Here is a 278,331-nt window from a genome sequence, read left to right as displayed (position 1 = left end):
CCCTGTTCGTATTTTATAGTTCATGTAAAATATACCATATTTTATACAATCTTCAAACATATAGGAACAGATTTAAAGTAAAACTAGAAATGCATTGTTATTGTCATTAAAGCAAAGTGTGTAGTGGTTAAAGTTCTCTACACTAATGTATGTGAAGGGTATTACAGATGCAATAGAATTTACACAGCAAATATGAAAATACACAGCATGAATAGTTATTGCATTAATTATATGACTGGGATGCAGTCAATTAAATAACATTCAGGTTATGTGCATGTAAATGTGCGTGCATATACCTTAAAACATTCTGTAGTAGTAGACTCCAGACTTACCACAGTGACCAAGTACATTATCCAGTGGAGTTTACAATGAAATCAGCCCAACACCCGTTAAGGCAGGAGGAATAGGTCGGACACGTTAAACTTGTCAACCTTTAAAAACGTTTTAGGTTTAATGTTTTTATTTGTAAATGCGCCCCCTGGTTACGAAGACAGCATTAAGCTGCATGCCTTTTCAATCCCATTATTTCATCGTTTGATATATGTAAACTTAGAAAAATGAAAGCAAATGTTAAGGTCGTTTGTTACATCCCGATGCAGGGAAATCTCGTTGTCACTTTAGCTTGTTCATTATCAGATCAAAGGTAATCAGATAGTGAGTTTTGAAGAAGGCGTGCAGGAAATTACAACAAAATTGCCGAAGCTTCAGAAATGGTGATGTATTTTATTCATACAACGGACATGTATGTAATGCCATTATCCAAATGTGGTGTATACTATCTGCCAACAGTATATACCAGTAATTAGCAGAGTTTCACAGTATAGTTAGATACATTACATACGTCTTTAGTCCCCTCCTCGCCCCACATGGCAACGCTGTAGGTTTTTGTTTTCAATAAGGCATCTTTATGTATGGCTTTGGTACCAAACAGTCTGAAAATATCTGGAACGTCCTGGAGGCCTAAATTAAGAAATACATCTGTAAATAATAATTACAATTCTGCTGGACTATATGGGGAGAACTTTTTTAATTGTTCTCAGTGATTTCCACTTAGAAACTGATTAATCTTTTATAATGAATTAAGTTATAATTGCAAACATTTCAGACCAGGGTATTTTAATGTTCTCATTCATCATCCCAAATAATTGAGGACGTGCTTAAATAAAACCTTAAGCTTGAATGCTTAAACGCATTGCACTCCTTCAAGTCAATAACTTGTGCTGTTTTGAAAAGCTCAGCACATCAGGCGGAGCCTCAAAAAGCTGAAAAGGCAAGGAACAAGCAGAAGTTGGGAGAAGAGTTATGAGAGATAATCATTTTTAATCCAAAAGGTAGGTTTTGAGGTACTCTTTGATACGTGGGTGAGATGTAAGGACATACTGTAATAAAATAATTCCAGATATTTGTACTCTGATGGGTCTGACACTGAACGTGGCAAGTGGGGAAGGATTCATTGTGGAGCTAAGTTGAAAGAGAAGAGAATTTGTCAAAACGGTGGTTTACCAGTTAACATGTGTTTCCAATCAAAAGATGCATTAATAGCGTAAAGGTCAGTCACTGGGCCTGAGAACACTTCAGGAGGTCAGAGAGCCTGCTGAGTTCAATTGCAATTCATCACTCAAGGATAACTATGCATTAATACACAAAACAGCACACCAGTACTCACTTTTATTAAATAATAATATTTATTATCACGAGTAGGCTTACATTAACAATTCAATGAAATTACTGTGAAAAGCCCCTAGACACCACATTCCGGCGCCTGTTTGGGTACACTGAGGGAGAATTCAGAATGTCCAAATTCCCTAACAGCACGTCTTTTCAGGACTTGTGGGAGGAAACCGGAGCACCCTGAGGAAACCCGCAGGCACATGGAGAATGTGCAGACTCCACACAGACAGTGACCCAAGCCGGAATCAAACCTGGGACCCTGGAGCTGTGAAGCAACAATGCTAACCACTGTGCTACCATGCTGCCCACTTACATACCTTTTTTTGTACGTTATTTCCATTTTTAAAAGTTTCTTAAATTAATTGCTCACATTAATGCCTAAGAAGTTCTGAAGAAACACCTGAAGTACATGAGTTGACAAAATGGCTTGTATTATTTACACTCTTGTGCACATATGGCTCCTGTTGTATCTGCCAATTGAGAGGAGTCATCAGCCTGGTCATCAATGGGTAGTCCTTGTCTTCATGGAGGCAGTCACTGAGGAGTCTGTGCAGGAGTGAAATTCAGCTCCCCGGCTATCATCTGCGACTTACATGGTCACCTTCCAGGGTCACAACCCATCTGAACATTGAGGGAGTGAAATTTCTTCAACTCATGGAGGTTGATCTGAGGGAATCTTGCCTAGCACAATGTACAGCCAAATACTCTCTGTACCTGTGGGAATCCATCCACTACAGAGAAACCTGACTTCCTTCTGTGCTTGATTGCCCTTTACAAACAAGGCATCAGTGACATAGGAGGGGCATTTATAGGGAGCAATATTTTGTGAACAGATCCATGGTGAATCCAAGGGTGAAACAATTCAGGGCTGTGGTAATCTTCCCTGCAGACACATGCTGCTCCAAAAGATGAGTTCAGACATCCAGCATGAAGGAAGCAAAACCCCTCAGTACAAGGTTTACAGAAAAGGATCAGCTCTCTCAGGTGGTGGCATATTGGCATTGTCACCAGGCTAGTAGCCTAGGTAAATGCTCTGGGAACCCAGGTTCAAATCCTGCCACTGCAGATGGTGAAATTTGAATTCAATAAAAATCTGGAATTATAAGTCTAATGATGACCATGAAACTATTGTCGATTGTCGTAGAAACCCCATCTGGTACACTAATATCCTTTAGGGAAGGAAATCTGCCGCCCTTACCTGGTCGGCCTACATGTGACTCCAGATCCACAGCAACATGGTTGACTCTTAACTGCCCCCTCAAGGGCAATTAGGGATGGGCAATAAATGCTGGCACAGCCTGCGATGCTGACATCCCATGAACAAATAAAATATATATATATGTGAGCCTTAGGAGGCTCAGGCTTTCATGACAAGTCTGTGCTGACATTTGCAGCTGCATGGAGCAAGACCTCCTTCCAAATGGACCAGGTGGCCATCAAGAAGGCTATAATGAAATGGACCCCTCCCACCTCTCCCCTCCCTCTAGGTTCTCTGGCTCTCCTCAGAGTTATGCACTCTTCTCCTGGAAGGGGTGCAAGCCGAGAGTACTGACTGCAAAAAATGGATTATGTGAAAAGGAGGGAAGGGCAATATTTGTGAAGGGTGATTATGAGCCATGGGTGTGAGAAAGACAAAGATGAGGGTGAAGATCAGTGTTTAGACAGGTTGTGAGGAAGTACCTGGAGAGAGCAATGGGTTAAGCTGCGAGGTATATTGGTCCAGGAGCATCTTGGGAAGTCAGAGAGTGTGATTTGACACCTGAAAGTGTTGTGCCACATCTGGGGCGGGATTCTCCCCTACCCGGCGTGACGGAGGGTCCCGGCGTAGGGTCCCGGCGTAGGGGAGTGGCGCCAACCACTCAGGGGTCGGGCCTCCCCAAAGGTGGGGATAATGGCGCCAACCACTCAGGGGTCGGGCCTCCCCAAAGGTGGGGAATTATCCCCAACTTTGGGGAGGCCCGACCCCTGAGTGGTTGGCGCCACTCCCCTACGCCAGGAATTCTCCCCACCTTTAGGGGCCAGCCCCGCGCCGGAGCGGTTGGCACCAGAAGACTGGCGCAAAAAACCGGCGCCCCTGGCAGCGGGGCTGGCCGAAAGGCTTTCGCCGGTTGGCGCATGCGCCGGCAGTGACGTCAGCGGCAGCTGGCCGCTGACGTCACTGCCGGCGCATGCGCGATGTGGAGTTCTCTTCCGCTTCCACCATGGCGGAGGCCGTGGCAGCCGCGGAGGAGAAATAGTGCACCCAGGGCACTGGCCAGGAGTCTGAGCGGGGGGCCCTGATCGCGGGCCAGGCCACCATGGGGGCACCCCCCGGGGTTCGATCGGCCCCCGCCCCCCCCCCCCCCCCCCCAAGGATCCCGGGGCCCGCTCGCGTCGCTGATCCCGCCGTTCCAGAGGTGGTTCAAACCTCGGCGGCAGGAGAGGCCTCCCAGCGGCGGGACATCGGCCCATCCGGGCCGGAGAATCACCGTAGGGGCCTCTCCGATCGGAGTGGCGAGATTCCCGCCACCGCCACTTCCCGGGTGGCGGAGAATCTCTGCCACGGCGGGGGCGGGATTTTCGGCGGCCCCAGGCGATTCTCCGACCCTGCTGGGGGTCGGAGAATTTCACCCCTGGAGTGCAAATGTTGGCATTTACCTAAAGAACAACATAGGAATTAAGAGCAGAAGTAGGCAATTCAGCCCTTCGAATCTGCTCCGCCATTCCATCAGATCATAGCTGATCTCTTCCTGGTCTCAAATCCACCTCCCTGCCTGTTCTTCATATCCTGTTAACTTATTTTTTTTATCAGAAATATATTTATCTCCTTCTTGAAACCATTAAATGATTCAGAGTCCACCGCACTATCGGGCAGCGAGTTCCACAAATTCGCCATCCTCTATGAGAAGTAGTTACTCCTCATCTCAGTTTCAAATGTACCGCCTCTCAACTTATATCTGTGACCTCTTGTTCTAGATTGCCCCACAAGGGGGAACATTTGGTCTACGGCTACTTTATCAATCCCTCTTAGTATTTCATATATCTCAATCCGATCCCCTCTCATTCATCTAAACTCCAGCAACTATAAGCCCAAACTGTTCAATCTCTCCTCATACGTCAACCCTTTAATCCCCAGAATCAATCTGGTGAACCTCCTCTGAACTGGCTACAATGCCACCACATCCTTCCTTGAATAGGAGACCAAACTGGACATAATACTCCAGATGTGGTCTTACCAACACCTTATATAATCGCAACAATACTTCTCTAGTTTTATTCTCCAGACCTTTTGCAATAAATGCTAACATTCAATTTTTCTTTTTAATTACATACTGTACCTGCATACCAACTTTCTGAGATTCATGAAAAAAGGCACCCAGATCCCTCATCCCAGATGCATTTTGAAAATGCTTTCCATTTAGATTATAATTTGCCTTTCTAATTTTTCAGCCAAAATGGATAACCTCACAATTATCCACATTAAACTCCATCTGCCAAATTTTGGTGGATTCTCCTAGCCTAACTATATCCGTCTGTAAACTGTCTGATTTCCCACCTATTTTAGTATCATCCACACATTTTGCTATGATACTCTCTGCCTCGACTTGCAGATCATTTGTACATATTGTAAACAGTTGAGGTCCAAGGACTGATCCCTGCGGCACCCCGCTATTTACTGTTCGCCAGCCAGAGAAGGACCCATTTACCCCAACCCTCTGCTTTCTGTCAGTCAGCCAATCCTCAGTCCAATCTCATACTCTAACCCAATCCCCTGTGGTCCCACCTTCTGGTTCAGTCCTTTATGTAGCACCTTGTCAAATGCATTCTGGAAGTCTAGATATACCACATCCACAGGTTCCCCATTGTTCACCTTGCTGGTTACATCCTCAAAGAACTCTAGCAAGTTTGTCAAGCATGACTCACACTTCATAGAACCATGCTGACAATGGTGGATTGAGCCTTGCCTTTCCAAATGTTCAGACATTTCCTCCTTAATAATTTATTCCAGCAACTTCCCCACCACGGAGGTCAAGCTAACAAGTTTATAGTTTCCTACATTTTGCCTCTCTACCTTTTTCAATAGGGCTGTCACATTAGCATATTTCCAATCCCCAGGGCATTTTCAGAATGCAGGGAGTTCTGAAATATCAAAACCAATGCATCCACTATCTCTGCTGCCACAGTAGGGTGCAGGCCACCAGGTCCCAGAGACTTTACTGCCTTTAATCCCACAGGTTTAATCAATACCTTCTCCCTAATGATAGTTATTGCACCAAGTTCCTCTGCATTAACTGCAGTTTTTGATATTTTTTAATTATCCTCTACCCTGAAGACAGAGGCAAAATATTGGTTCAATGCCTCCGCCATCTCTCTTTCCCCATTATTGCCTCAGCAGTAACGTCCTCCAAAGGGCAAACATTTACTTTAGACCATAAGACATATGAGCAGAATTAGGCCACTCAGCCCATCAAGCCTGCTCCACCATTCAATCATGGCTGATATTTTTCTCATCCCCATTCTCCTGGCCTCTCCCCATAACCCCTGATCCCCTTATTACTCAAGAACCTATCTATCTTTGTCTTAAAGACACTCAATGATTTGGCCTTGACAGCCTACTGTGGCAAAGCATTCCACAGATTCACCACCCTCTGTCTGAATAAATTCCTCCTCCTCTCAGTTTTAAAGGATTGTCCCATCAGTCTGAGGCTGTACCCTCAGGTTCTAGTTTTTCTTACAAGTGGAAACATCCTCTCCACATCCACTCTATCCAGGCCTCTGTGGTGAAGCTGGTGAGAAGCTTGGTGGGGAGTGGACGTACTGGGAGGGGGCGGGGGGATGGAGTGCAGGTAGGAGGTAAAGGGGAGGGGGTGGATGGTCATGGGTGGGAGGGAATGATCGATGGAACACATGTCCCTCTAGGAATGGCCTCCTGTACCTGCCCGCACCCCATGCCCTGTCCATTTTGGCCCTGCTCCACATCCGACGAGGCCTGTCATTCAAACTCCTCCTCCTCCGGCATGTGGCCCCTCTGCTGCGCGATGTTTTGGAGGACGCAGCAGGCCACCACAATGTGGGAGATCCTCCCAGAGCGGTCTGGGCAACTGAACCACACCTTCACGATACCAAAGCACCTTTTAATGACACCCATGGTTGCTGTATGGGAGTCATTGTAACGGTTCTCCACATCAGTCTGGGGAAAGACAGGCATCATTAGCCACGACCAGAGCGAATGACCCCTGTCACCGAATAGCCGCTGCCTATCCCGAAGGAGTGCCTTGAAGGTGTCGGGCACAGACGCGTGCGGCAGGACGATATGGCGTGCGCACTACCTGGATCCCAGGCACAGATTGCACGATGTACAGTCAGTGGTCACACACCAACTGTACATTCATGGGGTGGAAGTCCTTCCGGTTTATGAAGGGCACCCACTCATGCTCCGGTGCTCCTCGGGGGACATGTGTTCCATTGATCACCCCCTGGAACTGGGCATGCCAGCGATGGCGGCAGGTTCCGCTGCCTGGGTGACCCAGTGAGCTCAGTCCACATTGAAGTTGATATAGTGTGGGCATATAGGACATCCATGACAGTGGGGATGCACCTGTGTATGGATGTCTGCAATATCCCCACTTGGCACCTGGTCCCCACTCGGCACCCAAGGTGGAAACATTCAGGGTGACCATTACCTTAATGGCTACCAAGAATGGGGATCCTCCCCCAAACCCCCGTAGTTCCAGGTACGCCAACGCCCAACAGAGATGTTGCCCGGCTTCCCTGCACAGCTGTAACCATTGGCGACACGCTCGGTTCGGCAGGTCCTCGAAGGACAGGCACTGCTGATGTTCCCAGCGTAACTCACACAGACCTCAATAATCTATTCTCAGTGATCACAGATCAGCCGCACGTTGAGAGTGGGAGCCTTTTCTATCAATGAATCGTAGTGGCTGCTGCCAGGGAGCTCTTAAAGCCAGATGTGTGCAGTTGATGGCACCCTTGTGGATAGCCTGAGATCACTGTTAATCCCAGAGCTGTGGCAAACGGGATGGCTTCATCAAGGAAGAACTAGATGTGTGATTCTTGTTGAGTTTCTCAAACGGTTCCAGCTGTGGAACCTCTGATGACCTCCCAAGAGGATCAGGGAATCCCAAACATTCTCATAAGGCTGACATTCCTGTCATCCTCAGTGTGAGGAGTGATGCTGTCTCTTTTTTGTACTCAATCATTTGATGTCAGGGCAGCTGAATTCTCATTTAAGATGTGTAATTCATAATGCTCCTTTTTTTTTAGTTTTGTAGCTGTGTATCAGGGGAAAGAAAGTTCACACAAATATTTTTAGGTGAAAGGAGCTCACAAACTGCTCTCTTTTCCACATGAGGAAACTCGTGCATTAAGCTGCTCCAAAAATTCATCAACGGGAGTGCAGTGAAACATTGCTTTAGTGTGGAGTCAGAAGTCATGTCAATCAGACTCTCATAATTGTGCACTGATAAGTCACCTAGCCTGGCTATCAGTGCTAACCCACATATTGTGCTCAACTGACAGAGGGAATTATTCCAACAAAGAAGAGTGCAAGCCACGCAGGTTTTGTGTAATATCACTGAAATTATTCTCATCAGGAGTGGAATTAACTTCAGTGAGGAAGACATTCAAGGTGGGAAAAGTCTAATTTCCTGGGCAAAAATTCCAGAAGCACAATGTCCTCAATAATGATGAAATCTTATCTCTTGCAGTGAAGACGGTGATATCCTTTCCTTGTAGTGACATGTTCACTTCATTAAGCCTTATAAAAATATTTGCAATCTGACAAGCCATGAAGTACTGATCAGCAACTCTGAAAATGGACATTCCTGATCCAAACAAAACGCCAAGACATCATGACAAAGCTCAAAATGCCTCATAAGCACTTGGCCTCAAAACAGCCATCTCACCTCTGTATGTAGGAGCAGCGCTGTATGCTCACTGCCCATTTCGTCGCACAGAATTTTAAACATTCTCGATTTCAAAGGACCATCTTTACTGCTGTTGATAATTTGAACAGCTCCGCCCAGCACATTTCTTCGGGGAGCCGGCATCTTCTTAACAACCAATGCAGGTCTGTGGAGGACACAGTGACTGCCCATGCAGTGTGATGCTGCAGCTTTGACCTGTGCTACAACAGCTGCCGTCTTCCCAACAATTGCCCGTGCACCATAAGTGCACAGGTCAACACACTTCTCCCAACTACTTCCATGTTTTTCCATGATTTTGTTGATGTGGTTGATGCAGTAGCACAGTGGTTAGCACTGTTGGGTCACAGCTCCAGACTCCCAGGTTTGATTCCTGGCTTGGGACAGTGTCCGGAATCTACACCTTCCCTCTGTGTCTGCATGGGTCTCCTGTGAGTGCTCAGGTTTCCTCCCGCAAGTCCCGAAAGATGTGCTTGTTAGGTGAATTGGACATTCTGAATTCTCCCTCATTGTACCCGAACAGGTGCTGGAGTGTGGCGACTAGGGATTTTCACAGTACAGTGTTAACGTTGCAGTGTTAATGTAAGCCTACTTGTGACAATAATAAAGATTATTATTATTTGTACTCCAATGGTGCTGTTCTACTGAGGGTCACATAGCAGCAAGTCCTGCTCAGTAACATCACAGAAGACAAGTAAATTCAAGCAATATTGTAAGCCCCAACACGTCAGTGGTCTGCTCAAGCCGTATTAAATATGCCTCTCAACATTTAAGATGAGAGACTAGCTGACTCAATGTTATCAGCAAGACCATGAATTTGGAGGGCAATAGTATTGTTAGAGAGCTGTGGCGCCTCAATCTTTCTACCTGCAGCCTTATCTAGCATGCACGTTTTGATGTTTTCGGCGCAAGTCTTTATCTGATTTTCGCCAGTCATATGGGGTACTCTCACAATTGCAATCTGTTGGCTTACCCTGTAGGACCCGTCAGTTGTGTTCTTATTACCAGTCTTGGCAGATCCTACCATTATGGACTTATTGCACGTCGGTGAACTTAGTTTTCTCTGATTAAACCAGTGCCCTTCTATTCAGGATGATTTGTTTCAAAATGACCTTGGAGTTTAGCTGGTCCATTGAACTGTTGGACTATATTTTGTAGTACACAATGCTCTGTGCTTCAGGGGTATCTTAATCTCCAGCGTGCATGAATCCCAGGGACAAATAGCTCTCATCGAACCTGGGCTTCTTATTTTCTGCCACCGCTTCAGTTAATGTGGGCAGTGAGTGCCACACCTTTATCACTTGGTTTCCGCTTTTTCAGCTGCCCTCATTTAGCCACTACGTATTGCTGAGAAGTACACCTAGATTAGCACGAGCGAGTGATAAGATACTGGGAGGGATTTTCCAGTCCCGCCCACACAGGGAACAGAAATTCCCACTCAACGCCAACGGACCAGCCCCTCCCATGGCCTGCTCACACTAGCCACCCTGGCCCAAGACCTGAACAGTAACCTCCAACTCAGAAATAGTACTCACCTATGCTGCTCCGATGTGGCCAGCACCACCGCTGGTCCTCATCTCACTGCCACTTTGCCACAGATGCCTCCTCACTGCTGCTGCCTGTGGGCCTCGCCGGTGCCTCTTATCACTCCTTCGTCTCACCAACCCCTCTCCCACCAGCTCCCAACTAGGCTTTGATCTTTTGTGTTGGCAGTAGACGTTTTTGCCTACAACAGCGAAATGGAAGAAATCAAATGGGACATTCATGGAGAAGCTCAACAGATCATTAACTACATGAAAAGAAAATACATAATAGGGCAACACAAGGTACACAATGTAACTACATAACACCAGCATTGGGTGAAGCATACAGGGGTTTAGTGTTAATCAGATCAGTCTACAAGAAGGTTGTTTAGGAGTCTGGTAACAGCAGGGAAGAAGCTGTTTTTAAGTCTGTTCGTGCATGTTCTCAGACTTTTGTATCTCCTGTCTGATGGAAAAAGTTGGAAGAGTGAGTAAAACGGGTGGGAGGGGTCTTTGATTTTGCTGTCTGCTTTCCCCAAGCAGCGGGAGGTGTAGATGGAGTCAATTGATGGGAGGCAGATTCATGTAATGGACTGGAAAGGGTCCAGAGAGTCAAAAATGATCCCTGGAATGAAGAGTTTGTCATGTCAGGAGCAGTTGAGGACTCTGGGTCTGTACTCACTGGAGTTTAGAAAGATGAGGGGTGATCTTATTGAAACTTACAAAATACTGAGAGACCTAGATAGAATGGACGTAGGGAAGATGCATCCAGCAGTAGGAAAAACTAGAACCCAAGGCCACAACCACAGACTGAGGGGGCAATCCTTTAAAACTGAGATGAGGAGGAATTTCTTCAGCCAGAGGGTGGTGAATCTGTAGAACTCATTGTAAAAAAAATAGCCATGGACAAAAGAGGTTAGGGACAGTATAAAAATGAAAAAAAGGCTTACAAAAATACAAATCATAATAATAATAATCTTTTTATTGTCACAAGTTAGATTACAGTAGCACTGCAATGAAGTTACTGTGAAAAGTCCCTAGTCACCGCAATCCAGCGCCTGTTCGGGTACACAGAGGGAGAATTCAGAATTCTCAGCTGGTAGCTCAGATCCAGACAAATAGGACAGATAGAAAGACCAGCAAAAGGTCACAAAGCAGCTTATAAGACCTACTAAAAGGGATTATGAAAGGAAAATTGTAAGGGACATCAAAATCAATAAGAAGAAATGTTGTAGTTATATAAAGGGAAAATGGGTGGCCAAGACCAATGTAGGCCCACCAAAAGATGTAAATAGAGATTTTGGGCATGATTTACCCGAATGGAAACAGAATCCTATAACGAGAGCGTTTAGCCAGGTATTTCCCAGTGCTAGGAGTGCGCCGGAACTCCTCAGTGAAGGAGGAGAAATGGCATCCCGATCTTTCAACCCCCCCCCCCCGTTAGATCTCGCAAAGCGTGGCGAGCCGGGTAGATCCTGGAAGATGGGATCTTCCGGCATCTACCAGCCTCACTGTGCCGTGCTGCCTTGTAAAGCAGCTGGTAGATCACGCCTTTCATCAGTGATAATGGGAAAATAGCAGTCATGTTGAACAATTACTTTGCTTCAATATTTATAGTGAAAAGGAAGATAACTTTCAGGAAGTTGCAAAAAAATTAATAATCAATAGAGGACAGAGACTTAATACAATTAATGTAAGTATAGCATCAGTAACTAGGAAATTAATGGAACAAAAGAATGAGAAATCCTCAGGACCTGACGGTTTCTATCCGAGAGTGTTAAAGGAAGTAAGGGAGTACATTGTAGATGCCCGATCTATAATCTTCCAGAATTCCCTAGATTCAGTAGTCCTCTGTATTGGAAAATTGCACCTGTCACTCCATGTTTTAAGAAGGGGAAAACCAGGAAACTACAGTCTGGCTAGCCTAACATCAGTGGTGAGGAAATTGCTGAGAGTCTATAATCAGGGATGGGGCAACTGAACACCTCAAAATTTTGATCGATCAGGGAGAGCCAGCATGGATTCGTGAAGGTAAGGTTATTCCTGACTGATCTCATTGAATTTTTTGAAGAGGTGACTAAGGTAGGAGACAGTGGAATGTCTGTGGATGTTATTTATATGGACTTCCAGAAGGCATTTGATAAGTTCCACATAAGAGATTGTTAACTAAGGTAAAAGCCCATTAAATTGAGGGCACATTATTGACATGGTTAGGAAATTGGTTGAGTGGCAGGTGACAGAGAGTGGGGATAATGGGTAACTACTCTAATTGCAGGGGGTGACTAGTGGTGTACCAAAGGGATCTGTGTTGGGGCCTCAATTATTCACGTTATTCATTAATGACTTGGATGATGACATGAAAAGTCATATATCCAAATTTGTTGATGATACAAAGTTAGGCGGCATTGTAGACAGTCTAGATGACATTCTAGATGTAGATGACAGCATAAAATTGCAAGGAGATATTGACAGACTAGGTGAATGGGCAAGATTGTGACAGATGGAATTTAATGTGAGCAAGTATGAGGTTATTCATTTTAGACCAAAAAAGAATAGAGCGGAGTGCGTTCTAAACGTTAGGTACAATGGATGCCCAAAGAGACTTGGGGGTTCAGGTGTTTAGGTCCTTAAAATGCCACAAACAATTGCAGAAAATAATCAAAAAGGCTAACGGAATGCTACCTAGAGAATTGGAGAACAAAGACACAGCAGTTATGCTGCAGCTATACAAACCCTGGCTAGACCCCACTTGGAGTACTGTAAGCAGTTCTGGGCACCACACCCAAGGAAGAATATATTGGCCTTGGAGGGAGTGCAACATAAGTTTACAAAAATTATACCTGGAATGACAGGGGCTTAGTTCCCAGGAACTCTCTCCCATAGAGAGCAGTTGAAGCTAGATCAGGGGCTGGCTTCTCCAAAAATGGACCTATACCCCCACGCTGGCGTAAAAACTCTTGACGTTCCATAAAAAAGTCAAGAGCGATTTTCCTGCCTGCACGGGGCTGGTAGGGCCCCAGAGTATTTGTCGCAGCTCTGGCTGCGGATACAGGCCCCCGCATTTCTAGTCGGGAGTCTGCACATGCGAAGAGCGTGCGCCATGGCGAACTCGGACCTCGGACCGACATGGACAATGTAGCCCCCCCCCCCCCCCCCGAGATGGCACGCGCCCGGGGATCCGTGCCACCTGATCACTGCCCCGGCCGCCCATGAGGCCTCCCCCACCCCGGTGCTCGATCCCCCCGCCCCCCCACTAGGGCGGCCGCAGACTGAGTCCTTAGCCGCCACCCGAAGCTCCCGACCGGCAATACGTGGTTACAACCACGCCATCGGGAATTCAGACAGTTTTGTCCGGAGAATCGCCTGGGGGGGGGGCTCTGTCAATTACCCCCTAGCCTCATCGTGTAATTCACGCGCGAGCAATTTTTTCGGTGGCGGAGAATCTAGGGAGCAGCGCCGGGCACGATTCCCAGGTAATCATTGATTCTCCGCCCCCGCGATTTCGGCGTGGGGCTGCGGGGAGATTTCCAGCCCCGGTTGTTAATTTTAAATCTTTGATAGATAGATTTTGATTAAACAAAGGTATTGAGGGATATGTGCCAAAGGCAAGTATATGGAGTAGGATTCTCGTTCAGCTGACGCTGGAATCGGGGAAACACGATTGAGCAGGGAATTGGTTTTGACGCCAAAATCTGAGCGGGCGCCAGTTTCACGCCAAATCACAATTCTCCGGTGCCTCGACAGCAGTGTCAATGTGTTCCACTCCACATGTACAGTAAACATTGTTGGTATATTATTAGAGGGCCTGAGCCAGTATTCTCCAGGGCCTCTGCGATTCTCCACATCCACTGGGGCAAATTCCCCACGGCGGGGTTTAACCGGCGTAGTGACCTGTTAAGGGAGAGAGAGGGGGTACGGAAAGTATCCAACAGCACCATAGTTTGCTGACAGTTGTGGCACTGGCCAGGGGGCCTCTGCAAGGGCCGAGGGGAGCAGCAGGGGGTGGTCAGGAGATGGACTATGGGGTTGGCGTGGACAGGCATGGAACACCATTGCCGTGGCTTGCAAGGCTGCCATGCAGCTGCGCACGCCGCTGACTGCCCACTATGAGCTTCCACAGGTCATATGGGTGCCTCCCAGGCCACCCCCCAGGTGCTCTCTGGCCCAAGCTGACCCATCAGCGGGATGGGCACGCTCCAGTGCAACTAATGCCATCTTGTTAGCTGAGATGAGGGTGTGTGGAGAGTGAAGTGTATATATGAGGCTGCAGCTTGTCAGCGTCCTGAGTGTCAATCACGGACCAGGCAAATCCCGCACCGTATCTCATTGGAATTTATTGTTTTCCACTTGGCTAGCCCCTCAACAATTGCTGAATCGGTCCAGGTGTGGCACCTGGAAGTCCGCGAATCCAGTTTTGCTGTTGTGGAAGTCCACAAATCCAGCCCCGGCATCTCCGTAACAGAGAATTCCGCCGATGGAGTTAGGCCACAGATCAGCCATGATTGCATTAAATGGCAGGACAGGCTTGAGAGGCTAATGATCTTCTGTTCCTATGTTCCCTGCAGTGTCAGATCTTCCTGAAGGTGTAGCAGATATGAACCACCACATCCCTTGACAAACGATGGCGCCTACTGCAATGTCACTTTCTTTTGCTCTTCAGAAGTATGAGAGGCGCCTTCTATAAACCTTGGATCATACCTGGAATTTGTACCTGCTTCAACCTATGGATCTTCCTGCAGATATATTGGTCCATGTTCCTTAGGGCCAAGCTCTTCTTCTCCTCCTCAGTTCCATGAGGGACATGGAAACACCTGTGGTGCCTGCTGGTTGTATTCTGCACTCTTCTTTATCTGTCTGTAAAAATAGTTAAGAAATATGATTGCAGCTTACCCTACAATGATGACCTTGCATCACCAAGCTGGAGTGTTATTTTGAAACCCTTGGGCTGCCCTTATTCCTGATATTCCACCCCGGGTCCTTCATTGCAGCTGTAGGACATCCTGAAAAATCACAGGCAGTGGAGAAACTAGCTGTCCAGCCAACTGAGCAAAACCTGCTGGAATGTACCTGTCGCCTCTTAATAGTTTGATTTTTCTGACATTTTTACGTTCCTCTGAGAGGGACAAGTGGTCAATCATAACCAATCAAATGTTGCCCCAGCACCTAATACCCTGACGTGGTGCCCCTTCAATTAGCCCAAACTGCAATCATTAACTCCTCCCACAAGTCCTTAGATTCCTGTCCTGGTGATATCTTTCCAAGTTTACCTTTCAACTGTGAGTTACATCAGCTGTCGAAATGGCGCTGCTCCATTTCTACATGAGACCAGCTTCCAACACCCCACTCAATACTCCCCACCCCAACCCGTCACCATCCACGCCATCTTATCCTGGAAGAGCCCCATGTGAAAGTTACCCTCCCTCTGATCACTCTCCTGCCTTCCCCTTTAACCTTGGAGCTCCATGTTATTTTTGTAAATATCCCTGTTCTCCCCTGAACCATTTTCTGTGGATGTCCTGATGCCCCACACTAACCTGAGCTGTCCCCAACTTGAGGCCATATGCACAGTGACCTACTGAGAACACCATGAGACCATTGTATGATTGACGCAGGTTGGACAGGTGTTCCCTCTCCCTGGACTGCGGCCAGGACATCCGTGCCAGGTAAAGTACTGTAGCATGGTCTGTACAATTCCAGAACAGCCTTTGCTTTCTAGCCCTGACTACATATTGCGCACAGCCATTGGACCGCCTCTGACTTATGCCTCCTCTTCCCCCCTCCTTCTCATCATGTGTCTCTGTCTACCTCTTCCTTCCTGTTTTGTAGTCTTACCCACCATTCAAGAGTCCACCTTCCAGCCCCTTGTCCTTCATCTGTCTAGTCTCACTCTACGTACCTCAGGTCCAGCTTGTGCCCACCAGACCCTTTCCCTGCCTCTGTCTAGTACAATGAAGGCCAACCTAGGCTGGTGAGTGGGCCACATGAGTGGCTCTCCTTCGTCTCAGTGGGCCACAAGATTGAAATGGGACATGTTTACTAACCGTAATCCAATGAATAAGATTGAATACATTTAATACAAGCCGAATATTTCATCATGGGTTATAGAAAATTCTTAATCATTCATATTTAATTAGGACTATCAACTTCAAATGATATGAACAAAATAAATATTTACTCTTCGATTGGACGCAGAGGGAACGAACGGCTCTCAATGTTGTGTGTTGTGTGCAATCAGCACGCACCTCACTTCATGTGCCCTTGCTTTATGTTATATGGTAGGAAAAATGTATGCAGACGCAAACCAACAAAATGTCGAAACTTCAACATGGGCAACAGTCAAATAACTCTCTGGTCAACTGCACTCAGAACCTTGATGGGCCATCGGTTGCCCACCACTGGCATAGTCTCACGCACAAAAGCCTCAAGTGTGTGCTTCACAGTCCCCACCCCCTCGCCTTCCCACTGGTCTTGCCTTGGCAGCCTTGGCACAAAGTTAGAAGCTGTAAACACAACACAGTGAAAGATAGGCGAACACTGTGCACAAACCTTGAGGTCGCGGGTGAAATACAGTTTTACAGGTGCAAATGTGTTATATCTGGTCATGATCTATGATTGTCTAATTAGCTGATGCTGTGGCCATGTGATATGGAGTGGGGCATGATTACGGTGAACTGGATCTTTAATGAGCACCCATGAGATCCAAATGTATGCAAATACAGTTCCTGACATGGTGACCCGACTCGCCATGAAAGTCAGGAGTGGAACATTGAAATCTGTTTTCATGCCAGTGCGAAACTGATTTTTGGCCATGCTCCAAATGTTCTGGTTCCACCCGCCATGATGCCTCCTGATGGCAACCCAGAAAATTCCTCCCGATATTTCCATTACGGATTCCCCTGTACCTGTGCTTTGAAGAGGAAAAACTGAGGGTGAGGAGGAGCAATTTATGGAGGGCAGATGTGAGAGGAGCTGCAAGATATCAATGAGGCCGGCCCTGCCTCCCCCACATCCTTCCTACCTTCACCATAAATATCGGGGCTTGTGTGCATTTTCTCCCCCACCTACTATTTTCTCGCATTCTCACAAAATCAGTGACTTCTGCTGAGGTACAGGTAAATGAGCCTTGGCATCTGAACCAAGCAAGGCGAGATACTGCATGAAAACATTGGAATGGGTCAGAGGAGAAGATGTTGCTGAACCAAATTCTTTTTGTTTATTAAGGGGGAATTTAGTATGACCAATCCACCTAACTTGCACATTATTGGGTTGGGGGTGTGATGCGGCCATCAATACACTCGGAGACTCAAGTTGAAGTAAACCGTGGTTTTAATCAGCTTACAACTTTGCCTGCCTGCGACTGGTACAATACTGAAGGCGGTCCCGCAGGTCTGCTGCTCTTATGCTTCCTATAAGGGGCGGAGCCATGGGCGGAGCCCGTACATGCTCCACATCTACCCCTGTGGGTGATGCCCACAGTGGCCCATAGATGGAGCCCACAGGGTTAATAGCATGGTATAATGCAACACAGTATACTGGTGAATTAACAGGACGTATACATTCACCACATTCACCCCCTGTAAAAAAACTAAGTCCGGCGAGTGTGACGGGTTCACAAATTCAGTCGGTCCGGCGCCCGGATCGTACGTTGCGACCGACGAAGCACTGGTGTCGCAGCCGTTTCGGGTGGCTGTGGAAGTGGGAGGAAATGGAAGAGGCGGCTGTCTGCCTCGAACGCCGTGTAGTGGCGGTCCTCCGGGCGGATTGGGAGCTGGTGGTATGCAGACTTCAGATCCACCGTGGAGAAGATGTGGTACTGGGCGATCTGGTTGACCATGTCTGCAATTCTGGGGAGGGGGTACGCATCGAGGTGCATGAACCAGTTAATGGTCTGGCTGTAATCAACCACCATCCGGAACTTTTCCCCGGTCTTGATGACCACCACCTGAGCTCTCTAGGGGCTATTGTTGGCTTCTATGACTCCTTCCCGCAAGGGACGCCGGACCTCGGACCTAATAAATGCCCTGTCCTGGATACTATACCTCCTGCTTCGAGTGGCTACTGGCTTGCAGTCCGCGGTGAGGTTAGCAAAGAGGGGAGGGGGGTCGATTTTTAGGGTTGCAAGGCTGCATATCGTGAGCGGGGGCAGGGGTCCGCCAAAACTAAGAGTTAGGCTCCTGAGATTGCACTAAAAATCGAGTCCTAAGAGGAGAGGGGCGCAGAGGTCTGGGAGCATGTACAATTGAAAATTAGTATACTCGGCGCCCTGTATCATTAAGGTTGCAGTAGTGCGCCCTTGGATTTGTGCTGAGTGCGATCCAGAGGCGAGGGAGATTGTTTGTTGCATCAGGAATATCGGGAGCAAACAGCGTCTTACCAGATGTGGGTGGACAAAGCTATCAGTGCTCCCGGAGTCGAACAGGCAAGGTGTCTCGTATCCGTTAACCCGGACGGCCATCATGGAGCTCTTGAGGTGCTTGGGTCTTGACTGGTCCAAGGTGACTGCACTGAGTTGAGGGTAGTCGGTGGCGTGGTCGGCGGTGCTGGGGCGACCCCACGATGACTGTCCGTGCAGGTCGTATGCGTCGAGCGGCGAAGCGGGTGATGGCCAAGATGGCAGCCCCCGTTGATCGTACATGGCGGGCGGCGAGGGAGATGGCGCCCAGGATGGCGGCCCCCATGGATCGCACGTGGCGGCGGCGAGGAAGGATGGCGCCCAGGATGGCGGTCCCCATGGATCGCACGTGGCGGACGGCGAGGAAGATGGTGCCCAGGATGGTGGTCCCCATGGATTGCACGTGGCTGGCCGTGTGGGGGAGGATGGCCAAGATGCCAGCCCCCGTGAGTCGCACGTGTTGTGCAGAGTCGGGGTCGGCAGACACGCTGCAACATTACAGGATCTGCGGGCCTGAGAGTCGGTGGATCGAGTTTGTGCATTCGAGTTCGAGTGTTTAGGCTTGGCCAGGCAGACCTTTGCGAAGTGTCCTTTTCGCCCGCAGCTGCTGCAGTTCGCGTTGCGGGCAGGGCATTGTTGCCCGGGGTGTTGAGGCTGGTCGCACAAATGGCAAGTTATCCCCCCGTGGTGGCCGGGCGGCCACGCGGCGCAGGCCTGGGGTAGTCTCTGGTTGGGGGCCCACGAGGGAATCGCATGATCGGCTGGGAACGCAGTGAGACTCTGAAAAGCGACCTCTAGCGAGGTCGGCAGTTTTACCGTGTCCTCCAGGATGGGATGGGAACCTAAATTGTAGTCCCAGTGTACAGGATGTTGAGAGTAGTGAGGTCAGGGATAGGGTTAAAAGTTCGAAAGAGGGCACCGGCAAGCAGGACGCTGGTTTGAAATGTGTCTACTTCAACGCCAGGAGCATCCGGAATAAGGTGGTGAGCTTGCAGCATGGGTTGGTACCTGGGATCTCGATGTTGTGGCGATTTCGGAGACATGGGTAGAGCAGGGACAGGAATGGTTGTTGCAGGTTCCAGGATTTAGATGTTTCTGTAAGAACAGAGAAGATGGTAAAAGAGGGGAGGAGAAGAAGAGCTTGGCCCTAAGGAACATGGACCAATATATCTGCAGGAAGATCCATAGGTTAATCAAGGAAAGTATTACGGCGGTAGAAAGGACGCTTGAGGACTCGTCTACTGAGGCAGTATGGGCCGAGGTTAGGAACAGTAGAGGAGAGGTCACCCTGTTGGGAGTTGTCTATAGACCTCCGAATAGTTCCAGAGATGTAGAGGAAAGGATTGCAAAGATGATTCTTGACAGGAGCGAGAGTAACAGGGTAGTTGTTATGGGGGACTTTAACTTTCCAAATATGACTGGAAATACTATAGTTCGAGTACTATAGATGGGTCAGTTTTTGTGCAGTGTGTGCAGGAGGGTTTTCTGACACAGTATGTAGACAGGCCAACAAGGGGCGAGGCCACATTGGATTTGGTACTGGGTAAGAACCCGGCCAGGTGTTAGATTTAGATGTAGGTGAGCACTTTGGTGATAGTGATCACAACTCGGTTATGTTTACTTTAGCAATGGGCAGGGATAGGTATATACCGCAAGGCAAGAATTATAGCTGGGGGAAAGGCAATTATGATGCTATTCGGCAAGATTTAGGATGTATAGGATGGGGAAGGAAACTGCAGGGATGGGTACAATCGAAATGTGGAGCTTTTTCAAGGAACAGCTACTGCGTGTCCTTGATAAGTATGTACCTGTCAGGCAGGGAGGAAGTTGTCGAGCAAGGGAACCGTGGTTTACTAAGGAAGTTGAAGCACTTGTCAAGAGGAAGAAGAAGGCTTATGTTAGGATGAGACATGAAGGCTCAGTCAGGGCACTTGAGAGTTACAAGTTAGCCAGGAAGGACCTAAAGGGAGAGTTAAGAAGAGCGAGGAGAGGACACGAAAAGTCGTTGGCGGATAGGATCAAGGAAAACCCTAAGGCTTTCTATAGGTATATCAGGAACAAAAGAATAAGTAGAGTAAGATTAGGGCCAATCAAGGATAGTAGTGGAAAGTTGTGTGTGGAATCAGAGGAGATAGGGGAAGCATTAAATGGATATTTTTCGTCAGTGTTTACCCTGGAGAAAGACAATGTTGTCGAGGAGAACACTTAGGTTCAGTCGACCAGGCTAGATGGAATTGAGGTTCAAAAGGAGGAGGTGTTAGCAATTTTAGAAAATGTCAAAATAGATAAGTCCCCTGGGCCAGATGGAATTTATCCTAGGATTCTCTGGGAAGCCAGGGAGGAGATTGCAGAGCCTTTGTCCTTGATCTTTATGTCGTCTTTGTCGACAGGAATAGTGCCGGAAGACTGGAGGATAGCAAATGTTGTCCCCTTGTTCAATAAGGGGAGTAGAGACAACCCTGGTAATTATAGACCTGTGAGCCTTACTTCGGTCGTGGGTAAAATGTTGGAAAAGGTTATAAGAGATAGGGTTTATAATCATCTTGAAAAGAACAAGTTGATTAGCAATACTCAACACGGTTTTGTGAAGGGTAGGTCATGTCTCACAAACCTTATTGAGTTTTTTGAGAAGGTGACCAAACAGGTGGATCAGGGTAAAGCTGTTGATGTGGTGTATATGGATTTCAGTAAGGCGTTTGATAAGGTTCCCCACGGTAGGCTATTGCAGAAAATAAGGAAGTATGGAATTGAAGGTGATTTAGCGGTTTGGATCAGTAATTGGCTAGCTGAAAGAAGACAGAGGGTGGTGGTTGATGGCAAATGTTCATCCTGGAGTTCAGTTACTAGTGGTGTACCGCAAGAATCTGTTTTGGGGCCACTGCTGTTTGTCATTTTTATAAATGACCTGGAAGAGGGTGTAGAAGGATGGGTTAGTAAATTTGCAGATGACACGAAGGTCGGTGGAGTTGTGGATAGTGCTGAAGGATGTTATAGGATACAGAGGGACATAGATAAGCTGCAGAGCTGGGCTGAGAGGTGGCAGATGGAGTTTAATGCGGAAAAGTGTGAGGTGGTTCACTTTGGAAGGAGTAACAGGAATGCAGAGTACTGGGCTAATGGCAAGATTCTTGGTAGTGTAGATGAACAGAGAGATCTCAGCATCCAGGTACATAAATCCCTGAAAGTTGCCACCCAGGTTAATAGGGCTGTTAAGAAGGCATATGGTGTGCTAGCCTTTATAAGCAGGGGGATGAGTTTCGGAACCACAAGGTCATGCTGCAGCTGTACATAACTCTGGTGCGGCCACACCTGGAGTACTGCGTGCAGTTCTGGTCACCACATTATAGGAAGGATGTGGAAGCTTTGGAAAGGGTTCAGAGGAGATTTACTAGGATGTTGCCTGGTAACAGGAATGCAGAGTACTGGGCTAATGGCAAGATTCTTGGTAGTGTAGATGAACAGAGAGATCTCGGCATCCAGGTACATAAATCCCTGAAAGTTGCCACCCAGGTTAATAGGGCTGTTAAGAAGGCATATGGTGTGCTAGCCTTTATAAGCAGGGGGGATTGAGTTTCGGAACCACAAGGTCATGCTGCAGCTGTACATAACTCTGGTGCGGCCACACCTGGAGTACTGCGTGCAGTTCTGGTCACCACATTATAGGAAGGATGTGGAAGCTTTGGAAAGGGTTCAGAGGAGATTTACTAGGATGTTGCCTGGTATGGAGGGAAGGTCTTACGAGGAAAGGCTCAGGGAATTAAGGTTGTTTTCGTTAGAGAGGAGAAGGCTGAGAGGTGACTTAATAGAGACATATAAGATAGTCAGAGGGTTAGATAGGGTGGACAGTGAGAGTCTTTTTCCTCGGATGGTGATGACCAACACGAGGGGACATAGCTTTAAATTGAGGGGTGATAGATATAGGACAGATGTCAGAGGCAGTTTTTTTTACTCAGAGAGTAGTAGGGGTGTGGAACGCCCTGCCTGCAATAGTAGTAGACTCGCCAACTTTAAGGGCATTTAAGTGGTCACTGGATAGACATATGGATGAAAATGGAATAGTGTAGGTCAGATAGGCTTCAGATGGTTTCACAGGTCGGCGCAACATCGAGGGCCGAAGGGCCCGTACTGCGCTGTAGTGTTCTATCTATTCTATAGGTCCTGGGCCCCTTTTTTGAGCAGGCGCTGCCTCACATAGTTCGATCGGACCCCTGCAACGTAAACCTCTTGGACGGCGAGTTCCATGTGCTGAGCGGCTGTAACGGCCTGATAGTTACAGTCACGTGCGAGGTCTTTGAGGTCGCACAGATAGTCATCTAGCGACTCCCCGGGGTGCTGGGGGCGAGTAATGAAGACATGTCGCGCGTAGACTTCATTCACAGGCCGCACGTAGATGCGTACGAGTATCGCGAGGGCCTCAGTATAGGAAGTGGCTTCGTCGAGTTGGGCAGAAATACGATGGCTCACCGTGCGTGGAGAAGACGCGGCCAGGTAGGCCTTGAAACACCGAAGCAAATGTGAAAAAATTTCTTTTGCCTCCGCGGCCTGAGGATCAAGTTCTAGTCTGTCAGGTTTGAGGGCTGACTCCACAGTAGTTCTCTAAGCTGATTAAATTGATGCGACCATCAATTCACTCGGAGACACGAGTCGAAGTAAACAGTGGTTTTAATCAGCTTACAACTTTGCCTGCCTGCGACCGGTACAATACTGAAGACGGTCCCGCAGGTCTGCTGCTCTTATACTTCCTATAAGGGGCGGAGCCATGGGCGGAGCCTGTACATGCTCCACATCTCCCCCTGTGGGTGAAGCCGCACAGTGACCCATAGATGGATCCCACAAAGTTAATAGCATGGTATAATGTAACACATCATGCTGGTGAATTAACAGTACTTATACATTCACCACAGGGTGTGAAACCCAGAATGTGCAAACTCCACACAGTCAGTGACCTGGGGCTGGGATCGAACCGGGTCCTCAGCGCTGTAGACAGCAGTGCTAACCATCGTGCGCCCATGCTGAACCTAATTCTATGTTGACTATGGTATTTGGAGCCTAAAAAAAAGTTGCCCTCTGTGATCAGGTGGGTCGGACGGCACAGCTGTAGAGGAACTTTCCAGATTTTCTTTCCGTTAACAAATAGCTGAATATTCCCAACATACCAGAGAATCCTTACAGTTCAGAACGTCAAGCCTGCACCGGCCCTCCGAAAGAACACTGTACCTAGGCCCACTACCCCACCCTATCCCCTTAACCCTGCACATTTGTCATGGCCAATCCACCTAACCTGCACATCTTCAGACTGTGGGAGTAAATTGGAACACTGGCAATGCACTTACGATGTAGCCACGGGGAGAACGTGTAAACTCCACAGTCACCCAAGGCCAGAATTGAACCCGGGTCCCTGGTGCTACGAGGCAGCAGTGCTAACAACTATGCCACCATGCCGCCATGACATCTGCCACCCAATCCCCGCCACTGATTTTATTTTGGTTTTTTTTTAAGTGTCCAGTTCATTCTGAGAAACATCACGCAGCTGTGCACTAGTAACATAAACCATTTGTAATAACATTGGTATTGCATGCAAAGAAATTGAAATCCCAGAACAAACTGAATTGTTAAAGTTATTTAAAGTCAATAATTTAAAATTGTTACATGATGTGATCAATGGGCCCAGAAATATGAGAAGAACCAGGATCCATGATTTCTCTTCTGGGCCCTACTGTTGGGTGGCTATAAAGATACCCATGGCACTATTTCAGAGTGTCCTGATTAATATATATCCTGAACCAATAGCAAAAACAGATTATCTGGTCATTATCACATTGTTATTTGAGGGGCCTTGAATTGTGAGAACTGATTGCAGCATATCCAACCTTGCAACTTTTGAAGTACATTGCCTAATAGACAATCCTTTTGATTTAATTTTTTCCATCCTGCCTTTTTTGGAGGGGCAGAGATGTCCTCTTTTCCCAAGCCATGCAGCACATGTGGCCGAGGGTGCAGATGGATGACCTCCCTAAACTTCATGCAATGACACCAGCTGTCCAAAGATGATCTTCCTCTTCTTTGATGTTTCCTACTTGCTGCTGGGTAACAGCCAAACTGAGACATAGAATAGCTACTTGACATGCAAAGAATGAAAGCTGTATTTGGCTGCGCTCCTGTGTATTATGTTTTACACTGCCATGTTTAAGATCAACCAGAACTTTGCAAATCCAAATTGAAGAGTTCAAGCAATGCTTCAAAGTTGCACTTCAAGAATTTTTTTATCATTATGATCATTTGAGGATTAAATATTTGAAATACCAACATGACATACCATTTAATATCATTTATGGTATTAGAACATACAGCAGATTACAATTTTTTAAATTTATAAACTGTTGAATTTAACAATTTGATTAACTGGGGTTTTTTTTCTTTTGTCACTTAACAGGCATTAGAGTAAGAATAGTGAAGCATTGGATGGGGACAGAGCAAGGGGACACGTACTAATGCATAATCTGTGTTTACTGTGTATGTATGTGAATGCACAGTATTACAAGGTCCGGAAAGGAGTCCACACTGAGCCGAACAGGTTGAAGCGAAAGGAAAAAGGTTTAATGCAACAGAACAAGAGTACAGAGCAGTTACTCAACTACGGAAGCCAGCTCACAGTTCATGGCCCTCTGGGTTTATACAGGATGCAGAAGGTGCCGCCCCTCAGTGGGCGTGTGCATATTCCCCATAGTTTTGGGGAATATCAATCCCCCAGTCTCATTAGTGTCCCATGACCTGCTTGATCCCAGGTAATGACAGCACAGTATAATGAATAAGGTTGGTGAGCTGAAGGCACGGGTAGCTGCTTGAGAATATGAAGGTGATAACAGAGACCTGGCTCAAAAAAGGGCAGGATTTGGTACTAAATATTCCTGGAAACAAGGTATTCAGAAAAGACAGGGAAGGAAAGAAAGCAGGAAGGGTGGCAGAACTGATCGAATGCTGGAGAGAGAGGAAGCACCAGAATGATCAAGGCAGAATATATTTGTTTTTAGTCTAAGAAATAATACGGTACCTATACATTACTAGTTGTATTTTATTGACCAGGGACTAGTGGAAAAGGTATAGAGGAACTGATTTGCAAGGATATTCTAGAGAGGTCCAACAACTATATAGTGGTATAGTGAGGGAATGTATTTATCTTAATGTAGACTGGATCAATTATAGTGTAAAAGGCAGATGGGAGAACAGTTTCCAAAGTGTGTTCCAGAGAACTTTGTACATCGGTAGTTCCAGTCCAATGAAAAATGAGACATTGCTGGATCTGGTTCTGGGGACTGAAATGATCAGGTGGATCAACTGTCAAAGGGGAACATTTAGGGGACAGTTATCATAGCATCATAAGATTAGCTATGGAAAAGAACCATGAGCAATCGAGAATAAAAATATCCAATTCATAGAATCCCTACAGTGCAGAAGGAGGCCATTCAGCACGTCAAGTCTGCACCGACTCTCTGAAAGAGCACCGTATCTAGGCCCACTCCCCCACCGTATCCCAGTACCCCAACCTAACCTGCACATCTTTGACACTAAAGGGCAATTTAGCATGACCAATCCACCTAACCTGCACACCTTTGGATACTAAGGGGCAATTTAGCATGACCAATCTACCTAACCTGCATATCCTTGGACACTAAAGGGAAATTTAGCATGACTAATTCACCTCACCTGCACATCTTTGGACTGTGGGAGGAAACCGGAGCACCTAGGGAATCTCACAGACCACGGAAAGACAGAGACAGATCCAGGCCAGAATAGAACCTGTTATGCTGACACTTGACTCAGCAGTGCTAACCACTGTGCCACCCTGCCATCCCAATTGTGGGAGGTTCCAACTTCTATGGCATGAAGCAGATATGGCTCAAGTCATGCTTCCCAAAGCTTTTTCCATTTTAATACTTTAGACTTTGTTTGGCCAGGTGGTGAAGATTTGGGGGTTTTGAGTGGAAGGGGATGTCAATTTCTTATCAATTACATTGGTGCAGTTTGATAATGTCAATTGAAGCAAGTGATGGATATTTGAACACAAGGATAACTGGGGCATTTGGTATATGTGAGGAGTGGTGACACTAAACAAAGTCAATACACTCTCAGCAAGGCTCTGTGTCTTAGTTTTGACTTCATCAACAGGTGGGGATCCAGTGAACAGGGAGAGACTTCCATTGTTGAGAGAGGGGGAAAATGTGTTGAGCATGGATAAAGTTGCTGGAAACACAGGGTTACTCCAAAAACAATGCACACATACCTATTCATAATGTTTTTGCAGCAACAATCGGTTCTAAAAGAGTAGTCCATTAAGGCACGTCCACCAACAAAAAGGTAAGGACTTAAAGGAACCTCACAGCTGTCAAAAAATCATTCCAGGCTTCATGAATGCCATTGCAACCTTGGAGATCATGGTCCCAAAAATTTCATCTCATGACCCCATTGGGGAATTAGAATTAGAACAAACAAAACCTTGGATGATGAAAGGGATGGAGAGTAAGATGAATCAGCATGGTGCATACGACAGACCTTAAGTTGTTAATATGAATGAGAACCAGGTTGAATGTAGAAAGCTCTGAGGGAAAGTGAAAAGGGAAATAAAAGCAGCAAAAAGAGAGTATGGGAAGTGACTGGCAGCCAACATAAAATTGAATCCAAAGGTTTTTTTAAGCACACAATTCAGAAAAGAATAGTGAGGCGTGGAATACAGCCAATTTTCTGGGCACTGTTAATAGGGGAAAAGTATACAAAAGCCAGAAAGTTTTGTTAAACTTGTACAGAACAAAGGTTCAACCTCAACTGGAATATTGCATCTAGTTCTGGGTGCTACTCTTCAGGAAATATGGGAAGGCAAAAAAGCTTCACAAGAATGGTCATAGATGAAGAAGAAATAGTTACGTAACAGATTGGAGAAGTTGGAACTGTTTTCCTTGAAGAGAAGGTTGAGAAGAGATTCCACAGAGGTGTTCAAATCATGAGGGATTATCTGGATAATGTAGATAGGGAAAAACTGTTTCCATTGATGGAAGGATCAATTGAGGCATTCAAGAGGGAATTAGATTGTAATCTGAAAAGGTAGAATGTGCTGGGCTATCGGCAGAAGGTAGGGGATACCAAGGTGAATTGCTCCTATAGAGAGCCAGCACAGACTGATGGGCCAAATGATCTCTTTCTGATGCCGAACCAGTCTGTAATTTCGTAATTAGAGACAAATAGGGATTTACAAGGAAGCAATGGGTTTGGCTGAAGTACTAAATGGACTAATTTTGTCTGTCTTTACCAAGGAAGAAGATGCTGCCAATGTCGCAGTGAAAGAGGAGGTAATTGAGAGACTGGATGGGCTAAACATTTATAAAGACAATGTATTAAACTTCTGGCTGTACTTAGTTACCAGGACTGGAGTAGATACATCTGAGCATACTGAGGAAATAAGGGTGGAAGTTGCACAAACCTAGCCATAATATTCAAATCATCCTTAGGTACAGGAGTTGTGGCACAGGACTCTGTAGAATTCCAAGTTACAATCTGCTCAAAAAAGTGTGTATAAGGATAAACCCCCCAACTATGGAGGGGTCAGTTCAACCTCAATGTTGAGAAAGCTTTTAGAAATAATGAACAAAACGAACTTGGACAAGTGTGCATTAATTAAGGAAAGCCAGCACATTTGGGGCCTCACGGTAGCATGGTGGTTAGCATCAATGCTTCACAGCTCCAGGGTCCCAGGTTCGATTCCCGGCTGGGTCACTGTCTGTGTGGAGTCTGCACGTCCTCCCCGTGTGTGCGTGGGTTTCCTCTGGGTGCTCCGGTTTCCTCCCACAGTCCAAAGATGTGCGGGTTAGGTGGATTGGCCATGCTAAATTGCCCGTAGTATAAGGTTAATGGGGGGATTGTTGGGTTATGGGTATACGGGTTACGTGGGTTTAAGTAGGGTGATCATTGTTCGGCACAACATCGAGGGCTGAAGGGCCTGTTCTGTGCTGTACTGTTCTATGTTCTATTTGTTATGTCATGTTTAATTAATTTGAATGAGTTTTTTGATAAAGTAACAGAGAGAATTGATGAGGGTAATGCAGTTAATATGATGCACATGGACTTGCAAAAGGCTTTTGATAAATTGCCACATAACAGACTTATCAGCAAATTTGGTGCCATGGAGTAAAAGGGGCAGTGGCAGCATAGTTACATTGTTGGCTGAGGGACAGGAAATGGAGAGTAACGGTGAATGTTTGTTTTGCAGACAGGAGGAAGGTAAATAGCGGGGTTCCCCTGTGTTCAGTATTAGGACCACTGTTTTTCCTGATCTGTATTAATAAGCTAGATATGGGTGCACAGGGCACAATTTCACAATTTGCAAATGTCACAAAACTTGGATGTATTGTGAAATGTGAGCATAGTGATATACTTCAAGAGGACATGGACAGGTTGGTGGAATGGGCAGGCATGTGGCAGATGAAAATAACTTCAGAGAAGTGTCAAGTGATACATTTTGATCGGAAGAATAAGGAAAAAACAAAGTAAAATAGAGGATATTGTAGCAGCGTTTTCAGAGACTGAGTATCGCGCTGGCTTTCAGGTGAGGGATTTCCTTTCTTAATTTCGGCTCAGCTCATACAAAGACTCACAGAGACAGCAACTCTGGTTCAATACGGTCTTTATTTACCAACGTACATGGGAGACTGGTCTGGGTCAGTTCCAGATCAGCTCTGCTTTACATCGCTTTTGGGTTAGCAAATATACAATTTTCAAACGTCAGTAGCCCACCCCAGCTGGTGTGGGACAATCATTTCTGCTATAGATTATATACATTGACCAATGTAATTTATTCTCAGGTAACATGGGACTGTGTGACCAGCTCATGGACAGTTGGCAATTTGTGCATGGTCTTATGTTTCCTAGATTCCCTTATTTACTGTCCTTGTTTATTTGTATATACAATCACCTATCTTAAAATTGTTCCTGACTGGAACCATTGTCTGTATTCATAACGACTGTCTGGGGACTGCTGATAAGGAATGTTTCTGCTGAACAGGTTGTTTCTATGTGTTTCTGTGTGAACCTGCCTTCCTGAAGAATGTGGCCAGGTTAGCGGGCTACATCCCATTATGCCTCGCAAATATTTCTAACAAAGATTTGTATGTGATATTACTGTTATGCTTTTAAAATACTGTTAATACTTGCTGCAGATGCCTCTATTCAGGCAGTACATTCCCTGGTATTTTATAGCTCTATCTGTTAATTCTACTTCTGTGTACTAAGTAAGTTCATACTGTCAGCTTTGCCCTTCTTATCATGTCTCACTCTTTATCCTATCTTCTTCGATCTACTGGTCCTTTGCTCCAAGCTGCTTCCGAACCCCTGTATAATAATAATAATCTTTATTGTCACAAGTAGGCTTACATTAACACAGCAATGAAGTTACTGCGGGAAAGCCCCTAGTCGCCACATTCCATCGCCTGTTTGGGTACACAGAGAGAGAATTCAGAATGTCCAAATTACCGAATAGCACGTCTTTCGGGACTTGTGGGAGGAAACCGGAGCACCCGGAGGAAACCCACGCAGACACGGGGACAACGTGCAGACTCCGCACAGACAGTGACCCAAGGCGGGAATTGAATATGGGACCTTGGAGCTATGAAGCCATAGTGCTAACCACTATGCTACTGTGTTGCCCACACAGAGGCTATAATATATACTAAGGGCTGCCCATTTTGGAGGATATAATTCTAAAAGAGGTCCAGTAGAAGAGGGTCCCCATGTACATGCACACAGATCATTGAAGGTGGCAAGACAAGTTGAGAAAGCAGTTAATAAGGCACATGGAATCTTGGGATTATTGATGCACAGGATACAAAAGCAAGGAAGTTATGGTAAACCTTTAGAAAATACTGTTTCAGTCTCACTGGAGTATTCTATCCAATTCTGGGCACCATACTTTATTACTGTATTAACGGATTTGCTAGTCGTACCACAGGAGGATCGCTCTGTTAATTGTCAACCTCTTCCCCTACCTCATTCTTACTAACTCCGTCCCCTTCCACTACTTCCCTATGATGACACTTTTTCAACATTATTGTGTAGCATAATCGGTCCTTCTTCCTACAGTCTGGCAAGTCACCTTATTCACGCTCCAAATTACGTGCTAGGGGCCACTGAATTTTCACTTTCAGAGGTTCGCCCTGCAAAGGCAATAATACCAGTACATCATCTCCAGTTTGGAGTATTCTGGGCTAGCATGTTTGTCTGCCCACATTTACTCTTGCTCCTGAAACCTATAAATGACCTTAGGCTAACTGACAAGCTCCTGTGAAATGTGGGACACATAATCCAATATTGTGGATTCATCTGTTTGTTTTAGGAACATCGCTTTCAATCAACTTTAATAGGGGGGAGGGTTCAGTTCTGTGAAATATTATAAATCAAATTAAAGGAGAAGGTATGAGTACAGGTTCATGATGAGCACTTCAAACTAGTTAGGGGGGAGGGGGGAGGGGGGGGGGGCTAAGGAGAGGTTAGTTAAAAGTAACCAGAAAGAAGTAATAGAACAGAAAGTATGGAAAGCAGCAAGAATCTAACTTCAGGCACATGGATAAGGGGACAACTATGAGAAGGGGGCGGTCAGGCCCCAGGCACTGTGGGCATCGTCAAGGAGGGAGAAAGTGCTGGAGGCCAACTCAGGGATTTACACCAAGGGACTAGGGCAGTTTCCAGTTATTCGCGACCTTCTTCGCGACCACCATCGTGGACCCCCGACCAGAGACTTGCCCAGGCCTGCGCCGTAACGGCTACCCACCCACTATGGAGCGCCAGCGTGCCATTTTTGCGGTCAGGCCCCAACCACACATGGCAGCACTGTCCGGCCCGCAACGCGACCTGCAGCAGCTGCGGTCGAAAAGGACATTTTGCTAAGGTATGCCTGGTCTAAATCTAAACCTGTAACTCTCCCGCTTGTCCAGAGTAATCGCTCCCCCCAACTCGCAGGGCCCGCAGAACCCGCACGTTGCAGCGTGTCTGCCGACTCACCCTCCGCCCGACATGTGCGACTCATGGGGGCCGCCATCTTGGCCATCTTTCCCCCACGCGGCTGGCCATGTGCGAGTCATGGGAGCCGCTATCTTGGGCGCGCACCTTCTTCATCACACGCCACGTGCGATCAACGGGGCCGCCATCTTGTCCATCACCCGATGTTCATCTCGACGACTACGAACTCCGCAGACAGTCATCACGGGGCCACTCCAGCACTGCTGATCAAGCCACCGATCTACCCACAACTCAAACCAGTCACTTTGGACCAGTCGCGGCCAAAGCACCTCAGGAGCACGATGATGTCCGTTCAGGTCAACGGATACAGACACCGTGCCTCTTCGACTCCGGGAGCACCGAGAGCTTCGTATCCAGACCTGGTTAAGACGCTGTTCGCGCCCTATCTTCCCTGCGCGGCAAAACTATCTCCCTCGCTCGGGTTCGCACTCGGTTCAAATACAAAGGGCGCACCGTTGCGACTCTAATATAGGGCGCCAGCTACTCTAATTTCCAGCTGTACGTACTCCCAGACCTCTGCGCCCCCCTCCTACTCGGGGCTCGATTTCAATGCAATCTTAGAAGCCTCACACTCAGCTTCGTGGACCCCTACCTCCTCTCACCATATGCAGCTTAGCGACTCTAAAAATCCACCCCCCTCCACTCTTCGCTAATCTCACTGCTAAACTGCAAACCCGTAGCCACTCGCAGCAGGCGGTATAGCCTGCAGGGCAGAGTATTTATCAGCAGCCAAAGTCCAGCGGCTCCTACGTGAGGGAGAGATAGAGGCCAGTAATAGCCCCCTGGAGAGCTCAGGTGGTGGTCGTCAAGACCGGGGAAAAGTTACGGATGGTGGTTGATTACAGCCAGACCATTAACCGGTTCACATACCTCGATGCGTACCCCCTCCCCCGATTGCAGACATGATCAATCAGATCGCCCAGTACCACGTATTCTCCACGGTGGATCTGAAGTCTGCATACCATCAGCTCCCAATCCGCCCGGAGGACCGCCACTACTGGCATCGAGGCAGATGGCCACCTCTTCATTTCCCTCCGGGTTCCCTTTGGCGTCACGACTGGGTCTCGGTGTTCCAACGAGCAATGGACCGAATGGTGGACCAGTACGGGCTGCGGGCCACGTTTCCGTATCTGGATAACATCACCATCTGCGGCCATGATCAGCAGGACCACGACGCCAACCTCCACCGATTTCTCCAAACGCCCAGAAACTTAATCTCACATACATAAGGAGAAATGCGTTTTCCCGCACAACCAGACTAGCCATCCTCGGCTATGCGGCATCCAGACAATGCCAGCAAACCCTGCAGCTCAGGCATCTTGGTGGGCCTGGTCCAGCTCAAAGGTGATATTACAAAGCATCCATCACCTCCCGGATGCACACCAGTGGGCAGATGTCTGCAAGATACCACACAGGTTCACGCTTGTGCCCTGGAATGACCTGGTGGCATTGAGCTTGAGGGCTGCAGTGACCTTCATGGCCAAGGGGAGCGGGTGTCCTCCTCCATGGGGTGCGCGCTGTCCTCTCTGCTGAGATGGAGTTTTCTGCAGCACATGCTGGTCCGTCAGCTTATGGAATGACCAAAGGACACCTGTATATCTTGGGCCGTCGCTGGCCGCCTCTTCTGGGTCCCTCCTCAGCCTGATGGGTGACCGGATCTTCAGGGTGTGAAGCAGCCCCCTGCACATGAGATGCCACCTCCAGCCTCTATTAGTGATGCTGGTTTCTAGGGCGTCTGCCTGCCTCAGCTGCCCCAAGCACAGCGTGGGCAGCCTCCATGGGATCAACACCAGCAAACATTGTTTTACCTGGAAGGAATTGGAGAAGGCGAGAGACCGACAATCAGTTTAGGCTTCCACCCCAAGACCCTCAAATCCTCCAAGCCTCCCGCACCCTGACTGTCCTGGCTTCTGTTTGATTGCCATGCAGCGGGCCAGTTGTGCTGACAAACCTTGTTTTGCACACTCATACCCGGCCACATCAGGACCTACTGTTTACACATCTAGGCCACATCCTAGACCCCCAGCCCTCTGCTGTGAACATGAGGCAGGCTGTGCTCAGCTGCTCTCCGTTTATCCACACACTTACCCTTTAGCTGCAAGACAAACCTGGAGTACTGTGCCATTCTGGTCGCCACGTTATTGGAAGTATGTGCTTGCACTGGAGGGGGTGCAGAGGCGATTCACCAGGATGTTTCCAGGAGAAAACGCATTTCTCCTTATTGTACGTGAGATTGAGTTTCTGGGCGGTTTGGAGAAATCGGTGGAGGTTGGCATCGTGGTCCTGCTGGTCATGGCCGCAGATGGTGATGTTATCCAGATACGGAAACGTGGCCCGCAGCCCGTACTGGTCCACCATTCGGTCTTGTTGGCAGCTGCCTCTAAGGTGCTGATGCTCCTACAGTACAGGCATACGGTTCAGGCATCAAAGGTTGCAGGATATGCAATGCACTAATCAGCCTCTGAGACATGGTCCCTGTACCTTCACAGAGGCACTTGAGAGTTGAGGAGCATGAAGTGCTCTCATAACTAACAAGCCTATTTCCTCATAATTCCTCCTTATTCAGCTATGAATCTGGAGGCTGCTCACACTGAAAGGGAGTGAAATTGACTTTCAGGATAGAAGCCGCAGGAAGTCGAGTTTGGTAAGACAGTCAGGCGGCAGCTGTGATTGACTCTGTTATGGGTCTCCAAAATATTTAAAGATGGCTTGAAGACCTCACAGACACAAAGCCCCTCACCCCCCAGCCCTCGGGCAGCCCCCCGACCTGGAAGGCTTCAGACCCCCGATCAAGCCCAACCAACCTGAGGTCATCCCCAAGCACTGGGGCTGCAACTCCGATGCCCTTGAACTGCACGCCAGCAAATGGAAATGGTTACTCACCTCCTCAGTTCCCCTCAGAAAGCCATTGCGCCAGCTTCATGTTTTTGAAAAAGGAGTACTAAACGATACTTGTGGGATGGTCCGCTGTGGAGTTGGGTAATTCCCAGGAGGTGGCTGCATTCGTCTTCAGTGTCATTAGTGAGATTGAAATGAATGCAAGTGAGGCTTGATGATATTCTCGCCATTTTTTTGTGACCCATCGGAAGCAGTCTGAATGAAGCGCAAAATGATTCATGCCTGGTGCAAATCTCGATTTTGCCCTCTCCCACTATCCATCTGGCACGCCCGGAAACGCACCGGGCGCAACACGGCCACCCTTGGTGTCTGCAGCAACCATACATCATACATGGAGATTCACCAAATCCCTACAGAGATGAGTGAAAGAGAGTGCAGCAAAGGCCTTCACTTGTCTCATAGAACAGTACAGCACAGAACAGGCCCTTCGGCCCTCAATGTTGTGCCGAGCCATGATCACCCTACTCAAACCCACATATCCACCCTATACCCGTAACCCAACAAGCCCCCCCTAACCTTACTTTTATTAGGACACTACGGGCAATTTAGCATGGCCAATCCACCTAACCCGCACATCTTTGGACTGTGGGAGGAAACCGGAGCCCCGGAGGAAACCCACGCACACAGGGGGAGGACGTGCAGACTCCTTAAATTTAGAGTACCCAATTATTTTTTCCAATTAAGGGGCAATTTTAGAATGGCCAATCTACCTATCCTGCACATCTTTAGGTTGTGGGGTGAAACCCACGCAGACACGGGGAGAATGTGCAAACTCCACACGGACAGTGACCCAGGGCCGGGATTCGAACCCGGGTCCTCAGCGTCATAGGCAGCAATGCTAACCACTGTGCCACCGTGCTGCTGTCTCGAAATGTGGTAGCTCATATTTGCCACATCCTCCATGAGGAACCCATGCTACACACACACTTGGAGGGAATCCAATGCCGATTGCTTTGAAGAGTACTACCACACTGAACTTTATTGCTTGCAGATCCTTCCAGGGCTCCATGTGAGACCTTGTAGAATCTCACAATCAGCGGCACATAAAACTTAAAGGAGGTCACCTCTGCCCTTTTCAGCAAAGCTGACCATTATGTAGAGTTCCACATGGATGAAGCAAGCCAGGCTGCCAGAGCTGTTTGATTTGCTGCGACTTCAAGCTTACCACAAATGCACAATCACCCTTCAGTCTACTCTGTTCAAGCGAAAACAACCCAAGCCTATCCATCCTTTCTTCATGTCCAAAATGTTCCATCCCTGGAAACATCCTGGTGAATCGCCTCTGCACCCCCTCCAGTGCAAGCACATCCTTCCAATAACGTGGCGACCAGAATGGCACAGTACTCCAGCTGTTCTATGCAACTCAGATAGCAATGCCCTAATGCATCAAACATTGTAACCTTCATTTTCAGCAAAACTATCTTCCCTTATGACATCACCGAGCAGCTGTGTCCGGTTATTCATACCCTAATTATGCTGCTATTCCTAAACTGTTTCTGCAATTATGTAATCACATCCATTTATCTTGTGCATTGACCCCTTCAGTACTCTTGTGAGCAGGAATTTGTTAAAGCATTTCTGCAATGCTGACATGCTACACAAGGTCATAATTTATTTCCCAGCCCTAACACCTCTTGAGAAGGTAATGGCAATCTGCCTTCTTGAACCACTGCAGCCAATATGGTCACAGCTATCTCATATTGCTGATAGGGAGGTAGTTTGAGGATTTTAATCTAGTGATGATGAAGAAATGGTGATATATTTCCATGTTTGGCTTGGAGCGATGGTGATGGTGTTTCCAAGCACATTACACCCGATACTTTCTCGATGACGGATGCTGCAGATTTGACACCTGCGTTGAAGTTGCCTTACTGGGTGCGTCTTATAAATGGTACTACTGCCATTGTGTGTCTATGGTGGTGGAGGTGAATGCGGATGGGGTGCAAGTCAGGTGGGCAGCTTTGACTTGGAGATGGTGTCAATATTCTTGAGTGTTTTGAGAGTTGCACTCATCCAGGCAAGTGGAGAATTCTCAAGCATGTCAAGACTTGTGCCTTGCAGATGGTACAAAAGCATTCGGGAGTCAGGTGGTAAATCACTTGCCACAGAATAGTAAGCCTGTGAGCTATTCATGAAATCATTATTTGGCGCTGCCACTTAATTTTCTGGTCAGTCATGATCATCGAATGTTGATTGTTGGAAATTTGACAATGGTAATTGTGTTGAATGTGATGGGGAGATGTTTAGTGCCATGACCCACTGGGCCATGACCCACGGTCAATTCCAGCCCTACTTAATCCGGAGTTTCAACACAAGTGAAATTAGATGTTATTTTAAAATACCTGAGGACCTTGGTTGAGTCCAATAAATTGCAGTCACCAGGTTTGTAAATTTAACACAAACAACCTTTTATTATGTGCAGTATTATAATTAAACTGACAGAAAAATATAACTACGTAATACTCCTTTCTATCCCCCCTCCCTTTCTGACTATCCACACTCTCTATGCACACACACAGACAAACAACACCAAGAGAAAGGGGTGGCTGAGAGGTAAAGAAAATATCAATAAAAATAAAAGGATAAATGATCTTTGATGCACTAGAATGACTTCTAGTTATTGTCTTTCTGAAGGTTAGGCTTTCAGATGATTACTTTCTGTTTCTTCAGCTTATAATGATCTCCACTGCAGACTCAAAAAGACAACAGAACTGGGAGATGAAAGAGCACGTAAAGAACGAGACTGAGAGTGGAGCTGGGAGGATAAAGGAGCACAAGAAAGAGTGAGGATGAGAGCGGAACTAATAAGAAAAAGGAGCACGAAAAAGAGCAGAGCCGGTAGGATAAATAGAGCAAGAAGGAGTGAGACTGAGAGCAGAGTCGGGGGAAATAAAGAGTGCAAGAAGAATCAAGACTGAGAATGGATCAGTGAGGATAAAATAACATGTAAAGAGCAAGACTGAGAGCAGAGCCAGAGAGATGAAAGAGCGTAAGAAAGAGCAAAACTGAGAGTGAAACAGGGAAGGTAAAAGAGCATGTAAAGAACAAGACTGAGAACATAGCTGGGAGGATAAAGAAGCACAAGAAAGAATGAGGATGACAGGGGAGCCAGTGAAATGAAGGAGCATGAGAAAGAGCAGGGCCAGGGGGGATAAAAGAGCACAAGAAAGAGTGAGACTGAATGGAGCCGGGAAATTGAAAATGGCATGAGAAACAACGAGACTGAGATCAGAGTGCAAGCGTGGAGTTAGAAGTCCTGATGTGATGTCAGGTTTTCAAAAGTGATGCAGGGCAATTGGAAGAAGCTGATTGGGTGAGTATGATCAGGTAAATATTTACTACGTTTATCACTTATAGTTTGTAAGTTCTTTGTTTTGTTGTTTATAGTTTGTAAGGACAATATTCAGTAGTTAAGAGGACCAGGGAAGAAGGGCCCTATAATAATTGATATTATTTATTTTGAGTATCTAAAAGGATTCATATAAATGGGTAAGTTATGGCAGGGGAACCTAAGTCCGTGATGTGCTCCACCTGTTCTATGTGGGAAGCCAGGAACAATTCCAGTGCCCGGGGACAGGATGTATGCAGGAAATGTTTCCAGCTGCAGCTCCTGGAAGTCCAGGTTTCATAGCTGGAGACACTGTGGAACATCCACAAGTATCCTGAATAACATGGATGGTGAGGTGGTCACACGACAGGCTTAGGCTCCACAGGCAGGAGGAGAATGGGTGACCACAAAGCAAAGCAAGAGGGTGAGGCAGACAGTGCAGGAATTTCCTATGGCCATTCCCCTGTAAAAAAGATATGTCGCTTTGGATACTTTTGGGGGGAATGTATTCTCAAGGGAAATAGCAACAGACAGATTTGTTGCACCATGCTTGGCTCTGTTGCACAGGGGAGAAGTGTGGTAATGCAATAGTTATAGAGAGTTCAGTTTTAAGGGGAATAGATAGGCTTTTCTATGGCCGCAAACGAGGCTCTAGGATGGTATGTTGTCTCCCTTGTAAAATGGTCAAGGATGTCTCAGAGAGGCGACAGAACATTCTGGAGGGGGAGGGTGTACATCCAGTGGTTCTGGTACACATTGGTAAAAACAACATAGGTTAAAAAAAAAGGGTGGCGTCCTGAAAGCAGAATATAGGATGTTATGACTTAAGTTGAAAAGTAGGACCTCAATGGTAGTGATTTTAGGATTACTACCAGTGCCACATGCTAGTCAGAAAATAAATAGCAGGATATATAAGTACAGGCTTGGAGGGCTGAAGGGCCTGTTATGTGCTGTATTGTTATTTGTTCTTATATCAGATTGAGTTGGCTGATCATCCACGGATATAATGAATGGTGGAGCAGGGTTGAAGGGCCAAATGGCCAACTCCTGCTCCAATTTCTATGTTTCTATGAATACGTGACTGAAGAGATGGTGCGAGGGGAAGGACTTCAGATTCCTGAACAGTGGGACCGATTCAGGGGGAGGTGGGTCCATTACAGAGCAGACAGATTACACCTGGGCATGACCAGGACGAATGTCCTAGTTGAGTATTTGGGGAGGGTTTAAACTAAAACGGCAGGGGTGTTTGAGTGTATGCAAGGAGATGGAGGAGGGAGAAACACAGAAACAACAAAAGACATAAAGGGAAATAAGACAAGTGATAGGAACAGGAACCAAGGTCCAGAATCAAACAGGGAAACAATGAAAAATAATGGGAATGGGACAAGGAATGTTAAGAATATAAGCCTGAAGGCTTTGTGCCTTAATGTGTGGCGCATTCGCAACAAAGTAGATGAATTAAGCATGCAGATAGATGTAAAAGGGTATGATTACACAGGCATGGCTGCAGGGTAACCAGGGATGGGAACTGAACGTCCAAGGTTATTCAGTATTTAGGAAGGACAGAACAAAAGGTAAAAGCGGAGGTGTTGCATTGCTTGTTCAAGAGGATATTAACGCAATAGTGAGGAAGGATATTAGCTCCGACAATATGGAATCTGTATTGATAAAGCTGAGAAACATCCAGCGGCAAAAAACGTTAGTGAGGGTTGTATCTAAACTGTAGTGCAGATGTTGGAATGGCATTAAACAGGAAATTAGTCGCTTATGCAACAAATAAACATCTATAATTATGGGTGACTTTAATCTACATTCAGATTGGGCAAATCTATAACAATACCATAGCAGAGGAATTCCAGGAGTGTATACGGGATGGTTTACTGCACCAAGATATGTTGAGGAAGCAACGGGAATACAGGCCATCATAGACTGGCTATTCCATAATGAGAAAGAAATAATTGGAAATCTAGTTGTGTGAGGCCCCTTGGGGATGAGTGACCATAATATGATAGAATTCTTCAGCAAGATGGAGGAGGGTGACGTACTTGATACTGAGACTGGGGTCCTGAATCTAAGAAAATCTAAAGAAAACTACAATGGTATGAGGTGCAAGTTGGATATGCTGGATTGGGGAATGTTACTTAAAAGGATGAAGGTGGATAAGCAATGGCAAACATTCAAAGAGCAGATGAGTGAAGTGCAACAATTACTTATTTCTGTCTGTGCAAAAATAAAAAAGAGGAAAGGTGGCCAAACCATGGCTTACAAGGGAAATTAGAGATTGTATTATATCCAAGGAAGAGGCATACCAATTGGCCAGAAAAACAAAAGACTTGAGGATTGTCTATAATTCAGCAGAGGACAAAGGGGTTGATTAAGAAAGGGAAAATAGAGTATGAGGGCAAGCTCAGTTATGGAATCTTATCAGAAGGATGTTCCCAATGGCGGGGGAGTCCAAAACCAGGGGTCATAGTCTGAGGACATGGGGTAAACCATTTAGGACTGGGATGAGGAGAAATTTCTTCACCCAGAGAGAGTGGTGAGCTTGTGGAACATGTGACCACAGGAAGCAGTTGAGGCCAAAATATTGTATGTTTTCAAAAAGGAGCTAGATATAGCTCTTGGGCGTAAAAAGAACAAAGGCTTTGTGGGGAAAGGGGAACAGGTTACTGAGTTGGATGATCAGCCATGATCATAATGAATGGAGGAGCAAGCTTGAAGGACCTGATGTTGCTATGTTTCTAAGGTCATTGGCGAAGCAGATGAATGTAGTTGAGCCTGCAGACTGCTCTGGGACATTCCTCTTGTCATAACCTCAACTGAGATGGTTGGCTGTCACAACCAGCTGTCTATTAGATATGAATACAATCAGTGGAAAGTTTCCACCCCCACCCAATTCAATTTTACTAAAGCTTCTTGATTCCACACGTGGTGCAAAGGTGAAATCCAGAGAAAGTGATTAAAAAATTGAGCTTGAAAATTCATGTGCATTCTCTTACAGGAAAAACTTTGAATTATAATTGTTAAGAGATGAATATGTTTAGGAGACTGCACGAGAGGAAACTTTGTCCATCATAAATGGCTTCCAACTTCATATTCAGCAAAGCCATGTTGTCAAGATTGTCAATGGGGGATCTGCTATGGCAAGGTAATTGTTAAAGCATGTCGTGTGTTATAAGTTGTTGTATATAAGTGAAGGGCAAGATCTTCTGGCTGTTTTTGCCAGCGGAATTTTCTGGTCCCGCCGATAATGCACCCCCACCACGGGTTTTCCAGTGGCATGGGGTGGATTCAACGGGAAGTCCCATTGGCAGCGGTGGGACAAGAAGGTCTCACCGTCAGCCAACGGCAGACCACCTCCCACCGGTGAGAAACACGCTGCGGGGAAGTCAGAGAATCCCACCCGGAAACACGTCACCACGGTGATGAATCTTGATTTTTGTGTGGAAGCGTTTTGAATATCTAATTTTGTGATTTGCATTTTTTAGGAATGTAACTTTTAGTTTTGGAAATTGATTTTTAAATACAAGATAAGTGGAAGAACACCTGGGTTTGAGAAACTGGTGCCCGAAAGATAATTACAATTCAAAGCATGGTCCATGTTACTTAAAGGGGTTCTAGTTAGAGGTGAGAAAACAATAACTCTTCACTTAGCTTGCAGTTGTTCCAATTAGGGATATAAATCATTCATGCTGGTCTCAGGATCAGAGGGATGATTTGAAGATAAAGGTAAATAGTTTGATTCACTATCTGGGACATTCCAGGAATGCCACATTGTCATTGGGATAAATTTCAGGAAAGGTTTTGTTTTTAGTTTTGGGTTTTATCTGCGTGATTTCTCAGAGAGAGAAATATTGTGGGATCTACCCCGAATGGGGACAGAGTCCTGTTGAGCGAGGATAGCCGGGTGCTCGGAGCACCGAGAAACACCCCGCTATCTAACACCCATCCGGGTAAATCAAGGGCCTCAGTGGGGAACGCGCGGCCCAGACCGCACTTAGTCCCGTTTTCTGCACTGAGGAACTCCGCTCACCGGAACTCTTCAGTGCAGCAAGTGATCAGGACTCCATTTAAAAATGGCGTCCCGATCTCTCGAACCCCCAACGTGACCCCCAAACCCAGCCCAAGCCCCAGCTCACTATAGGGGTGGTCCCCGGGCCCCCAGCATGCACCCCTCCAACACCCACTCAGAGTCCATTCACTGTGTTGCAAAAAATGCCAACCTGGCACCCTGCCCAGAGGGCAAGCACCTGGGGGCCTCCCATTCCCTGGGAGGTCACAAGTGCCGTTCTGTCTGATCCCCAATTGTGGGGATCAGTACTGAACAGTACTCATCTGACGTCTCCGAGACGAAGGGGTTAGAGACCAACACTTCGGTTATCTCAGGGATCTGCATATTCGAGTGAGACTAGCTGTCTCGCTCTAATATGCAGATTTGCCAAAAGAGATCCCTTATCTGAGAACAGATGTTCTTGCTATCGAGGGAAGCCCACAATGGGTGGGTTTCACACCGCGACACTGCGCAGGATCGCATTAGATCTCACGACTCGTAGCGAGCAGTGTAGATCCTGGGAGCAGTGTCTCCCGGCATCTACTGGTCATGTTGCACCACGGTGCGCTGACTTTCAGGCACAACATGGTCGGTAGATCACACCCATGTAGTCAGAGTCCGGGCGAAGGAGAATCTGCAGGAGTTGTAAAGAAACTGTGGGCATGGAGGAGACGGCTTTATGAAGGATTTGGAGGCACTGACTGTGTGTAAATTCCCAGGAAGTTTGGACTTCTGATGGGCTGTGCCTTACATCTGAAACCCTCCAAAAAAGTCTCCAACTCTGTGTTAGAACCAAAGTTATAAGATAGTTAAGATTTGCCTGAATAGTTACCAGAAAATGTTAGGAGGATTAAAACAAGTTCTAATGCATGGGCATTTTTACCACCATCTCTCCAAGTCCCCACTGGACCCTGCCACCATAGCTACCACTGACTCAATGACTGTCTCCTTCCCTACCATGCCAACAACTCACTTCTGATTCCCCGACGGCACCCCCTGATCACCCAACTGCCTGACTACCCTTCCTGGCCACTTGATTGCTCCCAACTATCCCTGACCCCTCCTCCTCCCCCATCTACTCCTCAACACAGCAGACCCACTCTCCTTCTCACCCTATCTCCGCACTTTACACACTTACCTTCCCTACGTAGTATCTGTAAGTAACGTTGGGACAGTTAAACTCTACTTACTGAAATGTGGCAGCTAGTGTTGTAAAAGCTTTATCGATGATTATCTCCACTGCCCTCTATGAGGATTGCTACACTGCATGAGTTTGGAAGAACCTCCCGTCAAAGGGCAGGCCTGAATCAGAAGTTCTGGGCCAATATTGTGACCTTCATCTCCTTACTTTTAAGAAATCCCTGCGTTTCCACATTAATTTATCATTAAATTCACAGAGAAGTTAACCGTGGCAATTAAGTCAAACATGATCATTGTTAATGCAATGCCAAATGATCTCTCCTACCAAGAATGGTAATGCAATGCTTATCAATTGTTTTGCTAAGAATAGGAACAATTTAAAGTGCAAAATCACATTCTTGCATGTTATTGCAAATTGTTAATACAGACTTTAAAAATGTAACATTACACATTTTCATATATTTTTCTTGCTTTTACTTTGTTTCATGTCCCTCTGCATTAATTCAATGCTCCTCTTGTGATGAATGAAATTAATTTTATTTCAGATTTGTGATTGTAATGTTCTTAGAAATCCTGGTTTAAAATACATGCAGCAGTATGCCTGCTAACACTGTAATTAAGGGGTCATAAAAGGTGAAGTCAGGATTCATTCCAACCACTTACTTGAATACAGTTAAAGGTTGGATAGAATATTGTTCTGATTGCAAGAGATTCCAAGGAGTGTTGATAATTTATGGTGGGTGGGGGGGGGGGGGGTCCATGGCAGCTGCCCCTTGTCATGTTCGCAACATGAAAGCAAAGCAATATACAGATTCTTCAAATGGACTACTTTAGAAAGTCTTTTTTTTGTGTATTTCAAAGTGGACAGTTGCTGAGCTGATAAGATGGCTCCAGCTGGTCAAATAATGCCTGCCAGCAATTTCAATGGCCCTGCGGACAATGGGTATGCTCCCAAGCCTGAACAAATTAAATCTTTCCCATACTGGTGCTAATGACACTGTGCTTTTGACCAGAGGGCTTAATTTAGTTAACCCAAAAATACTGTCTCCAAGAACAAAAAGACTTTGGACTGCAATTAAATGAGATGGATAGATTTTTGTTAACCAAATATATTAAGCGATATGGCCCAAAGGCAGCCATGATCTTATTGAATGGCAGGACAAGCTCGAGGGGCTGAATGGCCTACTCTTATTCCGATGTAAATACCTCAAATTTCCAGCCGTCCTTTGTCCAACATTGAGGAGGTATGTTACCTCAGTGGTACAGTAGCACAGTTGCTTCACAGCTCCGGGGTCCCAGGTTCGATTCCCGGCTTGGGTCACTGTCTGTGTAGAGTTTGCACATTCTCCCCATGCCTGCGTGGGTTTCCTCCGGGTGCTCCGGTTAACTCACTCTATGTGCCTTCTCCCATCATGGAAGTCTCGCTCGGAAAAGACAGATGACTCTACAATCAGTCAACCTCCCCTCAGAAGGAGCATTCCAATTGACTGCTGATTCTAGACTCTGGACACATTAAAATCCCTACAGTGCTGAAGGAGGTCATTCAGCCCATTGAGTCTGTACTGACCCTACCAAGAGCACTCTACCTCTGCCCACTCCCCCATCCTATCCCCTCAACCCTACCTAACCTGCACATCTTTGGACACTGGGGCAAATTAGCATGGCTAATCCACCTAATTTGCACATCTTTTGACATGTAAAACCCCAACATGTATTTTACTCTAGTTGTGTCCTGAACCATCTTCCTTTTTCGTTATCCCCCATTTATTGTGTGAGTTTGAGAGGGGTACATGTTGCAAAACCTCGCTCATGTGTGTGTCAGTAAAATAAATGAACCCCTTTATATTTTAAGTTAAAACTCCAAATTTAAGGATTGGGGAAAATACCCTCCCATTTATAAAAGGGAGAAATCAGAGTGGGTAGGAAGCGAGGAAATCAGAGCAGTTTAAATTGACCCCTCCTCCTGTCTCGGTCACCCTGATGTTTATAAACCCAAGAGCGACCATTCCATCAATCTTTAACTGTTCTGGGATCAACGGAAGCACATTTGGACAGACTCAGCAAAAGTGGTGGTACCGAGGTATAGAAAGGAGGGGGTCGCCCTGGAAGTCTTCAACATCGACTCAGAAACCCATCAAATGTCATAACATCAGGCCAAACATGGGCAAGGAAATCTCCTGCTGATTTCCATGCACCAACCCCCTTAGAAGATGAATCAGTACTCCTCCAAGTTGAACACCACCTGGTGGAAGCACTGAGGTTGGCGAGGGTGCAAAATGTACTCCGGGTGGGGGACTTCAATGTCCATCATCAAGAGTGGCTCGGTAGCACCACCACAGACTGAGTTAGCCAAGTCCTGAAAGACATAGCTGCTAGCGTGGGTCTGTGACAGGAGGTGAGGGTTCCAAGAGAGAAAAACATACTTTATCTCATCCTGCTTTCCATAGATGCATCTGTCCATGGCAGTATCAATAGTAGTGATCAACACATAGTCCTTGTGGTGACAAAGTGCTGTCTTGACACTGAAAATACCTTCCATCGTGTTGTTTGGCACTACCACTGTGGACTTTGAACAGATCCAGCACTCAAACGTGGGCACCCATGAAGAACTGTGGGCCATCAGCAGCAGAAGAATTGCACTCAATGACAATCTGTAAATTCTTGGTCTGGCATATTTTCCACTCTACCATTACCACCAAACCAGGGGATCAACTCTGGTTCAATGGAGGGTATTGGAGATCATGCCAGGAGCAGCAAAAGGCATGCCTAAAAATGAAGTACCAACCCGATGAAGTTACAACACAGGACTATTTGAGTGCCAAACAGCATAAGCAGCAAGTAATAGACAGAGCTAAACCATTCCACAAGCAAAAGATTAGATCCAAACTCTGCAGACCTACGGTGGTCAATTAAACAACTCACTGGAGGAGGAGGCTCCACTTATATTCCTATCCTCAATGTTGAGTGAGCTCAGCACATCAATGCAAAAGGCAAGGCTGAAGCATTTGCTACAATCTTCAGCCAGAAGTGCCAATTGGATGATCCTCCTCCAGTGCCCCAGCTAATTCAATTCACTCCACAAGAAACAGCTAAGGTACTGGATATTGCAAAGGAGATTGACCCTGATAATATCCCAGCAATAGTAATGAAGACTTGTGCTCAGGAACTTGCCGCACCCATAACCAAGCTGTTCAAGTACAGCTGCAACACTATTCAGTGTCTACTGTGCAATGTGGAAAATTGGCCTGGTATGTCCAGATTATCCAACCCAGCAAATTAACACCCCATCAGTCTACTTTTGATCATTAGCAAAGTGATGGAAGGGGGATCAACAGTGCAATCAGCAGCACTTGCTTAGCAATATCCTGCTCACTGATGCTCAGTTTAAGTTCCGCCTTGGTTCAAACATGTACAAAAGAACTGAATTCCAAACATGAAGTGAGAGTGACTAGGCTTGACAGCAAGATAGTATTTGACAGAATGTGGCATCAAGGAGCTCTAGCAAAACTGGAGTCAATGAGAATCAGGGAGAAAACCATCAGCTGGTTGGAGTCATACCTGGCACAAAGGAGATGCTTGTGGTGGTTAGACATGAATCATTTCAGCTCCAGGACATCACTGCAGGAATTCCTTAGGATCATGTCCCAAGTCAAAACATCATCAGCTGCTTCAGTGATGACTTTCCTTCCATCGTAAGGTGAAGTGTGGATGTTCTCTAATGATTACTCAATGTTCAGCACCATTCGTAACTCCTCCGACACCAGAGTAATTCATGTCCAAATGCAGCAAGACCTGGACAATATCTAGGTTTGGGCTGACAGGTGGCAAGTTACATTCACGCCTCACAAGTGCCAGGAAATGACCACCTGTGACAAGAGAGGGTTTAACCATCGCCCCATTTTTCTCCAGAGTTGCACACAGCAGCATCCTGGAGATTGATCTTCAATTCCTGGAGTCCAGACTATCCTGGAGAGTTGACCCTCAAATATGTTCAACAAGACGAAACGAGTTTGCATGGATCACAGCTGACTTAATTTGTGTTGGGATTATAATGAAGTTAATAGCTTGAACAATTACAATATTGTCATTCAGCCCATTGAGCCTACATCAACCCTCTGAAAGAGCACCCCACCCAGGCCCAATCACTGTTCTATCCCTGTGGCTTGGGTCACTGTCTGTGTGGAGTCTGCATGTTCTCTCTGTCTCTGCATGTTTTCCCCGGGTGCTCCAGTTTCCTCCCACAAGTCCCGAGAGACGTGCTGTTAGGTAATTTGGACATTCTGAATTCTCCCTCTGTGTACCTGAACAGGCACCGGAATGTGGCGACTAGGGGATTTTCACAGTAACTTAGTTGCAGTGTTAATGTAAGCCTACTTGTGACAATAAGGATTATTACTATTATTATTAATTCCACTAACCTTTGGATGCCAAAGGGCAATTTAGCATGGCCGATCCACCTAAGAGGCACATCTTTGGACTATGGGAGGAAACCAGAGCACCCGGAGGAAACCCACACAGACACCGGATGGAAGTGCCATCTCCACACAGAGAGACACCCAAGGCTGGAATTTAACTAACGCTGTGTGGCAGCAGTGCTAGCCACTGTGCCAACGTGACACTCCATGTGCCGTGTATGTGAGGTGCCAGGATAACCTTTGGTCCCCAAATACTTACAAATAGCAACATTGACCTCAGGACAAATGAGGTATACTGGCCCTGTATGGAGGTTTCTCTTTGTCCTGCTGCTTTTCCCATTGGCTGAGTTCAGGGGAAAGTCAGTGCCCATCCTGTTGGCACGGTATCCTGACAAGCTCTAGTCTACATTCTGCAAACAGCCCGGGTTCCTGCTCTCTGCTGCTCCTAAGTGCAGAGGTGGTCAGAGGGCACATGACGGTTATTCCCAGTTCAGCTACTTGATTACTGAACATATTTCAGCTACGAGGTTTTTTTCAAGAGTACTGCTCCTTCATCCTCTTTCTTTCCTCTTGGTATGAAGGGTTTCAATTGTCACCGATTCCATTAGTTTCAAACCACAATTTTTGCAAAACCAAGGTTTTCCCATCATTTAAAGGCAGTTGATCATCTTTGAAATTGTGATAAAAGACTTAGCAAAAATCATCTTAAAGCATGCAGTAAAATGGAGTGTTATGTAACATGTGGACTTGACTCCCCCAGTCTGTGAGCCACAATCCCATTTTTGTGGTTTCCAAGTGCAGTGAGAGAAGAGGTGAGAGCTACTGCCTGGGATTCTCACCTAAACAGCAAAACGTCAGGCGACATAGTCTCTAGTCTAATGAATTCTCTTTGTATTTGGAGGAAGCAACCAAGCTCTTCCACTTTTCTCTCATTTATCATGTAGGTTCCTTGATGTAAAAACTTCCAATTAATTCTTTGCAAAAGCTTTTGAAGGTTGAAATTTAAAACCTATAGACGCCCCTAAGTTAGAATGTTCTGCTGCATCAAGGAAACTTTAAAGTGAAATACAATTTATTATCGCATCTTGCAAGGTCCTTCAGGACAATGGAAGTTCCGAGGAACAAAGGGGCCTTGGCGTGTTTGGCTATAGACGTCTGAAGGCAGGAGGACAGGGTAACAGTGTGGTGAAAAAGGCATATGGGACACTTGCCTTTATTAACAGAGGCATAAATTACAAAAGCAGGGAGGTTATGTTGGAGTTGTGCAGACTTTTGGTGAGGCCACTCCTGGAGTACTGTGTGAATTCTGGTAGGAAGGATTATAGGAATTATAGGAAGGATCTGATTGCACTGGAGGGGGCAATTCACCAGGATGTTGCCTGGGATGGAACACTTAATTTATGAAGAGAGGTTTGATGCATGATTGAGATGTATAAAATTATGAGGGACATAGATAGAGTAGACAGGAAGAAACTTTTCCCCTTGGTGGAGGGACTAATGACCAGGGGCATAGATTTAAGGTAAGGGGTAGGAGGTTTAGAGGGGAAGGGAGGAAAAGTGTTTTCACCCAGAGGGTGGTGGGAGCCTGGATCTCACTGCCTGAAAGGATGGTGGAGGCAGAGGCCCTCATAACATTTAAGAAGCAGTTAGGTGTGCACTTGCAATGCCTAGATATACAAGGCTATGGACCAAGTGCTGGAACATGGGATTAGAATAGTTAGGTGGTTGTTTTTGACTGGCGAAGACGCAATGGGCCGAAGGCCTTTTCTCTGCTGTAGACCTCTATGACTCTATCAAATCTACAGACCGGTGTGAATGAGCCAGCAATTAAAATTAAAGTACCCAACCATAACAATTTTTGTTCACGTGCTTAAGAAGTGTTTGGCATATAATTTAAGTAAAGGGACATTTAGCAATGCCAGTTGATCTCCTTTGGGGTTACTTCAAATGAATCATATATAAGTTGTGTCAGGACTAGGGTATCATTAAATATTATGCAATAGTACTATACAATTGCAGAAATAAATCACACAATAAATAGAAATGGCAAGATATCCTTATGGTTTTACAGAAATTGACAAGAGATAAAATAATAAATGCACGGCAGAATAAAATGAAGTAAACCCTTACCTGGAGATAATATTGAAGTTTGTCACCTAGATCAAAAAAAAATCCCTTCACTCTTCACAAGATTCATCTAGCTACATTAAAGTGAGGCTAAAGAGTTGTTTGGAACATTAACTATAAAGCGATGTTGTTGTTGATGCGACAATCAATTCACACGAGACGATGAGTAGAAGTGAACAGTGGCTTTAATACGCTAGATCTGTGCCTGCCTGTGACTGCTATGCACTGAGTGCTGCTTACAGGCTCACACCTTTATATACCACCCCCGAGGGGGTGGAGCTACAGGCGGAGCCCACAAGGGCATCAACATAATACAACACAGTACAGTGGTGAATTATAATAGCATACGTTCACCACAGTTGTTAAGGGAAGAAACACATTAAAACAAAATCCATGGGAAGAAGGGGCTCATCAAATAGTCCCATCCTTAATGATGGAGAGCTCAGCAGATCAGTGCAAAAGACAAAGCTGAAGACTTTGAAACCATATTTAGCCTGAAGTGCCAAGTTGGAAGAACCACTTTGGCCTCCTCCTTTGGTCTCCACAATTATAGATGCCAGTCTTCACTCAATACAACACACTGCTTCATCTGCCATCAAACTTAGACTCCAGAGTGGAAGATTCTGGCCATTACCTATTTTTCTTCCTCCAACTTCTGAATATTCCCAACATTTTCTGTTTTGTCCGAGTGTACAGAGCAGTTATTACTATGCACCTGTTCTGTAGTGAAATTGGATAGTGACACATAGAAAGATAGAGAATAGGAGCAGGAGTAGGCTTTTCGGGCCTTCGAGCCTGCTCCACCATCCAGCATGATCATGGCTGATCCTTTATCTCAATGTCATACTCCTGTATTCTCCCCGTACCCCTGACCCTTTAGAGTCGAGAAATCTATCTATTTTCTTCTTAAATCTACTCAGTGACTTGGCCTCCACAGCCACAGTGGTAGAGAATTACACAGGTCACCACTCTCTGAGTGAAGATGTTCCTTCTCATCTCAGTGCTAAATGGCCTACCTTGTATCTTAAGACTTTAGGCCCTTGTTCTAGACTGGGCCTAACCCCCAGCCAGAGGAAACAACATCTCTTTATCCAGTCTGTACAGTCCAGTCAGAATTTTAATTAGATCCCCTGTCATTCTTCTAAATTTCAGTAATTGCAAGTCTAGTCGACCCAACCTCCCCTCACATGACAATCCTGCCACAGCACGGCTTAGTCTGGCGAATCTACGCTGCAGTCCCTGTATGACATGTATATCCTTTCTAGGATAAGGGGCAGGATTCTGTTCTCTCGCCAGTGCTCAATTGCAATTGATCTGTGCTCCCACTGGGAGCACAAATCAGGAAACGATTCCTAATCCTGAACCATGCAAATGTTTGCATGCCAAGGATTGTGAGGGATTCCCTCGGGAATCCCACTATCTGGCTGTCATTTTGAACTGGCTGCCTGATAGCAAGGTCCAATGGTTGGAATTCTCTGCCCCCCCCCACAATGTTATTCAGCCCCCCGCAGCGCAATTCAGCGCCCCCGAAGGATTTTTTGGATCACCCTCCTGCAACGCCCCCCCCCCCAAAGAAAGAGGATAACTCGACTCCATCCACCAACCCTCTACCAGAGGCCCCCTAAATAAAGTGACCCCCCCCCCCCCCCACAGAGACCCCCGATATAAAGAGACCCCTCACATAGAGCCCCTAAATAAAGAGAACCTCCAGAGATCTGATCGAGGCACATAGAATACGAAAAGGGATTGACAAAGTAAATGTAGACCAAATGTCCCCCTTGTGGGACAATCTAGAACGAGAATCCACAGATAAAGGTCGAGAGGTGATAGATTTAAAACTGAAATGAGGAGGAACTACTCCTCGCAGAGGGTGGTGAATTTGTGGAACTCGCTGCCCCATAGTGCGGTGGAATCTGAATCATTAAATTGTTTCAAGAAGGAGATAGATATTTTTCTGATTTAAAAAAATTAGTTAAAGGGATATGGGGAATAGGTAGGGAGGTGGATTTGAGACCAGGAAGAGATCAACCATGATCTGATTGAATGGCGGAGCAGGCTCAAGGGGCCAAATTGTCTACTTCTGCTGTTAATTCCTATGTTCCTATGTTCCAGAGATCCCCTAAATAAAGTGACCCTCCCATGACCCTCTAAATAAAGAAATGGCCACACCCCCTGGAGAAAGACCTCGGTCAGGAAACCCACAAAAGAGAGACCCCTACCAGGAAGCCCGCCCAGACCTGACCTCCAAATGATCCATTCATTTCAGAGTTAAGTGCTGTTAGTTTCATAGCTGACCACTTCAAAGTTACTCAACCGAGATAAAAGGAACCATGCAGACAGCTGTGCGTGTGAAAGCTGTAAACCACAGCCTAGTAAAATCAATATCAAAGAGAAATGAATGAATGGCTTGCAGATCAAAGATCTGAGGGGGCTTAAACCCAACTGGCTGATTTTCTCTTTCCAGGAAGTGACGGATGCTGCTTCCTCTGCCTGAGCCAGCAGGCGTATTGCCCAGGTGAGTTTTAAAGCAATTACTTTTTTCATTGCTTCTGTCTGGACTTCTCTGTAGCCTCCCGACAGGTGTCTCTCTTCTGCGGTCTTCCTGACAGGAGTTTCTCTTCTTGGAGGTCTGTAGGGGGCCTCTTTATTTAGGCGGTCTCTTTATTTAGGGGGTTTCCGTGGGTTTCTCTTTATTTAGGGGTCTTTCTGCGGGTCTCTTTATTCAGGGGGTTTGTTGGCGATCTCTTTAATTAGGGGACCTCTCGTGGGGGTGGGGTGGGCAGGTCATGTATTATTGGTGGGGAAGGCGACCCTCCGATGAAATGTGGGGGCAGTTCCCTTAAAGAGTTTCCCCTTGTCCCACCGCAAGGTCCACCGGGTCAAATACATGCTGGTCAGGATCAGCACCAATTCTCATCAAAGTGATTTCCAGCCCAGATGACCGGAGAATCATGAGGACCCAGAGAATATGATGCGTGGCCTGGTAATAGGATGCAAATTTGTCTTAATGACCCATTTTAATTAATCCACTGGCGCAGGGCACAAACTCAATCCTGAGGTAAGCGGCGGGGGGTGGGGGGGGGGGGGGGGGGGGGGGGTTGCAGGGCAGGGGGAAGACCAGCAGCGCGAGTCAGGGAATCCAGCCTAAGGAGACCAAAACTGCACACAGTGCTCCAGGTGTAATCTCTCCAAGGTACAGCTCCATGAAACATCATTGCTTCTATGCTCAAGTCCTCTTGCAATGAGGACCAACATAGCATTTAGCTTCCAAACCTTTTGCTGTAGCTGCAAGCTTACTTTCAGTGACTGATGTACTAGGATATCCAGGTCTGTTTCAACATCAACATTTCCCAATCTAGCACCATTTAAATGATACTCTGCCGTTCTACAACACCGCCCAAAGGATAACTTGACATTTATCCACATTATACTGCATCTGCCATGTATTTGCCCACTCTCTCAACTTGTCAAAATCACCATGAAACCTCTTAACATCCTCCTCACCACTCACATTCCCACCAGATTTTGCATCATCAGCAAACTTGGAAATATTATTTTTGGTTCCCTGATCCACATCATTGATGTATATTGCAAACAGCTGGCACTCAAGCACTGATCTCTGCGGGAGCCCACTAGTCACTGACTATCATGTCAAAAAAGATCCATTTATTCCTACTCTCTACTTCCTGTCTGCCCACCAAATTTCAATCCATGCCAATATAATACACCCAATCTCATGTGCTGTTAATTTTGGGACTTTATGTAGGGTGACCTGGTATCACAGTGGTTAGCACTGTTGTTTCACAGTTCCAGGGTGCTGGCTTGGGTCACTGTCTGTGTGGAGTCTGCACATTCCTCCCATGTCTGCGTGGGTTTCCTCCGGGTGCTCTGTATTCCTCCCACAGCCCAAAGATGTGCAGGTTAGGTGGATTGGCCATGCTAAATTGCCCGTTGTGTCTAAAAAGGTTAGGTGGGGTTACTGGGTTACGGGGATAGAGTGGAGGTGTGGGCTTAAGTAGGGTGCTCTTTCCAAGGACTGGATGCGTGAATGGCCTCCTTCTGCACTGTAAATTCTATGATTCTAGCTTTCTTAGAACTTTCAGCATTTTCTGCTTTATCCAAGCATACAGAGCAGTTGGCATCAACATATTCCTGTTCTGTAGTGAAAGTGGATTGCATATCAGTGATACACAAGAGCACAGGAGAAAGTCCACCAACAATGTCTCTGCTGCATTTGTTGAATTCAATGGGAGAACTGTCACAAAAGTGCGAGTGTCCTTCTTGAAGCCAGCTCCACAAACTTTCAGACAAAACTTTGCAAAATGACCTTTGATGATCTGGACACTTTGCCTCGATAGCCGAAAATAATCAGCCCATCTCGTCAGCTGAAATATTCACCCTTTGATCTCTTCTCTGAAAGTGAGAGTGGAAATGGTGGAGGCACTGGTCTTAACTTCCCAATCCTCCTTAAGAGATGGGGGTGATGCTGGAGGACTGGAGGACATGGGGAACAACGTTTTGGATCACTTCACCTTTATGGAGGGTAGAATGTGGGAAGTCAACCAGTAAGTGTGTTGGAATAGTCAAAGGTACGAAAGCGGGTTTCAGCAGCAGATAAACTGAGGCAGGAGCAGAGCTAACAATACCCGTGAGCTTGAGGAACCTATCGTTTCACACTTGGCCATCCCTGAAATGGAAATGTGCAGGAAATAGTGAAAAAAGTCACAGTAACAAATTAAAGATTAGCATTTAAAAAAGGGGCAATGCAGTTTGAGGAGTGAAGGGATGAGTTACTCTTCACAAAGCACCAAAACTTTGCTCTGCCTTGATTTGGGTATCACACAGAGGTCACAGCAGAGATACAGGCTAAGCCCAGATAGGGAATATGGTGTCACTGTGGTTAGTGCTGCTGCCTCACAACACCAGGGATCTGCATTCAATTCCGACATTGGGTCACTGTCTGTGTGGAGTTTGCACTTTCTCCCCGTGTCTGCATGGATTTCCTCCGGGTGCTCCAGTTTCCTCCCACAATCCAAAGCTGTGCCGGTTAGGTGAATTGGCCATACTAAGTTGCCTCTTAGTGAGCAAAAGGTCAGGTGGGGTTACGGGGATAGGGCGCGGGAGTGGGCCTATTTAGGGTACTCTTTCGGAAGGTTGGGCCGAATGGCCTCCTTCAGCACTGTCGGGATTCTTGAATTCTATGTCAATGGGTGGAATTCTCCATTTTTTTGCCTTAGAGCAGTACCGCTGCGCCGCCGTTCCCGTCGGCCGCAACGGTGTGAATTTGAGCTCAATTCCTCGCTTGGAGTCTAATTATATGCATGAGTGAGTAGTCCTCCGAATCACCTGGTGGGTTGGGAGCTGATTTGAAGGTGGCATCACCGTATTTAAACACCAGTTCAATACACTCATCACTCTCTGGAGCCAAACCTGTCTTCAGGAGATTCCTCACGATGGCATCCAGCCAGAAGCAGAAGACAAACTCCCTCAAGAAGAAGGCAGCACCCTGCTTCAGCCACCAGGCCTGCAAAGCTTTGATCCGAGGAGTAGATCCTTGCAAAATAGGCGACACGTTTAGATAAAGGATCTGGATCGGCGCAGGCTGGAAGTGCTTGTTCCTGTGCTGTAATTTTCTTTGTTCTTTGTTCTTTTGAGTCCAGGAGCAGAGGCATGTCCTCTACCAGCAGGATGGCTCCAGGAAGTATCTGAACATCATCTGTCTGGCCTGGGAGGCCTTCACCCAGAAAGTCAGCGCAGTTCGTAACCTCACACAATGCACTGCAGGACGCAGATGAATGATTTCATCTTCTCTATCAGAATAAATCCTCTTTCAGTTCCCTTCACTATCAAACTTTTTGAATGGCATCATATACTCAAATGTCTACTCTCTTCAGGGGTCTCACACATCCATTAGCGGCGAACATATATCAACACTCTTTCTCTCGACCGATTTCAAGGCTGCATCCGACCTTGCCGGGATATAGATCACTCCTGTGGTGAAGGCGAGATTTGCCGCTCCCAAGAACCTAGTATGGATCTCAGCTTCATCACTTCACCAAATCCCGGCAATTAAAGTTAGTCAAATGTACGCTGAAGTAGCTTAAGCTCATCCACTAAAATATTATTTTCCATTTTATAGGCACCATCAGATCGTGGCCTTCCAGGCAGCTCTGCAGCAACCTGAGACCCCCACAGTATATCCGAGGATGAGGGGGCTTGCGGAGATTCATCACATCGCTCACCTACACCTTCCACCAGCACAGAGACACACACCTTGGTGGGTAGTAGCTGTAGATTAGAATCGGTCTCACATTTCGGAAACATCTCACTGACACGCCCCTGCAGCAGTCGGAGGCAGGTACAGCTGAGGTCTCCAGCACTTGGAGGGCTGTTGGAGACCAGCCACCCGCTCAAGCCCAGTCAGATGATGAGCCCCTGGCTGCCAGCTCAATGGGAGATAGGCAATGGCAGGCAGCAGAACATCAGGCAGAGCTTCAAGATTTACTCAGCAGACAAGAGGGAATGATGGAGGAGTCTGGGTGCATTCAGTCTGATGTCCTGGCATGTTGTGAGTTCCATAAGGTCACTATGGGAAGGTTGGTGACCACCACGGAGACTTTGGTCCAGCAGGTCGTGCCGGATTTGCACTCGGTTCCCTATTGGTCACACGCTGGTGAGCACTGTCAGGATGCAGGCAGCATGCAGATGAGGCACCTTGACCACCCTCCAGGTTCACCAACCCCTGCTGGATTCAGGCCAGAGCCCTCTGGCACCCACGTCGAGGAAGGGGGGCAGCCAGACAGCACTGGGGCTTCCAATCAGGGCATTCTAAGGGTGTGCAGCCACTCGCAGTCCCCTCTGCCTGTGCCCGCACCAACTCAGCAGCGGACATCAGGTTTCTGGCCCTGAGCAGGAGACGTTGATCAGGCCGGAGCCCTCTAGGTCTCAGGCCACCAGAGGATGTCTGCCAAGGTTATCACAAGCACCAGAATGTGACAGTCAGCAGGCTGCCCCCACCTCTGCTGTGGTTGACGGGGCTGCACCTGGGCACAGTGACAGGGTGAAGAAAGTTTTAAAAAGTTGATAGTCAATTCTGGTGCACGGGTGTGCTATCACTATAAATAATGAAAATGTATGTGAATGTTGTATAATTTACCCTCATATAAATATATCTTGCTGATTTTAGTTTAATCATAGTCATTTCCTATTAATAGCCAGAACTTTCAGAAAAGGTTGCTTGACTGTCCTTTATGTTTACTTTACAAAGTAGATTTTTTTTTGTTTAATTTTTAAGTCTTTTAAAGCAAGACAGATTGAATACACAGATAAATTTGCTGGAGAAAATCAGGGAAAATTAACATAAATTGAAAGTATAATTTATCATTTTGTTGCTGAATAGGTCAAGGACAAGTCATATAAGTTAATATTTCACGATTTCTGGATTCTGACATGTCTATGTGTTTATATTCCTTTGTAGTAAAATAAACCATTTGACCATTTCAAAGCTATATTCTAAAACACGGTTTCATCTTACTATATTTAATAGGGTCTACGTTCTCCAGGGAATCTGATCAAGCATTGGTATTTCCTGTTGTTGCAAACTAAGTTCAAAAAAGTCCATTAACTTCCCACGCTTGTCAATGCATGTCATTAAACATGTGAGGAAGAAGAATAATCATGAAAATTTCAGTTGAGATTATCCATGCCATCATTATTTACGCTATTTAGTTTGATGATATTAGGTTGCCGGTAACAAGGGCTGTTCTTTCCCCTTTCACTCTCTTTTGATGGAAAGCAAGGAAACCTTTGAGGCTGAATTAATGTCTATACTTCAGTGTGAAGTAATCTCTGTGGGATTGATTTTTATTTTCTCAAAATTAATTTGAATGTGGCGCCAAGTCAAGGGAATCATCAGGCTTCCAAGGAACGGTGGTGTATCAAATGTCAGAGAAAAGTAAAACAAATCTCAAACCCTCACCCTAAATTTAATTCGGAACCCTAACCTCTTCGCTTTCCCTCCTGACTCCAGAAGGTTGGTAAAATTCCTGCCCATGGTCAGAATTTCCCATTACTTAGAATAAGTGTCATTTCCGGTGGGAAAACTGGAGAGTCCATGATGGGGCGGCGTGATTTCGCACCATATTTTTAGGCACTTTTTAAAAATGATTTTCCATGAGATTCATGCCACGCTGGTAGTGAGATAGCTCTGATTCACCCGCCCGGGTATCAGCTGAACATTTCAATCAAGGGAGGTGCTGCATTGTAACGCATCCCCTGCATTTGTTCATAGTCTAACCAAAAGGATATTAGCGAGGAACCGACGCATGAGGTTCTCGAAGGGAGCTCTGACCAGGTTGCTGGATGTGGTGGAGGAGAGGCATAATGTGCTGTCTCCTCAAACAGGCTGCAGACCATCCAGTGAGGTTGCAAACTCCGCATGAGAGGCGGTGACAGTGCTAGTCAATACCAGCGGACTGTATAGAGAACCGGTATCCAGTGCAGGAAAAAGGTGAATGATCTCCTCTGTGCAGTCAGGGTAAGTCACTCCTCTCATCTGTCACTATTCACCCACTCACACATCCATGACTCATCTCACGGAGCCCCACCACTAGCCCTTCCATTATTGTTCTAATATCCCCTCTGGCTTTTCTCCTCATCACATCCCAGATCCCACTCACCAACCACACCTGCAAGGCATCCTTACCATCTTACCCAGAGCGCATCCTGTTTACACACTCCCCATCTATCTCATTGCAGGACAAACTGGCTCACAATAGAAACGCGAGAGCACAGGAGTGAGGAATAATTCCCAAAATGAAAATACTAACACCTTTTGAGTAGTGAGCCCGAGAGCTTGCCAGGGAGGAACAGGACCGCTCCTGCACTCAGGGGAAGGTGGGCGCAAGAGAAAAAATGTAGACCCGCAACACAGTCATCTAACCTCAACCCCACGTGAGCTGTGTCTCTTCTATCCTTGTTCCCCCACCATGTACTAATGCCATCTCCCATCCCTCTCAGTTAAATCAGTCGAACAGCCAGCCCATCCTCTGGAAGGGCACTGAAGACTACCGAGGAGAGCAGCCACGAAGACAGGATTTTGGACGTTCCCATCGAAGATGCGTCGCAGCTGTCATCCATCCCCTCCATCAGCGCAAAGACTCGCACATCGATGGGAATAATTAGTAGGCAGGCTTCTGGGTCACTCACTGGTGAGCACCTCATTTCTGATCCATAGAATCCCTATAGTGCAGAAGAAGGCCATTCCGTCCATTGAGTCGGCACCAACACTATGAAAGAGTACCCTACATAGGCCCACTCCCCCACCCTACTCCAGTAACCCCACCTAACCTTTGGACACAACAAGTCAATATAGCATAGCCAATCCACCTAACCAGCACATCTTTGGACTGAGAGATGAAGCCGGAGCAGAGGAAACCCTGCAGACACAGGGAGAACATATCAATTCCACACAGATAGTTGGCCAAATTGAATCCAGGTCCCTGACGCTGTGAGGCAACAGTGCTAACCATGGTGCCACCACGCCACCTGATGATCCACAACAGGTGGAAGCATGTGCGTCCCAGGGGTCAGGCACTCGGAGGAATGCTGGAGGCCATGACTCTGCTGAGCCCCAGTCAAATGACGTGCCGCTGGGTTCCCTCAGCTGCTACAGATACAAAGGTAGAGGAACAAACAGGAAGGGATGTCAGCCACACTCCTCAGAGTGCAAGGCCGACTGGAGGAGTCACATCGCCTTGTGTTATTATGTGAGCACCTATGTATCGTATTATAAGGCCCAGAAAGGAGTGTACACCAAGCCAAACATGTTGAATCAAAAGGAAAAAGGTTTAATGCAACAGAACAAAACTACAGAGCAGTTACTCTACTCCAGGGAGCCAGCTCACAATCCTGGCCCTCCGGTTTTATACAAGAAGCAAAAGGGGGCACCCTGCCCCTCAGTGGAGGGGGGGGTTTATTCCCCATAGTTCTTTGGGATTATCAATCCCCCAGTCTCATAAATGTCCCATGAACTGCTTAAGGTTTCATTAGTGTCCATGACCTGCTGAACCCCAGGTTATGAAATTCCTCCCTCCTGAGTCGGTGGTGGCGCCGTCGCACATGCGAGGAGGCCGAGGCGGGGAGGCAGGAGGTGAGGGCGGCACCGGCGTCTTTTAAGGAATGGTTGGCCCTCAAAGGGATGGAGGAGGGTCCGGCGATGAGCAGCGGAGCAGGGTGCACCTCTGCCACCCAGACCGGCAGGGACCTTGATGCACCTGCAGCGTGAGCAAGGGAGGCCCCGGAGGCTCCTGTAGCGGGGGAGTCGAATCCATCTCCAAGTCAGAGCAGTCCGATGGGGAGTCAGGCAGAACGGTATGGCCGCCCTGTGGCACAGTGGGACAGAGACATCCTCAGGGTCTGACAAGGAGGAGCCGCCCATACCACCAGGCACCTGGCTCTAAGGTGGTCCACATGGCACTTCCCTTGTTGGTCCCCCATTTGCAGGCAATACAAGGTCATCCCAGTCCACCGCAGAACAGTGCCCTTCCGCCAGCGGTCACCCTGAGCGTAGTTACGGAGGTAAATATCGTCGCCCGGGACAAAAGCATGAACCAGACGCTTTGCATGGGAAACCACAGTCCGAAGATTCTGCGCCTTGTGCACTTTTGTCCCTGTGTCAGGCAATAGCAACCCCAATCTGGTCCTTGGACGTCAACCCAGCAGAAGCTCTGCAGGGGCAATCCAAGTAACTGCATGAGGGTTGGTCCGGTAAGCAAACAGAAATCAAGCAAACCTGGTATCCAAACAGCCAGTGCCCTGTTTCCTCAAACCCTGCTTCAGGGTCTGTACGTTTTGTGAAGGGGAGGTCGTGCCTCACTAACTTTATTGTTTTTTTTGAGGAAGTGGCAAAGATGATTGATGTGGGGAGGGCGGTGGATGTTGTTCACATGGACTTCAATAAAACCTTTGACAAAGTGCCTCATGGCAGACTGGTACAAAAGGTGAAGTCACACGGGGTCAGAGGTGATGTGGTAAAATGGATACAGAACTGGCTCGGTCACAGAAGGCAGAAGGTAGCAGTAGAAGGGTGTTTTTCTGAATAGAAAGTTGTCACTAGTAGTGTTCCACAGTGATCGGTGCTAGGGCCGCTGTTGTTTGTAGTGTACATAAACGATTTGCAGGAAGATGTAGCTGGTCTGATTAGTAAGTTCACAAATGACACCAAGGTTGGTGGAGTAGCAGATAGTGTTGAGGATTGTCAGAGGATACAGCAGGACACAGATAGGTTGCAGACTTGGGCAGAGAAATGGCAAATGGAGTTTAATCTAGAGAAATGTGAGGTAATGGATTTTGGTAGGTCTAACATAGAGGGGAAATACACATTAAATGGCAAAACTAATAGGAATATAGAAAGTCAGAGATATCTGGACGTGTAGGTTCACAGATCTTTGAAATTGGCAACACAAGTGGACAAAGTATCCAAGAAGGCTTGCCTTCATTGGACGGGGCATCGAGTATAAAAACTGGCAAGTCATGCTACAGTTGTATCGAACCTTGATAAGGCCGAACTTGGAATATTGCACACAAATCTGGTCGGCACACTACCGGAAGTATGTGGAGGCTTTGGAGAGTGTGCAGACGAGGTTTACCAGGATGTTGCCTGGTCTGGAGGGTGTTAGCTATGCTAAGAGGCTGAATAGACTCGGACTGTTTTCCTGATAGTGATCTTCATGATTATGAGAGGCATGGATAGAGTGGATGGGCAGGGTGGAGGGGTTAGTCACTGGAGGGCATAGGTTTAAGGTCCGTGGAGCAAAGTTTAGATTTTTTCCAGGTGATTGCCTGGAATGGGCTGCCAGGGGAGGTTGTGGAAGCAGATATTTCTTTTTGTTTTTTAAAATAAATTTAGTGTACCCAATTAATTTTTTCCAATTAAAGGGCAATTTAGCCTGGCCAATCTACCTACCCTGCACATGTTTGGGTTGTGGGGGCAAAACCCACGCAAACACGGGGAGAATGTGCAAACTTCACATGGACAGTGACCCAGAGCCGGGATCGAACCTGGGACCTCAGTGCCGTGAAGTTGCAGGGCTAACCCACTGCGCCACCATGCTGCCTGGAAGCAGATATATTAACGCCGTTCAAAAGGCAGCTCAACAAATACATAGATAGGATGGATGTAGAGGGATATGTCACTAGGAAGTGCTGAGGGTTTTGGCCAAGGGTGGTTTCATGACTGGTACAGGCTTAGAGGGCCGAAGGTTCCAGCGCAAGTTTTCATTAATTAAGTGCAGGAAGACTTAAGGAAGAAAGATGTCCAAAACCCGAAGGAAAGCTGTCGTGAAGAAGGGGGCGAATGAAGGTTCGTCATTGAGTGGAAGGTTCGGCTCGGCAACTGGAAATTTGGTGGAGGCTGGGTCGCTGGGTGGGGCCGCATTGTTCACGGCAGAAAAGACAACCGAGGTGATGGTTGTGGAACTTGAAAAACAGTTTGCAAAGAACCTGGAGGTGATGAGGAAGGAGGTGATGGCAGCATTGAAGGTCTTGGTGGAGGAGAGGATTGCCCCGGGGAACGTGGCGGTGTCAAGGACATCGGCCGAGGTGCAGCAGCAGGGTGCGAAACTGAAGGGAGTGGAAGAGGCCTTGTCGCAACACAGTAATCGGCTCAACTCAATGGGTGAGGAGCTGCAGAGGGTGGTGGAGACCAACAAGGGTCTGCGGAGGAGTGGAGGACCTGGAAAACAGAGCTAGGCGGCAAAATCTGAGGATCGTGGGCCTTCCCGAAGGGGTGGAGGGCCCGAGGCCGACAGAGTATTTTGCCAAGATGTTGGCAGAGCTGTTGGGGTAAGGGGAAGCTCCCTCCTGCTACGAACTAGATCGGGCTCATGGGTCGTTGAGGCTTAAACCAAAGGCAATTGAGCTGCCAAGAGCAATGATTAGTTGTTTCCATAGCTACGGCATGAATGAGAAGGTCCTGAGTGGGCAACGCAGAAGTGGGAGGTGCAGAGGGCTGGAGTTGATATACATATATACCAGGACCTTACTGTGGAGTTGGCAAGGAGACGGGTGGCCTTTGACCAAGTGAAGATGGCACTGTATAACAGTGGGGTACGGTTCAGCTAAGTTGAGGACGACCTACAACTCCAAAGCTTTTATTTCGAGACAGTGGAAGCGGCGGAGGCATTTGTGAAGGCAGAAGGACTGTGGAAGAAGTGAGAAATTGGACTGAGGATTGGTCTTGGACGGGGGGTAGTGGGGTGGAGGATTGTATGTAGCTCTATTTTTTATCGCATGTCACTATCTGTGCTAAATGAGTTGAAGGTGCCTATTTGGACAAGGTAAGAGTTGGGATTTTCTTTTGCAATGATGGCTCTTTGGGGTTTGTGTGTTTACACTGCGGTTGTGTGTTGAAGGGGATTTCCTTGGTTTCCTGGGCCGGGGTGGGGGAGGGGAGTGGGGTCTGGGCAGGGGCCTCCACACTGGTTAGCTCAAGCTGGTCAGTGAACAGGAGTGTGGTGGGGGAGGGGCTACAGCCATCGGAGCCTGGTAGAACAGGTTTCAATGGGCCCAGGAGGTCTGAAAGGTGGGGGAAGGGGACCGATACTGGGTGAGCTGTTTTCGAGAGGAAGGGAATGGGATCCTGGGAGCGGTTCAATGGTAACAATGAGACGGGGTGGGCCAAGCCCAGTGGGCAGGGCCCGGAGTAATGTCAATGGAGGGATAGGAATAGGCGGGGGGGGGTGGTGTGAGAGACTTATGATAGTTACGTGGAATATGAGGGGTTTGTTGGAGGGCGGTTTTCATTGTCATTTTGGGGATAGGGTTCATGAACGTGGAATCAGGACCCCTAGAAGCCATTTTGGGATGTCGGACCAGCTCGGGCGGCAGGCGGGAGCGGGGGCAGATGTTAGCCTTTGCCTCGCTGATTGCCCAGAGGCGGGTCCTGTTGGGGTGGAGGTTAGCTTCTCCATCCTGTGACACGGCTTGGCCGGGGACCTACTTCAATTTCTTTGACTCTCGGGAAGGTGAAGTCTCAGCTGAAGGTGATGAAGGAAGGGTTTCACAATTCATGGGGGCAGTTTACTAAGCACTTCGAGACGGGGTGGCGGCGGTATTGCTGTCTTTCATTACACTGCTGACGGATTGATTGTTAATTTGTGTTTTTTACCTGGAATGTACAGGTGGATATTTAGGTCTGTATATTGAGCGGTTTGTGTGTAGGGGATTGTTATTGTATTTGTTTTTGTTTGTTTTTTCTTTGGTTGTTTATTGATGAAAATATTGAAAATAGGAGAACAACAAGATTTTTTTCAAAAAGGTACTGCAACAAGCAGGTCCAAACTCGTATCTCATTATTACGGATTAAGGTGCTGTCTTGGGAAGGAATAGAAGAGCTTTGCTCAAAGTACGGCAATCATTTGTGATGCAACCACCAGAAGAAGCATGCAACAGTCCGAAAACATCTGAAGAACATATGGAATAAATGCAACAAGAGGATAACACATCAATACAAGAAGAAGATCAAACTCAAGCAACAAACACTAAAGAAAATGAATAACCGTTGCAAGTTCAGCAGACACTGAGAAAGTCTACAAGGATAAGACCACAAGCCAGAAAGACTGAACTTGTGAAAGACTAAAAATTCTAAACATGTGAATAGTTATGCATATCATGGTGAAATGTAAAAACTAACTTAATTTATGTAAATCATTTCATTTTCCAATGGAAAGGGGATGTGATGATATGGATAAAACAAGTCTGTACATAATGTTATGTATGACCTCCGACCACTAGGTGGCAGGCTAAATCCACACATGACCCTGTGACTAGGGAGTTAAAAGTAGGTTGTGCTGGAGGATAGGCGTACTTTGCAGTAGCTCTACAATAGTTAATTAGTCTTAGTAGTTTATTATTTTATTTATCCTAGTTATCTTATCATGCAGTTGTTTCATAATGAATTATTTAAATTAGAATTTCCGTAGTTCATCATTCACTTCGACCAATCTACAGAACATGACAGCCATCACTGGCAAGGAATCCATAAAATTAAGAGTTGGAACCACTTCATTTGCTACTGGCAGGGATGGGGAACTCATGGGCAATGGTAGACAACTGAGTGCATGGGCATGGGCAATCTACATACTCGGGTGATGTTGAAATGAAGATTCACATGCAGCGAGTAGAAACGGCCAACGTTGAATTCTGGCTGGTTGATGGATCTTTGTGTCTATTCGGAACCGTGGATATCCGTTATCCCTTCTTAGTTCCCAAATAATAGAGGTCAAGTCTGTGCTTTTTGGCAAAGTTCAGTTGAACTTTATTTGTCAATACAAAATGAGGTCAGATTGATTGTCTTTAGCGAATACAGTAGTTGAGTTTTCATTCAATTACAAATCGTGGTAATTCTTCAAATCATAATACATAAGTATAAAATGACTGAGTGATTTAAACTAAAGAAAGATGGTGATTTAGCAAAAGCAAGCAAAGAAAATAGGTTTCACAATGAGATAGATTGATTCCGGAATGGATTATTGCATCCGACAAGTGATTCTTAGGGAGATTATTATCTCAAGGTATCGCCTTCTTTACAGCTGTGATTGGCTTTAACTAATTTATAATTCACTCAATTTGGCCAAACTGTCTGTCCGTCAATTTAAGAGAGATATGTATTTAAATATATTGGTACAAATTTTCCCATACCATCGCCTGCCAATTTTCCAATTTATCCATAAATGCATCTCGACATTATTGGAGAAACATAGTTTTTGCTAAGAAAGTATCTCTCTAGACTGGCTGATTCCATAGAAATGGAACTGCTCGTTCTTTCACACAATGGGGCCTTTCAGCCAGCTGATGTCACCGTTCCTTCAGTCTCCAGCAAGTCTCAAGCAATTTGTTCCTAGCTATTTGGCTTTCCTCACTCTCATGGTTAATATGATTTAGTTAATTACTCTTAATGAGTTCTCAATTAAAGCTTTTACTTATATCATCTATAGCTAACTAGAAAGCTATTTTTTATCACTGATGCGATGGGTAGAATTCCCTTATCTTCTCTAAAATGTCCGAGCATGGGCTTGTGGTCAGTCACAACAGAGAAATGCCTCCCATAAACATATTGGTGGAACTTCTTGACTCCAAATATTACCACCAATCTCTCCTTCTCGATTTGTGTATAGCGTAGTTCTGTGTCCACCAGGGTCCTCGAGGCAAAAGCTTTGGGACTTCCTGTGCCATTGTCCCATCTGTGCATCAGCACCGCCCCAATGCCGTAGGGTGAGGCATTGCATGTTAAGATTAGTCACCGAGCTGGATTATAGTGAGCGAGGATCTGTGTAGACGTCAGACACACTTCTACCCCAGCAAAAGCTATGTCTTGCAAGGCACCCTAGAACCACTTCTGGGCCTTCTTCAACAGTCTTGGTACTTTTAAGTGATTACAGTTTTAATTTAGGCAGATACTATGGTCGGCGCAGGCTTGGAGGGCTGAAGGGCCTGTTCTTGTGCTGTATTGTTCTTCGTATGTGGAGTTGAGCCAATAAGGTGGCCAGGCTGGCGGTGAACTTTCCGTAATAATTTACCAGGCCAAGAAAGAACCGGAGTTCAGTCGTGTTCTTCGGGGTGGTTCCCCTTTTATGGCCCGAACCTCATCCTCCACTGGGTGTATCCCAAGGAAGTTACCGTTCTCACTACTCTTTAGCCGGGTAACCACTTGGGAAAATCGCCTGAGCACTTCTTGCAGGTTGTCCATATGCTCTTTCTCCATGACTCCCATGATGAGATAGATGGCCACCTTTGGCTGACCCTGCAGGATGCTTTCCATTACACAATGGAAAATTGTCGCAGATGAGACCCCCAACTGGGAGATGGGGATATTCAAATAAACCCTCATGGGTGTTTTGGTCGCAAATTCTCTGGATGCTGGATTTAGCTCCACCTGTAAATAAGCATGACTCATATAAAGTTTCGTAAAGAAACATCTTCCAGCTAGTTTTAAGTACAAATCATCCACCCTCGGCATTGGGTACCGGTCCAGGCGTGAAACTCTGTTTACCATGAGCTTGTAATCCCAACAGAGTCAGACAGGTTTGTCGGGCTTCATTACTGGTACTGTGGATGCAGCCCACTCCACAAATTGTCCAGGACTGAGCACTGAGGTCCATGTCAACCTTGGCAAGCAATGTGCAGGGACAGGCCTTATTGGAAAGTATGGGGGCTGGGCATCACGATTCACGTAGATACAAACCTTGACCACTTTTATCCTGCCCAGACCCTCCTCGAACACTTCAGAGTATTTGTCCAGTACGCTGTTCAGATTCCCGGTGCCAATCTGAAAAACCTGTTGCCAGTTGAAACGGAGGACTCGCATCCAGTCACATCCCAGCAAATTGGAACCTGGTCCCTGTACACAACCAAAGATAGGCGAATTGGCTGTTGCCCGTGTGTTACCGGAGTTAAGGTAATCTCCACGATGCTCAATGGCTCGCCGGTATTGGTCGCCAACCTCACCTTGGTGTCGCACAACGTCAGTGGCATGATCCCTACATGAAGTTGTCGAAATGTCTGATGGTCCACGATGGAGATGACACATCCATTGCCCATTTCCATCACCATAACAGGACCATTTACTTAGTAACGTGGCCCAGATCAGTGCTGCCTTTGGGGCCGTGACGAAGTTCAGCTGCAACATTCCTCCTCATCTGGGGGGGCGGGGGGGGGGGGGGGGGGGCATGTGCAAGGCCCTGGCTTGTGCTGATCTTGGCGGCTTTCTTAGATGGTGTTCTCTGCCATCACGCGTCCTCCAACGCCACATTTGGCAATCTGGTCGGCTCTCCCCATCGTCCTCAGGAGATGTATCCTGTAGGTCTGCGATGGTTCCTGAGCGCTTGGCCCAGTTGTGGAATTGCCTCTGGTGCTGCCCTTTGGAAGGAGATCGGGCCTGACTGGCATTGCCCCATGATGCAGTGGGCATTCAAAAGAGAGGGCAGGCAAAACTATGGATGCCATAGTCCATGAACCCCCGCAAGTTCCTGCACTCCTTTCTCTGCGTGCTCAGGGGACAGTGAAAGCTCGATGCCCCATTTTAAATCTAACGTGGGCTCCACCAACAGCTTCCTCTGAATGACCGTGTTGTTTATCCCACAAACCAGCCTATCCTTCAACATTTCGGAGACGGCCTGAACTCGCAATGCTCTGCCAGTTGTCTTAGGCGGGTTAAGAAGTCAGTGACTGATTCACCTGGAGACTGCAAGGCTGTATTAAACCTATACCGTTGCCTAATACCGGAAGATTTAGGGTCATAATGTTCAACTACAAATGCGACCAGCTCGCCAAACGATTTTGAGTCTGGTGCAACCGGGTAAGTGAGACTCTTTCTAATTCCAAAAGTCGGGGCCCCGGGATGACTTTCTGACGGTCTTCCCCAAAATACCATTAGCCTGGAAGAAATATCTCATGCGTTCAGCACACTGGCTCCAATCTTCCAGGCTTGTATCGAAGGCCTCCACCTTACTGAACAATGGCATTTTGAGCTTTTATGTCTTCATGCCCAGGGATAGTAATTGTCTGGGGCAGCTAGGCAGTTCCACAAGCGAGTCCGGAGTCTCCTTTGTCCTCATCGCCAGTTTAGTAACTTGAGGAAGCCAACGGTAGTGGAACAAGGATTTATTGAACTATGTACAAGACTCTGCCCACAACAGTAACTCTCTTCCAATCCAGTCCTTACTGGGACACCCAACAACTCTGGGCCCTGCTTAATTTAGTCAGGCCTCCCTTACTGATGTGGTACAAGTCTCATGCCATTTCTCCAATCAGTGAGTGGAAGCCAGATCTGGAAAACTCAACCCAGCCCCACATGCACATTCTGCATGGGATCTGGGTAATAAAACCTCTGTCTGCAACATTGAACAGGATATTGACAGCTATGTAAGTCATTATGGTTTCACGTTTTATTGTACCTGCGTCTATGGACAGGACATGGGCAGCACGGTAGTATAGTGGTTAGCACAATTGCTTCACAGCGCCAGGGTCCCAGGTTCGATTCCCGGCTTCGGCCACTGTCTGTGCGGAGTCTGCACTTTCTCCCCGTGTGTGCGTGGGTTTTCTCCGGTGCTCTGGTTTCCTCCCACAGTCCAAAGATGTGCAGGTTAGGTGGATTGGCCATGATAAATTGCCCTTAGTGTTGGGTGGGGTTGCTGGGTTATAGGGTGGAGGTGTGGGTTTGGATAGGGATAGGGATTGCCAAAAGCCGGCGCAAACTTGATGGGCCGAATGGCCTCCTTCTGCACTGTGAAAATTCTATGACATGAATTTGAGAGGGAATTGGAAGTTCGTCCAGTCTTAACAGGAGAAAGATTACCACAAAGTTGGACACAAACTTGAAGAGGATAAGGGGACCAACTCTGTTTTCAATGATAGGAAGGCATGTTAAAACTGCATTGCATTCTGGAGCTCACTGAGGATAAGTAAAACAAGACTTAAGCAATTTTGGAATCCACTTTGCACACCTTCCTAATCTCATTTGTGCATACAATGGGCGCGATTCTCCCACACAGGGAGAAATCATAAGGCTGGCGTCACATCCGGGCGGATTTGACGCCAGCCCCCCCTCCCCGACCGGGAATCGATTCTGGTCCCCGGTCGGGGCTAGCATGCCGACGCCGTAAACTCCGGCATCGCGGGCTTAACGAATTTCGTTAAGCCCGCTTGCCAGAGTTTGCGCCGGCTGACGCGTCATATGACGTCAGCCGCGCATGCGCGGATTGGAAGACTCCAACCCGCGCATGCGCGGATGACGTCATCACGCATTTACGTGAAACCCGCGCATGCGCGGGCCGGGATGCCCCTCAGCCGCCCCGCGAAGTGATACAGCGGGGCGGCGGAAGGACAAAGAGTGCGCGGGTATCGGACCCGCTGCCCACGATCGGTGCCCACCGATCGTGGGCCCATGGCACCCTTGGCACGGCCGTGGTACTGCCGTGCCAATCGGTGCCATGGTTTTAAAAATCGGCACTTTACGGCCGTTTTTACGAACGGCCAGACCAGGTGTGTTTGCCGTTCGTAAAAACAGCCGTAAAGGGCTTGGAACTCGGCCCATCGGCCAGCTGAGAATCGCTGCTGGCCGTAAAAAAAACGGCGGCAGCGATTCGTATCGGGAGTCGGGCGTGGGGGGGGGGGGGGGAGAATAGCGGGAGGGCGTCGGACTAGCGTGGTCGTAAAATTTTACGACCCCCGCTATTCTCCGCACCGTCGTGAGTGCGGAGAATTGCACCCAATATATTTAACTCAGGGAGAAAGGGAGAATATTGATCAGTATGTGACTCTAATGAGGTGTCTAGCTTAGTCTTGTGAATTTGGATAACTGAAGAATGATATCACCAAACATAGGTTTGGCTTAGGAACATGAAATCCTGCTGTGAGAACAGATAGGTTGTGAAAAGTTTACTCCCAAGAAATGTATTGTCAGAAGAGTGCTGTTGGGAGAACAGATGAGACTGCACTGTGCTGGGACACAGTTCAAGCCTTCTACGGTGCAAGTCAATGATGGAAAATATACAGAAGACCCAGTGGAAAGATCAAGGCCAAAATGCTGAATGTAAATCCTGTGGAACTCACCAGAAGAAGGAAAAGAAAGCATGTGTTGAGAAAACAATATTCTTACTACAAGAAGCTGAACCACCCTGCACACATGTAATTTGCTAAAACAAAGAAACACACATCTGTAAAGCTGAAAGCAAATTATTGCGGATGCTAGAGTCTGAAACAAAAACAGAAAATACTGGACAACCTCAGTAGGTCTGACATCATCTGATCTGTAAAGTTGTTTGCTGGAGAGATAGAACATAGAACATAGAACAGTACAGCACAGAACAGGCCCTTCGGCCCTCGATGTTGTGCCGAGCAATGATCACCCTACTCAAACCCACGTATCCACCCTATACCCGTAACCCAACAACTCCCCCCCCCCCCCCCCCCACCCCACCTTACTTTTAAGGACACTACGGGCAATTTAGCATGGCCAATCCACCTAACCCGCACATCTTTGGACTGTGGGAGGAAACCGGAGCACCCAGAGGAAACCCACGCACACACGGGGAGGACGTGCAGACTCCACACAGACAGTGACCCAGCCGGGAATCGAACCTGGGACCCTGGAACTGTGAAGCATTTATGCTAACCACCATGCTACCGTGCTGTCCAATAAGGTAAATAATTAGAGTACCCAATTATTTTTTTTTTGCAATTAAGGGGCAATTTAGCATGGCCAATCCACCGAACCTACACATCTTTGGGTTGTGGAGGTGAAACCCACGCAGACACATGGACAGTGACCCAGAGCCGGGATTCGAACCTGAAAATACTTTTCACTGTACACGTGACAATAAACAAATCCAATCCAATCCAAGTTGGTGGCCTGAAAATGAAACTGCCAAAGATAAAGTTGAGGCTCGATAATGGAACCAGTCTTAATGAAGCCGATGGTCCAAAAGTTTGGAAGAACTTCCGTTCCGGATAGGAGACAGATAGGAGCTTGGTTATACTGCACCTGGTGTAATGTGCGCAATTCTGGTCCCCTTACCTCAGAAAGGATATTTTTGCCATAGAGGGAATGCAATGAAGGTTCACCAGACTTATTCCCTGGATGGCAGGACTGTCTTATGAAGAGAGATTTGGCAAACTGAGCCTGTATTCTCCAGAGCTTTGAAGAATGAGAGATGATCTCGTTGAAACTTAGGAAGAAATAGACAGGGTAAATGTAGGCAAGATGTTTTCCCTGGTTGGGGCGTGTAGAACCAGGGGCACAATTTCAAAATAAGAGGAATGCCACTTAGGACTGAGATGAGGAGAAATTTCTTTACACAGAGAGTTGCAAATGTTTAGAATTCTCTTCCCCAGAGGGCTCTGGAAGCTCAATCATTGAGAATGTTTAAAGCAGAGATTGATAGATTCCCCAATTAACAATAAGGTAAAGGGTTATAGGTGTGTGTGTTTAAAAGGCACTGAAGTGTCCAATCAGCCGTGGTCCTGTTGAATTGTGAAGCAGGCTCGATGGGCTGAATGACCTACTCTTCCTCAGTTCCCAGTCCTAAGCTCCTATTAATCAAAAACACAATGAAAATCTAGCACTGGTATCCCTCATTTGCAGTGTTTCACGTGGATACAAGCCATTGACTGGCTTAACAAGTCCTGACAGGTTACATATCTGCACAGGTCTTGGATGTTTCCCACGTAAATATCATCTTGAAGTAGATGATTGAGGCCAACTCAACAGCTGCTGGTGGAGTGGGACAGGCGGCGCTGCGGTGAAGTCGGGCAGGTGGCGCTACCGGTGGAGTCCACCGGGTGGCGCTGCCGGTGGATTAGGTCAGGTGGCGCTGTGGTGGAGTCGGGCACGTGGCGCTGCCGGTGGAGTGGGGCAGGCGGCGCTGTGGTGGAGTCGGGCAAGTGGCGCTACCAGTGAAGTCCACCGGGTGGCGCTGCCGGTTGAATCGGACAGGTGACGCTACCGGAGGAGTGGGGTAGGTGGCGCTGTGGTGGAGCCGGGCAGGTGGCGCTGCCGTTGGAGTCGGCCAGGTGGCGCTGCCGGTGGAGTTGGGCGGACGTTTCTCACTTGTGCCGCTCTGTTCCGTGCGCCTCTGATTGGTGGAGGTGTGGGTTGTTTGTGGTTTCCCGGTTACGGGGAGAGTTCATTGACAGAGTGGCGGCTGTGAGGCATTTACTTGGTGGATGGACCCAGTGACTGTGGGATTGAAGAGATTTATAGTCAAGGTTAACAGAGTCAGCGGTAAGGATTTAACTGTGTTTCGCTCTGTGTATTGATATGAAAAATATTTTTGCTGAGGATTTTTTTCTCTGTTGACAAAAGGTAAATGGATTTTTCAGCAACTAAGTAGAGATTTTGTTCGAAGGACTCAGCAGAATTAAGTGATCAAATCAGAGAAAATCACTGGCCCTGAACTACCTGTCTTTCATGTCTTGCAGATTTACTTGACAAGAATCCAGGGATGAGGGATTTTCGTTAATAGGTTTGATTGGAGAAACTAGGGTTATTCTGCCTGAAGCAAAGGAGATTGGGGAGTAATTTAGTTGAGGTGTGCAAGATTCTGACAGGTAGATAAGGAAACATTGTTCCCATTTGATCAACCCGGAGCCGATGAGATTACAAGGACTAGTGGATGCATATTTAAGGATTTAGGCAAAAGATGCAGGAGGTAGTGAGGAACAGCTTTTATGTCGCAAGCACCTAAAACTCAGTGTGTATAGATGTGCCGGAAGATGGGACAAGAAATTATTTCTTTAAAAATTGGATGGGTATTTGAGGGAAATGAATTGAAGGGCTACGTGGATAGATCGGGGGAATGGGATTGATTGGATTGCTTTGCAGAGAGCAGCATGTACTTGGTGGGGAGAATGATCTCCTGTGTAGTTATTACCCTGTGAATCCGAATTGACTTCAAGCACCTTTAATTCCAACTGCATAAATTCCAGGTTTAGCTCTCAACAATGTGCTTTGAAAAGTTCTAATTGAGAGGAATTCCCTTGGAGGTCTTGTAGCATAATTGTAGTATAGCTGCCTCTGATGCAGAGCTCTGGGTAAACCCTATTCCAGAACTTGATAGCCAAGGAAGATGTGTTCCTAACGCGACCAACATGTTGAACATGAACTTGTAGATTCTTCCATCATGCACCTGTGGCAGATGGTAAGGTTGGGAAAGATTCCTGGTCAGCCATGTGATGGAAAGGAATTGGAGTCTCTACAATCACTATTAACAGTTCCAGGATGCCATATTAAAAAGCGTTCTCATTGGGATAACATTTGTTCAGTTGAACAGATGCTTGGTGTGGATTGGAATGGTGCCAACACATGGAGTTCAATCCCCAGTTCCAAGTAGTGTGTATTTGGGATCTGTTTTCTTCTTCCTTGCCCTACCCACGGTGAAGGTCATGGAACTGTGATTCAGACCTGTCTTTGGACAGAGAACCCAAGAAAATGAAGAGAGAATCCAAAGGTCTTTCTATAGGCGCATTACAGTAAAAGCATTGTCAGGAGAGCAATGAGACTGGAGCAAAAAGGAGGTCTATTCTTTGAGGCAGGGGGCTTGGCTGACATATTAAATGAGCTAATTGAAGTGCCTGCCAAGGCTTGTGGATGATCCTACATCAGCAAAGGTATTTTTGGATTTCTCCCATAAACTAATTTTTAAAAAAGTATTTTTATTAAGGTTTTGCAGAATTTTTCATAATAAAACAGTAGTAACCATAATAACAAAACAAACTAGAGTGAACATTAACATAGTGCAAAAAGCGAATATACAATAACAATTAAATAGACATTACCCCACGCGACCCAGTCTTCCCACACCATTCACATGAAGTACCCCCACCCCCACTCACGGCTTGCTGCTGCTGCTGACATTTAAATTTTCCCCAAGAAAGTTGACGGACGGCTGCGACCTCCGAGAGAACCCTAGCATAGACCCTCTTGAGGCAACCTTTATTTTCTCGAGGCTGAGAAACCCAGCTATGTCGGTAACTCAAGTCTCTACACTCGGGGGCTTTGAGTCCCTCCAGATTATTAAAATCCGTCTCTGGGCTACTAGGGAGGCAAAGGCCAAGACGTCAGCCTCTTTCGCCCCCTGAACTCCCGGGTCTTCTGACACTCCAAAGATCGCTTTCTCTGGATTCAGCACCACCTGTGTGTTAAGCACCTTGGACATTGCCCTTGCGAACCCTTGCCAGAACACTCTAAGCTCTGGGCTTGCCCAAAACATGTGGACATGGTTTGCAGAGCAGCCCTTGCATCTCATACAACTGTCTTCTACCCGAAAAAACTGTCTCGTTCTCGCTGCCTTCATGTGTGCCCAGTGAACCACCTTAAATTGAATTAGACTGAGCCTGGCACATGATGAGGAGGAATTAACCCTGCCCAGGACCTCTGCCCACAGAACCGCTTCCAACTCCTCACCTAGCTCCTCCTCCCACTTGACATGTAGTTCCTAGTGGATATCCGACACCCTCCCCTCCCCCACCCAGGTGCCGGAGACCACCCTGTCCTGTATCCTCAGTGGCGGCAGCATTGGAAAGGCCACTACCTGTTTTTTCAGGAAGGCTCGTACTTGCAGATATTTAAAGGTGTTTCCTGGCGACAGATTAAATTTGTCCTCTAGCCCCTTCAAACTGGGAAAGCTCCTGTCTATGAACAGATCTCCCATCCTTCTGATGCCTGCCGTCTGCCAGCTCTGGAACCCACCATCCATCCTACCCGGGACAAACCTGTGATTGTTGCACATCGGGGTCCAGACCGACGCTCCCTCCACCTTCTTGTACCTCCTCCACTGCCCCCCCCCCCAATCGGCCGCTTCCTAATCATAGCTATATTGGCCGCCCAGTAGTAGTTGCGAAAGTTTGGCAGCGTCCCCCCCTCCTCCTCCACTTCGCTCCAGCAGCGATTTCCTTACTCGCAGGGTCTTATTCACCCACACAAAGCCCGTAATGATCCTACTCACCTGCTTAAAAAAGGCCTTCAGGATGAAGATGGGGAGGCACTGGGAGACAAACAAAAATCTGGGGAGGACAGTCATTTTCACGGTCTGCACCATCCCTGCCAGTGACAGCGGGAGCATGTCCCATCTTTTAAAGTCCCCTTCCATTTGCTCCACCAACCGGGTCAGGTTGAGCCTGTGCAGGGCATCCCATTTCATGGCCACCTGTATACTTTTCTCGACCATCCTGAGCGGCAGCTCTTTCAGTCTCTCCTCCTGCCCCTTGGCCTGGATTACAAACAACTCGCTGTTCCCCATGTTCAGTTTGTACCCTGAAAAACTACCGCAATCTCTCAGGTTCCGTAGAACCTCCCCCATCCCCTCCACAGGGTCCGAAATGTACAGGAGCAAATCATCCGCGTATAGCGAGACCCTATGTTCCCCCCCCCCCCCCCCCCCCCCCCCCCCCCCCGGCCGAACCAGTACCCGCCAGTTCCTCGAGGCTCTCAGCGCCATAGCTAGTGGTTCTATAGCTAGGGCAAATAGTAACGGGGAGAGGAGACACCCCTACCTCGTTCCCCGGTGAAGCTCGAAGTGCCCCGACCTCAGCCGGTTTGTACATACCCTTGCTACAGGTGCCTGGTACAGCAATTACACCCAGCCAATAAAGCCCTCGTCAAACCCGAACCTCCCCAGCGTTTCCCAGAGGTACTCCCACTCCACCCGGTCAAAGGATTTCTCTGCATCCATCGCTGTTACCACCTCCGTCTCCCCTCCCTCTGAGCTCATCATAATAATATTCAAAAGCCTCCGGATATTGGTATTGAGTTGTCTGCCTTTAACAAACCCAGTCTGGTCTTCCTCTATCACCCCTGGGACGCAATCCTCAATTCTTGTGGCCAGAATCTTAGCTAGCAATTTGGCATCCACGTTTAAAAGCGAAATCGGCCTGTATGAGCCGCAATGTTCCGGGTCCTTCCCTTGTTTAAGAATGAGTGAGACCAAAGCCTGTGACATTGTTGGGGGGAGGGTTCCTTTCTCTCTGGCCTCATTAAAGCTCCTCATCAGGTGTGGCCTCAATATTTCCAAAAATCTCTTATAGAATTCTGCCTGGTAACCGTCCAGCCCCGGGGCTTTACCCGATTGCATGCCCTCTATACCCTTGACAATCTCCTCCAATTCAATCGGGGCCCCCAGCCCCTCCACCAGGTCCTCTTCCACCTTTGGAAACCTCAACTGGTCAAAAAATCGCCTCATCCCTTCCACTCCCGTCGCGGGCTCCGACTCATATTTTCACACATACTACTAAATTCATTGTCAAATTCCAACCCCCATTGTCAGTTACGAATTTAGCTAGTACTGTCGGTCCAGTTTCTGTCTATTTTTCCATTAACGTGCCCACAATTACCTTTTTATTCATATATATTCTTTATTATTGTCACATTACATTAACATTGCAATGAAGTTGCTGTGAAAAGCTCCTAGTCGCCACATTCTGGCACCTGTTTGGGTTCACTGAGGGAGAATTCAGAACGTCCAATTCACTTAACAATCACGTCTTTCGGGACTTGTGGGAGGAAACCGGAGCACCTGGAGGAAACCCATGCAGACACGTGGAGCATGTGCAGACTCCGCATAGACAGTGACCCAAGCCGTGAATCGAACCTGGGACCCTGGCGCAGACTGAATCTAGTTGCATTGACTATGAAGTGGAAGGAAAGAAAGGTTGTTCTTCTCATCCCATACCTTCAAATCCATTGCTACAATTTCATTAAAGCTAATTGGGGAAACTCACTATAGACTATGAGGATGACCTTTTTTTTACACATAGAAGAGATCAATTAGAAATGCGATATAACTTTAGTATATTCATCATCCAGTACCACTACATCCTTAGGAAGGCTTTTCTTACCTATGAGAAAATAGCTGGGCAAACTATCGATGCAGTTTTAAAACAATTTGACAATTTTCCGTTACCCACTGAAGTCATCAATACGTCTTTAACATGGTGATTAGAAATGTTAGTTATTTAGGGGATAATGGTTGGATTATGTAAACTGTAAATCTACAGATTTACCAAAAAATAACTTTATCGTGTTCCATATCTAATTTCATTTAAACCTTTTTCAGAGACAGCTTACTCAAAAATAAGGGTATTTCACTGGATACTGTAGCTGTGCTGATAAAATGGATTACCTCAGCTATTTGACACAGAATCATCACTCTCTTTTGATCTTATAAAGTGTTATCATCCATGAACCTGAAGTAAGTAGAATTTTCATATTCCTTAACCTTACTTTGGTCTTTACGGTTTAGAAAATACAGGTTAGAATTTAACCAATCCACTCTACATACTGTGTATATCTACCCACTGTCTAGCAGAATGCAATTGAATAAGCTTGCAACTAGAATGACCATTACCAGACTAAAGCTTCTGGTGACCAGTACAATTCCTCCTGACTGATCAGTATTATATTTTTCTTCTTCCGAACCTTCGATGGCACATGTCATTTCAAAAACCATGTTATTCCGTTTTGGAAAATTAAATGTGTATTTTGAACCACATCTTAAAACACCTGTTCGTTCTTCTGCTATAGTTACCAAAGGTGTCTCTGTCCTCATTCCTTTTGGTTATGGTTTTTCTTTCATTTTGGTGCATGTGCCCCATATCTAGATGGTCTTGAAATGTTGAGAGCATTGAATCTCTTCATTATTTCTGTTCTTGCCGAATGTTCCATCGGTGGCATGAAAATGGCTGGAAAATCATGTTTCCCCACAAATTCGAAGCTTCAGACATCATTTCCATCAGCGTATCTCGTTCTGGCAATCTAACTTCATTCAAGATCTATTCATGTTTGATACTTTAGCACAATCCAATAGTTTGAAAGCAAGCACTGAATCTCCAAATAAAATTTCTGCAATATTTTATTAAATTCCATGATATATCTATCCTTTTAAATTTATTGAAGTCTGATCATGCCTCATGTACATTTAACAGATCATCTCTCTTATGAACTTTGTCCCTAAGTTTGAAGATTTATTATTCAAAACTTCCTCCGTGTTCAAATGATGAGCGTCTGGCTTCAAAAATAATTTGAGCCTGATCCTGCTCCTGGTGGAAAGTGAAAGTTCCTTGCTTTTTCTTTGGTATGGACATAACCTGTGTCCAAATATCCACTTCACTGTTCCATTGGTCATAAGGTTCAGCTTCACAGAACAATGGTGGAAAATCATACCCTGATACTTTACACTTGGTTTCAGCCATTCTTCTCGAAAGTAACTCCAATTACACCCTTCTGTCAGAAAATAAATCCCAACCACCACCTTTAGGCCAATCATCCTATGTTTAGGAGGATTCAAGCTGGTTGGTGATGTCAAAATCAAGATGCTGTGTTGTGTCTTATCAAGAACATTTCCTGACTGTATTTTGTCTCACAGCTCTCCCCAATATCTAATCTCCCAGCTTTCCTTATTTATTCTCATTTGAGTTAATTACATCAAATGAGCCAACCTATAAATCAACAAATTTAGCTCTTTATTGCTAGTTCTCCTCAGTTTCTCCGTGTAGAGATTCCTTTAGTAATGATATGCCTGCAGAGTAAGTTAGTTTTCGGGCTAATAACAGTGGGAATGGTCCCATGCAGGGTGTGGATCTTTCACTAGATAGTGACCAAGCCAGATGTAGGGCACTATCCCCAGCGATTCCAGAGCAGTCCTCGGAGACTGGAGAAACAAGCAAAAGTCTGCACAGATGCAGAGGGCTGAGGAAGTTTCAAAGATCCCACAGGTGGTGGGTGATAGGGCCAGTAGAGATTAAAGAGGTTGAAGGAATGTCAGTGGATTTCAAAGAGGCTGCGATAGAACAAGTGCAAAGTAAAGGAACTGAGGTAAGAGCAGCAGAAGTTGATGGAATGCACCAGCAGTATATTTAGCAGGAATCTTCTTTCAAGATTTAAATAGGAATGAGCACAGAACCCAGGCTCAGAAGTAGGGATTGAGGAGCATGCCTCTTATTGTTCAAGTGCCACAGGTGAGTGCAATAGAGTCTGAACAAATACCTGCCAATAGTGCAAGAGTCCTTCCTGTTTATTTCCTTTGTTCCTATTTTCTTTTCTTTTGTTATTTTTGGTCCATTGTCCCATGATCAAAATGTGTCTTTAAGGAGAGGACTCGTGCTGAAGCAGCCTGCTTATCAGGACATTGTGTTTCTAGGATTTGTAATTTGGAGCGGAGAAACAAATTCGTCGGCGCCAAGTGGATCTTCGGAACCAACTTTAGGGGAATCGGTTCAATTGGTTGGCTGGCAACCAATGGGTTGGCCAGGGACAGTGTTTTGCTTGACAACAGTCTGTGATTGGTTCCAAAGGTGTGCGGGTTAGGTGGATTGGCCATGCTAAATTGGCCATAGTGTAAGGTTAATGGGGGGATTGTTGGGTTACGGGTATACGGGTTACGTGGGTTTAAGTAGGGTGATCATTGCTCGGCACAACATCGAGGGCCGAAGGGCCTGTTCTGTGCTGTACTGTTCTATGTTCTATGATGCTTTTTGAAAGAACTGGGCAGAAGTATTTAGACCTTCGAAGAGAACAGTCTCTCTCTCTCTCTTGCTGAAATAACTGTTTTTATTGTTTTAAAACCAGTGAGTGCCTGGTACATTTTTGCTGCAAACTTGAAAGGATCCTGAATCTAAAGAAAAAGTAGATAACCTTGCCAAAGAAAACCATCTGAAGCACAGGGGTTTTTCAAACAGTGGGCCGTGACCTGCGGGTGGGTCGTGGCAGGTGTCGGGAGAGTTGTGGAGCGATTGGTCGCGGCGTTCCCAATCGTGGGAGAAGCACCCAATGGCCGTGACTGGCTTTTAAATTCAGAATATCAGCTGTGACTGGTTTTCAAATGAAAACAATGCAGTCTTTCTACCAGAAGTGGTGGCAGAGAGCAGGTTATGCGCCCGGGAATATCCTGTACGTCCATGCTTTTGGCTCAAAATTTTCTAGCTGTGAGCAAGCAAGGCAACAGAACTATGAAGAACTGAAGATGGTTAATTTTGTAATAAGGAAGAGAGAGCCAAAGACACAAACAGTCCAGGATCTCTCAACTCAATCTGCTGGAGAGAGCTGCTCATAAAAGTCTACAGCAGGACAAATAAGTGCTAGCGTGAGCTGTATGCAGAGCTCTAGGGCCTCCTTTGAACAGTCTACTAAGAAGAAGCTGAAATTTGGAACAAAGCAGTATAAAGATTATTTCTTGAGGTATGGCTTTTTTAATTGTGCCAAAGCAAATCAGGATGCAAATCCCCTGTATGTTATATGCAGGAAAGTACTGGAAAAACCCGAAAAAAAAAACCCTCAGTTTAAAACCCTCAAAACCTCAAAGACAATAGCGAGTTCGAGGACAAACCTCTTGTTTTTTTTCAAAAGATGCAGCAAGAACTTAAATCGTCAGCTGACGTCCTTAGCAGGAATGTAATGTTGAATGGCAAAACACAGTTAGCCTCTTACATGGTAGGTTACTGTTTAGCTAAAGAGACAATGCCCCACACTGTAGCAGAGATGAAGACCGCACAAAGGAACTGGCTAATCTGCAGCATTAGACATGGCTCGTATGACCCTGGATGAGAAGTCAGCTGAAAAACTAATATGCATCCCACTTAGTGATAACACAGTGGCTCACCGAACTTATGATATTGCTGAGAATTTAGAAGCCCAGCTTATTTCTCATTTAAAGTCAGCATAGGAGTTCTCAACACAACTGGATGAAAGTACAGACAGTTCAGATTGTGCAACCTTGCTAGTTTATGTTGGGTATGTTTGGCACAATGAATGGGTTGAGGATTTACCTGACATTACCAACCAGCATGACTGGCGAAGAGATTTTTGAAGCATTGAATAGATACATAGTTGGAAAGTGCGGGCTTGACTGGGGTAATTGCAGAGGAAGGATGGGGCAGCCAACATGACTGGGAAAAACAGAGGAGGTATAATACGGATTCAGGAGACAGCTGGTCAGGACATTGTTTGGAATCATTGTTTTATTCACCGTGAGGCATTGTCATAAAAAGAAATTCCATCCAATCTTGAAGTGGCGTTGAAAGAATTTGTGAGATGTTGTGAATTTCATTAAACACAGCGCACTCAATACCAGGTTTTTTGAGGCTCTGTCTTCCGCTCTGTGGGCCGAGCACACACATTTATTGTTCAACACAGAGGTACGTTGGCTGTCAAGGGGTGAGGTGCTTATCAGAGTTTACGAACTGAGGTATGAAATACACACTTTCCTCCTTGAGAAATCATCCCCTCTGGCTGATTCGTTTGGTGATGAAACTTGGATGCTAACTATGTCTTACCTTGCAGATACCTTTTCAATTCTAAATGAACTGAACCTCACATTGCAAGGGGAAAATGATGATGATTGCTTTTGGCACTGTGAAACCAAAACTACTACATGTTCCCTACACTACTACGACACATAGAAGAAAATAGTGTTAGCAAGGGAACTGTCAATAGACCAGCAAGCCTTATTCAGTCGCATCTGGCTGCGCTGATCAACAGTTTTTGTCGCTACTTTCCAGAAGAGAAGTTTCTGATTTTGAAAGAGATGAGGTGAGTGAAAGATCCTTTTGAGTTTGAGACCCAGAGTCAGTTGACTCCAAATGAAGAGAATGAACTTCGGGGCCTTATCTGTGACAGCACATTAAAAACATGCCACACGTCCATGAGGCTGTCAGCATTCTGGAGTTGCGTCTCCGAAGAGTATCCAGTGCTGAGTAAAAGAAGCATTTTGGTGCTGTTGCTCTTGACAACGACCGATATGTACGAAGTTGGATTTTTCGTCCTCACAAAGATGAAGACGGCACAAAGGAACTGGCTAAACTCTGCATCTGATGTGCATTGCTGTTTCATCCTGTGAACCTGATTGGAGTGAGATCGTGAGGACCAAGCAGGTTCACCTGCCACATTAAAGGTAAGCAAGAATGGTGGGTTGTGAAGGTCGACCGGTGCGGGTCCTGAAGTTTGGCTGGTTGGTAAAAGAGCTCTAGACCAGTGTTTTTCAAACTTTTTTCCCCGGGACTCACTTTTACCAACCGGTGGACCTTCAGGACACACGCCAGCCAACATTCGTGACCCATGCTGGCTGACCTTAGCGACACGTCGGCCTACCTTCGCGACACACCATTATTTCTTACTTTTAATGCAGCAGGTGAGCCTGCTTGGTCCTCATGAACTTACTTCGTCATTCAATGTTACATTTCTGCTAAGGACTTCAGCTGACGATTTAAGTTTGCGCTGCATACTTTGAAAAAAATTGAGAGTTTTGTCCTCGAACTCGCCATACTTAATCTTCAAATGCTTTTGAAGATTTGAGTTTTAAACTTTCATTTGCCCAGTACTTCCCTACATATAACACACATGGGCTTTGCATCCTGATTTGCATTGGCACAATTAAAGCCATCCCTCAAGAAATCGTCTTTATACTGCCCTCTTCCTGATTTCAGTTTCCTCTTAATTGTTTATTCACCAGAGTCCCTGGAGTTCTGGATATAGCTCACACCAGCACTGCTTTGTCCGGCCTTGAACTTTCCTGAGGAGCTCTCCCCAACAGATTCAATTGTGAGGTTCTGGCCTGTTTGTGTCTTTGGCCCTCTCTTCCTATTACAAAATAATTCATCTTCCGTTCTTCACACAGTCCTGTTGCTTGCTTGCTGCAGCTACAAAATGGAGGAATCTCTCCTCCATGATTTCGCGCTCAAAGCACGGATGTACAGGGCATGTGGTGCCAGTGGACATGCTGGGCATGTGGCCTTCTCTCTGTCGTTGCCCCCAGCGGAAATACTCAGCGGAAAAAGTCAGTCGCGTCCAGCATTCTTGTTTACTTCAAAACTTTATTTCCGATACCTGATTTTTCCAAGTTCATGACTTTTACTGCTGAAAAATAAAACAATTTCAGTTGAATATGTGCATCCTTGCATTTACACAGACATTTGTTCAAAATATATTCCCATTTCTTTAGAAATTTAAACAAGTACAGAAAAAAGTACAATCTTGTTTTTACTTCACAAACTTTGACTTTAGACGAGATGAAGTAACTTGTCAAACACATACAATGTGACAATATTTCTTACTGGTTCCACTGCATTGTGCTATCCAAACATCCAAGTCATCTCCTGCTCCATTCTCACCAAAAGCACTTACCTCCTGATTTCTAGAGAGTGGCGACACAAAGTGATGACTGTGTAGGTTTCTTGCAGTGTTCACATGTGTTAGCCCTATTGATTGGCCTCGTTTGATTGATATTCCTCGCCGACAAACCTGGCCTGGCTTCCCTCTCACTGCATCCACCCCAGGCACAGACCACTTCCTGACCAGTACAACATGTCGTAGGAGTGCAAGCGGACCCTGTGCCGGCCATTGAACAGTTTGATCGTGGATCCGCAGGCCGCATACTGCCGATCGGTGGCGGGGTACAAGCCAAGCAGCATGCAAAGGACCAGTACCTGAGTGGAGCTCCAAGCTGGGGCCACCACTGTTAGCATTGTGCACCCATGTGGACTATCGTCAGCTCCAGACCACACCCCCCCTGCGCGTGCGCAGTGACCCAGATACAGCCCAGCCTCGTTGCTGCCCCGCCCCCTCAAATGGCGCAACCAATCGGGGACTGCCCGCAGTTGGCATTCTTAAAAGCCAGTAATGACCATTGGGGATTTCTTCCCACGATCGGGAACGCCTCAACCAATTGTTCCCGGCCCTCCCGACAGGGCCCTTCAATTTGAAAAATCCTGCTCTAGACCCTCAAAGGAAGAGGAGCTGTGTTTTCTCCCTCTCTTTGTTGCCAGCTGCCTGTTGTCTCCGCGAGTCTACAGTGAAGATCATTCCAAGATGAAGGAAAAGAAAGTGCCCAACTGAAGGCCTAACCTTGAGCAAGAAACTAACTGGAAGACATCCATCTGAATTAAAGATACTTTATCCTTTTATTTGACTTAATAATTTGGAACACAAGATGGCAAGAGTGTCGTGCTGAGGAAATAAAAAGACTTTTGTGAAAGCCACAAGAGGACTGAAAATGCAGTGAGTGCAGATCTTCTCACTGAAGATTATGACAAGCACATCTTGCAGGTTCCAGATCACAAGCCATTCAAACTTAGCAACCTTAATTTAAAATCTGATGAGAACAAAGTGCAAGAGGAAAGGGAAAGCCTTGGTTCATTGCAGGAGCCAAAAGATAACCTAACTGCACTTAATACCATTGACATCAGAATTACAAACCTCCCTGAAACTGAGCTACTAAACCCACATGTTAAGGAAACAGTGGTTGAAGATTAAGATTTTTATAGACAATGCAGCTTGCCAGGGCCCAGGGACAATGCTGTTACAGAAGTTTGTATACTAAAATACTTGGGACAGAAAAGTATATTTCTAATAGCCTGTGAAATTCAGCCTTCTCAAGAACTTAACGGTCAAACACGGTTGGTCACTTTTTTTTTAATAAACAATTTTATTGAGATACTTTTTGGCTTTGTAAACAGTTACAGACATCAACAGAAAGAAAGCAAAAAAGGCAAAAATGTGCAAACATCCACGTACATTCAATTGTAACATACTGCACAAGCCCGCTCCTCTCCCACCGGTACTACCCGCCAATTTATCCCTCCTACTCTACTCTACTCTTACTCCCCCCCCCTCCCCCTGCTGATGCTCACCCTCCCGCAAATAAGTCAATAAATGGTTGCCACCTTCGGGCGAACCCCTGTACAGATCCCCTCAAAGTGAACTTAATGTTTTCCATACCCAGGAAACTCGACATGTCCGCAAGCCACTACTCAGTCTTCAGGGGCTTTGAGTCCCTCCATGCCAATAGTATTCGTCACCGGGCTATCAGGGAAGCAAAGGCCAAAACATTGGCCTCTTTCTCCCCCTGGACTCCCGGGTCTTCCGAAACCCAAAAAATTGCCACCCCTGGACCCATCGCCACCCTTGTTTTTAGCACCCGGGACATGATGCCCGCAAACCCCTCCCAGTATCCCTTAAGCTTAGGGCATGCCCAAAACATGTGAACGTGGTTCGCTGGTCCTCCTGCGCACCTAGCGCATTTGTCCTCTATCCCAAAGAATTTGCTCATCCGAGCCACCGTCATGTTGGCCCGGTGAACGACCTTAAATTGAATCAGGCCGAGCCTGGCAGATGTTGCGGTCGAATTTACCCCACTCAGGGCCTCTGCCCACAGCCCGTCCTCCATTTCCCCGCCTAGCTCCTCCTCCCATTTAAGTTTCAGTTCCTCCATCTGGGACCCTTCCTCCCTCATGAGCACCTTATAAATATACGCGACTCTACCCTCCCCTTCTTCCCCCCTAGAGACTATTCTGTCTTGGATCCCCATTGGTGGGAGGCGTGGGACAGATGGGACCTGTTTATGGACAAAGTCCCACAACTGTAGGTACCTAAAATCATTTCCCCTTACCAGACCAAATTTCTCCTCCAAGCTCCTCAAACTCGCAAAGCTTCCTTCCAGGAACATATCGCACACCCTTCCCACCCCCGCCCACCGCCATGCTCGAAACCCCCCCATCCATACTTTGGAGGGAGATGACCCCAGGGGACACCTACACTGCCTTCCTGCTCTTTCTCTGCCTTTTGGTCACCCATTCCCTATCTCCCTCAGCAATCCTAACCTGCGGTGTGACCAACTAACTGAATGTGCTATCCACGACCTCCTCAGCATCGCGGATGCTCCAAAGTGAGTCCACCCGCAACTCCAGAGCCGTCAAGCGGTCGAACAGGCGCTGCAGTTGGACACACTTCGAGCACATGAAGAAGTCAGGGGCATCGGCCGCGTCCCTGAACTTCCACATTGAGCACGAGGAGCATAACACGTGTCTGGGATCTAATGTCATCTCATTAAGAAATTGCAGGATTGTAAAGAAGTTTCTTGGACATCTAAATTTTTGGATAACAAGTCAGGATGGTGGGTGGCTTGGAAGGGGACTTCCAGGTGGTGCCTGCTGTCCTTAACCTTCTAGATGGTAGTATTTGGCGTTTGGAAGGTGCTGCCTAAGGAGCCTTGAAAAGTTCCTGCCGTGCATCTTGTAGATGGTGCACGCTGCTGCCACTGTGTGTCGCTGGTGGTATGAGTGAATGTTTGTTAGGGCAGCACGGTGGCCTAGTGGTTAGCACAACCGCCTCACAGCGCTGAGGTCCCAGGTTCGATCCCGGCTCTGGGTCACTGTCCATGTGGAGTTTGCACTTTCTCCCCGTGTCTGCGTGGGTTTCGCCCCCACAACCCAAAAATGTGCAGTGTAGGTGGATTGGCCACGCGAAATTGCCCCTTAATTGGAAAAAATAATTGGGTAATCTAAATTTTTTTTTTAAATGAGTGAATGTTTGTGAATGGGTTGCCAATCAAGCGGGCTGCTTTGCCCTGGATGGAGTCAAGCTTCTTGAGTGGTGTTGGAGCTGCACTCATGCAGATAAGCGTAGAGTGTTCCATTACACTCCTGACTTGTGTCTTGAAGCTGATGACAGGCTTTTGGGGAGTTAAGGGTTGAGTTACCCACTGCAGGATTCCAAGCTTCTGACCTGCTCTTGTAACCTCGGTATTTATGTGGCTAGTCTTGTCCAATTTCTGATCAATGGTTGTTGATAGCAGAAGATTCAGAGATGCTAATGCTGTGGAATGTCAATGGGAGATGGTTAAATTTCTTGTTGAAGATGGTCATTGCCTGGAAACCATCTTTCTCTCTGCTAGATGACTCCAACCAGCGGAGAGCTTTTCCATGATTCCCATTGACTCCAGTTTTGCTGGGGCTCCTTGATATTTGGTCAAATGCTGCCTTGATATCAAGGGCAGTCACTCTCACCTCACCTCTGGAGTCCAGCTCTTTTGTCCAAGCTTGAAGCATGGCTACTTGTATGATGCTATGGTCAGTTCACTCACCCCTTGCATCCCTGCTTTTGTCCACACAAACTAAAAGAACACTAAAAGTGTTGGACAATTGGAAAGACATGGCGGCTCCTCCATTTCTACCTTCACAATCCCATTGCCTACTTCACTTAGTCACATGCTCCTGTCTCAGACTATGGAACAAATCGGATGGCCGTCCCTAAGTGATGTGAATGCTTCCTGGTGAGGTAACGTTCCCCCTCCCCAATGCACTGCAATATCTGATGCTCAGGCTCCAGCACTTTGACTCTGAGCTGAATCTCCTTGAGCCACAGAAAGTTATTGCAGTCAGTTCACCAGTTACCACATTCCGCAGCTACAACACATCATCTGCCCTGCCACCTTGATGGCATTTTAATTAATTATTTGTGGTTAAATTTTAATTAATGCCTTTAGTCCTCCCTGTGTTTATTTTCTTATTTCAATAAATGTTCTACTTATTCTGATTAAAATTCCCAAGTTAAGAAATACCAAGGCTGCTGCCTTGGGATGTCACTTCTTGATTTTCTTTTCGAACGCAGTCTCTAATTGGTTCTTGGTTACAGGCGACGGTGGCAAGCCCTGGTGGTTCTCGCTGTTTTCTCAACTGCAAGTCTTGCTCTCTCTGTCTTTTTTTTACATCACTTTCAAGTGACCTATTTGTGAAGACGACTCAATATGAAAAATGAAAAAAAAAGGAAAATCGCTTATTGTCACGAGTAGGCTTCAAATTAAGTTAATGTGAAAAGCCCCTAGTCGCCACATTCTGGCGCCTGTTCGGGGAGGCTGTTACGGGAATCGAACCATGCTGCTGGCTTGCCTTGGTCTGTTTTCAAAGCCAGCAATTTAGCCCAGTGAGCTAAACAGCCCCCATATCAATGGCAAAGCAAGGTTCTGAATACTGATTCTCTGTCTGGCCGAAATGCCTTGCATACACACTATGATGAAGAGAGCTCAGATGATGAGGACAAGCTGCCAGAATGGCTGAACAATAGCCAAAAACGGTTGCACTCTCCAGATCAATGAAGGACCACCATAAATGCATCTCCTCAGCCTTCAAGGAGATGGGTACAAATGCCAGAGCCAAAGGTGTTGCAACAAAATTGGGAAGACTATCCTGGATTATGGCAAATTACAGCCTTCCCCAGTTATACCTCATCTTATCCTGAAGGTGGGATGAAACAGAAAAACTGTTGATGTTTTCAGCTTTCTCACCAATGCAATCCAGCCCCCACCATTTCCTTCATCTCTATCCTACCCTTGTGCTTTTGTGTTTTCAGATAGTCAAGACTGTTAGCTGCTCAGCAACTGCTGCCTCAGATGGAAGGGCGAGATGACAATTATACCTCTGAGGAAGAAGCAGTGCCACTTGACATATCATTTACAGCCACCAGCCCAGAACCGGGCACTGCACAAACAGTAATGGTTACTTGAGAGTCTAGACAAGCAAATCCCGATTCAGGCAGGCATGAGTGGACTGGAGCCAGGCCAGGGAGACAGAACTGTGCATTTGCACCCTTCCCAGGTGGCACAGTTACAAACAGGTTCTGCTGCAGGGGACTCAGGCGAGGACCTTATGGGGAGACTATAGGAAAGCAATGATGAACATGCACACCCAGATGCTTGGTGCAATGTCAGCCCTCAGGGCCACAAGTTTCTGCCATGGGTCTTCATATAACTAAACAGGCTGCTTCTTGCTCCACAGATCCTTGGGCACAGAAAGGGCTGAGGTTAAATAGTTTTCTGACGAGGCTATATTTAATCCTACCATCAAAGGGTAGTTAAGCTTAAATGAGGTGAATAGCCATTGTTAGGTGGATAGTATTTATTATTTCAACGGTAAATCATATGGGGCTGTCACATATCCCAGTTCAGATTTTAAAGGTGTCTGTTTCTGACATGGAAACATACTGCCGTTCTATCATGCCCCGGGTCAAAATCCTGAAGTTCTCTAACAGCATTGTGGGTGTACCAACACCGCATGGACTGCAAAGGCTCAAGAAGGCTCCTCTCCACCACCTTGTCAAGCGCAATTGGGGATGGGTAATAAATGCTGACCTTGCCAGTAGCGCCTAGATCTCAAGAATGAATCAAAATTCAAGCAGAGGTTGTGCAGTGATTAGCACTGCTGGCTCATGATGCCGAGGACCCGGGTTTGATCAGGGCCATGGGTCACTGTCATTGTGAAGTTTGCACAGACTCCCCGTGCCTGCGTGTGTCTCCCCCACAACCCAAAGATGTGCAGGGTAGGTCGATTGGCCACGCTAAATTGCCCCTTAATTGGGGGGGGGGGGAAATTGGAGTTTAAAAAGAAAATTCAAGCAGGGGACGATAAGAGGAATCTAGTGGTGGTAGGGGATAGACACGGTCTCTGTAGCTAAGCACAAGCCCAGAAGGCTACATTGCCTCTTTGGTGCCAGTATTTGGGATATCTACAGGAGAGGAACTTGCAGTCGGGGGGGGGGGGGGGTTGCTGGAGGGGAGGGGAATCCACTGGTGGTGCACCTAGATACCAACAGCATAGGTAGGGCTAAGTAAGTAGTTATTTTTAGGGAGTACAAGCAGCTAGGCATTAAACTGAAAAGCAGCACCTGAAAGGTAATAATCTCAGGATTGTTACCTGAGCCCAAGCAAATTGGCAGAGAATAAATAAGATGAGAGAGCTGAATATGTGGCTCAAAGATTGTTATGGGAAAAATGGGTTTCAGTTCAAGGAGCACTGGCACCATGTGGAGAAAGTGGGAGCGGTACCATTGGGATCATCTTCATGGGTCGTGGATCAATTAAGGGAAGATGTGATCAATTAAAAGGAGAGGACAAGGCAAGAGGACAAGGTAGCAATACATTAATTCCCTCCACTAGTGGAAGCAGTGTGTACCATCTATTAGATGCACTGCAGGAACTCACCAAGTCTCCTGAGGCAGAACCTTCCAAACCCGTAAGCACTTAACGTTTTTCACAAATAATAATAATAATATACATTAACACTGCAGTAAAATTACTGTGAATTCCCCTAGTCTCCACACTCCGGCGCCTGTTCGGATACACCGAGGGAGAATTCAGAATATACAATTTACCTAGCAAGCATGTCTTTCAGGACTTGTGGGAGGAAACCAGAGCACCCAGAGGAAACCCATGCAGACACTGGGAGAACGTGCAGACTCCGCACAGACAGTGACCCAAGCCGGGAATCAAACATAGGTCCTTGGTGCTGTGAAGCAACAGTGCTAACCACTGCTACCGTGCCGCAATAGATGAATTATCAGCTAAAATAGAAATAAATATGTATGATGTGATCTCTATTGTACAGACATGGCTACAAGATAACAAAAGCTAGAACCTGAGTATTCATGGGAACATGCCATTTCGAAAAATCAGGAAGCTGGGAAGAGGTAAATGGGGAGCTCTATTAATTAAGGTACAATCGTGAGATGACTTTCGTTCCGAAGATCAAGATGTAGGGCGCGATTCTACGCTCCCCACGCCGGGTGGAAGAATCGCGGGAGGGCCGGGCGACTCATTTCAAGCCCCCCTGGTGCCCCCCGCGATTCTCCCACCCTCCGCTGGGAAGAATCGCCACCTGCCGTTTTTCACGGCGACCGGCGATTCTCCAACCCGGATGGGCCGAGCGGCCTGCCGTTCGCAACCGTTTCACGACGGCGGCAACCACACCTGTTCGCTGCTGTCGTGAACATGGGCGCCAAAGGCCCATTTGAAGCTTGTGGGGGGCGGAGAGGGGAGTGACCACCACGGCCATGCTCGGGAGGGGACTGGCCTGCGATCGGTGCCCACCGATCGTCGGGCCAGCGTCTCAAAGCGACGCACTCTTTCCCCTCCGCCGCCCCACAAGATCAAGCCGTCACGTCTTGCAGTGCAGCGGAGGGGAAGACGGCCACCGCACATGCGCGGGTTTGAGCCGTCAGTCGTCATGACGTCAGCCGCGCATGCGCGGGTTGGAGCCGGCCAACCTGCGCATGCGCAGCTGACGTCACATAGGCGCCGCCGTCGCGTCATTCTCGGCGCACCGTCTTGACGCAAGCGTCAAGGCCCGGCGGCCGAGAATAACGGAGCGCCGCTCCTAGCCCCACGGGTGGTGTGAATACGGTGAGAGGAGCGAGTTCACGACGGCCTTCCCGATTTTTCCCGGGAGTGGAGAATTCCGCCCGTAGAATCACTTTGCATAGAAATGTGAAATTTCGATGCAAAATTTCAGGAAGTCGCTTGTGGGAGTAGTTTATTGGCCCCCTAGCAGTAACTGCACTGTAGAACATTGTATCCACCGAAAAATAATGGTGGATTGTTAGATAGGTATGGCGATAATCAAGGGTGATTTTAATTTACATGTAGATTGGATGAATCATAATGGAAAAGGTAGCCTGGGAGACGAGTGCGTAGAGTGTTTTCAGGACAGTTTCAACACATTTCATTTTATATTGTGCAATGAGGCAGGATCATTTTTTGGCTAGTCCAGCATTTATTCCCCACCCCTAATTGCCCTCGAGATGGTGGGGGTGAGCTGCCTTCTTGAACTGGGGCAGTCCATGTGGTGTAGGTACATCCACTGTGCCAGTAGGGAGGAAGTGCCAGGAATTTGGACCAGTGACAGTGAAAGAAAGGCGATATACTTCCCAGTCAGGGTGGCGAATGACTTGAAAGGGAACTTCCAGGTGGTGGTGTTCCCATACACAAGTTGCCCTTGTCCTTCTAGATGATAGTGGTCGTAGGTTTGGAAGATGCTGCCTAAGGAGCCTTGGTAGATGCCTGCAGTGCATCTTGTTGATCAGTGTTTTTCAAACTTTTTTTTCCCGGTACCCACTTTTGCCAAATGGCCGATCTCAGGGACCCACACTGGCCGACCTTCGTGACCCAAGCTGGCCGACTTTTGGGACCCATGCCACATTCACTAACCTTTAATGTGACTTGTGAGCCTGCTTAGTCCTCACAATCTCACTCCATGGACTTTGCATTCTCCCTCAGGCTGGATGAAACAGGAGGAAAGAAGCACGCCCCCAACTGCATCGGCGCAGGGTAACTGGAGTACATAGAAGAAAGACATGCCCCTCACTATCTCTCTCTCTCTCCCTCTCTCTCTTGCTACCCCTCCCCCCATCCCATGTCTGGGCTGTCCATAATCATTTCAGTTTCGCTCTCTCCCTATTGATGTTCATGTCTATACAAGTTACTCTGCATCTCCTACCATGTCTGATTTTCTTTATCTCCGTTCCTGTGCCAATATTTTCTTTTCTCATTGTCTCTCTTCTGCATTGCAAGCCTCTTTTCTCCTGGATTTCTCCTTATGTATTGATGTGACCATCAATTCACTTGAGACACGATAGGAAGTAAACTGTGGCTTTAATAGACTTACAACTGAGCCTGCCTGCGACCAGAAGAACTGAGGGCAGACTCACAAGGCTGCAGCACATTATACTTCCGGTAGTGGGAGGGGCCATGGGCGGAGCCAAGGGTGGAGCCCTGTACAAGCTCCTCATCTCCCCCTGTGGGCAGAGCCGCGCAACGGCTCACAGACAGAGCCCACAAGGACACAAATACTAAACAGTGTGAATTACGCAATGTACATTCACCACATTCACCCCCTGTAAAAAAAATGATGTCCAGCCCGGGTGACGGGTCTACAGGTTGAGCCGGTCCGGTGGCCGAGTCGTCCTTTGGGATCGGCGGAGCACTGGTTGCAGCCTCTTCGGACAGCTGAGTGGTGACGGGCGGTGTGGATCTGAGGGTGGACTCCGGGGGTGGTTCGTTCGGAGCTTCGTTCCTGACCGGTGTGACGGGCGAAGGGAACCTGTAGACGTGTGGGCGCAGGGTGTGGGGGGGTGGGTGGGGTGTAGTGTGAGGGGTACCTCGCCGGTGGTGGTGGTGGTGGTGGATCCTGCGGGCACCAGGTCCCGGAGGGAAATGGTGTCCTGACGGCCGTCGGGGTGTTCTATAAAGGCGTAGTGTGTGTTTGAGTGTAGCAGTAGTACCCTTTCTACTAGTGGGTCCGTTTTATGTGTCCAGACGTGCTTCCGGAGGAGAACCGGGCCCGGTGTCCTCAACCAAGATGGGGGCGAAGCCCCCGTGGTAGTGCCCCTAGGGAAAACAAATATTCACTCGTGAGGGGTCTGGTTAGTGGCAGTGCACAGGAGGGACCTAATTGCATGGAGCGCGTCGGGGAGGACCTCCTGCCAGTGGGAGGCTGGGAGATTCCTGGACCGGAGGGTCAGTAGTACGGTCTTCCAGACCGTCGCGTTCTCCCTCTCCACCTGCCCGTTCCCCCTGGGGTTGTAGCTGGTAGTCCTGCTTGAGGCAGTGCCCTTGTCGAGCAGGTACCGACGCAGCTCGTCGCTCATGAAGGACGAACCCCTGTTGCTGTGTACGTAGCTGGGGAAGCCGAACAGGGTGAAGGCACTGCAGAGCTCTGATGACTGTATGGGAGGTCATATCGGGGCATGGGATAGTAAACGGGAAGCGGAAGAATTCGTCTATGCCATTGAGGAAGTACACATTTCGATTGGTCGAGGGAAGTGGCCCTTTGAAATCGATGCTCAGGCATTCAAAGGGCCGGGAAGCCTTTACCAAGTGGGCCTTGTCTGGTCTATAGAAGTGCGGTTTGCACTCCACACAGATCCGGCAATCCCTGGTGATGGCTTTTATCTCCTCGGTGGAGAAAGGCTGATTGCGGGCAGAAGTTGTTGTGGATAGCCTGTAATCAGTCGTCTTGCGCGCTGGCACATGTGCCGTGGGACAGGGCATCTGGGGGCTCGTTGAGCTTCCCCGGCCGATATATGATGTCATAATTATAGGTGGAGAGTTCGATTCTCCACCTCAAGATTTTATCGTTTTTTATTTTGCCCCTTTGCGAGTTGTCGAACATGAAGGCAACCGATCTCTGGTCGGTGATGAGGGTAAACCTCCTACCTGCGAGGTAGTGCCTCCAGTGCCGTACGGCTTCCACAATGGCTTGAGCTTCTTTTCCGACTGAGGAGTGTCGAAGTTCTGAAGCGGAGAGGGTTCGGGAGAAGAAAGCTACTGGTCTCCCTGCCTATTTCAGAGTGGCGGCGAGAGCGACCTCTGAGGCATCGTTCTCCACCTGGAAGGGGACAGATTCATCCACCGTCCGCATGGCGGCTTTGGCGATGTCCTCCTTGATGCAGTTGAAGGCCGGGCGGGCCTCTGCTGACAGTGGGAAGAGTTTGGTCTTAAATAGTGGGCGGGCTTTGTCCGCATACTGGGGGACCCACTGGGCGTAATAGGAGAAGAATCCCAGGCACCTCTTGAGGGCCCTGGGACAATGAGGGAGAGGGAGTTGTAAGGTCCGGGTCGGGGCCCAGGACTCTGTTTTCCACGACATAGCCAAGGATGGCTAGTCTGGTAGTGCGGAAAACGCATTTCTCCTTATTGTAGGTGAGATTGAGTTTCTGGGCGGTTTGGAGAAATCGGTGGAGGTTGGCATCGTGGTCCTGCTGGTCATGGCTGCAGATGGTGACATTATCCAGGTACGGACACGTGGCCCGCAGCCCGTACTGGTCCACCATTCGGTCCATCGCTCGTTGGAACACCAAAACCCCATTCATGACGCCAAAGGGGACCCGGAGGAAATGGAAGAGGCGGCCATCTGCCTCGAACGCCGTGTAGTGGCGGTCCTCCGGGCGGATTGGGAGCTGGTGGTATGCAGTTTTCAGATCCACCGTGGAGAATATGCGGAACTGGGCGATCTGGTTGACCATGTCTGCAATTCTGGGGCGGGGGTACGCATCGAGGTGCGTGAACCGGTTAATGGTTTGGCTGTAATCAACCACCATCCGGAACTTTTCCCCGGTCTTGACGACCACCACCTGAGCTCTCCAGGGGCTATTACTGGCCTCTATGACTCCCTCACGTAGGAGCCGCTGGACTTCGGCTCTAATGAATACCCTGTCCTGCAGGCTATACCACCTGCTGCGAGTGCCTACCGGTTTACAGTTAGCCTAAGGTTAGCGAAGAGTGGAGGGGGGTCGAATTTTAGAGTCGCTAAGCTGCATATCGTGAGAGGAGGTAGGGGTCTGCCGAAGCTGAGTGTGAGGCTCCTAAGATTGCACTGAAAATCGAGCCCGAGTAAGAGTGGGGCGCAGAGGTCTGGGAGTACGTACAGCTGGAAATTAGAGTAGCTGGCGCCCTGTATCGTTAGGGTCGCAACGGTGCACCCTTGTATTTGGACCGAGTGCGAACCCGAGGCGAGGGAGATAGTTTGCCGTGCAGGGAAGATAGGGAGCGAACAGCGTCTTACCAGGTCTGGATGCATGAAGCTCTCGGTGCTCCCAGAGTCGAAGAGACACGGTGTCTTGTATCTGTTGACCTGAACGGACATCATCGAGCTCCTGAGATGCTTTGGACGCGACTGGTCCAAAGTGACTGCGTTGAGTTGGGGGTAGTCGGTGGCTCGATCAGCAGTGCTGGAGTGGCCCCGTGATGACTGTCCGCGGAGGTCGTAGTCGTCGAGGTGAACATTGGGTGATGGCCAAGATAGCGGCCCCCGTTGATCGCACGTGGCGGGCGATGAAGAAGATGGCATCCAAGATGGCCGCCCCCGTGGATCGCACGTGGCGGGCGGCGAGGAAGGTGGCGCCCAATATGGCGGCCCCCATGACTCGCATGTGGCCGGCCGCGTGGGGGAGGATTGCCAAGATGGCGGCCCCCATGAGTCGCACATGTCGGGCGGAGGCGGAGTCGGCAGACACGCTGCAACATTACTGGATCTGCGGGCCTGCGAGTTGGGGGAGCGATTGCTGTGGACCGCGGGGGAGTTAGAGGGTTTCGATTTTGACAGGCCTACTTTAGCATAATGTCCTTTTTGACCGCAGCTGCTGCAGGTCGCGTTGCGGGCCGGGCAGTGCTGCCGTGGGTTTTGGGGCTGACCACAAAAATGGCACGCTGGCGTTCCATAGTGGGTGGGTGGCCGCGCGGCGCATGCCTGGGGCAGTCGCTGGTCGGGGGTCCACGATGGGGTCGCGTGGTCTGTGGGGAGACTTAGTTAAGACTTTGAAACGCGACTTCCATTGACGTTGCTAGCGCGACCATGTCCTCCAAGTTCTGGGCCCCTTTTTCGAGGAGACGCTGGCGCACATAATTAGACCGGACCCCTGCAACGCTGGCAGCGGGTAGCGAAAATATGCCGCGCGTAGACTTTGTTTACAGGCTGCACGTACAGTCGGTCGAGCATAGCGAGGGCCTCGGAGTACGAGTCGGTACTGTTGAGTTGTGTAGAGATGCGATGGCTCACCCTTGCATGCAGGAGACTGAGTTTCTGCCCATCTGTAGTCGACTCAGCCAGGTAGGCCTTGAAGCACCGAAGCCAGTGTAGAAAGATTTCCTTCGCTTCTGCAGCCTGCGGGTCGAGTTCTAGTCGATCAGGTTTGAGAGCTGATTCCATAGTGGTTTCTTAAGTCTATTAAATTGATGTGACCATCAATTCACTCGAGACACGATAGGAAGTAAACTGTGGCTTTAATAGACTTACAACTGAGCCTGCCTGCGACCATAAGAACTGAGGGCAGACTCACAAGGCTGCAGCACTTTATACCTCTGGTAGTGGGAGGGGCCATGGGCGGAGCCAAGGGTGGAGCCCTGTACAAGCTCCTCATCTCTCCCTGTGGGCAGAGCCACGCAACGGCTCACAGACAGAGCCCACAAGGACACAATACTATACAGTGTGAATTATGCAATGTACATTCACCGCATGTATGACTCTTTTCCCCTTTTATTTTTTAAAAATAATTTTAGTTGCCATATTTTCATAATTTTTGCCATACAAAAAAGAAACAGAAACAAAACAACCCCAACAAGTAAAATAGAAAACAATTCTCCCACACCCACAAGCCCACAGCCTCTCTCTCTCCCCTCAACATTCAACAGCAACCAACTCCCATAATGGCATAATAAACAAACCCCAAGAATTGGAGAACCTCTCCTTCGCCCCCCTCAGCTCAAACTTCACATTCTCCAGGGCCAAAAACCCCAGCAGGTCTCCTCGCCACCCTGACGCACAGGGTGAAGAGGTTGACCTCCACCCCAACAGGACCCCTTACGAGCAATTAGCGAGGCAAAGGCTAAAATATCTGCCCCCGCACCCGCCTGCAACTCTGGCCAGTCCAACACGCCGAATAGGCTTCTAGGCGGCCGGGCTCCACATCCGTATGCAAGACTCCTGAAATTATGCTAAATACCTCCTGCCAAAACCTTTCCAGCTTCAGGCAGGACCAAAACATATGAGGTTTGCGGGGCCCTCCCATATCATTCACAGATGTCCTTCACCCCCTCAAACAGCCGGCTCATCCTTGATTTTGTGAGGTGCGCCTTATGCACGACCTTCAACTGTATCGGCCCCAGCCCTGCGCACGAGGTTGAGGCATTTACCCTCTGCAGCACCTCAAACCACAGTCGCTCTTCCATCGCCCCCCCCCCCCCCCCCCCCCACAGCTCCTCCTGCTTTGCCTTAATCCCCTTCCTAGACACCCTATTCTCCTCCAGGATCCTCCCATAGATCCTGACACATCCTCCCTCTCCAGCCCTCCCACTGACAGCACCCCCAACATTGAGGAGGCTGGCACTATCGGGAAGGTTGGGAAAACCTTCCTTGCAAAATCTCGAAATTGCAGTTACCTAAACCCTTCCCCCTCCACCAACCCATACTTCTCCCCTAATTCCTCTAAATTCCCGAATCATCCCCAAAGAAACAAGTCCCTCATTTTCTTGATCCTCCTCTTGTCTCATCTCTGAAATCTCCCATCCATCCTCCCCAGTTCAAACTCATGATTCCCCCCTAATCATCAGCTCCCTGACCCGGCTCCCTGCATAAAATGTTGACTTAGCTGCTTCCAGATCTTCAAAATGGCCACCACCACCAGACTCACTAAGTACTTTCCAGGAGCCATCGGGAGTGGCGCCGATGCCAGCGCCCGCAACCTGACCCTCTATTCAAGCCCTCCTCCATCTTATCCCATCGGGTCTCCCCCTCCTTCGTCCAGCCCTGCACGTTCTCCACATTCGCTGCCCAATAGTAGTATAGGAAGTTTGGAAAGCCCAACGCCCCCCCCCCCCCCCCCCCCCCCCCCGCCTGTGGCCCACTCTGCAAGCCACCCTCCTAATCCTAATCCCAAATAAAAAGGGCGATCGATTTATCCGTGCCCTTGAAGAAGGATTTTGGTAAAAAGACCATCAGTCACTGGAATAGAAGCAGAATTCACAGTAACACTTGCATTTTAACTATCTGCGCCCAGCCCGCCAATGACAGAGGGAGGTTATCCCACCTTGCCAAATCGGCCTCCACCTTCCCCACCAGACTAGTAAAATTATACCTTTGGAGCCGACCCCAGACCTGAGCCACCTGGTGGGTTGCCACCAGACAAAATGGCAGCCCCCCCCCAAATCGCTGGTCCCGGCTGAGGTCCTTATCCTTTTTTCACAGCAAGCAAATTGAAGCCTGCCCCATTGTGGCAAGACACCCCTGTCTACCGCATCCTCGAACATTCCCACCATCAACGGCGCCAGCTTTTCATTAAATTACTTATAGAATTTAACTGGGAACCAGTCAGGTCCCACCGCCTTCCCTGCCTTCATCCTCCCAATCACTACCCAACATCCACCTACATGCAGCCACCTGAAGTCCCATTTTCCCTTTCTTACCAGAAATGTATTTGTTTTACTTGTTTCTCTTTATGTTCCTATCTGGCCCAGTCACAGCCCATCTCCTTGTTCGCCTCCCTTTTTTCCCCTGTTCCTAGTTGACTCTTTCAATTTTATCTGTGTCTTTGTTCGACAATTTTGTTTTTCTTTCCCCAGCACTGTGCATCAACGCTCTCATATATCAAAGTAGAACAAGAGTTACAAAGGTATGTAGGGAGATTGACACAGAGATATTGAGAAGTAGTGCTATAGGCATAGAGAGATGAAAGTTAGGCTGTTCCCTTTTGATAATACAGTTTAAAAACTCAACTATGGAGTGCTTCAAAACCTGCCTGTCCCATTTTAACTATCTGTCATTCTACCTCTCGCTTTATGATGTTCAGCATTGGACAAATTTACAATAGTTTATTTATGGTAAGGCTGCAGATTTAAAATGAAGGCTTTTTTTGTTTGTGGCACAAGAAGAGTCCTTCAGCGCAGTAACAGTGAAATGAACCTGTTGCCCCCAAGTGCCTAGTCATACGATAGCGAGAAAATAATCTTAATCCTATGCTTCTAAAAACTGTATTGCTTGGCGATGTGAGTGGAAATAGAACCTGAATTGATACAAATCACAGATCTTTTTAACAAGGCTCCACAAGTCACTCACGCCATTTGCAAAAAGGGGTTACTTTCTCTGATATGTGGACATTGCTGTTCACAATTCCAGGTAGATGACAGTATTGCAGCAGTTTCAGAACAGCTTGGCCAGGTGTGCTGCAATTGTAGAGCTTTAATCTTCAACAATATCGCCGGGATATTTTGGCAACATCGCCGCGACCCTCAGCTCCCGACCCTTCTAGCAACCGCCTGCGACCCCCACTTTGAAAAACCCTGTTGTAGATGGTACACATTGCTGTTATTGTGCGCCAGTGGTGGAGGGAATGACTGTTTGTGGAAGGGTACCCAATAAAGCGGGCTGTTTTGTCCCAGATGGTTTTGAGCTTCTTGAGTGTTGTTGGAGCTGCACTCATCTGGGCAATTGGGGAGTATTACATCACATTCTTGACTTGTGCCTTATAGGTAGTGGATTGGCTTTGGGGAGTCAGGAGATGAGTAACTCGTCGCAGGATTCTGAGCCTCTGACCTGCTGTTATAGCCACAGTATTTATATGGCGAGTACAGTTCAGTGTCTGGTTAATGGTAACTTCCAGCATGTTGATAGCAGGGGATTAGCTCTGTCTATCATTTGCTGCATATGCTGTTTCACACACAGATAGTCCTGTGTTGTAGCTTCACCAGGTTAACACCTCATTTTTAAGTATGCTTGATGCTGCTCCTGGCCTGCCCTCCTCCACTCCTCATTGAACCAGTGTTGATCCCCTGACTTGTTGGTAACAGTAGAATGGGGGATATGCCGGACCATTAGGCTACAGATTGCAGCTGAGTACAATTCTTTTGTTGCTGATGGCCCACAGGGCCTCATGGATGCGCAGTCTTGAGTTCCTAGATCTGTTCTGAATCTATCCCATTTAGTACGATGGTAGTGCCACAAAACACGATGGAGGGTCCTCAATGTGAAGATGGGACTTTGTCTCTAAAGGACTGTGCGGTGGTCACTCCTATTCATACTGTCATGGACAGATGCATCTGCGGCAGGCAGGTTGGTGAGGATGAGGTTTCAGATGTTTTTTTCTCTTAGTTTCTTCACCACCTGTTGCAGACCCCATCTAGGGGCAGCGTCCAATAGGGCTCGATCATAGCAGTGCTACCGAGCCACTGTTGGTGATGGACACTGAAATCCCTCACCCAGAGTACGTTCTGTGCTTGCCCCCCTCAGTATGGATTCATCAGCTGACAGTGAATGTTACATGGTAATCAGCAAGAAGTTTCCTTGTCAATGTTTGATCTCCATCCCGATTGTATACCACTGTACCACCCCATCTGCTGGCTTTGTCGTGCTGGTGGGATAAGACATACCCAGGGATGGTGATAGTGGTGTCTTACCTCATTATGAAGGCTCCCCAAAGTAGCAGCGATCAGAATATGATTGAATTTCATATTCAGTTTGAGGGAAAGAGGAGTCGACCTAAGACTGGTGTTTAAAATTGAAGAGGAATTATGAGAGCATGTAGAGCTGGCTAAAGTGAACCAGGAAATGAGGTTAAGGGATATGTCAGTAGAGATGTGGTGGCAGATATTTAAGGTGTTCATTCATAACACTCAGCAAAGATACATTCAGATGAGAAAGAAATGCGCTAGGGCAGGGTTTCACTGAACTTTTCCATCCATGGAACTCTTTTCACCTCCCAAGAATACTGGCGTAACTCCTGAGAAACATTCTTATTGTGTTCAAGAGATAAATCACAAAAATTGATTATTTTTGCACAAGAGGTGGAAACATACTTAATTTACATAAGTATTTACTCTTTTATATGTACATTTATTACAATTATAAAGTTTGCAAATACTTTTTTAATAAGTCTTAGCTGTTTGACATTTTTAATGGGAGGAGTGATGCTGTTCTTTGGTTTAATTGGTTAATGGGAGGGGTCCTGTTACAAAACTAGATTCTCATATCGGGCATCGAAACACGTGCACTCACACATGCACACATACGCTTTCATCTCTTAGACACGGTCTCTGATACACACACACACACACACTCACCCACATACATACACTCACTCTCAGCTCTCTCTCTCACCCCTCACGCACACACAACTCCCACAGACATCACACGTTAAAACCTCATGCACACTCACTCTCACCTCTGACACCCCTTTCACACAAACACCAACACTCTCACCTCTCTCACACTTACACACCTGCCGCCCTCAAACATACACACACACACTCCTCACTCTCACCTCATACACACACACTCCTCACTCGCCTCCCTCTCTCATACACACACATACTCCTCACTCTCACCTCTCTCATACACACACACACACACACTCCTCACTCGCCTCCCACTCTCATACACACACACACTCACTCACTTGCCTCTGTCTCTCACACACACACACACATTCCTCACTTGCCTCCCTCTCTCATACACACACACCTCTCTCTCAGTCACTCACCTCTCTCTTACACACACACCTCTCTCTCAGTCACTCACCTCTCTCTTACACACACACCTCTCTCTCAGTCACTCACCTCTCTCTTACACACACAAACACCTCTTACACACTCACAGGCACCCACGCACACACCCCTCTCTCACACAGGTTCACTTACCTCTCTTGCACACATCTCTTCCTCTGGTGCACACACAAACCCACACACACTTCTCCCTTACATGCTCACTTCTTGTCTTAATCACCTCTCACACTCAATGCCACTCACCTCTCTCACACTCACGCCTCTCTCTTTTATACAAATTCACTCTCCTGTCTCTTACATAAACACACACACAAAAAAACCAAAACATCAACCCTCTTACATGCTGGCGATCTCCGTTCGTCCTGCACCACAACCTTTGCCCTGTTATCCTCCTTGCCATGTTCTCAATTCCTCTCCGAGGCCTGCTTCCACCACTCCCACCCGAGGCCCGATCCGATGGCCGATTTCTCCTCCCAAGTCACCCACTCTTCCCATCACTTTGCCGTCTGCTCTCACCCTGGCCTGGAAATTTGAAGTGGAGATGCCGGCGTTGGACTGGGGTGAGCACAGTAAGAAGTCTTACAACACCAGGTTAAAGTCCAACAGGTTTGTTTCAAACATGAGCTTTCGGAGCACTGCTCCTTCCTCAGGTGAATGGAGAGGTATGTTCCAGAAACATTTATATAGACAAAGTCAGAGATGCCAGACAATGCTTGGAATGCGAGCATTTGCGGGTAATCAAACCTTTACAGATCCAGAGATAGGGGGTAATCCCAGGTTAAAGAGGTGTGAATTGTCTCAAACCAGGACAGTTGGTAGGATTTTGCAAGTCCAGGCCAGATGGTGGGGGGTGAATGTAATGCGACATGAATCCAAGATCCCGGTTGAGGCCGCACTCATGCTATATGTTTTTGCTCGGCAATTCTACGTTGTCGCGTGTCCTGAAGACCGCCTTGGAGAACGCTTACCCGGAGATCAGAGGCTGAATGCCCTTGACTGCTGAAGTGTTCCCCGACTGGAAGGGAACATTCCTGCCTGGTGATTGTCGCACGATGCCCGTTCATTCGTTGTCGCAGTGTCTGCATGGTCTCGCCAATGTACCGCGCTTCGCGACATCTTTTCCTGCAGCGTATGACGTAGACTACATTGGTCGAGTCGCACGAATATGTGCCATGTACTTGGTGGGTGGTGTTTCCACGTGTAATGGTGGTATCCATGTCGATGATCTGGCATGTCTTGCAGAAATTGCCCTGGCAGGGTTGTGTGGTGTCGTGGTTGCTGTTCTGAAGGTTGGGTAATTTGCTGCAAACAATGGTTTGTTTGAGGTTGCGCTGTTGTTTGAAGGCAAGTAGTGGGGGTGTGGGGATGACCTTGGCAAGATGTTCATCTTCATTGATGATGTGTTGAAGGTTGTGAAGAAGATGTCATAGTTTCTCCGCCCCAGGAAAGTACTGGACGACGAAGGGTACTCTGTTAGTTGTGCCTGTGTTTGTCTTCTGAGGAGGTCGGTGCGGTTTTTTGCTGTGGCGCATTGGAACTTATAGCTAAATTCCGCACGCATGAGTGCGGCCTCAACCGGGATCTTGGATTCATGTCGCATTACATTCACCCCCCACCATCCGGCCTGGACTTGCAAAATTCTACCAACTGTCCTGCCTTGAGACAATTCACACCTCTTTAACCTGGGATTACCCCTATCTCTGGATCTGTAATGATTTGATTACCCGCAAATGCTCGCATTCCAAGCATTGTCTGGCATCTCTGACTTTGTCTATATAAATGTTTCTGGAACATACCTCTCCATTCACCTGAGGAAGGAGCAGTGCTCCGAAAGCTCGTATTTGAAACAAACCTGTTGGACTTTAACCTGGTGTTGTAAGACTTCTTACTGTGGAAATTTGAAGACTTGGCTTTGTGCTGTTTCCAGCTCGTCCAATCAGAGGCATGATTCTGGATACGTCAGCATCTGATTGGGCAAGGAGCCTTATGGCATTTCGAAATTTTCTGTATCTGCCTGGCTTTCCACGGAACCCAGTTTTAGAAATCCTGCTCTTGGGGAAGGACACATTAATCATGACTAAGTAAGAAAGATAAAGGTGGTATCAAATTGAAAGAAAAAGTGTACAATTCCCAAGGTTAGTGGAAAGTCAGTTGATTGGACAAAATATAAAAAGTACCAAAAAATTACGAAAACAAAGGAGAGAGAAATTGAGAGCATGAGCGAAAGCTAGCTAGAAATGTAAAAATAAGCAGTGAGAATTTCCATAGGTATTTAAAAAGGAAAAAAGTAACTAAAGTATAGTTGGTCTTCTGGGTGAGTGATTTTGGGAAATAATAATGGATAGTTAGACAAAGGAAGATTAATTGAACAGATATTTTGCATGTGTCTTCAGTATGGAACACACAAATAAAATCCTGTAAATAATTTTAATGCAAAAGGTGAAAGAGTGGGAGAAACTAAAAACAATTACAATCATCAGGGAAATGGTACTGAGAAAATTATTAGAATAAAGACTGTCAAGTTGCCAGGACCTTAAAAGAAATGGCTGCTGAGACAGTAGGCACATTGGTTATAATTTTCCAAAATTCCCAAATCCTCGAAAGGTCGCATCAGATTGGAAAATAGTGGATGTAACTCCACTATTAAAAACAGAGGGAGACAGAAAACCGGAAACTACAGACCAGTTAACATTTGTCATGGGAAAAATGCTGGAATCGATTGTGAAAGGGCATAGCACAGTGGATAGCATTGTTGCTTCACAGCTCCAAGTTCACAGGTTCGATTCCCAGCTTGGCTCACTGTCTGTGTGGAGTCTACACACTCTCCCCGTGTCTGCGTGGGTTTCCTCTGGGTGCTTCGGTTTCCTCCCACAAGTCCTGAAAGACCTGCTGTTAGGTAAATTGGACATTCTAAAAACCAAATTCTCCCTCTGTGTACCCAAACAGGTGCCGGAATATGATGACAAGGGGCTTTTCACAGTAACTTCATGACCGTGTTAATGTAAGGCTACTTACATTAAAGAAGTTATAGTAGGACAGTTGAAAAATCTCCATTCAATCAGGCCTTTGTTTTTTGAAAGGGAAATCATGTATGACTACTTTATTAGAGTTACTTGAGGAAGTAATAAGCAATATGGATAAAGGGGAACCTATAGATGTACAATCATAAGGTAAGATCATAAGAAATAGGGGCAGGAGGAGGCCGTTTGAGCTCGCAAAACTACTCTGTTATTTAATACGATCATGGCTGATCTGATTGAGGCATAAAATCCATATTTTCGTTTGGCCCCCATTACCCTTTACTCGATCTTTTAAAAAAAAAAAAAATATTCTATTGAGGCATTTATATATTTTCACATCAAATGCAACCATCAAACAAAACAAGCCAACATGGCTGCAAATAATCAGACCAACTAAATACCTAACACCCTACCATCCCTCCTCCCACTCCCCAATTCCCTAACCTCCTCTGCTCCCCTCCCGGACATCTTAACTGTTCTCAAAGAAGTCGATGAACGGCTGCCATCTCCGGGCAAACCTCTCCACAGACCCTCTCAAGGCGAACTTTATCATCTCCAGCTGAGGAAACTCTGCCAGGTCACTCACCCAAACTCATGGTTTTGGCGGCCCTGAGTCCCTCCATTTCAGTAAGATCCGTCTCCGGGATACTGGGGAGGCAAAGGCCAATACATCGGCCTCTCTCACCCCCTGGACTCCCGGGTCTTCTGACATCCCAAAGATCACCACTTCTGGACTCGGGACCACCTTTACCTTCAAGATCTCTAACATAACGTCAGCAAACCCCTACCAGAATGCCCCAAGCTTCGGACACCCACCCGCGCACCGCCCACACCTATCCTCCACTCCTTCAAAAACCTGCTCATCCTGGCCACAGTCATATGTGCCCTGTGGACCACCTTGAACTGAATAAGACTAAGCCGAGCACACAACAAGGATACATTCACTCTCCTTAGAGCCTCCCACACCCCCGCCTCCGCCTCCCTCCCCAACTCTTCCACTTACGTTTCCTGTAAATCAATCTTGAATATATTCAATGACCTAACCTCCAATGCTCGCTGGGGAAGAGAATTTCAAACCCTCTGAGAGAAAAATATTCTCCTCATCTCCATCTTACATGGTGCACTTTGTTTTCCAGATGACATTTGACAAGGTGTCACGTCAAAATTACGGCATTATATAAGAGCTCATGGTAACATGTTAGCATGGATAGACGATTGGTTAGCTAACAGAGTAGGCAAAAATGGGTAATTATCAGGTTGGAAAAATTTAATGAATGGAATTCCATGGCTTCAACGATTTGCAATGTCTTGGATGAAGGGACCAAATGTATGGCTGCTAAATTTGCTGAAGATACCCAACCATAACATTTTCACAGTGATATCAAATAATGGGAGGGGTGGCGTAGTTATATTTTCACAGACTAATAATCCAGAGACCCAGGCTAATGCTCTTGGGACCTGGGTTCAAATTCCACCATAGCAAATGGTGGAATGTGAATTTAATGAATAGAAATCTGGAATTAAAAGCCTAATAATGACCATGAAACCATTGTCAATTAGCATAAAACCAATCTGATTTACTGATGTCCCTCAGAGACGGAAATCTGCTGCCCTACCCGGTCTGGCCTACATGTGACCCCAGACCCACAGATATGTAGTTAACTCTTAACTGCCTTCTGAAATGGTCTAGCCAACCGAGGTATTAAACCGCGAGAACATTTATAAGGAATTATAAGGGGGTGGGGGGGAGGGTGCGGGAGAGTTGCCATGGGAGTCCACAACATCAACTCTGAACCCCACAAAGTCTCAAGACATTAGGTCAAACATGGGCAAGGAATCATGCTGCTGATTACCACGTACCGTCCCCCGTCAGCTCTTGACGTACTTCTTCATGTTGAACACCACTTGGAGAAAGCACTGAGAGTGGCAAGGGAAAAGAATGTACTCTGGGTGGGAGAATTTAATGTCCATCACCAAGAGTTGCTCTGTAGTCCCGCAACTGACTGAGCTGGCTGAGTCCTAAAAGACATAGCTGCCAGACTGAGTCTGCGGCAGGTGGTGAGGAAACCAACAAGAGAGAGAAATATACTTGACATCATCCTCACCTATCTGCTTGTTGCAGATGTACCTGTCCATGATCGTATCAGTAGGAGTGACCACTGCACAGTCTTTGTGGGGATGAAGCCCCGTCTTCACATTGAGAATACCCTCCACCAAGTTTTGTGCTAAATGGGATAGATTTCAAACAAATCTGGCAACTCAAGTCTAGGCATTCATGAGGTGTTATGGGCCATTAGCAGCAGCAGAATTGTACTTCACGATAATCTGTAACTTTATGGCCCGGCATGTCCCCCACTCTCCATTACCACAAAGCCAGGGGATCACCCCTGTTTCAATGAAGAGGTCAGAAAGGCATGCCTGGAGCAGCACCAGACATTTTAAAAATGAGGTGTCAACTTGGTGAAGCTATAACTCCTCCTGAGTGCCACTTGCATGCCAGACAGCATAAGCAGTATGTGAAAGAGCTAAGGAATCCCAACACCGACTGATCAGATCTAACCTCTGCAGTGCTGTATCCAATCATGAATAGCGGTGGGCAACGAAGCAACTCACTGGAGGAGCGGGCTCCATAAATATTCCTATTCACAATGACAGGGAAGCCCAACACATATACAAAAGGTGAGGCTGAAACATTTGCAACAATTGTCAGGCAGAAGTGCTGAGTGGATGATCCATCTCAGCCTCTTCCAGAGGTCCCCAGCATCACATACCAGTCTTCAGCAAATTCAATTCACACCACGTGACATCAAGAAACGGCTAGATACTGCAAAGGCTATGGGTCCTGGCAACATTCCAGCACTAGTACTGAAGACTTGTGCTCCAGAACTTGCTGAGGCCCTAGTGAAACTGTTTCCAGTACAGCTACAAATCTGGCATCTACCCGGCAATGTGGAAAATTGCCCAGGTAGGTCCTGTACATAAGATACAGGCCAATTACCACCCCATCAATCTACTCTGTATCATCAGTAAACTGATGAAATGGGTCATCAACAATGCTATAAAGTGCCACTTGCTTAGCAATAATCTTCTCACTGGGGCTTTGGGTTCCGCCAGGATCACTCTGCTCTTGACTTGATTACAGCCTTGGTTCAAACATCGACAAAAGAGCTGACTTCGAGGGATGAGGTGACTGCTTTTAACAACAAGGCAGAATTTGAACCAGTATGACATCAAGGAAGGAGCTCTTGCAAAACTGGAGTCAATGGGAATTGGGGTAGCGGGAAAGTCTCCACTGATTGGAGTCCTACTTAACACAAAGGAAGGTGGTTGTGTTGGAGGTCAGTCATCTCAGTTCAAAGACTGCTGGTATTCCTCAGGGCAGTGTGCCAGGCCTAAGAAGCTTCAGCAGTTTCATCAATGATCTTTCATCATAAGGTCAGAATTGGGGATGTTCGCTGTTGTACAATGTTCAGCACCATTCATGACTCAGATACTGAAGCAGCCCATATCCAAATGCAGCAAGATCTGGATAATATCTAGGCTAAGGATGACAAGTGGCAAGTAACATTTGCGCCACCAAGTGCCAGGCAATGACCATCTTCCAGAAAAGAGAATTTAACCATCGCCCCTCGAAATCGAATGGTATTACCATCACTGAATCCTCCACTATCAACATCCTGGGGTTACCATTGATCAGAAACTGAACTGGACCAGCCATATAAATACTGTGACTACAAGAGCAGGTCAGAGGTTAGGAATCTTAGAACATAGAACGATACAGCGCAGTACAGGCCCTTCGGCCCTCGATGTTGCACCGACATGGAAAAAACTAAAGGCCATCTAACCTACACTATGCCCTTATCATCCATATGCTTATCCAATAAACTTTTAAATGCCCTCAATGTTGGCGAGTTCACTACTGTTGCAGGTAGGGCATTCCACGGCCTCACCACTCTTTGCGTAAAAAACCCACCTCTGACCTCTGTCCTATATCTATTACCCCTCAATTTAAGGCTATGTCCCCTCGTGCTAGCCACCTCCATCCGCGGGAGAAGGCTCTCGCTGTCCACCCTATCTAACCCTCTAATCATTTTGTATGCCTCTATTAGGTCACCTCTTAACCTTCTTCTCTCTAACGAAAACAACCTCAAGTCCATCAGCCTTTCCTCATAAGATTTTCCCTCCATACCAGGCAACATCCTGGTAAATCTCCTCTGCACCCGTTCCAAAGCTTCCACGTCCTTCCTATAATGAGGCGACCAGAACTGTACACAATACTCCAAATGCGGCCGTACTAGAGTTTTGTACAACTGCAACATGACCTCATGGCTCTGGAACTCAATCCCTCTACCAATAAAGGCCATCACACCATAGGCCTTCTTCACCACCCTTTCAACCTGGGTGGCAACTTTCAGGCATCTATGTACATGGACACCGAGACCCCTCTGCTCATCCACACTACCAAGAATTTTACCATTAGCCAAATATTCCTCATTCCTGTTATTCTTTCCAAAGTGAATCACCTCACACTTCTCCACATTGAACTCCATTTGCCACCTCTCAGCCCAGCTCTGCAGCTTATCTATGTCCCTCTGTAACCTGCAACATCCTTCCGCACTGTCTACAACTCCACCGACTTTAGTGTCGTCTGCAAATTTACTCACCCATCCTTCTGCGCCCTCCTCTAGGTCATTTATAAAAATGACAAACAACAACGGCCCCAGAACAGATCCTTGTGGTACGCCACTCGTAACTGAACTCCATTCTGAACATTTCCCATCAACCACCACTCTCTGTCTTCTTTCAACTAGCCAATTTCTGATCCACATCTCTAAATCACCCTCAATCCCCAGCCTCCGTATTTTCTGCAATAGCCGACCGTGGGGAACTTTATCAAACGCTTTACTGAAATCCATATACACCACATCAACTGCTCTACCCTCGTCCACCTGTTCAGTCACCTTCTCAAAGAACTCGATAAGGTTTGTGAGGCATGACCTACCCTTCACAAAACCATGCTGACTATCCCTAATCATATTATTCCTATCTAGATGATTATAAATCGTATCTTTTATAATCCTCTCCAAGACTTTACCCCCCACAGACGTTAGGCTCACCGGCCTATAGTTACCGGGGTTATCCCTACTCCCCTTCTTGAACAAAGGGACCACATTTGCTATCCTCCAGTCCTCTGGCACTATTCCTGTAGCCAATGATGACCTAAAAATCAAAGCCAAAGGCTCAGCAATCTCTTCCCTGGCTTCCCAGAGAATCCTAGATAAATCCCATCAGGCCCCGGGGACTTATCTATTTTCACCTTGTCCAGAATTGCCAACACTTCTTCCCTACGCACCTCAATGCCATCTATTCTAATAGCCTGGGTCTCAGCATTCTCCTCCACAATATTATCTTTTTCCTGAGTGAATACTGACGAAAAGTATTCATTTAGTATCTCACTTATCTCCTCAGCCTCCACACACAACTTTCCACCACTGTCCTTGACTGGCCCTACTCTTACCCTCATTCTTTTATTCCTGACATACCAATAGAAATCTTTTGGGTTTTCCTTGATCCTACCTGCCAAAGACTTCTCATGTCCCCTCCTTGCTCGTCTTAGCTCTCTCTTTAGATCCTTCCTCACTTCCCTGTAACTATCAAGCGCCCCAACTGAAACTTCACGCCTCATCTTCACATAGGCCTCCTTTTTCCTCTTAACAAGAGATTCCACTTCTTTTGTAAACCACGGTTCCCTCGCTCTACCCTTTCCTCCCTGTCTGACTGGTACGTACTGATCAAGAACACGCAATAGCTGTTCCTTGAACAAGCTCCACATATCCAGTGTGCCCAACTCTTGCAGCCTACTTCTCCAACCTACACATCCTAAGTCATGTCTAATGCCATCATAATTGCCCTTCCCCCAGCTATAACTCTTGCCCTGCGGGGTATACTTATCCCTTTCCATCACTAATGTAAAGGTCACCGAATTGTGGTCACTGTCTCCAAAGTGTTCACCTACCTCCAGATCTAACATCTGGCCTGGTTCTTGTGGCAAGTAACTTCTCTCCTCACTCCACAAAGCCTGTTCACCTTCTACAAGGCCCAAGTCAGGTGTATGATGGAATATCCCCCATTTTCCTGAATAAATGCAGCTCCAATAACACTCAAGAAGCTCAACACAATTTAAGGCAAAGCAGCCCACTAGATTTTCACCACATTCACATTCATTCACTCCACCACCAATGCACAATGCCAGAAGTCTGTACCATCTACACGATGCACTGCATGAACTCACCAAGGCATCTCAGACAGCAACTACCGACTTCACGGCAGCTAACATCCATAAGGACAAGGGTAGCAAGTGCATGGAATACCACCACCTGCAAGTTCCCCTCCAAGCCAGGCACCATCCTGACTTGGAACTATGTCGCCGCTCCTTCATTCACTATGTCAAAATCCTGGAACTCAACCTCCTGTGGTGGCCATGGTGTGAGTGGTCACACATTTCGCAGCTCCTGCTCAAGGCTGGTTTCTTTTGGTCTTTACCAGGGTTGCCGGGTGGATGTTTTGGAGAAAAAAGGTGCAGAGGTGGTGGAGGAAAGTTATACTCCACTGATGAGGTTGGTGGATGGAAGTGGTCCAGAAGTGGGTCTAGAAAAAAGGAGCTGCTGGAACAGTAAACTCTTTGTTTGACACGGGAAGATGGCAGAGGGTAAAGGGTCGGCCCTACCAGCCCAATGGTCTACAGAGCAGTTGGTGGACTTTCTAAATGAAAAGTTCAACCAACAGAGGAGGGAGGGTCAGGATATATGGTGTGGGTAGATAGGAGATAGTCGGAGGCAGTCTTGTTTAAGGAGTGTAGAAGCTCCAGATGGAGTTCGGATTGGTGTCAACGGGGAACGCATAGAAAATGGAACATACAGTGCAGAAGGAGGCCATTCGGCCCATCGAGTCTGCACCGACCCACTTAAGCCCTCACTTCCACCCTATCCTCGTAACCCAATAACCCTTCCTAACCTTTTTGGACACAGGGCAATTTAGCATTACCAATCCACCTAACCTGCACGTCTTTGGACTGTGGGAGGAAACTGGAGCACCCGGAGGAAACCCACGCAGACAAGGGGAGAACGTGCAGACTCCGCACAGACAATCACCCAGCGGGGAATCGAACCTGGGACCCTGGCGCTGTGAAGCCAGAGTGCTAGCCACGTGTGCTACTGTGCTGCCCTAAACACAGTGGGGCAGTTAAGGAGGGCAGTGTATGAATATGGGGAGAAGGCGAGTAGGATGCTGGCCCACCAACTTAGGAAGCAGGAGGTGGTGAGGGAGATGAGAAAGATGAACGATGGGAGGGGAAAGGTAGTCTTGGACCTGGTAGGGGTGAATGGGTGTTTGTGGAATTCTATAAGAGGTGATATGAATCGGAGCCCCTGGCGGAGGGAGAAGGAATGCGGCGATTTCTAGATGGATTGGAATTCCCTAAAGTGGAGGAGGATTTGGTAGAGGGGCCGGGGGCACCCATTGCATTGGTGGAGGTGATGGGGGGCGATCAGGCAGGGTAGGCCACAGGCCCGGATGGGTTCCCGGTGGAATTTTATAAAACGTTTTTGGGGGATCTCGGGTCCCTGTTGGTAAGGGCATACAATAAGGCGAGGGAGAAGGGGGAACTTCCCCCTACTTTATCGCAGGCTGCAATATCCTTAATTTTGAAGAAGGATAAGGGTTCCTACCTCCTGATCTCGCTGCTAAATGTGGATGCCAAGCTGTTGGCAAAGATCTTGGCCTCGCGGATTAAGGACTGTGTGCTGGGCGAGATTGGGGAGGACCAGGCGGGGATTGTAAAGAGGAGGCATTTGTCAGGGAATGTTAGACGCTTGTTGAATGTGATTATGATGCTTCCGGTGGGACAGGAGGTGGAGGTGGCAGTCGCTATGCATGTAGAGAAAGCCTTTGATCGGTTAGAATGGGCATATCTGTGGGAAGTACTGGACTGTTTAGGTTCTGGCAGGGGTTGGTGGATTGTGTCCGATCGCTATACAGGGCACCGGTAGCGAGTGTTAGGATGAATCGGGTGAGATCGGGGTATTTTGGATTGCATTGTGCGACAAAGCAGGGAAGCCCACTTTCCCCGTTGCTTTTTGCCTTGGAAATAGAGCATTTCGCAATGGCACTTTGAGCGTCAAGGTGTTGGAAAGGGATAGAGGAGTGGAGCATAAAGTTTCGCTATAAGCGGACGATCTGTTACTTTATGTTTCGAACCAGTTGGGAGGCATTGGGGGAATCATGAACATTTTGGAGGAAGTTGGCCGGTTTTCAGGGTATAAATTAAACATGAGGAAGAGGGAGATTTTCCTGTTTCAAGCAAGGGGACAGGAGGGGAGGCTGGGCGAGCTAACATTTAGAACATAGAACATACAGTGCAGAAGGAGCAAGTCTGCACCGACCCACTTAAGCCCTCACTTCCACCCTATCCCTGTAACCCAATAACCACTCCTAACCTTTTGGACACTAAGGGCAATTTATCATGGCCAATCCACCTAACCTGCACGTCTTTGGACCGTGGGAGGAAACCGGAGCACGCAGAGGAAACCCACGCAGACATGGGGAGAACGTGCAGACTCCGCACAGACAGTGACCCAGCGCGGAATCGAACCTGGGACCCTGGTGCTGTGAAGCCGCAGTGCTATCCACTTGTACTACCGTGCTGCCCATTTAAAGTGATGGGGACGAACTTCAGATACTTGGGCAACCAGGTGGCATGGGGATGGGAACAGTTGCACAAATTGAACCTGGTGTGGTTGGAAGAGCGGATGAAGGGGGGTTTTAAGAGGTGGAATATGCTCCCGCTGTCGCTGACTGGGCGGGTGCAAACCGTGAAAATGACGGTTATCCCAAAGGCTTTTTTTTAGGTAGGCTAAAGCTCTGATTTTGGGGTTTGTTTGGGTGGGGAAATCCCCGCTGCTGGAGGGGGGGGGGGGGGGGGGGGGTGCGTGCTGGCCTTGCCACCTTTAATGAGCTATTACTGGGCAGCGAACATAGCCATGGTTAATAAGTGGGTAGTAGGGGAGGGGTTGGTGTAGGAGCGGATGGAGGCAGTCTCTTACAAGGACATGAATTTAGAGGCACTGTTGACAGCGCCTCTGCCGTTCTCGCCAGCCAGGTATGCAAGTCCGGTGGTGGTGGCGGCCCTGAGAGTGTGGGGACAGTGGCGGTAGCACCTGAGGTTGGAGGGTGCCTTGGTCTGGGCACGGATCTGTGGGAGTCATAGATTTGCTCCTGGGGGGATAGGACGCAGGGTTCCGGGGGTGGCGGCGGGCGGGGATCGAGCAGTTTGAGGACCTATTTGTGGTGGCCAGTTTCTCGAACCGAGAGAAATTGAAAAAGGAGTATGAGGTGCCCAGTGGGAATGGGTTCCGGCACTTACAGGTATGGGATTATGTTAGGAAGCAGGTGTCGTCCTTTCCCAACCTGCCACCCCTGGGACTGTAGGATAAGGTGGTGTCGAAAACAGGAGTTGGCAAGGGTAGGGTTTATAAGGAATTAATGGATTGGGAGGGAGCTCCGATAGGAGAAGTTAAACAGATGGGGAGGAGGAGCTGGGGAGTGAAATGGAGGGTGGGCTGTGGGAGGTGGTCGAAGGCGATTGAGGGGGCAGTGGCACCTCTTCACGGGAAATTATGCAGGTGAGGGTAGTGGGGGGAGAAGAGAAGAAATGTACAAGCTATGTTGAAGTATATTTGGAATAAAATATATTTTTTAAAAACTTTGAATGTGACTTGACTGCAAAAATAGTGCTCATTGTCATCAACTAAGCGCCCAATTGAGAACATGATCATCATACTCCAGGAGGCATCAATGCGCTTAAAAGTGTTCAAATGCAATCGCAGCATGTTAAATTTGTGAAGAGATCATTCTCATTCAAAAGCGATCATTAGGCATTAACGTGGTGAGGAAGGTATCAATGCAGCTTGCTGCACGTTAAAACGGAACAATAAAAACATCTTACCGCTTGTTTTCAAAACATTTTCCAAGAACTTCCCTCACCTCTTCTGAATCAGAGGCGAAAGTGCTCTCAGTAAGGCATAGCTAACCACTATAAGGAAAATGCATATTTACATGATGAATACTGAGTTACAGAAATCAGAAAGAAATGGAGCTTGATTTCTGATCAGTTTCGATGCACGAAAATTGATTCAGTATTTCTGAACTGAAAAAGGGAAAACTTTATAGGTCAGACTATGTGCATAAGTGTCATCTGCAGATGGGAAAGAGCCTAGCTATACTGTTCGTCAATATTGCATATTGTTTCAAAAATGAATAGCAACTTATGGTGCTTTGATATTGAACTTGCATCAAATTTAAATTCTGTATTTGTTTCTTGTAGATTTTGTAATTATTGAAAGGATGTCCGATGAAGAAAATTTTAGTACCACTTTGGCCTACATGAAAAGTCCTAAAGTCTCGAGACGAACTAAGTTTCAGGTATGGTATATTATATAGTTGTGCAAATTTGATTAAATCTCGCCTTAGTCTTTTGTGCTCGACGAGAACAATCCCAGCTTTTCTAATTTCTTCACAAAACTAAAGTTCGTCACCCTGGCCCTATTGTACTAAATCTCTGCATCTTTTCCGAGGCCTTGACATTCCACTGAAGTGTGGTACCTTGAATTGGATACGTGCACCAGAGAATGATTGTTTAAGATAGTGGATGGGATACTAATCAAGCAGGCTGCTTTGTCCTGGATAGTGTCAAGTTTCTTGATTGTTGTTGGAACTGAACTAATCCAGGCAAGTGGACAGTATTCCATCCCACATGTGCCATGTAGATAGTGGACAGGCTTTGGGGAGTCACAACAAAGTTCCAAGCTTCTGACCTGCTCTTGTAGTCAATATTTATGGGTGGAATATTCTAGTCCTGCAGGTGGCGGATTTTGTTTGTGGGCAGGAGGGGAAAATTTAGAGAGCAGCCAAAAATCCACAGACTTTTGGCTGCTCTCAAAATTTTCTCCTCTCGTCCTACGGTTGGAATTTTCTGGCCTTTCTCAGTGGCGGGATCTTCCGTGCGGGTTTACCAGTGGCGGAGGGATGCATACAACAGGAAACACACCATAGGCGTGTGTGGGAAATCCTGGTGTATATGTCCAGTGCAGTTAAGATTCTGGTTAATGGTAATACTTATGATGTTGATTATGGGGGATTCAAGGACTTCCAGTGGTGGCCATGATGTGAGTGGTCGCACATTTGGCAGCTCCCGCTCGAGGGTGTTTTGTTGGTCCTTTTCCCCGATTGACAGGCGGATATTTTGAAGGAAAAAGGTGCAGGAGTGGTGGAGGGAGACTATACTCCACCGGTAAATGGATTCGTGGACCAGAATTGGTTTGAGAAGAAAGGAGCTGATTGAACAAGAAACTCTTCCTGTGACACAAGGAAAGATGGTGGAGAGCAAGGGATCAGCCCTACCAGCTCAATGGTCGATGGAGCAGCTCGTGGACTTTTTGAATGAAAAGTTCAGCCAGCAGAGAAGGGAAGCTCTGGAGGACCTGGCGAAGACAGTAGACCCGTTAAAAGCGGGGATTGATCGTGTAGAGCTGAGGTTGGAGACCCGAAGTCGGGCGATCCAGAAGGTGGAGGAGACGATGGGAGAGCATGAGGAGCAGCTTACTTCGTTGGCCGCTGAAATTGGAATGTGGTGGAGTTGCCTGGAGATGGAAAACGGTTATCAACTACATCAAGAATAATTAAGAAATCAGTGGGTGGGGTGGGGAGGATTTGGGGTTAGAAAAAGAGGTTGGGGAGGTGGAGGGTAGCGGCAAGGAGGATTGACAGTGGAGCGTTAGATATTTATTTGCCATGTGAATTCCTGTTTGCTCTCATTTTGGTTGTGGTTGTGATGTATATATACAAAAGGCTTAATGTAAACATTTAAAAAAAGATAATAGGGGATTCAGGTTACAAATTAACATAGCAATTAGGAGCAGGAGAAGGCCCTCAAGCCTGCTCCTCATTCAGTAGGATCATAGCTGATCTGATTGTGGCCTCACCTCTACCTTCTGCCTACCCCAATAACCTTTGACTCCCTTGTTATTCAATAATCGCTCTAGTTCTGCCTTAACAATATTGATCGGCCCTGCCTCCACTGCTTTCTGGGGAGGAGTTCCAAAGATTCACAATGCTTTGAGAGAAAACATTTTTCCTCACCGCCATCTTAAATGAGAGACCCCCTTATTTTTAAACTGTCCCCTAAATCTAGTTTCTTCCACAAGGGGAAACATCAACTCTGTTAAGTGCCGTCAGGATCTTCTTTGTATCAGTCAAATCACCTCTCAGTCTTCTATTCCCCCACCATCCCAGGTGTCAGTCAAGTAAAACTGCTTCTAATGCATTTATCTCCTTTCTTAATGCCCTACTTTTATTCAATTCTCTTGCAATAAATGGCAACATTTCATTTGCCTTCCTAACACTTAGTGTACTTAGCCGACTAACTTTTCCTGGTTCATGGACAAGGACACCGAGATCCCACTGTACCTCGGAGTTCTGCAATCTCTCTCCATTTAAATAATATGATGGCTATTCTTCCTGCCAAAGTGGACATGTTCACCTTTCCCATATTATACTCAACCTACCACAGTTTTGTCCGCTCACTTAGCCTTTATCTGACTTTTTGTAGACTCCTTGGACGGAATTCTCTCGCCCTGCCTATGGCGGGGTGGAGTGGAGAATCTAATGGGAACTAAAAGTCGGAAACCTGTTGGCGTAAAATCGTAACAGTTCTCCCATTGGCAGGTTAATAGTGGGCTGATCTTCTCTCTGGTTGGTGGCGTGAAGGCCATTTGCATTCATTTAAAAAATATATATTTTTATTAATGCCTTTTTTAATATATATATATATATATATATATATATGATATGGGCAGCACGGTAGCATGGTGGTTAGCATAAATGCTTCACAGCTCCAGGGTCCCAGGTTCGGTTCCCGGCTGGGTCACTGTCTGTGCGGAGTCTGCACGTCCTCCCCGTGTGTGTGTGGGTTTCCTCCGGGTGCTCCGGTTTCCTCCCACAGTCCAAAGATGTGCGGGTTAGGTGGATTGGCCATGCTAAATTGCCCGTAGTGTCCTAAAAAAGTAAGGTTAAGGGGGGGGGGGGGGGGTTGTTGGGTTACCGGTATAGGGTGGATACATGGGTTGGATCCCCTGAATTTGCGGGTCTTCCGACACTCCAAATTTCACCACTTCTGGACTCGGGGCAACCTTCACCGTCAACATCTCGAACATTACGTCTGCGAACCCCTGCCAAAACCCTTTCAGTTACGGCATGCCCAAAGCATGTGAACATGGTTTGCGGGGCCCTGCCGCGCACCGCCCACACCTGTCCTTCACCCCCTCAGAACCTATTCATTCTGGCCACCATCATATGCGCTTTGTGGACTACTTTGAATTGAATAAGGCTAAGCCTAGCACACAAAGAGGATGCATTCTCTCTCCTCAAAGCCTCCTCCCACAGCCCAGTCTCCTTTCCCTCTCCAGCTCCTCCTCCCACTTCCGCTTGATTTCCCCTATCGGGGCTCCCTCCAAGTCCATTAACTCCTTATGCCTCTCCACGACACCCTACCCTCGCCAATTCCTGCTTTTGACATCACGTTGTCTTGCAGCCCAGGGGGCGGTAGGTCGGGGGTGGAAAACACGTGCTTCCTAACATAATCCCTTCCCTGTAAGTACTGGCACCCATTCCCGCTGGGCAGCACATATTCCTCTTCCAATTCCTCTGGACTTGAAAAACTGCCCCCGCCCAAATAGGTCCCCAAACCGTCCGATCTCTGCCACCCCAAAACTCCATGTTGAACCCCTCCTGGTGCAAATCTATGATTCCCACAGATCGGTGCTCATACCGAGGCACCCTCCAACCTCAGCTGCTGCCGTCACTGTCCCCACACTCTCCGGGCTGCCACCACCACCGGGCCCATGGAGTACCTGGCCAGCAAGAACGGCAGAGGCGCCGTCAACAGCACCCCTAAGCTTGTACCCTTATAAGAGGCTGCCTCCATCTGCTCCCACACCAACTCCTTCCCACTACCCACTTCCTAACCATGGCTATATTCGCTGTCCAATAAATGTTCATTATATTTGGCAAGGCCAGCCCGCGTCCCTCCCACCTCCCACACGTCCTCATTCCAACAGCACATTCTTTACCTGTGGGGATTTCCCCGCCCACACGAACCCCAAAATCAAAGCACTTATTTTCCTGAAATAGGCCTTAGGTATAAAGATTCGAAGGTTCGAATCACAACCTCAGGAGTACCGTCATTTTCATGGTCTGTACCCGCCCCACCAGTGACAACGGGGGCATGTCTCATCTCTTGAAAACCGCTTCACCTGTTCCATCAACCACTCCAAATTCAATTTGCGTAGTTGCTCCCATCCCTCCGCCACCAAGATGCCCAAACACCTAAAGCTCGCCCCCACCACCTTAAATGGCAGCACGCTCAGCCTCCTCTCGTGCCCCCTTGCCTGGATCAGAAAGACATCACTCTTCCCCATGTTTAACTTGTGTCCGGAAAACTGTCCGAATTCCTCTTAAAATGTTCATGATCCTCCCAATACCACCCAGTGGATCCGATATGTAAATAGGTAGATCTTCCACATATAGCGAGACCCTGTGCTCCACCCTCCCCGCACTGTCCCTTTCCCATTCCTTGACGCTCAAAGCGCCATTGCCAGTGGCTCTAACAGCGAGGCAAAAAGCAACGGGGAGAGTGGGCATCCCTGCCTTGTTCCACGATGTAGTCCGAAATACCCCCAATTCACCCAATTCATCCTTACACTCGCAAGCGGCGCTCTATACAGTAACCGGACCCAAGCTACAAATTTCTGCAAGAACTCGAACCGTCCCAGAACTTCTCACAGATATTCCCATTCTACTGTATCAAAGGCCTTAAAAGCCTTTTCCGCGTCCTTAGCAACCGCCACCTCCACATTTTGTCGCTCCGAAGGCATCATTATCACGTTCAATAAACACCTAACTTTAGCCGACAGGTGCCTTCCATTTTCAACCCCGTGTAGTCTTCCCCTATCACCCCGGTACACAGTCCTCAATCCGCGAGGCCAATATCTTTGGCATCCACATTTAGCAGCGATATCAGGCGGCAGGACCCACACCACTCCGGGTCCTTATCCTTCTTCAAAATTAAGGTAGGGGGATGTTCCCCCTTCTCCCTCGCCTCATTGTATGCCCTTACCAACAGGGGGCCCAAATCCCCAGAAAACCTTTTATAAAATTCCACCGGGAACCCATCCGGGCTCGGGGCCTTCCCTGCCTGCATTGCCCCCATACCCTCCATCCACTCCACCTGTCAATGGTCGCTCCCAGCTCTCTTCTAGGTCCTCCTCCACCTTGGGAAACTCAAACCCGTCCAGAAATCGCCACATCCCTCGACCCTGGCTGGGGGCACCGATTCATATAATCTCTTATAGAATTCCTCAAAAACCCCATTCACCCCCAACGGGTCCAGAGGGGAGAATACAGGGAGTTGGGAAGAAACTTGAGAAGTTGGATCTCAAAGTCTCAAAGGTAGTGATCTCAAGATTACTACGAGTGCCACGTGCTAGTCAGACTAGAAATAGGATGCATCAAATGAATACGTGGCTGAAGAGATGGTGTGAGAGGGAAGGTTTCCAATTCCTCGGGCATTGGGACCGGTTCTGGGGAGGTGAGATCCGTACAAACTGGTCAGGTTGCACCTGGCCAGGACCGGGACTGATGGTACTTGCTAGAGCGGTTGGGGAGGGTTTCATTAATATGCCATGGGGGTGAGAACCTATGTAAAGATTCAGAGCAGGAGGAATCCAGAACAAAAGAAAAACACAGCAAGGAGAATAAGAGAAGTGAGAGGCAGAGAATCAAGAGACAGTATCAGTTAATGACACTGTAAAAAACAGTAGGGACTGGACAAAGAACGTGAAAACGGGCAGCCTTAAGGTTTTGTACCTGAATGCTCAGAGCATTCGAAATGCATGATTAGTTGTGCAGATAGATGCAAAGGGGTATGATATAGTTGAGATTATGGAGACATAGCACCAAGGTGACCCAGGATGGAAACTAAATATTGAGGGCTGTTCAGTTTTTAGGAAGGCCAGCCAGAAAGGAAAAGGTGGTGGAGTTGCATTGTTGATTAAAGAAAATATTGACACAATATTGAGGAAAGATATTAGCACAAACGATGTAGAATCTGTATTGGTCGAGTTAAAAAAAACCACAGGGCAAAAAACATTTGTAGCAGTAGTATTGCAGACCACAAAACTGGAGTGGAAATGTTGGGAATAGCATTGGACAGGAAATCAGAGATACATGTGCTAAAGGAACATCCGTGATTACGGGGACTTTAATCTGCACATAGATTGGGAGAGTCAAATTAGTCAGAGTACAATAGAGGAGGAATTTGTGGAGTGTGTACAGGATGGCTTACTGGACCAACATGTTGAGGAACCAACAAGCAAACAGGCCATCTTAGACTGTTTGTTGTGCAATGAGAAAGGATTAGTTAGCAACCTAGTTCTGAGAGATGAGTGACCAAAATCTGATAGAATTCTTTATCATGGTGGATGGTGAAGTAGTTAATTCTAAGACGAGGGTCCTAAATCTCAATAAAGGTAACTGTGATGGTATGAGGCATGCGTTGGCTATGATGGACTGGGAAACATGACTGAAAGGAAGGACAGTGGACAGGCAATGGCAGGCATTCAAGGAACGAATAGGTGAACTCCAAAGGTTGGCACAAGAGTAGAAAGGAAACTGTGGCCAAAGCATGGCTTACATGGGAAATTAGAGAAAGTATTAGATTCAAAGACGAGGCATACAAGTTAGCAACAAGAAGCATACAAGTTAGCAACAAAAAGCAATAGAACTAAAGACTGGGGAGAGTTTAAAATTCAGCAAAGGTAGATCAAACGATTGATTAGGAAGGGTAAAATACAATATGAAAGTAAGCTAGCGGGGAACATAAAAACTGACTGTAAAAGTCAGCAACCTGACCAGTTTGTACGGATCTCATCTACCCAGAACCGGTGAAGAAAAAAAGATTGATGAAAATGAATGTACAGTCAGACACAGGGGAAATTCATAACTGGGAACAAAGAAATGGCTGAGGAACTAAATTCGTACTTTGCTTCTGTCTTCACAAAGGAAGAAATGAATAATGTACCGGAAGTTCTGAGAAGCACAAGTTTTAGTGAGGAGCTGAAGGAAATTAGTATTAGTAGAAAAATAGTTTTAGGGAAATTAATGGGATTGAAGGCGTTTAAATCTCTAGGACCTGATAATCTTTACCCAGAGTACTGAAAGGAAGTAGCTCTAGAAATAGTAGATCCATTGGCGATCATTTTCCAAAATTCTTTAGACTCTGGAATGATTCCTACAGATTGGAGAGTAACTAATATAACTCCACTATTCAAAAAGGGAGGTAGAGATAAAACGGAGAACTATAGACAGTGAGCCTAATGTCGGTAGTAGAGAAGTCGCTCAAGTGCATTATCAAGGATTTCATAATACACCATTTGGAAAGCAGTGGTATAACCAGACAAAGTCTGCATGGATTTACGGAAGGGAAATCCTGCTTGACAAATCTACTGAAATTCTTTGGAGATATAACTAGTGGAGTTGACCAGGGTCACCCGGTGGATGTGGTTAGACTTTCAGAAGGCTTTCAACAAGGTCTCACATAGCAGATTACTATGTAAATTTAAAGCGCATGGGTTTGCGGGTAGTGTCTTGAGATGGATAGAAAGCTAGTTAGTAGACAGGAAGCAAAAAGTTGGAATAAATGGGTCTTTTTAAGATTGGTAGGCAGTGACTAGTGGGGTAACTCAGGGATCTGTGCTAGGACCCCAACTGTTCACATTATACATTAATGATTGGACGAGGGAACTAAATGAAGTATTTCCAAATTTGCAGATGATACAAGGTTGGGTGGGTGGGTGAACCATGAGGAGTGGCAGAGATGCTTCAGTGGGATTTGGACACATAATTCGGACAGTAAAGGAGGCAAATGGAATGCTGGCCTTCATAGCGAGAGGATTTGAGTATAGGAATAGGGATATTTTACTACAATTGTATAGGGCATTGGTGAGGCCACACCAATGAGGAAGGATGTTCTTGCAATGGAGGAAGTGCAGCAAAGGTTTATCAGGCTAATTCCTGGGATGGCGGGACTGTCGTATGAGGCGAGACTAAATCGGTCAGGATTATATAAGAGTGAGAGGGGATCTCATAGAAACTTGTAAAACTTGAACAGAATTAGACAGGAGATTCAGAAAGAATATTCCCGATGGTGGGGGTGTCTGAGGTGGGGAGAAATTTCTTCACCCAGAGAATGGTGGTCTGTGGAATTCATGACCACAAAAAGTAGTTGAGGCAAAAATGTGTATAATTTCAAGAAGGAATTAGATCCGGCTCTTGGGGATAAAGCGATCAAGGGATATGGGGGGGGGGGGGGGGGATAAAGCGATCAAGGGATATGGGGGTGGGGGGGGAGGCGAAGTCAGGGTATTGAACTTGATAATCAGCCATGATCATAATGAATGTTGGAGCAGGCTCAATGAGCTGATTAACCTCCTCCTGCTTCTATTTTCTATGTTTGTTTCTTTGTATGTTTCTCTATGCAGATCTTTGGAGAGAGACCCTTTAAGGAACAACCTGAAAATCCTTCTGACTTGACAGACTCAAATCCTATGGCAAACTGCTGTTCAACCGAAACTCTTATGACAGACTGCAAAACTATATTCAGACCTGGCTCCTCCCATTAATTACATAATCTGTATCCCAAGTGTAAGCATTCTCTAGTGTCCTCCCACTAAGATGTCCCATGGCCTGCTTAACTAGGATTAACACAATTGAAGATAGGAGCAGGAGGAACCTTTTTGGCCTTTCATATTATATACCTCATATTATCTACACCTCAATTAACCTCCTAAACATAAACAATATTCCATTAGCCATCTTTGTGTGAACAAGTAAATGATTAAAATCAGTGATTATCTCACCTTTAAGACGCCTTAATCACAGTGTTGGCAGACATACTGCCTATATGTATTTGAACACAGGGTTTTTAATAACATTACTGCAACAAAATATAATATGTAATAATTTCCTACATTCATCACACTTGAATGCTCCCCCTCTCGCTGTGTGCCACCCCCATCATCCCTTTATTATGCCTTCCCCAAACACAGCCCTAATACCCTAATTCTAATACTCCCATAACCATTACCATCCCAGACCAATTATGAGCCAACTGGATATGGACTGTTAAAACGCCCTGTACAGTAAGCTGTGCATTATAACACATAAGCATAGAGCCCTTGCCCTTTCCTGGAGCGGGAGCACAATGTGTATGCCATGCATAGCCCTGTAGCATGTCCAGTCCTGTTTGTACTCATTCTTGACTGTGAGGTCCACAGAGCCCAAGGACTGTCTCTATCCTCTCATTCCTGACTGTGTTCCCAAGGGATGTCTTTACTCTCACACTCATGACTATGAGCCCAAGGAATGTCTCTACTCTCTGACTTCAAACTGCTGGCTCCAGACCAAGGACTTAGGCTTTCAATTAGTTCCCCATTGTCCTCATAATTGAACACAACGCTATTCCCTTCCCACCCCCTTCACCATAATGAATCTTAGTATGATCCATCCCTCATGTCACACACACACATGATGAGTTCCTATTCCGGAGTCTGCAAACAACACCTCCCATTCTTATAGATGGTATACATCTCCTTGTTTGTTCGTGTTTTAGTTTCCCTTCCTGGGCTCCAGCTTCCCACCCCTCGTCTCCCCTCTGCCTGCCATCAAACCCCCTCATTCCCAGAACCCCCTTGGAATGCCTTTCTGCTTCTTTGCCCTCTGTGTGTTTACCCTCACTCCTTGCAATGCCTTCCTACCCCATGCTACTTGGGAGTACAGTATCCTAACCACATCCACCCCCGCTACCCCTGTCAAAATGCTGGTCTCCGTTTGAGAAAGCCGCCCTGCCTGAGTCAGTACAGCTGCACGGTGTCAGAGCCACCCACAAGGACAAGACCAACCCTACACTTCTCCTGCAGTGTGGTGTTCCACTGTCATCGCAATGAGACTGGTGCAGTGCTGTGACAGAAAGGTTATGCATATTTCACTCAATTTGTAGTTGAAAGTGAAGTGCGGTTTGACTGCTGCGCGCTACTCTTTTTAAACTTGATTCTGTCGGGCATGACTTCCCAATGGCATAGCACAAGATTGGAAGGAACCACATCATTCCTGTGAGAAAAATATTTAATAAACATTCATAAGATCATAGATCTTAAGATGGTAATGAATGCAAATGGTGCTCATGTCACTTTGCAGTGGGATACCCAAACCGTTCACCCGTCATCGAGAGAATTGCAAACTGTTTTCATGCTGGCAAGAATCTGAGGCCGGATTCTCTGATCCCGGGACCGGGTCGGAAAATCGCCGGGCCAGACGCGAGTCATATGATTACTCCCCGACACCGGTCCGTCGATTCTCCGGTTGGCGCGGCATCGGTAGAGTGGCCCCTCCCCTCCCGCCCCAGTGATTCTCCGCGCGGGATGGGCCGAGTGGCCGCCGAGATAGCCTGAGTCTCGCCGGCGCCGTTCACATGTGGTCTTACCCGGTGGACCTCGGCGTCCATCCTGCGGGGGGGGGGGGGGGGGGGGGGGGGGGGGCAGCCTGGTTTTGGGGGGGGGGGAAACCGACCCGGGGGCGGGGCCTCCACCATGGCTTGGCCCGCGATTGGGGCCTACCGATCGGCGGGCCGGCTTCTCCTGGGGGCCTCTTTTACTCCACGCCGCCCCTATAGCTCTACGCCATGTTGCGTCGGAGCCGGCGCAGAGGAGGAACCTAGTGAATTTGCACCAGCAGCAGCGCGCATGCGCAGGCGCACGGCGTCAGTTTGACGCCGGTATCGGCAGTTGGAGCTGTATGAGTTGTTTCAGTGCCGTGCTGGCCTCCGTAGGGCTCAGGATCGCTGCTACTGGGGGCCTGTTGCTCTGTCGTAAAACGCGACGGCATTTACGATGGTGTCAACACATAGCCTCAGGATCAGAGAATCCTGCCCCCGATTGTTTGCTAGATTCTCTATTCCCACTTGCCACAAAACATGCCCTGGGCAGGATGGGAGGATTCTGCCCTCTATGTTGGTGCAGGCATCATGTGGGGAGGATTCTCTGCCTCTCCGCGCCACGTTTATGCCCCAACCGGCCCGCGGAATTCTCCATTATGTCAGCCGGTCAATGGGGTTTCCCATTGTGGGGCAGCCCCACGCCGTCGGGAAACCCCCAGGCGCCGGCACAACAGAGAATCAAGCTGGCGGAGAATCCCGCATGTCTTTTTAGTTGAGCTGATACTTAATTGGGAATGGAAGTCTTTTAGAAGCAATGGATTCTCATGAACCAGTGAAGCCTCTTGTAGCCAGGAAATTAATTGTCAGGTGGATTTGGGAGCTTGGTCGGAAGTACTTTGGTCAGATTAGAAGACTTTCAGCTATGGTAGTTCAGCTGTTTCAAATGATTCTGATGTTTTTTTCTGCTCGATTTTATTTGTATAGGTTGTATTATACTGCAATCCCTGAAATTTTCAGTCATGTGACTGTGGGGTTTACACTTCTGACGTCCAGACCACTATAATACAGTGAGCATTCACTCTTTTATCTGTCTGAATTTGAAGTCAAATATTTGTTCAATATGACACTTTGAGGAAAATAGTATAGAAATTCCATAATCCTCAAATGCTGGGTCATGAGGTTTGTAAACTTTGTAAACAGATGGCTTTGAAGTACCCTAAATATTGAGGCCCATGTTTAAATATTTGCCACAGAATCGAATATTATCCACAGTTTAAATGTCCACAGTCACATGATTGTAACCATTTTAACAGCTTCTGTGGTCACTGTAACAAAGTATAATCTGACAGCCTGTAACATCTAATATTCTCCTGGTTATCCTTAGCTTTCAAATACAGATTAATTAATTAATTGAATGTGTTAATTGAATCTAAATTTCACCAACTGCTTTTGTGGAATTTGCATTAGCCTGGGCCTCTGGATTACTTGTCTAGTGGGATTACCACTACTCCACCGTCTCCCCATCTGCCATCTATCTGCCAATTCAGCGGTCTGTCTATGTTCTTTTATGCCTCCTGCTATTCCCTTCACTGCTTGCTCCGTTTCCAAGTTTTCTGTCATTTGTGAACTCTGCAGTTACGTCCCATTTTGAAATTCAGATTTTCAATTTCTAACCTAGTATTGCCCTTAGTGGACACTTCCATTCTGTCTGAAAGATGACTGAGCAACAATATTTCCTGTTTATTTTCCTTCCTGCTCCTCAGAATATCTGTTTCTCCCAAGGAGAGGAGTCCATTTAGAGAAACCTCCAACAGAATAGAAAATTAGTTCCCAAATAATCTCAGAAAACAACTAGTTTGCCACTTTCCTGTGCCGTGAACTGTTTGGGAGCTTTGCAAAGATAAGTGAGTGAAATGGCTGAACATCATAACAATGTTCTAGATCCTCGATAATTGGTGAGCAATATCGCAGGGAATCAGCCAGTAAATAAAATAAGAGCAAGGGATGGAATTCTCCGCAACGTCCGACGCCGTCGTGAAACTCGGAGAGGTTCACGACGGCGTTGGAAGCCTCTCCTAGCCCCCTATTCTCCCCTCCCCGGGGGATAGGAGGGCCGTACCGGGAAACTCGGCCGCCGGGCCTTGTCCCTGGCTTCAAGGCCCGGCGCGCCAAGAATGACGCCACAGCGGCACCTAATGACGTCAGCCGCGCATGCGCGGGTTGGGCACCTCAAACCCGCGCATGCGCGGTTGCCGTCTTTCCCCTCAGCCGTCCCGCAAGACGTGGCAGCTTAATCTTGCGGGGCGGCGGAGGGGAAAGAGTGTGTCCCCTTGAGACGCCGTCCCGACGATCGGTGGGCACCAATCGCGGGCCCATCCCCTCCCAAGCACGGTCATGGTGCTCGATCCCCGATCCGCCCCCCACAGGCCCCACACTTACCTGGTGCACCATGTTCACGACGGCAGCGACCAGGTGTGGTTGCCGCTGTCGTGAACAGGTCGGGAACGGCAGGCCGCTCCCGGCGGGCCGCGTTTCTCCGAGCGGCGTGTCGCAAAACCGGCCACGCCATTTGGGGGGGGGTGGGAGAATAGCGGGAGGTGCGGGAGCGGACCTCCCGCTATTCTCCCACCCATCGTGGTTGCGGAGAATCGTGCCCAAGATGTGAGCAATTACCATCACAAGCAATTATCTAGTTCTGTTCCTTCTCATTTTGTTTTCATCTTCTTTAATACTGTGTTATTAGCTTTCGGATTCGTACAACTTGCCCACAAACGAAACTTAAGTATGATTCTGACACTGAAACATTTGTCTTTTGAATTTCTATTGAATCATTTGTATGTTTTGACCTAGAAATCCCAGACCTCTCATAGGTCTGGTGACATTTTTCACTCCATCAGGAACTTATAATCAGTAATCAGCAGTTAATGAATTTTGGCGACCTGTTTACAGAAACAATGATATTATTTTGTATATTATTTTCATTTCAGGATGAATTACACAGGGCGGTTGCTACCAGGGTGGCAAAGCAATCCACTGTGGAAGAAAATTACTTCAGTGATTCTGATGCCTATGGTGAGAACATGCTACACATCATTATAATAATTTAACTATTTCCAATTGTGTCTTATATCTTCAAATAAATATAATTGAAGTTATCTTTGCAAATCTCTACTCTCTCATCTCTTTAGCTTTAACCAAACCAAGAGTACTCAACGTGCATCTTAGACTGTAGTTACAAAACGGTAACAGTTTTAAAAATAAGAATGCCAGTAACCTTTTAGATCCTCGGCGAAGGCATATTTCATGGCCCAGAACGTTGCAGTCAACCAGTTAGTCCTAATTGGATATTCATACATACTCACCCATAGAAGGGCCACTAGATACCAATGATAAAGTGTTCGTTTCTTGATTTATTCTGGGGATATTTTGAGTCCAGGCGAGCTCAGGAACTTTTTTCGTAAGTTTAGAGTACCCAATTATTTTTTCCAATTAAGGGGCAATTTAGTGTGGCCAATCCACCTAACCTGCACATCTTTGGGTTTTGGGGAGTGAGACCCACGCAGACACGGAGAGAATATGCAAACTCCACACAAAACAAGCTCAGTAAATTGCATGCTATTTTCTGAACATGAGATTCTAGCACAGGCTTCTCCAACATATGGCCCACGGGCCACAACCTGGCCCGCCAAGCAACTGTATCTGGCCTTGGACTCACTATTCAAACCACAGGTAAGTTCATTGAAAGATCTGCAAAGAACTTCTCCTCTAATCACAGGCAGTTTCACAGGTTGTTTCTCTGCTGCATGCACAGCAAATTTGGTAGAGATACTATTCTCTGTTTGAAGAAGCAACTAACAGTTTGAAGGTGAGTGGCTTCTCTTTTGATTTCACCCTGTGAATTCTCTCTGTCTACGATCTACCTCTCTCACCCTCCTACGCAGGCGCTAACCCCCTAAAGATGCCAAGGGGTTCTATATGGCGGAGTGGGCCAGGGAGACCACAAGGAACAGCAGAGTTGCAGCAACAGTACCCGTCGACACCGGGGTAGCTGGAGTCTCAGACAGGGAAGCCCATCTTAACAACATCCCAAATTCCTTTTCGGCGGTAAAAGCCCAAACTTCGCAGACCTGAGTGGGAAGTGAATGAGCTGGTTAGTCTGTGTGAGTCAATCTACAGGGGTTTGTGTGAGCTTGTGTGAGCCAATGTGTGTTTGTGTGAGAAGGTGTGTGAGTGAGCCTCGGTAAGATTCTCCATTCCTGAGAATAAATGTTAACGCCGGCACAGGCTTCGTGGGGTTTCACAACAGCAAAACTGGCCCCGCACCTGAATCAATTCAGCTACTGTTAAGGGGCTAGCACCGGCGCCACGTGGAACACAATTGATTCCGATCAGAATCGGTGCCAGATTCACCGGTCCGAGATTGACACTGAGGAGGTTGATCAGCTGCAGCCGCATATACACACTTCAATCCCCACACACATCATTACAGCCAACAAGATGGCAGTGAGGAGAGTGACCCTGAGTTCACAGATACCAAGCTGGAGACCCTCCTGTACATGGTGAAGGAGAGCTGGTTCACCCTGTACCCCAGAGAAGGAGGCTGCCAACTGTCGCCATTCTCCATGTCTGGGTGCAGGAGGCAGAGGCGTTCAGCGCCACCAGCAAAACTGTTCAGACCGGCCAGTAGTGCTGGAAGAAACTATACAACCTCCTCAAGGCGGCCAGGGTGAGTAGGCAGTACTGTGCCTCTGGCACTAACCCTCATCCCACACACCCATAACCCGATCCTGCCCCTCCGCTCAGAGGATGCCGAACCCTCACCTTGCACCACATGCCGGCACCCATATAGGCTGCCATGGATGGGTACCCTGGCCACTGAGGCCACCAGCTACCCATCCGTTGGACTATCTAACATTGTCATTTTCTGTTCCTCCCCCCTCAGAAGACCGCTCAGAACCGCCGGGAGCAGGAGAAAACTGGAGGGGCCGCTCATAACCGCCGAACCTGCATCCCCTCACCGTGGCAGAGCAGAGGGCCCTGGACTTGGTCGGCGGCCAGGGGGATAGGGAAGTCACCATGGTGGAGATCAACTGCGGGCAAGGAAGTGAGCCCTGCTGAGTTGCGGTTCCCCATGCCACGTATGTCAACACCACCCCACCCGACCCTCACCCCACACCACCCTCACTCTCCCCAGCCACCCCAGCCCGCGGACGAATCATGCATTTTGTCCTGTATCTTGGGAGGTCCAGCCTACCATGCCTCCATGTTCTGCACATGCCCCAGACTTGTCAAGGAAATGTCCAAGATTGTAGGGATGAAGGTGGAGCCATGCCCAAAAGTGGCAGTCTTCAGTGTATCAGAAAAGCCAAAACTCTTTATGGGGAGGAGGGCCTACGCCCTAGCCTTTGCCTCCCTCATCACCCGCCAAAGATTCCTGGCGATTGGCAGCACCATCCAAAGCTGCGGACTGGCTGTCCAACCTGTTGGAATTTCTCCAAATGGAGAAAAACGAATTCACCACCCGGGGGTCGGAAGAGGGCTTCCACAAGATGTGGAGGCCGTTCACCAATCTGTTCCTAGACCTGGTTGTAACTAGCAGCCAATAAAGCAGGGGGAGGGGGATCCACAGAGGGACCATAGCGGAAAGAGGGGGGTAGGGGGTGAGAGGTAGGGAGGGAATAAAGAGACACAGAATCCAACCACACTCCACATGGGGGGAGGCATCTCCTCCGAACTGAACGCATAAAGGCAGGAACAACCAAACAAGAGCAACTTAACATGCGATAACATACATAGCACTGTGCTACCCCAATAGGTTCAGGATTGATGGAACCAACAAACAAAGAAGAAGATACACCAGATAGCAAGAAAGGGAAGGGAATAGGGGGAGTTGGAGTTGTATATAGTTTTTGTGTATGTTCACTTTCCTCCTTGTTTTGTATAAAAAGGAAAACCATAACAAAAACATATTTTGAAAAAATGAGTCCACCCACCTATCCATCTCCAAAATGTGGTTAGCTAGTAGCTGCAGTTGGGCACACTTCCTGCACAAGTGGTCATCAGGGACACTTGAAATGTCCATGACTTCCCAAATAGCACAGGAGGAGCTTATCACGGGTGCGAGCTCTGCTGCCATGACTTTCCTTTAGATTAAGCTTGTCAGTTACTCCCCTTAAAGAATACTAATTATGCTAGGGACCTTATTTCACTCCAAACACTCACGCTACAATGTAAAGACCTTGCCTAACTCTTGGGAAACTTTACTTTCAGTCTTACCTTTACTTCCCTTACGTTGCTTTTGTTTCCTTATTGTAATGTATTCCACTTTGAAGAAATATATCTTGTATTTCCTGCAGAGAATATAAGTTGATTAGTTCTTATTTTAAAATTTGATATTGATTAATGCATTTACAGGGATTTACAGTTACCATTATTTGCACATAGATAGTTTTGACAGTTTCAGAATTAAAGTATTTCCATAAATACACATTTACATCTTGACAGATAAGCCATTTGATAGGTGTGTATTCAATGGGTGCTCATTTTTATCCACTGAATTGAACAAAGAGAACTAATTTCAAAATTGCAGTCTGCTACCTTGAGCTTAGAAGGACATGAACAATTTCACACATTACAAGGGTGCTATTAGAAAAAAATAAATCAATAACACCAGCTTCCATATGATGCTCCTAAAGTTATGGTAAAAACTGAACACATACTGCGAGGAAAGGACAAAACAAACCTTCTACTTATACCTAACTGGTATATTTATTCAGTGTTTGGATGATTTTATCATTATTTTGTTTGATGCAGATCTCTCAGAAAGTGACACGAACAGTAAAAGCAGTGAAAAGAACTTACCCACTCTGAAGCAGCTAGTTCAAGATAATAATGAAGAGAACATAATAGATAAAATGAACACAGAAAGAAGAGGGCAATCCTCACAGGAAGGAGATGATGCAAGTAGTTGGCAGTCTTCAAATCTTAAACCCAACCAGTGCATGGTACAAGGTGCCACTGATTGTGTCATAAGAGAACCTTTACAGAAGAATTATTTAAAACCCAAGGTAATTATTTTCAAATGTGATGCCCTTAACATTGCAATGATACTTTATGAATTACTTCTATCATATTTTTACCATATCAGCTATATTAATGGCTTGCATGAAGGGACCGAAGTTGCTGACAAGGCAAAGATAGGTAGGAAAGTGTGGTGAATGTACTTCACCTAATGCATCAGCTATCTGTACTGCCTGTATAATAATGTGACCCATGATCTGGAAGTAATGATACGGGCTACTTCCAGGTACTGTACTGGAACCCCGGTGGGCTCCGCCTCTGGCTCCGCCCTCACCGGGGCCACATATAGTCCGGCCACCTGTGGGTGGCACTCATTTGTACAGCCAACTCTGGCAGGCGAGTTCATGGATATTAAACCCTAATGTTCACTCGTTCTCACAGTGAATTAACGGTATCACAGAAAGCAAGTAGTGAAGTTGAGTGGACAAAAAAATTAGCAGATGGAGCATAATGTGGGAAAATGTGAGGTTGTCCACTTTGGCAGGAAGAATAGAAAAGCAGAATATTATTTAAATGGAGAGAGATTGCAGAATGCTGTGGTACAGAGGGTGTCCTTGTACATGAATCAAAAAATGATAGAATGCAGGTACAGCAAGTTATTACATTGGCCTTTATCGTCGGGGGAATGGAATATTCAAGCAGGGCAGTCTTGCTACAACTGTATAGGGTGTTGTTAAAACCGCACCTAGAATACTGTGTATATTTTGGTTTCCTTACTTAAGGAGAGATATACTTGCATTTTCAGAGAAGGTATCGTTAGATTGGTGGCTGGGATGTCCTATGAGGAAAGGTTGACCAGGTTAGGCCTGTACTCACTGGAGTTCAGAAGAATGATCTTATTGAAACATAAGGGGCGGGATTCTCCAGTCCCTCCCCCACCCCCGGCAATTCTCTGGGCCCCGATGGGCTGAGTGGCCATCTGTTTCTGGCCAGTACCGCCGGCGTGGATTGGACATGGTCCCACACGGTGGGACCTGGCTGGTAGGCCGGCTGGTGCAGTCCTCAGGGGGGTGCGGGGGAATCCAGCCCCGGTTGGGGCCCCCACGGCGGCCTGGCCCGCGATCGGATCCCATCCATCTGTGGCGGGCCTGTGCCGTGGGGGCACTCCTTCCTTCAGCGCCGGCCCCTGTAGGGCTCTGCCATGGCCGGCGCGGAGAAGACACCCCCTGCACATGTGCTAGAATACGCCGGCCGACGGCAGCCGCCGCCAGCTCCCAACCTCTCCGGCCCTGGCCTAGCCCCCGGAAGTGCGGAGATTTCTGCAGCTTCCAGGCGGTCCGACGCCGGAGTGGTTCGCGCCGCTTTTTACGCCAGCGTCGGGCCATCGCGGGGATTCAGGAGAATCCCGCTTAAGATTCAGAACAGGCTGGAGAGGATAGACGTTTCCCCTCATGGAAAAATCTAGAATGAGGAAGAGTTTCCTATTTAAGACTGAAGTGAGGAGACATTTATTATCTTGAACTTTTGGAATTCTTTTCTCTACAGAGCAGCAGAGACTGGATTATTCAACATATTCAAGGGTGAGCTCGACAGATTTTTGATCTGTAAGGGAGTTGAGGGTTCTGGGGACAGGAAAGTGGCATTAAAGGCACAATCAGATCTACCATGATCTTATGGGATGGTGGATCAGGCTCGAGCGGAAAAATGGCCCACTCCTGCTCCTATTTCTTATAATCTCACGTCATATAGTTTAAAATTGTTCTCAGAAAATATATCACAACTTTACGTACGCTGCCAAGGATATTTAAAATTGCATCAGAAATATTGTTTATACTCTTAAAATGCATTCTACTAGGTTAGCTTCCACTTCTTGATAAAGCTCAAAAGAGTCTCAGTTGAAAGCATCCCTTAATGCTACCTGGAACAATCTTCACCCCATGGTTAAACACCTGAAGACCGTTTCCCTGACCCTGATTGGCCCAGAACAGCAGTGGGCAGGTAAGAAAAATGGTTGTGGCTTTGTATGCCTGGAAATCCTGCTGCCATTTCCATCCTCCTTGATTTCTCTGTGGGCAGGCGAAAGAGCAGGCCTTAGAACAGGCTCTCACCTATCATGACATCAGTTAATACCTTTGTGGGCTTATTAAAAATCTATCCTCTGAAATTTTTCTAATAATCTTCGAAGGAGTGGTGTTTATCAGCTGTCTGTATCAGACCGGTTGCATGGCGGTGAGGATGATGTCTGGAGAAGGCGGCGAGGTAGCATAGTGGTTAGCACTGTTGCTTCATAGCGTCAGATTCCTGGCTTGGGTCACTGTCTGTGCGGAGTCTGCACATTCTCGCTGTGCCTGCGTGGGTTTCCTCCGGGTGCACCGGTTTCCTCCCACAAGTCCCGAAATACGTGCTGTTGGTCATTTGGAAAATCTGAATTCTCCATCCGTGTACCTGAACAGGCGCCGGAATGTGGCGACGAGAGGCTTTTTATTGTAACTCCATGTGATTAAGTCAGGGGAGTCCAACGAGCTTCTTAAAAGTCTTTTATTTCAGCAACAGCACCATACATTCACAGGGCCCAATTACCTTTCACCGGGTCCTCGTTCCTTTTTAGCTGGCTCTAAAGCTGCCTGCCTTTTATGCTAGTGCTGGGTTAACTCAGTCCAATTGAGCACGGGAACAATCATCCCCAGCTGGATGAGTCCTGTGCAGGTTACTACAGGTTATTACACCCCTACCCTCGCCAAAGTCCAAAAACCCCTTGCAAGGTGACCATTGAGGAGGAGAGGATAGGAGAGGACCAAACGGGTGCAAACCCCAGTGGCCAGACAACAAACCTAAATAAAAAATTGGTTTGGATAAGTCGCCACCGAACGGGGAAGCAGGACGGGCAGGCGTGTACTCCACCAAGCATTACGTCCGCCCGATATCCTCACCAGTCACACAGGGAGCAAAGCTGCCAACAGCCGAACCCAGGGACGGCGGGCATCACGGCATCGGACCCATCAACCCAAGGCCCAATCGGCATGGCATGCCTTCGAGCCACAGAGGGAACAGGTGGTGGGGGGGACATCATACAACGTCCACCTCAAAGCCCCGTAACTCCCAAACGCCCCTTAATTTAAAAAAAATCGGGCACTCTATAGTTCTAACTAAAAATAAAGCACCTATCAAAATGCCCAGGGAGCTGTCGCTCCGACATTCTTACAGTACCTCTACACAGGCAAATAAACGGACAGCGCAAATTAAAAAAACATTAGGGCTCCGTGCAAGCTGCCACAGGACTAGAAGTCACATATGGAATGTCCAGTCAACTACACACCAGAGTGTCTAGGCACAAAACCTGCAGTTGTACAATAACGGTCAGCTCGCAGGCAAAACATCACTGTTGCAAATCCCACAGTTTGAGCATCCGCAGAACAATCTTCCAAACACAACTCCGCACTCACGACCAGAATGAGGTTCCAAAATGGCGGCGGCAACTCGAGAACGGACTCCCCGGTGGACTACTCTGCCAGCATCAGAAAACCACAGCAGACAGAGATGGACGAAACGCTACGCAACCCACATCAGATGTCGCTCATAAGATACCGCATCCGGTATTGCCGGACACGTCAGACTCCAGATCACTCCCAGCAGACACACTTCACAAGCCGGCAGCAAAAAAAGACTCGACCCGGCACTCTCCTTCCATGACATTCCAGGCTCCGGACAAAAAAAAACACACCACAGAAACAAACTCTGTACTGATGTCTTGGGCTGGCTGGGTCGATGTGGACTGCACTTGATGCAGGGTAGCGAGAGACAGACTTCCAACACTTGATGAGATGCAACACGATTTTATTTAACATCTAAACTAAAATACATGTTCAACTGTGGGTTGACACTATGCTGACTTGAATGGAGACCTGATGCTAGCCTGACCAGACTTACTGGCTACCACATGGTGTTTGCACTGGCTAGCTCTAACTGTCTCAGAGGCTTGGTACCGAGATAGCGGGAAAACTGGTGCCCTCTGGCATTATAGTGGTCGTGTCCTGTCTGGTGATTGGCTGCTCTGTTCTGTGTGCTTACTGGTCATCCTGTGTGTCAATCACTGCCTGTCTGCATTCCATTATATACATAGATGTATATTATGACTTGTACCGTAGTCCACTCTTTTAAAAATAATAATTCCAGGGAGGTAGCTCAGCCGAACAAGCAGCACGCCGATAGCTCCAATTCATCATCGTCGACAATGTGATAAAGCCAGGAGAGTCCAATGAGCTTCTTAAAACTCCTTTATTTCAGCAACAGCATCATACATTCACATGTAATGTGTTAATGTAAGCCTACTTGTGACGATAAAGATTATTATTATTGGAGCAAATAATAGAGGTGGAAGAGTTTTAAAAATTAATAAAATATTTATCAATGTTTAAAGAGCTTAATCCTTTGCCAGAGCCCATTACAGATCTGGGGTGCACAATTGAGAATTGTGCCAGTTTAGCGGGCTGTCACCCTCCTGAAATTGTATGGGTATCGTAGCAGTGGATACAGCTTTTTGGACTCTGCCTGAACACTAAGAGGGGGATTTTCTGGCTGTTCTCACCAGTGGGATCTTTGGGTCTGCCAACAGCGAACCTGTGGTTTCAATGGGGGCGGGACCAGAAGATCAGAAGATCCCGTTGCCAGTCAACTGTGAGCCGCCTCCAGCCACTGAAACACACCGTCAAGGGCGGAGAAACTCCCCCCAAGAATGGTGGAATTGGAAATGTGTGCTGCACCTTTCAGACATTTAGGTTGTTGCAGATAGGGTACCAAGCTGCACAGGAATGGCAGAGCGCTAAGTATCAGGAGGCAAGAAAAGGTGGACAAAGGGCGTGAAGAAGGAGACACCACCTTGAGCGAAGGATCTACAGGCAAAGGTGAAAAACTCTGTAGGCGATTGAGAATTGGTGATGAAAGAGCCTCTCGGTAGATGGTCACAGACATCTCTGTCCTTGTGAGTGCAAGCTTCTGTATCATCTCACAGATAACTGCACCTTGATACATCAACTAGGTGGTCGATGCCCTCTTTACCGATACTGAGCAATACAGTCGGATCACAACTGATACTGAGATTGCAACTCTCCAGGCAGATAATCACAGAAATTTACACACTCTTCATGGAAGACCTCACATCTCACTGCTTGCCAAGCCTTGCCAGAAACTGTCAAAGTTACTGTGGCTTGAACTTCTTCACCAATAGCTCCTTCAAAGAAGCCAAAATGGATGTTGTGGTGTCTCATAAAAGACTGTCTGTCCCTACATCTTGCTGGTCAATTATGTCCTTTTTGTATGAGGCACACCATCAATTTTTATCCAGACCGATGAGGCCTCGCTGACACAAAGGGCAGTGGGTTTTGGCTCCACCACTGGATTCTCCCAGGTGATTGCACCCATGTTTCCAACAATGAAATGAAATGAAAATCGCTTATTGTCACGAGTAGGCTTCAATGAAGTTACTGTTAAAAGCCTCCAGTCGCCACATTCCGGCGCGTGTTTGGGGAGGCTGTTACGGGAATCGAACCGTGCTGCTGGCCTGCCTTGGTCTGCTTTCAAAGCCAGTGATTTAGCCCAGTGTACTAAACAGCCCAAGGTACTGACTGCGTGCCAGTGAGATTAACCAATATGAAGGGCTTCAACTTCCACAACGCTCAACGTTACTGTGACAAGGAAAGCTTCCTCCATGTGTGTACTCACTTCCCAGCAGTTACCATTATTCTTTCATCCTCAACCTGGCCAGTGTTGGAACCAACAATTCTACGGACACGTGCTTGTAGGATTAGAATAGCGGTTTTAATATACTCACAACAGAGCCTATTAGCCATTGAACTTTCGGTGAACTGGCCGGCTGACCATGTAGCACTGATCTTTATACAGCAGCTTCCGGGGAGGAGTCCTGGGCAGAGCCAAGGGAGAAGGCCCGTACAACTCGAGCATTCCCAGAGCTACTCCCCCTGGAGGACAGGTAGTGCAACTGCACTTACAATATAGACACATGTATATACAGATTATAATCCGGTGTGAATCACATTCACCACATTCACCCCATGTGAAAAAAATCGAGTCCAGCGGGGGTGGTGGCTCACAGAGTTAGTCTGTCCGGTGGATGAATTGTTCTTTTCGATCTGCGGAGCACCGGGGTTGCAGCCTCTTACGGTGGCTGGGTGGGTGTTGAGAGCTGGGGTACGATGGCAGACTCTGGGGCGGGACCCGTCTGAACTTTATACACCTCTGGCTCGACCGGAGACTGGGGGCGCTGGGGGCGTGCTGGTTCTGGCACATGGAACCGGTGGGGTGAGCTTGCGGAATCGGGGGCGTGAGGGGGTGGCAGCATAGGGAACGGGGTAAGGGGTTCCTCAGCGGGGGTAGGGGGGGGCTGGATCCAGCGGGTGCCAGGTCCCGAAGGGATACTGTGTCCTGGCGACCGTCCGGGAACTCAACAAATGCGTACTGGGGGTTGGAATGGAGGAGGCGCACCTTTTCAACAAGGGGGTCAGTTTTGTGCCCCCTGACGTGGTTCCTCAGGAGCACCGGGCCTGGTGTCCTCAGCCACGCCGGAAGTGAGACTCCCGTGGTAGTGCCCCTAGAAAAAATGAAGAGTCGCTCGTGAGGGGTTTGATTTGTAGCTGTACAGAGGAGGGATCTGATTGCGTGGAGCGCGTCAGGGAGGACTTCTTGCCATTGGGAGACTTGGAGTTTTCTAGACCGGAGGGTCAGTAGGACGGTCTTCCAGACCGTCGCGTTCTCCCTCTCCACCTGCCCGTTCCCCCTGGGGTTGTAACTGGTAGTCCTGCTCGAGGCCATGCCCTTGTCGTGCAGGTACTGACGCAGCCCGCCGCTCATAAAGGACAAACCCCGGTCGCTGTGCACGTAGCTGGGGAAACTGAACAGGGTGAAGACACTATGCAGGGCCCTAATGACTGTGTGGGAGGTCATATCAGGGCATGGAATGGCAAAAGGGAAACGGGAGAACTCGTCGATGATGTTGAGGAAATAAATGTTCTTGTTAGTGGAGGGGAGTGGCCCTTTGAAATCGATCGCAAGGCGTTCAAAGGGCCTAGAAGCCTTGACCAGGTGGGCCCTGTCTGGTCTATAGAAGTGCGGTTTGCACTCTGCACAGATTGGGCAGTCCCTGGTGACCGCTTTTACCTCCTCGTTGGAGAAAGGCAGGTTTCGGGCTCTGATGTAGTGGGCGGGCCGGGTGACCCCTGGATGGCAGAGGTCAACGTGGATGGCTTTCAGACGGCTGATCTGCGCGCTGGCGCATGTCCCGCGGGATAGGGCATGCGAGGGCTCGTTGAGCTTCCCCGGTCGATATTTAATATCGTAACTATATGTGGAGAGTTCGATCCTCCACCGAAGGATTTTATCATTTTTTATTTTGCCCCTTTGCGAGTTGTCAAACATAAAGGCAACCGATCGTTGGTCGGTGATGAGGGTGAACCTCCTACCTGCGAGGTAGTGCCTCCAGTGACGAACAGCCTCCACGATGGCTTGTGCTTCCTTCTCGACTGAGGACTGTCGGAGTTCTGAAGCGGATAGGGTACGGGATAAAAATGCAACGGGCTTCCCTGCCTGATTTAAAGTTGCTGCTAGAGCTACCTCTGAGGCGTCGCTTTCAACCTGAAAGGGAGTGGATCCATCCACCGCCGGCATGGCTGCTTTGGTGATGTCCTCCTTGATGCAGCTGAAGGCCTGGCGCGCCTCAGCTGACAGGGGAAATCGTGTGGCCTTAAAGAGTGGGCGGGCTTTGTCCGCATATTGAGGGACCCACTGGGCGTAGTATGAGAAGAACCCCAAGCACCGTTTGAGGGCCTTGGGGCAATGAGGGAGGGGGAGTTCTAAGAGGGGGCGCATGCGGTCCGGGTCTGGGCCCAGGACTCCGTTCTCCACGACGTAGCCGATGATGGCCAGTCTGTTTGTGCGGAAAACACATTTCTCCTTGTTATAAGTGAGATTTTATTTCTGTGCCTTTTGGAGAAAATGGTGGAGGTTGGCGTCGTGGTCCTGCTGGTCATAGCCGCAGATGGTAACATTGTCCACATACGGAAACGTGGCCCGCAGCCCGTACTGGTCTACCATTCGGTCCATTGCTCTTTGGAACACCGAGACCCCATTAGTGACGCCGAAAGGGACCCGGAGGAAATGGGAGAGGCGGCCATCGGCCTCGAATGCCGTGTAGTGGCGGTCCTCCGGGCGGATTGGGAGCTGGTGGTATGCAGACTTCAGATCCACCGTGGAAAATAGCCGATATTGGGCGATCTGATTAACCATGTCTGCAATTCTGGGGAGGGGATACGCGTCTAGGAGCGTAAAGCGATTTATGGTCTGGCTATAGTCGACGACCACCACCTAAGCTCTCCAGGGACTATTATTGGCCTCTATGATCCCCTCACTGAGCAGCCGTCGGCCTCCGATCGGATAAAGACCCTATCCTGTAGGCTGTATCGCCTGCTGCGAATAGCTACTGGCTTGCAATCTGGAGTGAGATTGGCGAAGAGCGGAGGGGGGGAGATGCGCAGCGTGGCTAGGCTGCAGATAGTGAGTGGGGGCAGGGGCCCGCCGAAGCTGAGGGTGAGGCTCTTGAGGTTGCACTGGAAATCCAAGCCTAATAAGAGTGGCGCGCAGAGGTCGGGCAGGACATAAAGTTTAAATTTAGAATAACTAGCGCCTCGAATTGTGAGCGTAGCAATGGTGCATCCTTGGATTTGAACTGAGTGGGAGCCCGAAACGAGGGTGATAGTTTGGCTCACCGGAAAAATAGAAAGCGAACAGCATCTTACCAGCTCTGGATGTATAAAGCTCTCGGTGCTCCCCGGAGTCAAAGAGGCATGGCGTGCTGTACCCGTTGATCTGGACCTCCGCCATCGAACTTCGTAGGTGCTTGGGGCGGCATTGATCCAGGGTGACTGCACTGAGTTGCGGGTAGTCGGCGGCTCGATCAGCTGTGCTGGAGTGGCCCCGTGATGACTGCCCTCTGAGTTCGTAGTCATCGAGGTGAGTTTGAGTTTGAACGGGATGGATCCCAAGATGGCCGCCCCCATGAGTCGCACATGGCCGGCCGCATGGAGGAGGATTGCCAAGATGGCTGCCCCCATGAGTCGCACATGGCCGGCCGCATGGAGGAGGATTGCCAAGATGGCCGCCCCCATGAGTCGCACATGTCGGGTGGGGGCGGAGTCGGCATACAGTCTGCAGCATTTTGGGGCCTGCAGGCCTGTGAATTCAGGGAACGAGTGCTTTGAGCCGTGGGTTAGAGGCTGGGGCTTTCTTCGCCAGACACATTCTGGCATAGTGTCCTTTACGCCCGCAGCTGCTGCAGGTCGGGTTACGGGCCGGGCAGTGCTGCCGCGGGTGCTGATTTTGGCCACAGAAATGGCAGGCTGGAGCAGCCGAGTAGCTGGCTGGGGCAGCAGAGTAACTGGCTTTGGCAGCGTGGTAGCTGGGGGGCCGTGCGGCACAGGCTTGGGGGGACTGTTGGTCGGGGGTCCACGATGAGGTTGCGGGGTCCGCGGGAAACGAGGTGAGGCTGCGGAAGGAAACTTCCATAGTGGTAGCAGCCTCCACAGTAGTGTCTAAGTCCTGGGCCCCCTTTTCTAGCAGTCTTTGGCGCACATAGTTAGACCTAAGGCCCGCCACGAAAACGTCCCGCACAGCAAGCTCCCTATGTTCAGCCGCGGTAACGGCTTGATAATTACAGTCATTGGAAAGATTGTTCAATTCCCTTACAAACTCGGCTAGCGTTTCTGTAGGCCGCTGACGGCGGGTCGTAAACACGTGGCGTGCATAAACCTCGTTAATGGGCCTAACGTACATTTTGTCCAATATTGCCAGCGCTGCGGTGTAAGAACCGGCCGGATTTAGCTGTGTGGATATTCTGTGGCTTACCCTCGCGTGCAGTCGGCTGAGTTTTTGTTCCTCCATTGTTCCGGCGGTGCTGGCTTCTGCCAGGTAGGCTTTAAAACATCTCAGCCAGTGGGAAAAAATTTCCTTAGCCTCTGCATCCTCTGGGTCGAGTTCTAGGCGTCCGGGCTTGAGGGCTGCTTCCATGATTTCTTCGACTGTTTCCTGAGTATATTAAATTGTTGGAACCAACAATTCTACGGACACGTGCTTGTAGGATTAGAATAGCAGTTTTAATATACTCACAACAGAGCCAGCCTATTAGCCATTGAACTTTCGGTGAACTGGCCGGCTGACCATGTGGCACTGATCTTTATGCAGCAGCTTCCGGGGGAGGAGTCCTGGGCAGAGCCAAGGGAGAAGCCCCGTACAACTCGAGCATTCCCAGAGCTACTCCCCCTGGAGGACAGGTAGTGCAACTGCACTTACAATATAGACACGTGTATATACAGATTATAATCCGGTGTGAATCGCATTCACCACAGCCAGTATGCTTTTAACTCCACGAACTCCACCCCACAAACTACTTGTATAGATTCTAAGGGACAAGACAAGAAATGGCTGATTATCACTCCTAGTATCCTGAATCAGAGGTACCTAAGCTGAATCCAGTTTCTCACTAGGACAGGCATTAAGCAGGCCATCGTGCTTCTGAAAATGCATTTTTGATGCCTGACCACCTTGGTGCACCCTGCCGTTCAGGTTGGTAAGGCTACATAATATTGATGCATTCTGTGACTGTCAGTGTGCAGTTTCTGCATGCATTTAGATGCTGCTGCATATGGCATTCTATGAGATTGGCCACTCACTCAATGGAGGCACTCATGTTCTCTACATCCTGAGCCATGGTGCCATGAATTGAATGGACTGTTTGATTCTTATGTCATCACCCCAAAGCTGTCTTAATCAGATCCTCCTGCCCACAATGCCAACCTGTCTCAGCAGGTGAGAACTAACTATAGTGAATGTATCTGCACTGCTAGAAGGTGTGCTTGTGGGATGTGATGTGATGGTGCGTACTCTGAGGTTGTGTTGTATATTTAAAATGTTAAAAATTGAATTAAAATACTTTTTTTTAAAAAACTAGCCTTAGCGAAGAGAGGTTTTCACAGCATTAAGTCTTTCCAATGAGTCCGAGTCTTTGACATGCTGTTGAATGGATGTAGTACAATGCAACCTCTTAATTACACATTCCAGTTTCTATTTCCCCTCTCCATCAGGGATACCCACCTTGCCTTCCACAACATGGTTCCCTTCTCCATGCTGTTGGCCTTGTGTCAGAGAAAATCTCTTCTCCTGTTTGGACCCTTTGCAAAGCATTGTGAATCTGTTTATCCTGCAAGGACAAAGTGAGGGATATGGTACTACGGGCCTCTAAGACCAATGCAAACAGCACAGCTACATAAGAAGCTGCTTGTTTTAGTAACGGCAGGACTCAAGAGTGCTCAAGAGAAGCCTTGCTATGGGGTCAGTAAATGCCCTGAACATACACGCCCCCCTTGTTCAGGAGCAGCATGCAGCATCAGGTTTCTCAGCTGATGTGTAAGCTGGAGTTTGAATACTTTGAGGCATGTCTTGAGGATCTAGCTTTGCACTCACCTAGCCAGAACGAATAAAACTATTGAACTTATTCTGGCAGTAGACCTATTTCCTCAGACCACCAAACTGTCTCTTTCCAGATGTTTTTGTTTTGGGAGGTTGGCAGAAAAGAGGGCCTCCTTTTTTACCCTCACTGACTCCAGGTTAGCATCCAGAGCTTCCAACCCTCTGCCTTTCCTGCTCCAGGTTCATTCCAGTAAATAATGGCTGCCATTGTTTGTTTAAATAAGGCCCACCTTCTTTCAGTTCCACTACCTTTCCCACCACTGTGGCAGCTCATTGGCTGTGAAAATCCACACTCTACCCCTTTGAAAATCAGACTGTGACTGTTTACCCGCCAGAAACTGTCCTGAAGACCATTCCCCGACCCAGGAAAGAAAGTTCTGGCCTCAGAGTCTACAGTTACAAAATCACCTTTCTTTTTAATTTTTATGTTTGACTGAACAGAGAATTCAAATGATTGTCCAGTCAAATGTTCATTTTATACTGTATCTATGCACATAAATGTATGAACATAAATAATGTTGCTTCAGAAATTAAAATGTTTATTATTGTATATGACAGGCAAAAGATCAATCTGAGATGACACAGAATGAAGGCAAGATTCAGAAGGCAGAAACATTTGGAAAATCATTCAGCAAAAGGTAATGTACAAAAAATATTTTCTTGCAATATTTTGTCGATCACACCATCCTCTTCAAACTCCCATAACATCATCCAGGTGGGTTGACTTGCAGTTGCCTTTTTCCATTTCGTTCTATCTAATTTTAGCTCGGAAATCACAGTCAATGGCTTCTGTTCCCAATCTCACACAATTATACCCACTGCCCCCAAATGGTAAAACCGTGGCCCATTCCAATTGCTTATCTACATACTGCACCCTACCCATCCAAAAACATATGTCAGGTTTCACATAAATTACTGGCAATGCTCAGACAAAAGAAGAACACTCAACGGCTACTAGAACAAAGCAAATAGCATGAAAATAAGTGTTCCTTTCCCCTCTGCACATAATTTCCAGTTGCACCAAATTCTCAACTTACCGCTTGGTCTACAAAGTACTTTGTGCTTTCCCACTCTACAGCCACGTTGAGATGGGGCGTGGGCGTAAAATGTGGGAAGCAGTTCAGAAATCTATTGACTTCAGCGTTAGCGGACAATCCCGCTGCCGGGAGGGCCTGTAAAATTCCATCCAATATGGCAGCAAACACTGGCTCAATCCACATTCCAACTGTAAAGCCTGATACACTAATTGACACTTACTAATGGAACCCTTTTCAATTGATTAACAATTAACTTCCACTGGCAGTATTTTAACTAGCTTGTAGTTACGTTTGTAGTTTTTAAGTTCGAAATAAAATTCTAACAATTAACCTAAATTACAGGGGAGGTGGTAGCTAGTGGCATTGTCACTGGACGAGTAAACCAGAGACCCAGAGTAATAGCAACTATCAACAAGATCCATCTATGAAAAGGATTGTCCATCTACTACCTATATTTATTAACATAATATATTGAAAAATTGAGATCAGAAGGAGTGTAACCCCTAGGTCATGGATTTGGTTCAGCAGCAATTCAATGAGATGATAAGGCCAGGAAAGGTTAGCATATCTAAGTCCAAATCCTGCTCTGAATTCCATCTTACTTTGTCTTGTTGACCCTACCCCATTCATACCACTCCTCAACCTCACAAAACGTATTCCCAAGCCAGCATCCTGTCATGTTAAGTAGAGAGGATGGGATTAGAGAACTTAGGTCCCAGGGAGTTGAAGAAATGGTCAACAGTGGTTCAGCAATTAAAATCAGGGATTCTCAAATCAGAATTAGGGCAGTGAGACTGCAAACGCACAGACTGCTTTGCAAACTAAGTGCCAAGACAGGAATTTGATGCAATTGGAGTCTGTCTGGTAATTATGTCTCAAGCTGGGTTTTTTTATTCGTTCATGGGATGTGGGCGATGCAGGCTTTTTCCCATCTCTAACTGCCCTTGATGGGGTAGTTAATCACATTGCTGTGAATCCAGAGTCACATGTAGGCCAGACCAGGTAAGGACAGCAGATTTCCTTCCCTAAAGGACATTAGTCAACCAGACGGGTTTTATGACAATCGACAATGGGTATATGGTCATCATTAGACTTTTTATTCCAGATTTTTTTTTTTTACTGAATTCAAATTTCGTCATCTGCGGTAGCAGGATTTGAACCTGGTTCCTCAGAGCATTACTCTGTGTCTCTGGTTTACTAGTCCAGTGACAATACTACTATGCCACCGCCTCAATTCAGGAATGTGATGGAATACTGTCCACATTCCTGGATGAGTGTCGCTCCAGACACACTCAAGAAGCTTGACACCATCCAGAACTAAGCACCCACTTGATTGGCACCTTTTCTACAAACATTCATTCCCTCCACCACCACCAAACATTGGCAGAAGTGTGTATCGCCCACAAGATGGAACTGAACAAGGCTCCATAGACAGCATCTTCCAAACCCTACCATCCAGAACAGTGTTCTCCAAACTTTTGTCCGGCACCCCAATGGTTGGCCCTTGTGACCACCACCAAGTTCATTTATTACTTAGATGAGCCTGTCCTTACTTTTATTCATTTAAAATTTATATAATTGATCTTCCCCACTTATGACATTGAGGTCTTCATACTTAAAGCCCAAATGATGCATGGCAGCAAAATAATTCCACCTTGTAATTGTAAATTTCACTTATCAACAAACATCCCTGACACTGAAATAGCTGGTTTTGTGCAATGGGATGTTTCCAAATTGAACCCTAGATTTAATTCTGGGCTCCAAAGTACCAAAAGGCTGCTTAATCAATCTGAGGATTTGACACCCGGGTACCATCCCACCTCCCTAAACACATTTGCTGATCTGGTAGTGCTGTATTCAGCTTTAAAGAAATATAACATATAAATTCAAAATAAGTGTCTGAAAGAGGACAATGCGCTCATTTAAAAAAAATATATATTTTTATTCTCCTTTTTCACATTTTTTCCCAAATTTATGCCCAACAATAAACAATAATCAGTAACGAATGTAATGTCAATCCCCACGGACAGTCCACTCATTTACAGTGTATCGGCAATCCAGGTTTTTCAGACATTATCTCATTTTGAAATTGATTCAACAGTAAAATAGTTCAATGCACACAGGCAAGTTGGATTGGGAGATAATGACAAAGCTTGTGAAACTCTGAAGCCATAGCCTGCCGTTACAGTGAGAAATTCGAGACTTGGGCAGAGTCCATTGACTAGACAAGCTGCAGTACTGCTGCTACAGTTGCAGTCTAAACCGGATTCACTGGACATTTAAAAATACTACAAGGGCTCTTCCTGTTGATTCCCTTATTTCCTATTTCTTTTAATTTGTCATCATCATTTTGATCTATAGATATTTAATGGATATATACCTTCAGGGCACAAGTCAGGGTTGCAATGGAATACTCCACTTGCCTGGATGAGTACAGCTCCAACAACACTAAAGAAGCTCGACACCAGGAAAAAGCAGCCTGCTTGATTGCTCCTCCTGCTACATTCAAACCCTTCACACCGACAAACAGTGGCAGCCTTGTGTACCATCACAAGATGGACTGTGGTAACTCACCAAGGTTCCTTCGACAGCACCTTCCAAACCCACGACCACTACATCTAGAAGGACAAGAACAGCAGATACCCAAGCACCTGGAGGCTCCCCTCCAAGTGACTCACCACCCTGACTTGGAAATATATCGCCATTCCTTCACTGTCGCTGGGGCAACATCCCTAACAGCACAGTGGGTGTACCTACACCTGAAGGACTGCAGCGGTTCAAGAAGGTAACTCACCTCCACCTTCTGAAGGGTGATTAGGGATAGGCAATAGATGCTGGCCTAACTAACGACACCGGATCCCGTAAATGAATTTTTAAAAAAAGTCGAGCAGAGAAAATAAGGAACTCAAGTTGCAAAATAGTACACTGTGCTATTGAGATTTCGCTTATGAACAGCAGAACTTAAGACTTTCGGGCACCATTGAGATCGGGGGGGATACAGTTTGCTTGATTGGCTGGTGACAAATTAAGTGGCCAAAGGATGTATTCTGCCCGGTGTCGGGCGGTGATTGGGTCCTACCCATGTGTGATGCTTTTCAGAGAATCCAGGAAGCAACAGTCAGGTCCTGGACACAGAGAGAAGCTGTGAGCTGCTGTATCTCTCCCTCACTGTCTCTTTCTCTAGAAAGGTTACCTACCTGCTGTTTTCTTGCCCAGCGGAGAGGTTTTTGAGCCCTGGATGAAAATACATTAGAGACTGAAAGCAAAAACCTCCAACTTAAGGCAAGGTGCACTGGCAGACATCCATATGAAACAGACTTTTATCCTTTTTACATTTGCATTTTTGTTTTAAACACCCTTCTTGCCCCTCTGTGTTTGTCTGTCTTGTATGTGTGGAGTGGGGTGAGCTGGGGGTGGCGGGGGGTTAGGAACACGATAATTGTTAGCCAGTTGTATTAGCGGCCAATTTACCAGTTATTGGGCGCGATTCAACCAAAACATTTGTAAGTGTCATTTTGGACGAGTTTGGCGGGATGGTTCTCGCCAGCTTTTTGGGCGAGGTCCACACCCGCTATTCAACCACTCTTGGTCAATTGTTTGGGCATTGGGAAGTTTCTACCCGGTCAAGCCTAAACTTAGAATTTTTTCATCACTCGGGAACTGAACTCGCCAGCCAGATCGGCTCCTCAGATTGGGCTGCCATTTTGAAAGGGTGCCTTCATCTCTAAATGAGCTTGAGGATCCCCCACACACCCCACCCATGGGTAATGTCATATCCGCATACATGGGCATTACTACACACACCCCTCTATGGAATCGCTGAGGGCCCACCCGCCATTTTCAGGCCCCCTACCCCTCCTTTTGGGCCCCTCCCCTTTCAGGACACCAACCCTTAACACTCCCAAACCTATAGGAGGTCTTTTCATACCTATCCCTTCCCCCACTCCCCCCGCCCCCTCCACCATTCATAACCCCCTATCCCTCCTTTCATGGATATGGCCCCCGCAGGCCCTGATCCTTGGCAGTACCACCCTGGCACTGCCACCCTGTTCCAGAAAGCTTGGGCTGTCCCAGGCAATTGTGCAACAAGTAGTTGGGTCCAGAAAGCACAGATTGTCCCGGGCAATTGTAGAGCAAGTAGTCGGGGCCGGAAAGCAACGATGGTTCTGGGCATTTTTGTCGCAGTCTGGAGGACTGTGCTTGGCATGCCTCTACTGGCCCCAGTCCAGGGATGGGGTGGGCCTTCCAACCTGTGTCAGTCGAGCCCAGCGTGGTTGGTCCCTTGCACACGTCAGTCGATGAGGGTTGTGCCATTCTGTTATAAGATAATAACACCACCAGCGTGCTTTATGAACAGAATAGACTGGTGCGGTCTCTTCAAGCATCTTGCCAATATTTCATTGCCTTTGTCAGTCTACCAGAGGGAGGAACTTCACTGCAAACATTAGTGCACTCGTCGCAGTATGCCTGGAATGTAGCAAACAATCAGAAAGAGGATAATCATCACTCACTAGTTCTCATGTTGATGTTTGAGGTCTGTTCTGACTTAGACTGCGGTGTCTCTCTACAGGCAATCTCCCATGCAAGATTAGTGTTCTGGCCTCATCATCAACTTGAGATTGTTCTTTAGGATGCAGTGATTTGTCAGTCTCAGTGATGGATATATAAAAATATATATTTTTATTCTCCTTTTTCGCATTTTCTCCTGAATTTGCACCCACCAACAATAAACAACAATCAGCAACAGATATGTCAATTCCCATAACAATAACAACGATCCCATCCTCCCACCAGCCCGCATGTTTACACAAACAAATGACCAAAAAGGAATTGGGGATTACCCACAATCATCCTTAATATACATAGCCCCCCCAAACTAATGTTCGATATTATCCAGTTCTTGAAAGTGCATAATAAATAATGCCCATGACTTGGAGAACCCCTCCGAGCCTCCCCTTAGTTCCAACTTAACCTTTTCAAGGGTCAGGTATTCCAACAGGTCCCCCCGCCATGCCAGGGCACAGGGTGGAGAGGCTGATCTCCATCCCAGCAGGATCCGCCTTCGGGGGATCAACGAGGCAAAGGCTACGATGTCTGCCTTCAGCACCCGTTTCCAACCCTTGTTGCTCGTTCTGGGTGAGTGTGCTTAACACTCAATTTGGCTCTGTTTCGTTACTTAGCTTTGGAGTCGCCAGGTATCGTTAAGATACTGCCACAAGTTTCAAGGTCAGGTTCAAAGCAATAAAACCATACACCAATTAGTAAGTTCAAACAAGACACGTTTATTATATTACAGTAATCTACTAATCATGCATATAAACTATAAGACTAGGCTAATCCTACCACTACTAGGCCAAATACTTATTTGGACAAGGGATCAGGGAACAACGGCTCCAAGCTTTGTCCTGTGTCCGCAGGCTTCCAGTGGTTATGGTCTAAAGGGGTCAGGAGTGTCTATTCCCATAGCGTGCGTTGTGACTTACTTGCTGGCGGCTTCTGTCCAGACCTCTCCTGCACAAGGTTCTTCTGCTGCAACGGCGTTCTGCTGGGAGGGCTAGTTGGTCAAGGAGAGGCTGACAGAGAGAGCAAGCTGGGGTCGGGGTCTCTGTTTTATACTCCTCTCAGGGTCTTGCGCCCACCTGGGCGGACCCTCTATATTCTTGTAATCGATTGGGTCTCTTCCCAATCGATTGATTTGAATTCCCCAATAACGGGACAGTATCTCGATCACTGGGGCGGTTCTTGGGACTCATTGTTTTGGGCTTCTTTGGCGCCGAAAAATCTGGCCTTCCATTCAATGTATCGGTTAGTGCTAACTTGTGTCTTTTGTGCCTGGGGATCACCCGGTATCGCCTCATTAATATGCTGTTTCTTTTCACAGCGTTGTCTGGTTTCAGCAACAGCCAAACTGGTTTCTGCAGCAGTCTAAATATACAAGCACTCTGCAAGCTGCTTGCTTTTTACAACCTGTCCAATTTTCCCTGCATTCCTTGCAATCTTCCATTTTGTGTTTGGGCAGTGGTCACCCCAGGTGGCTACACTCTGGCTGGTCCGACACCCCGAATATGGCCTCCTGGGGACCTGGGTCCAGTTTCACGTGCACCACCTTGGAAATTACTCTAAAAACTTCCTTCCAGTACTCCTCTAGCTTTGGACAGGACCAAAACATATGAACGCGATTAGCGGGGCCCTCTCTGCAACGCTCACACACGTCTTCTACTTCTTCAAAGAATCGGCTCATCCTTGCCTTCGTGAGGTACGCTCTGTATGCACCTTCAGCTGTATCAGCCCCAACCTCGCACATGAGGTGGAGGCTTTCACTCTCCGTAGCCACCTTACACCAGACCCCCTCCTCTATAACCTCTCCCAACTCTTCCTCCCACTTTGCTTTGATCCCTTCCAGTGGTGCCTTATCCTCTTCCAAAATAGCTCCATACACCGCTGACACTACCCCCTTCTCCAGTCCCCTTGTCATCAGCACCTCCTCCAGCAACGTGGAGGCCGGTTCCTCCGGGAAGCTCTGTATCTCCTTCCCGGCAAATCTCGAACCTGCATGTATCTAAACATTTCTCCCTGCTCCAGCCCATACTTCGCTTCCGGCTCCCTCAATCCTGCAAACCGACCCGTAAGAAACAAATCTTTTAGCGTCTTAATCCCCTTCTCTTCCCATCCCACTTCCCTGGCTCAAATCTGTGGTTCTCCCAAACCGGCATTTCCCTTGACCCTGCCCCAACCCAAAGTGTTGGCGAAACTGCCTTCAGATTTTCAATGAAGCTATTATTACCGGACTCCCTGAGTATTTCCCCGGAGCTATCGGGAGCGGCGCTGTTGCTAGTGCTTTCAGTCCCGACCCCCTGCACAAACTCTTCTCCATTCTGACCCACTGGGAATCAACCCCTCTGACCCAGCTCCGCACCTTCTCCACATTCGCTGCCCAGTAGTAGTACATCAGGTTTGGGAGACCCAAACCCCCTGTCTGCCTTCCCCTCTGTAGCAGCACCTTCCTTACTCTGGCCACCTTCCCTCCCCATATGAACGAGGTAATCCTTCCCTCAATCTCCCTGAAAAAAGCCTTTGGGAGGAAAATCGGTAGGCATTGAAAAATAAACAGAAATCGCAGCAACACATTAATTTTAACCGCCTGTACCCGACCTGCCAGTGACAGAGGGAGACCATCCGACCTTACCAGATCGGCTTTCACTCTCCCCACCAAACTAGTGATGTTGTACCTGTGAAGCCTACCCCACTCCCGGGCAACCTACACCCCCAGATACCTAAAGTGAGTCCCTGCCCTAGGAATGGCAGCCCCCCCCCCCCCCCCACCCCCCCAATCCCTGCACCCACCCCCCGGCTGAGACACCACAAAATACTCACTCTTGTCCAGGTTTAGCTTGTACCCCGAGAAAGACCCAAACACTCGCAGTAGCTCCAATATTTCTCCTATCGACGCACTCGGTTCCGACACATACAGCAGCAAGTCGTCGGCACTTAAGGACACCCTATGCTCTATCCACCCCCCCCCCCCCCCCAGCATTATTCCTTTCCATGCTCCCGAACTTCTTAATGCAATGGCCAACAGCTCAATCGCAAGTGCAAACAGCAGAGGGGACATAAGACATCCATGCCCCGTCCCACGGTGGAGAGAAAAGTATCTCGAGCTGATATTGTTTGTGCAGACACTCGCCTTCGGCTCCTTATATATAGCTTTACCAAGTTCACAAATCTTGGTCCAATCCCAAACCCCTCCAGAACAGCCGTCAGGTACCCCAATTCTACCCGATCAAACGCCTTCTCGGCGTCCAATGCCACAACCACCTGTTTCCTTCCCTTCCGCTGGTGCCATAACGACGTTCAATACCCTTCTAATGTTCAAAAACAGCTGCCTCCCTTTCACGAACCCCGTCTGATCCTCACCTATCACCTTGGGAGGCACTCCTCCAGCCTACCCGCCAGTACCTTTGCCAATACTTTTGCGTCCACATTCAGAAGTGATATGGGCCTATATGACCCACACTCCGTCGGATCCTTATCTTTTTCTAGCAACAGTGAAATCAATGCCTGCCCCAAGGTTTGTGTCAGCACCCCCTTCCCTATCGCCTCTTCAAACATCCCCACCATCAGGGGGGCCAACTTATCCTTAAATTTTTTATAATATTCCACCGGAAACCCATCCGGCCCTGCCACCTTTCCCGACTGAATCCTCCCAATCGCATCCTTTATCTCCTGCTCCACTATTGCTCCTTCTAATGTAACCCTGTCCCCCGCCCCTAACCTCGGGTACTCCAACCCATCTAGAAATTCCTGCATCTCACGGTCTCCCCCCGGGTGGCTCTGACCTGCACAACCTCTCATAAAACGCCTCAAAAACCTTGTTAAACAGTTGAAATGAAATGAAATGAAAATCGCTTATTGTCACGAGTAGGCTTCAATGAAGTTACTGTGAAAAGCCCCTAGTCGCCACATTCCGGCGCCTGACCGGGGAGGCTGGTACGGGAATCGAACCGTGCTGCTGGCCTGCTTGGTAAGCCAGCGATTAGTCCTGTGAGCTAAACCAGCCCCAGTTCCAGAGCCACCACCAACTTCCCTGCCGCATCCCTCACCTGAAGAATTTCCCTTGCCGCCTCCTCCCTCCGGAGCTGACCTGACTTATCTCCATGTTCATAAACTTCACCCCTTGCTCGTCTCAGTTGGCGCACCGCCTTCCTGGTGGACAGTCGGTCGAAGCTCACCTGTAGTTCCTTCCTCTTTTCCAGCTTCGCTGGGTCCCCATCTTCTGCATAACTCCTATCTACCTCCAACATCTCATCTATTACGCTCTGCTGCTCCAACCTATCCTCTGTGTCCATCATGGCCTTAAACAAAATTACCTCATCCCTCACCACCGCCTTTAAAGCCTCCCAGACAACTGCCTTCGACACCTCAACCCATACAGTTGAAACCTACATATTCCTTAATTGCCTTTTCAATTTTCTTACAGAACACCTGGTTCCCCAAAAGCCCCACATCCAATTTCCAACCCGGCCTCTGCATTTAACCGTCGTAACACAGAACGCCAATCAACCCACCATTAACTTGAACTCTGTAACAATGCAAAGAGAAGTAAATTACAATACACATCAGTAAAAAGAAAGCTGTAGCATTTATACATTTTCCAGCTGCTCAAACACAGTCCACAGTCTCTCTTCCAGTTCCGTTCCTCACGTCTGTCCCAAGCCTTCTGCCCTCACGAACGCCTCAGCCACCTCCGCTGTCTCAAAATAAAAGTCTTTGGCGTTATACGTTACCCTCAACTTCGCAGGGTATACCATACCAAATCGCACCCCCTTCTTGTACAATGCAGCCTTCACGTCTTTTTGTCAACTCTACCGTCAAGTCCTTGTAGATCCGCACTGCAGTACCATCCCACAGTACCTCATGCTTCTGCTTCGCCCAGCTTAATACCTTCTCCTCCATGCAGAACTTATGGAAGCAGATAATTATTCTCTTGGCGGCTCGTTCACTTTGGGCTTCGGCCTTAATGACCGATGAGCTAGGTCTAGTTCATACCGGGAGGGGTTCTAACCCTCCCCATCAGCTCCGCCAACTTTTTAGCAAAGTATTGTGTTGGCCTTGGGCCCTCTGTCCCTTTAGGCAAGCGCACAATTCTCAAATTGTGCTGCCTTGAGCGGTTCTCCAAGTCTTCGAGCTTTGCTCAGAGTCCTCTGTTGACTTCCACCACCCTCCGTAGCTCGTCCCCCATCGAGGTGACCTAGTCGCTGTGTCGTGACGCGGCCTCCTCCACTTCCTTCATCTTCTTGCCCTGCTCTCTCACCTCGGCCGATGCCTTTGCCACTGCCATTCTCACCGGGGCGATTGCCTCCTCCACCAATGCGACCACTGTCTCCTTCCTCAAGGCCTTCATGTGCCTCGCGAACTGCTTTTCCAGCTCCACCGCCATCACCTCGGTCATCTTCTCCACGGTAAGTAGTTCGGCCCCGCCTTGCGGTTCGGCTTCCGCCATCTTGTCAGCACTTTTGCTCGTCCTTTCATTCAGCGGCGAACCCGCATTTCCTCCTTTCTTCGACGCTGCTCTTCGCATCCTTTAGCGGCTTATTGTTTTTTCTTTCTTTTCTCTTCTCTCCCCTTCCACGTTCCTGTTCTTCACCAATCTGAATTATTCTTTTTTTTTTGAAAAAAAACAATTTTTCTTCATTCACACACAAAAGAAAGTAAAAAGGGAGAAAAAAAAACTTTCACTTCTTTAAACCTTCTTTCTTTCTCCTCTACATTCCCCCAGAGCTCCCCTGCGACTGGACTTCAGCCTTCTGTTCTGTGCTGTATTTTTCTATGTTCTTTCTTCATCCTAGGTGGGAGCCATCCGATGTGGGACACCCCACCTACATCGTGCCCTGGTCATGGGCCTGCCGCCTCGGCCTCCTTGTAGCCTCGGCCACGGCCGCCCCCGCTGCTCCGACCTCCACGCCGCGCTGGGCCCAGCGCCTCAGCCCCCGCCGCCCGATACCGGTGCAGGGTTCTTGTCCTGTTTTTAAACCGGCCCCGCTAACTGCCTGTGACGGCCCCAAAGGCAGACGTTAGTCGGGGAGGGGGGGGGGGGGAGGGGGGGGGGGGGGGTGAGTGATGACTCGGGGAAATCCCCGAAATTGCCACAAATCGTGGCCACCAGCGGGAGCTCCTCTTACTGAGGCCGCCCTGCTCGCCCATTCCACCGGAAGTCCTAAGCAGGTCGTTTTTGTGTGCACTGTGAGAGCTTCCACAGCAGTATTGCCTAATCACTAATAAACACTCATGATCCAGACTTGGTCGAGTATCTCAAGTTCCCATGCAGCTTAGCCTTTGCTTCTGTGGGCCAGAGAATCCTGACACTACATTTGGGCATTAATTAGTTAATTTGTTTATTATAAAGAAATGTAGTGGTGCTTTGTTCTGATCTCAATTGATGCGGCCACATTTTCATTCCAGTAGTTTCAGATATCGATATGGAAACTGGTGGCTTTCTAATGATCACATAGCATGTTGATTGCCTATCAGAGAGCTACCTCAGGGATTTGTCAAGTCATGCTAGCCAGACCTTCAGGTCCAGAGTGGAGTCCTCTCATTTAATAGTCTGGCATCTGAGGCCTTGACACACACTCCTCTGATCTTAGTTATTGCCATCCGGTATGCTTTTCAGGAGTCACCAAATGTCAGTTAGATCCCTCACTCTGCATCGTGCAGCTGGACAATGGGGACAACTATTTTCCAGCTGAATATGTGGACACAATGCAAATCTGAAGGCTGCCACGAGTACATAAGATCCCTGACTCCTGGTGAATGTGTAGCCCACACTCAAGGCATGGAGGCCATTAAAGGATGCACCAAGTGTGATTGACTCCAATGCAACTCACCATTAAAGCCTATAAGGTCCACACTGAGACTGAGCAGCTTTCACTTCAGAAGCATCAGGAGAAAAAGCCAGACTAAAAAATCTGTACTCATAACGCCACAGGATATGATTCTCTGAAGGTGGAATATAATACCTGCTTAGCTAAGACTAAACAAAATCCCTCACAAATCATCTACACCCCAGGGAACCTCTTAAACATAAACACTATTTCATTAGCCATCTATATGTAAACAAGTAAATAGTTAAAATCAGTGATTACCTTACCTCAATGACTCTTTAAACAGAGCTTAAGCAGATGTACTACCTGTACATATTTGAATCCAGGGTTTTTTATACCATTACTACACAAATTTAATACATAACAATTCCCGAGTATTATGGGCCAGAGTTTAGAGAACACCAAAGTATATCAAAGAGTTCACCTGACCCACAACTTTTAACAGATTTTGGTTATGGGGAGCACAAGGGCCCACTTCACAGGTGTGATGCAACAGAGATCTAAAAGTATTTTTAAACAAAAACAATATTTATTCTATGAATCCAGTTAACCCACAGTAAACATCTTACCAAGGACCAACACTGATAACTCCCCAAAAAGATACAGTACTCTATAGGGAACCCTGAGTAATTTTCCTAACAATATCCATAAGCCAAAACACCTTTTAACAAAGACAGTAGGTCTGAATTCTCTACAGAGACCAGTTATCACTTTTGAATTATCAAGTGATCTAAACACCTTGTTTAACATACAGAGAGAGACCAGTATACATCTGCTTGGTTTGAATGCAGCTCTCCAACTGGAAGTGAAATTAAAACACAGAGCAAAAAAGAGCTTCCAGCTCAAAACAAAAGTAAAAAACAGAATTATATTCCAGTTCCACCCACACAATGACATCACTGCAGCCATTTGATAAAACACACTTTTCTTAAAGGGACTCACATGACACTACATTTATCACAGTCACCCTTCCAAAGGTGACCTCAGTGCGTTGGCATGTCGGCGGTACAAAATCATTCCGAAGATGGACGGACTCCTCCATTCTAATCTGTCGATGACCTTTGACAACCCTGCCTGATATACATCTGCCTGTCTTTGGAGCTCCAAAATATCAAGGGCCAATTCCAAAGGCTTGTCATTAGACTCAGATTCAACAGGAACCTGGCCTCCGGCAATCCTTTAAGTGTTGGAGCCCTTGGTTGCCACTGCCTCAGCCTGCTGTGGACCAGAATTGGTGCTGTGCTCTAAAATGAAGTTCCACTGAGGTGTGTGTGTCTCTGTGCTGGTGGAGTGTGTGGGTCAATACAGTGATGGCTCTACATCCAGTGGATCGTCATTCGAGGTGGTTAGGGGGCTGAGACTAATGGGCTACCCAGTGATGTGTCTCCTCTTCTTGCTGGTGCCTGTTATGAGATAATTAGTGGCTTTTTGTTTAGTCACTGACATTAAAAGGTACAGCTTTGACAGGTTGGTGACAAGGTGTGGATGGAGCCTATTGTGGAGCAGATTATTATTCAAAATAATCTCAGGTACAGACGATCATTTATTTGCCAAAGTGTTAGAACACGACCTCAGAGAATGTCTCTGAAGCAGACCTTACCCAACTGAGAAATCATAGGGCATTTTTACATTGAGAAGTACATATGCAGTGCATTGCATAAATTCCAACATTGCCAGTTTTAGGTTTACATGAAACAAAGATTTATTTAAAAAAAAAATATTTTTATTAAGGGATTTCAAAATTTTAATTTATAAAATTAATATAGACAATGACATCAACATGGTATAATGTACATTTCCCCCCATCTCAATCTTCGCACACCCCAACCATAAAACAACAATCTGGCCCTCCGCCCCCCCCCCCCCCCCCCCAACTTGGAATACTGCATCTGCTGATATTTTAATTTTCCCCGAGAAAGTCGATGAACGGCTGCCACCTCCGGATGAACCCAACCATTGACCCTCTTAAGGCGAACTTTATTTCCTCGAGTCTGCGAAACCCAGCCATGTCACTAACCCAGGTCTCGACACTAGGAGGCTTTGAGTTCCCTCCACATGAACAAGATCCGTCTCCGGGCTACCAGGGAGTCAAAGGCCAAGACATCAGCCTCTATCGCCGCCTGAATTCCCGGCTCTTCCGACACTACAAAGATCACTACCTCCGGACTCGGCACCACCATGGACATTGCCTTAGCAAAACCCTGCCAAATCCCTCTAAGCTTTGGGCATGTCCAAAACATGTGGACATGATTTGCTGGGCTTCCCACGCACCTCGCACACCTATCTCCTACCAAGAAAAATCTGCTCATCCTAGCCGCTGTCATGTGAGCCCAGTGGACTACCTTAAATTGTATCAGGCTGAACCTGGCACATGAAGAGAAGGTATTAACCCTGCTTAGGCATACGCCCATAGACCCGCTTCTATCTCTCCTCTGTTGCTCGTTCTGGTGAGTGCGCTTTTCACTCAATTGGCTCTGTTTTATTACTTAGTTCTAGAGTCGCCAGGTATCCTTATGATACCACCACGTGGTTCAAGTTCAAATCAATAACTCAATACACCACTTAGTAAGGTTCAAATCAAAACACGTTTATTAATAGTTTTTTAAAAAATAATTTTTATTGAAATTTTTTGAAAAATGTATAACAGAATAATAATAATAATAACAATAATAAACACCCCCCGGCACCCGTAACAACGCATATAACGAACCCCCCACCCCCAATAAACAACAAAATAAATTAACAATAATTAAATTAACATAAACAATACCCCCCCGGGTTGCTGCTGCTACTGACCTAGTTCCTTATCGTTGAGCCAGAAAGTCGAGGAAAGGCTGCCACCGCCTAAAGAACCCCTGTACTGACCCCCTCAGGGCGAATTTGACCTTCTCCAGCTTAATGAATCCCGCCATGTCATTGATCCAGGTCTCCACGCTTGGGGGTCTCTCATCTTTCCATTGCAACAAGGTCCTCCGCCGGGCTATTAATACACAGTTAATCACTACTCATGCATACAATACTAGAAGACTAGGCTATTCCTACCACTAACAGGCCAATACCTATCTGGATAAGGGAACCTGCTGGGTCAGGGAACAATGGCCTCTTGCTCGATCCTGAGTCTGCAGGCTTCCAGCTGGTATGGACTAAGGGGTCAGGAGCATCTATCTCGTAGCATGCGTTGACTGGACACTTACTTGATGGTGCAGCAGTTGGCCAGGCCTCTCCTTACGGTCAAGTTCTTCGAGAGCTGCTAAGATGTTCTGATGGGAGGGCCGGCTAAGAGAGCGAACTGAACTTGGGACCTGTCTTTTATAGGTCCCAGGGGCTTCGCGCCCTTTTGGGCGGACCCCGAGCTTACTTCCAATCGGTTGGATCCCATACCAATCGATTGGTTTGAATTCCCCAATACTGGGGCTGTTTCTCGATCGCTGGGCGGTTCTTTCTGGCTTGTTTGTCTCCTTTGTTTCAGACTCCCGTTGGCGCCGAGGAGTCTGACTTGCTATTGAGTGTCTCAAATGTAGCTAATTGTTGTAGCTAATTGTTCCCACGGATCGCTCATCATATGCATGGCTGCTGGTTTCAGTGCTGTCTGCTCTCTTCGCAGGTAGAATACACAGGAACTCTGCAAAACTGCTTGTTTGGTTAGACTGTTCATTTTTCCCTGCTGTCTTTGCGATTCTCCATTTTGTTTGGGGAAGTGGCCAACTCAGGTGGCTACACTCCCTCCTTGTGATCCTAACGCGAAGCGTGAAGGATCACACAACTTTTTTGTCTTCATTACATGACCTCAGCGAGTTCCATGGCCTCTACACTGTCCTCAAGTATGCAGGAAGATTTTACCTAACAATTTCTAAGTGTCGCTATGTCATAAAGGGACATGCATTACCAAACAACAACTGGAACCTCTAACTGTCCTCAATAAACTACACTCACTCAAAACATCCAAGCATGCTAACTTCCTAACATTACAAAACGATAGCAGCATTCATATTTCATTTCTCTGGCTTGGCAGTCAAGCTCAGAGTTATACAATCTTTCCGAAAACACATTATTTACAAATGAACGACAAACGAAAAAGTTCTTTATTACATTTCGAGGGGTTCAGGGGCCTGGTGGAACCCGAAAATAGGGGATCTCATCCTGTAAACCGGGGTGCGAGAGCGGTAGGATCTCCTTCGCCATTTCCTCATTTGAAAAGTCTGCACTATGATGCAGATTATTGCTAATGCTAAAAGTGATTCAACTACGTAGGACAAGGAGTACCAGGTCATAAATTTGGTACACCAAGTCGGGGTACTGTTACTGGGCTCTGTGTGTTCTGTGGGAATGAAACATTAACGGCTGGTGGAGTGGGGGTAAGGGAGTTCGCGTCCGCGCGCAACCACATGGATCCTATGATCCGTATCACAAGGGTAGAAGATGTCTTCTTCATCTTCCTCTTCCCTTCTGTTCCTTTGATCCCTCCTTGGAGCGTCTGAAAATCTATGGGATCAAGCATAGTGTCTGTTAGTATCTTGCTTAATATCTTGAACGTTAGCATGTCTTTCCTCTTGTGCCAAGTTTCCCTGTATGATTGGTCACTCTCTGTGACTCCCTCATTTATTTTTTTGTTCAAAAACAAATTTTAGGACCAGACATACTCTTAAATACTGTACCACTGCGAACCGTCTCACAGGCTTTGCGTTTTACCATCCAAATGTTTCTGGATGTAAATAGCATGGGGAGTTGGCAACCAAAGGGTTACCTGAAAACAAAACAAACAAAATCAAACTTTTAAACCAAGATTGCCGAAATGAATTGCGTATGGGCCGCGACGGGTAAGATTTGGATGGAATCCCCGGGTAGGGCGTGCTGTGCTGTACCCGAGCTTAGCTGACTAGAGGGGGGTGTCCTCAGACAGGGCAGGAACCACTGCCGTTACTCCACTGCCTGAGTGACCTGACAAGAACGGGCAAGAGTGTATTCATCGTGGGGGTTGCTGTAATGGTTCTACCTTCGAACCAGAAGAGCAGTTATGAATGTGGCTCTGGTAAGTTCCCAGAGGTTTCTGCTGATAAGAGTACCCTCAAATCAGAGGAGCAGTTATGAACGGGGGTCGGGCAAGCTCTCGCGGTCTCAGCTGACAGGCATGCCGGCAAGTTCTCAAAGGTATCGGCGGACAAATGGGGCGTGTGTCCGCAGAGCTGCTGTTCCTGGAAAAAGAAAGAAACAAACACAAACAAACAAACATGCAACACAAAACGTGCAGGTTCCATCAGAAAAGGACACCGTTTCTCTTTCAAGCGGTTCCTCTTTTTACATCATCACCTCAATTATAATTTTCTGCGAACAGGGTCGCAAAGGGGTTCTGGTCTTGGGAGTCAGACTCATTGTCACCCTCTTCTCCCGGATGCCATACTCGCGAATGAATAATGGCTGCTAAGGCTGCATGGTGTGACCTTGGGTCCATCTCGTCATTCCGGACGAGCCTGTACAAATTGTCACGGTGCCAAACAGTCGTGTCCAAGTTCGTGTGAATGAAGTTGGGGTCTTCATTGTGGGGCGGTGGTTCTGGGCCTGGGGCCTTAATGTATGTGATCTCAAAGGGATCACTCGAGTCAGGTTCATAGTCGCTGTGTGTGTGGTCTGTTGTATCGGGGCAGTAACGAGGAGTGCTGTGGCTTTCGTCAGAGTCACAGTCGCTGTCTCTGCTGTAGCTGCTTGTGGGCGTGTTGGAGCGGAGTCTAAAGTCAATGGGCAGAGTCGAGGTCGAGTCCGGGGAGGTGCTGGTCTGGGAGGGCGAGGGTGGAAATGCATCTCTTGTGGGCGGGGCGGGGTCTGCTGCGTCAAGCATGATGTGGTGTGCGTGGTTAGACTGCGAGCCATATGCCTTGAGCTTGTTTATATGAAACCACGCAGTCTTCCCGTTTGGATACTTTATTTCATAAACCGAGGGGCTAACTTTGTCCGCAATGGAATACGAACCCTAATACTTTGGTGACAGAAATGTGCTGGGGTTGTAGACAGACAGCATGACCTGCTGTCCTACCTGAAACTCAGTCACATGAACTGTCCTATTGAAACAGGCCTTGCTCTGTTTCCTTTTCGTGCCTAATTTTACCACGGCTGCTAACTGAGCCGATTTTACATTGTCTAACAATTGTTTTACTGCAGTTTCGTGGGTGAGGGCCGTCACTTCGGGGCTGGTCAAGTCAAGTCCTGAAAGGAATTCTGTACCTTTCATGGGGCATCCGGTCATGAGCGTGTGTAGGGTGAAACCTGTAGAAGTCGAAACAGTGTTTCTCAAAAACATTAGCACGAATGGGAGGACTGAATCCCAAGTCGCGTTATTCTCTTGGACCATTTTCCTGAGGGTAGATTTTAGAGTCCGATTCATGCGCTCCACGATACCACTCAACTGGGGGTGGTATGCGATGTGGAATTTTTGTGTTATGCCAAATATCGTGAGGACATTCTTCATGACACGTCCCGTAAAATGGGAACCTTGGTCCGATTCAATGCTTCGGGGGAGTCCCCATCTTGTAAAGATGTGGTGTGTCAAAATCTTTGCCGTTTTTGCCGTAATGGTTCTAGATGGGAATGCTTCAACCTATTTAGTGAATGTGTTGATGACAACTAAAACGTATTTATAACTATTCCTGCAAGGGGGCAATGGTCCTATAAAATCAATCTGGAGGTTAGTCCAGGGGCCATTAACGGGGCGGGTGTGGCTAAGTTGAGCTTTCTTGGAATATCTGTCCGGGTTATTCTAGGCAAGATAAGGCAATTCTCTATGTAATGTGTAACATCGTCTTTTAAATTTGGCCACCAACAGAGCTGTCTCAGGTGGGCTGTGGTGGGGTCTATTCCCTGGTGTCCATGACTGTCATGGAACAAGTAAATCAATTGATTCCTGTCCTGTTCAGGAACCACATAAAGGTTGTCTTTGAGAACCACGCCATCAAGTGTGGTCAGGGCGTTTTTAAACCTGTCGTAAGGGGCTGCAAACTTTCCTTTCAAAATCTCCCTGAGATTGCTGTCCTGCTTTTGGGCCTGTACCAAATCTTCAATGTTGGTCTGTGAGACCTGAACTGCACTCACAGGGGCGCTTTCGGGGGGAATCCAAAAATGTCCATGCCTGGAACCTGCTTTAGCCAATGCGTCGGCTTTCACATTTCCAGGGGGGGATGAACGGTGGTGACTTCTAACCTTAATTATGCCAAAAATCCTATCCTTTGCTTTCTCTAGAATATGGCGGAGTAATGGAGCTGATGGGAGGGGCTTCCCATCTGCGGAAACAAATCCTCTTGTCTTCCACAGGGGTAGAAAATCTGTTAAACTGTTGCAGGCATAGAGGCTATCTGAGTAGATGTCTGCCGGGCTGGGGAAGGAATCTGGGTGCTCAACAATGTACGCAATGGCCGCGAGCTCTGCTGCCTGCGTCCTAAGTGATCTGGTAATTTCAATGCAATCTCCTCTAGTGCGCGTCCTCAACGTAGATGCCGCATCCTGTAATGTGCTCACCATTTAAAACAGTGGATGAACCATCCACATAAATCCTCAAGGGTGCACACATGTCTGTGTGCTGGGGGTTTTGGGTTGAACTACCTATCTTTTTGGGGGGTGTCCTTGCAATAAAGGGTCCTGTATTGTGAAGTGGGGATATGATCTCACATTCATGGAGTGTTCCTGGGTACTGGAGGTTATCTGCCAAAAAAGTGTGTGTCTTTGTCCGTTTCACAGTGATGTCCCGTCCCTGCAAAAGAAGGGTCCATCTAACTGCTCTAATTTGACTAACTGTGCCGTCCTTCAGTCGTCCATCTAACAAAAGCTGGGTGGGGGTGTGTTCGGTTAGAATCGTGATGGAGTTCAGTTCGGTTATGTGAGAAAAATATTGCACTGCCCAGAAAACTGCGAGCAGGTGTCTTTCACAGGCTGAAAATCCTTGCTCCACAGGACCTAAGATTCTGGAGGCATAAGCCACTGGTTTTAGCTGCTCGTGCCGTTCCTGAAGAAGCACGGCCGAAAGGGTCAGATCTGTACTTGCTACCTCAATTGCATAGGGGGAAAGCGGGTCTGGAACTTGGAGTGCGGGGGCTGCGATAAGGGCTCTTTTTAAATCGTCCACAGCATCTGAATGCTGCGAAAGCCATTCCCAAGGGGCTCCTTTCTTTAGGAGGTCTGAGAGGGGGGCTGCTTTGGTCGCGAAACCGTCAATGTGGTTCCGACAGTAGCCAACCAGTCCTAAAAATGACCGGAGGGCTGTAACATTCTGGGGAAGGAGCAATTTAGCAATCAAGTCAATCCTTTTGTGCTCGATCTCGCGTTTGCCGTGCGTGATAATCGTACCCAAATATATCACTTTACTATCCAAAATTTGGGCCTTTTTGGGGTTCATGTTACAGTAAATTGTCTGTAGTAGTTCCAGGAGTTCAGACAGAAGAGTGATGTGCTCTGCCTTGGTGTCTGTCTGCAGTAATAGGTCGTCCACATACTGGACCAGACATTCGGGGCGAGAGAATTTAGACAAACCATTTGCCAGCTGTTGGTGGAAAATGGAGGGGGAGTTGTGGAATACTTGTGGAAGGCATGTCCACGTGTACTGCTGTCCTTTAAATGTGAAGGCAAATTTGTACTGGCACGCCTTTGCCAATGGAATGGACCAGAAGCCGTTACTGATATCCGAAACCGTAAAGTACTTTGAGTTGAGTCCCTGTTTGAGCATGGTCTCGGGACTTGTGGCTACCGTGGGGCTACTGCGGGGGTGACTTTATTGAGTTCCCGATAATCGATGGTCAGTTGCCATGATCCATCGGGCTTTCTCACTGGCCAAATCGGGGCATTATTAGTAGAGGCTACTGATCTAAGTACGCCCTGCACTAATAAGCTGTCGATAACTTTTGCGATTTCTCCCTCTGCCTCTTGGGGAAATCCATATTGCCGTTGGGGTCTAGGGTCTGGTCCTGTAATTTGAACTGGTCCAGACATTCTGCCGCAGTCGTGCCTGTGACTGGCAAATGCTGATCTGTTCTTTTGCAAAACTGTCCTAACCTGTTTGTCCGTGCTGAGCGTGGTCGGATCAAAACAATACTCTCCGACTGCGCTAATCCTGTTTGCATACTCACCTACTGTGAGCGTTGCGGGGGCTCTTTCTGACCTTGCCATCCTCCAGATACATTGATTCACTGGATCAAATGACAGGTTGTGTGTGTTCATAAAATCTATGCCTAGAATGTGTTCGGCTGTGTGGGGCAGATCTACTAAAACAATGGGGTGTTTGGTGGTAATGGTCCCTAGCTGAATGGGTACAGGGGCTCTGATGTATCCCTGCTGTGAGTGGCCTGTAAAGCCGCTGAGGGTGATTGTGGCTGTAGTGGGCCACGTGTCCTTTTGATACATATTGGAGGAATTAATTGTGGTGCGGGACCCTCCTGTGTCCCAGAGTAATTCTATGGGCTGTCCCCGTATCTTTGCTGCGACTACCAGTCATCCGGACGTATCCCAAAGGGTGTCACAAACCCAAGTGAGGGAGCCCGAACACCGTCAGTCCGTGCCATTCATGTCTCCTTGGTCTGAATGGGTGCTGACACTATGAATAGGCTTTGCCCTATTTCTGTTCAGAGTGCCTGTCTGTTGGCCCATCTGTGATTTCTGCGGGGCGTGCACTCTCGTGCAAAATGATCGAAATGTCCACAGTTGTAACATTCCTGTGGCTTCTGGGGGGGGGTTGTTCTTTCCTTCATTCACCCAGGCAGGGGTTTGGTGCGCTCTGACCGCCTGAATATAAGCCTCTGCCTGCTGATCTTCGGGTTTCCTTTTTTTTTGTAAATAATTTGGGGAGCACGGTAGCATGGTGGTTAGTGTAAATGCTTCACAGCTCCAGGGTCCCAGGTTCGGTTCCCGGCTGGGTCACTGTCTGTGCGGAGTCTGCACGTCCTCCCCGTGTGTGCGTGGGTTTCCTCCGGGTGCTCCGGTTTCCTCCCACAGTCCAAAGATGTGCGGGTTAGGTGGATTGGCCATGCTAAATTGCCCGTAGTGTCCTAAAAAGTAAGGTTAAGGGGGGGTTGTTTGGGTTACGGGTATAGGGTGGATACGTGGGTTTGAGTAGGGTGATCATTGCTCGGCACAACACCGAGGGCCGAAGGGCCTGTTCTGTGCTGTACTGTTCTATGTCTATGTTAATTTTTATTGGAATTTTTGAAAAATAAATATCAACAGAACAATAATAGCAATAACAATAATAAACACCCCCCGGCACCCGTAACAACGCATATAACAAACCCCTCCACCCCCCCCAAGCCCAATAAACATCAAAATAAATTAATAAGCAAATTAACTTAACCACTATCCCCCTAAACCCCCCCCCCCCCCCCCGCCTTTTCCCCCTGGGTTGCTGCTGCTGCGTGTCGCGTCTTTTCGTCCGACGTCATTTCGTCCAACGACACTTCGTCCACGTCTTTTCGTCCAACGTCTTTTTGTCCGCCCGTCTTTTGGTCCAACGTCACTTCGCCCAATTAACCAATTGCAAATCAACTCCGTATAAAAGCATTTAATTGATAGAAAGCAGGCACAATACAGCAAGTGAATTTAATTGCTAAAATGCAAGTAATTGATGAAATTCAAGTAAAATACAAGCTTAAAAATGCAGTTAAAAAGTTAAAAAATCTAAAAATGCAGTTAAAAAGATCTAAAAGTTTACTACTGATGAATTCCCGAAATTACTTAAAATTGATGTAAATTGTGAGCAACATTCCTCAAGAAATCAATTTTCGCTGTGGGATCCTTTAACGAGGCTCGTTAAAGGGGAGAGAACGATAATAACTATCCTTTAACGAGAGAACGATAATAACTATCCTTTAACGAGGCTCGTTAAAGGAAAGAGGCCGGTAATAAAGATCCTTTATTGTATATTATGTGCATTAGAGAAGATTTCCATGTACAAAAGTTAAAGTGGAGTGGTGCTACTAAGCAAGTTACTAAAAGTCAAGTTACAAAAAGTCTTTGACAAAAAAAATCATCCAGCAAAAACACGTAAAAAGTCACAAAAAATCTTTGACGAAAAAAATCACCGGACAAAATGACGTTGGACCAAAAGACGGGCGGACAAAAAGACGTTGGACGAAAAGACGTGGACGAAGTGTCGTTGGACGAAATGACGTCGGACGAAAAGACATAGCACCCTGCTGCTGCTGACCTAGTTCCTTATCGTTGAGCCAGAAAGTCGAGGAAAGGCTGCCACCTCCCAAAGAACCCTTGTACCGACCCCCTCAGGGCGAACTTGACCCTCTCCAGCTTAATGAATCCCGCCATGTCATTAATCCAGGTCTCCACGCTCGGAGGTCTCGCATCTTTCCACTGTAGCAAGATCCTCCGCCGGGCTACTGGGGACGCAAAGGCCAAAACATCGGCCTCTTTTGCCTCCTGCACTCCCGGCTCCATCCCAACCCCAAATATCGTGAGTCCCCAGCCTGGCTTGGCCCTGGATCCTATGACCCTCGACATAGTCCTCGCCACCCCCTTCCTGAACTCCTCCAGTGCCGGGCATGCCCAGAACATATGGGCATGGTTCGCTGGACTCTCCGAACACCTGACACACCTGTCTTTGCCCCCAAAGAACCTACTCATCCTAGTCCCGGACATGTGGGCCCGGTGCAGCACCTTAAACTGGATGAGGCTAAGCCTCGCACATGAAGAGTAGGAGTTCACCCTCTCCAGGGCGAACGCCCATGTCCCCTCCTCAATCTGCTCCCCCAGCTCCACCTCCCATTTAGCCTTCAGCACCTCTACCGACGCCTCCTCCACCTCCTGCATCACCTGGTAGATGTCAGACACCTTCCCATCCCCGACCCACACCCCCAAAAGCACCCTATCCCTTACTCCCCGCGGGGGCAGCAAAGGGAACCCCTCCACCTGCCGCCTAGCAAACGCCTTGACCTGAAGGTACCTGAACATATTCCCCAGGGGGAGCTCAACCTTCTCCTCCAATTCACCAAGGCTCGCAAACCTCCCGTCAATGAACAGGTCTCCTAACTTCCTAATGCCCGCCCTGTGCCACCCCAGGAACCCGCCATCCATGTTCCCTGGGACAAACCGGTGGTTCCCCCACAGCGGGGCCTCCACCGAGCCCCCCACTTCCCCCCTGTGTCGCCTCCACTGCCCCCAAATATTGAGGGTAGCCGCCACCACCGGGCTTGTAGTGTACCTCGTTGGAGGGAGCGGCAGCGGCGCCGTTACCAGTCCCTTCAGGCTCGTGCCTCCACAGGACGCCATCTCCATCCGTTTCAATGCTGCCCCCTCCCCATCCATTACCCACTTACGTACCATCGAGACGTTAGCCGCCCAATAGTACCCAGAGAGGTTGGGCAGCGCCAGCCCCCCTCTATCCCTGCCCCGCTCCAAAAAGACCCTCCTCACTCTCGGAGTCCCGTGCGCCCAAACAAATCCCAGACAGCTGCTGTTCACCCGCCTAAAAAAGGCCCTCGAAATAAAAATGGGGAGGCACTGAAACAAAAACAAAAACCTCGGGAGCACCGTCATTTTAACGGACTGTACTCTACCCGCCAACGACAACGGCAGCATGTCCCACCGTTTAAATTCCACCTCCATCTGCTCCACCAACCTAGTAAAATTGAGCTTGTGCAGAGTCCCCCAGCTCCTAGCCACCTGAACCCCCAGGTACCTAAAACTCCTCACTGCCCTCTTTAGCGGGAGCCTACCAATCCCCTCCTCCTGATCTCCCGGGTGTACAACAAACAGCTCACTCTTGCCCAGGTTCAATTTATAGCCCGAGAAACTCCCAAATTCAGCAAGAATCTCCATCACCTCCGGCATTCCCCTCACCGGGTCTGCTACATACAGCAGCAAGTCGTCCGCATACAGCGACACTCGATGCTCCTCCCCACCCCGCACCAAACCCGTCCACTTCTCCAACTCCCTGAGAGCCATAGCAAGAGGCTTAATTGCCAACGCAAAAAGCAAGGGGGGCAGGGGGCACCCCTGCCTCGTCCCACGGTGGAGTCTGAAGTACTCGGACCTCCTCCCATTTGTCACTACACTCGCCATCGGGGCCTCGTACAGCAACCTCACCCATTTAATAAACCCCACCCCAAACCCGAACCTCTCCAACACCTTCCACAAGTACCCCCACTCAACCCTGTCAAAGGCCTTCTCCGCATCCAATGCCACCACAATCTCCGCCTCTCCTTCTGCTGCCGGCATCATTATCGCATTTAGCAGCCTTCGCACGCTAGTGTTCAGCTGCCTCCCCTTCACAAAACCCGTCTGATCTTCATGTACCACCCCCAGCACCCAGTCCTCTATTCTAGTGGACAAGATCTTCGCCAGCAACTTGGCGTCCACATTCAGCAGTGAAATTGGCCTGTATGATCCGCACTTCAAGGGGTCCTTATCACGCTTCAGGATCAGGGAAATCAGCGCCCAAGACATCGTCGGGGGCAAAACACACCCCCCCCCCCATGCCTTGTTGAAGGTCCGAACCAACAGGGGGCCCAGCAGGTCCGCGTATTTCTTATAAAATTCAACCTGGTGCCTTCCCCGACTGCATGTGGCCAATCCCACTGACCAGCTCCTCCAACTCGATCGGCGCCCCCAGTCCCTCCACCTGCTCCTCCTGCACCCTTGGAAATCGCAGCCTGTCCAAAAAGCTCTCCATTCCCCCTCCCACCGCCGGCGGTTCCAACCGGTACAGTTCCCTGTAAAAGTCCTTAAAGATCTCATTGACCTCTGCCCCCTGCCGCACGACATTCCCACCCCTATCCTTCACTCCACCAATCTCCCTAGCCGCGTCCCGCTTACGAAGCTGATGCGCCAGCATCCTGCTCGCCTTCTCTCCATACTCATAGACCGCTCCCTGCGCCTTCCTCCACTGTGTCTCCGCCTTTCTGATGGACAATAAATCAAACTTGGCCTGCAAGCTACGCCGCTCCCCCAGCAATCCCTCCTCCGGGGCCTCCGCGTACCTCCTATCTACACTCAACAGCTCCCCCACCAGTCTCTCCCTCTCCCTCCTCTCCCTATGGGCTCGGATGGAGATCAGCTCCCCCCTAATCACTGCGTTCAGAGCCTCCCACACCATCCCCACCTGGACCTCCCCAGTATCATTGACCTCGAGGTACCTCTCGATACATCCCCGAACCCTCCTGCACACCTCCTCATCAGCCAACAACCCCACGTCCAGACGCCAAAGCGGGCGCTGATCCCGCACCTCCCCCATCTCCAGATCCACCCAATGCGGAGCATGGTCCGAAATCGCAATAGCCGAATACTCGGCCTCCTCCACCCTCGGGACCAGTCCCCTACTCAGAACAAAGAAATCAATGCGGGAATAAACCCTGTGCTCTTGGGAGAAAAAAGAGTACTCCCGAGCCCTCGGCCTCCCGAACCTCCAGGGATCCACTCCTCCCATCTGGTCCATAAACCCCCTCAACACCTTGGCTGCCGCCGGCCTCCTGCCTGTCCTTGAACTAGTACGATCCAGTAGGGGATCCAGCACCGTATTGAAGTCCCCCCCATGATCAAGCCCCCCACCTCCAGGCCAGGAATGCGGCCCAACATACGCCTCATGAAACCAGCATCATCCCAATTTGGGGCGTACACATTTACCAACACCACCCTCTCCCCCTGCAGCTTACCGCTCACCATCACATATCTTCCGCCAATATCAGCCACAACCTCAGACGCCTCAAACGCCACCCTCTTCCCCACCAGGATCGCCACCCCCCCGTTCTTCGAGTCGAGCCCTGAATGGAAAACCTGCCCCACCCACCCCTTCCTCAGACGGACCTGGTCCGCCACCTTCAGGTGGGGCTCCTGGAGCATGGCCACGTCCGCCTTCAGCCCCTTCAGATGCGAAAACACCCGGGCCCGCTTAACCAGCCCATTCAACCCCCTCACGTAATCAGCCGGATCAGGGGGCACCCCGCCCCCCTCCCCCGTCGACTAGCCATAGCCCATCGACTGCTCGCCCCTGGCCAGCACCCATTCGGCCCGTTTCCCATGGCGATAGAACCTCACCCCAACCCCCCCGACCCGCACCAACCCCTCCCTGACCAATCCAGCAGCAACCCGGTATCACCCCCCCCCCCCCCACCCCCCCCAAGGCTAGGACCCTCCTAGCCGCGACGCTCCCTCCACAGTACTCCTGTGAGCCAGCTGACTTCTGCTGAACCCGGCAGCTCCCGCCCTAACTCTGACCCCTCCCGATATAGGTCCCCCCTCCTCCCCTGCATCAGCTCCTTGGCACCACTTCAGCGCGGGAAAAAGGATCTGATAACCACGCCCCTCGCCACCAGCTCCACCCCCCTCGTCCCGCAGCGCGGGAAACCAGAGAAAAGCCCGCGCTTTCACACTGCCCCACCCCACCAACGCAGCTCCCAAACAGCAGTCCTAACCCATCCACCAACTCCATACAACAAAGACACAGATCAACCACAAACCCCAATACCCCCCTTAAAACACAAAACCATAACCAACATCATCTGAAAGCGAGAGAAAAAACAGAAACAAACAGAATAACCAGCAACAGCATAAACAGTGATACAGAAATAGAAAAACTCCCACAGTCCCCAATCTCTAGTTCGAGTCCAACTTTTCAGCCTGCACAGAGGCCCACGCTTCCTCCGGGGACTCAAAGTAGTAATGCCGGTCCTTGTAGGTGACCCACAGGCGCGCAGGCGGCAACATGCCGAACTTCACCTGCTTTCCGTGGAGCACCGCCTTCGTCCGGTTAAACCCAGCTCTCCGCTTGGCCACCTCCGCACTCCAGTCCTGGTAGATACGCACTACCGAATTCTCCCACTTGCTACTCCTCACCTTCTTGGCCCATCGCAGAACACACTCCCGGTCACTGAACCGATGGAACTGCACCAGCACCGCCCGCGGGGGTTCATTCGCCTTAGGCCGCCTGGCCAGTACTCTGTGGGCCCCCTCCAGCTCCAGGGGCAGATGGAAGGATCCTGCCCCCACCAGCGAGTTCAGCATCACGGCCACATAGGCCGGCAGGTCCGACCGCTCCAGCCCCTCCTCGAGGCCCAGGATCCCCAGGTTCTTCCTCCGTGACCAAAACTCCATCTCCTCGAACCGATCTTGCCACGTTTTATGAAGCGCCTCGTGTATCTCCACCTTCCCCACGAGGGCCGACACCTCATCCTCGCGCTCAGAGGCCTGCTGCTGCAACTCAAGTATCGCTGCACCCTGGGTTGTCTGGGTCTCCAGCAGCTTACTAGTCATTACCTTCAGGGATTCCAACAACTCCCCTTTCAGCTCCGTAAAATAGCGCAGAAGGGCCGCCTGCTGCTCCTCCGCCCACTGCCTCCACACCTCAGGGGCTCCACCGACCGCCATTTTGTCCACCTTCCCCCGCTTTTCCAGGGGAGCTGCTGGCGTTTTTCTCCTTGCCCCACTCAGAGTCCGCACCATAAATCCCGGGGGGTTTTGCTCCAGACCCCTTTATCCACCGGGAATCGTCGAATCAGCGCCGTTTGGGGCCCTTAAAAGAGCCCACAAGTCCTATTAAAGCGGGAGCTGCCGAACGTGCGGCTTAGCTCCGCATAGCCGTAACCGGAAGTCTTCGATCTTCGGATTTCCTAACTGCGGATTTACTATGGACAGATTCATCACAAGCGCGGGACAAACTTTTTAGTACCCATTTCTCATTGTGAGTGTCTTCTGATGGGTCATAATTCACGCACGCTTTCTGTCCTGCCTCTGTGGCATGGGAGATAAGGGTGCGGGTCCATTTGGCCAAGTTGTCTGGAGTCAAATGGGCGCGATCGAAGTTTTCAAACACTGCTGTGAAATGGATCCACAGCCTTCCTGCAAACGCTGTGGGGTGCTCGGTTTTCTTTTGCCTGCACTTGTTCAGGCCTTCTACGGGGTCACCTTTATTATATCCGATCGCAACGAGGATCGATGTGTGCATCTCTTCGAGGGTGTCTCCTCCAACGTTCTGTGGGTCTGGAAGGGCTGCCACTACTGAAGGGTCTAAACTTAAAACGGTGAGCATCACCTGCTCACGCTCATCCAGGCCGTACATGGTCGCCGGTTGCTTTACTCTCGCGAAGAATTGGCGGGGGTCTGAGGTGGGGAGGAACGGTGTGATTTTGTCGCACGCGTCCCGTAATTGGGTCATGGTTAAGGGGGTGGTATAAGTGAAATCTGGTGCGCCGTCTGTGGATGCTTTGCGTTGGGTGGTGACTGGATTCATGGGTGCTGGTGCTATCTGTTCTGTGGGGGGTTGGGCTAGGGGGCAGCAGGGTAGCATGGTGGTTAGCATAAATGCTTCACAGCTCCAGGGTCCCAGGTTCAATTCCCGGCTGGGTCACTGTCTGTGTGGAGTCTGCACGTCCTCCCCCTGTGTGCGTGGGTTTCCTCCGGGTGCTCCGGTTTCCTCCCACAGTCCAAAGATGTGCGGGTTAGGTGGATTGGACATGCTAAATTGCCCGTAGTGTCCTAATAAAAGTAAGGTTAGGGGGGGTTGTTGGGTTACGGGTATAGGGTGGATATGTGGGTTTGAGTAGGGTGATCATGGCTCGGCACAACATTGAGGGCCGAAGGGCCTGTTCTGTGCTGTACTGTTCTATGTTCTATGTTGGGGTGCTTTCCTCTTCTGCGGTTTCTCTTGCGCACATGTTCCCTGAACGTATCTCTGTGCTGTTTCATTTAATTCCTGCCAATCGGGCCGTTTTCCTCATCTAATTGAATCCCAAAGGTGCTTTGGAACCCATTCTGAACGGAAAGCAGAAACTGCAGTTCTGCAATCTGCTTCCAGCATTTCTCGTGGTCCACTGAGCTTTGCCTCTGCTCTGTGGTGGCAGCATGGAGTGCTCTTAAAGCTGCATTTAAGTCACTGCATTGCTTCTGCAATGCCTCTACCTGCTTCTCGGATTCTTCTCTTATCAAGACTGTGCGTTGCATGTCCTGATAGGCCTTTTCATACTGGGTTTGGGAGCTGCTTAAGTGCGCCAGACAAGACTGGTGTGCCCTCTTGGCATCATCCACCTCTACGTCTTTTGCTGCAAGCCTCCGTCTCAATTCGATATTCTCTCTCTCTACATCGCTGACGTCAACCTTACTCATCCTATTTCTTTCCTCTAAATCTGCGCGGAGCGTCCGAACGACCTCCTCTGTGTCTCGCAATTGTGCCAAACAGGACATGATTGCCATCGGCTTACGAGCTTTTCCTAAACTCTTCTTGTGTATTTCGCTCAGGTTCTCCCACGAAGTATGTCCTATACTCTCGGGACCTGTTTTCTCATTTGAACAGAATTCGCTCCAAAGGGGCCATCCCTTCCCTTTGAGGTACTTTCTGATCTCGACTTCCCAAACGGGACACTGTCCTACTCTGCTGCTGGTCGCTGCGACCACGAATTGTTGAGGGTTCATGAGGCGTTCCATTGTCTGCATGGCCATCGTTCCTATCTGTGCTCTCTTTAAATTTAGAACGAGGGATACTAAGGCGGTGCTATAGACACGGGTACGGCTTTTGCTATTTTCCGGAATATAAACTCCCGACAGTTTTTTGCAACAAAATCTATCAGTTTTACCTTATAACCCTGTTAGTTACGCATGCAAAAACACACTTCCGAATTATGAGGATTGATCAGAACTGATTGAACACTTGTGATTGTTTCTGTTCCATATTGGATTTCTAATTTCAAATTGCTGGGTTCTCTCGGAGTGGGGGTGCCACTTCTAGTCGAATCCCGCCAGAGTCGCCACTTAATGTTGCTCGTTCTGGTGAGTGCGCTTTGCACTCAATTGGCTCTGTTTTATTACTTAGCTCTAGAGTCGGCAGGTATGCTTATGATACCACCACGAGGTTCAAGTTCAAGTTCAGATCAATGACTCAATACATCAATTAGTAAGGTTCAAATCAAAACACGTTTATTAATACACAGTTAATCGCTACTCATGCATACAATACTAAAAGACTAGGCTATTCCTACCACTAACAGGCCAATGCTTATCTGGATAAGGGAACCCGCTGGGTCAGGGAACAATGGCCTCTTGCTCGATCCTGAGTCTGCAGGCATCCAGCTGGTATGGACTAAGGGGTCAGGAGCATCTATCTCGTAGCGTGCGTTGACTGGACACTTACTTGATGGTGCAGCAGTTGGCCAGGCCTATCCTTCTTACGGTCAAGTTCTTCGGGAGCTGCTAAGATGTTCTGTTGGGAGGGCCGGCTAAGAGAGCGAACTGAACTTGGGACCCGTCTTTTATAGGTCACAGGGGCTTCACGCCCTTTTGGGCGGACCCCGAGCTTACTTCCAATCGATTGGATCCCATACCAATCGATTGGTTTGAATTCCCCAATACTGGGGCTGTTTCTCGATCGCTGGGCGGTTCTTTCTGGCTTGTTCATCTCCTTTGTTTCGGACTCCCGTTGACGCCGAGGAGTCTGACTTGCAATTGAGTGTCTCAAATGTAGCTAATTGTTGTAGCTAATTGTTCCCGGGGATCGCTTATCAATATGCATGGCTGCTGGTTTCAGTGCTGTCTGCTCTCTTTGCAGGCAGAATACACAGGAACTCTGCAAAACTGCTTGTTTGGTTAGACTGTCCATTTTTCCCTGCTGTCTGCGATTCTCCATTTTGTTTGGGGAAGTGGCCAACTCAGGTGGCTACACCTCCTAGCTCGTCCTCCCACTTGCCCTTAAGCTCCTCCACAGGAGTTTCCTTCCCCTCCGAAAGCTCCTGGTAAATATCTGATACCTTCCCCTCTCCCACCCAGGTACTGGAAACTACTCTTTCCTGTATCCCCCGTGGTGGCAGCAGCGGAAAGGCCGGCACCTGTTTTCCCAAAATACCTACAAATACCTAAACCCGTTCCCTGCTGGCAGTTCAAATTTATTCTCCAAGGCTTTCAAGCTGGGGAAGCTCCCCTCTATAAATAGATCCCCCATTCTTTTAATTCCTGCCTTTTGCCAACTCCGGAACCCACCATCTAGCCTACCCGGTACAAACCGATGATTATTATAAATTGGGGTCCAAACCAATGCTCCTTCCACTCTATTATATCTCCTCCATTGCCCCAAGATTCTCAGAGCCGCCACCACCACCGGACTTGTGGAGTGTTGGGCCGGCGAGAACGGAAGAGGTGCCGTTATCAGTGCTCCCAAACTGGTGACTTTACATGACACCGCCTCCAACTGCTCCCACTGTCGACCCCTCCCCCACTACCCACTTCCTAATCTATATTAGCCGCCCAGTAGTAATTACAGACGTTCGGCAGCGCCACCCGACTGCGCTCCAGCAACATTTTCTTCACTCGCGGGGTTTTACCCGCTCACACAAAGCTCGAAATATCCTTATTCACCCGCTTGGAAAAGGCCTTTGGGATGAAGATGGGGAGGCACTGAAAGACAAACACAAATCTGGGGAGGACCGTCATTTTCACGGACTGTACCCTCCCCGCCAGTGAAAGCGGGAGCATGTCCCATCTCTAAAAGTCCCCTTCCATTTGTTCTACCAGCCGGGATAGGTTTAACTTGTGCAGTGCCTCCCATTCCCGGGCCACCTTGTTTCCCAGATATCGAAAGCTCTTCCCTACCATTCTAAGCGGCAACTCTCCCAGTCTCTTCTCCTGTCCTCTTGCCTAGATTGCGAACATCTCGCTTTTCCCCATGTTCAATTTATATCCCGAAGAGCAGTTCATTCGCGTAAAGCGAGACACGGTGCTCCACTAGAATCCTCCCCTCCGAACCAGCCCTTTCCAGTTCCTAGAGGCCCTTAACGCCATGGCCAATGGCTCTATGGCCTCGTCCCTCGGTGTAGTTTACAGTACCCCGACCTCAGCCGGTTCGTACACACACTTGCTACTGGTGCCTGATAGAGCAACCGCACCCAGTGAATAAAGCCCTCACCAAACCCAAACCTTCCCCGCGCCTCCCACAGGTAATTCCACTCCACCCGATCAAAAGCCTTCTCCACATCCATCGCTACCATCACCTTCACCTCCTCTCCTTCTGAGGGCATCGTAATAACATTTAAAAGCCTTCGAACATTGGCCTTGAGTTGCCTCCTCTTTACAAGTCCCGTCTGGTGTTCCCCAGGACTCTATCCTTGTGGCTAGTATCTTGGTCAGCAGTTTGGGATCCACATTCAGTCGGGAAATTGGCCTGTATGATCCGCAATGCTCCGGATCCTTCTCCCGTTTCAGGATCAATGAGGCCTGTGACATTGTTGGGGGGAGGACTCCCTTCTCTCTAGCTTCATTAAATGTCCTCATCAGCATTGAGCTCAATATCTCTGAAAACTTCTTGTAGAATTCCACCAGGTAGCTGTCAGGCCCCGGGGCCTTGTCCGACTGCATGCCTTCCAGACCCTTAATTATTTCCTCAATCTCAATTGGGGGTCCCAGCCCTTCCACCAGATCCTCATCTACCCTCAGGAACCTCAACTGATCCAAATACTGCCTCATCCCCTCCACCCCAGCTGGGGGTTCCGACTCATAATTTATTATAGAAGTCCTTAAACTCCTCGTTCACCCTGCTGCGTCCAGGACAGTATCCCTCCTCTACTCTTTACTTTACCTATCTCCCTGGCCACCTCCCTTTTCCTGAGCTGGTGCGCTAACATTCTGCTTGCCTTTTTCCCGTACTCATAAATCGCCCCCCTGGCCTTCCTCAACTGTTCCACTGCTTTCCCTGTGGTCAACAGCCCAAATTCCACCTGTAACCTCCGCCGCTCCCTCAGTAGCCCCGCCTCTGGGGCCTCCAAGTATCTCCTGTCCACCTGAAGTTTCTCCTCCACTAATCTATTCCTCTCAGCCCGTTCCGCCTTTTCTCTGTGGGCCCTTATCGAGATTAATTCCCCTCTGACCACCGCCTTCAGAGCTTCCCAAACCGTTTCTGCGGAGACCTCCCCCGTATCATTTGTTTCCAGATAGTTCTGAATGAACTTGTTTATCCGCCCACAGATCACTTCGTCCGCTTAAACAAATGTTTCTGTTTGCAGAGTCTCACAAGGCATTATCTGTCTTCCCTATCTCTCAGAAGCTCCTTCTAATTACTCCCTGGTGTCTGTTGCTACCAGGCTTAGCCTTGTACTGCTAAGTAAGGTCTTTGGGTAGTACAGAGGTCACCAGGCATTCAAGCTATTGATATAGCCCTGAAGACATCCTGTGGTGAATGTACTTCACCTAATGCATGAGCTGTCTGTACTGTCTTTATAATAATATAACCCATGACCTGGAAGTGATGATACGTGCTGCTTCCAGGTACTGTACTGGAACCCCAGTGGGCTCTGCCTCTGGCTCAGCCCTCACCGGGGCCATATATGGTCCGGCCACCTGTGGGTGGCACTCATTTGTACAGCCGACTCTGGCAGGCGAGTTCATGGATATTAAAGACTAATGTTCACTCGTTCTCACGGTGTCACAGTGAATTGACGGTTTAACAATTTAATATCCATAGACAGCATCATGGAAACCGCTCTAAAGCCAGATAAGCTCGAATTCGACGTGCGCGCGTCAGAAGCCAAGGGGATTCTTGAACATTGGCTCCACTGCTTCTTGGCCTACCTCGACTCCTTCACAACGCCTCCCACTGAAACCATCAAGCTGCGACTCCTCCACACTCGGGTGAGCCATCAAATTTCTGTGATGATCGCGAAAGTGGCCACATACGAGGTGGCGGTTGCAACCCACAAGGCGCATTTCGTAAAGCCTGTAAACGAGGTGTCGCCCAACATCTCCTCACAACTCGCCATCAACACACTGGGGAATCGCTAGATGAGTATCTGGAAAAACTGACCCTACTCGCGAGGGACTGCAGCTACCGGGATGTGACCGCGGAGGAACACATGAACCTACAGATCCGGGACACCTACGTGGCTGGGGTCCTATCGAACTACGCTTGCTGGAAAACGGGACCACTGACCTGCGGGACACAGTAAAGCTAGCTACCTCGTTAGAGGTGGCCTACCAGAACCTCAGTGCATTCCCGAAGACCCGCCGAACCCCTCGTGGACGCCATCATCGCGACCCCCATTGGACCCGACCACGTCGTGGGCCTGTGCCGCATGGCTCCCAGTCCAGCCCGGGGAACCACAGTGCTACTTCAGCGGTCAGGGTCAACACCTCCGGCAGAGTTGTCCAGCCCGCACAGCAACGTGCAGCGACTATGGAAAAAAGGGACAATTCACCAGAGTCTGGGCCGACCTAAAGCCCAGAAATCGAACATTCACCAGGCCTGACCCGTGGACTCACAGGCCCGCAGACCCCGCAATATGGCTGCGTGCCTGCCTGGAACGCCCCCTTCAGACGCGTCATCAGCCTTGTGCGACTCATGGGGGCCGCCATCTTGCCTGCCGACTCCAGCACCGACCTACACGTGGACGACCCATGGGGGCGGCCATCTTCAACTTGGCCCGACATGTGCGACTCGTGGGGGTGGCCATCTTGGTCGCCATCTTCGACCCAGCCCAACATGTGCAACTCATGGGGGCCACCATTTTGTGACCCCAACACTGCCGACCACGCTGGCTACCCACAGTTGGGCACAGTTACCCTTGACCAGTAGCAGCCGAAGCACTTTAAAACTCAATGATGGTCGTCCGGATCAACGGGCACAAGACCCTCCCCTGCCTTTTCGACTCGAGGAGCACGGAGAGCTTTGTCCACCCCGACACTGACGTCCATCTCCGGGGTCTCACTTCCGTCTTGGCTGACAACTCTGGGACATGTCCTCCTCTGGAGGCACATGAGGCGCCATAAGACCAACCCCCTGGTCGAGAGGGTCCAGCTGCTGCACGCCAACCCCCAGTGCACCTACATCGCGCACCAGGATGGACGGCACGATATGGTCTCCCTACGAGATCTAGCGCCAGCTGGTTCCCCTGCCAAACTGCCCCCCTCCCCGCTGCGTACAGCCACCCCCTGGGTCTCCTGTCTTGGCACGTGCCAGCTCTGCCGCCACCCGCTTGCCTACCCCCACCCCCCCCAACCGCCTGTGACACGCCGGACTGAGGCTCAAGCTCCAGACATGACGCCCCCGGAGTCACCATCTGCAACGACCGTGCCCGCCGCATCACCAGAGCAGAGGAAGTCTAAAAGATCGATCCGACCTCCAGACAGACTGAATCTCTAATGGACCCCACGTCACCCCCGCTGGACTTGATTTTTTTAACAGGGGGTGAATGTGGTGAATGTACTTCACCTAATGCATGAGCTGTCTGTACTGTCTGTATAATAATGTGACCCATGACCTGGAAGTGATGAGACAAGCTACTTCCAGGTACTGTACTGGAACCCGGGTGAGCTCCTCCTCTGCCCCCACCGGGGCCACATATAGTCCGGTCACCTGTGGGTGCCACTCATTTGTGCAGCCTACTCTGGCAGGCGAGTTCATAGATATTAAAGCCTAATGTTCACTCGTTCTCACGGTCACAGAGTGAATTGATGGTATAACACATCCAAAGTTCACTGATATTAGTTGTTTTTTTAAATTATGTAAGCATTCAGCTAGTGGTGACTGTATGCCTTTTGCCATATCAGCAGGTTAGCTGGGTAGTGTATTTTATCCCGAGTGTGGAATTTTACTTAACCTTTCCTAAAGTCCCTTTAGTAAATTAGATAGATTCCCTCAACTCTTTTGATATAATCATTTAACCTCTATAAAGATCTTCCTTAATAAATTGTTGCAATAAATTATATTCATTATTTTCTTCTTGCAAAGCTTCACTGGCTTGTTGGAGGATGCCGGTCTTTCCATCTGCACAGGTCCTTACAGGTCCGCTCTGCTGTTTGCAACTTATCGGGGCTGTTTGACCAAACCTCTGGCATCTATCTTCCAGTCTGGGATCATTCCCTGTTGTTGTGGGTGCTCTGTTCCTGCATAAAGACAGATAGACATACTGTGAGCAGGAGAGATGCCAAAGCAGATGATAAGCATGCCTGCCTGCTGTGTGTGCTGACTGAACCTGTGTATGGGTTGAGGACATGACTTGTGCAGGATGTAACAAGAGATGAAGATGTTAAAGTTTGTTTGAGAGAATCCTGGTGAAGTCTCTTGTCCTGGTAGTGTGTGAGAACACTGTGGACTGTGACGCTGCAAGTGTCCGATGGCCTTGTGGGAGTGAGGAGAAGGCTGACTTACCGTGGTGGTGTTGATGAGATCATTAAACTTCTTCCTACACTTGATGGAAGCCTGCTAATTCTGAAAATCCCCAGTCCTCTGCACCTGCTGCACAACATCCATCGGGATACAAAAATAATCTTTACCCATTGCCATCCTGCTCACTTCATCCCCACTGTTCCTTCCCAGATCAGTCCACCCCAAAAATCACCTGCAGACTGGTTTACCATGGGAACTAGCCAATATTATGGCCTTTCACAATTAGTAATCTGAAGTAGGTTGTCCATTAAGTCTTAATAGCTTACCAAAATCAATGGAATCATGCTCAACTGAAAATGGTTCAAGGCCTCAACAATGGAATTGAGTGGTGCACCACTTGGCAGTGGTCAAATGAGTTTCAGGTGGAGCTTGAAGATCTCTCCCAGTGAATGTTATCAGAAGCTATTGCTTAGGATGTTCGTTTCTGTGGATTAAACAGTTTAATGATTTGCGTCTGACCATGTGCTTTATCACTCCACCTTCAAAGAGGTTGCATACATAAATAGTCACTTCCGATCACAAGGGGATACTATTGTTACACCCCTGGATTTTTAAAAATATATTAATTTACAGGATGTGGGTGTCACTGGCTGGGCCAATGTTTATTACCCTTCTAATTGCCTTGAGAAGATGTAGGTGACGTGCCCTCTTGAACCTCTTCAGTCCCTGTGGCGTAGAGACATGCACAGTGCTGTTAAGGATGAAGTTTCAGGATTTTGACCCAGTGACAGTGAAAGAGCGGCCAAATATTTCCGGGTCAGGATCGTGAGTGACTTAGGGAACTTGCAGGTGGTGGTATTCCCATGTATCTGCTGCCCTTGTCATTCCAGATGGTAGGGATTAGGTATTTGGAAGGTGCTGCTTACGGAGCCTTGGTGAGTTCCTGTAGTGCAACTTGTAGATGGTACACACTCCTGCCACTGTTCGTCGATGGAGGAGGGAGTGAATATTTTTGAAAGGGTGCCAAGCAAGCAGGCTATTTTGTCCTTGATGGGGTCGAGCTTCTTGAGTAATGTTGGAGCTGCACTCATCCAGCTATATGCTGTCAGATATTCAGTTGTTGGGCAGTAACAGCCCATTCTTCACTCTAAGGTGCTCAGATCATTGAAGGGATTGAGTAACATTATTTTACCAAAAGGCATATTTTTTTAAAATTTAGATTACCCAATTATTTTTTCCAATTAAGGGGCAATTTAGCGTGGCCAATCCACCTACTCTACATATTTTTGGGTTGTGGGGGCGAAACTCACATAGCCACGAGGAGAATGTGCAAACTCCACACGGACAGCAACCCAGAGCCGGGACCGAACCTGGCAGCTGTGCTAACCACTAGGCCACCATGCTGCCCCCAAAAGGCACCTCTAATGCAAAACACTTAAAGCAAATTACTGACTTTCCGATTCCAATGAGAAAGCTCACCTGAAAGTTAACATTGTGCACTGTGGGCTTGAACGTCTGACATGCACTTCCACTGGGTGACACTCCTTGCTATTAGCATTTTAAATACCTATCTGGTCCCTCAGACGAATATCCTTAATATATTATTCAATCTTGGTTCAGCAAACAAAACGAAATGCATTCATTCTGTCTTGTGTATTAATATCTTCAATTGTACAACTTTACTTACCTAAAGTTTTACTTGCAGTTCAGGTGATATGTACTTCAATATTATAGTAACTTAATATAACTTTGTATTTTTGCACAGGCCTCTGCGTTCTCTAATGCAGACCCTAGATAGACCTTCTGTTGGAAAAAGTCCACGTCCTAGAACAACAGAGTCTCGGTATTTGGGGACATTAAAAGTCTTGGACACCAAGTCTTCCAGAAGTGCAACTTTTAACCTTGAAACGGCAGATACAATCAGAGCATCCATTTATCAGGTGATCAGTAATACTTGACATGCCAGGATATTAAAAATATATATCAGTGAATCTTCTGTGTTATTCCTCACAATTGAAGGACAGATATGCTTTGAACTGTTTCATTGTATCAGATGGAGATACATTACAGCTGTGAAGCAGGACAGAATAGCAGACATCACATAGGATTACATTGGACATATGGCATAGAAAATGGTCATTTTGTACAACCTGGCCACGCTGGTGTTAGTGCTCCAGTCTACAGGAAGATGATGACATACTGGCAATGCCACTGGACCTGTAATCCAGAAGGCCAGACTAATGGGCACATGGGTTCAAATCCCACCAGAGCAGCTGATGGAAATTAAATTCAACTCAAATAATTTGGAATTGAAACTTGGTCTCAGTAACTGTAAGCATAAAACCATTGTCCACCGTCATAAAAACCCATCTGGTTCACTGATGTCCTTGGCAAAATGGTCTCCTTCTGCACCGTAACCATTCTGTGAGGGAAGGAAATTTGCCATCTGCTATCTTTACTTGTTCTGGTCTATATGTGACTCCAAATCTGGTTGACTTTGAACTGCTCTCAGGGGAAATTAGGGTCGGGCAGCAAATGCTGGCCTTGCTGGTGACGCCCACACCCCATGAACAAATTAAAAGAAAAGTTTGAGCCTTCTTCCGTCTTTATTCATCAGAATCTATCATCGTGACCCATTTCATTGTTTCTCATATGCTTTTCTAGCTTCCCCTTAAATGCATCTTTACTATTTGTTTCAAGTACATCTTGTGGTAGAGAGTTCCACATTCTCTCACCACTATTGGGTCAGACATTTGATTGATTGATTTGATTTATTGTCACATGTACCGAAGTACAGTGAAAAATATTTTTCTGCGGCCGAGGAACGTACACAGTACATACATAGTTGACATAAGAATAATCAACAGAAAACAATGACAAATGGTACATCGACAAAACAGTGATTAGTTACAGACTGGTTACAGATTGTTCTGAATTCTTATCTAATTTCTTGCTGACTTTCTTAAATAATAGCTTCTGATTATATCCTTAAAATATTCAATGGAAATATTCCATCTGTATTCAAAACCTTTCAGAATTTTAAATATTTCTATTACCGTCACCCCTCAGCTTTCTTTTTTAAAAGAAAAAGGACCCCGCCTGTCAGTCCTTTCCTGGTATTTCCTGACATTACCATTATTGTGTTACTAATTGATATCAATCTAATAGAATTATTATAGCATTACCACCTTCAAGATTTTAATGTGCAGCTGCAGCCAATCAGAAAATGTGCCCTTTACAATCTATTTCTGATGGAATCTCTCCTATGTATTTCTCCTCTCTCTTCTGGTACTCTCCTCTGTTTCATCTTTCCTTCCTTTGATGGACAGCCCAGGCGCTCTAGCACCAGATAGTACAAGATAAAGGTAAAAGCCATGGGACAGCAATGAAAAAGGAATTCTATTCTGGAATAGCAGTAAGAAAATAAGACCTATTATTGTCCATCACTAATTACCATCTTTCTGAACTCTGCAATTGTGTGATCTCAGTACATTTAGTGCTGTAAGGTAGGGAGTTTTAAGAGTTTGACAATGAAGGAATGACAATATCTTTTGAATCAGAATATGACTTAAAGGACAACTTGCTTGTGTTGAGTCAATACGTGTCCGCTCCCCTTGTCCTTGTGTGACAGATCACAGGTTTGAAAGGTGCTATTGAAAAAGACTTGATGAGTAGCTGTATGTATCCTGTAGAGATAATACACTGCATGGTGCACTAATTCTTAGGGAAAGTGAATTCTTATGCTGGTGAATTAAGTGGCACGGTGGCACACTGGTTAGCACAGCACCAGGGTCCCAGGTTCAATTCGAACCTTGGGTGACTGTATATGGAGTGTCATGTGAGAGTACCTTTCAGAAATGGATGTTTATCAAATAGCTGTAGTGGATGTCAGTGTGTGGGTGCAGCTGAGCTGTGACTCTGCGTTTACTTTCACTTTGAGCAAAAAAGCTGGTGTGTGTCTGTGTGTTTTAGTTTTGTTTTGGAGTTGAAGAAGCTGCAGTCCCATCAAGAAGATGCATTAAGCTCTGCAATCTAAAGACTGTCTCCAGATCATTTGAGGATTTCAAGGTAATACCTGTTTCAGTAGAGAATTTAAACCTGCTGTCTTTCTGTAAAAATGGTCTTTTGGTCTTATGGGTGTTGTTCGAAAAGTTATGAAGGGTTACTTATAGAATATTGTATCTGTAGAGATTATTGATGTTGATAGTTGTTAAGATGTTTACTGTGGGTTTATAAAGTGTTAACTGGATTCACAAATAAACATGGTTTTGTTTTAAAAGAACTTTAGATCTCTGTTGCATCACACCTGTAAAGTAGGCCCTTGTGTTCCCATAACCACAATCTATTAAAAGTGGTGGGCTAGGTGAACTCCATGATACACTTTGGTGTTCTCCAAACACTGGCCCATAACAGGAGTTTGCATGTTCTCTCTGTGCCTGCGGGGGTTTCCTCCGGGTGCTCTGGTTTCCTCGCACAGTCCAAAGATGTGCAGATTAGATGGATTGGCCACATTTAATTTAAGATAATTAAATTAAATTGTCCCTTAGTGTCCAAAGGTTAGGTCAGGTTATAGGCTTACAGGGATAGGGTGGGGGAGAGGGCCTAGGTAAAGGGTCGGTGTGGACTCGATGGGCCGAATAGGCTTCTTCTGCACTGTCTGGATTTGATCATGATCAAGCAGAATGCTTTGTCAATTTGATAGTGTTGAGCTTCTTCTGCACTGGTGTTGTACTGATGCAGCGAAAAGTACTTGATCTGACTCCTCACCTGTTGATGGTGAAGTCATGGCAGGACGATTCTCAAGTGTAATTTCGAGCGAGAAAACTGGTGAGAATCTTGTCCGCTGTTCCGGCACGATTCCCATCATAGTCCACCGAACTTGGGTCTATTCCTACAGTAGGCATAAATCTATCACATCTGAGATGAAAACAGAAAATACTGGACAATCTCAGCAGGTCTGACAGCATCTGTGGAGAGAAAAGGGAGGTAATGTTTCGAGCTTTGACAAAGAGTCATCCAGACTTGAAACGTTAGCTCCCTTTTCTCTCCACAGATGCTGTCAGATCTGCTGCGATTGTCTAGTATTTTGTGTCTTTGTTTCAGATTCCAGTATCTGCAGTATTTCGATTTTATCTGCTTGTATATGAGATGGATAGAAGCATTTCCAGACTCTTGCCTGCGTTCACTGAAAAAACATTTCCACCCCTGTGCAGGAATGCCCAGTGAAATCTAGCGCTATGATCTGCTTCCAGACCCCAATCATTCTTATTTATAGAATTTACAGTGCAGAAGGAGGCCACTCAGCCCATCGAGTCTGCACCGGTTCCTGGAAAGAGCACCCCACCCAAGCTCACACCTCCAACCTATCCCCATAACCCAGTAACCCCACCCAACACTAAGGGCAATTTTACACTAAGGGCAATTTAGTGCGGCCAATCCATCTAACCTGCACATCTTTGTACTGTGGGAGGAAACCAGAGCACCCGGAGGAAATCCACGCAGACACGGGGAGAACGTGCAGACTCCGCACAGACAGTGACCCAAGCCGGGAATCGAACCTGGGACCCTGGAGCTGTGAAGCAATTGTGCTAACCACAAAGCTACCGTGCCGCCCTGATTTATCCTATTTATCCAGTCATAGCCAAGGAATCAGCTGCATTTGCTTCTCTTCCACCTCCCACATTGTTCTCTGGAATCTTCCAAGAATCTATCCTTAGTCTCTTCCTATTCCTCATCAAGCTTCTCCCCCTAGTCAAGTCGCTCACAGTCAGGTCAAGTTCCACATACTGTATCAGCTAATGACATCATCCAGCTCTACCTTTTATCGCATCAGGACAGTCCCTTCATTCACAATCCCTCCAGTGTCTTTAATTTGTTACATGTCTTGTCCCATATTCAGTACTAGATGATTCGAAATCTCCAACTAAGTAATGGGAAAACCGAAGCTCGTGTCCAAGTTACAAACACTGTCCTTAGCCATCAACTCATGCGTCTCTCTGGAAGCTATCTGACATTGAATCACATCATCTGCAACCTTGGCATCTTTGGGTTTGTGGGGGTGCGACCTACGCAGACTCGGGGAGAATGTGCAAATTCCACACGGACTGTCTAATTACATTCAACTCATGGGATTGCTAGCAAAATCATCATTTATTGTCCGTCCCTATACAACTAGTGGCTTTCCGGGTCATTTCAGAATATAGTTTAGAGTCCACTACATTTCTGTGAGCCTGGAGCCACATGAAGGAAATAGTGGCAGTTTTCCTTCCCAAAAAGACATTTATGAACTAGATGGGTCTTTAAGACAATCTGGTAGTTCCACATTACTATTACTGATATATGTTTTTGTTTCAGTTCCTGATTTAATTAATTAACTGGATTTATATTATGATATTTAAAGCTGGTGTGGTGGGAATTGGATACCGGTTTCCAAATCATTAATTCAGAGCTCAGGATTACTGCTCCAGCAACAAAACCACAAAGTTACCACACTGCCATCATCGAGAATGGTGTTCCCGCAGTCAGCTTTACAGTACAGCAGTCTGGAAATAGTGTCATAGTGAAGCAGTTTGAATCCAGTGTCCTCGCAGTCAGCATCGCACTGAAGTGGTCTGGGAATAGTGTGCTTGCAGTAGGCATCACAGTGAAGGGGTCTGGGAACGGTGTCCTCACAGTCAGCATTGCAGAGAAGCAGTCGTGATTTTGAAAAGTGTTTTTTTTTAAAAGATCAGAGTAACTGAGAAAGAACACAAATAAATGAAAGTCAGGGATGTTATAATAAAATAATACAAGCCAGAAAAGTAGGATAAGGGAGGTAAAGGTAGTGTCAAGGAGTAAGCTATTTAAGTATAACTGTTGATTAAAAAAAGGAGTAAATAAGGGGCTTAAAGATAGCCATAGCAGCAGAGCCTCCTGCGCTACGAGGTTTCAGTTGTCCGTGGTGACCACGTGCAGGAAGTGTATCCATCTTCAGCTACTGGCTAACCCCATTTCGGAGCTGAGCAAGTCGTGGATAGAACGTTCAGTGAGATGGTCACACCAAGGTGAAGATTGAACAGACAGAAAGGGCATGGGTGACCACCCGGCAGAGTAGAAGAAGGCAGGTAGTGCAGGCGTCCCCTGTGGCCACCCCATTCTAACAGATATACCGTTTTTGATACTATTGGTGGAGATGACTGTGTAGGGGAAAGCAGTGGCAGCCAACTTCATGGCACCATGACGGGGTGTGATGCACAAGAGGAGAGTAGGAAGATTGGCAGGGCGACAGTGAAAGGGGATTCAATTGTAAGGGGAACAGGCAGGCATTTCTGTGACTGGAAAAGAGACTCTAGGTTCAGGGATGTCACTGAATGCTGCAGGGCATTCTGAAGGGGGCGGGCAAACAGACAAATATTCTGATGCATATTGGTACCAACAATATAGGCTGAAAAAGGGATGAGGTCCTGCAAACAGAATTTAGGGAGCTAGGAAGCAAGATTAAAAAACAGGACGCAGAAGATAGTAATCTCTGGATTACCTCCGATGCCATGTGCTAGTGAGGAAAAAAATAAGTTAGGCCAGATGCATACATGGCTGGAGAGATGGTTCAGGAGGGAGAGCTTTAGATTTCTGGGACATTGGGACCATTTTGGGGGGTGGTAGGACCTGCAAAAGGCAAACGGGTTGCACCTGAATGGAAATGGGGCAAGGATATTTTCTGAAAGGTTTACTCATGCTGTTGGGAAAGGTTTAAGCTAACTAGGTAGGGGGTTGGGATCCTGAGAGAAGGTTCAGCATGGTTAGATGCACAGCCAAAAATTAGAAGAGACAACATGTGAGTCAGGAAGGCATGGGAGGAGGGGGTGTTTGGTGCAGGGTTTATTGCATTTGGGAATGTAATGTTTTTGTTTTGTTTTTATGAAATGTTAAAATGCAAAAAAATTGAATAAAAATACTTTTCAAAAAAAGGAAGGTGTAGAGGTTAGAGCAGTGTTTTTCAAACTTTTTTGCCCGACACTCATTTTTACCAACCGGTCATCTTTCGCGACCCACCATTTTCTCTTACCTCTATTGTGAGAGGTGAGCCTGGGTTTATATTCTATAATCTAGAGTAGCGAAGAATGAGAAATGACCTCATTGAAACAGGTATCATTCTCTCAGGATTCTACAGAGCATATGCAGAATGTAGGTTTTCCTCAGATGGGTGGTTTACAGATGATATGAAAATTGGTGGGGTGGTAAATAGTGAGGATTATAGCCTTAGATTACAGGAAGATATAGTTAGGCTGATTAGTGAGAAATAGAATTAAATCTTGATACGTATGAGGTGATGCACTTGGGAAGGACAAACAAGGCAAGGGAATACATGATGAACGGCAGGATCCTCGGAAGAGGATCAGAGGGACCTTGGTCTGCATGCACACACCGGTCCCTTAAGGTAGCAGGGCAGGTGGATACAGTAGTTAAGAAGGCATATGGTATACTTGCCTTTATTAGCCGAGACAGAGTTTAAGAACAGGGAAGTTCTGGAATCCACATTATAGGAGGGATGTGATAGCACTGGAAAGAATGTTGCCTGGGCTGGAGAGTTTTAGTTACAAAGAGAGATTGGCTGGACTGGGGTTGCTCTCTTTGGAGCAAAGGAGACTGAGGGGGGGAGGGGGGGGGATGACATGATTGAGATGTATAAAATTATGAGGGCCATAGATGGACAGGGAGAACTTTTCCCCTTCGTGGAGGGATTCAATGACCAAGGTGCATAAATTTAAGATAAGGGGCATGAAGTTTCGAGTGGATGTGAAAAAATACCTTTTCACCCAGAGGGTGGTGGGAGTCTGGAACTCACTGCCTGAAAGGATGGTGGAGGCAGAGATCCATGTAACATTTAGGACGTATTTAGATGTTCATTTGCGATGCCAAGGCATACAGGACTATGGGGAAAGTGTTGAAAAATGGGATTAGAATAGCTTAGTGGTTGTTTTTGACCAGCGTAGACTCAATGGGCCATAGGGCCTTTTCTGCTCTGTGGACTTCTATGACTCTATATCTACTCCATCTCTAACTTACACCTTCATATCATCACCTGATTCCACCCAGCCTCAGCTCATTTACTGCTGAAACCTTGTGCGTTTGCTACTTCTCGACTATTCCAATGCTCTCCTGGCTGGACTTCCATCCTCTACCCATAATCTGTATCCTAACTCACATCAAGTTCCATTCACTCCAAGACTCGTGGATCCACATTGGCTACCAGTATAACAATTTTTCATCCTAGATTTGAAATCTCACCATGGCCTTGCCCTTCCCTATGCTGCAGCCTCATCCAATCCTACAACCTTCCATGATCTCTTTCAGTTCTGGATTCTTGTGCATCCCTAATTTTAATTACTCCAGCATTGGTGATCAGGCTTTGTTGTTGCTAACCAGAGGAATTGCAGAGTTTTTGGAAGACAGGCTTTTAGGTGTGAAGTTTTTTTTAATGTGCTCTGCTCGAGTGTTTACAGATAATTGGACTCGAACAGCATCCAGAGGTTGTATTGACTCAGATGCTGAGGGTTTCAAACACAGCACTCTCAAGCTCTCCAACATCCATCCCCATACCTGAGGCCTTTCATCTCCATCTCCCCCATAGGAACCCCTCTGCTTGAGGGTGGACCCTCACCCACTACTCCACCCTGAGTTTGTTATTAGTCCCTCCCCTGGGTTGGTGCTCAGTCTTATCTGATCCTGAAACCAAATTTCCAGTGTTTCTGTCCGAATGGATTATAAGCCTGTAAATCAGACTGACTGCACAGGGAGGGAAATGAGTGATGGGGAAAACCTGTTACATCACATTGTCCCATGCATGTTGTGGAGTTCAGGATTCAACTTCACAGAATCACAGAATTGTTACTGCGGAGAGGAAGGCCATTTGCCCATCATGTCTGCACCAACTCTCCAAATGAGCATGTACCCCTGCACATTGTTTATATTCGTAATCATATCTGTGGTGAAATGCCTACAAATATAGCTACATAAATGTATAAAGCTGTTTTCCAATATATCTAATCATAGGTATGACCTGCCAGTGGGTGGCACCAGACATGCATCACGTGACTGACATGACTCGGCAGTTGGTAGTAGGATGGAAAGTAGGACAGTCGCACTTAGAGTAAATTCACCTAACCTGCAGGTCTTTGGACTGTGGGAGAAAACCAAAACAGCTGGAGGAAGCCCAGGCAGACCCTGGGAGAATGTGCAAACTCCATGCAGACAGTCACCTGAGGTCGGAATCGAACCTGGGTCTCTGGCGCTGTGAGCAGGAGTGCTAACCACTGTGCCAACTTGCTACCCGGGCTCGAAACACCTCGCGAGATCCGATGTGACCTCGTGAAACGTTGTGATGTAAATCCTAATTATTATGGGTGGGATCACATTTTAACAAATCTACATATTATAGTGAGGCAGCTAGTTTCACTCTAAAATGCAGTTTCTTGAGGTACCCGAGGCGTTGGGATTGATCCCCTTCACCTCGGAGACCTCGGGTGAGCTCCGTTCAGCACTGGTCACCACAAATGGGGTCAAGACGGAACGGCACCTGTGGAGGTCTCCCAGGTGATTGGAGGCCCCAAGGTGCATGCCCTTTGGGCAGGATGGTACCCTGATACTGGTGGTGCCACCCAGGCAGTGCCAGCCTGGTACCCTAGCAGTGCCACCTGGGTGTCATCCTGCCACTGCCAAGGTGCCCAGGTGGCACTGTCAAGGTGTCACGCTGGCATTTTTTGTATAGGTGTACCAAAATACATCACCTCACACTTCTCCACAATGAACTTGTTTGCCACCTATCTGCCCACTCCACCAACTTGTCTCTGTCTTTTAAAGTTCCACACTGTCCTCTTCACAGTTTACAATACTTGGAGTTTCTATCTTTCCAGCGAACTACTGGGTCACTCTGTTCTTGCCAAACCAAATAAAATTTGCCCCTTTGGGGCAGAAATTCCTTTGTAGAAATTCTGTTTATTTCTTTGACTGTCCACTGACTTCTGCGCAACGGAATTGGAATGGGCTTTTTAAATATAGATTCTCATAATGGACCCATAGCCTATGAAGGTGGCAAAACACAAGAGCTGTTACTCTAAATAATTTTTTTAATCCTACTTCCCTCGAGGCAAAGCAGCCCTTAACCAGTTCCTGCCCAACTTCAGTGGAAAGCCAACTACATATCTGTTTTCTGATGTATAGCCATTTTGTTCTTTTCACCTCATATTGCAAAGCTTGATCCTTTACAAAGCATAAAAATTTAAAAGATGTGAACCCGTTCAACGTGGTTAATTTGAAGCATGAAGAACAGATGGTCAAGTACTAATAAAATTATTTCTTAAATAAAACAAATGTAAAAAGTAATTTAGACATAAGTTATTCCAGGACACCCTGTTATATTTGCATGTAAAATTGTAGTTTGATATCTGTATGGCTGTAATTTATCCATGTACATGGCCACAATATTCACCTGTAGTCCCACATCCTTGTCTCCTTTCCTCCACTTCAACCCTGCCGTCATTGATTTTAGTTTCCATTTAGCGACATATGATCAAGTGACTTTAACATCCTGCCTTTGCATCGTTCCATCCCCCACGACCGCACTTTGGGAAATCAGACCATAAGACTTTTTCTCCCAGCATACAAGCAGAAACTCAAGGGAGAATCCAGCTAAGAAGGTTGTGTAGTGCTGATCTGAGGAAACAGAAGAGCTCCTACGTGACTGCTTAGAGACAGTGGATTGGTCCATATTTAAGAACTCAAATGAATGAATATGCCACCACCGTCACACATTTCATCAGCAAATGTGTGGATGACTGCGTGCCAAAGAAAGCAGAGCATACGTTCCCCAACCGGAAACCATGGCTCAATCGCGAGATTGACTCCCTACTGAAGGACAGGTCTGAGGCGTTCAAGCCAGACGACCCTGACCTATACAAGAAATCCAGGTATGACATCCGCAAAGCCATCCGAGATGCCAAGAGAGAATATCAAACCAAGCTAGAATCACAAGACAGACTCTGGCGGTTGTTGCAAGGCCTAAACAACATAACGGGCTACAAAGCGAAGTCGAGCAGTATCTCCAGCCGCAGCGCACCCCTCGCCGATGAACTCAATGCATTCTATACTCGGTTTGAGCAGGGAACCAACCATCTGCTGTCGAGTGCCCCAGCAGCCCATAACTCACTCATACCCACCATCACAGCTTTTGAAGTCAGATCGGCCTTCCTGAAAGTGAACCTTCGGACGACGATGGGCCCGGACAGGATCCCTGGTCGTGCACTCAGAGCCTGCGTGAGCCAGCTGCCAGATGTGTTCGCGGACATCTTTAACCTGTCCCTACTCCACTCCGAGGTCCCCACCTGCTTCAAGAAGACCACCATCATACCCGTGCCAAAGAAGAACCAGGCAACATGCCTCAAATACTGCCGTCTGGTGGCCCTGACTTCAGTCATAATGAAGTGCTTCGAGAGGTTGGTCATGAAGCGCATCACCTCCATATTCCCAGAACGCCTTGATCCACTGCAATTCGCATTCCGCCGCAACCGGTCCACAGCAGACACCATTTCCCTGGCCCTACACTCATCCCGAGAGCACCTCGACAACAAGGACTCCTACATCAGACTGCTATTTATTGACTACAGCTCCGCCTTCAACACCATAATCCCAGCCAAGCTCATATCAAAGCTCCAAAACCTAGGACTTGGCTCCTCACTCTGCAACTGGATCCTCGACTTTCTGTCCCACAGACCACAATCAGTAAGAATAAACAACACCTCCCCCACAAAAGTCCTCAATACCGAGGTCTCGCAAGGTTGCGTTCTTAGCCTCCTTCTCTACTCCCTGTACACACACAACTGGGTGTCAAAATTTGGTTCCAACTCCATCTACAAGTTTGCTGACGATACGACCATAGTTGGCCGGATCTCGAATAACGACGAGTCAGAATACTGGAGGGAGATAGGGAACCTAGTGGAGTGGTGCAGCCACAACAATCTCTCCCTCAATGCCAGCAAAACTAAAGCGTTGGTCATTGACTTCAGGACGCAAAGTACTGTACACACCCCTGTCAGCATCAACGGGGCCAATGTGGAGATGGTTAGCAGTTTCAAATTCCTGTAGGTACACATCACCAAAATTCTGTCCTTGTCCACCAATGTCGACGCTACCACCAAGAAAGCACAACAGTGCCTATACTTCCTCAGGAAACTAAGGAAATTCGGCATGTCCACATTAACTCTTAGAAACTTTTACAGATGCACCATAGAAAGCATCCTATCTGGCTGCACACAGCCTGGTATGGCAACTGCTTGGCCCCGGACTGCAAGAAACTTCAGAGAGTTGTGAACACAGCCCAGTCCATCAAACAAACCTGCCTCCCATTCATTGACTCCAACTACACCTCCCGCTGCCTGGGGAAAGCGGGCAGCATAATCAAAGACCCCTCCCACCCGGCTTACTCACTCTTTCAACTTCTTCTATCAGCAGGAGATACAGAAGTCTGAGAACATGCACGAACAGACTCAAAAACAGCTTCTTCCCTGCTGTTACCAGACTCCTAAACAACCCTCTAATGGACTGACATCATTAACGCTACACCTCTGTATGCTTCATCCGTGCCGGTGCTTATGTAGTTACATTGTGTACCTTTTGTTGCCCTATTCCGTATTTTCTTTTATTTCCTTTTCTTTTCATGTACTTAATGATCTGTTGAGCTGCTCGCAGAAAAATACTTTTCATTGTACCTCGGTACACGTGACAATAAACAGCACGGGCAGCACGGTAGCATTGTGGTTAGCACAATTGCTTCACAGCTCCAGGGTCCCAGGTTCGATTCCCGGCTTGGGTCACTGTCTGTGCGGAGTCTGCACGTTCTCCCGTGTGTGCGTAGGTTTCCTCCGGGTGCTCCGGTTTCCTCCCACAGTCCAAAGGTGTGCAGGTTAGGTGGATTGGTCATGCTAAATTGCCCTTAGTGTCCAAAATTGCCCTTAGTGTTGGGTGTGGTTACTGGCTAATGGGGATAGGGTGGAGGTGTGGGCTTGGGTCGGGTGCTCTCTCAAAGAGCCAGTGCAGACTCGATGGGCCAAATGGCCTCCTTCTGCACTGTAAATTCAATGAAATCCAATCCAATCCTTTGATTAAACATTCCTCTTTCCAGTCCATTTCCTCATATATTCCTTTGTTAAGAATAAGAATGATATACAGACTGAATCTTTATACAGGAACTATCAATCTGTAGGAATATAAAATACCTGTGATTATTTCCCAACAATTACATATGTGTTTATTTATGTTTTCTAGGTTTGGGTAGAAAAGAAAAAGCAAATTTGTCATGAAGAACAAAAGAAACAGAAACTGAAAGTCCAACAGGAAAATGAGAGGCGAGAACAGGTGTTCAAAGTTTAAGAGTTTTGTTCATCTCAAATATATTGGTTTGATAACGTTTGTTAGATTTTGAAATGTATGAGACTAGGACTATTTAATCAATTTAATTAATCCTGAAAATGACTAACTATAATGTTTTATGGTTTATTTTATCATACTTGCAAAAATGCTCAAATATAAGGTGAGTTCTGAATTTTAATGGTATTTTTAATGTCAGACATTATGCGTTACATGTGAGAAATTATAGTTTGCAGGATGAGAATGTCGAATCCCACCTATTTCTGCATTATAGCATTGGTCTCCTTCAACAACATGATCAATTGACTAACAGCTTTGCTCATTACAAATGAAATATGCTGAAGCATGCTCAGGACCCAGGGGTCAATTAGACATATAGAGGAGAACTTAAAATAAGTTGGGCTTATTCACCCACAGCAGTTGGTTTAAGTGTAGCAATTAATAATTTCCAATATGTATATTCTCTGTCATTGTTTATGATAATTCTGACATCTTATACACTATCTTAATTGTGGAATATTTGCATCATATAGAGGTCACCCAGCCCATCATGTCTGTGCCAGAAAATGTAAGACCGATACAATTAAGCCAGTCCCTGCACTTTCCCTATACCACTGCACATTTTCCCCTTTATACATTTATTTAATTATTGAATCTTTTTTCATCACCCTTTGTGGCTGTGCATTCCAGATCATAACAACTTGCTATGTAATTTCTTTTTTACTCTTGTCGCCTCTGGGTTTCATGCTAATCAGAGTAAACCTGTGGCTTTTAGCTACCAAACATTCTGGAAATGCAAACACTTGTTCTTACTTTACTATCATCAAACGATCAGCCATGATCTCATTGAATGGCGGAGCAGGCTCGAGGGGCCAGATGGCCTACTCCTGCTCCTAGTTCTTATGTTCTTAAAACCCATAAAGATTCTGAACACAAACATCTAATCTACCCTTAATCCTCCTTTATTCTATGGAGCCCCAGTTTCTCTAGTCTGTCCAGGTAACTGAAGTCTTTCAGCCTGGTACAATTGTAGTAAGTCTCCTCTGTGCCCTCTCTACGGCACAATGTCTGGAATTGGCCAGTAATGTATTGGGACTAAACCAGTGTTTTATAAAGGTGTTGTATGACTTTTGTATTTTAGGGGAGGAGTAAAAAGTGTAGGAATACAATGGTTATAGGGGATTCAATTGTAAAGGAAATTGTAAAGAGTTTCTGTGACCGCACGCAAATGAGACTCCAGGATGGTATGTTTCATAGATTATCATAGAATTTACAGTGCAGAAGGAGGCCGTTCGGCCCATCGAGTCTGCACCGGCTCTTGGAAAGAGCACCCCACCCAAGGTCAACACCTTCACCCTATCCCCATAACCCAGTAACCCCACCCAACATTAAGGGCAATTTTGGACACTAAGGGCAATTTATCATGGGCAATCCACCTAACCTGCACATCTTTGGACTGTGGGGGGAAACCGGAGCACCCGGAGGAAACCCACGCACACACGGGGAGGATGTGCAGACTCCGCACAGACAGTGACCCGAGCCGGAATCGACCCTGGGACCCTGGAGCTGTGAAGCATTTGTGCTATCCACAATACTACCGTGCTGCCCCATGTTGCCTCGCTGATACTAGGGTGAAGGAGAACGTTAAAACTCCACACAGTCACCCAAGGCCAGAATCAAACCTAGGTCCCTGGCACTGTGAGGCAACAATCATTGTGCCACCATATTCCTTTGTAAATTCTTATTTTATCATTGCAACCTCTTTTCCCACCTATTTTAGTGTCATCTGCAAATTTGGCTATCTGTCTCTGCCCCCAAGTCATTAATATAAACTGTAACGAGTTGGAGCCCGAGCTCCGAACCCGCTGGCATACCACTGCCAATGAGAAAAAGATCCATTTTATCCCCATTCTCTGCTTTCTGTTGGTTAGCCAATCCTCTATCCAAGCTAATATATTACGCCCAACTCCATGAGATCCTACTCTTTTGTGCGATACCTTATCAAATGCCTCTGAAAGTCCAGATACATTCCCGTACCAGCCTCCCCGGACAGGCGCCGGAATGTGGCGACTAGGGGCTTTTCACAGTAACTTAATTGAAGCCTACTCGTGACAATAAGCGATTTTCATTTTCATTTCATTTCATCTACAGGACCCCATCTTCTCAGAAGTCTAGGGAATTAGTCAAACACGATTTAACCTACATAAAACTATGCTGACTCTGATTGATTGTGTTTTGACTTTCCAAATGTCCCGCTACTACTTCTGAATAATGGATTCCAACCATTTCCCAGTGATAAACATTAAACTAACTGTAGTCTCCTACTTTCTGCCTTTCTATCTTTTTCAACAGGGGCATTACATTAGCCTTGTTCAATCCACTGGATCCCTTCCAGCATCCAGAGAATTTGGAGATATTATAACCATTGTCTTTACACTCTCTGTTGTCACATCCTTTAAGATGCTAGATTGTTGGCCATCAGGCCTTGGGGACCTGTCTGCCTTCAATCCTAATAGTTTGCTCAGTACTTTTTCCCTAGTGATAGCGATTGTTTAAGTTCCTCCTTTTCAACAACCTCTGCATTACTTGTTACTATTGGGATGGATCTGGTGTCCTCAGCCCTGAAAACCAAGGCAAAATATTGATTTAGTGTCTCTGTCATTTCTGTGTTCCCATTATTAACTCCCCAGTTCCGTTCCCAAAGAGACCACCGTTGACTTTAGCTACACTCTTTTTTATATACTTATAGAATCTTTTGTTATCCTTTTTTATATTTTGCACTAGATTTTTTCAATAATTTACATTAGATCTTTTTACAGCTTTTTTAGACATCTTTTGTTTGTCTTTAAAAGTTACCCAATCCTCCAGCCTGCCACTGACTTTTGCAATATGATATGCTTTAGTTTGTGCCTTTATGTTATCTTTAACCTCCTTTCTTAGCCATGGATGCATTTTCCCCTTCGTATAATCTTTCTTCCTCTCTGAATTATATTTTAGTTGGGAGGAATTGAACATCTCCTTAATGTCTGCCACTGTTCATCAGTTGTCCTAACTTTTAGTCTCTCTGCCCAGTCCCAGAGGGCCAAATCTGTCCTCATGCTTATGTAATTACCTTGGTTTAACCCCAGAACACTAGTGTGGGACTCAATTTTATTGCCCTCAAACTGATATTGAAATTCAAGCATGCAATGATCACTCTTCCCTGGAGGATCACTCACTACAAGATGATTAATTAATCCCATCTCATTACACAACACTAAATCCAAAATAGCCTGCTCCCTGATTGATTTGACCACATATTGGTCGAAGAAACAATCACTTATAAACTCTCTGAACTCTCCCTCGAGGCTACCCTTGCTAATTTGATTAATAATAATATTTATTAGTGTCACAAGTAGGCTTACATTAACAGTGCAAAGAAGTTACTATGGAAATCTCCTAGTCATCACATACTGTGTCCTATTGTGGAACTACTATTAGGGGACCTATAGATTACTCCCACGAGGGATTTCTTTCCTTTGCTATTTCTTATTTCTACCCAGACTGATTCCACCTCTTGATCTCCAGTGCCAATATAATTTCCAACTACAGCACTGATCCTTCCATTACTAACAAAGCTACACCACCTCCTTTTCCTTTCTGTCTGTCCTTCCAAAACACTGAGTACTCTTGGATATTCACCTCCCAGACCTGGGGCAGGATTCTCCGAGGCCGCGCCGGTTGGGAGAATCGCCAGCCGCGCCAATTTTCCACGCGATGCCGGTCTGACGCCCTCCCGCGATTCTCCCAACAGGCGAAATCGGTTCCGTCGTGTTCCGTGCAGCGCAAGCCGGAGAATCGCCCGAGACACCCAAAATGGCGATTCTCTGGTACCCCCGCTATTCTCCGGCCCGAATGGGCCGAAGTCCCGACGGCGTGACCCCAGTTCACGCCGTCGCCGTTTACACCTGCTAAATCCAGTCGTCAGCCAGTCGTGCTGGCTGACGCTGAACACAGAGGTGGGTGACCAGACTGTCCCAGAGGCTCCGCAGACTGGGGAAGGCTTCCCCGAGTACGCTACGGCCAACAGGGGGTGGGGGGGGGGAGGGAGGGAGTGAGTGGAGGTGGGAGGGGGAGAAGGAGGGAGTGAGTGGAGGTGGGGGGGAGAGGGAGGGAGTGAGTGGAGGTGGGAGGGGGTGAGGGAGGGAGTGAGTGGAGGTGGGAGGGGGAGAGGGAGGGAGTGAGTGGAGGTGGGAGGGGGAGGGAGGGAGGGAGTGAGGGAGGTGGGAGGGAGTGAGGGAGGTGGGAGGGAGTGAGGGAGGGAGTGAGGGAGGTGGGAGGGGGTGAGGGAGGGAGTGAGTGGAGGTGGGAGGGGGAGGGAGGGAGGCAGTGAGTGGAGGTGGGAGGGAGTGAGTGGAGGTGGGAGGGGGTGAGGGAGGGAGTGAGTGGAGGTGGGAGGGGGTGAGGGAGGGAGGGCGTGGAGGTGGGGGGGTGAGGGAGGGAGGGAGTGGAGGTGGGAGGGGGAGAGGGAGGGAGTGGAGGGGGTCATCCATCCGCGGACGCCACATGTCAGCCGCCCTGCCATGGCAGGATGGTGACGAGGACACGCCCGCAGGTTTTCGTGTGGCTGATGGGCAGAGCCCACTGGCGCACTGGTAAGGAGGACGGTGCTAACTGACCGTCGGACGCAGACAGTGACCAGGGATTAGGCTGGCCGCGTGTCAGCAGCGCAACCAGGCCACCGGGGCACACAGGTATCCCATGGCAGCCGGCTGCTGAGGTGTCGAAGAACCTCCGTGTAACATGTCATTTCTCTGCCCCCCACCACCCTTCTGTAGATCACCATGTATGCCAATCAGACGGCGATGTTCACCGCAGTGGTTGGAGCCGCTGCACTGCAGTTGGCCATCCAGCAGCGTCGACTGAAACAGCCTACAGTGGATGCAGATGCAGGGGCTGCTGCTGCAGCAGAGGGGATGGCCGCGGAGTGGCCCGTCATCGCCGCACAGGCCGCAGACACTCATGGCCGGTATGTTCAGGGGGATGCCGAGGGGAACACTGACCCCCAAACGGTGAGGAAGGCACAGAATCCGGGCACTGATATAGAAGTGCATGGTGGTTAGGAGGATGAGGAGGAGGAGGATGGCATGCAGCAGGGTGGGGCGTGGGGCGCAGGACACAGAGACGACCCGGGCCCGTGCTGGTAATGTCCAGGAGGCTGCACGACGGCACCGTTAAGGACAGCGGGCATGCAACGCGTTGGTGGCCACAAGGTTCACGCGTGGGAGGGGATCGCTGAACACTACTACTTGCATCGCCAGTCGTGCACATGGACACCACACAGCCCCCCCCCCCCCCCCCCCCCGCACCCCCGCTCCGCGTACACTGCTCCAATTCGACATCACCTTACCACTGCGGCACTACGGTATAGCACTACATTGATGACTGTGTCAGCGGGTGTGATCAGTGCCATGTTGAATGATGACAGCCCGATCTGCGATGAGCTGTGAGCTCATATTCGTTAGACAAAGTCTGACTCATCGCAATAGCTGAACCATCCATCTCGGTGGTCACTGCGTTCGTCAGGGACACTCCATCACGTGCCCGTGTGGGGTAGCTGGCGTCGGAGTGCTGAGGACTACGGTGTCCAACTGTGGGAGATGGGGGGGTGGAAGGGACTGCACACCCGGCACCGACGTTTAATCGCTCGTCAACCCCAGCGATACTCGGTCACCATCAGGAGCCCCGTGGCACCGGACATAGCACGGAGTCGTACAAGTTAGGTGCAACAGTGAGTTTAATAGTGAAAGTTACATACAGATGCCCTAGCCTCTACAACCAAACTGTGCCCTGCACCCGTGCCAACTTACTATGTGTGCAACTTCCTTGCCTTACGGGCCCTACCACTGCGTCTAAGTGTATCCCCAGATGGTACAGCAGGAGTGGAGGCGGACTGCTGAGAATCATGCCCTGCGACATGGCTCCCCATCGGCATGCGTTTCCTGGGGCGACCCGGCCTCAATGGGCCAGGCTGCTCGGCGGGCGTGCTGGATGACGTGGTGCCACCCTGCTCTGCCCGCTGCCCACCAGATGCGCCAGGGACGGAACAGGGGGAGGCCGAGCGTTTAGGGACGCCCTGTGATGGAGTTAATGGGACGGGCCCCAGAACCTCCTCCTCCCTCGGGGAGCCCGGTGGCCCCCGGGACTCACTGTGGGACGAAGGTGCGATCGGTGACGTGCCCCGACGCCCCACCGACACCTGGCGCTGCCAGTTCTGGAGGCCTGCAACGGTATCAACCAGAGTCTGAATGCTCGCAGAGACGGAGCCCAGGGAGTGCGACATTCCTGCCAGGGACTGTGCAACCTCAACCTGTGAGTGCGCGACGCCATCCAGCACGTGCGTCAGGCGGTCGATGCTCTCCGCGACTGACTGCTGGGACTGTGCCATGGACTGCTTGGACTGGGCCATGACCTGGTGAGACTCGGCCAGGGCCCGGAGCGCGGCGGCAATGTCATTTTGGCTCTGGCGCATTGCTGCCTGAGAGGGCAGCCCTTTCCTGGTCCATGGATGATGCGTGCACGTGAAGCCCGACGTCTAGAAGAACCTGACCAATGGCCGAAACCGTTTTACCCATTGCCTCGACCTCGGACGCCACTGGTGCGGCCTGGGTGGCTGCAATGAGCGGCACCACTCCCTGCTCCTGGACGCGGATGGATTCCTCCAACTGCTAGAAGATGGCCGTCATCCCATCATTGTGTCCCTGGGTTTCCACAGGCATCGGGTGTCTGGGTGGGTCAAGTTCATCCAGGAACCTGGGAATTGTCTGGGCGGCAGCTGCTGGGCCTGGGCTGCCCTCCGACCGTCCAGCCCCTCGGCTGCTCCGAACTCCACCTGCTGTACCTGCTCGGCTGTGTGGTGCACACCAGACCGTGACCCAGGAGCCTCATCACTTATTTGCCCAACCGAGGTGAGTGTCTCTGGCATGGTGGATGGTGTGGGAGACAGCAGTGCTGCAAGCTCTAGGTCCTCGTCCGGTGTGTCCCGGTCCCATTCATGGCCCGGCGCAGGGCGCACGTGGCCCATGTAATGTTCCGCACCGGGTGACTCCGTGGCCGTCCTCTGTGCGTCTACGTCAACTGTCGCCGTCACTGTGGTGGCTCATGGCCCAACCTTCGGGCAATGCGCAGCCATGATTATTGTCACTGTCCGTCCTCTGTGCGTCCCCCTCCAGAGTCCCAGAATGAGAGGATGGCCCTCCTGGCGGACCTCCTGCCACCCTCTGGCGTGCGACCCTGGGTGCGGGTGACGTTGCAGATGGTCGGCGCTGTGTTGGCCGAGACGGTCCTGGACATTCGGCGGCTGGCCCTGGGGAACAGAATGATACGGGGTTCGTGAGACACGCTCGGCCGGGTGTACGGTGGTCCAGTGGGCAGAGTGTGAGGGGAGAGAGGATGGGTGGTCCAGTGGGCAGAGTGTGAGGGGAGAGAGGCTGGGCTGAGGGGGGGGGGGGCATGCAGGGTTGTCTCACTTGCTTCTGCGCCTCCAACCTCGCATTGCGCGTCCTCCCAGATGGCGGATCCCCCAGCGAGGTCCGGTGCCCTCTGTTTGAAAACGGTTAGGGGATGCAGCACAGGCGAACCCCCTCAGGTTCTCGTACACTCGCGGTTGTTGTGCGCTATCTTGTCCTGTTGGGGAGGGAGGGGGCATGGATAGAGCATCACAAGTAGGCGGGTATCATCAGGGCGTTCAGATATGGGCTACATTAATGCTGGGTGGGGGGAAAGTTGGAGCTCCACCATGACATCTCTCCAGGGGTTCACGGCGCTCATGTGGGTCGGGTACAATGTTCACCCCCCCCTCCACTCACCCTCGCCCCTCCTCCCCCTCGTGCCCGGGGCGGGGGGGTGATGAGGGACATTGGGGCGGGGGGGGGGGGGGGGGGTTGGTTGTGACACGGGGGCACCATCGTGGCACTTACCCTGGCAGCCCTGGTGAGGTCATGGAGCTTCTTCCTGCACTGCTCCCTGGACCGAGGGGTCTGCCCCACAGCACTCACTGCCGTGCCAACCTCACGCCAAGAGCGTCGCACTGAGCTAGACGGCTGGTGATGTCCACGTCTTGGGCAGAGGATGGCCCTGCGTAGCTCCACCTCAACGAGGAGGGTGCCCAGGTCCGTGTCCCGGAACCTAGGGGTGGCTCTTCGTGGCTCGGCCATCTCTCCTCCTTCTTCTTCTCCGGGTCCTTCCGTGCGTAATTCGCGCCCTTTAAGACGCAGTGCGGCATCATTCGGGCGTCGCACGCTGACAACGCGGATTTCACATCACCTGTGTTCCTCGCGGCCCTACTCCTAGCCCATTTCCGGGGCCAGAATCGGTCGCGATCGGGGCCATTTCACACCGTCGTGAAACTCGACGGAGTTCACGACGGCGAGGTCGCTCCGGCGCGGCCTCTGAGAATCACGCCCCTGATCTTCTTGTAATCATGGCTCAGTGATCGCCACCAAATCATGCCCCTTTGTCTTTATTTGTGTATGAAATCATTAATTTTATTCCTAATCCTACATGCATTCAGATACAAAGTTTGTCCCACTAAAAGATTATCTGCTCTTGTATGATTCCCTCCTCTTGTATGATTCCCTGGTCTAATGTGACATTTACATGCTCTATCCCTTCCTCTCATTATTTGTTCACAATTTGCCTAATCATTAACCTGCACTTCTACTTTCCCTTTGCACTTTGAGTTTTTAAATTTCTATGCAACTGAATTCCTCCCCCATCCCCCCCCCCAATTTAAAGTACATAATTAAAACAGCAGGAGGGTCTTATAATATAATAATAATATTATATGAACATGAAAGGATAATTAACAACAAAGATAAGTAACTCACCCATGTATCCCTCTTGGTGACTAATGTGGACCTTTATCACGTTCCGTTGCTTGCTGCAGATAGGGGCAGAGGTAAATGTCCTTGCCTTTGCCTTGTTGATCGCCTGGAGGCAAGCCCTGCTGGGGTGAAGGTATCCAGCCCCAACAAATGCCCTGGCATGGTTTGGGGATCTACTGGAGTTTTTATACCGAGAGAAGTTTAAGTACATCATTAGGGGATCGGTTGAAGGGTTCTACCGGAGGTGGCAGCCTTTTCATTACTTACTTCAAGGAACTAATCACTGTCAGGGAGGAGGGGAGAAGGGGGGTTTGGGGAAGGGGGAGGTTGGGGTGTGTGGGATTGTGTTCCCTTTTGTATCTTTTTCCTTGTTTGATGTTTCAGAGTTTTATAAAATAATTTATGTTTTGTAAGATTTTAGAAAATTTTAAACTTCAATGAAAACATGAAAAAAAAGGAGTTGTTGATAATGCTATTAAACTCCACTTACTCAGGAATAACCTGCTCCCTGACACTCAGTTTGTGTTCTGCCAGGACCTCATTACAGCCTTAGTCCAAACATGGACAAAAGAGCTGAACTCTAGGGGTGAGGGGAAAGTGATTGTCTTTGACATTAGGACAACATTTTACCAAGTGCAGCAACAAGGAGCCCCAGTAAAACTGGAATCTACGGGAATTGGGGGAACAGTATTCACTGGTGGAGTCATTACTAACACAAAGGAAGATAGTTGTGATTGTTGGGAGGCAATCATCTAAGTCCCAGGACAATGCTGCAGGAGTTCCTCAGGACAGTTTCCGGCCCAACCATCTGCAGCTGCTTCAGCAATGAATAAAGTCAGAAGTGGGGATGTTCACTGATAATTGCACAATATTTAGCAGCATTCATGAGGAGTCTGTGTCCATATGAGCAAGATCTGGACAACATTAGGGCGTGCGCTGACAAATAACTTCTATTCCACACAAATGTCATGCAATGACCATCTCCAACAAGACAGAATCTAACATCTCCAGTTGACATTCAATGGTGTTACTATAACTGAATTCCCACTATCAACATCCTGGACATTGCCCTTGTCTAGAAACTGAACTGGTCAGCCATATAAATAATGTGGCTACAAAAGCAGGTCGAAGGCTGGGAATTTTGCAGAGAGTAACTCATCTCCTGATTCCGCAAAGATTATCGTCTATCTACAAATCAGGACTGTGATGGAATATTCTCCAACTACATAGAGTGCAGCTCCAACAACACGTAAGCTCAACACCATCCAGGACAATACAGCCCACTTGATTGGCACTCCACCCACCACCTGAAACATTAATTTCCTCCCCACCGATACACACTGTAAAGTGTATCTTGTGTACCACATACAGGATGCACTTCAACAAACACCCGAAGGCTGCTTTGATGGCACCTTCAAAACCCATAACCTATACCACCTAAAAGAATAGGGTCAGTAGATGAAATGAAATGAAAATGATAATCGCTTATTGTCACGAGTAGGCTTCAATGAAGTTACTGTGAAAAGCCCCTAGTCGCCACATTCCGGCGCCTGTCCGGGGAGGCTGGTACGGGAATGGGTGTACCACTACTTGCAAGCTCCCTTCCAAGTCACACACCACTCTGACATGGAACTATATTGCTATTCCTTCACTGTCGTTAGGTCAAAATCCTGGAAGTCCCTTTGCCTGTGGTTGTTCCTGCAATACATGGGCTGCATGAGGTGACTCACCACCACCATCTGAAGGGCAATTAGGGAGGGACAATAAATAGTAGCCAGTGATGCCCACAACTATGATTCTATCCTGTGAAAGAATAAATTTTAAAAATCTACTCTTGGCTATTTCTTCCTGTGCATTGGTGCAATTTTCAGAATTGCATTCCTTTTAGGTGTTATCATTGCCAACAGTCTCTAATGCTATGCACAGGGTGAAGACTGGCACCTACCCTGAAGATACCTGCACTTCCTGACTCTTCTAACTCTTCCATTTGACCATGCTGAACTCTTTGCCTGTGTAGTGGCCACTTCTTGGAACGTATGATTCAGAAAATTCAAGGGGATGCCAGAGGTAATGTTACAGGAGCAGGAATATAGGCTATTGCAAGTGATACTGTGGCACTGATGAGAGTGGTAAGAATAGATCATGGCAAGGTAAATCATGTCCAACTAGAGTTCTTGGATACATGAGCAAAGATTTGGAATACGGAAGGTAGAGTTGAAGCGTGGAAGGAGGATGTGGGTGGAGAATGATGTAAGGAAGTGATCAGATATGCCTGTGGTGCCTTTCCATTGCCAATCACACTAGTTAACCTTCCTGTAAGAACATTGGTCCAGTCTTGATGAGGTGTAGCGTCTTTCATTTGAATATGTGCCTCCGACACACAGCTTTTTCTAATGTCCAAAGAATCCAGAGCCCTCTCCCCTGCATTATGTCTCAAGCCATGCATTGATACTCCCCTTCTTCGTATTCTACTCTCATTGGTGTATGGTACAGGGAGGTACTTCGAAATTACTACTGTACCTTCAAGCTCCTACTGGCACCCTCTCCATAGTGTCCTTTACCCAGGCAACAAGAAGGCAACACATGTAGGACTCATGATAACACTTCTAGAACTGAGGAGGGGTATGAATTTAAGCAGACCTGATTTCTTCTCACACTGCCCATCAATAAACAGAAAGACGTTTTAGATTTTTGATTTCCCCCTTTATAAGTACTGGTGTATTTTTCTTTACCCTTTAGTTTTGGACTGATCCAATCCTTTATCAATATCCCCACAGTAAACTTGAAATACACTAAAATACGGGGTAAGGCACATACACAAAACGTGGAGAGTGGGTTTGCAATACCACCCCGAACTCCATTTGCATTCATACAATAAAAGAGGGGGGGGGGAAATTGGGAAAACACCACAGACAAAAATCAGAATTATTGTTTCATCTGAGTCCAGTAAGTCAATGTCCAATGAAGGTTGTTTTAGGTGGCTTTGCCTGGCAAACTATTCATACAATCTGAGAATTAGTTCACTCTAGGTAAAATGTGGGATTCTTTATGGAGATCCGAGTTTGCGAGAGATAGAGGTTAGAGGCAGGCTGCTAATTTGGGCTTATCTTCTGAGGCTCAACTGCAACTGGAGATAGAATGCAAAAGCTGTATCATTAAAGCAATCCAAACAGCTCAAGTCTCTGTCAGGTGACAGGTGGTTTCAGAGCAGGTTTAAGATAACGAAGCCCTTGTTAAAACCTGTTGTATTTTGAGCAGGTAACTGTGGAACTATTAGCACAGCATTAGAGATGAGGAGTCGCAAATAGCTCTGCCTTTTGGCCGAGCTCGCTGGTGCAGATGTTTCATCCACTAGTCCTTTGTGTTGACTTGGCTAGAATGTTTATACTGTGCAAGGAGTGATATATTCCAGGAGTTTGATGAGTTAGCCTTTGCCCAGATTTAACTCAGAAACGGGGATTAAATAATATGAGCGCGGGAGCGGCTGTGTTTATGCGAGCTCTGGTTCCGCTCATCTTTCAATTCTTGTTTTTATCCTTGTGTACATCTCTTTTATGTATTTTTAAATTTACATGGCTTTTACTATGTGCCAAGATTTGTTGGTCAATGTTTCAGTACTTTTGAGTTGAGACAATAGGCTTTAATCTTCATTGATTCATGGCGGGTGGAGGGAATTGGTGTGGGGCCTAGCTTTTGGTGCCACAGCTGCCTTTGAGAGGTTTCCCACCCTAACGATACAGTGCACACCAACGGATGATGGCTGCTTGTGATGAAGGTGATCCGGCTGTATAACGCAGGACATAAAAGCCCAATTTCAAGAGTTGCGAGGCATCTTTATGGAGGTGGTGGCAGTGCATGAGAAGGTTCTGGTTGTTGGGAGAGTACTGTTTCTGGTGCCTCCGCACAGTTCCTGTTGCATGGTTTATAATCCACCTTGAGGAATTTTGGGGAGGACAAATGGGAGCCGGTGATGAGCCCACTCGTGTCCAGTGTCTCTAGCAAGGTGGTATAGATGTTCCCAGCCGAGTTTGAGAACTGGCTGCCATGAATCTCGATCTGGAGGACGGGCAGCTTGGATTTGATGGAACACATTTAATCCGATATCCAAGCCCGGGGGTTGGGTTTGCCTTCCAACCCCTGGTTTTGTGTGGTCCTGTTCTTGTTATCAGTGAAGAGGGATTGGGATTGCCTGAGTTGGCAGGTCTGTCCTCTCACTGCTGCAACCTAGGTAGTTGACCAACTAGGCTCAGTCGAGATGACATGTTGGAACTAATGAGATGCGTGCTCCATTCGCCGGAATCTTTGGAAGATCCTGAAGAGTGCTCTCCAGTGGACTTTTCTTTATCCTGATGACTGCCTCGCTTGTCAGTTGTTATCCTGGACTTTGCACCCTGATGATCTTGTGGTGTCTGTTAATGTTGTCTATTCATCAGTTTGCAGGGTTGTAACTGTTTTGGGTGGGATTGTCCTGCACCATTGGTTATCCTGATTTAATAAGGCTTTATCATGTTGAGCCGAATATTGAGTTTGGGATTTGTGCATAATTTCTTTATCCTAATAGATCCTTGGTTTGGGGGTGGGGCGGTAGGGGATATGGGTGGTAAGATTAGATTTGCACTCACTGTGTTTGAGGGAGTTTTGTTTTAAATTTTGGGCTGCGTTTGTGCTTCTTCAGGCCCGGCAGACCGTGTATTCCTCTGTTGAGGATTGGGGTTTGTTAGACTCCCCTTTGGGGAGCATTTCCTGATGTGGGTCTCAATTTTGTCAGTTCTACTACTATCGGAGCTCTTGTGAATGAGGTTGGTCTGAATATCCTTTATCTGGTGGTAGGTGGCGTGGTTGGGTGGTTTCTCCCAGTAGGGTTTTTTTTTCTCTTCTCTTATCCTCTTCGGGCACGAAGTATTGGTGTGTATTTGATCGTTTTACGGGGAGGTGTCGTGTTCTGTCTGGAACTGAATAGGTTTTGTTTTGGAGAGGTATCAGGATTGCGTGCCAAGGGAGTCCTTGGAACCAATTCTCCAATCCTTCTTTTTTCATTGTGGCGATGTTGGGCTAGGCCAGGCTCAGCACCATTGTTAGTACCCTGTTTCTCATTGGATGGGAGTTCCTGCCTTGAGGGTGTAATGGGGGAGTCTGGTTTGGGTAGGTCTGCATCCGGAGAGGTGAAAGTTGGGGAAGGGTCCGAAGGGTGTGTCCAGTAATTGTCCTTATTCTGCTGAGGAGTTGCATGGGGGCCACTTGGCGGTTGATTGGCAGTTCTTGCCGAGATAATAATACAGAAGTGGTTTGTGGATCTGAGGGGTTAGTTCTTGTTCTTCACGTTACCTCTGACTTTGAAAATTTTGGGGGGTGTTGCTTCTCTCTTTATACTGGTGCCTGTGAGGGTTAGCCACGGTGGTGTTAGTTGTTGGCCTTGCTGACATGGACATTCAGTTACGGTGCTATGTTTGATTTTGGGTAGCCTAATCCTTTCTTCCTTTGACTGATCCTGGTTTTGGGATGGGGGGGGGGGGGGGGGGGGGGGGAAGGGGGGGGGGTGATAGACCATCAATAATAGACGACGAGTGATAAGTGTAACTGAGGCTTTAATACACTAAACAGCAAGTCTCCTGCCTCTGGACCCGAACTGGGTCCGGAGGCGGAGACTTGCCACTTTTATACAGAAGCCTGAGGGGAGGAGCCACAGGCAGAGCCAGCCTGGACAAGCCCAGGCATGTACAATACAGCACAATGAATATAATACAATAACGTGGTTTACCACAGGGGGGATTCTCAAATCCCGGTGCGGAAGATGGGTGTTGGCTCTCCCTCCCTCCCTGAATGCTCCCCAGTTTTGGGGTCACTCTGTTGGCCCTCCTGCCCCAGGAGAGGGTCTCCCCCATGTTCACCGATTTGGATCAGTTTATATTCGTTTTCATTCCTGGCCCCAAGAAATCCTGTTGTCCTACTGAGTGCGGTACTGGTGGTTTGGTGATCTGTTTTGTCCTTTGTCTGGAGATGGGATTGTGGAAGTGCAATCTTTTGCTCTTGGCCCATGCACTTGCTCTTGATTTTGGATGGGGAGACTATAGACTGAGCATCGAGGTTTGGTTTTGCCCGGTCCCCTCTTGCTCTTTGTTACTGTCACTCTGCCACCTCAACGGTGTAGGATGATTGCCTGCTCTGGTATGGAGAAGAGTTTAAATTGTGCTATAAGAGTTGGCTGATTCCTCTTAGCACTGGGGCTCTCAGGGTATTGTTTTCTTCTTCTATCATTCTTCTAGAAGGGCAGCACGGTGGCGCAGTGGGTTAGCTCTGCTGCCTCATGGCGCCAAGGTCCCAGGTTCGATTCCGGCTCTGGGTCACTGTCCGTGTGGAGTTTGCACATTCTCCCCGTGTTTGCGTGGGTTTCGCCCCCACAACCCAAAATGTGCAGGCTAGGTGGATTGGCCATGCAAAATTGCCCCTTAATTGGATTTAAATTTTTTTTAAAAATTCTTCTAGAATTTCCATCATGTGATAAGCTGCGCCATTTTATCAGTCCAGCCTTTTGTCCTTTATAAAAAAAAGCAGAACTTAAACAAGAGAATATGGAAGAGGAACAAATGTATTTTAGTTTTCCTTTTTGCCTTTTCAGCCATGGAAACTGCCTATCTGCCCCTAACTATGGAATGTCCTAAAACAACTGCTTTTCTATTCCCTGCGCTGTTCCTGCTGACTGACACCATGATCTGCACTACACTTCTTCAAGGTGTTGTCACTCCCAGTATATCCGCAACTGAGTACCAGTTTAAAAGTGACGTACACTCCAAAGACTTCTGCACCTCACAGTTTCTTCCTCCTACAGTTTCTCCTTATCTCCTTCTTGTCCTGTTTGTCTGTGAAAGATGTTATTGTTATAACTGCTGGACTAGCTGTATCAGGAAGTATCCTTGATCAAGGATTCCCCCATACCTATCGTATGAACTAAATTTCCCATCATGCTGAGAAAGAGCTCTACTGTAGTGTACTTTTAAAAGTTCTTAATGCTCATAACTACATTTGTCTACTTCAATGCTGTTAATGCTCATCTTAACATCAAATTATTTTAATTATCCCACTTCAGTGCCACCTTGGCAGTGCCAGACTGGCACCCAGGTGGCACCAAGAAGAGCCAGGGTACCACCATGTCCAAAAATTATGCAGCTGGGGGCCTCAGGTACCTTGGGAGACCCCCACGAGTGCAGTTCCAACTGGTCCCCATTTGTGGGGACCAGTGCTGAACAGCACCCATCTGAGGTCTCCGAGGCAAGGTGATGAACCTCAAAGCCTCAAGTGCCTTGGGAATCTGCACATTACAGTGATACAAACTGTCTCGCTCTAATATGCAGATTTACTAAGGAGTGATGCGTTGCGAGCTGGGTAGATCCCAGGAGCAGGCTCATACGGCTTTTATCGGCCATGCTGTGCCACGACAAGCTGCTTTTCAGACGCAGTGTGGCTGTTGGGTTGTACCCATTGAGTTAAGATTTCAGCTCAATGACCTTTTGTTACCAAAGGCAAAAAAAGCCTGAAAGGCTGCTGCCACACAAGATGCCCTGGAAATGTATCACAGAGTAAGTTTTGTCCTGAAAGAGAAGAGACATAAGGAAAAGAAACTTGGATGGAAAATAAATAGAAAATGCAGTATCTTAATATTCAGGGGTTCTTATGAGGGGCAGTTTTCACAAGGAATGTCGGCTGGGAAACTATGCTTGAAATAATTTGCAACTTTTAAAAAATGTATTACATTTTTCAAAAATATTCTGAAAGTTATAACTTTGGGTTGCTTTGTTTCTTTTAAAAGGAGAAGAGTGAAAGCAAAAAAGAAGCAATGGCTTCATTTGAGGCGTGGAAGGCAAAGAAGAAAGGTGTGCTTAAAGAAACGTATCGCAAGAAGAAAGAAGAAGAAAGGAAAAAGCATGAAGCAGAAGAAGACAATAAACAACAGAAGGCAGTAGCAAAAAAGGCAATGAGAAATATTTGTTTAGATACATTATGAAATATATTGGGCAGAATTTTAAATCTCTTAGCCGCCTTCTCTCCAAGAACAGTGAAAAACCTCTCCAATCTATCCTCATATCTGAAGTTTCTTACCCCTGGAATCGTTCTTGGAAACCTTTTCTGCACTCTCTCCAATGCGTTCACATACTTTCTCTCATGTGCCACCCAGAATTGTACACAGTATTCCCGTTGAGGTCTAACAATTGTCTTTTTTGGGGAAAAAAAAGTATTAAGGCATTTACAAATAAACATCAAACCAAGGTCAAAAAGAAAACAAACAGGAGATCACATCATAACTAAATAAGTAACCAACAACCACAACCCACACTCACTGCCTAGCCCTCCACCCTCTCTGCCGCCACCTTTTCATGTTAACCCCAACCAATTCCCTGCTGACTTAGCTGTCCTGGAAGAAGTCAATGAACGGTTTACATCTCTGGGCGAACCCTTCCATCGACTCCCCTTAAGGCAAACTTAATTTTCTCCAGTTTAAGGAAATGCATGAGGTCACTCACCCACACCCCCTGGTATCGGTGGCTCCGAATCCCTCCATCCCAATCGGATCCGTCTACCAGAAAGGCAAAGGCCAGAACGTTGGCCTTTCTCGCCCCCCCCAGACTCCCAGGTATTCCGTCACTCCAAACACTGCCAATTCTGGACTCGGGACCACCTTCACCCTCAGTACCTCCAACATCACATCAGCGAACCCCCACCAAATTCCCTCCGGCTTCGGACAGGCCCAAAACATGTGAACATGGTTTGTGGGCCCCCACGCACACTGCCCACACCTATCCTCCACCCCCTCAAAGAACCTATACATTCCAGGCACAGTTAAATGCATCCTGTGGACTACTTTAAATTGAATGAGACTCAGCCTGGCACACGAAAACGCATTCATCCTCCTCAGAGCTTCCTCCCACAACCCAGCCTCCAGCTCTCCCCCAGCTCCTCCTCCCACTTTCGCTTAACTACTCCTATCGTGGCGCCCTCCCAATCCATTAATTCTTTACAGATCTCTAACACCCTGCCCTCACCAACCCGTTTTCGACAGCACCTTGTCCTGCAACCCCAGGGGCGGCGGCTCAGGATAGGACAGCATCTGTTTTCTCACATAATTCCGCACCTGTAAGTATCAGAACCCGTTTCCATTGGGCAACTCACACTCCTCTACTAGTCCGCCAAGCTCAGGAAGCTGCCACCCACGAATAAATCCCCAAACCACTTGTGTCCAGCGCCCCGGAACAAACCTGTGATTCCCATAGATCGGAGCCCAAACCGAGGCCCCTTCAAGCAGCAGGTGCTGCCGCCACAGTCGCCACACCCTCGGGGGTGCATCTATTACCGGACTTGTGGTGTACCTGGCTGGCGTCAACAGTGCTCCCAAGCTAGTGCCCTTACACGAGGCTACCTCCATCCGCTCCCACACTGACCCATCCCCCACTACCTTACCATGACTATATTTGCCGCCCAGTAGTAATTCATTAAATTTGGCAAGGCCAATCCGCCCCCCCCCTCCTCAACCCCACTCCAACAGCGCCTTCTTTACTCGTAGAGCTTTCCACGCCCACACAAATCCCGATATCATTGTGTTAACTTTTCTAAAAAAGGCCTTTGAGATAAAAATTGGGAGGTTCTGGAATACAAACAAAAAGCTTGGATCACAGTCACCTTCACGAACTGCACCCGCTCCACCAGTGACAGCGGAAGCACATCCCACCTCTTAAACTTCCCCTTCATTTGCTGCACTAGCCGGGCCAGATTCAACTTGTTTAGCTGCTCCACTCCTGTGCCACCTGGATGCCTAGATACCTGAAACTTGCCCCCACTACCTTAAATGGCAGCTCACCCTGCCTCCTCTCCTGCCCCCTCGCATGGATTGGGAAGACCTCACTCTTCCCCAGGTGTAATTTATACCCCGAAAACCAGCCGAACTCCACCAAAATGTCCATAATATCCCTTATGCTTTTCAGTGGGTCCGATATATACAGCAACAGGCCGTCTACATATAAAGAAACCCTATGCTCCAATGTCCCCCCCACACAATCTATTTGCAACCCCTCGACACTTTAAGCACCATTGCCAGTGACTCTATCGCCAAGGTGAAGAGCTACGGGGCGAGTGGGCATCCCTGCCTCGTCCCAAAAGACAGTTTAAAGTACCCCAAACTCATTCGCCACCGGCGCCTGGTACAACACCCTAATCCAATTCACAAACCCCTGCCCAAACCGCCCCAATACTTCCCACAAATACTCCCACTCGACCCGATCAAAGGCCTTCTCCACATCCATCGTGACCGCCAAATCTGCATTCCGTCCCTCCGGGCACATCATTATGACATTTGACAGACGCCTGATGTTAGCCGACATATGTCTCCCTTTTACAAACCCTGTCTGGTCCCCCCCATCACCCCTGGCACATAGTTTTCAATCGCGAGGCCAAATCCTTAGCCAACAACTTGGCATCCATATTCAATAATGATATTGGGCGGTAGGATTCACACTGCTCCGGGTCCTTATCTTTCTTCAGGATCAGAGATATTGAGGCCTGCAATAACGTAGAGGGGAGCTCACCCTTCTCCCTCACCTCATTAAATGCCCTTACCAGCAGGGGCCCCAGGTCTCCCGAAAACTTTTTATAAAATTCGACTGGGAAGCTGGCCGGACCCGGGGCCTTCCCTGCCTGCATTTCCCCCATGCCCTCCGTCACCTCCACCAGTCCAATGGGCACTCCCAGCCCCTCTACCAGCCCCTCCTCCACCCTGGGGAATTCCAGCCCTCCAGAAAATACTGCATTCCTTTCCCCCACACCGAGTTGGGTGCTCCGATTCATAAAGCCTCCTGTAGAATTCCTCAACTGTCCCATTCATCTCCACCAGGTCCAATACCACTCCATCCTTGCTGTTGCTGTCCTTCACCGTACCAATCTCCCTCACTGCCTCTTGCCTCCTGAGCTGTTGGGCCAGCATCCTACTAGCCTTCTCGCCGTACTCATACACTGCACCCCTGTACCTCCGCAACTGCCCCACTTCCTTCCTTGTGGACACCAGCTCAAACTCCATCTGGAGCTTCTGCCTCTCCTTCAGCAAACCCCGCCCCTGGGTACCTCCTAACCACCCGCAAAATCTCATCCACCAACCTTGCCATCTCTGCCCGCTCCTCCTCCCTGTGTGCTCAGATCAATATAAACTCCGCCCTAATCACTGCCTTAAGTGCCTCCCACAGTGTAGCGGCCGAGACCTCACCTATGTTGTTTAGTTCCATGTACCACTGGATGGCGGCCTTCACCCCCGCACACACCTCCTCCTCCATTAGCAATCCTACATCCAGCCTCCTCTGCAGGTGCTGGGCGCCCCGATCTACCTGCAAGTCCACGCAATGTGACGCGTGGTCCGAGACCACAATCGGCGAGTATCCTGCGTCCACCACCCCTGCCAACAATGACACCCCACCACACAAAAATTGATACGTGAGTAAGCCCTGTGCACATGGCCTCCGAAATCTCAACTGGGTCAACTCCCCCCATGTGCTCTATAAACCCCTTCAGCTCCTTCGCCACTGCCGATACTTTTGTGAGGGCCACGAAGAATCCAGCACGAGTTTTCAGGATACAAAGAAATAACATTTATTTACAATAACATATATATACAACAGCAGCAGCAGCAACTTCCTTGCTGCTCACTCTCTCTCTCTGCTGGTTCCAAACTGGCCAGCTCTATTTATGTAGGGAGTCTGCTAATGATTTCTCCGTCCCCCTCATTGGGGAAGCTCATAGTCCCATAGGATTGTGGGATTGTCATTAGTCCCCAGCCAGTTGTAAGCAGGCAGGTTATAACAGATACCTCCCCAACCTCAGGCCCGACCAGTCCAACCCCGGATCAATGATAGTGTTAAAGTCCCCACTCATAATCAGCCGCATCCAGGTCCAGGATCTTCCCCAATACTCACCTCATGAACTCCACATCATTCCAGTTTGAGGAATAAACATTTACCAGAACCACTGGCATCCTGTCCAACTTCTCACTTATCATCATGAACCTCACTCCCCCACCCCCCAAATCCGCTACTATATTCCCCACCTCGAACGCCACCCGCTTATTGACCAACACTGGCACTCCACGCACCTTCATATCTAACCCCGAATGAAAAACATGCCCTACCCACCCTTTCCTTAGCTTTGTCTGGTCCCCGATCTTCAAATGTGTCTCTTGTAAACAGCACAGTAAGAAGTCTTACAACACCCGGTTAAAGTCCAACAGCGCAGCTCCTTCATCAGGTGATCTCCACATCTTGTAAAAAGGCCACATCTGAGTTCAAATTCCTGAGATGTGCGAAAACACACGACCGTTTGACCAACCCATTCAGCCCCCTTATGTTCCATGCGACCAGCCTGGCCGGAGCCTCATCCCCGGCCGATCAACCATACCCCTTCTTAGGCCAGCCGCCCGCTCGTGCCACGCCACCATCCAGGCCCATCCCTGGATGTCCACCATCACCCTCCCTCCCATATAATGCCACAGCAATAACACCTTCATCAACAACCCCCCTTTCACCTAAACAAAACAACCCCATCCCCCTCTACTTCACTAACCACCTATTCATCCCCCACGGGTTCCCGTTAACTAGCCTGCCCAGCTAGCCTGGCAACCCCCGCCCAAGACGCCTAAACCTCTCCCCCCCCCCCCCCCCCCCCCCCCCCCCGCCCACACTGATTCCCCTCCCCATCGCTCACACACCTTGCAGCCAACAGTGTAACAAGGAAAAACAAAGAAGCAAGAAAAGAAGCAGCGCGGTAGCATGGTGGTTAGCATAAATGCTACACAGCTCCAGGGTCCCAGGTTCGATTCCCGGCTGGGTCACTGTCTGTGCGGAGTCTGCACGTCCTCCCCGTGTGTGCGTGGGTTTCCTCCGGGTGCTCCGGTTTCCTCCCACAGTCCAAAGATGTGCGGGTTAGGTGGATTGGCTATGCTAAATTGCCCGTAGTGTCCTAAACAGTAAGGTTAAGGTTAAGTGTTCTTGGGTTACGAGTATAGGGTGGATACGTGGGTTTGAGTAGGGTGATCATTGCTCGGCACAACATCGAGGGCCGAAGGGCCTGTTCTGTGCTGTACTGTTCTATGTTCTAAAACCCAAAAGCACAAAAGTTGCACTCACCCTCTCACTGCATCGAAACATCTCGGAGGAGAAAAGTTCCCCAACCACCAACAGATCAAAAGATACAGGGACAAAGAAAAACGGGAAATATAAACCACATTCATCGCCGCAGCCTTCCTCCACAGTTCAATGTCCTCCTTCATCTGGCAGGTCATAGTCTCTCAAACATTCTATCGCCTCCTCTGGTGTTCCAAAATAGTGCTCTTTGTTGCTAAAGGTCACACAGAGGCAAGCCGGGTACATCATCCTGAACTTCACCCCCTTTTTAAAGATGGCAGCCTGCACCCGGTTAAACCCGGCCCTCCTCTTCGCTAGACCCAGGCCCAGATCCTGATACACTTGCAGCTCACTCCCCTCCCAGGTGCCTCCTCGACTGCCTCGCCCATCTCAGAATCTTTTCCTTATCTAGGAAAACCGGTGAAGACTTACCACCATTGCCCTAGGCGGCTCGTTCGCCTGAGGCCTCCTCATCAGTGCCCTGTGCGCTCGATCGACTTCCAGGGGCCGGTCAAAGGCCCCCTCTCCCATCAGCTTTTCCACACCCTCAATGCCTGCAGGCATCCCTACAATTCATAGGTTCTGCCTCTGGAGCGGTTCTCAAGGTCCTCTACCTTCTCCTGTAGCCGCTTCTGGGTCTCTCAGATTACTCCCATATTGGCCGCCAATGAAGCCAACTGCTCCTCGTGCTCCCCACCGCCTCCTCCACTTTGTTTGGCCCTGGGCCCCCAGCCTCTGCTCCACTCGATCAATTCTTCACATTGATATTAATTGATATCACTTGATTTTAAGTATCTTCCAACAGAGGTAAGTCATAGCAGGACTATGGTGTGCTTCCCTTGCTGTATGTGGGAAGCCGGAACATTTCAAATGCATGGGGCCAACATGGATGCAGGAAGTATCTCCAACTGCAACTCTTGGAAGTCTGGATTTCAGATCTGGACTGGTGGCTGGGACACTGAAGCATCCACGAGATGTAGACTAGCGTAGGTAGCATGTATCGAGAGGTGGTCACACCGCAGGCTAAGACTCCACAGGCAGAAAGGGAATAGGTGACCAACAAGAATAGCAAAAGGCCTTCACAGGCAGTGTAGGAATCTCCTGTAGTCATTCTCCTGCAAAACATATATACTACTTTAGATACTGTTGGGGAGTGTGGCCTCTCAGAGGAAAGCAGCAACGGCTAAATTTGTTGCACAACAGCTGGCTCTGCTGCACGGGAGAAGAGTACAAAGCATGAAATGCAATAGGTATCGCGGATTCAATTGTAAGAGGAATTGATAGGCATTTCTGTGGCCACAAATGAGACTCCAGAATGGTATGTTACCTCCCTGGTGCTAGGGTCAATGATCTCTCAGAGCAGCTAAAGGACATTCTGGAGGGGGAGGGTGAATAGCCAATGTTCGGGACACACATTGGTAAAAACGGCATAGATTTTTAAAAAGGGAGGTCGGAAAAGCAGAATGCAGGGAGTTAGGATGTAAGTTGAAAATTTGTGGCTGAAAAGTCAGAGCAAAAATAGCAGGATATATCAAAAGAATATGTAGCTTAAGAGATGGTGTGAGAGGGAAGATTTCAGATTTGTGGGACATTGGGACCGTTAAAAACTGGATGGGTTGCACCTGGGCAGGGCAGCAAATTATGTCGAAGGTGGAGTATTTGCTAGAGTAGTTGGGGAGGATTTAAACCAAAATCATATAATCCCTACAGTGCAGAAGGAGGCCATTCGGCCAGTAAGTCTGCACCGACCAATCGAAAGACCACCTACCTTGGTCCAAACCCCTGCCCTATTCGTGCAACACTTCCTAAGGGGCAATTCAGCATGACTAATCCACCTAACCTGCACGTCTTTCGACTGTGGGAAGAAACCGGAACACCCGGAGGAAACCCATACAGACATGAGGAAAATGTGCAAACTCCACACAGTCAGTCACCTGACTGGGGGGGGGGGGCGGGGATGGCTGCACAGTGGTTAGCACAGTTGCTTCACAGCTCCAGGGTCCCAGGTTCGATTCCCGGCTTGGGTCACTGTGTGTGGAGTTTGCACGTTCTCCCCATTGTCTTCGTGGGTTTCCTCCGGGTGCTCCAGAAGGGCAGATGAAAAGGAAAAGGCAGTGGGTTGCATTACTGGTTAAAGAGGAAATTAATGTAATAGTAAGGAAGGATATTAGCTCTGTCAGTGTACAATCTTTATGGGTAGAGCTGAGAAACACCAAGGGGCAAGAAACAGTGGGATCTGTATGTATACTCTCAAACTGTAGCGGTGCTGTTGTGGATAGCATTAAACAGGAAATTAGATATCCATTTGATAAAGGAACATCTGTAATTATGGGTGACTTAAATCTGCCTATAAATTGGACAAATCAAATTAACAATACAGTTGAAGAGGAATTCCCAGAGTGTGTTTGAGATGGTTTTCTGGACCAATGCATTGAGGAACCAACTCGAGAACAGGCCATCCTATACTGGGTATTGAGTAATGAGAGGAATAATTGGTAATCTAGTTGTGTGATAATGTCATAATATGCTAGAATTCTTGGTCAAGATGGAGAGTGATATAGTTGATTCTGGGACTGGGGTCCTGATTCTAAGTGAAGGAAACTACAATGGCGTGAAGCACGAGTTGGCAATGATGAATTGGGGAATATAACTTAACAGGTGAAAATGTTATTCCTCAAATCCCCTCTATATTTCCTTCTCCTGACCTTAAATCCAGCCATAATTATCTCAAGGGCTCGCACTTCCGCATGCCCTTTCTCCATCTTCCGTCTTATGACCCACCTGCACTTTACTGATAGCCAAGAGTTTACAGAATTTTTTTTAGAGAGCAGAAGGAGGCCATTTGGCCCATTGATCTGCACCAGCTCTCCAAATGAGCAACTCACCTAGTATCACTTCTCTGCCTTCTCTCCGCACATTCTTCTTTTTCAGATAACCGTCCAGTCCCCTTTTTGAATGCTTCAATTGAACCTGCCTCCACCACTCTCAGGCTGTACTTCCCAAACCCCAACCACTCCTTCAGTAAAAAAGTTTCTCCACATATCACTTTTACTTATTTTGCTAATAACTTTAAATCTGTGCCCTCTCATTCTCTATCCTGTAACAGGGGGAACAGTTTCTCCCCATCTATCTGTCCAGACCCCTCATGGTTTTTAATACCTGTACCAAATCTCCTCAGCCGTCTTTTCTCTAAGGAAAACAGCCTGAACTTCTCCAGTCTGTCTTCATAACTGAAGTTCCTATCCCTCTATTTTCATGAACCTCTTTTGTACTCTCTCTAATGCCTTCAGGCCATTCCTAAAGTGTAGCGGAGGCCAAACTAGTGACTTATGCAAATACTTCCCTGCCCCTGTACTCTATACCACTATTAGTAAATCCCAGGATACTGTATCTTTATTAACTGCTCTCTCCACCTGTCCTGCCACCTTCAATAATTTCAACACATACACACCCAGCTCCATCTGCTCCTCCATCCCATTAGTTGTTCCCTTTATATGTTCTCTCCATGTTCTTCCTATTCATTGCATTGAAATTCATCTGCCACCTATGGCCCTTTGAAGTGCTAAACTATCTTCCTCGCAATTAACAATTCTTGTACACCAATGTCCATGTCATTCAAATACATCAGGGTCCCAATACTGGCCTCTGTCAAACCCCATTTCAAACCTTCCTCCATTAACCACAATCCTCTGCCTCCTGTTCTTCAACCAATTTTGTATCCATGTTGCCAATGTTCCTTTTATTTTAAAACATTGCTGACATGTCAGTTATGTGGCACTGAATCAAGTGCCTTTTGGAAGTCTGCACCTGTTGCTGGAGTTGTGTGCTTTCTTCTCATGTAAAGAGAGAACGCAGAAAGCTGAGTGTGAGAAATGGAATGTGTGGGATGTTTGAAATGGCAACATTGGTTTAGGTAACTAAGGCTTGGGTGTGAGATGTCAATATGGGAATGTGAGTGGAGTTTGCACATTCTCTCTGTGTTTGCGTGGGTTTCGCCCCCATAACCCAAAGATGTGCAGGCTAGGTGGATTGGTCACGCTAATTGCCCCTTAATTGGAAAAATGAATTGGCCACTCTAAAATTTCAAACAAAAATATGGGAATGTGAGGATGTGCTCAAGAAGAATGAGTGAAACTGCAAGTCGGCTTTGTCAGTAGAATGCTATGCAAGCGATTGTTGGAGAAGTTAGAAGAGTGTGAACCTAAGTGGGATGCCATTCTCTTATTCCTGTCCGCATGAAGTCAATTAATGTTTTGGGGCACTTTATTCAGGTTAAAGAGGTCACACTCATACTGCTCTCTTTTGCAGCCATTTACATACCTGCTTTGTTTGAGAGGACTCTTCCTCCCATCCACAAGAAACAGTGTTCCCTCACACTTCCAGGGAAGAGCTAGAAAATTGGGAGGAGGAGGCATCCTTTCCACTTTTCCCTTCTAATACTGAAGCCGGAGGAATTACTGTATAATTCAACCATTTTGATTTCTACTGTGCCCCCAAGAAATCCTTCCATTGACTGATGCCGATCATCATCACGCATGCAACCTGTGATTGGTCAGGAAATTCAGAAGCAGGATGCTAATGTATGACAGCCATGACAAACCCTACTTTTCCGACAAACAGGTTCCTAATCAGCTATTGCCCCTCTGCCACTGCATGCTGTTCAGCATCAGCTCCATTAAAATTTTGCCCATTGATTCAAATTTTGTATTAAATATGACTGAAAATTTGATCTGGTCCTCATCACCAGAACTTTCCTAGTCATGAATATGATGGGAAGTTAATCTTTTGCAATCCATTCTGCCTGCATATTGCCGTACAAGAATAACCACCGATGTGTTAATCTAATAGTTACATGAATAAAAATTCAATTAACTGTAATTTTTCTGATAGGCATTCGAAAAATGGAAAGAAGAAAAGGATATATGTCTAACAGAAATGCTGAAGAAACAAGAAGAAATTGAAAAAGAGAAAAAGAAAAAAGAAAAGGAACAAGTAACTGAAAAGAAGAAAGAAAATGTTGCAGCATTGATAAATTGGTAGGCAAATTACATCCTCACATTATACTAAAACTGCATTAGTTCAGTGCACATTCAAATATGAACAAGTTACTTTTAATAAATTCATGCCATTACCTGCAAATTATTCGGTAATATCTGTAACTACTTGATTTTGGTAAATATTCAGAATAGGTTATTTTTTTTGTCCAGTCATGCACTTTACGTTAGTCTAAGATGACAGAAATGTTACAGAACAGGAGGCCGCCATTTGGCATAGTCTCTGCACCAGCACTTCAAATGAGTGATTCCCTGAGTGCCATTCAACAGCCTTCTCCCCGTAACCCCAGACATTTTTCCTTTTCTGATAAGTCTAATTCCCTTTTGCATGTTTCAGTTGAACCTGCATCCATCACACCCTCAGGCAGTGCATTCCAGACCCTAACTACATGCTGCGTGAAAAAGTTTTTTCTCATATTGTTTTTGCTTCTTTTACCAGTTACTTTAAAGCTGTACTTATTCTTTCACAAGTGGGAATAATTTCTTCCCATCTGCTCTGTTCAGATCCCTCATAATTTTGAATACTTCTATTAAATCTCCTCTCAGCCTTCTTTCCTCCAAGGAAAACAGTCCTACTTCTCCAATCCTATTTTCATAATGAAAGTTCTTCATCCTGAAATCATTCTTGTGACTCTTTCCTGAACCTTCTTCAATGCCTTGCCATCATTCCTAAAGTTGCGTATCTGGAACTAGACACAATATTCCAGCTGAGTCAAGTTCAACATGACTTCTTTGCTCCTGGTGTCTATGGCCCTATGAATAAAACCTTATGCTCTATTAAGCTCCTGCTTTATTATCTCCTGTCACCTTCAATGACTTGTGTACAGATAGACACTCTGTACCCCCTCTAGAATTGTACCCTTTATTTAATGTTGTCTTTCCATGTTCTTCTGAGCGATAATTAATCACTTCCCATTTCTCTGCATTGAACTTTATCTGCCACCTGTCTATCCATTCCATCAATTTATCTATGTCCTTTTGAAGTTCGACACAATCCTCCTCACAGTTCACAATGCTTCCAAGTTTGTATCATCCACAAACTTATAATATTATTATAATCTTTATTATAGTTAATCTCACAAGTAAGCTTACATGAACACTGCAATGAAGTTAATCTGAAAATCCCCTAGTTGCCTATCAAGTCTAGGTCTTTCATATATATCAGGAAAAGCATGAATCTCAACACTGACATCTGTCAAACTCCACTGCAAACTTCCCTCCAGCCCAAAAAAACATTCCTTAACCACGACTTGCAATTTCTTGTCACTCAGCCAATTTCGTATCAATGTCACTATTGTCCCTTTTATTCCATGAGCTATAACTTTGCTCATATATCTGCTATGTTGCACTGTACCAAACGCCTTTCGGAAGTCCATGTACAACACATTAACAGCATTGCCCTCACCAACCTGTTACCTCATCAAAAAACTCCACAAGTTAAACAACATTTTCCCTTAAGAAATCCATCCTGGCTTTCCTTAATTACGATAGTTACATTTAGTTACAGATAGTTACGATAGTTACATTAATTTTGTCTCAGATTTTTGCTTCTAGAAGTTTTCCCACCACTGAAGTTAAACTGACTGACCTGTCATTGTTGGACTATTTATGAACAAGGGTGTAATGTTTGCAATTCTCCAATCCCCTTGCACCACCGCTGAGTCTAAGGAATATTAATACAATCTAAGCTGGTTGACGAAGTCAAAATGAAAAAACAAAGCATTTTCTGACTGAGAGAGTTCATGGACTTTGTTCAATGTCATAGTCCTTCTCACCGCCCCATTGTTCCAACTATCCCCTATTTATACTGTTTTTAATAAAACAAGAATCAGTAAATGAAACAAAATTGAGAGGGGGGGGGGGGGGGGGGTGACAGCCTCTGGTGGGGCACTGGAATGAAAACAAAATATTTTTTAAAAACTCAACAAACTAGACCAAATATAATTTCTGGGGCAGCCACCGGTCGGGAAAGGCCAAAGCATATTTGAGGACATCGCATGCTCCCTCTCCAGGGCCACCTGGCTGTGAACATAGCTATGGTAGAGGGGCAGATAGAGTCCGACAACTCCAGCAGTCGGCCAGCAGCGCGGGTTCTATTCGCTTACAGGGAGGTATTCATGAAGGCCCTATCTTCTCAACCTTGCCCCTGGACTGAGGTGTGGTAATCCTCAGATTAAATTATCACCAGTCAGCTCTCCCTCTCAAAGTCATCTGGGACTTTGATGACTTTACCTTACTCCTCTTGTGTCGCAGAGCCAACCATGATGCAACTAATTTGGCCATTGCTCCTAAACTCTGAGAGACCATCCCCCCCCCCCCCCCCCCCCCCCCCCAACAGTATCCGAAGCAGTATAACTGTTTTGCAGGGAAATGTTTGCAGGAGATTGCTGCATTACACATGTCGTTTTCTTTCTATGTCTGGTGGTCACCCATTCTCTTCCTGCCTGTGGAATATTAGCCTGCAGTGTGACCACCTCTCTATACGTGCTACCCACAATACTCTCTACTCGATTTCGGAATCCCGGGAGTTTCAGCTGGAGATGCTTCCTGTACACATATAGGCCCCAAGCACTGGAAATGTTTCCCGGCTTTCTGCATAGAGCAGGAGGAGCACACCATGACTTTAAGCTATCTTATTATGACTTACCCCTGTATATAAACCTTTTGGAAGATGCTTAAAGTCAAATAATATCAATTATTCTGGGGCCTTTCTTCCCTGGTCCATGTTAATACAGAATATAGTACTTAGAAACTTCATAAAATAAATACCTTACAAACCAGATGCGATAAAAGTAGTAAATACTTACCCGAACATACTCACCCGATCGGCTGCTCCCACTTGCCCCGCGTCACTTTTGAATCCTGATATAACCTCAGGAGCTTCAAACTAGCACTCTTGTTAGCCTAACACCAGTAGCATGGAGAATGCTAGAATTTATTATGTGATAACTAGACACTCAGAAAACAATGGTAGGATTTAGGATTGGGCAGCCACAATCTATTTATGAAAAAGAAATTAGGTTTGACAAAACTGTTAGAGATTTTTGAGGATACAACAAGCAGATGGATAAGGGGAAACTAGTGGGTATGGCGTATTTGCATTTTTAAAAGGCTTTGGACCGACACAAGATGTTAGTAATCAAAATTAGAGCACGTGGAATCCTGGATTGTTAATTGGTTAACAGACTGAACACAGAGAGTAGATATAAATGGGTCATTCTCAGATTGGCAGGCTGTGGCTAGAGGTGCACAACAAAGATTTTTACTTGGCTGTTCATAATCAATATCAATAATTGGATGTGGGGACCAAATGTAATATTTCCTCACCTGCTGATGAGACAAAACTAGGCTGGCGTAAATTTGAGTTGGTCCCTTAACGGCAGGACCTGGGGGCTCGGGTGGGCTCCAGGGTCCTGGGGGGGGGGGCAGGGCGATCTGGCCCCGGGGGGAGGGGGTACCCCCACGCCCACGGTGGCTTGGCCCGCGATCGGGGCCAACCAATCTGCGGGCGGGCCTGTGCCGTGGGGGCACTCCATTCCTCCGCGCCGGCCATGTAAGACTCCGCGATGGCCGCCACGAAGGTGAAACCCCTGCAGGGCATGCACAGGGACGCCCCCACGCATGCACGGGCCCGTGCCGGCCGGCGGAGTCCCTTCGGCTCCGGCTGGCGCGGTGCCAAAGGCCTTCAATGCCGGCCGGCGGGTCGCAAACCGCTCCGGCGCCGGCCTAGCCCCTGAAGGTGCGGAGGATTCTGCACCTTTGGGGCGGCCCGACGCCGGAGTGGTTCCCGCCACTCGACTGCGCCGTTTCTGCCCGTCCCGCGGATTCCCGGAGAATCCCGCCTCTGGCCTTTATTGCAAGAGGATTTGAGCACAGGACTAAATAAGATTGTCTGCAATTGGTGGCGAACACCACTGTCTGAAAGTTTCCCTCAAAGCCAAAAACAATCATGACTTGGAACTGTATCACATTCCTTCACTGTTGCTGGGTAAAAATCCTGTAACTCCTTTCCTAACAGCACTGTGGGTGTACCTACACCACATGGACAGCAGTACTTCAAGAAGACGGCTTTCCTTCTCTCGAGCAATTAGGAATGGTCAACAAATGCTGGCTTAGCCACATTGCGTGAAATAATTGCAGTATGGCTTTTTCCTCATCTTCCTGACATGAATGGTTGTGTAAATATTTCTCTGGGAACTGTTGTGTCAAACAGTTTGTCCAGTTATTTGCCTGCTGTGTCTATTGTATCCTCAAACGTTTGTCATCTTTTTGTGTAAGGATGTTTTGGTTTCATTTTCTTCTCATTCAGCATGTTGTTCTTCCTCCAGTAACTCCTTTGCCATCTTCTTTGTTTTGCACCTCTTTCCCAGTAATTGGGCTTTCCAAAGTTTCGCAGTTTTATCTGTATTTGAGACATTTTCTTCTGTCTGTTAACCGGTGGTCATCCAGTCTTTTTTCTATTCATTCATGGGATATGTAGCAGCACAAGTGGATAGGACTGTGGCTTCATAGCACCAGGGTCCCAGGTTCAATTCCCCGCTGGTTCACTGTCTGTGCGGAGTCTGCACGTTCACCCCGTGTCTGCGTGGGTTTCCTCCGGGTGCTCCGGTTTCCTCCCACAGTCCAAAGATGTGCAGGTTAGGTGGATTGGCCATGATAAATTGTCCTTAGTGACCAAAACGGTTAGATGGGGTTATTGGGTTACAGGGATAGGGTGGAAGTGAGGGCTTAAGTGGGTTGGTGCAGACTCGATGGGCTGAATAGCCTCCTTCTGTTCTATGGACATCACTGGGCATTTCAGGGAGTGCAGAGCCGCACATGAACAAATCTCCTTCTATTTGTTTCTTTGAATTTACATTTGCTGGTTAGCATACAAACATGTAAACGTTACAGTGCAGAAAGAGGCCATTCTGCTCATCGTGTTATGCTGGCCAAAATAAGAGAAAGAATAAACTAGCTGTTCATTTCATCACACGTCCAAGCACCTGGTCTTTAGTCTTGTCGTAGTTCACAGCACTTTAAGTGAAGACTCAGGTACCTTTTAAATGAATTAAGCATTTCAGCCTCAACCACCATTTTAGGTAATGAATTCCAGACACCCACAATGCACATTGATTTTATTTTAAATTCTGATTCTTACTACCCTCATTATTTTCCCAGTTATCAAAAAAATCTAACCTTTTCCTTCCTCCCCACAAAGGGATGTACTTTCCCTGTCCTTTTCACTAGTGTCATTAGAATGCTTAAACGTTTCAAATGCCTGCCCATATCAGCTCCCAGAAATCGGTCAATCGACGGATTCTCATAGGAATATGGCCTCAGCCTTTGCCTCAGAGAAGAGCAAGAGCTTCCTGATATTTCAGCCAGCTCAAGAAGGCAAGAGAGGAGACTGCTGTCTGTAACAGAGTGAGAGACTGTCATTTCTAGCTTCAGAGATTGGCTTAATTTGTCCAATGTCCTCCAGAATCAGTAAACCAATCTCAACTGTCACAGCTCATGTATTTTTTCCTATCTAGTTATCAAACATGGGCAGCACAGTAGCACAGTGGTTAGCATTGTTGCTTCACAGCACCAGGGTCACAGGTTCGATTCCCGCTTGGATCACTGTCTGTGGGGAGTCGGCATGTGTCTGCATGGGTTTCTTCTGGGTGCTCCGGTTTCATAGAACCATAGAATTTACAGTGCCCTCCCACAAGTACTGAAATAAATGCTTGTTGGGTGAATTGGGCATTCTGAATTCTCCCTCAGTGTACCCGATAGGCGCCGTGAGTGGTGGTGACTAGGGGCATTTCAAGTAACTTCATTGCAGTGTTAATTTAAGCCTACTTGTTGCAGTGATCTTTACATGGGTATGGACAGAAGGGGCTGATGGGTAATGGAAAGGCGACTAGGGGGCAGCACTGGCGCGTATAAAAGGGGGATGCAAGCAGCCCTCTGGTCTCTTTGGCTGATTAGACTGTGAAGAGAACAGAGGCAGAGATTTAGCTCAGGGCTGCTAGTGTGGTCAGGCCTACTTGTAGAGCATAGAAAAGTTGTAACCTTTCGACTAGTATAGTTCTTAAAGTAAGAACTCACGCGGTTATTTAAGTTGTGTTGCTCAATGAACCTTCTGTAAAACTTCTGGACGACTTAGAGCCTTCTTCCAAAGCCTCTATTGTAACTAAGTTGAGTAGCACATTTATCTGCTTTACAGGTAACAAAACACTTGTGACACTAATAAAGATTATTATAAAACTGTTGCTTCTTAATAAACTTTAAAAATGACCTTAAAATCACATGAGTGTCAAAAATTACGGAGTTATATTATTTTTCACATGTGTATATATAAGTATCTAGGTTGCCACATCACTCACTACTTTCAGTCTGTACAGTTAACTAACAGTGCATCATACGAGTTGGAGTTGTGCATTCATTTCTGTGGCGGCGACCCTTTCATTGTCACACTCGGATTTTCTTTCTCTGGCACAAATGCCAATTGATTTTGCTCAATCTAAATCGGCATTAATTTTGTTTAAAATGCTCTAGTTTTACTCACGAATACCTGTTTCTACTAAGTTATGTCTTGTGGTTGCAAGAAGTTTGAAATACTTGAAGCAACATTGAATCCTTTTCTCAGATCTCACCATGTGCTGTAAAGTGGTAGTTCAACCTATGTTACTCACTTTTTCAAACTCTGTAAACCAATTATACAGGACAGGTATCCAAGATATCAAGAGGGGTCACCTCCCTCTTGTCCATCACTTTAGCTTGAGAGCACTTTTGTTTACTTCATTTGAGTGTCATTTGACACTTACCATCTTACCAGACACTTGTATAGATAAAAGTATACACAAGGTACTCTCTGTTATCAGTTCAGGCATGTCTGTAGTCTAGTGGTCCTATATGACTCTCATGAAAGCATAACCTTTGTCACCTTTATTTCTGTCTCGTCTTAGTCCGTGATTGCTTAGAACTGGTGTTTTTTCTTATACTATTCTGAAAAGTACCATTTATTCAAGGCCCTTACTTCTTATGGTTCCTCCCTTTGAGACAGAAATGTGTTTATTGACTTCTCACATCTGATTACATATCATAGACAATATGTGAAAGTTACTAGAATTATTTGATTACCATTGACTTTGTTTGGCACTTCCACTTGCAAATCACCTCAATAAAACATTCCTTATCCTTATGCAGGGCAACTGTTAATTTCTAGGTTATTAATATTAATGTACATATAATTAAAGCTACATATTCAGCAAGGAGCTTTATCCATCTTATGTATAATGCTTATTAAGTAATATTTCTCCCTAGTCTTCCATTGTCCCAAAACATTGTGTGATTGGCATCTCAGGCTCTCTACTGTCAATTTCACAATGTTTATTTACACAAGTTAAGTGATTTCAAGGGTTTGTGGTTTGCTGTTTTTGAAACTTTTCAAGGGCCTTGATGACTCTTTTATTAGCTTGCAGTTGCTGGGACACCCTGGGCAAGTGTGAGGTCAATTCCAGCCCCACAGACACTAGAGTCCCAACATAAATAAATTAACCAATAATTCATATATAATTTCTGAGATCTTAGACTCTTGACTGCTCCAATGACTTACACACACCAGATGTGTAAGTGAAACACAAAAAAACTTTATTTATAACAAGAGATAAGACATTCAGTAATTATCATAGATAACCTATTACTCCCCCCTTTTACCATATCACCCTCTACCCAAAATCACACAAGACAGACACACACAGGGGAAGAGAAAGAGGTAAAATTATAGGGATTAAATTGCGAGAAAGAGAGATGAGTGTCCTTTTGCTGATATTGAAACCTTTGCATCCGGCTATCTTCCCAGGGCGCGAGTGTTGAAACCACCAGTTAGATTTCAGACAAGTTCTTCTGGCTGGAACATTCAGGCAGGATTCTCAGGCTGTAGGATGCCCTCTGGGGAATCAATTTGACTTGTATTGACCTGATCTTTCACATAGAAGATCCTCCTCGTTTAATTTTGACTCACTTCCACCTCCACCAGATTAACTATTAGCCTGACTTAAATATTGAACATAGAACATAGTGCAGGAGACAACAATTCGGCACATCAAATTTGCACCAACCCACTTAACCCCTCACTTCCACCCTATCCCCGTAACCCAATAACCCTTCCTACCCTTTTTGGACACTTAAGGGCAATTTCGCATGGCCAATCCACCTAACTTGCACGTCTTTGGACTGTGGGAGGAAACTGGAGCACCCGGAGGAAACCCACGCAGACACAGGGAGAACGTGCAGACTCCGCACAAACAGTGACCCAGCGGGGAATCGAACCTGGCACCCTGAAGCCACAGTGCTATCCACTTGTGCTACCGTGCTGCCCTAATAAGATTAGAGTTCTCCACATGAGAATTTTAAAAGTGTTTTCAAACATCCACTGCCTGCAGCTGCTGCTGGACTGGATTCTCCTGCAGGTTAATCTGACTTTAAACAGAAAAGTCTTTATCCTGGACCTTCAGAAAGAATCCATCAGGGAGAGAGAAATTAGTGCTCTGGCCTTCTAGAACTGCTTACTCAAAACAAAACTCCACCTAAGAATAAGGTCTGTCTGTCTGTGCAAAACATTCTGGAATGGACAGTACCAAAAGAACCGGGATTTTATAACCGCTTATTGGCTGCCAGCCAAGTCCATCAAAAAGTGTCATCACTGAGGCCAGACCAAGCAGCTCATCTTACCGTGGGGTTTCCCGAGGCCAGACCAAACAACACATCTTGCCGGGGGTTTCCTTTGTTTTTAAGAGTAAAGGTGAAATCCATTTTAATGGTGTAGGTCCCAGTAATTGTCCAGATACAAAAGTTACAAAAGCCAAAATAACAAAAAACAAAGGGAATACATAGGCAAAACCAAGTTTAAACAGAAGGATCCTTACACATTGCAGACTTTCTTTTTCAAATAAGAAAGTTATCAATGAATTACTTTTTTAAAAAATCTTTTGTTTACACTTTACACTATAGGGTTCATTGATTATGACAAGAATACAATGGGTTAATGAGCATGGATATGCCATGGTTTGACATAGGGAGCACGAGGAGCCATGGGTATTGGATGGGTAGTGTTTGAAGAGTGAAGGGTATGGTGAAGGGTAAAGGATGGGGTGCCTTTGTAGTTTTATTTTAAGTGGGGTAAAGTTGCATGGGACCAAGTCAGGCTTTTTAAACAGCCTGCATCCATACAGGGCAGCCTATGTGGCTGTCTCTGCAATTCGTCCTAGGTTGGCTGGTGTGACTTCAACCAGCACCTGCCCCCCAGCAATGAAGTCTTTGCAGCCACTTCCTCCTGAGGCGGGAATTTTCTTACTCCCCTATCTGCCTCAAGGATAAAAGTCCAGGCCATTGACTCTGTTTCTCTTTCCATGGATGCTGCCTGACCAGCTGAGTGTTTCCAGCATTTTCTGCTTTTATTTCAGATTTCAAACATCCACAGTATTCTGTTTTTCAATACTTGATTATCCATTGGAAAAAATAAATATTCAAATTAAACAACATCTTTGGCTCATGTATAATTTGGAAATTCTTTACCAACATTAAAGAAAACCACCTGACTTCCCAAATGCATTCTTTGTTGGAAAACAAAGTCTATTTTAGACCGACACCTTCATTGACCCTCATTTACTTATGGTTTTTCTTTGGCTTCTCAAGTTCCTCAAAAATCTTAGCTTATAGTATGGCACCTGGTTTTCCCTCATGGTCAGAGCCTAGCAATTTTGGAATTTGCACGCCTGCATCCAGATGGAAATTGACCCGTGGAGGAGCAAACCCTTCTGCCATATATTCACATGAGGAAGGAGCAGTGCTCCGAAAGCTAGTGATTCGAAACAAACCTGTTGGACTTAACCTGGTGCTGAGAGACTTCTTACTGTACTCACTCCTGTCCAACGCCAGCATCTCCACATAGATGGATTTTCATCCTCATCTTTTCGAACTACAGTATGAGCAAAATTGCTTGCTAAGAATAGGTTTCTTTAAAAACAACCCCAGGATTGATTGACACTTCATTTGTTTTCTTTCAATATTTTTATTGTAGCCAAGTTAGGTAGGTGTCCAGATGATCTGGAGCCAGGTGCTGAAAGTTGCGATGGTGATCTGTTCTTCCTTGCCTATTTGGCAATTGTCCTTTTTCTTCAGCCTGCTAAAGCTGATTTTCCTATTTATATAACATTTGTTTATTTTATGTAGTGTTACTGCAACTGGTATCTGAGTGGCACAGTGGTTAGCACTGTTGCTTCACAGCACCAGGGTTCCAAGGTTCGATTCCCGGCTTGGGTCACTGTCTGTGCGGCGTCTGCACGATTTCCCTGCGTCTGCGTGGGTTTCCTCCGGGTATTTCGGTTTCCTCCCACAAGTCCCAAAATGCGTGCTATTAGGTGAATTAGACATTCTGAATTCTCTCACTGTGTACCCGAACATGCGCCGGAATGTGGCGACTCGGGGCTTTTCACAGTAACTTCATTGCAGTGTTAATGTAAGCCTACTTGTGACAATAAAGATTATTATTATTATTATTATTATTAATAATTATTATTCTGTTATGTTTTGTGCCAATGTAAGGAAAACAAAAAAAGAATTAGCATTGAGGCAAAAGGTGAAAGAACATGCAAAGAAAGAGCAGGAGAAGAAAACTGAAGAAGAGTACACAAAGTACGAGAGAGAAGATATGGCATCAACAATGTATGAGAAGTGGCTGGTAAGATTGAGAGCATAAATCTCTGGGAAGGTTTTGATGAAAGTTGAAAAAGCTCCAATTAAGTTGGATGTTTTAATCAAGTAATAATTGAAAACTATAATAATTAAAAAGTAATAACTTAAATCAATGTCTCAAAATCACCAATATGTTAAAATTATAAGTAATTAAATTCAGTTTAAAAGCTCTCGGCTGTCGATTTCAATGCTTGTAATACGTTCTAGTGTTGGTGTATCTGATGTCCACATTGAACGACTAATAATCTTGATGTCATTGTTCATTGAAAAATAGATAACAGTTTACTATGAGAAAATTCTGATTAGTATAAATAAGAAAGGCTTGTATTTAAAATAGCACTTTCCAAGACCTTGTGTCATTCCACAATACTTTAAAATGATGTAATGTGGGAAATGCAGCAGCCAATTTGTCTACAATGGGTGGAATTTTACAGCTTCTCCTACAGGACAGCCTGATCCTGTCGAAGTTAAATAGAGCTTTGAATGGCTCGCCGCATTTTCCGGTCCCATCCCTGCAGTAACTGGGCCGTAAATTTCCAACCAAGCTCTCTCTCACAGTAGTATGATATTGACCAGTTAATCTGTTTTAGTGGTCTTGTTTGAGGGTTTAATTGCAGCTGCCATGCTGTTCTTCATAGTACTATAGGAACCCAACAGAGCAATGTTCCCTCAGTACTACACTGGAGTGTTGTCATATCCCCATTAGGTCTACAGGGAAACCATTATCGATCTACCTGTGGGGTTCATGGAGTACAAGCTTCCCTATTAGTGGGTAGAGGCCAGTCAGCTGGGGCTCGTACAACCGAGCATAAAAGCTGGCCTGAACAGGGACCATGTCCCTGTGTTTTAGATTCCCTGACCAACAGAAACCGTGTCTCGGTGTTCACTCTATCAAGCCCCTTCAGAATGTTGTAGGTTTCAATTAGATCGCCTCTTAAGTCTTCTGAACTTCAGAGAATAGAAGCCCAATTTACTCTCATCAGAGGACAATCCCTCATCGCAGGGACCAATTTAGTAAGTCTTTGTTGTACCACCTCTAATGCAAGTATATACTTCTGAAATGTGGAGACTAAAACTGCACACATGCAATCTCACCTAAACCTTGTACAACTGCAGCTAGACTTATTTATTCTTGTATTTCAATCTTCTTTAAATTTTTACTCTTATCCCTGTGCAATGCAGTCTCACCTAAACCTTGTACAATTGCAGCAAGACTTATTTATTCTTGTATTTCAATCTTCTTTAAATTTGTACTCTTATCCCTGTGCAATAAAGATCAATGTGCCATTTACCTTCCTAGTTGCTTGCTGCACACCTGCATGCCAACTCTGTGTTCCTTGTTTAAGCATACCAAAGTCCCTTAGAAGAACAACAATTATAGGTTTCTGTAATCTTAGAAAAGCAGATAACAGTAATTACGGCAGATTGTTGTTGCTCATTTTGTTATATTACTCCAGTCCCATTAACAAGCTTGACAATTAAAAGCAATTAAATTCAATTTGAATAAGGTGGACGGGCTCCTGATTTCTAGGCTGCCAGTCATTGCATTTGGGCATGATTTTGAGAACATGACCCAGCATCATCGCGCAGGATAATATTCAGTATAAACTCATTTGTACTGTGTGCACTTCTGGTCTGACATTTAATCTCACTTTTCATACGATTTTCTCTCATTTTATATTTAACCACCTTTTTTCAGCTCCTGTTCTATGACTCTGTTTATTCCTGCCTGTCTTGTTTTGCAATGGGGTGATTGATGGTACGCAAATCACAGGAAGGGGTTCCACTTCTTGAATGTTCAGATTGTGTTCAGCCACAACCTCCGAATCATACACGTGTGCCCGATACCCTGGGATCGTGCATGACAGCTATATCCTAGGGCACGCCGAGATTACTGGTGTCTTCGAGGACCAACCCAGGATAACCTTTTGGTTCGTGGGAGATAAGGGATACCCACTGAGGTCTTGGCTGATGACGTGGTGTGAAGGCCTGAGACCGATATGGAGACCTCTTATAATGAGGCCCACGTTACTACCCATGCTGTCATTGAGCGGTGCATCATCCTGCTGAAAATGTGTTTCAGATGCCTGGACTGCTCTGGTGGTGCCCTGTACTGCACCACCGAGAGGGATTCCTGCTTTTTGGTGGTCTGCTGTGCCCTCCACAATCTGGCATAGCAGTTTGGCGACCAACTGGAGGAGAAGGAGGAGGCAGAGGGACATGTGTCCTGATCTGAGGAGAAGGTGGTCTGGGAGGACAAGCCTGAGGAGGACCTGGAGGATAGGCCCCGGCAAAGGTACAACATGCGAGGAGGACAGGGAGGCTCTCGTCGTCTCCAGATTCTCCTCGGTCGAGGTTGTGTCCATCAGCTCAAACCACCCCCCATTTCCCTTCCTCCCACTCTACCCTATCTCTCCCCCATTCCCCCTAATCCCCGCACACACACACTGCACAACCACCCTGTTTCCCCCTCCAAAGGACTGTGGTAACATCACTCTAGGGTGATGGGCATGTGGTGTCAGCGGGTCACCATACAAGGCAGGAGAGTGATGATAACTCACTGTAAGGAAAGCTCTGGTGCTCCTCAATTTCTGCAAAGGTCTGACTCCTGACTTTCTACTGACAGCGTGCTCACATCTATCCTCTGAACGGGATCTACATCCGGCGCTTCAGATCTTGGACCGCTGTGCCCATTGATGGGGAGGGGTGGGGGGAGAGAGAGAGAGAGAGAGAGAGAGAGTTGGTGGTGTGGGGATGCGGGCATGCTCGTTGTTGACGATTAACATGAAAGGGGGTTCACATGTATCAGGGGTGACTTGTTTTAATAGTGAACATTTTATTGTGGCAGTTTTCCATTCCCCCTAGCTTCAGATAGTGACCTCAAAGCAAAGGCGTGATCCAATTCTCATCAGGCACCATGGGTCAGGTGACTAGTATGCGGTTTTGTGCCCGGCGCGATTCCCGATTTGGTCCGCTCCGGCGACGTACCCAGTGTGCTCAGATTAGTGCCGGGCACAACGCGTGAGAAAATCGCGTTCAAAATTTTTGGTGTTAATGACCATGCCATAAAGGAAATTTACAATAATGAACAGATGTAATGTACCCCATGAGAAGCCCCTATTGTCCTCAAGGTGGCTTAAATTTTCATTTTTTGGTACTGACTCTTGGTAGAGGCATTGGAGGCAGCATGATGACTGTGCTGTCATATCGGCCTTGATGACCTTAACTGTCATCCTCTGGCCGGAGGAGCCTGAGCAGGCTCTGTCTGGGAGGGAGCTTGACGCGCCATGGTTGGCCACCCCTCAGTCATCGTGGCCTCATCAGAACGATGGTCACAGGCAAAGGGGTGGAGGAGCAACTTCATCTGGGGGATCCTCTTGGGAACTCACAAAGAAAACAGGTAGCTTGTCCGGTAGCATGAGGCATGTCTGCACCTTCCTGCTCACCATTGATGGACAGGCACCTAACAGAGAGACTAATGCCTCATCCATCTCTTACACTGCAAGTGACGCCTTGAGGTCATTGCCTGTGTGAGGGCTTGCTGGTTTGAGTGTAACCCCAGGAACCCCTGATTATGTTCCTGGAGTGGCCTGTCTATGAGAGTTGCCCTTCTCTCAATGTGGGAGACTGCACTCAGGGTCAACGCAGTGCCCATGCTCTTCATGGACTCAATTACAGAGATTATGACACCCAGAGCCTCAGGGACCTTCAGCAGATCTCCCCACACATCCTGCTGAACAACAGCAAATGTAGCCTGATCAATGACTCCAGACGCTTATTATCTCCCCATGACTCAGCATGGTCCTGGTTCCCAGAAGTCCTCTAACTGCCAGAGTCCTGGGCAATCTCTACCTCTGCCAGATCCTCATGTGAGTGTGATGTGCTCTCACCATTGTGCGGTATCATTGGCACTGATGACCTAATGTCCACCAATGTGCTAATATCTGCGCTGGAGCCTGGTTCACAGAGATTGTGACGTGGGTGCACGTGTCAGAGTCTTCTCCGCAGGGGTTAAAGCGGGGTCTTTGGTGTCCATGAAGCTTCTTGTGGAAGGTTCATCTGTGGGACAAAGACAACATGTCAGTGCATTCAATCATCACTTAGTCAGTGTGCATGCGAAACAGGTTATTGAGGCAATGGTGAACTGAAGAATGGTGCCATCATGATTGGAGGAGCGATAGGTACTCTTGCTTTAATATTTCCATTTCAGAAGAGAAGATCCTACAACGTTTGCACTACCTGCCACACTCGCATCTGTGCACTGAACTCTTACCTCCCTACAAGATCCTTCCTGCACCACGACTGGTAGAACAGGCTGTGCAGTTTCATTCAAATTTTCATGCATCCATCTCATAATGGCATGGAGACTGTACAACCCAACACCTATTCTGTACTCTGTCACATTATGGTTTCTCTTCTCCTTTAAGCAAAGAAAAAAATTCATTAGTATACCCTGCAGCACCATCTCAGCCTGGCCACATCCCCCATGAGAGCCAAGTTGCGGGGCATGTCAGAGTGGCACACCTCACCCTCCAATGTACTCAGGCCATGTAGGAAGACAACCCAGCCTTGGCCGATGCAGGCATCAGTGCTGACCTGGGCGGCCACTTCTACCCTTCTTGATCACATGTAGCAATCCTGGGGAACAGGACTACATGCCTGGTACTGACCTCCTCTATTAATATGCCCAGGCGCTTGTGTGTGAAATGGGGGGTGGGGTGCCCAACGGACCTGCTCTCCAGCCTTCCATACCCACTGGGGTGCTGAGGCCATTGGTGCTGAACAGAATAGCTTTTATTGAAGACAGCTCCTGCAGCGTCCCCCACAACCATTGGGTGCCGCCTGTGCACTTTTTAAGTCCCCACTAGGTGCAATGTCTGACTGGAGGGTGTATTTCAGGCTGGCCGTCTAGCATGGGATCTCGTTAAAAACAGTCTTGTTCGGGAGTGGATCCTACATCTAGTAGCACAGTGGTTAGCACTGTTGCTTCACAGCTCCAGTGACACGGATTCGATTCCCGGCTTGGGCCGCTGTCTGTGCGGTGTCTGCAATTTCTCCCCATGCCTGCATGGGTTTCGTCCGGGTTCTCGATTCCCTCCCACAAGTCCTGAAAGACGTGCTTGTTAGGTGAACTGGACATTTGGAATTCTCCCTCCGTGTACCCGAACAGGTGCCAGAGTGTGGCGAGTAGAGGATTTGCACAGTAACCTTGTTGCAGTGTTAATGTAAGCCTACTTGTGACACTAATAAAGATTATTATTATTTCCGTGCCCATCAACCTTGTGTGCCGAACGGGTGAAAAATTCAGGCCTTAGGCTAATTACATTTTGTGTAGATCCTTCCCTTGTCTTACTTGATCCAGCAGAGGGCAGCAGAGCAGAGCTACTGATCAGCTGTTCTGGGGAAATTTGCATACGTGCAGTGCGGTCAGCCTAAGTTGAAGGTGAATCTGCGAAGGGGACCCGAGGAGTTCGAGTGAAGGCAATCATCCAGCAGAGGGCAGCAGAGCAGAGCTACTGATCAGCTGTTCTGGGGAAATTTGCATACGTGCAGTGCGGTCAGCCTAAGTTGAAGGTGAATCTGCGAAGGGGACCCGAGGAGTTCGAGTGAAGGCAATCATCCAGCAGAGGGCAGCAGAGCAGAGCTACTGATCAGCTGTTCTGGGGAAATTTGCATACGTGCAGTGCGGTCAGCCTAAGTTGAAGGTGAATCTGCGAAGGGGACCCGAGGAGTTTGAGTGAAGGCAATCATCCAGCAGAGGGCAGCAGAGCAGAGCTACTGATCAGCTGTTCTGGGGAAATTTGCATACGTGCAGTGCGGTCAGCCTAAGTTGAAGGTGAATCTGCGAAGGGGACCCGAGGAGTTCGAGTGAAGGCAATCATCCAGCAGAGGGCAGCAGAGCAGAGCTACTGATCAGCTGTTCTGGGGAAATTTGCATACGTGCAGTGCGGTCAGCCTAAGTTGAAGGTGGTTTGTGGAGAGGCTGTTGGCAAGTGACAGTTAAACCCGAAACACTTCGTGAGTGTTTCCCACCCTACCTCCTCCTCTAACCAACCCCCCCACCCCACCTCCTCCTCTAACCAACCCCCCCACCCCACGGTGGTTGGGAAGCGGGAGCAGGGGCCTGTCGTGAAGGTGAGTGAGTGCCTTTAAATTTGCTTACCTTTGAGCAGGAGCAGGGTTTGAGGTAATATCAGGTAAGCTCTTCCTTTCTTTTTCTTTTTCTTGTTATTTTTTAAATCTAGAGGTGATGTCAGGGAAGGCAGTACAATGCTCCTCCTGCAGAATGTTTGAGGTGAGGGACGCCGTCAGTGTCCCTGCTGATTTCATCTGTGGGAAGTGCACCCAACTCCAGCTCCTCAAAAACCGTGTTAGGGACCTGGAGCTTGAGCTGGATGAACTTCGGATCATTCGGGAGGCAGAGGGGGTCATAGATAGGAGCTTCAGGGAAATAGTTACACCAGAGACTGGAGATAGATGGGTAACTGTAAGAGGGACTGGGAAGAAGCAGTCAGTGCAGGGAGCCCCTGCGGTCGTTCCCCTGAGTAACAAGTATACCGTTTTGGATACTTGTGGGGGGGACGACTTACCAGGGGTAAGCCATGGGGTACGGGCCTCTGGCACGGAGTCTGTCCCTGTTGCTCAGAAGGGAAGGGGGGAAAGGAGTAGAACATTAGTAATTGGGGACTCAATAGTCAGGGGCACAGATAGGAGATTTTGTGGGAGCGACAGAGACTCACGTTTGGTATGTTGCCTCCCAGGTGCAAGGGTACGTGATGTCTCGGATCGTGTTTTCCGGGTCCTTAAGGGGGAGGGGGAGCAGCCCCAAGTCGTAGTCCACATTGGCACTAACGACATAGGTAGGAAAGGGGACAAGGATGTCAGGCAGGCCTTTAGGGAGCTAGGATGGAAGCTCAGAGCGAGAACAAACAGAGTTGTTATCTCTGGGTTGTTGCCCGTGCCACGTGATAGTGAGATGAGGAATAGGGAGAGAGAGCAATTAAACACGTGGCTACAGGGATGGTGCAGGCGGGAGGGATTCAGATTTCTGGATAACTGGGGCTCTTTCTGGGGAAGGTGGGACCTCTATAGACAGGATGGTCTACATCTGAACCTGAGGGGCACCAATATCCTGGGGGGGAGATTTGTTAGTGCTCTTTGGGGGGGTTTAAACTAATTCAGCAGGGGCATGGGAACCTGGATTGTAGTTTTAGGGTACGGGAGATTGAGAGTATAGAGGTCAGGAGCACAGATTTGACTTCGCAGGAGGGTGCCAGTGTTCAGGTAGGTGGTTTGAAGTGTGTCTACTTCAATGCCAGGAGTATACGAAATAAGGTAGGGGAACTGGCAGCATGGGTTGGTACCTGGGACTTCGATGTTGTGGCCATTTCAGAGACATGGATAGAGCAGGGACAGGAATGGTTGTTGCAGGTTCCGGGGTTTAGGTGTTTTAGTAAGTTCAGAGAAGGGGGCAAAAGAGGGGGAGGTGTGGCGCTGCTAGTCAAGGACAGTATTACGGTGGCGGAAAGGATGCTAGATGGGGACTCTTCTTCTGAGGTAGTATGGGCTGAGGTTAGAAACAGGAAAGGAGAGGTCACCCTGTTGGGAGTTTTCTATAGGCCACCTAATAGTTCTAGGGATGTAGAGGAAAGGATGGCGAAGATGATTCTGGAAAAGAGCGAAAGTAACAGGGTAGTTGTTATGGGAGACTTTAACTTTCCAAATATTGACTGGAAAAGATATAGTTCGAGTACATTAGATGGGTCATTCTTTGTACAATGTGTGCAGGAGGGTTTCCTGACACAATATGTTGACAGGCCAACAAGAGGCGAGGCCACATTGGATTTGGTTTTGGGTAATGAACCAGGCCAGGTGTTAGATCTGGAGGTAGGTGAGCACTTTGGAAACAGTGACCACAATTCGGTGACCTTTACGTTAGTGATGGAAAGGGATAAGTATACCCCGCAGGGCAAGAGTTATAGCTGGGGGAAGGGCAATTATGATGCCATTAGACATGACTTAGGATGTGTTGGTTGGAGAAGTAGGCTGCAAGGGTTGGGCACACTGGATATGTGGAGTTTGTTCAAGGAACAGCTATTGCATGTTCTTGATAAGTACGTACCAGTCAGGCAGGGAGGAAGGGGTCGAGCGAGGGAACCGTGGTTTACCAAAGAAGTGGAATCTCTTGTTAAGAGGAAGAAGGAGGCCTATGTAAAGATGAGGCGTGAAGTTTCAGTTGGGGCGCTTGATATTTACAAGGAAGCGAGGAAGGATCTAAAGAGAGAGCTGAGACGAGCAAGGAGGGGACATGAGAAGTCTTTGGCAGGTAGGATCAAGGAAAACCCAAAAGCTTTCTATAGGTATGTCAGGAATAAAAGAATGACTAGGGTAAGAGTAGGGCCAGTCAAGGACAGTGGTGGGAAGTTGTGTGTGGAGGCTGAGGAGATAAGCGAGATACTAAATGAATACTTTTCGTCAGTATTCACTCAAGAAAAAGATAATATTGTGGAGGAGAATGCTGAGACCCAGGCTAATAGAATAGATGGCATTGAGGTGCGTAGGGAAGAAGTGTTGGCAATTCTGGACAAGGTGAAAATAGATAAGTCCCCGGGGCCGGATGGGATTTATCCTAGGATTCTCTGGGAAGCCAGGGAAGAGATTGCTGAGCCTTTGGCTTTGATTTTTAGGTCATCATTGGCTACAGGAATAGTGCCAGAGGACTGGAGGATAGCAAATGTGGTCCCTTTGTTCAAGAAGGGGAGTAGAGATAACCCCGGTAACTATAGGCCGGTGAGCCTAACGTCTGTGGTGGGTAAAGTCTTGGAGAGGATTATAAAAGATACGATTTATAATCATCTAGATAGGAATAATATGATTAGGGACAGTCAGCATGGTTTTGTGAAGGGTAGGTCATGCCTCACAAACCTTATCGAGTTCTTTGAGAAGGTGACTGAACAGGTAGACGAGGGTAGAGCAGTTGATGTGGTGTATATGGATTTCAGTAAAGCGTTTGATAAGGTTCCCCACGGTCGTCTATTGCAGAAAATACGGAGGCTGGGGATTGAGGGTGATTTAGAGATGTGGATCAAAAATTGGCTAGTTGAAAGAAGACAGAGAGTGGTGGTTGATGGGAAATGTTCAGAATGGAGTTCAGTTACGAGTGGCGTACCACAAGGATCTGTTCTGGGGCCGTTGCTGTTTGTCATTTTTATAAATGACCTAGAGGAGGGCGCAGAAGGATGGGTGAGTAAATTTGCAGACGACACTAAAGTCGGTGGAGTTGTAGACAGTGCGGAAGGATGTTGCAGGTTACAGAGGGACATAGATAGGCTGCAGAGCTGGGCTGAGAGGTGGCAAATGGAGTTTAATGTGGAGAAGTGTGAGGTGATTCACTTTGGAAAGAATAACAGAAATGCGGAATATTTGGCTAATGGTAAAATTCTTGGTAGTGTGGATGAGCAGAGGGATCTCGGTGTCCATGTACATAGATCCCTGAAAGTTGCCACCCAGGTTGATAGGGTTGTGAAGAAGGCCTATGGTGTGTTGGCCTTTATTGGTAGAGGGATTGAGTTCCGGAGCCATGAGGTCATGTTGCAGTTGTACAAAACTCTAGTACGGCCGCATTTGGAGTATTGCGTACAGTTCTGGTCGCCTCATTATAGGAAGGACGTGGAAGCTTTGGAACGGGTGCAGAGGAGATTTACCAGGATGTTGCCTGGTATGGAGGGAAAATCTTATGAGGAAAGGCTGATGGACTTGAGGTTGTTTTCGTTAGAGAGAAGAAGGTTAAGAGGTGACTTAATAGAGGCATACAAAATGATCAGAGGGTTAGATAGGGTGGACAGCGAGAGCCTTCTCCCGCGGATGGAGGTGGCTAGCACGAGGGGACATAGCCTTAAATTGAGGGGTAATAGATATAGGACAGAGGTCAGAGGTGGGTTTTTTACGCAAAGAGTGGTGAGGCCGTGGAATGCCCTACCTGCAACAGTAGTGAACATGCCAACATTGAGGGCATTTAAAAATTTATTGGATAAGCATATGGATGATAAGGGCATAGTGTAGGTTAGATGGCCTTTAGATTTTTTTCCATGTCGGTGCAACATCGAGGGCCGAAGGGCCTGTACTGCGCTGTATCGTTCTATGTTCTATGTTCTATGTAGTTTACAGCCTTTGTCACTCCGCTATTTGCCCTTGCCTCTTGAATATGGGATCTGCCCTGTTTCAGTGCAGTTTCTTCCTGTCCCAGAACTGGTAACATGGGATCGATCTGTCCCCAGTTCAATGCAGTTTCTTCCTATCCCAGAACTGGTAATAGTGTTACATGAAAAATAACCCCCCTTTCCCATACCAACCCTTTAAGAACAAAGAAAATTACAGCACAGGAACAGGCCTTTCGGCCCTCCCAGCCTGCGCCGATCCAGATCCTTTATCTAAACCTGTTGCCTATTTTCCAAGGTCTTCTTCCCTCTGTTCCCGCCCATTCATATACCTGTCTAGATGCTTCTTAAATGATGCTATCGTGCCCGCTCTCTACCACCTTCGCTGGTAAAGCGTTCCAGGCACCCACCACCCTCTGCGTAAAAAACTTTCCATGCACATCTCCCTTAAACTTTCCCCCTCTCACCTTGAAATCATGACCCCTTGTAACTGACACCCCCACTCTTGGGAAAAGCCTGTTGCTGTCCACCTTGTCCATACCTCTCATAATTTTGTAGACCTCAATCAGGTCCCCCCTCAACCTCCGTCTTTCCAACGAAAACAATCCTAATCTACTCAACCTTTCTACATAGCTAGCACCCTCCATACCAGGCAACATCCCGGTGAACCTCCTCTGCACCCTCTCCAAGGCATCCACATCCTTCTGGTAATGTGGCGACCAGAACTGCACGCAGTATTCCAAATGTGGCCGAACCAAAGTCCTATACAACTGTAACATGACCTGCCAACTCTTGTACTCAATACCCCGTCCGATGAAGGCAAGCATGCTGTATGCCTTCTTGACCACTCTATCAACCTGCGTTGCCACCTTCAGGGTACAATGGACCTGAACTCCCAGATCTCTCTGCACATCAATTTTCCCCAAGACCCTTCCATTGACCATATAGTCCGCTCTTGAATTTGATCTTCCAAAATGCATCACCTCGCATTTGCCTGGATTGAACTCCATCTGCCATTTCTCTGCCCAACTCTCCAATCTATCTATATTTTGTTGTATTCTCTGACAGTCCTCCTCGCTATCTGCAACTCCACCAATCTTAGTATCATCTGCAAACTTGCTAATCAGACCACCTATACCTTCCTCCAGGTCATTTATGTAGATCACAAACAACAGTGGTCCGAGCACGGATCCCTGTGGAACACCACTAGTCACCCTTCTCCATTTTGAGACACTCCCTTCCACCACTACTCTCTGTCTCCTGTTGCCCAGCCAGTTCTTTATCCATCTAGCTAGTACACCCTGAACCCCATACGACTTCACTTTTTCCATCAACCTGCCATGGGAAACCTTATCAAACGCCTTACTAAAGTCCATGTACACGACATCTACAGCCCTTCCCTCATCAATTAACTTTGTCACTTCCTCAAAGAATTCTATTAGGTTTGTAAGACATGACCTTCCCTGCACAAAACCATGCTGCCTATCACTGATAAGTCTATTTTCTTCCAGATGTGAATAGATCCTATCCCTCAGTATCTTCTCCAACAGTTTGCCTACCACTGACGTCAAGCTCACAGGTCTATAATTCCCTGGATTATCCCTGCTACCCTTCTTAAACAAAGGGACAACATTAGCAATTCTCCAGTCCTCCGGGACCTCACCCGTGCTCAAGGATGCTGCAAAGATATCTGTTAAGGCCCCAGCTATTTCGACCCTCGCTTCCCTCAGTAACCTGGGATAGATCCCATCCGGTCCTGGGGACTTGTCCACCTTAATGTCTTTTCGAATACCCAAAACTTCCCCCTTCCGTATGGCAACTTGACCGAGAGTATTTAAACATCCATCCCTAGCCTCAACATCCGTCTTGTCCCTCTCCTTTGTGAATACCGATGCAAAGTACTCATTAAGAACTCACCCATTTCCTCTGAGTCCACGCATAAATTCCCTCTTTTGTCTTTAAGTGGGCCAATCCTTTCTCTGGTTACCCTCTTGCTCCTTACATATGAATAAAATGCTTTGGGAATTTCCTTAACCCTGTTAGCCAAAGATATTTCATGACCCCTTTTAGCCCTCTTTATTGCGCGTTTGAGATTCGTCCTACTTTCCCGATATTCCTCCAAAGCTTCATCAGTTTTGAGTTGCCTTGATCCTATGTATGCTTCCTTTTTCATCTTAGCTAGTCTCAGAATTTCACCCGTCATCCATGGTTCCCTAATCTTGCCATTTCTATCTTTCATTTTCACAGGAACATGTCTGTCCTGCACTCTAATCAACCTTTCCTTAAAAGACTTCCACATTTCAAATGTGGATTTACCCTTAAACAGCTGCTCCCAATCCACATTCCCTAGCTCCTGCCGAATTTTGTTATACTCTGCCGTTCCCCAATTTAGTACTCTTCCTTTCGGACCCCTCTTGTCCTTGTCCATGAGTATTCTAAAACTTACGGAATTGTGATCGCTATTCCCAAAGTAATCACCGACTGAAACATCAACCACCTGGCCGGGATCATTCCCCAATACCAGGTCCAGTATGGCCCCTTCCCGAGTTGGACTATTTACATACTGCTCTAAAAAACTCTCCTGGATGCTCCTTACAAACTCTGCTCCAACTACGCCTCCAACACTACATGAATCCCATTCAATGTTGGGGAAGTTAAAATCTCCCATCACAACCACCCTATTGCTCCTACATTTTTCTATAATCTGTCTGCATATTTGTACCTCTACTTCATGCTCGCTTTTGGGAGGCCTGTAGTAAAGTCCCAACAAAGCACCTTTCCTATTTCTCAGCTCCATCCATATTGCCTCAGTGCTCGAATCCTCCATCATGCCCTCCTTAATCACAGCTGTGATATCATCTCTGATGAGTAATGCAACTCCTCCACCCCTTCTACCTCCCTCTCTATCCCTCCTGAAGCATCTATACCCTGGGATATTCAGTTGCCAGTCCTGCCCTTCCCTCAACCAAGTCTCAGTAATACCAATAGCATCATATTCCCAGGTACTGATCCAAGCCCTAAGTTCATCTGCCTTACCTGCTACACTTCTCGCATTAAAACAAATGCACCTCAGACCACCTTTGCGTTCATCATCTCTTCCCTGTCTACTCTTCCCCTTAGTCACATTGAGTTTATGGTCTCGTACCTTACTGGCTTTAGTTGCTGCTTCTTTACTGACCTCTAACTTCCTAATCTGGTTCCCATCCCCCTGCCACATTAGTTTAAAACCTTCCCAACAGTGTTAGCAAAAGCACCCCCTAGGACATTTAGTCACTTTTAATTCTCCTGATCTGTCTCTTCCTATGCTAATGTTCAAGTGGCTCAGGCAATAATGCAAAGATTATTACTGTCAATTTTTAACTTTTTAATTTAGAACCTAACACCTCTTTCAGATATTGTTTTAGTGAGACCCTCTTCCTGTTCTTACCTGTGTAGATTGTTCCAACAGGGAGCATTACAACTGGATTTATCCTGTCCCTTTCCAAGTTCCTATCCAGCTACCATAAAATATCCCTTAGCCTGTACCAGGCAGGCCACACACCCTGTAGTTGGCTATCATAGAATTGTTATGGGGCAGGTGGCCATTTAGTCTATTATGTCTGCACTGGCTCTCCAAACAAGCATAATGGCTGTGTCATTCCCCTGCCTTTTCCCCATACCCCTGCCTATTGTTTCTGTTCAAGTAATCATCAAATGCCCTCTTGAATGCCACAAATGAACAAATGAATGACACACTTCCAGACAGTGTATTCCAAGCCTGAACCACTCGTCTGTGAAAAAGATTGTTCTCGCATCACATCTGCTTCTGTGCCTTTTTGTCCGTGATTCTTTTATGCAGATAAGATTTCTCCTATCTACTCTGTCCAGCTCCCTAATAATTTTGAACGTCTCTATCAAATATCCTCTTCATCTTCTTCTTTCCAAGGGGAACAGCCCCATCCTCTCCCAGGCCAAAATTAATTCCTAATTGCCCTTGAGAAGGAGTTGGGGGGGGGGGGGGGGGGCAAACTGCTTTCTTGAACAGCTGTAGTCTATGTGGTATAGGTATATCCACAGAGTTTCAGGATTTTGACCAGCAACTCCCCCATGAAATCTTCCATTACAACCACATTTCTATTCTGTTTTACCCCGCCCCCTCCTGAGCAGTCTTCTGAGCTGTGGTGCTTTGGTCTGCATTGTATCAACAATGTGGCATGACACACACTCCCGTTTGCATCAATGGCTCTGAAGTGGAGATGGTCGATAGCTTCAAGTTCCTGGGGGTCACCATCATCAACAGTGTCCTGGTCCACTCACGTTGATGCAACAATCAAGAAAGCTAAAAAAATTCAGCATGTCTGCATTGACTCTCACAAACTTCTACAGATGTGTGATAGAGAGCATCCTACCCGGCTGCATCACAGCTTGGTATGGCGACTGCTCGGTCCAAGATCGCAAGAAACTGCAGAGTGTGGTGAACTCAGCCCAACGTATCACACAAGTTTGCCACCCTCACATTGATTCTCTACACAGCTCCCGCTGCCTCAGGAAAGCAGACAGCATTATCAGAGACCCCTCCCACCCAGGCATTGCCATCTTCCAGACCCTTCCATCAGGCAGAAGGTACAGAAGTCTGAAGACCCGCACATCCAGATATAGGAACAGCTTCTTCCCCACAGCTACAAGACTACTCAATGACTCCCCCGCGGACTGATCTGTTTCCTGTAAGAACACTATTCACGACACCCTATGCTGCTCTTGCTCATGTATTTGCTTTGTTTGGCCCCTTGTTCCGCACTGTAACCAATTACTGTTTGTTGATGTACCATTTGTCAATGTTCTCTGTTGATTATTCTTTTTGTCTACTATGTACGTACTGCATACGTTCTGTCGGCCACAGAAAAATACTTTTCACTGTACTTTGGCACATGCGACAATAAATCAAATCAAATCAAATATCTGTCCCCCCCCCCACTTCCTGAATCTGTGTTTTCCCCCAATTTGTGATTTTCATTTGGATAAAACTGCTCAGAAATTTCTGCCCCTCCTTCATGCAGAGTTTTGTCAACTTGCACTCAATGACTCTGAGCTGGAAAGATTGAAGATGGAGATAATCCTGTTGACATGTTGCTCGGGAAAATCTCACCGTCCACAAACTCCCACATTCTACACTCAAGACATGCAATCTGCTCTGCCATTTTTATTTCATTTATTTAATTAATTGATGCCTTTATTCAGTGACTGTTTGCAACTATGTCTAAGTAGTTTTAACTAGTTAAGCTTACACTTTCCTGGTCTGATTTTAAATTACTACCCTGGTTTATAGAAAAAAAGAAACCTTCCAACTTACCAACCAATTACCTACCAACCTACCTAATTCATGCTTCTGGGATGGGTCAGGTCTTGTTCTCATTTGTTCCCCGTCTCAGATAGATGCATGTTCTGTAAAGGACCGTTTTATCTGAACCTTTTAACCAAAAGATATGGGGCCGGATTCTCCGTTCCCTGACGCCGATTTCGTAATCGACGATCGGGTGGAGAATACCCTTTTATGAAATCGGGAGCGGCATCTGTTTGACGCAGGTTACGCATGCTACACCCCCTCCAAAATGGCGTTGTTGCGGCGCGTGCCGCACGGCGTTGGGACGGCCTCAGCACGTCACTTGAAGTCCCTCCCCAGATACTCCGCCTCCGATGGGCCGAGTTCACGACGGGGCAGGAACGTGTGGTCCTTGCCGTGTGGGAACCCGGTGTGGTGGCTGCGGACTGTTTCCAGCACCGTCACAGTCAGGCGGGAGCTGTGTTGCTGGCGGCGGGGTGGGGGGGGGGGGGGGGCTTCCATGAGTGCTGGAGGGACTGGTGGGTGGTGGCCAGAGAGAGGGTGTCCAGGGGGGAACTATACGGCAGGTCGGGTCCGTGCACGGCCGGCGCCATGTTGTACGGCGCAACCGCGACCACAGACCTGGCCATTTATTTTATGGAGGCGCGGACTGCTAGCCCCTCACCGGTTGCAGCATCAATGGGGATATGCCGTCGATTTTTTCCACGTAAAACGCCACGGATCCTGCGCACATAGCCTCAGAATCGGAGAATCTGGCCCTTGGTCTATATGGATTTTCAAAAGGCAGAGTGCCACACAACAGACTTGTGATCAAAATTCTACTTCATGAATAAAAGGGAAAGTAGGCACCTGGATAAGAAATTGGTTGAGTGACAGGAAAAAAAGTTGATGGATTGATATTTATTTTCACATGTACCGAAGTACAGTGAAAAGTATTTTTCTGTGGCCAAGGGAACGTACACAGTACATAAATAGTAGATAAAAGAAAAATAGACAGAGTACATTGACAGTGGTGCATCAACAAATAGTGATTGGTTACAGTGCGGAACAAGGCCATACGAGAGCAGTATAGGGAGTTGTGAATAGTGTCCTTACAGGGAACAGATCAGTCCAAGGAAGAGTCGTTGAGGAGGCTTGTAGCTGTGGGGAAGAAGCTGTTCCTATGTCTGGATGTGCGGGTCTTCAGACTTCTGTACCTTCTGCCTGATGGAAGGGGCCTGGAAGAAGGAAATGCCTGGGTGGGAGGGATCTCTGATAATGCTGTCTGCCTTTCTGAGGCAGCGTGAGATGTACACAGTATCAATGGGAGGATGGCAAGCTTGTGTGATGCGTTCGGCTGAGTTCACCACACTCTGCAGCTTCTTGCAATCTTGGGCCGAGCAGTTGCCATACCAATGTAATGCAGCCGGATAGGATGCTCTCTATGGCATATCTGTAAAAGTTTGTGAGAGTCGATGCAGACATGCCGCATTTCTTTAGCTTCTGTGGAAGTAGTGATGTTGTTGGGCTTTCTTGGCTATTGCATCAACATGAGTGGACCAGGACAGACTGTTGGTGATGGTGACCCCAGGAATTTAAAGCTATCGACCATCTCTACTTCGGAGCCATTGATGTAGACAGGGGTGTGTGTCGTGCTCCTGAAGTCGATTATCAGTTCCTTGGTTTTTCCAGCATTTAGAGGTTGTTTTGGTACACCATACAACCAAGTGATCTATCTCCCTTCTGTAGTCTGATTCGTCATTGTTTGAGATACGACCCACCAGTCGTATCATCTGCAAGTGTGGTGATAGCTGTTTTTCAGATTGGAGGAAGATTTGTAGTGGAACTTGCCAGGGATCAGTTTTGGGACCCTTGCTCTTCCTGATATATATTAATGACCTAGACTGTGGTGTGCCAGGCATGAATTCCAAATTTGCAAATTATATGAAGATTGGAAGCATTGTCAACTGTGATGAGGATAATCTTGAACTGCAAATGGACATAGACATATTGGGGGAATGGGCAAACAAGTGGCAGATGAAATTCAATGCCGAGAAGTGGGAGGTGATTCATTTTGGTAGGAAGAATGTGGAGAGTCAGTATTTAATAAAGGGAGAAACTCTAAAGGAGGTGCAGGAACAGAAGAACCTCTGTGCACATGTACATATGTCACTGAAGATGGCAGGGCACGTTGAGAGAGAAGTTAATAACGCATATGCTATCCTATGTTTATTGGTAGGGGCATTGAGTACAAGAGTAAGGAGGTCATGCTGACCTTGTATAGGGGTCATCTGGAGTACTGCACCCATTTCTGGGTGCCATACTTGAGGAAGAATGTGAAGGCATTGGAGAGGGTACAGAAGAAATTCTGTAATGAACTCCAATTGGCTTTATTGGTTGGCCCATTGGAGTATGAGCTCCCTCAATGATAGCTCATTGAGGGGGCCCATATAAGCGCCTGTGTAGGCGTTGTGAGCCAGTCTTAAGTTGACTGGACTGCTGGCAGCACTGTTTGTAGCTGCTCCTGTAATATCGTCATTGTAAATAAATATTGGTGTGGTGACGGAACTCCTGCCTCCCGTGGATTACTACAAATTCACAAGAATGATTCAAGGGATACAGAACTGTAGCTATGAGGATAGATTGGAGAGGTTGGGTTTGTTTTCCTTGGAGAAAAGAAGGCTGAGAGGAGACTTGTTATGAACGGCTAATCAACTCTCAACACTGGCTAAGGGATTGAACCAGAGCCATAACATTTTCAAGTTTTAAAACTGTGTGAAAGATCTATTCGTTCCAAGAGGGATAATATAAGAAATAGGCCTTGGTTATTTTATAAACAAACTTTATTCAAACAAAAGAAAAGAAAGCCATATTTAAACTATTAATGTCAACCCTAACAATAGCAGATTATTTCTTAATAGTTTATTAACCTTAACATACTAATTCCCATTAAACACCACTTTAAATAAACACGCAGCTTTCATTCCACTTACGCAGATAGGCAAAGGCAATACTTGCATTTAGAAAGCAATTTTTCTTCCGTTGGGGCCATTTGTTCAGAACCCTTTTCCAAAGTCTGCTTCGGTGACATCGTTCATGACCTCTCTCAGTCAATTTCCAAAGCGTTCTGCCTGGCAACTTTCATGACCTCATCGATTTCCAAAGCCTACTCCGCTGTAAGTGTTCAGAACAACTTTTTGTCTCTCACTCTCTCTCTCTAAGCTCCTTCCAGCCCCTCAAACAAAGGTCCGCTGCTGGGGTTTCCTGGCTTGAATCCATCAGCGTTATCTTGGCTGTTTGATTGGCCACTCCCATTTATGCAAAAGAACAGAGCAATGCTATTGATATGCAATTAACCTCCCACCCACTGACAGACAAAGCGGCCATCAGACTAATAGCTGGTCAGACAGGAGTATCCCGAAGAACAACAGATCTCGGGCATCCTGTATAGTCCCACTAACAAGTTTAAGTCTGACTGGGACAATCAGCCAGTTTTGGACCGTATCCCTCTGACTCTGGTCAGGTTTTTTCCCTCAGTCGGTTTAACCCCTACATACACCTTCAATATAATTTCTGGACCCAATTTCCTAATATCTCCCTCGTGTAACAGACTTGATAGAGTTATTCGAGATCCTGAAGGGAATGGGCAGGTTAAATAGTGAGAAATTGTTTCCTCTCAGGAGTTCATCAAGAACCAGAGTGAACAGATTGAAAATAATGGGCAAAAGGAGTAGAAGTGATGTGAGGAAAAATGTTTTCACCCAAAGGGTGGTTGGAGTCTGAAACAAACCTCCTGTAAGGTTGGTGGAGGCAGGTTTGATTAAGGTTTGCAAAAGGTAATTAGGTTTCTATCTGAAATAAAATAATGTGCAAGGTTACGGGGATAAAGCAGGGGTGTGTGATCAGGTGGAATACTCTTACAGCGAACCAGTGCAGACTCGATGGGCCAAATGGTCTCCTTCTGCATGATAAAGGTTCTATGATTCTGTGAAACCCTATGTGGAAAATATTTGTACATACTTGCTCAGAATAATGTAAGTTACTATAATGTGTGGCATAATATTTTATCAGAGTATAGAGCAATTTTCAAATCACAAAAGCACCTCTTACCCATTGCATCTATATTCTCTCACTCAGGAAATTAAATATTTAGTTGAAACATCGAACTGAACGTCTTACTGCTTATTTCATGTGTAAGCAAAAGCCAGTATTTACTTTGGTAAAATTTCCAAACAACTGAGTCTGCCCTTTAAACCTCTTCTACATGGCCCAACCATGAGATTATACAATGCTTTCCCAATTATCATCGTGTTTGTCAGATTTGAGCAATTGTAATCGTAATATAATGCAACAAATTCTAATTTCTCAATGTTTTGTTTTCTGATTACATACAGGAACAAAAGGAAAAGCAGGAAAAGCGTGATAAGAAACAAAGGAAAATGAAATGCATTTTGCAACATGATGAGCCACCACCTCCATGGAGCCCCCCAAATAAAACAATACCATTTGGAAAATAAAATATGACATGTGACTGGTGAATAAACCTCATGTTTTGCTTTACAATGACATGAATAGATTAATTTTTTATCTATATCTTTGAACGATAAAACTTTATGTGGAAAATATCTGTATATATTTGCTTCGAATAATGTAAGTTATCATGTGGCATAGTATTTTATCAAATTAAATAGGTATAGCGCAATTTTCATACATGTATTATCAAGCATTTATTTTCCAAATTTCAACAGAAAATTTGTGATTTCTCGTTCAAGAATTTAAATGAAGGGTGCGATTCTCTGGAAAAATGTCTCAGTGCTGTAGCAAGCGGGAATTGACGCAAACTTCCCACCGCTTGGACCACCGAGGCCGGCAACACTATTCAACGTTAATTAGTCCACTTATCGAGGCCTCGCAGGCTTCTGTAAATGAAGGCTCGGCAGCCGATTCTCCGGCACTGCGCTCACCAACACCCCGCTAACAAATTTGAGCAGCACTTAAGCTGCAATTGCACGGCCACCCCAGCCAGCCCGCAGCAATGGAGCCGAGAGGATTAGGGCACACTGACCTAGGGAGGGTCCTATAAAGTCATGGAGGCCAGGAGGGATGTCCTGTTCCCCAGAGTGTACTGAACAGTTAGCCATAGGACAGCCAGTGCTGCCTGGGACGAGATGGTGGTAGCTGTGAATGCCAGAAGTGTGACCAGGACTGGCCTCCAGTGTTGAAAAAAGGCAGCACGAGTGAGTAGACATCAATGCCGCCTGCCCCCCACCCCCCGCCAAGACCTGCCCACTCCGACGGGAGCATCCATCCCCCAACTCTCCATGCAACGCACAACCCTCCATCCACCCCTCTCCCACGACTGTAAACAACACGTGTGGCTAACGATACACTCTCTGTGTCTCCTCGGTAAAAGCTCTACCATAATCGCTTTGAGAGGGCCCAGACTGGCGGTCATTTTGTCAGACCTAAAAATCCTCACCACCTTCAAGGGCCGTGCCCTGGATGTGACTGGTCTGGCCGAGGATAGAGCAGTCACCCACATGGAGGCTAGCAGACGCCGCAGCGATGAACCACTGGGTTCCACCCAGGGGACCTTACAAATGTGAGTTGTTATTTTCTTACTGATTGGCCCATCCCTCCCACTGACCACATGTCCATTCTCCCACAGGTCCTCCAGCCGGGGGTGCAGGCCCATCCTGGGTGACAACCTCTCCAGCTTCCCAGGAGACCGCCTCGGAGGAGAGCTCCAAGGATGCTACCGTAATAGTCCCAGCACAGCTGCCATCTCCACCCTCCACCAGCGCAGATACACACACCTTGATGGAAAATGTTCGTGGTCAGACTTCCGGGGCACAATCTGGTGAGCACCACACTGCTGCTGATGTACATCAGGTGGAGGCAGGAACCCTCAGGCAAGACAACAGTCAGGGGGCTGCTGGATCCCAGGACCCAGCTGGGTCCCAACCCAAAGCTGAGCCTGTGGAAAAGCATTACGTAGAGCTGATGGAGACATTAGGGAGCGGCCGAAACATTGAGGGAGATGTCAGCGACACTCCAGCAGATCCCTGGCCGATTAGAGGAGTCTCAGTGGCTACAGGCGCCAGAGGTGCCGCCGGCAATGCGTGGCACTGAGACGAACATTGTTAGGGTGGCAACTGCAGTGGAGAGCCGGGTGCATGATGTCAGAACCATGAGTGAAGGTGTACAAGGCACAACAGAATGTCCGACTCCCTGGGGGATATCACCCAGTACCAGGCTGACCTTGCTGAGGTTCTGCGGGACATGTCCGCTCTCAGGTGGGAATGGCCGAGGCGCTGCGGAGCTTGTGCCAGGTAGGTGGGCATTGCTGGGGTACTGCAGAGCATGTCCCAGTCACTGAGGAATATCGCCGAGGGCATCATACGATGAGATGTAAACCATGAGGAACCGCCAGGGCTGGCAGAACTAGATAATGCAGTGGCAGCCGGGGCTCGAACAAGCTGCCCCTCCGTCCCAAGATGAACTCCAGGGCCCTATGAGAACTGACCAGAAGGAGGGGCACCGAGAGCCAACCAGGACCCGTCCCATGGTGTGGAGATGGTGGCCATCAGCTCCCGAGTTTCACCCCTCTGATGATGCCGTGTCTCGCAGTCAGCACACGGGACAGGGCGGCACGACTGTGCATGTGCCGCCACCAGGTGCGCCAGGGCCCTCTGGCCCCAGAGGATGCCTGCCAGGAGCATCGAAGGTCACGAGACAAGTTAAGCAGCCGGCTGCCTCCACCATTGATCTGCATCCTGGGGAGGGGTCGGGTACGTTTTGGCGCCGCTCATTTGCCACCGTCATTTTGGCACTAAATTGATTTGGCGCTCATTATTTTGGCGCCCAGGGCGGAGCCAAATAGTCCCATTCCTGTGACAGACACCCGCACAAAAACTGCACTCACTCTCTGTTCAGTCCTGCCGCTCAATTTTCACTTCAAATACACGTTTACTTCTGATCTAATTTACTATTTATAGAGCAGTTTATCAAATCCAATGTACACAGATTTTCTCAAGTATCTGTTTAATTTCTCTGTGTTAGTTATGTAAGAAGCAGCGTGTGCAATGACTCTGATCACTGACATCAATATTACATTTGGATCAAGTGCTGACCTTCAGGTTAAGGTGCAAGTTGCTGAATTCCCTCTCGAGCTATTCTTGTGCGGGTCCAGCCCTGGTTCCTCTCACTGTGGGTCTACTGTACAGTAATAGATGGCGGTGTCTTCGGTCTTCAGACTCCTCATGGCCAAAGAGAAGATGTTGTTTGAAGTGTCTTTGGACGCAGTGAATCAATCTTTAATTGCTGCGGCGTAGCTGTTGTCTGATGAGGTATAGTAGTAAACCAGCCACTGCAGCCCCTGTCCGGGAACTTGCCGGATCCAGAACATGTTGTAGCTGCCGAGATCAAAGCCGCTGGATTTACAGGTCAGTGTCAGGGAGCCTCTGGGACGCCCGGTCTCTGCCTCTGGCTGAGTCAAATGGGGGAAATGGTTGTGTCAGGAACTCAGTAAACAAACCAGTTCCCGGCTGTTGGATTCCTGTTGGACTGAATTGGCGCCAAACAGCTGAGCGCCCAAAAGGCCAGCGCCAAAACAGATGAGCGCCAAAAGGTCGGTGGCAATTGATCGGCGCCAAAAGGGCGGCGCCAAATAGTCCCATTCCCCTGGGGAGACACCTAGACGTAGCAGTAGAGCTAGGAAGGCCAATCACATTGACAATCACTGATGGCACCAGGGGAGGGAGCATGGGGTTGTGGGGGGGGGGAAGTAGGTAGGGTGTGAGGGGGTGTGGGTGTTGGGAGGGTGGGGGCGGCACCATCGGGAGAGTGGGGAATCGTATTACACGTTAAACACCCTTGTGCATAGCTATTATGACACCTCTATCACTTTCTTCCGCAATGCAGGCTGACCTCCGAGCCCTTGGCCCGTCTCTCCTGGCATCTCCCCCTCCCCGTGCCACCCACCCACCTTCCGGCCATGGACGTGTCCCCGGAGCTGTATCCCATCCCCTGGGTGTTCGGATGTCAGTTGCTGTGTGTGTGGTGTTGCCTTCCGCAGTGTTCAAGCAGTGTCAGTGCTTCAAGGTGTGATTGGGATGCTAGGCAATGACCCCCACATCCTACATGGTCCACCCACCCACTAGTATCCACTTGGGTTTGTGAAGTGCTCAACCACGATTGGCAATTCCTTACTAGCAGTAGCCTTCAACCGCACGGCCAGATGCCTCGCAGTTAGTGGGGATTTTGTTTAGTCATTGGGGCCGATGGGCAGGGACAAGTATTGCCACTGGAATGGGTAAACATGATTTAGGGGTTGGTATGATGGTGCCGTCTATGAGTGGTTGCCACCCTGTGCCTCCCTCCCACAGCGGCCTACCCATGCGGAGGGCCCCCCACCCACAGCCAAGAGTCCCCCACCTCCCGCCAACAAGCTCAGTGCCCCGGGCTCTCTGCCTGTGCGAAAGATGGCTACTCGGCTCCACACAGAAGCCCTTCCGCCAGGTTCACGTTTTTAAAAAGGAGTACTAATCGGCGCCAGCACGACCACTTGCTGGAGAGGCTGATGAATGACAGGAGGCCGGTGGATATTCGGTGGCTCCCGTTAATTGTGTAGAAATAAGGCTTAAGTTGTGATAATCCCGACTTCACCTACACGAGCGGGCCGGTTGCATCGCAAACTGTTTGCCGCCTGACGCGGTTCTCGTTTTTGGCCTCTCACGACATTGACCGGCCTCCTTTCGCTTGAGCGAGAGCGTAACGAGGCCAGAAAATCACGCCCCAAATACTTCCAATACAAAAAAGAAAACACCTTGCATAACCTTGGGACGATACAAAATTGTATAGAGCTGATGAATTACTTTTGAATCAAGTGACAATCTCTGGCGGATTGCCACTTTTGACAGACTTACCATGTTGAAATTGTCTTGCCTAAACTTCCTCACTCAGGCTGGGTGAGACACAAGCAGCGAAGCTGCATTGATGTGGAGTAACTGGGACAGAGAGGCAAGACACCTCCCTTTTTTACAGTACTAGCTGTCGTAAAGGAGGTGTTTAAAGGGACAAATAAAATTGAGATGGTAAGTTTCAATGGTAAGTGGTTCTGGGAGGGTGGAGGGCGGACCCAGAGCGAAAAGAGTAGGAATGGGGGCAAGGGAGAGGTGTTTTTTTTGTTCTGCCATTCACACATTTTAGTCTCTTTATGACACATAAAGAGATTAAAATATCACTATCATGACCCTTCTTAGCCTAAATCACCTCCATTTACATTCCTTTTACCTTCTGTCCTCGACATCCTTGTCTATCTCCGGCTCCCTATCCAGCCCCACCGCTCCACCAACCCCCCCCCCCCCCCCCCCCCCCAGTATAAATCTGACCCCATTTCCAGTTCTCTCTAACTTTGGCAAAGAGGCATCCAGATTCAAAACGTTAGCTCCCTTCTCTCTCCACAGATGCTGTCAGACCTGCTGAGATCGTCCAGTATTTTCTGTTTTTGTTTATCAAATAGTCTGTTGTTGAGATCTTGGGTAGAATTTTCTGGTCCTGCCAATGCAGGTTTTGTTGCAGGCTGAGAGAGACCAAAAATTGGATTTCCACCTGCAGTTAATCAGTTCCGAACTTTCCCCTCATCAGTTTCATGACGAGCTGATGGTGGGTTGGATTTCCTACTGATCTATGTCAGAAATGCAATTTACATGCATTACCATGGGATGAATGCTCATTAAAAACACGACTCACAGGAATCACATTCTCCTTCCCAGTCTTGGAAAATGGACCAATGTAAATCACATTTATAAATGAGTGGCATGCAGTTGTTACTTGTGACTTTGAGGTGAGTGCCTGTCTGCAACTTTGCTGTTCCAGGTTCTTACCAATACCAGCGAGACGCCATCCTGGTGGGAGGGGTAGTTTGGCCTGCTCACTGGATTCCCCAGTACTCCCAGAGGGTATGTCCTGCAAGTCACAGGCAGGGCTGCAATCTGAATCAGAGCCCAGTATCACAAGCAGTGGGGGTTGGTTAAAGGAGAACGGAATCATGGGGGATACTGGGCTATGATGGGGTGGAAAGTGGGGGGCAAGAGAAGAAGGATAAAGATATGTTGGACAGTGGGCTATGGTGGGGTTGTAGGCAGGGAGGGTGTAGAGGAATAATCACAGGCACAAGATGGGGAAGCTGCAGCCCAACATAGACGACCAGAATGCAGACACTGAAAGGGGTTAATGAGAATCTAACTGTATGAATGGGAAGGGATGCACGCAAACTCCGGAACATGATGGGGGCTGCTTTGTTAGTGTGGCACAAGAGGGCTGGCTTGCACAGAGACTCATGAAGTGGGGAGAGGTAACCTGTGTTTTCATTAGTAAAGAAGGAATGGGAAAGCTCATTGAAAGGCAGTCATAGTTTCTGGTCTGAGGCCTGGAGATCGGAGTGAGAGATTAAAGGCAGTCCTTACACTTGAAATAGTCGTTTCCAGTGGCTCATGATCTAACTCGGACTCAGTGGGTGCCTCATCTCCAGCAGTTCTCCAAGTGTCACTGCCTCTGATTGCTGTGGAGATGTGTCAGTGAGGTGTTCCCAAGAATTCTAGAACAATGGCCTATTGAGGTGTGTGCCACTGTGCTGGTGGAGGGTACAGTTCAGTGTAGTGATGGATCCTCATCAAACTCCTCTCAGGTGTGCTGGGCCTTATGTTGGTTGTGCTGGTCTGTCTGGGCCTGCTGCTGCCTGTGTGAGAGAGATGGATTCAGTTCAATAGTAGCTGTGAATACAACATTGCATGTCACTCACTGAGAATGTCAGGAGTGATGAACTCATGGGTACTTAGCTGTTCGGAGAGGCTGATCTTGCCTTCCCCATGGGAGCGATCTCTGTCTACCCTGCCAAATTGGCAACATCCTCCTCGAATTTGGAGAGCGCCTGTATGTTGTCTGTCCCTCTTCCAATCTGGGATCTCTCCTTTTATGGTGTGGGCAAGCTTGGTCTTCATGAAGACAAATGGATGGAATGTGATGACTGGATGGAGCAGAGGTTGGGAAGTATGCATGCCTACTGTGTGTGTTAAGCACTCCCCCCCCCCCCCCCCAGTAGGGGCTACGGTTGGAGTTTGTGCAGTGTAATAGATGAGTTGTTAAAGTGTCTGTGAGACAATCAGCGCTCATGAGTCCCCTGCTAATATCGTGTGACACACCACTGAATAGTGTAACCCTTTGAGTGCATGATGCCATTATGAAAGTTTGAGATTGGAGTGAGCTGAAGGTTGACTTACCCAAGAGGTGGAGATGCCGGCGTTGGACTAGGGTGAGCACAGTAAAAAGGTTTGTTGCAAAATACTTGCTGACGAGATGGACTCCAGGAACATATATATAGACAAAGTCAATGATGCAAGACCATACACAGATCCGCAGGCAGGGGTGGACATATTCGGAGCTGGAGGCATTGTGGGGTGGACCGGAGCGTGCGAGCTGGCCGAAGGGAGGGACTATTTTGCTGGCTGGGTCCGTGAGCGGCATCCGCCATGAAGCACGGAGTGGCCGTTGCCATGCGCACGCATGGCCACGGACACGGCAATTCTGCAGGCCATATCGGCAGCTAGAACCTATACTATGCTGCGTTCCTGCTAGCCCCCAGCAAAACGGGGGATAGGTGGCCGTTTTGCGCCAGTTTTCCTGACGTAAAAGGCACCATTCATACGCCGACGTGGGGACATAGTCTCCAAATCGGAGAATCCAGCTGAGAAAGTTTGGATTACCTGAGCCACATGCAAATTGCATCGGGCAAATAGGATTAGAGGAATGAATGTATGGGTGTGGTCCTGCCATAGTCTCCTTGGTGGCAGGCCTCTGGTTGACCTCCAGCGATTCATCCTCCCTGACGATACCTATAGTGCCCTTGGGATTGCATGGGATGGAGGGATAGCTTGAGTGAACTCTGGAGGCTTCTGAGTCATTTGGTGCTGTCAGTCCTGGAGGCTCCCCATTATCTGCACCATGATTTTGATGCCCTCAACGATGCTCCTCTGGCTGGGTCATGCTCTGCAGTGCTTTGACAACCTCGACCCGTGTCTAGGACACGTCCTTCAACGACTGGGAAATGATGTTGAGATCCTAGACCAAGGTCATCACAGCCTCAGTAATGCCCTGAATACCACCACTCAAGACGCGGGCGTCGTGTTCCAGGTTTTCCACTGCGGCTCCCACCCTAGCACTGATAGCCTCAGTGCCACACATTGTTGGCACCATCTCCTCTGCCTTGCTGTTGCTGGAATGTCGTTGACACCTCCTCCTGAGACTCGAGGTCTCCTATCATCCGCATCAACTCGGGGAAAACCTTGTTCAGACTCAGCATTTGGCTGGCACCCAGCTGTGTCCTGGGATCCAGCAGACATCCGACTGCTGTCTTCCTGCCTCTACAGCATCAGTAACCGTGAGGTGCTCCCCAGATTGTGCTCTGAAGTTTGTCCACTAATGTCACCCATCAAGGTTTACAAGGGAACCATTACAGGCTGTCCAGGAAAGGTTCAGAGTCTGATACCTCTCGCCAGAAATATCCAGCTAATTCTCACCAAAAGGCCACTGTGAGAACCACCTCTCCCTGCAGAAAAGGCTGTTGTGAACTGAGCAATTATTTCTCCTGAAAAGGCACAGGCCTGGAAGCAAAGTTTGATTCGAAGCAAGGGGGCACCCCAGGAGAAGTTGTGAGTAATATTGCTAAACTGCAAGGAAGATTGTTGCAGGCTGTACACCAGAGACTTAAATCCACAAGGATACTGTGAATAAAGCATGCTGCAAACTACCATTAGAAGCAATGACTCTTTTGATCTTCGCCTCTACTATTTTCCCCCATTTCCCCCACTGTGTTTGTCTGCCTTGGGTGTGGGTGGGTAGAGGGTGGGGTAGTTAAATGGGGTGGTAGGTTAACTTGTCATTCAGTTGCATTTACTGCATATTTCGTCATTATTTGTGTTATAAACGTGGTGACTGTTTACAACATGGTCATAGTCAACACAAGACTTCTAATTCTAGATTTTTGTTGAATTCAAATTTCACCATCCACAGTGGCGGAATTTGAACCACAACCCCAGAACATTACCCTGACTCTCTGGATTACTAGTCCAGTGGCAGTACAATAATGTAGTAATGAGAACCAGGGAAAAGAGTCCTGGAGTAATTGATATTATTTGACTTTGTAAGTATCTTCCAAAAGATATAATTTAATGGGGCGAGTCATGGCATGAGAGCTCAAAACCATGGTGTGCTCGTCCTGCTCGATGTGGGAAACTAATAATATTTCCCATGCCTGGGGTGAGCATGTGTGCAGGAAGTTTCTCCAGTTGCAGCTCCTGGAAGCCCGAGTTTCGGAGCTGGAGCAGTGGTTCGCGGAAATATGGAGCATTCACGATAGTATTGTGACACCACCTCAAGCTAAGATACCACAGGCAGGAAGGGGAAAGGCGATCACCAGACAGAACAAGTGGATTGGGCAGGCAGTGTAGGAATCTCTTGTGGCCATTCCCCAAGAAAACAGATACACTGCTTTGAATACTGTTGGGAGGAATGGCCTCTCGGGGAAAAGCAACAGCTGCCAAATGTATTGCACCACGGTTGGTTCTGCTGCCCAGGAGAAGAGTAGAAAGTGTGTGAATGCAATAGTTGTGGGGGATTCAATTACAAGGGGAAAAGATAGGTGTTTCTGTGGCTTCAAACAAAACTCCAAGATGTTATGTAGCCTCACTGTTGCTGGGGTCAAGGATGTCTCAGAACGGCTGCAGGATATTCTGGAGGGTAGGGTGAACAGTCAGTGGTCGTGATACACATAGCTACAAAAAACATAGATTAAAAAAAGGGATGAGATCCTTAGAACTGAATATGTGGAGTTAGGAAGTAAGTTGAAAAGTAGGACCTCCAAGGTAGTGATCTCAGGATTACTACCAGTGTCACTTGCTTGTCAGAGCAGAAATGCAGGATGTTTCGGATAAATATGCGGTTGAAGCGATTGTATGAGGAGGGTGCCAGATTCGTCAAACATTGGGACTGGTTGAGTGGGAGGTGGGACCAGTACAAACTGGACGGGTTGCATCTGGGCAGGAATGGAAGTGATGTTGTGAGGGGTGTATTTGCTAGAATGGTTGAGGAGGGTTTAAACTAAAAGGGCAAGGTACTGGGAACCTATGCAAGGAGTCAGAGGAGGGCAAACCAAAGATAAGAACAAAGAACAGAAAGAGGAATAAGAAATATGATAGGCAGAGAAATCAAGGGTCAGAATCAAAGAACGTCACAAAGGAACGAGACAAGAGCCGGGATTCTCCGAGCCACCATGCCGAAATCGCACTCAGCGCGGGGACGGAGACTGGGGCGTCAGACCCATGCTCGGCTCCAACGCCTTCCCGCGATTCTCCAGGGGCCGGTGAATCGCCGCCAGTCGTCCAAGCGCGATCGAAGAGGCCCCCACGGCGATTCTCCGCCGGCGTGGTTCTAACATGGTTCCCACCTGGCGGGCACTCCGAGTGGTGGCTGCCACAGCTGCCCTGGTGGGGGGCAGGGGGGATCGGTCACGGGCGGGGTCCTCCAGAATGGCCAGGGTTCCGATTGTGGGCTACCAATCGACGGGCACGCACGATCTCGGGGGACCTATTTTGTGGGGGCCGGTCCGCTGTGTGGGTCCGCCATGTTGTGCAGGGCCTCGTACAGAAGTGCAGGGCCGCGTATCAGCAGCCGTAGCTGCGCGGAGCACTCCAGCGCCCTGCTGGTCCCCTTCACGTAAGTGAATCGCTGGCCAAGGGGTCCATTGACACCGGCGTGAAACACTCCGGTGTTTACGCCGCCATCAACACTTAGCTGCCATTTTGGAGAATCCTGGCCAAGGAATGTGAAAAAGATGAGCCCAAAGGCATAGGGCATTTTCAATAAAGCATTGAATTGAGCAAAAGATGTAAATGGGTATGATATAAACAGAATATCATGGTGATCAGGGTTAGGAATTGAGAGTCGAGGGGTATTCAGTATTTAGGAGGACAGACAAAAAGTAAACGGCGGTTGGTTGCATTGCTGGTTAAAGAGGAAATTAACGCAATCGTGAGGAAGGATATTAGCTCTGATAATATGCAATCTGTATGGGTAGAGCTGAGAAGCACCATGGGTAAAAAAGCATTAGATGGGATTGTATATGAACATCCAAAGTGTAGTGGTGATTTTGGGATGGCATTAAACAGGAAATTAGAGATGCTTGCAATAAAGGAACGTCTGTAATTATGGATGACTTTAATCTGCGTATTGATCAGGCAAATAAAATTAGTAAAAGTACTGTCGATCAGGGTTTTCCAAAATGCTGATCGTGAACCATGAGCGTATGTCGGGATAGTTGCGGAACGGGACTTCCGGTGGCGGCGATGACGTAGGAAGCCGCACATTTGGGAGCTCCCGTTTCAAACGGACTTTTCGGCTCTTTTTAGAGCCCAAAACGGAAATTTTTCGACGTCTCCCGGTGGGAGAAGGTGTGCTGATCGACTTTCCCCGCAGTTCATGACTCGAACTCGGAGTGGAAAGGGGGAAAAAACGGCAGCAGCTCCCCAGAAAAAACAGGGGAAGGAATCCAAGATGGCGGCCGGCGGAGCTCCAGAGGAGTGGAAGCAGTGGGCCCTGGAGCAACAAGCTGCTCTCCTGCGCTGTTTTGCAGACTTCAAGGCTGAGGTACTGAGCGCTCTGCAGGAAACGAACAAAAGGCTCTCGGAGATTCAGACGACCCAGGGTGCTGCCATCAAGGAGCTGCAGACGCAGGCCACTGAACGAGAGGAAGAGGCCGGGATCCTCGTGAGTAAGGTGGAGGGACACAAGGCGCTCCACAAGAAGTGGTAGGACCGCTTCGAGGACCTTGATCACCGCATGAGGTGGAAAAATCTGCGGATCTTGGGCCTTGCAGAGGGGCTGGAGGGGTCGGACCTGACAATCTACGTGGCTGCGATGCTGAACTCGCTAGTGGGGACCGGGTCTTTCCATCTGCCCTTGGAGCTGGAGGGAGCACACAGAGTACTGGCCAGGAGGCCTAAGGAGAATGAACGCCCACGTGCGGTGCTGGTGAGGTTCCACCGGTTTAGTGATCGGGAGTGTATGCTGCGCTGGGCCAAGAGGGTGAAGAGCAGCAACTGGGAGAATGCGGTAGTACGGATCTACCAGGATTGGAGTCGTAGGTGGCTAAGCGGCGGTCCGGGTTTAATCGGACGAAAGAGGCTTTACAAGATGAAGATTAAGTTCAGAATGTTGCAGCCTGCGCGCCTGTGGGTAACTTATTCGGACCGGCATTATTATTTTGATTCCCTGGAGGAGGCGTGGGCCTTCGTGCGGATGGAGAAACTGGACTTGAACTAGAGGTTGGGGGTTCGTGGGTCGGTTGTAATACTTTATTGCTGGATTCTGCTGTTGCTGTGTTCTCTTTTTCTGTACTTTTACAATTTTGATATAGTTATTTATGGGGGTGTTGTTCTGTTATGTTTTTTGCTGTGGGGCATTGTTTGAGTTTTGTGTCTTGCGGGGAGGGTTGGGGGGGGTTTGTTGTATTCTATGTCGGGTTGGGTGTATGGAGTGGGGCTGGTACTTGGGCGCTGCGTCAGAAGGGTGTGGTGGGGCAGTGCGAAAGCGCGGGCTTTCCTCCGGTTTCCCGCGCTGCGGGACTGGGGGGAGGAGACGATGACGGGGGGAAGCGGGGCCTTAACTGGTTCTTCCCCGCGCTGGAGGGGTGCCTGGAGGAGGGATAGGATGGGGGATGATCCCACTTTGGGAGGGGTCGGGTTATTGGCAGGAGTTTCCGGGGTCAGCAGAAGTTAGCTGACCCACGGAAGTACAATGGAGGAAGGTTCGCGGCTAGGAGGGTTCCTAGCCTGGGGGGGAGGGAGGGGGGAAAGGGGAATACCGGGTTGCTGCTGGCAGGGTCAGGAAGGAGCTGGTGGGGGCCGGGGGGGACAGAGGTGAGGTGTTGTCGCTGTGGGGACTGGGTCGGGCAGGAGGTGCTGGCCTGGGGCGGGCAGTCGACGGGCTATGGCTAGTCGACGGGAGAGGGGGGCCGGTTGGTCACCTGGAATGCGAGAGGATTGAATGGGCCGGTGAAGCGGTCGAGGGTACTTGCTCATCTGAGGGGGCTAAAGGCAGATGTGGCAATGCTTCAGGAGACCCACCTGAAGGTGGCGGACCAGGTCCGTCTGAGGAAGGGATGGGTGGGGCAGATTTTCCACTCTGGGTTGGATGTGAAGAACCGGGGAATGACGATTCTGGTGGGGGAAAATGTGTCGTTTGAGGCATCGGAGGTGGTGGCGGATAAGGGGGGTAGGTATGTTATGGTTAGGGGCAGGCTACAAGGAAAGAAGGTGGTACTTGCTAGTGTGTATGCCCCAAATTGGGACGACGCGGGCTTTATGAGGCGTATGTTGGGACGGGTCCCGGATCTAGAGGCGGGGGGTCTGATCATGGGGGGGGGGGGGGGGGGGGGGACTTCAATACGGTGTTGAATCCTTCACTGGATCGGTCCAGCTCTGGGACGGGTAGGAGGCCGGCGGCAGCCAAGGTACTGAGGGGGTTTATGGACCAGATGGGTGGGGTGGATCCATGGAGGTTTGTGAGGCCGAGGGCACGGGAGTACTCTTTCTTCTCCCACGTACATAGGGTCTACTCTCGGATAGACTTCTTCGTGGTGAGTAGGGGACTGATTCCGAGAGTGGAGGAGGCCGTTGCGATCTCCGAACACGTGCCGCATTGGATGGAGTTGGAGATGGGGGAGGTGCGGGACCAGCGCCCGTTGTGGCGAATGGATGTGGGGTTGTTGGCGGAGGAGGTGTGTAGGAGGGTCCGGGCAAGTATTGAGGGGTACCTCGAGGTGAATGATACGGGGGAGGTTCAGGTGGGGGTGGTCTGGGAAGCCCTGAAAGCAGTGATTCGTGGGAAGCTGATATCCATCCGGGCACACAGGGAGAGGAGCGAGAGGATTGAGAGAGATAGACTGGTGGGATGGATGCTGGAGGTGGACAGGAGGTACGCAGAGTCACCAGAGGAGGGACTGTTGGGGGGGAGGCGCAGCCTGCAGGCTAATGGGTCATCAGCTCCGCAAGCGGGATGCGGCAAAGGAAATTGCTGGAGTGAGAGACAAGAGTGGGAATGTGGTGCGGAAGGGGGTAGAGGTGAATGAGGTCTTCAAGGACTTTTACGGGGAACTGTACCGGTCGGAGCCAACGGGGGAGAGGAGGGGAATGAAGAGGTTCCTCGAATGAAGAGGTTCCTCGACGGGCTTTCTTTCCCGATGGTGCAGGAGGAGCAGGTGGAGGGGTTGGGTGCGCCGATTGAGCTGGAGGAGCTAGTTAAGGGGATCGGGCAGATGCAGTCAGGGAAGGCACCGGGGCCGGATGGGTTCCCGGTGCAATTTTATAAAAAGTTTGTGGACCTAGTGGGCCCCTTACTGGTGCGGACACTTAATGAAGCGTGGGAAGGGGGGACTTTGTCCCCGACGATGTCGCGGGCGCTGATCTTGTTAATCTTAAAGAGGGACAAGGACCCCCAGCAGTGCGGTTCATACAGGCCCATATCTCTCCTCAACGTAGATGCCAAGGTGCTGGCAAAATTCCTGGCCACCAGGATAGAGGACTGTGTGCCAGGGGTTGTACACGAGGACCAGACAGGTTTTGTGAAGGGAAGGCAGCTGAACACGAATGTGCGGAGATTGTTGAATGTCATCATGATGCCGGCGATTGAGGGGGAGGCAGAGATAGTGGTGGCGCTGGATGCGGAGAAGGCCTTTGATAGAGTGGCGTGGGGGTGCTTATGGGAGGTGTTGGGGAGGTTTGGATTTGGTGAAGGGTTTATTAGATGCGTGAGGCTGCTATATGAGGCCCCGATGGCGTGCGTGGCCATGAATGGGTGGAGGTCGGAGTACTTCCGGCTTTACCGAGGGACCAGGCAGGGTTGCCCCCTGTCCCCCTTGTTGTTTGCATTGGCAATCAAGCCGCTGGCGATGAGGGATTCAGAGAGGTGGAGAGGAACATAGGGTGTCGTTGTATGCCGACGACCTGTTACTGTATGTGGCGGACCCGGTGGGAGGGATGCCGGGGGTGATGGAGCTGCTAGCTGAGTTTGGGACCTTTTCAGGTTATAAACTAAATTTAGGCAAGAGCGAGGTGTTTGTGGTGCACCCTGGAGACCAGGAGGAAGGAATTGGTAGGCTCCCGCTTAGGCGGGCAGGGGAGAGTTTTAGGTACCTGGGGGTGCAGGTGGCCAGGGACTGGGGGACTCTTCACAAACATAATTTCACCAGACTTGTAGATCAAGTGGAGGAGGAGTTCAAGAGGTGGGACATGTTGCCATTGTCGTTGGCGGGGAGGGTGCAGTCCGTCAAAATGACGGTGCTTCCGAGGTTCTTGTTCCTCTTTTAGTGCCTGCCCATCTTTATCCCCAGGGCCTTCTTCAGGAGAGTGACTAGCAGTATCTTGAGCTTTGTGTGGGCACATGGGACTCCGAGAGTGAAGAGAGTTTTCCTGGAGCGAAGGAGGGATAGAGGCGGGCTGGCGCTGCCCAACCTTTTGGGGTACTATTGGGCGGCCAATGTGTCAATGGTGCGTAAATGGGTGATGGAGGGGGGAGGGGCGGCGTGGAAAAGAATGGAGATGGCGTCATGTAGAGGTACGAGCCTGGGTGCCATGGTAACGGCGCCGCTGCCGCTCTCCCCTAAGAGGTTTACCACGAGCCCGGTGGTGGCGGCGACCCTAAGAATCTGGGGACAGTGGAGACGGCATAGGAGGGAAACAGGGGGCTCGATGGAGGCTCCACTGGGTGGAAATCATCGGTTCATCCCGGGGAACAAGGATGGGGGATTTAGGGGGTGGCAAAGGGTGGGCATCAGTAAATTGAGGGACCTGTTTATTGGCGGGAGGTTTGCGGGCCTGGGGGAACTGGAAGATAAATTTGGGCTTCCCCAAGGGAACATGTTCAGATACTTGCAGGTAAAGGCGTTTGCTAGGCGACAGGTAGAGGGATTCCCTTTGCTGCCCTCGCGGGGGACGATGGACAGAGTGCTTTCGGGGGTGTGGGTCGGAGAGGGGAAGGTGTCTGACATCTATAAGGTAATGCAGGAGGTGGAAGAGTCGTCAGTGGAGGAGCTGAAGGCTAAATGGGAGGGGGAACTTGGGGAGCAGATAGAGGACAGGACTTGGGCGGATGCCTTGGAGAGAGTCAACTCTTCCTCTTCATGTGCGAGGCTTAGCCTCATCCAATTTAAGGTGCTGCACCGGGCCCACATGTCCGGGACTAGGATGAGTAGGTTCTTTGGGGGTGAGGACAGGTGCACCAGGTGTTCGGGGAGTCCAGCGAATCATGCCCATATGTTCTGGGCATGTCCGGCACTGGAAGAATTCTGGAAGGGGGCGGCGGGGACGGTGTCGAGGGTGGTGGATCCAGGGTCAAACCAGGGTGGGGACTCGCGATTTTTGGAGTTGCGGTGGAGCCGGGAGTGCAGGAGGCGAAAGAGGCTGGTGTTCTGGCCTTTGCGTCTCTAGTAGCCTGGCGGAGGATCTTGCTACAGTGGAAGGATGCGAGGCCCCCAAGCGTGGAGACCTGGGTCAATGACATGGCGGGATTTATAAAGTTGTAAAGGGTTAAATTTGCCCTGAGAGGATCAGTACAAGGGTTCTATAAACGGTGGCAGCCTTTTCTGGACTTCCTGGCTCAAAGATCTTGGTCAATAGCAGCAGCAACCCGGGGGAGGGGGGGCGGGGTGTTCCTAATTATAGTTTCTATATTGTTTTTTGCTACGGTTGTGTAACTTAACACTGGGTTAACTTAAGTTGTTGTTAATATGTTGGGTTGTTCATTGAGGAGGGGCGAAGGTTTGTGATTGTTGTTATTACTGTTATCATTGGTATTTTAGTATGGTTTGATGTTGTTGTGTAAATTAAAAAATTTTCAATAAAAATTATTTTTTAAAAAAGGGATAGTTGCGATCTGTCGCGCCATTCCCACTGGGCCCGATCGGAAGGGGTGGGGGGGGGGGGGGGGGAAGCACCAATAGCCTCCACTGGCTTTTACATTGAGAATGGCAGACACTTTTAATGAAAATAACTGAGGCTGTGTGGAGTTTTCTGGCCAAATCATGGTGCGGAGTTGCTACCATTTTCCAGTTGCTGGCAAGTACTGTATAGATGGATAGTTTTTTTAAAAGTAAGAGACGGCCGGCCAAATAGGCAGTGCACTGACGGGACAGGATCTCACAACAGAATCAGCTGAAGAGTGCATCTCAGGAGAGTCCAGGACAGAGCAATGCTAGTGTTGGTGCGATTTAACGGGACCTAAACAGAATTCCTCTTTGGGTGCGTTTAGGAGGTGCTTCTCATCGCCTGCATTTTGCCTTAGTGAGGAACGCCCCACCTAGGCCACATATACACCATTTCATGCCACTACCCGTGGACTGGGCGGCACTTTTAAATGCTGATCATTTGACCCTCCTCAGCCCCACACTGCACCCAACTTAACTCTTACGGGGTCCTCAAATCCCATCTCATCCCACCTCTTAAGGGCAAAGTAATCCCTGGTATGATTCCTGGCATGGGCAACCTGGCATCCAGGCACCTTGGCAGTGCCAGTCAGGCACCCTGGTGACCGGGTGTCAGCAGGAGAGTGAGCATACCACCCTGTCCAGTGTCCGACCGCTCAGGGGTCGCCAATGGCCTGGGAAACCCCCCACATGCTGCAACGCCTGGTCCATGTTTGTGGAAACCAGGGTTAAATGGTGCCATGATGAGGTCTCCCAGACGAGGTTATTTGTTTCCAGACGCCGTGAGAATATGGTGCAGACATATTTAAATGAGCCTAATGGCTCACTTAAATATGTTAATCCATATCTCGTCCAGTGAGAGTGAGATTCAGATCGCGACGTCTCGCAAGATTTTGTTAAATCACACGAGGTGTGTAGAGCATCGGGTGTGTCGCAAGAGGCCTCTCGTGAGATTCAGTGGCCTGGTCCATCTCCAAGTCGGGCACGACGAGGCCATCAAATCATACCCGTTATCTCTGTGCAAAGCTCCAGGACGTCTAGGTAATAGCCCACAAAGAAGAAACTTAACTAAGGAACAAAGCAGTATAAAGATGATTTCTTGTATGGTTTTGTCAGTTGTGCTAATGTAAATAAGGATGCAAAGCCCATGTGTGTTATATGCAGGAATGTTCTGGCAAATCAGAGAAGTTTCAGATTTTGAAAGAGAATTGATGGGTGAAAAATTCCTTTTGAGGATGAAACCCCAGAGTCAGTTATTAACTTAGAGCTGGCTCCAAATTAAAAGACGATGGTGTCGTAGCTGACCTGTGATACTCTTTAAAAACACCTCAAAAGCCCATGAGGCTGTCAACATTCTGGAGTAGCATCTCTCAGGAGTATCCAGTGCTGAGTAAAACCAGCATTTTGTTGCTATTACCTTTCACGCCGACCTACATGTACGAGGTTGGATACTCCATTTTCACAAAGATGAAGAAAGATGAAAGAGCGGCATGGTGGCTCAGTGGTTAGCACTGCTGCCTCACAGCACCAGGGACCCGGGTTTGATTCCGACATTGGGTGACTGTGGAGTTTGCACATTCTCACTGTGTCTCAGTGGGTTTCCTCCAGGTGCTCTGGATTCCTCCCACAATCCAAAGATGTCCTGATTAGATGGATTGGCCATGTTAAATTGCCCCCTATTGCACAAAGATGTGCAGATTAGGTTACAGAGTTGCGGGGATTGGGTGGGAGAGTGGGCCTAGGTGGAATGCTCTTTTGGAGGTTTGGTGCAGAGTTGGTGGGTCGAATGAGTTTCTTCTGCACTCTGGGTTTCTATGAAGACGGCACAAAGCAACTGACTGAAGTCTGCGCCTGATATGCATATTGCCATCTCCTCCTTTGAACCTGATTCAAGTAAGATTGTGAGGACATAGCAGCCTCCCCTTTTACATTAAAGGTAAGGGAATGTGGTGTGTGCCACAAAGTTCGGCTGCCGTGAATCACTAAGATCAGCTGGTATGGGTCGCGAAGGTCGGTCAGTTGGCAAAAGTGGATCCTGGGAAAAAAAAGTTTGAAAAATGCTGCCGTAGAGGAATTCCTGGAGTGTGCACCGGATGGTTTCCTGAACCAATACATTAAGGAACCAACTAGAGAACAGGCCATCCTCGACTGGGTATTATGTAATGAGAAAGGAATTAATTGCTATCTAGTTGTGCGAGGCCCTTTGGGGGTGTGCAACCATAATATAAAATTCTTCATCAAGATTGAGTGTGAGGCATTTGTTTCTGAGAAAATAGAGTCCTAAATCTAAATAAAGGAAACTACGATGGTATGCGGTGCGAGTTGGCTATGATGGATTGGGGAACACCATTTAAAGGGATGACGGTAGATAGTAATGGCAAACATTGAAAGAGCACATGTGTGAATTAAAACACTTCCTTAAATCCTCTGGGATATAGATCATCAGGGTCTGGACATTTATCAGCCTTCAATCCCATCAACTTCTCCAATGCCATTTGCCTACTAATCCTGATTTCCTTCAGTTTCACCCACTCACTAAACCTTGCATTCCCCAACATTTTTGGTATCTGATTTGTGTCCTCATTTGTGAAGACAGAACCAAAGTATGTATTTGGTTGCTCAGCTATTTCTTTGTCCCCTATACCCCTGTTTCTGACTGAGTATTCCTCGGCACCCACTTGACCAATTGGCGGGTGAGCCGTTAGATCACGGGGGATCATTAGACAGGGGGATCTCCTGTTAATTGTATGGAGATTGGGTAACGTGAGATTGGTTTCTCGCCACGCTAAGGCGAGCTTCTGCTTTCGCCAGTTAGATCGCAAAAATCATCGCTCGGTGTAATTTTTGCCTCTCTCGCGCTTTAACAACCTTGTCACGCTCTCACTTATGTGTAACGCGGCCATTAAATCGCACACCATAACTCTATCTCCCCAGGTGGTCATTTAGGTGAAGTCATCAAAATGAATTTCTAACAAAACTAAGAAAAGTGTCCAAAATTGAATGTCTTTCAATTTAATAAAAAAACATTTGTTCTTGAACTTATGGACTCTTAACACTGAGAGAGTGAACAGGTGTGTGTGTGGAAGAGAGTGAGTTCTCTGCGGACCCAGCACATTCAAAGTATCTCTTCACTCACTTGAGGAAGGAGCTGTGCCCGAAAGGTAGTAGTCCGCAGCCGCCACGCTGAGTTTCCAACAGGTGAGACCACACGTGACCCACGCTGTCGGGAACTCGGCCAATCGGTGACAGAGCATCGCGGGGCGGGCCTCAGCAAATGTACGGAGGCCGTGTATATGACCTGCACTGTACTCTGTGAGTATGGCGCTTTTCAGATGGCAGAGCATTGCGAAAGCGGCACTGTCCCTAATTTTGGCGTCATTGGGAATTCTCCATCCCGTCGCCGAACGTGATTTCGGCATTGGGGATCGGAGAATCCAGCCCCTCTTCTCTAAGAAAAGCAATCCCAGATTCTCCAATTGGCCCATGTATCTAAAATCCCTCATCCATGGACAATCCAGCTGAGGCCGAAGTACAGTTTTATAATGGATCATCATGGCTTCTTTACCATTGTATTCTATGCCTCTGTATACAAACCCCAGGATTCTATGTGCTTTTTTAAATAAAGTATTTTTATTAAAGTTTTCCATTTTAACAAATACTGCAAATCACTGGAATAGTACAACTCAGCATAAAAAAGTCTCAATGTTTCTGAATACAGAGGGGAACAGGAGACTAGCAATATAATTGGCTCAGTATAATCATGATACTCAATTTGGTGCCTCTATACACACCACCACAGAACAAGGGAGAGACAGATAAAGCCGTGAAAACATGGAAAAATGGTGCATACCTCCCACATGGCGATTGCTCGCAACAATCATGAGAGTTCAGGAGAAATTTGTCATGCCATGTTTAGGTGTACAGCAGAACATATCTCCCTCAACTCCTGCAACACCAGAGGCACCTTGACATACTGTAATAATAATAATCGCTTATTGTCACGAGTAGGCTTCAATGAAGTTACTGTGAAAAGCCCCTAGTCGCCACATTCCGGCGCCTGTTCGGGGAGGCTGGTACTGGAACCCCCCTCCCTCCGAATATCAGACTCATCTGAATCCTGCAGGGGCCAATCACTGATTCTTATACCACACCATAACAAAAATAGAAAAATACAAAGAAAATACTCGAGAACCCCAGTTCCAGAACGATGTTTTACATTTCCCACATAACGCCACATAATCTCAACCTCACGCAGTGTGCAGAACGATCATCTTTCCACATAGTTATACAGAGAGGTCCAGCAGCAATAAATTTGGGTTATGGTCAGCGTAGTCAGCGCTTCACAACTCATTAAACAAGACAGGATAAAATGGGGAGAGCTACCAGGAGCAAATATTCTCAGGATAAAAGAGAACTAAGATACAAAATAGTCCATGTTACTCTGGCACCCACCCCCAAGGATGAAGAAAAAAAGATGCAAGTTCATACAAGGGCACATCCCATCATAACGGGAGCAACAGGATATTAACCACAGTACAGGACCTTGTTCAATCCCACGCCCTCGTGGACATAAGTGTCAGTAAACCACAGATATTCAAGCACATTAAAAAATTTGCCTCTCAGATGTCCCTGGTAAGTGCCCTTGAGAAGTGACGTCCCAAGTATAAGAGGGCAACAGGATCTCCATCACAGCACTGGACTTGGCCTAGTCAAGCACAGTCTGAGACAAAGGTGTCAATACCCCAAGACACCCAGCACACACCTTAACCCACCACCTCACTAACCACACCCAGGGCAGCGCACCAACCCACTGATCAAAACAGGGCTTACAACAGCACGTTGCTCACCCAGATGAAGAGAACCTCTCCCGACCCCCGGGAGGAATGCCCGAATAAACCCAAGAACATTAGACACAGACTAGCACTGTATGTCCTTGCAAGAAGGATATTTGGAGACAGGAAAGCTCTGCCTCAACACAGACAAAAATATCATCCAATCACAACGAGAAGTACATTGAAGAAACCAATATACAAGATCACCCACAGGAGGGCACCTAACTCTCCCATTAAGCCTACCCCAAAACCGAAGAAGGGATCCAACAACACTGAAGCACAGCATACAGGCTTTCACTTCAAAAAATCAGAGATAAACCGACCACACCCAGCAATGCGTCATCACTCATTTTCCTCTACCCCAATAGCTAACTACAAAATAGAATCAGAAGGAACCCAGTCCTCTCCAGGATACATGATCTGTACAGGCCTTCCAAGGAGACAAGTATGGATTCTCAAAATTCAAAGCAACACTAAAAAAAGCAAAATGCAAACCAAATACAGTTGGCTCGAACCATACCACCCACCATCACCCCACCATCCATCCATCACCCCACCATGGATCCACTCATCTTCTCTGTAAACGAGATAAGGGGTGTCCAAAATTCACTCCCATTTCATGAATGCAAGGATTACAGCACACTTTACCAATTCAATATAGTTTTTGCTAAAGCAGGACAGCAAACGTTGTACACCCTTGTCAGGAAAAAAAGACAATAACACAAAATCAACAGCATGAAATCACAAGAGAATAAAGTCGTAGATAAAATCATTGCCGCGACTGAGACATTGAACACTCAAGATCTCTCAAAATTTACATCGAACGAAACGGCTTCACCAGTGCCACGCCATCGCTCCGATGCCCAGGTGACAAAAAACCCAGACCTCGGCGGGGAGGGATAACTCGACATGGCCAACCACCTCCAACCCCTCACAATGAGCATCACAGTGAAGACAACATAAGACCAATAGTGGGGGCTTCCACCCAACCCCACATCTCAAAGACTGGATACAATGTACTCCGTTGAACCTTCTCCCAAGGATACTTTGCAGTTCATCAAAGTGAGCCCCAAAAACCTGCACCACCAAGCCGAGATCATCATCCAGAACATTATTTGCGCTAGCGGTCATCATCCCAATGTGTACAGCACTGCCGGGGCATAGGCCCATTCATCAGCTAAACCACCACTGCAGATTGGGCCCCACCCCAGTCATCTCCGACCACCCAATCAAACAAGGATCCTCTCTGATGCAACTCAGCCCTTCACCACCAAAGTCTGACCTGGATCTTCCAAGTACATAGCACAATAAATATATCTCCAAAAAAAGATAATTATGGAATGTGCATTAGAATAAAATAAAGGATTTAAACACGAGCAGAGGCACAGCTCGTGAAAATGCAGCTGCTCCTGCGCTCCCCTCTATGATTTATTAACCACTTCTCAATCTGTCCTTCCACCGTCAACAATTTTTGCACATATGCCTCAAGGTTTCGCTGTTCCTGCACTCGGTTATAATTTTGTTGTTAGTAAGATTATCATGTTTTAGGATTGCATTTTTTGGCTAATCAGATTACTATATTTTTAAGATGGTAGCTTTAAATATAGGTTAAATGAAAGGGAGTCATGTGACTTATGCTGGTATTTGCCAGTAAGCCTGGGTGGTTTAATTCTAAGAGATGTAAAGGAGACTCATGTTGTTTTATTGAGGGAAGATGCAAGGTATTTACACTGAGTGACATTGCCAGCAGATACTGAGTATACTGTGAAGAGCCAAAGGGCAAAGTTTTCCAGTGGGTTTAATGGTGGGAAGGGTGAACAATGTGGAGGGAGACAAAAAATGGTTTTCTTCCAACATGAAATGACACCGGGAACGTGTGCTCCTGCCCAGTGTGGCAGGCTTCCTGCCAGAGGCCAGCATGAAACTGCTTTGCATCCTGTTAATGGGATACAGGTAAAGTCTCGATTGCAATCCAATTTTCCATGCCACCAACATGGCACATTTAGACCAACTTAGAAAGCACATAGAACATAGTGCTGAAGGAGGCCATTCGGCCCATCGAGTCTGCACGGACCCAGTTAAGCACTCACTTCCACCCTATCCCCGTAACCCAATAACACCTCCTAAACTTTTTTGGTCACTAAGGGCAATTTATCATGGCCAACCCACCTAACCTGCACGTCTTTGGACTGTGGGAGGAAACCGGAGCACCTGTAGGGAACCCACGCAGACTCTGCACAGGCAAGTGACCCAGCAGGGAATTGAACCTGGGACCCTGGCGCTGTGAAGCCACAGTGCTAATCACTTGTGCTACCGTGCTGCCCAACTTGGCAAGCAGATGTTAGAGCTTACTTGGAAGAAAGCCTGGGGTAGCTTGTGAGATCGGAAGTTGGAGACCTCCAGTGACCATAGACTCTGGAACACCATGGGTGGGATTCTCCACCAGCGGGATTCTCCGTTTTGCCGGCGCCTGGGGTTTCCCGACGGCGTGGGGCTGCCCCACAATGGGAAACCCCAATGAGCGGTCGGCATAACGGAGACTCCCGCCAGCGGATTGAGGCTGAGAAGTGGCGTGGCGGAGAATCCAGCCCCATGTGCTTTGGAGGTGGGTGGAGCATCAATTACATGGATCTTCTCGCTGCAGCTTCCAGGATGTGCACCTTCAAACTGCAACATCTCCAGGAGGTGCATCTTTGAACTGTTGGTGGTCGGCTGCATGAGGGCACCGATGGGCGGTGCAACGGCGAGGAGGGATAGAAATGTGCTGGTGTGGTAAACCATTGTTACACCTGTATTAGGTGATGTAAGGTAGGACCTGTACTACAGGTTCGCCGGTAGCCCCTGCCTGCTGGCTCCGCCCAGGAGGAGCGTGTCCTCTACTCAGCAGCCATTTCGCCAGCTGCTGTGGGAGGCCACACATCTTACTGCAATAAAGCCACAGTTGTATCCAACCTTAGTCTTTGTACAATTGATTGTGCATCAGCTGGCAAAGGTTAAACGGAGCTATAAGAGCAGATAAAATGGGAGGGTTGGGTTTGTGATAACATAGAACATAGAACACTACAGCACAGTACGGGCCCTTCGGCCCTCGATGTTGCGCCGACCTGTGAAACCATCTGAAGCCTATCTGACCTACACTATTCCATTTTCATCCATATGTCTATCCAGTGACCAGTTAAATGCCCTTAAAGTTGGCGAGTCTACTACTGTTGCAGGCAGGGCGTTCCACACCCCTACTACTCTCTGAGTAAAGAAACTGCCTCTGATATCTGTCCTATATCTATCACCCCTCAATTTAAAGCTATGTCCCCTCGTGTTGGTCATCACCATCCGAGGAAAAAGACTCTCACTGTCCACCCTATCTAACCCTCTGACTATCTTATATGTCTCTATTAAGTCACCTCTCAGCCTTCTCCTCTCTAACGAAAACAACCTCAATTCCCTGAGCCTTTCCTCGTAAGACCTTCCCTCCATACCAGGCAACATCCTAGTAAATCTCCTCTGAACCCTTTCCA

The 278,331-nt window shown here is 47.7% G+C and overlaps 1 protein-coding gene and 1 pseudogene across 11 annotated transcripts; both read left to right on the top strand.

The window, feature by feature from the left end:
• The first annotated feature begins 72,127 nt into the window (after positions 1-72,127).
• On the top strand, positions 72,128-253,516 carry map9 (microtubule-associated protein 9). 11 transcript variants are annotated; one of them, XM_038792277.1, is made up of 15 exons: positions 72,128-72,307; positions 77,136-77,270; positions 88,196-88,334; positions 115,065-115,162; positions 128,273-128,357; positions 130,228-130,423; positions 132,099-132,352; positions 144,393-144,472; positions 183,069-183,243; positions 185,276-185,371; positions 195,602-195,691; positions 212,372-212,533; positions 222,606-222,751; positions 233,345-233,480; positions 253,345-253,516. In XM_038792277.1, exons 5-15 carry the CDS (start codon positions 128,274-128,276, stop codon positions 253,465-253,467), a joined length of 1,542 nt encoding a protein of 513 aa, XP_038648205.1. In that variant the 5' UTR covers positions 72,128-72,307; positions 77,136-77,270; positions 88,196-88,334; positions 115,065-115,162; position 128,273; the 3' UTR covers positions 253,468-253,516. The 11 variants fall into 11 exon arrangements, with proteins under 11 accessions (XP_038648205.1, XP_038648204.1, XP_038648211.1 ...); XM_038792276.1 differs by lacking the exon at positions 88,196-88,334; XM_038792283.1 differs by lacking the exon at positions 130,228-130,423.
• Positions 78,836-81,474, top strand: LOC119963664 (annotated as a pseudogene).
• Positions 253,517-278,331: the final 24,815 nt, after the last annotated feature.

This window comes from Scyliorhinus canicula, chromosome 3, assembly GCF_902713615.1.
Source record: "Scyliorhinus canicula chromosome 3, sScyCan1.1, whole genome shotgun sequence".
Taxonomy (NCBI): domain Eukaryota; kingdom Metazoa; phylum Chordata; class Chondrichthyes; order Carcharhiniformes; family Scyliorhinidae; genus Scyliorhinus; species Scyliorhinus canicula.
This window is presented reverse-complemented; position numbering and strand designations above follow the sequence as displayed.

What these genes read in the sequence shown, in the direction of transcription:
- map9 (XM_038792276.1), top strand. Translation starts at nt 128,274, where the DNA reads ATGAATTACACAGGGCGGTTGCTACCAGGGTGGCAAAGCAATCCACTG. An exon ending in GATCATTTGAGGATTTCAAG is followed by an intron (nt 185,372 to 195,601) that starts GTAATACCTGTT and finishes TATGTTTTCTAG; the next exon opens with GTTTGGGTAGAAAAGAAAAA. An exon ending in AGAAGGCAGTAGCAAAAAAG is followed by an intron (nt 212,534 to 222,605) that starts GCAATGAGAAAT and finishes TTTTTCTGATAG; the next exon opens with GCATTCGAAAAATGGAAAGA.